This window comes from Hyla sarda, chromosome 2, assembly GCF_029499605.1.
Source record: "Hyla sarda isolate aHylSar1 chromosome 2, aHylSar1.hap1, whole genome shotgun sequence".
Classification (NCBI taxonomy): domain Eukaryota; kingdom Metazoa; phylum Chordata; class Amphibia; order Anura; family Hylidae; genus Hyla; species Hyla sarda.
In genome coordinates this window covers 350,217,152-350,505,509 of record NC_079190.1, presented here as the reverse complement: position 1 = coordinate 350,505,509, position 288,358 = coordinate 350,217,152, and the positions used below count along the sequence as shown (strand labels likewise).

General features: G+C 43.3%; 3 protein-coding genes, 1 long non-coding RNA gene and 1 other non-coding gene across 16 annotated transcripts in view; 3 read left to right on the top strand and 2 right to left on the bottom strand.

The window, feature by feature from the left end:
- KCND3 (potassium voltage-gated channel subfamily D member 3) overlaps positions 1-36,530 on the top strand; it is a 453,762-nt gene extending 417,232 nt beyond the window's left edge. For 2 of the 3 annotated variants that reach the window (XM_056558279.1, XM_056558280.1), the window contains 4 exons: positions 11,073-11,165; positions 20,640-20,696; positions 23,083-23,327; positions 32,578-36,530. In XM_056558279.1, the coding sequence (XP_056414254.1) occupies positions 11,073-11,165; positions 20,640-20,696; positions 23,083-23,327; positions 32,578-32,773 (591 nt within the window). In that variant the 3' untranslated portion in view covers positions 32,774-36,530. The remainder of the gene's footprint in view (positions 1-11,072; positions 11,166-20,639; positions 20,697-23,082; positions 23,328-32,577) is intronic. The other variant, XM_056558281.1, reaches the window with a different exon arrangement.
- A 12,341-nt stretch (positions 36,531-48,871) lies between these two features.
- On the bottom strand, positions 48,872-75,552 carry DDX20 (DEAD-box helicase 20). 5 transcript variants are annotated; one of them, XM_056558267.1, is made up of 12 exons: positions 75,468-75,552; positions 68,525-68,763; positions 67,541-67,635; positions 67,264-67,432; positions 65,716-65,830; positions 63,741-63,883; positions 63,523-63,661; positions 63,043-63,101; positions 62,638-62,720; positions 62,272-62,377; positions 61,898-61,999; positions 48,872-50,927 (listed from the first exon to the last, which is right to left on the bottom strand). In XM_056558267.1, exons 2-12 carry the CDS (start codon positions 68,706-68,708, stop codon positions 49,774-49,776), a joined length of 2,349 nt encoding a protein of 782 aa, XP_056414242.1. In that variant the 5' UTR covers positions 68,709-68,763; positions 75,468-75,552; the 3' UTR covers positions 48,872-49,773. The 5 variants fall into 5 exon arrangements, with proteins under 5 accessions (XP_056414242.1, XP_056414245.1, XP_056414243.1 ...); XM_056558270.1 differs by lacking the exon at positions 75,468-75,552 and adding an exon at positions 72,485-72,733; XM_056558268.1 differs by lacking the exon at positions 75,468-75,552 and adding an exon at positions 70,384-70,557.
- INKA2 (inka box actin regulator 2) lies at positions 70,631-203,853 on the top strand. Of its 6 annotated transcripts, XM_056558272.1 has the most exons (3): positions 160,987-161,321; positions 162,020-162,103; positions 201,623-203,853. In XM_056558272.1, the coding sequence occupies exon 3, from the start codon at positions 201,629-201,631 to the stop codon at positions 202,616-202,618; it is 990 nt and encodes a 329-aa protein (XP_056414247.1). In that variant the 5' UTR covers positions 160,987-161,321; positions 162,020-162,103; positions 201,623-201,628; the 3' UTR covers positions 202,619-203,853. The 6 variants fall into 6 exon arrangements, with proteins under 6 accessions (XP_056414249.1, XP_056414248.1, XP_056414247.1 ...); XM_056558274.1 differs by lacking the exons at positions 160,987-161,321; positions 162,020-162,103 and adding an exon at positions 70,631-70,709; XM_056558273.1 differs by lacking the exons at positions 160,987-161,321; positions 162,020-162,103 and adding an exon at positions 91,067-91,203.
- On the bottom strand, positions 122,935-130,552 carry LOC130356570 (uncharacterized). The gene is made up of 3 exons (XR_008888922.1): positions 130,140-130,552; positions 124,068-124,207; positions 122,935-123,510 (listed from the first exon to the last, which is right to left on the bottom strand). It is a non-coding gene; the product is annotated as an uncharacterized LOC130356570 (long non-coding RNA).
- Positions 203,854-223,458: 19,605 nt separating the features above from the next.
- Positions 223,459-223,641, top strand: LOC130359857 (U2 spliceosomal RNA). Its single transcript, XR_008890485.1, has one exon. It is a non-coding gene; the product is annotated as a U2 spliceosomal RNA (small nuclear RNA).
- The last annotated feature ends 64,717 nt before the right edge of the window (positions 223,642-288,358 follow it).

Here is a 288,358-nt window from a genome sequence, read left to right as displayed (position 1 = left end):
AGATCCCTGCTTGTCTTCAGGTGTACAGAGCCCTGCTTGTCCTCAGTGTACAGAGCCCTGCTTGTCCTCAGGTGTACAGAGCCCTGCTTGTTCTCAGTGTACAGAGCCCTGCTTGTCCTCAGGTGTACAGAGCCCTGCTTGTCCTCAGTGTACAGATCCCTGCTTGTCCTCAGGTGTACAGAGCCCAGCTTGTCCTCAGGTGTACAGAGCCCAGCTTGTCCTCAGTGTACAGAGCCCTGCTTGTCCTTAGTGTACAGAGTCCTGCTTGTCCTCAATGTACAAAGCCCTGCTTGTCCTCACTGCACAGAGCCCTGCTTGTCCTCACTGCACAGTGCCCTGCTTGTCCTCACTGCACAAAACCCTGCTTGTCCTCACTGCACAGAGCCCTGTTTGTACTCAGTGTACAGAGCCCTGCTTGTCATCAGTGTACAGAGCCCTGCTTCTCCTCAGTGTACAGAGCCCTGCTTGTCCTCACTGCACAGAGCCCTGCTTGTCCTCACTGCACAGAGCCCTGCTTGTCCTCAGTGTACAGAGCCCTGCTTATCTTTAGTATACAGAGCCCCACTTGTCCTCAGTGTACAGAGCCCTGCTTATCTTTAGTGTACAGAGCCCCGCTTGTCCTCAGTGTACAGAGCCCTGCTTGTCCTCACTGCACAGAGCCCTGCTTTCCCTCAGTGTACAGAGCCCTGCTTGTCCTCAGTGTACAGAGCCCTGCTTGTCCTCAGTGTAAAGAGCCCTGCTTGTCCTCAGTGTACAGAGCCCTGCTTGTCCTCAGTGTACAGAGCCCTGCTTGTCCTCACTGCACAGAGCCCTGCTTGTCCTCACTGCACAGAGCCCTGCTTGTCCTCAGTGTACAGAGCCCTGCTTGTCCTCAGTGTACAGAGCCCTGCTTGTCCTCAGTGTACAGAACCCTGCTTATCTTTAGTGTACAGAGCCCCGCTTGTCCTCAGTGTACAGAGCCCTGCTTGTCCTCACTGCACAGAGCCCTGCATGTCCTCCCACACTTCCTGTATCTTGTCTCTGCACACAGGCCATAGCTGCAGGGACAATACAGCATTTTGAACCCAAAAATATACACATTTGTACCCAATGTAAATTACAAATATACATATAATGTTATTATGTGCATTATATAAAACGTTTTTGCAAATGACAGGTACACTTTAAGTAACTAAACACCCTGGCCAAGGTAAAGTAGCTGGTTGCCAGCATCCATAAGAGCCAGAACCTGGGGCACATGCCCTGCTAACCCCCAGCTATACCCATGGATGCCCGTATCCCCACACTGACCACATATTCACACATCTGCATAGCAAGGTTTCACTTTATCACACTTATCTTTACACTGCAAAGTCTCATGGAAATTAATTGATTAATTGAAAGTAATGAGACACAGTGAGCAACAATAAATAAGGAAACATAGCGCTGCCAATTGGGAAAAACTGGCAAAAGAGAAGGATGAACAATGCACCTCCTCCCTGGTGAGCAGGGATTATAGATGCAAAGTGGGTGTTTAATTCAGCATTTGCAGTAGATATGCAACAGGTGTAGAATCTACAACAACAGCATATTTCCCATCATTTTATCAGTCTTTAAACATAAGACCAGATCCCATCACCGGAGACTGCAGAATTTCTTTCTGAACGCATTTCCAAAACAATTTGAGATTTAATTAAAAATCTATCCAGTATCTACAATGAAATAAACAATATAATAGACCTCCTAGGACCGTTTAGTGTAGATTGTTAAGAAAGCCAAGTTTTCCTCCACTGCTATAGGATGTCCAGTAATGGCGGTACATTAACCTGCCAGTCTTTCCTCCATACGTTGGATCCAACACTCCAGAGTGTCATTTTTTTCTTTAGATTCTGTTTCAGAGTAAGGAGGTTTTGAAAAACCTCTTGGTTTCTGTAGTGGTTCTGCACGTTCTCAATAGCCACCTGTGAAATATGCAGGCTAAAAATATATTACCGCCATCACAATAACCTTTACATTGGGATTCTACAGCTTTATCAGCCATTTCTAATAGGAACAATGTGATCCAACATATTTTCAGTAGCCTGCAAAGGTATTAGAGTAAAATGGTCAGAATTACAACTGAGCAATGAAGACGAAATAGGAAACATAACTTTTACTATTTCTCAGAATCTGGGCATTAAAACTTAACAGCCCCTGGGAAACATTCTACAGATACATAATGCTTCTTGTTTTTCTGTAAAGGGAAAAAGGTCAAGTCACAAGTGATACTAGTCCTATATTATTATTTTATTTTCCAAGCTTACACAGCACCAGTATACCCTATATGACCAAAAGTATAGAGTTCAGATGTTTCAGCCATACCGGCCTCGTGGGTCATACTAAACAGCTCAGAAACTATACCCTCCTCTCTGCCATGGTGATTTTGGTTATGGAGTAAAAAAAAAAAATGTATTTCCTTGCCTTTCATGAACCATGGATTTTTTATGTTTTAATTGACACTACATATAAGGGCTTGTTTTTTGCAGGATGAGTTGTTTTTGTAATAACATTGTTAAGTGTATCAAAGGGCGCATTCACATAGGGTGCATTCGCATATGAGAATTTTTGCTGCAGTCAAGGGACAGCAAAATCCGCAGCAGATCTGTAGCAAAAATATGCACGTGTGAACGCACCCATATTGTGTATTCAGAAACGTAAAAAAAAAATTGTGTAGTGAAATGGAGAAAAAGAAATGTTATTCTGCCAATGTCTCACCATGCAGTGTAAATGTCATGTTCACTTTATTCTGCGAGTGAGTACGATTTTGGCCATACTAAAATTATAGATGGAGGGATTTATCAAAAATTGTAAAGAAAAAGTGGACCAATTGCCCATAGCAACCAATCAGATCGCCTCATTAATTTTTAAAAAGGTGCCAGTAAAAGAAGCCATCTGATTGGCTGCTATAGGTAACTTTTTCTCTGCACTGGTGTTGATCAATCTCCCCAACAGTTTTTATTATCTACGCACAAGAAAGAATAGAAATAAAAAATCTGGCACTGTTCCTCACATTATTGGATGCTGTTCAGATAGCAGAAGCATCTAAGAGACCTAGTAATGCTGCGCTATCTGGTGGGGATCAATGAAGAACATAGAGAGTGCTGATGTATAAATCCCAAAAGATAGAAGTTTATGGCACCCACCACTTCACCCAAAATATTTTTTTTATTGCATGGCAGGTACCTGACATGAATTAAAACCAATGGCCTTATATAACCCTTATATACAATCCAACTTTATCAGATTTACAATTACCTTCAGTCCATTAAACAGATAAATATATAAAATATATAGAATTTCCAGAAACATGCTATAATAACACATTATACGACTTATAGGAACATACTCAGAACACTTTGGCCATTAAAGGGGTACTCCACTCCGCAGGGCTCAGAACGTTTAGTTTCAAACGTTGGTGCTGGCTTTGGGGGTCGCCACACCCCCTCGTAATGTCATGCCCCACCCATCATGACGTCATACCCCGACCCCTCAATGCAAGTCTTTGGGAGGGGGTGTGACGCCCATCATGCCCCCTCCCATAAACTAACATTGAGGGGGTGAGGTGTGATGTCATGAGGGGCGTGACATAACGTGGGGGCGTGGTGACCCCCAAAGCCCGCACCAGCGTTTGGAACTAAATGTACCGAACACTGCAGAGTGGAGTACCCCGTTAAATAGTCTGGGGAACTGAACTTATACCCTGTCTACAGGATATGGGATAAGTGCCTGATCATCAAAGGGGGGTCCAACCACTCATCAGTGACGGCCCGCTCAACCAATCACCAGTGACTCTTGCTTGGCCAGAGCACTCAGAGGATGGGTGAGATGCTAGGCCCCATACAGGAGATCGCATGGGGTTCCAGCAGTTGGACCCCCCCCACCCGTGATCAGACAATTATACCCTATAGGGGATAATTTACAGTGGGGCAAAAAAGCATTTAGTCAACCACCAATTGGGCAAGTTCTCCCACTTAAAAATATGAGAGAGGCCTGTAATTTTCATCATAGGTATACCTCAACTATGAGAGACATAATGAGAAAAAAAAATCCATAAAATCACATTGTCTGTTTTTAACCTGTTGGAGACGAAGGGCGTATGCATACGCCCTTGCGTCCTGGTACTTAAGGACGAAGGGCGTATCCATACGCCCGTGGGAATTTCGGCCCCCGCCGCGCGCCGGGCGGGGACCGGGACGGGGTGACTGCTGATATCTATCAGCAGGCACCCCGTGCAAATGCCCAGGGGGGTCATTAGACCCCCCCATGTCGGCGATCGGCGCAAATCGCAAGTGATTTCACACTTGCGATTTGCGCCGATTCCGGGTCATTATGGGTCTATGGTGACCCGGTGACCCGGAATAGAAGGGGGATCGCGGGTGTCTAAGACACCCACGATCCCCCTAAAGCGATAGGAGTGAGGTGGCAGAGTTGCCACCCCTCCTATCTCTGCTATTGGTGGTCTAGACGCGACCACCAATAGCAGATCGGGGGCGGGGGGGTTTACTTTCATTTTCTCCGTCCTGCCCTCCCACAATAGGCGGGGCAGAACGGGGAAAACGAAGAGGAGCGGCGTCGGAGTCCACTTACCCCTCCGGAGGCAGCGGAGCGACTGGGATCGGCGGTCGGCGACGGAGATCTGCTGCCGCGTGCTGCAGAAGAGGACGGCTCCCGGATGCGACAGAAGCCGGTGAGTAGTTGCATAGCAACATCTAGAGGGCTACAGTCTGAGACCACTATAGTGGTCTCTAGACTGTACCCTCCAGATGTTGCAAAACTACAACTCCCAGCATGCCCAGACAGCTGTTTGCTGTGTGGGCATGCTGGAATTTGTAGTTTTGCAACAGCTGGAGGTCTGCAGTTTAGAGACCACTGCACAGTGATCTCTATACTGCCCTCTAGATCTTGCAAAACTACAACTCCTAGCATGCCCACACAGCTGTTTGCTGTCTGGGCATGCTGGGAGTTGTAGTTTTGCTACATCTGGAGGTCCACAGTTTGGAGATCACTGTTCAGTGGTCTCTAAATTGTAGCACTCCAGATGTTGCAAAACTACAAATTCCAGCATGCCCACACAGAAAACAGCTGTCTCGGCATGCTGGGAGTTGTAGTTGCGTACCTCCAGCTGTTGCATAACTACATCTCCCAGCATGCCCTTCTGTGATCAGACATGCTGGGAATTGTAGTTTTGCAACAGCTGGAGGCACACTGGTTGGAAAATACTGAGTTAGGTAACAGAACCCAACTCAGTATTTTCCAACCAGTGTGCCTCCAGCTGTTTCAAAACTACAACTCCCAGCATGCACTGACAGACCGTGCATGCTGGGAGTTGTAGTTTTGCAACAGCTGGAGGCTCACTGGTTGGAAAATACTGAGTTAGGTAACAGAACCCAACTCAGTATTTTCCAACCAGTGTGCCTCTAGCTGTTGCAAAACTACAACTCCCAGCATGTACTGACAGACCGTGCATGCTGGGAGTTGTAGTTTTGCAACAGCTGGAGGCTCGCTGGTTGGAAAATACTGAGTTAGGTAACAGAACCTAACTGAAGGTTTTCCAACCAGTGTGCCTCCAGCTGTTGCAAAACTACAACTCCCAGCATATACTGACAGACAGTGCATGCTGGGAGTTGTAGTTTTGAAACAGCTGGAGGTTTAACCCATGTGAACGTACAGGGTACATTCACACGGGCGGGTTTACAGCAAGTTTCCTGCTTCAAGTATGAGCTGCGGCAAATTTTTCGCCGCAGCGCAAACTCCTAGCGGGAAACTCACCGTAACCCGCCAGTGTGAATGTACCCTAAAAACACTACACTACACTAACACATAATAAAGGGTAAAACACTACATAAACACCCCCTTACACTGTCCCCCCCAATAAAAATGAAAAACGTATTGTACAGCAGTGTTTCCAAAACGGAGCCTCCAGCTGTTGCAAAACAACAACTCCCAGCATTTCCGGACAGCCACTGATTGTCCAGGCATGCTGGGAGTTTTGCAACAGCTGGAGGCACCCTGTTTGGGAATTACTGGCGTAGAATACCCCTATGTCCACCCCTATGCAATCCCTAATTTAGTCCTCAAATGCGCATGGTGCTCTCTCACTTTGGAGCCCTGTCGTATTTCAAGGAAACAGTTTAGGGCCACATATGGGGTATTTCCGTACTCGGGAGAAATTGCACTACAAATTTTGGGGGGCTTTTTCTCCTTTTACCCCTTATGAAAAGGAAAAGTTGGGGTCTACACCAGCCTGTTAGTGTAAAAAAAAAATTTTTTTACACTAACATGCTGGTGTTGCCCTTTACTTTTTATTTTCACAAGAGGTAAAAGGAAAAAAAGACCCCCAAAATTTGTAACGCAATTTCTCCTGAGTACGGAAATACCCTATATGTGGGCATAAAATGCTCTGCGGGCGCATAACAAGGCTCAGGAGTGAGAGCGCACTATGTAAATTTGAGGCCGAAATTGGTGATTTGCACAGGGGTGGCTGATTTTACAGCGGTTCTGACATAAATGCAAAATAATAAATACTCACATGTGACCCCATTTTGGAAACTACACCCCTCACGGAATGTAATAAGGGGTACAGTGAGCATTTACGCCCCACAGGGGTCTGACAGATTTTTGGAACAGTGGTCAGTGAAAATGAAAAATGTAATTTTTTTGTTTGCACAGCCCACTGTTCCAAAGATCTGTCAAACGCCAGTGGGGTGTAAATGCTCACTGCACCCCTTATTACATTCCGTGAGGGGTATAGTTTCCAAAATGGGGTCACATGTGGGGGGGTCCACTGTTCTGGCACCACGCGGGGCTTTGTAAATGCACATGGCCCCCGACTTCCTTTCCAAACAAATTATCTCTCTAAAAGCTCAATGGTGCTCCTTCTCTTCTGAGCATTGTAGTTCGCTCGCAGTGCACTTGACGTCCACATATGGGGTATTTCCATACTCAGAAGAAATGGGGTTACAAATTTTGGGGGGCATTTTCTCCTATTACCCTTTGTAAAAAAGTAAAATTTGGGGAAAAACCAGCATTTTAGTGGAAAAATATATTTTTTTTCATTTACACATCCGACTTTAACAAAAAGTTGTCAAACACCTGTGGGGTATTAAGGCTCACCGTACCCCTTGTTACGTTCCTTGAGGGGTGTCGTTTCCATAATAGTGTGCGATGTGGGGTTTTTTGCTGTCCTGGCACCATAGGGGCTTCCTAAATGGGACATGCCCCCCAAAAACCATTTCAGAAAAACTCACTCTCCTAAATCCCATTGTTGCTCCTTAGCTTCTGAGCCCTCTAGTGCACCCGCCGAACACTTTACATACACATATGAGGTATTTTCTTACTCGAGAGAAATTGGGTTACAAATTTTGAGAGGATTTTTTTCCTTTTACCCCTTGTAAAAATTCAAAAACTGGGTCTACAAGAACATGCCAGTGTAAAAAATGAAGATTTCGAATTTTCTCCTTCACTTTGCTGCTATTCCTGTGAAACACCTAAAGGGTTAACACACTTACTGATTGTCATTTTGAATACTTTGAGGGGTGCAGTTTTTATAATGGGGTCATTTATTGGGTATTTTCTAACCAGAAGACCCTTCAAATCCACTTCAAACCTGACCTGGTCCCTGAAAAATTCAGATTTTGAAAATTTTGCGAAAAATTGGAAAATTGCTGCTGAACTTTGAAGCCCCCTGGTGTCTTCCAAAAGTAAAAACTCATCAATTTTATGATGCAAACATAAAGTATATATATTGTATATGTGAATCAATATATAATTTATTTGGAATATCCATATTCCTTATAAGTAGAGAGCTTCAAAGTTAGAAAAATGCTAAATTTTCCAATTTTTCATGACATTTTTGCATTTTTCACCTAGAAAGGATGCAAGTATCACCGAAAATTTACCACTAACATAAAGTAGAATATGTCACGAAAAAACAATCTCAGAATCAAATTTATAAGTAAAAGCATTCCAGAGTTATTAATGCTTAAAGTGACAGTGGTCAGATTTGCAAAAAATGCTCCCGTCCTTAGGGTCATAATGGGCTCCGTCCCCAAGGGGTTAAAGAATGTATTTGCAAATTATGGTGGAAAAATAAGTATGTGGTCAATAACCAAAGTTCATCTCAATACTTTGTTATATACCCTTTGTTGGCAATGACAAAGGACAAACATTTTCTATAAGTCTTCCCAAGGCTTTCACACACTGTTGCTGGTATTTTGGCCCATTCCTCCATACAGATCTCCTCTAGAGCAGTGATGTTTTGGGGCTGTTGCTGGGCAACACGAACTTTCAACTCCCTCCAAAGCTTTTCTATGGGGTTGAGATCTGGAGACTGACTAGGCCACTTCACGACCTTGAAATGCTTCTTACGAAGCCAATTTTTCGTTGCCCGGGTGGTGTGTTTGGGATCATTGTCATGCTGAAAGACCCAGCCATGTTTCATCTTCAATGCCTTTGCTGATGGAAGGAGGTTTTCACTAAAAATATCACGATACATGGCCCCATTTATTCTTTCCTTTACATGGATCAGTCGTCCTGGTCCCTTATCAGGAAAAAAAGCCCCAAAGCATGATGTTTCCACCCCCATGCTTCACAGTAGGTATGGTGTTCTTTGGATGCAGCTCAGCATCCTTTCTCCTCCAAACATGACGAGTTGAGTTTTTACCAAAAACTTCTACTTTGGTTTCATCTGACCATATGACATTCTCCCAATACTCTCCTGGATCATCTAAATGCTCTCTAGCAAACTTCAGATGGGCCCGGACATGTACTGGCTTAAGCAAGGGAACACATCTGGCACTGCATGGTTATGAGTTCCTGGCGGCGTAGTGTGTTACTGAAGGTAGCCTTTATTATTTTGGTCCCAGCTCTCTGCAGGTCATTTACTAGGTCCCCCGTGTGGTTCTGGGATTTTTGCTCACTGTTCTTGTGATCATTTTGACACCATGGGGTGAGACCTTGCGTGGAGCCCCAGATCGAGGGAGATTATCAGTGGTCTTGTATGTCTTCATTTTCTAATAATTGCTCCCACAGTTGATTTCTTCACACCAAGCTGCTTGCCAATTGCAGATTCAGTCTTCCCAGCCTGGTGCAGATCTACAATTTTGTTTCTGGTGTCCTTTGACAGCTCTTTGGTCTTGGCCATAGTGGAGTTTGGAGTGTGACTGTTTGAGGTTGTTACTGGTCTGTGAGAGCCAGAAATCTTGCTTGTTTGTAGGTGACCAAATACTTATGTTCCACCATAATTTGCAAATAAATTCTTAAAAAATCAGACAATGTGATTTTATGTATTTTTTTTCTCATTATGTCTCTCATCGTTGAAGTATACCTATGATGAAAATTACAGGCCTCTCTCATCTTTTTAAATAGGAGAACTTGCACAATTGGTGGCTGACTAAATTATTTTTTGCCCCACTGTACTTCCCCAGACTACCCCTCTCAGTTTTTATGTTCATCATAAAAGAATGGTATATGTATGTGTATATACATATATATATATAAATATATGTATATATATATATATATATATATATATATATATATATATATATATATATATATATAATATCACTGATCGGTTTGCCCGTTATTTTAAGTTTGGAGGTCTCCCAGGTTTTAATATTAATATTTTATATATATACACACACACAAGCAGAGAATACAGCGGCACACTGCTAGCACAAAGATATATATGAAATATGAAATGCTATATTGCAATAGTGCAAAATTGAGGTGCTTAGCTTACCATTTGGCCAAATAGCGTGTACCATCCCACCACAATAAGGTGACCTCATTGGGAGGGACCCTACACTATGAATTGCCTCTGAGTAGTCAGTTACCAGGCTTGTAAGGTCTGGGACATCCAGCACCTTATAAAATTGGTGGGGTGCACGGACAAACATGGAGGTAGCCACTCCCCCCATATGTACAATACAAAGAAAGGATAAGTTGGCCAGCACATACTAATACTGATACACAACTATTGCATGGACTCGGCATACAGGTGCATGCTACTAGGCTAAAGATACACAAGCAGGAGAATACAGCAGCACTCTGCTAGCACAAAGATATATATGAAATACTATATTGCTATAGTGAAATATGTAGGTGCATAGCTTACCATTTGGCCAAATATGGGGGGAATGGCTGCCTCTATGTTGGATCGTGCACCCCACCAATTTTATAAGGTGCTGGATGTTCCAGACCTTGCAAGCCTTGAAACTGGATGCTCAGAGGAATATTCATAGTGTAGGGTCTGTCCTAATGAGGTCACCTTATCGTGGTGGGATGGTACATGCTATTTGGCCAAATGGTAAGCTAAGCACCTCAGTTTTTCACTATAGCAATATAGCAATTCATATTTCATATATTTTTTTGTGCTAGCAGTGTGCTGCTCTATTCTCCTGCTTGTGTAAATTTAGCCTAGCAGCGTGCACCTCTATGCCCGGTCCATGCAATAGAAGTGGTCTCTGCAAATACAGTGAAGGAGTTTAAACATGCATGGGATAAGCATAAGGCTATCCTTCATATAAGATAGGGCCAGGGATCATTTATTGGATTGTGTGTGTCAGTATGTGCTGGCCAACTTATCATATATATATATATATATATATATATATATATATATATATATATATGTTATATCATAGGGGAAGGATCAATAAAGCAAGCCTCAACTATCCCTGTAATAAACAACCTTTGAATTGTGTTTTGCAACACTGGCAACACAAAGTACAATGTACACCAATAGTCTGTACAATATATATACAATATATATATATATATATATATATATATATATATATATATATATGTGTGTGTGTGTGTTCAGCTTCTACCTGTATTGTATTTATAAGTGAAGAACTTGTACTGAATTTATGTGAGCTGTGAGGAACTAGTTAGAAGGGATTAGGAGGACAGATTATAAGGTATGCATCTGAAAAGTAACCTGGAGCTGGACAATCCACTTTACAAGTCACAGGTCTGAAGCATTCTGATCCTTTATTTCACAGTAGGTCTTATTACATGCATTAATGTTAAGCTCTGTCTCTCTTTAGGGCTCCACGGAGGAAGATCCGCACATTGGAAAATCAGCTTCCCTGATAGAGAGTCAACACCACCACCTGCTGCACTGCCTGGAAAAGACAACTGTAAGTACAAATGTGGTCGATGAAACCATTCATTCAAATGGATATTATTTTTTTACAGCAATGCATGGTATGGAAATGAGTACAATGCATGCATATAGTGTGGCCTTCATACAGAGTTATTCGGGTTTAATAAAACACGTAGGGGTGTTAATTTTTTCAGACTGCAAGTAGTCTTACTCCAATAGATAAGCTTAGTACACAAAAAATACTATTCTATTAGATCCATAAAGTTAAACACAACTAGAATACATGTGTTTGACTGCAGAATAATCAATATACTTATGCCTGGAGCATGGACATAGTTAGGGTAAATAGTGGTGTTGGTGAGCGCAGCTCAGGAGGCTGTTTATTGCGACGGGCTTTACTTGATCATTTCAAATTGTGTTACTAGGGATAAGGATATAGGAACTCAAACAAATCTTTAAAGCATTTCAACCCTCAGATTTCACCGTGCAGTATAGTCCTTTTTCTCCATGTGCTAGGTATGACAACTTGACCATGCCATTACATTATTACCAGGTAAAAAATATTCAAAGGATATAGTGGCACTATTGCTACATAGCAGTCAGGTTAACTGGGCAGCAGCACTTCTATCATTGCGGAAGACCGAGGTCCTAGGTACGTGGGACAGGCGGTGCTGGGGACCAGAAAAATCCAAGTGACTAATATCATCTAGTATAGAAGAAACACGGTAACCCGCACTCACAGCTAGGCTTCAGCCAGCCGACTCCACTTCATCTGCTTCAACGGACATACCCGGTTCCATGCTCGATGCAGGGCGCTCTCAGCGCCCTTCATCGATTCTGGAACCGGGTACGTCCGTTGAAGCAGATGAAGCGGAGTGGCTGGCTGAAGCCTAGCTGTGAGTGCGGGTTACCGTGTTTCTTCTATACTAGAACACATTATTACCAGGGCCTGTAGATGGTGAAGTTGGGTTAGGACTCTTTTACAGATCTCAGCTACATCCACACATAACAAATGTTGTAAATATAATCTTTTTGGTTGTAAAATTGGGAGGTAGAATTTTCTCAAATAAACAGTCCGGGATGGTCAACAGAGTGCAGATATAGGAACAGTATTGATTATTAAAGATAAATAGCATGAAAATCTATTATTTAATTGGTTTGAAAATAAAAAAGAGGAAAATATCTAAAGTAGATTCAGGGCATGCATGTCCCATATGTTGTGGATTTTTAGTGTAGATTTTATCTATTGCAATGCATTGGAAGAAATTAGTAACCAGATCCATGGCAGGACTTGCATGAGGGGATATGTGCAGATTTTCAGGTTAGTTCCACTGTGAATGAACATAATCTCAGAGTCACGCTTGCACAGGCAGTATGGTCAGAGAGGGAGCAATGGTAAGCAAAGCAAACAGCTGCACAGAATACTTAAAGAGTATACACACATAGAAAACCTCACGGCTTACATATTCATATAACTTTATTATTGCAGAACACAGGCTCTTGTGGGGGCACCCATATATGAAGGCACCAGGAAAGTGTAGAGTTATATAAATATTTCATTCAATGAGATGTCCATTTTTGGCAACCAACTTCTAGCTCTAATACAAAAATCTTGATCCAAAAAAAAAATATATATATACCATTTTGTGGATACGGCTCCTATGTAGACCTTTGTGTCTCCATCACATAATAAAAGTTCACTCCAGCTCACTACCTCTGGGAATCTTGTTCCTATCTACTCTGGAGCACGGCTGGTCTGGACACACCAGATAACACGATGAAAGAAAAAACTATTTTGCCAGCTCACCCCATTGTAGGTACTCTTGGTGGTCTGCATGGGTACCATGGCTGGTCTGCAGATGCACGGCCCTATAAACAGCAAGCTGTGATGCCTGTTCTGACACCTTCTATCATGGCCAGCATTACCTTATTTGCAAGTTCTGGTACAGAAGTTGTTCTGGGAAATGAGGTTAGATGGCTAGGCTTAGCTCCCTTTGAGCATCAATAAATCTTTGGCACCGTCACTATCTTCGTCCTCAGTTCTTATGGTGTCTATTTTAGGACTTCATCAGTTGTCAGCTGTAACTCCGTCCCCCGTGAGGCGAAACAGAGTCCTGCCTCCTCCCTCGGACCAATCCTCTGTCAGTCGTCAGCCACAACTACCTCCCTCGTTCAAAACGCTGTCATCCCTCAGACGATTCTCCCTCAGATTCAACTTCCTGCCGCATAGCAGAGCCGATGCTGCACAGCATGTATAGCAAAGTCAAAACTGTTAAACTTGCATGTGTACTACAGACATTACATGTTCTACAGAGTCTGTATAGGAGAGCCGACACTGAATAGCATGTACAACAGAACCTGTATAGCAGAGAGCCGACACCGACTTGGCCCTGCTACACGGCAGGAGGGTTTTTCGTCTGAGGGATGACAGAGTTTCGGTGGAGGGAGTTTCGGATGGCAGAGGAGGGAGTTGAGGCTGACACCTGACGAAGATTGGTCCGAGGCGGGATGCTGTTTCGCCTGACGCGGGACGGAGTTACGGCTGACGACTGACAATGTCCTAAAATGGACACCATAAGTTCTTGTCCTTCTAGGAAAGCTTTTGGTAGGTACTAATCATTGAGTACTGAGACCTGCCATTTGGAGATCCACTGATCTAATTGTCTAGCCATCACAATTTGGCCCTTGTTAAAATCATTAAGATTTTCCAGTTGAAGAACTGTTCCCTTGTTCTCAGGAGCCATTGTCATGCGATAATCAGTGTTATTTACTACATTTTTTTAGTGTTTTTTTTATGGTATGACTTATCGGTCTTTACAGCACTCTGCCTGGGTAGACAGTGAAGAGGATGCAGTACCATGTACCCTCTTGATTCCCCTAATTTAAATAAACATATATGGACAAATCTAAGGATTTTAGAGCTTGGCCATTGATTATGTCAGGATACACAGAAATAGAGAAACAGTTCTCTTGCTTGTGAACACAAGGCTGCAGAATGTCCGTATTTTTTTTTTCTTTCATTAACTCCAGATTGTTCCCCACTTGATGTTCTCTGCATCTCTTTTCTTATTCCCATTACATGGCACAGTGTACTATATTGCTGGTAAATTGCCATATATCATTACTATCTGTTAGCTAAGGATGCTTTTAACAGTGGAAATGTATAGATTAAAGTGCAGGGATTCTTTTTTTTTTTGCTAAGAGCACTTTTTCTTCAAAAAAAAAAAAAAAAAAAAAAAAAAATATATATATATATATATATATATATATATATATATATATATATATATATATATTACTGTAAAAGATTTAACAAAAAAAATCCCATAATCGATACCTGCAATCAACACCATAATTTTAGCTCACAGAGAGTTGCCACTGGTATGTATTCTGAGGCACTTTACACCCCTTAAAGGGTACCTCTCATCAAATAAACTTTTGATATATTTTAGATTAATGAATGTTGAATAATGTTTGTGAACAAAGCAGACTGGCAGCTCGTAGTGTTTAGGACTCCAGCATGAGTCTGAAATGTTTGCTGCCAGGACTGGTAGGGAGACCCCTAGTGGTCATTTCTTCAAAGTGGAAAATTAAATAGAAAGAAGCATATTTTTTTAATAACATGCAATTGTGAAATTATTCTGCATACATTAATCTATAATATATCAAAAGTTCTTTTGATGAGAGGTACCCTTTAAACGAGTTGTCCAGTTTAATAAATCTATTTTCATACACCCACTTGGCCAGATTAGAGTTTGGTTACAAACTTGCTCTGGAGGACTTATATATTATACAAACAACCCTTTCATATAAATGGGCACTGTGATGGCGCTAGAGAGAAGCTGGACACTTACTTCCAGATCTTGCCACAGATAAAAGCTGGGGGCTCTCAGCAGGAGGATGCATTATTGTAGAATGATTTTCTGAAGACTGACTATTCAGGTCTTGAGATAGAGAACATGTTAGGCAGTACCACGTCCCCTGTTGTGCTACTGGGGAGAGGTAGGGTTTAGTAGTTGGCACACTCCATTATCCATTGATGGATATACACCTAATTGTAAACATTTATGCCATGCCCATCAGCAATACAGAGGTCATACAATGTATAATATAAGTAAAACAAAACAAATCTGATCTTCCAACACCTCCCCAAACCCCCCCCCCCCAACAAAAAAAAAACACAACTGCTCCCACTGCTCCCACATAAAACAAGCCCCCATAATTCTATGTGGACAAATAGTGATAAAGTTATAGTTCTAAAAAAAGTGGACATGCAAAAACAAAAATCAGCAAACTATGAAAATAAACATACACATGTGCTGTATAGATGGAGAGAGCTCTCAGCCAAAATCACCAAAAGAATCCTAGCCCAATAGTGGTGCATATGTTAGTATAAACAAGAATACTTTAACGGAACCTTGGTGTACAATTCACCTAAAGGAACTGCATATTTCTAAAAAAAAAAGTATGCTCACTTCTAGCATTAAAAGGATTATTTACCTCTCCGATTCCACAGTGATCCAAGCTCCGCTGGGTGTGCCAGTCTCTGTTTACTAGCGGCTGACCCTTGACCAATCAGCAATGGGAGCCATGATGCCAGTACATGATCGCTGAGACATATGTTGGCCGCTAGTAAACAGAGATCAGGGCACTCACTGAAGCTTCTCTACTGAATTGACAAAGTATTGGTAAGGTGCCTAAAGGTTTATATTTTATTTCATTACATATCAGACATTTACTTTTTTTTTTATTTAAAGGAAAGTTTGACCAAAACTAAAGTTTCATATCACTGGACCACAGTAGCTAAAACATAACTTTTAATAGAAAGTGGCACTCACCAGTCTGGATAGAATATAATATTTAATACTTTATTGTAACATCTTTAAAACAATGAACTTCAGCAGAAGGTACAGGGAGGCCAGATGTCAAATTTTTATATAAGTTATAATAACTTTTAAAGGGGTACTCCGGTGGAAAACTTTTTTTTTAATCAACTGGTGCCAGAAAGTTAAACAGATTTGTAAATTACTTCTATAAAAAAAATCTTAATCCTTCCAGTACTTTTTAGCTGCTGAATACTACAGCGGAAATTCTTTTCTTTTTGGAACACAGAGCTCTCTGCTGACATCACAAGCACAGTGCTCTCTGCTGACACCTCTGTCCATTTTAAGAACTGTCCAGAATAGGAGAAAATCCCCATAGAAAACATATGCTGCTCTGGACAGTTCCTAAAATGGACAGATATGTCAGCAGAGAGCACTGTGGTCATGATGTCAGCAGAGAGCACTTAGCTCCAAAAAGAAAATAATTTCCTCTGTAGTATTCAGCAGCTAATAAGTACTGGAAGGATTAAGTTAAACAGATTTGTAAATTACTTTTAACTTACAAATATGTTTAACTTTCTGGCACCAGTTGATAAAAAAAAAAAAAAAAAAAAAGGTTTTCCACCGGAGTACCCCTTTAATAGAGATGCCTCAAAAAATACAATATATTTAAGAACTAAAAACAGGTCCAAACCAATGTACACAGAAAAAAGGGAGTAATATCCAATAGTATCAGAGAAATAGGATATTAAATGTCATATGACAACAAGACATAGTTCTCTATGATAGTACTCAATCAGTCAAATGCAGGATCCGATCTGTACCAATTGTACCCAGCAAACAGACATGTCACCAAGATAAACATAAAATGTCCATAATCATGTCCCAATGTGTTTCTCTGGATATTGCCCGGTATATCTGGGAACATAAACTAAGATACAATAGAAAAAGAAAGAATATGGCATGAAGAATTCATAACAGCCATAGCAAATACCATGTGATGATAACTTGGCCCCAATCAAGCCTCTTACTATACACCCATACCTGAGATGTAAGTTTCCCTTATGTTCCATTACAGAATTCTAGGCATTAGACTATTACCTGTCTTTGTTGTTTCGATCACTTAAAGGGGTACTCCGATGCTCAGCGTTTGGAACAAACTGTTTTGAACGCTGGAGCCGGCCTCTTGAGCTCGTGATGTCATAGCCCTGCCCCCTCATGATGTCACACCCCACCCCCTCAATGCAAGTCTATGGGAGAGGGCATGACATCCGTCATGCCCCCTCCCATAGACTTGCATTGAAGTGGCGGGACTATGACATCACGAGCTCCCGGCGCCGGCTCACAGTTTGCTCTAAACGCTGAGCAGCGGAGTACCCCTTTAATGTCCCACTGCTTGCATATCAACAGTATGGATCAGTCTTTGGTGACATTGTTTTGACTTGAATATTTAAGGATTTATATATCACCCATACATGCACCAGGGGGGGAGATTTATCAAAACGTGTCCAGAGGAAAAGTTTCTGAGTTGCCCATAGCAACCAATCAGATGGCTTCTTTTATGTTTCAGAAGCCTTTTCAAAAATGAAAGAAGCGATCTGATTGGTTGCTATGGGCAACTTTGGAAGTTTTCCTTTGGACAGGTTCCCATAGATGTCTCCCAGGACTCTATTTATGATGCACTGTTTTACACAAGCTCCTTACACTTCTGTCACATAGCTATAATGAACATTACAGTCAAAGATGTCACTGCTTTTACTGCTCATGTGATGCTGCGCTGAGGCATCATGGGAATAATAACTTAGCATAGAAAAAAATGGGTCCGGATCAGAAGCATAAAGAAAGTCCGGAGTGTGATAGATAGGTGGGGTGCAGTTAGGAAAAAAGTTGTGTTTCTGCTGAAGGTCTTCTTTAAGTCCCCATTCTCAACATTTACATAATATATGCATAATTATCTGTAAAGAATTTGACGGAGAAAAGTCACTTTGACTAGCACAGCCACTCAGCCACAGCCTATTTGTGATATCCACATTGTTATTAGTGATGAGTGGCAGGGGCCATATTCGAATTTGCGATATTTCACGAATACATGGACGAATATTCGTCCAATGTTCGCAAAAGTCGCATATTCGCTATGTTCGTTATTTTTTTTTCTACGTGAAAATACGTAATTAAATTCACATATTGCGCATGCAGGATTATATCTTTCAACTTAAAGAAGGGAGGGATCAGTGTATTTGTGCATATTTGCATATATTCGCATAAAAAAACTAATATTCTTCATTACATATATATATCACTATATTCAAAATATTTGCAAAATCGCGAAGTGCCGATATTCGCGGTAAAAATTTGCATTTCAAATGTTCGCGCTCAACACTAATTGTTATATGGCATTGGCTTCCGATGCTGTATAAGTGCTCCGTGTTGTAAAATGTTCTTTTTCTAATGTTTACTTCTAATTGATTCTACTGGAATGAGTTTGCCTGTGTATCTACTGTAAAATTGATTTTGTTTTCTACTTTGTTTTTGCTTTCTCATTAAACTATTTTCTTGCCAGAATGCTACTGAATTGGCTATGTGGTATTTGCTACAAATTGGCTCACTGCTGGTTTGAGATTTGCCTACTGGGAAGAAACAAAATATCTATTTAGACAGCTAAAACTGGCAGCGCTTAGCAGGAAAGTGCATCACTGCCGAAATTACAAGATATGCTTATTAGGAGCTTCACATAAACCACTTAATAAAACTTACCCAAAATATAATAGCATCTTCAGATCGCAAAATTGGCCACATAATTACTTTTGTACTGTTAATGTTAATTTTGATATTAAACAAAAAAAAAGTATAAACTTTAGTTGCTCATAGTCATTTGAAGAATATGGCAATTGGTGGGATTCTTTTCACTTAAGCAACTTCACCACCGTATCTTCTACCGTTTGGATTTAAGATCTCATTTACCTAACTACCTGAAACCATTATAGGTTTTGTAAGGTTCAGGAAGGGATGCATGAATCTTGTGGAGACTGCTGAACCTGTATTTTATAGACTGGGAGTGGACCTGAGATTTCCAACTATGTTCCTAAGTTTCTGTTGCAAATAAAGACACTTGTTGGACACTTCACTTCACTTATTGGACACTTCACTAGGGTCAATTTTCAGAACAGCTAAGGCATTTAAAAAGGATTGTCCCGAGAATTTATTTTAGATATAAAAGAACTTAGTGTGGGATGAAAGAGAACATTTACTAACCCATTGCTAATCCCCAACTAATGCTGTTATGATGGCACCATTCCATGCTGCCAAGTGCTTCCCAATGTCTTCTCGACAAATAGAAAATTGCCACTTACCCAATAACTGGCCTAAAGGGTGATCCAACTCAACCAGTGATTGGGAGAGCACAAAGTGCGTGCTAGAGGGGACCGGCAGCATCAAGATGGCATTGGCAGGTGGGTACATGTTCTTAACTTTTTCATCCCACCAGCTCGATATAGCATAAATTATCCTTTAACTTATCAGTTTCTAATTCTGAGTTACAGTTTGTGTTGTAGCGCTGAGTTGCGTTCCCAATTCTATGACTAATGAGTCATAGATTAAATCTCCCAGAAGTCACTGCTTGTTTTTCGACACATAACATGTTCTACTAATTTGCGATATGGGGAGGGTAAGGAAACCTGATGTGCAGAAAACTGCATTACGGTGCTTTTACACAGTGCAGTTTTGAAACCAAAACCAGGTATGGATCAAGAACAGTTGCTTATATTATTTTTTCTTTATCCATTACATACCAGTAGTGGATTAGAAAAAAGAAAAAGAAGCGGCATCTGTTTTTGTTACCTGATTCATTATGATGCACACCTGCTTATGGCTTCAAAAGTGGAACAAAACTGCATTGTGTAAGAGCACCCTTAACTGAACTGTTAGGGTGTGTCATGACATACCTATTGTTTGATTCCAATCAAAACCAGCAGAATTGGGAATGCCGTCCTTTATAGGGCTGGATTCACACTTGGCAAATTTTGCTGCCGATAGTTCGGCTACTGAAAATCAGTTCCATTCATCTGGCTTTTTACAAGTTCTATTCAGATCAATGCGACAGTTAACAAAATCTGCCGTGTGTGTATATCCCACCCCAGTATAGGCTGTAACTCAGAGTCAGTACAGAATAAGGAAAATACTGTATTTGTGTGTTTCTCCCTTCTTTTGTATGGGAAGAAAATCTCTACCCGGAAGTGAGGCAATTATTTAGCCAATCAGAACTAGAACTATTGTTTGTGGATGCAAAATATGGGAATAGTAAAATATTGTTTTGGAGCACAAAGGTGCAGCTTTATTGTCACAAGAGTTATCTTCTAACCTAGATAAGTTACTATTAAATCAAACTAATAATGTCATTATGTTAACCAGCACAAAGACGAAAATCAGGGCATTGGTCTTGTCAACAGGATGTAAGCCAAATACATAACCATATATTTTAACGTCACTATTTTTGTTTATCTACCTTTGGCTTATGAAAGGTTCTTTGCTAAATAACCTTTACAAAGCAACTATCTTGTGACATTGAAGCAGCTTCTTGTCCTTTAAAACCCAGCATGTGCAATATGGAATGTTGGAGCTGAGAAATGGAATGCTGGAATGAACAATCAATCTGTGTTCTTATCTTCTGTTGGCATGTTGTCCTGAAGGGATTGTCCTATCTTGTGGATGATCCCCTGTTATCTGTACGAACTTCCACTCTAAAGGTATTACATTTTCTTTTTCAATTCATGTTTTTAATTGCGGATGGGCAAGTTCGCAGGTTTTTAAAGTCAATTTAAAAAAGGGACGATTCTTTTGAAGGGCCACCATCAGGAATTTATGGGTCCCACACAGCCATGGAGTCTGGGGGAAGGACAAGGCATCCATTAGGGACCCTCTTAGGAGAGGCTTTGTGGGACACCATCGGGTTGCAGTGACCCTAGAGAAAGGAGATAGTGGGAACACTAGGATAAATTGGCAAGGAGGCAAAGAAAGGAGTAGGTAGGCTGGTAGGGACGAAATGCAACATGCCGGAGACAAGGGTAGACATTAGGTGGCAGGGCTCTGTGACAAGGGTAGAGGAACATAATACAGCATAAGGGAAAAGGGGGAACAAGACAGTATGTGGGGAGGGGCTCTGTTAGGGGCAAGGTAAGACAGTAGGTTACAAGGATAGGGGGAAAGAGAGGATTTTGGGAACGGAAAGTGTCATGGACAGGCAGGTAGACAGGGGGCAAGTTACCTGGCAAGGGCTTGGGAAGGGGGAGGGGAGAGAAGGTAATCAGAGGTTCTGTTGGAGGGAAGTGGAAGGGCTCTGAAGGAGAAGAGGGTAGAGGGGATTGAAAGCAACATGGATAGCAGAAAGATGGGAAGAAAAGAAAGAACCTGGCAAAGGACATGTAAAGGGTCTGGATAAAGACAGTAGGTTAGTAGGCTTTTTTAGATAAGAAGGGAGAGTGTTAGATAGTAGGACTCAGTAGGGGGGGAGGGGTTCAGTGGGTGGTGGTGAGCAAGCAAGCAATACCAGCCATACAGTTTTAATGGTGGCCCTTTACATTTGTATACACTTTTAAACACCTCATTTCCATTGACTCCCCAGCATAAGGGCCCCACTGCAGTAGCAGAGTACCAGGTCTGATAAGACTTTGCTGGGAAATCAGGTGTATTTCACCTAGCACACTCAGAAGACTCAGTGTATCTCATAAACCACACTCAGATGTAAAACCTGGGGATACATGACAATGCCCAAACATGAAAACCTGGGAAAATGCCCACTCTTGGTTTTAAAATGATTTCAGTCTAAATCCATGCTGTTACTGTCTAATACACGGAAAAAGTTTGCTTAACATGATAAATAAGAGTCAGTATCTTACATTCATGAAAAGTAGAAATAGAAATAGATCAATGGATGATAGATTGTGTTTTTATATATTCTCTGTACAGTAAAACTGCACAGTAGGCAAGAATCTGCAACAAAAGCATTCTGCTGAAATAATGGAAGAAAGTACTGCAGCAAAAATGTTATTCCTGTTTAAATGAGAAGTAATATCAGCACATTAAACCAGAAAGGCAAAACAAAGGTTATTGCACTTCTTTAAGGTCCTTCTTGACATAAAATTGAAGTGCACTGCATTTATATGTTTATTCATAAACATACAGAGTTATCCCGAGGGCTCAAATCTGAATCCAAGCAAACCCTTAAGGGCTATGAATTACTTTTTGTCCAACAACAGCACGAGAGTTTACAATTACTCTATTTCTAAAACTGCTTTGCTGACAGTGGATGCTTGCATTCTTTCCAACAACAGCGCCACTCATAGAATGTACATGGTATTGCAGCTGAGAATCATTGACAGGAATAAGGCTGTACTTTAATACCAAATAGAGCCCATAAATAATAGCAGCATTGTTTCTGGATGAAAGAACTAAGTCGACCCCTTAAATTTTAAAGAGTACCTGTCACCAAACTAAACATTTAAGATATAGTTCCTTATGTAATTATTAGACACTTTGCTATTTACTTACTGTTAAAATTCTCGACCTTTATATGTTTTTAATGTGATTGAAAAAATGGCCACTAGGTGGCTCTGTTCTGTTCCCTGCACAAATCAAACAGTTTGGTCTCCTCCCAGCCTGGCAGGAGACCAAACTCAGAAAGTGCATGCGAGGCATGGCGAGGCACAGCTCTCGCAGGCTTCAGTGACATCACACCTGCTGGGGAACACCCACATTCTCCTACCGGGAGCTCACACTATGTGAGCAAGGGGAAATGTATGATACAGAGCATTTTAAAGCTCGGAAATTTATTTAAGGACAGGAGGGGTGTTAGGGAGTAGTAAGCGAATATAATCTGAGTTAGTTTAGAAAATATGGTTTGATGACGGATACTCTTTAAAGCAAACATACAGCAAGCTGGATCTAGTTCCAATTTGCTCATAGAGATATTGGTTTATTAACAACAGGAGCCTTACAGTGAGCTGTGCTTGCTTAGAAGGTTAATGCTGTTATTGTGCTGTATGTCTCAGTGATAGCAGACATTTTGTACAGTTAATAGTATGGGTAATAGAAATCCTATAATCATTCTGGTACTGATATTTGCTTTCTTTACAGAACCACGAGTTCATGGACGAACAGATGTTTGAGCAGAACTGTCGTGAGAGCTCCATGCAAAACTATCCAACCAGCCGCAGCCCATCATTGTCCAGTCACCATGGACTTTCATCCTGCTGTTCTCGAAGGAACAAGAAGACCACACATTTCCCAAACTCTAATGTTCCGGCTACAAGGCTACGTAGCATGCAAGAGCTTAGCACTATTCACATCCAGTGTGGGGATCAACCTACCCTAACTACAAGGTATGAATGGCAAGAATGAAAGCAAAAGGTGAAAGTTACAGTAGACATCTCTAGGTACCTAGCAAAAACTCCTATGGTACATCTGTATAGTTTAAGAGGCGTTATATGGATATTCCCATCACACAAAGTTAGCCCCTATGTAGATGATAGTTCAGCACTGTTCAGAAGCCCCATAGAGAATTAATGCACATGTTGGGTGCCTTATTTATTTGGAGGTTTTCCTCTGTTCTTGTGATTGCTGGAGGTCCCAGCAGTCGGACCGCCACAAGGCAGCTTGTTATCCCAACCCTTTGTGAGTTGGGAATACCCCTTTATGGATTTATCAAACAATAGCTAGTCTTTTTTATAATAAAAAGTTATATAAAAAGTATAAAAGGTATAAATTTAGCACAGTTTTCAAGATCTCTACTTGCAAATATTCAATGGGAACCCTCAGCTGTCATAGTCCTGTAATGGCAGCAGAGATCTTGAAAACCTCAAGGAAATGTTATATCTTTGCATTATACAAGTATAACCTTTAGGCTAGAAACTGTAGTACCCCTTTTAGAATCCATCAGTGAAATATAACGGAAACAATGATTGCGAAGATGAAGCAAGGGTCTGGTTTATTGGGAATCATAACAAATCTCATTTTACCGCTTGGATAGTAAATAGAGCTGTTAGTGGAAGCAATTCTACACACAATAGGGGACCGTGCCTCAAAGAGAAAAGAGGGATTAAGAAGTAATGAAGGTGTGTAAAAATAGAAGATTTATGATATATCATGCCAGGAAAATGAAACAGCATGGACAGGAAATACCGTACAACATGGGAGAAATATTTATAAAATAGAAAAACAGTTTATCCAAAGGTAGAAGATCAACAGCAGCCTTTTCAAAAGGGTTTCTACAAGGCTTCTTATTCTACCTTGGGCTATGAGTATACGTAACACCGATACACATTGAAACAACATGTAGGTAAAGGGTAGGATTAGCATTTAAAATACATCCTAAGGGTGCGTTCACACATACAGGATCGTGCGCAGATTTGAGGATTTGTAGCTGCCGATTAGAAGCTGTGCTCAGTCATTTAGGTTACACTGAAATCTGCATCAGTAAATCGTGTGCATCAAATCCTGCGCATCAAATCTGCGTATGTGTGAATGTACCCTTAATGGTCTGAACAGCTGTAGATAAAATGTGGACATTGATGTGGATGCTGACTGCAGTGACAAAATGTAGTTATGATGACAATGAACTGTGTCAACAGTGACAGTACAGAATACACTGGAGCTGAGGAATATTAATATGGTATTAATATACCCTGACGATCATGTGTGCCTCTCTACTGGAAGGCAGAACTGCAAGGTCTTAGGGTCTTTAATATGGGTAGATCCATGCCCAATATAAGCGTTGATCTTGCAGATTGAGGTCCATTTGGTGAGCCTTTTACAAGGGTTAATGATTGTGTAGTCTTTCGCTTCCATCATTGTTGGAAGTAGACACTGGGAATTTCCTCAGCATTCCCAATTCCAGCGTCCGCAGAAAGAATAGACATTTCTGTTCTTTCTGTGAAGTCTGCTTGGAAATGCATTGTTGTCTTTGAGACGGCACATTTCAGAGCGGACCTAGCGCTCACCAGAACATTCAAATGGCGCACATTTTCAGCCGTGTAAACGTGGCCTTAGGGATATATTATGTAAAAAAAGCATAAATACAAAAAAAATGTATGTGTCAGGTAAAAAGGTTATAATCACTAAAGCAGATCTCTAAAATGGGCCTGATCATATAAAAAAAGTGAATTTTTATAATATTTTGCAGCCTCTGGTGCCCATCTAACTATTCTGACAAAAGTGCATAGAGTAAAACCTCGATATCTTGGAAACATGTCTAGATGCAACTTAAAGGGGAACTCCGGTGGAATTTTTTTTTTTTGACAAATCAACTGGTGCCAGAAAGTTAAAGAGATTTGTAAATTACTTCTATTTAAAAATCTTAACCCTTCTAGTACTTATCAGCTGCTGTATACTACAGATATCTGTCCGTGTCAGGAACTGTCAGGTTAGAAGCAAAACCCCATAGAAAACCTCCTGTTCTGGTCAGTTCTGACACGGACAGAGGTGTCAGCAGAGAGCACTGTTTTCAGGCAGAAAAGAAATTCACAAATTTCTCTGTAGTATATATGTAGTATACAGCAGCTGATAAGTACTAGAAGGGTTAAGATTTTTAAATAGAAGTAATTTACAAATCTGTACTCAAGTAGAAAACAGACATGGTGCACATCTACAGTCTTGCACAATGATCCAATTGCTTCTCAGCATAATTTCAAAAACTAACAGGTTGTTAGTATATACGTTTTGATCAAAAAGTACAAGCCCACTCGCCACGTCAAGGCCACCTATTTAGAGTGGGTCCCTAACGTCCCTAGCATAAAATGGCGTAGCGACCACCACCACCGCGACACCAGTGCCCACAGGGGGAACGACCCACTGGCAGAGCGGCCCCAGCGCCACTCAAACCAGTCCATGGGTTGCACCTCCCCGCAGACACGGCGCCACGGCAGCAACGGACGCCGCACAGCACCACACCAGTGTGAACAGGATGTTATAGCACACTTACCAAGCTCTCCCAGTCAGACTGGGAGGCTGCTAGGAAAGAAATGGCCCTTGTGTAGCTAACTACTACTTATATAGGGTTGGGCTGAGGGGGTGGGGAAGAGTGCAGACAACATGTTCAAGCAAAAAAAAAAAAAAGAGGGGACAGAAAACACAATGGCCCTCATTTACTATTCTAAACCCGACTTGTTTTGTCGGGTTTTTTTGGCGCATCATCGTGCACCAGTCTGCGACAGTATGCAAAATTTTTTCCCGACGGACCCGATGTGGATTCTCCCAAACCCGAAAAAGGGGCATAACCCGACATTTCTGAGCTTTCCCACGTATTTATAAAGGTTTCCAACCCGAATTTGTTGAATTGTTGTGGATTTTTTCCCGACAACTCAGAGGAGTTGGAAACCAAAACCAACAAAACCCACGTGCGACAAACAGGATGCGACATAATAATAAATACCAGGGGAAAAAAGCAGTCGGGTAAGAAAGCAACATAGACTTACAACCCGATTTTCTAAGTAAATGAGGGCCATTGTGTACTCAAGTAGAAAACAGACATGGTGCACATCTACAGTCATTATGCTGAGAAGCAATCAGATCATTATACAAGATTGTAGATGTGCATCATGTGTGTTTTCTACCCGAATTCACATTGTGTTTTCTATCCCCTCCTTTTTTTTTTGTTTGAACATGTGTCTGCACTCTTCCCCACCCCCTCAGCTCAACCCTATATAAGTAGTAGTTAGCTACACAAGGGCCATTTCTTTCCTAGCAGCCACTCAGTCTGACTGGGAGAGCATGGTAAGTGAGCTATTGCACCTTGTTCACACTGGTGTGGTGCTGTGCGGTGTCCGTTGCTGCCGTGCGCCGTGTCTGCGGGGAGGTGCGACCTATAGACTGGTTTGAGTGGCATTGGGGCCGCTCTGCCAGTGGGTCGTTCCCCCCCGTGGGCACAGGTGTCGCGGCGGTGGTGGTCGCCGCCCAGTGCTATGCCATTTTATGCTAGGGAAGTTAGGGACCCACTCTAAATAGGTGGCCTTGACGTGGCGAGTGGGCTTGTACTTTTTGATCAAAAATGTATACTAACAACCTGTTAGTTTTTGATATTATGCTGAGAAGCAATCAGATCATTATACAAGATTGTAGATGTGCACCATGTCTGTTTTCTACCCGAATTTACAAATCTGTTTAACTTTCTGGCACCAGTTTATTTGTCAAAAAAATAATTTCCACCGGAGTTCCCCTTTAAACAAAAAGTATTTCTTCCTGCTTCCCGAAAATATGCTTAGAAGGCAAAAAATTATTAGATCTTCTTAAAAGTGGATGAACAATGATATGTCACTATAAACACAGTGACACGCCAAGGTGTTTCGAGCAATAGGTGGCTCTTAGTCATGACTAAGTTACAGTACACATTGCAAGTGTATATACCTTATGTGAAATAGGGAATCTAACAAACATATGTTCTCATGTGTGTACACCCCAGGAACAGGTAGAGTGCCCATAAATCTCACTAGGCAGAAAACCCTGAGCAGAGGAGTCAACAAGGAGAACACCCATACACATAAGCAGATTACCTGAGTCCTATCCCTGGAAGAGTCAATGCCCATAATGATAGAGCGACATCACCTGTCCGGCAAAGGAGATATGACATAACAAGAAATATAGGACAATATACAATAAAATGCAAATAATATAAACATATAAAGATAAGACACAATATTAACCCGCACTATGTGCATAATATGAATAACAGAAGGTATCACATAATATATATGGGCTGTAAATATGAGACTGGACAACAGGGTCGGGTTTAATAGAAATACATCAAATCATTATGATAATTTAACCCTGTCAATCTTTAAATGTTTATGTGCATTTTAATTTATATTGTTCAGTATTTATGATTATGTCATACCTCCTTCACCAGTCAGGAGATGTCCCTCCATCATTATGGGCGTTCACTCTGCCCGGGGTATTAGTCAGGTATTCTGCCTATGTGCATGGGTGTTCTCCTTGTCGACTCCTCCGGCCAGGTGGGATGTATGGGCCCTCCGCCGGTTCCGGGGGCATGCACATATGAGGACATTCATTTGTCTAATTTCCCATAAGGTACATGAACCTGCAATGTGTACTGTATCTTTGCCATGACTAAGACTTACACATAAATGTGAAACGCGTCAGGTTTTTACTGTGTTTTTAGTGACATTTTCATTTCTGTTGCTTTTATAATAATGCTTCTCTTTAATCATAACTGATTTGCTTATAGAGCTCCAGGAAGTTTGCATTCCCTTCTCTTAGTCAATAAACACTTTTCTAAGCTTTTGTTTGGAGGCTGATTAAATAGATACAATATATGGTTGGTATAAGCTCCACCATCACTAGATGATAAAAATAACCTATAAAGAGATGCAACCTGTTATTGTTAAGGAAGATCTGGTAGAACTCTTGCACCAACCCCCAGTTTTGGCATTCAGACAACCACCTGGCCTAAGACAAAAATTAATTAGACGGAAACGTCATTTTCGTGATGAAGATATTGCCAAGAAGCAGCCATATAACAGCAACGTGTGGCCACATGAATGAATCATCTGCTCTGATGGGGATGGAGGAAGTGGCGGAGAAACTAAGAAAAAGTGCTGGCAGTTCTATTAGAAGAGAGCTGAGGAAATGTAACTGTTATCATATATCATTACTAAAGGGGATGTCTGGCTTAATACCCAAGAGCATTAGGAGTCAATAGAAGGGAGTTCCTCATTTAGGACCTCCATCAATCAAATGGGACAGAGAGTGGCTACTAAGAGGGTCTGTCACTTTTGAGCCTGAAACACGGGTACATCTGGATTTTTCGACAAATCTACTGTTTAAAAAATAAAGAAGTTTAGAAAATCTAGGCCAATGTATGTACAGAGGTAGTCTGCCTTAGGGTGCGTTCACACGGAGTAATTCAAGAGGAATTTACTCGAGTAATTCCTCTTGAATTTTCCTCTCCAAATTAATGCACATCTCCTCTGCCCATTGACTTTAATGTTATTTCTGCTGGCCTGTTCACACTGCGGAAATTCTGCTAGCAGAATTCCGACACTAAATTCTGTTCCGCTTGAAGAAAGAACATGTTCATTCTTCAAGCGGAATCCGCTAGCAGAAATCAATTGAAGTTAATGGTAAAAAAAAATTCCGCCCGACATTGTTTTCGCACGGAATTCACGGGCAATTTGCGCGCAATTTGCACAGAATTTGCGTGCAATTTGCACGGAAATGGCTGAAAAACCCTTCACTTCTTTCTCCCCCATGTCCGCGCACAATTCCGCGCAAATTTTCGCCTGTAAATTTTTCAGCGTGAATTACTCTCCATTTACTCTGTGTGAACGCACCTTTAGACCCATTGATTTTGGAGGAAAATATCTCCACGTACATGGAGTTCAATGGAGTCTGTGCAGCAATCCGCAGAGGTTATTTGTCTCTATATTAAAAAAACTTTACAGGCTACATGCACTGCACTACAGCTTCTGTACACGGATGTAAAAAACTGACTTCTACCTCAAGGGGGTTTAAGTGCCTCAAAACATTATGTGTGAACATAATGTTACTACAGACCATTGGTGAATTAAAGGGGCCGTAGTGCTCCTGCAAGCGCTTACATCTCTTTGCTGGTTTGTCAAGCACTGCTCCATACATTATCTGTGGGTAGGGTTTCTACCTGGCCGATATTTTACTGGCACAGATGGTATTTTGACCACCTGCCGGTATTTTTATATAAAAAATACCGGCCATGCAATGGCCAGTATTTATCCAACCAATCCTCCAACTCCACATACTATACCGGTGTTTCCCAACCAGAGCGCCTCCAGCTGTTGCAAAACTACAACTCCCATCATGCCCGGACAGCCAACGGCTGTCCGGGCATGCCGGGAGTTGTAGTTTTGCAACAGCTGGAGGCACCCCTGGTTGGGAAACATAGACCTATACTATATACTAATATATAATTCAACATGCTGGGAGTTGCAGTTTTCGTATGGAGCAGCTGCTGAGCCACAGGCTGTATCAGGGTATTCTGGGAGTTGTAGTTAGTAACTAACCTCAACTCCCAAATTTAAATAAAAAAAAAAAGCGATCAAAAATTCACATCCAAACAATAATGGTACGGTTAAAAACTACAGATTGGGGCGCAAAAAATGAGACTTCATACAGGCCCATATAAGGGGAAATAAAAAAAGTTATAGGGGTGGTCAGAATAGGACAAAATTTCCCCTGCATATGTGTATTCTGTGTTGTCACTCATATATAATTAATTATGCAAATTAGCATGGCCGGTATTTTTTTTTCTTTTTTTGCAAGAAAGGGGGCAACCCTATCTGTGGGGTAAACCACCATACACTTTAGACTGTCGGCTGAACTTACTGAAGTTATCAGGTTCTGTTAACTGTTGTCTAAATTTTATGGGCATCTTTATTAAGTATTTCTCACAGAAAAGGATTGCAGTAACACGTGTTTTACTGTACACACGTTTATTCCCTTTGTGTGTATTGGAACTAAACCAAAAAAGGGAGGAAAAAAAAGCAAATGGGACATAATGTCACACCAAACTCCAAAAATGGGCTGGACAAAATTATTGGCACCCTTAACTTAATATTTGGTTGCACACCCTTTGGAAAAAATAACTGAAATCAGTCGCTTCCTATAACCATCAATAAGCTTCTTACACCTCTCAGTCGGAATGTTGGACCACTCTTCCTTTGCAAACTGCTCCAGTTCTCTTATTGGAAGGGCACCTTTTCCCAACAACAATTTTAAGATCTCTCCACAGGTGTTCAATGGGATTTAGATCTGGACTCATTGTTGGCCACTTCAGAACTCTCCAGCGCTTTGTTGCCATCCATTTCTGAGTGCTTTTTGACGTATGTTTGGGGTCATTGTCCTGCTGGGAGACCCAATATCTCGGATGCAAACCCCGCTTTCTGACACTGGGCTGTACAGTGCGACCCAAAATCCATTGGTAATCCTCAGATGCCAGAAGCACCCAGTGCCAGAGGCAGCAAAAAGACCCCAAAACATCATTTAACCTCCACCATATTTCACTGTAGGTACTGTGTTCTTTTCTGTGTAGGCCTCATTCCATTTTTGGTAAACAGTAGAATGATGTGCTTTACCAAAAAGCTCTATCTTGGTTTCATCTGTCCACAAGACGTTTTCCCAGAAGGATTTTGACTTACTCAAGTTCATTTTGGCAAAATCTAGTCTTGTTTTTTACATCTCTTTTTTTTATCCTCCTGGGTCTCCTGCCATAGCAGTTAATTTCCTTTAAATGTTGATGGATAGTTTGCGCTGACGCTGATGCTCACTGAGCCTGCAGGACAACTTGAATATCTTTGGAACTTGTTTGGGGCTGCTTATCCACCATCCGGACTATCCTGCTTTGACACCTTTCATCAATTTTTCTCTTCTGTCCACGCCCAGGGAGATTAGCTACAGTGCCATGGGTTGCAAACTTCTTGATAATGTTGCACACTGTGAACAAAGGCAAATCTAGATCTCTGGAGATGGACTTGTAACCTTGAGATTGTTGATATTTTTCCACAATTTTGGTTCTCAAGTTTTCTTCTCCTCTTTCTGTTGTCCGTGCTTAGTGTGGCGCACAAAAACACACAATGCAAAGACTAAGTGAACTTCTCTCCTTTTTATCTGCTTTCAGGAGTGATTTTTATATTGCCCACACCTGTTACTTGCCCCAGGTGAGTATAAAGGAGCATCACATGCTTGAAACAATCTTATTTTTCCACAATTTTGAAAGGGTGCCAATAATTTTGTCCAGCCAGTTTTTGGAGTTTGGTGGGACATTATGTCCAATTTGCTTTTTTTCCCTCCCTTTTTTGGTTTAGTTCCAAGACACACAAAGGGAATAAACATGTGTATAGCAAGACATGTGTTACTGCAATCCTTTCCTGTGAGAAATACTTCATTTTCTAGAAAAATTTCAGGGGTGCCAATATTTACGGCCATGACTGTATGCATCAAACTTGCTGGCAACCCTATGTAGAGGTCAGGAAGGGAAGCGTAGCCATAGCTGTTGGATGATGTCCTGGATGAACTACAGCAAGCATTCATAAGGCGGACTCTTCACATGAAGCATGGAACTCCCTGCTGTCTTTTTGCTTTGTTAAACTTTGGTTGAAAGCTCTGGTGGTCTTCCCATTGGATGCTAGAACTGTCAATCATAGCTGAGAGGAGGAGTCGGAGAAACACAATACAGACTTCCATGCACATAACCAGAAGAGCCCACCTTCTGGACACTTGCCTTGATGGTAGCTATTTTTATCAGGGAAACAGTAGGCGTTGTTACATTCCTCTCCTCAAGCTAAAAGCAGAAACAATATATTGTATATTTTGCCTGTGTGGCACATTGAATAGATCTAGTTTGCTTTAAAAAGAAATCAAGTGCGTAAACAAGGAGCTGTGATTCACTGAATGCATGTTCTACCGTCACCATGACTCTCATAGTCATGACAGCCCTGTCAGCATTCTTGACATGTAATGATCATGGCTCTGTAGGAGAAGCCTTTCAAGTGCTGCGAATGCCTTACTCAGACATGTAATGGTACAATGCATCACAAGGGAGTTTAGATAATATTAACACTTTCAGCTGAAATATTTTCTGTCTTCCAGTCGATCCAGCCTGAACTTGAAGGCAGACGACGGCTTAAGATCAAACTGCAAATCTGCACAGATCACAACAGCGATCATAAGCATCCCGACCCCCCCAGCTTTGACACCAGACGGAGAGAACCGACCTGCAAGCCCGCCTGGACGCACCACAAACATTCACAATACAAGCAACGTTGTAAAAGTTTCTGCGTTGTAAGACACTGTAACTAGCGTAGTAAATCGAGGCTGCCGTGTCGTGTCCTTTTTTGCTGCAAAATAGTGGAATTAGCAGTGAAGAAGTGACAAGCTTCTGCTAAACTTGCCATTTACCACCATGGAAAATTCACGAAGGAGCACTGGTTATATACATATACACCTATACTCATGCCTATAGGGTTATGTATATTTTGGATGTTGGCTGCTAGGAAGTTTCATGGCAAGTAAAGGAGTTAACACGAAAAGCAAACTGGCAACACTGTGTCTAAACACCTTTTTTTAAGGTTTTCAGTGGATAATATTTATTCATGAAGAAATGACTCAACTTACAAAAATAAATAAAAAAGGGATTGACAAGGAGTAGCTTTTGATGGTCATCAAAAGGGAACGGGGACAAACCAATGCAATTTTCTTCTTGCAAGAGAATCTGCAAGCAACCAAAATGACACAAAGTTGTGTGTTACTGATAAAAGGTCGGACTTAGGGGCTAGGGTGGGTTTTGGGGGGAACCGGTCAAAGAAAATTCTATTTTCCTGCATTTTCTGTGAGAGTGGACATTGAACTGTTCAGAGAACAGAATAGCTCCTAGCACATTTCAGGACGGGCACATTGTAGATGCGAGCACATACTCACACTCATCTTCCCTTGCTGATGTTCTTAATTCTTAGATCATTTTTGTATTAGCCTTCTAAGTCCAAGCAGTGCAGGCTGTGATGTTGTCAGGTATTATGTCTGTGAAGATAAAAAAAAACAAAAAAAAACACAAAAAAACAACAAAAACAAAAAAAATTAGTGAACCATAAAGAAAAAAAAAAGTAAAAAAAAAAAGAAAAGTATATGAAAATCTCTTTGATAGCATTTAGTTTACGCGCCACCATTTATTTCCTGCTTCATAGTTTCTTTCCATTCAGAAGCAGAAGAAGCTGCAAGTTCTGTAAGAAAAAAAAAAAAAGTAAAATAAAGAAAAAAGTTAGAGAAGTACATGATACGGGAACTCTCCCTGATATCCGGTCACAATGAATTCAGGCACCCTGGAGTAGACGTGTTGTCAAGTTTTCTTAATATGGAGTAACCTGGATTTTTAGAGCTCAGTGTAAATACTGTAACCATTCCTTGGTGTTTTTGCATAAATTTATTGTGGCTCCGCACCTCAGGTGTTACTCAGATAACAGACTGATCGTGCCGCAGTGTGCTGTTATAGGAGACTATTTTTATATGCATATCTATATATATATATATCTTAGTAAAGCTTAGGGCCAGGTACACTAGTGTATTCTTCCATCCATACTATGTTCCCCTGCTGATAACGGCGTCATTTTTATTTTGTTCATATAAAATCAGACCTTCACATATAGACAGGGTTTCTAGCTTTGATAAGACATAGGAAGCTGGGATGTCTCGCTAGATGCGCCGCGAGAAGGTAAGGAGCACCTTCCAAGTCAGTCATGTTGCCCTCCAACTCAATGGCTAGCACTCCTGCATAGTTCTGATGGAAGGATCACGGTGCCATTTTCATTTACAGGGCAGAGAAAGGGTTAGAAAATATCCATCAGCGCAGACCCATCACCATGTACGCCACATGATATACACACCATCATTTCCGGCATGTACTGTATAACAAACTGCACTCTGGCTGTATTTAGTAGCATTGCAGCATCACCAGATTTATGTTGATATACAACTCAGGTCAGTAGGTTTGACTATAGAGAAGTCAGTCATAGACTAGTATATATGTGTGTCATGATGGTTGATGGGATGTAGGTGTTGAGCGGTAGCATTAGCTCTGTTTTCAGTGCATCATGTTTACAGGAACAAATTATTCACGTAGAAGACCCAGACAGAAGACATGAGATCTTCTGTATTCCTGAAATTACGGTGAAATATATGGACAGCCATCTTTTTCTAGGAGGCTTGTTGGATAGAGAGACAGGTGCAGTGTTTCCCTTACAAGTGCATAGATTTGACTACATTGTTTTTACATTTATGTTACTTTCTAACATATAACATGTTAAAGCCCTTGCTGCCTACTCTCTGTGTATATGTGACTTTCTTGTATGTTCTTCTATCTTCTGGGCTCATACATCAGTAGTAATGTTGTGTAATAATTGGCCTAAGCCCATAGCCGATAAAGGAGAAAACACGAAAAGCCCCAAAATTCCACAGAATAAGTAAGAACAATCTTAAAGTAGAAAATATTGCAATGTAGTTGAAGCGGTATTCCTATTTATCCCGATTTAATATCCACACAGGCTATACATTTCTTTCTTTAGATACATAGTGGTGTGTATCTATAGTGGTTGCATAGGTTTGCTACAAAGGCATCTTTATATTTGGTTGCCTATTTCTGTTGTCACCAACCCAGTCCTCAAGGGCCACCAACAATCCAGGTTTTTTTCAGTTACTCAATTGAAATAGAAAAATTCAAATCCTAGACTGTTCTTGGGCCTGCAGGACCACGTTGGGGGCCTCTCATCTATATGGTTCCCAATAGCACTTATAGAATATATGACAGAAGGTTCATGGTTTATGCTAAACAGCACAACCTTCTTAGATATGATCGATTTTTCTAGTATGAGACAGTTTTCTTCCTTCTGAAGGAGAGGAAGTTTGCATACTTTTTCCTCTTAAGCATTACCTAAAAAATAAGTCTGCATCCAATTGCTTTTTTGTAGAAGAGTTAGGCTAGGTTGCCGTTTGCATTCGACCTGTTAAGGGTCCGATCAGCTCTTTTTTTTTCCAGCCGAATGAACCCTGGAATGTGTCAGATGCAAACGGCTAATGTTGGGTCCTGATGGCCCCGTTCACTTGGATGGGACCAGTCAGTGATCTAGTAATTTTACAGGAATTTAGTGCTTGCACCATTTTTTTTTCTGCTAAACTTGACTGAACTTCCAGTGGAGCTCAACCTAACAGAGCCCAACGGCAGTGTGAACGAGGCTTTAGTACTCCCTCTGCTAATAGTTTGAGAAGGATCATTGACATTTTCAGCACCTGTTTTACAGGAAAGCAATTGGCCCATATATGGGATGAGGTGCCATTGAATTTACTAGTGCTATAATGAGATCTAATAAAGTCTCTCTTTTGATCGGCCCTCTTTGAAAGTGTTGTCTGTGGCCTTTAATATTTTGCTCGGGGGGGATTATAAAAAAAAAGAAAAATACTTACCTGCACTGTTCCCTACAGCTCCAAGCGTGTCATCATCTGGTCCCCACTCATCATCACAGTTTTCTGCTCCACATCTTAGCAGGTATTATGCAATCACTTGCTGCAGCAGTGTCCCACCTCAGTTAGTGACAGAATAGGCAGGCAGTTCCTGCTGAGATGAGTCCGTCTCTAAAATAGGAAGATCAGTGACAAACAGGGACCAGATTATGTCATTCCAGGAGCTGCAGGGAACCAGGGCAGGTAAGTATATCTTTTTTATTATTTTTTTATTGCACTCCCAGCAAAATATAAAAAAAGAAAAATAAGAAGCAGGGCAACCTCTTTAATAAATGTTGATTTATTTCTTATACAATATAACAATCAGAATTAGAGTTAGGGGAGTAGCCATAGGGGGTATAATGGTTGCTTTTACACCTCTGCACTGAAGATTGAAGGGGCCCAAAGTTTTGCCTGCCCACATGAGGAGACCTATGCTACAAATATCATATTAGTTAGAGGCCCTGATACAGATTTTGCACTGGGGCCCAAGAGTTTTAAGTTATGCTTTTGATTGAAGATATATATTGATTTATTTATATATATATATATATATATATATATATATATATATATATATAAAACCAATTTTTTTATATAATATATATCAACTCCCTATACACTAGTATCAGGACCCTTTTAGATGTGGGGAATTCTGATAAGACATAGGGCTAATAGAAATATCACTAGTCTGTTCAATGAAAGACAACAGTCCACTGACAGACAATGGGCCTCTGTGAACAGTAGTTTGGCTCTACAGCTGTATTGGCATTAGCTAAGGAAGACTATCAGACCGCTCCCACCAATAAATGAAGAGTCCTGAGAAGGCCCTAATAGTAATGAGTTGTAGTTTATAAAGTGACTCCGACATGGAACATTACTTTATAGAAGATATATAGCCTAAATTTATACTTCAAGTACATTTTTGTTAGTATATTAGAGAGCATAATGCCCCTTTATAAATCATGATTTATTCTCTTTCCAATTTGTTTATAGCCATTGACCTGAGCTCCATAGGCAGCCAAGCCACAATAAATACTACTATATGTCACTTACAAGAACAGGAGATGAAAACAGATGTATCCCTTCAACGTTCCAGCCTATTTGGCATTATAGATGACCTGTCTCGGCTCCCTGCCACATCATTCTCGGCTATCCCCAGTATGGCCTCACTTTTGTTAAATGCCATGGGACAGTGTGGCTTTCTAGTCAATTGTTACTGTCTCTATCATGTTAAGGTTGTAACTCACATACATCAGGGCATCGTGTGACAATCAAATTGCCACTACTTGAGCTTGAAATGTCAAGCCGAGGTGTGAAATCATGAGCATTGATCTACCCTTTGCTGCCTTTCAGGGAGTGCATTGCCAGGAAAGGTAATGGAATATCTGCAGCATGCTTGTTTGTTCCAATGTATGAGTTATGAGATACAATTTGCACAAGAAGCATTCCTTTTTCTTGATGTGTAACTTCTCCAGCAGCGAAAAAGACACTGAGAGCCAAAGACATTTGACTGGACTTTCCTGACAAGCAAAAACAAACAAAATCAACAATAAAGACCATCACAACTACACAACTACGTGTCCCACCTTGGAATGTGACAGAATAACGCATGGGACACTGACCTTTTGAGATACATCTGCAGTTTATGAACAAGTTCACTGCCAGTCTCCTTAGTCTCTTGGAGGTGATACCATACCCCACAGAACGAAGAGCAGTCATTCCCAACAAATATTTTTGTGGATACATACGTGTAGGTTTGGCCTAAAATAGGCCCTAGAAAAAGTGACCTAGCTGTGTAAGAGATAGAATTGTTTTCAATGTTTCCGTGTAATTGTTCTATGTCTTTTCCAAGCTTTTCATTTCCTGACAGGAGCATCTGTGTGTTTTTTTAACATATGGCAGAGCCCATTCTCTTTGTTGTCTTTGATTGCAGAAATCTGTTCTCTCGATTGCTTTACCTTTTAGCATTACCAGTGAGCAAAGCAATTACCAGGCAATCAATATGTACCAATACAAGACGTACTGTATAAGGATTGAGAAGAGGACCATGTGCTGGATCTTCTCCGGAGGAAGAAAGCCAACGGATGGGGAATAAGAAAAAAAAAAATCACATTTCTTTCTTGCAGCTAAAATCCTGTTGTCTTCTTTTGAGATGTAGTGCATATGTTAAATTGTATATAATTTGCAGTAATTTGTCTTGTGCCACTGCTGTAACTAATGTATCCAATCTGGATTAAACTCATTATGTGCCACAAATGGACCGTACACATTCGGAGTGTTCATTTGTAAAATTACAGGTAAGGCCAAAGTTATTTGAATGTTTTTTTATAGGGGTAGATTGAACCCATGAGAAATGGGATTTCTGGCCATAACATATTGATGGCCTAGCCTCAGGATAGATCATCGATATCAGATCAGACCCCCCCCACCACCACCACCAATGAGTTGTTTGGCTAAGCCACAGCTGGAACACATACACAGTGAATGAAGTCAGAAGCAAACAGCTGTGTTCATTGTGTAGTGGTTGTGCTGGGTTACTGCAACTCTGCTTCAATTTAAAGGGGTACTCCGCTGCACAACGTTTGGAACAGACTGTTCCATAGACTTGCATTGAGGGAGTGGGGTGTGACGTCATGAGGGGGCGAGGCTATGACGTCACGAGCTGCCGGCGCTGGCTCCAGCGTTCGGAACAGTTTGTTCCAAACGCTGAGCAGCGGAGTGCCCCTTTAAGGGAAATGAAGGTAAGATGCAATACCCAGCATGGCCACTATAAAGAAAATGGCGCTGTCTGCTTTTGGAGCTGTGGTTTGGGCTCACAGCTGATCTGTCAGCACCCTGCCAATCTGACATTGATTACCTATCCCAAGTATAAACCTTCAATATATTCTGACTGGAAAACCCCTTTATCAGTCCATATGCCAAATGTAACATTTAAAGGGGTACTCCGCCCTTAGACATCTTATCCCCTATCAAAAGGATAGGGAATAAGATATCAGATCGCAGGGGACCCGTCGCTGGGGACCCCCGAGATCTTGGCTGCAGGAGCCACCTGCTGCGGCTTCCGGCAGAGCTAGAGGTTCTCATCCTAACGCCTCCCGACCACGGTGACGTTAGATCGTGACGTCACGACTCCGCCCCGTGTGACGTCACGCCCCGCCCCCTCAATGCAAGTCTATGATAGGGGGCGTGACGGCTGTCCCATAGACTTGTATTGAGGCGTGACATCACACGGGCGCGGAGTCGTGACGTCACAATCTCACGTCACCGTGGTCGGGAGCCGAAACCTCCAGCGTTTCCGGAAGCCTCAACAGTTGGCGGGACCCCCGCGATCTGACATCTTACCCCTTATCCTTTGGATAGGGGATAAGATGTCTAGGGGCGGAGTACCCCTTTAAAGGGTTACTCCGCTCCCCAGCGTCCGGAACAATGAGTTCCTTAACGCTATGTGCGGGCTTCTGTGTTCACGGCCGCCCCCTCATGACGTCCCGCCCCCTCAATGAAAGTCTATGGGAAGGGTGCACGACAGCCATCACGCCCCCTCCCATAGACTTGCATTGAGGGGGCGGGACGTGCCATCACATGACAGGGCGTGACGTCATGAGGGGGCGGCCGTGAACACGGAAGCCTGCACACAGCGTTAAGGAACTCAATGTTCCGGACGCTGGGAAGCGGAGTAACCCTTTAAACTCTATGGCTCTATAATAGATCCTTATGATGCTGTAAGTGCAGTTTAGTACAGACATAGGAGATCATGGAGTGAGATCTGGTATGCAGATGTTTAAACACACATGTACAATGCGCCTGTCCAAATTATGGCTTTGGTTTGAGAACAGGCTACCAAATGTCGCGGCTACTCGAAATTCAAATACAGGTAAATTCTGATCTTAGTTGTAGTATTTGTGTTAATGGTAGAGCTAATGCAATCATATAACTCCTGACTTTTATTTGAAGCACACAATTTTTTTTTTTTTAGCCTGTTGGTAATGTGAGGTAAATAGTTGTAACGTTACATTATTTACAAGCATTTCTTAATTATGAGCTCCTTTCTTGTCCATCTCTATGCCTTCCTATAGGACTCACATTGAGCAGCTCATTAAAATTCACTGACTTCCGGCCCACGAAGAAAAATTCTTCCTGTCTGATTTTGGAGAGTCTAAGTGTACGTCACATGATCAAACAGAGACTAAAATAGAGCTTTGGAAATAAAGCCATCCGTAAGAACAATGTTTACCTCACTGACATTACCAATGGGGTATCCTATTTTACCAAACACACACACAACAATATTATTGCTGCCACTACTCATTTTTATTATTTTTCTTCTGAAACTATATCTAGTTCATAGAGATGTATCTTCTGCCAGCCATTGGTTGAACTTGATGGACAGCAGTCTTTTTATAGCCATACTATTTATGCAGAGAGGGTTAAGTTACACTGTGTTACTGTGTTTTAACCAATTTAAGAATTGCTTTCTTACTATTAAAAGGAAACATGTCCTCAAGTCATTGGGGTGGTCCCTGGTGGCTTGTGCCTGCCCCACTGGTCTTGACTAATACAGTGCACTTTATATTCAAACAGAGAGAGCTTTATAAATGAAGGTTAAAGGGGTATTCCGGGAACACTTAAACAACACAATGTAACTCCATGTCAATCACACTTCTGTGAAATCACACTGTCCATTCAGGAAGCAACATGATTGACAATCAATTTCACATGCTGTTGTGCAAATGGAACAGACAACATATGGAAATTATAGGCAATTAGCAAGACACCCCCCAATAAAGGAGTGGTTCTGCAGGTGGTGACTACAGACCACTTCTCCGTTCCTATGCTTCCTGGCTGATGTTTTGGTCACTTTTGAATGCTGGCAGTGCTTTCACTCTAGAGGTAGCATGAGACGGATTCTACAACCCACACAAGTGGCTCAGGTAGTGTAGCGCATCCAGGATGGCACATCAATGCGAGCTGTGGGAGAAGGTTTGCTGTGTCTGTCAGTGTAGTGTCCAGAGCATGGAAACCCTACCAGGAGACAGGCCAGTACATCAGGAGATGTGGAGGAGGCTGTAGGAGGGCAACAACCCAGCAGCAGGACTGCTACCTCCGCCTTTGTGCAAGGAGGAGCAGGAGGAGCACTGCTGGAGTCCTGCAAAATGACCTCCAGCAGGCCACAAATGTGCATGTGTCCACTCAAACGGTCCGAAACAGACTCCATGAGGGTGGTATGAGGGCCCGAAGTCCACAGGTTGGGGTTGTGTTCACAGCCCAACACTGTGCACGACATTTGGCATTTGGCAGAGAACACCAAGATTGGCAAATTCACCACTGGCGCCCTGTGCTCTTCACAGATGAAAGCAGGTTCACAATGAACACGTGACAGACGCGATAGAGTCTGGAGACCCTGTGGAGAATGTTCTGCTGCCTGCAACATCCTCCAGCATTACCGGTTTGGTGTGGGGTGGCATTTCTTTGGGGGGGCCGCACAGCCCTCCATGTGCTTGCCAGAGGTAGCCTGACTGCCATTAGGTACCGAGATGAGAGCCTCAGACCCCTTGTGAGACCATATCCTGGTGCGGTTGGCCCTGGGTTGCTCCTAATGCAAGACAATGCTAGACCTCATGTGGCTGGAGTGTGTCAGCAGTTCCTGCAAGAGGAAGGCATTGATGCTATGGACTGGCCCGCCCATTCCCCAGACCTGAATCCGATTGAGCACATCTGGGACATCATGTCTCGTTCCATCCACCAATGTCATGCTGCACCACAGACTGGATGCTTTAGTCCAGGTTTGGGAGGACATCCCTCAGGAAACCCTCCGCCACCTCATCAGGAGCATGCCCAGGCATTGTAGGGAGGTCATACAGGCATGTGGAGGCCACATACACTACTGAGCCTCATTTTGACTTGTTATAAAGGGGTACTCCTATAGAAAACTTTTTATTTTATATATTATTTTTTTAATCAACTAATGCCAGAAAGTTAAACAGATTTGTAAATTACTTCTATTAAAAAAATCTTAATCCTTCCAGTACCTTTTATGGCCTGTATGCTACAGAAGAAATGCTTTTCTTTTTGGATTTCTCTGATGTCACGACCACAGTGCTCTCTGCTGACCTCTGCTGTCCATTTTTGGAACTGTACAGAGCAGGAGAAAATCCCCATAGCAAACATATGCTGCTCTGGACAGTTCCTAAAATGGACAGCAGAGGTCAGAAGAGAGCACTGTGGTCGTGACATCAGAGAAATCCAAAAAGAAAAGCATTTCCTCTGTAGTATACAGCCCATAAAATGTATTGGAAAGATTAAGATTTTTTAATAGAAGTAATTTACAAATCTGTTTCACTTTCTGGCACCAGTTGATTTAAAAAAAAAAAGTTTTCCACGGGCATACCCCTTTAAGGACATTACATCAAAGTTGGATCAGCCTGTAGTGTGGTTTCCCACTTTGATTTTGAATGTGACTCCATATCCAGACCTCCATGGGTTGATAAATTTGATTTCCATTGATAATTTTTGTGTGATTTTGTTGTCAGCACATTCAACTATGTAAAGACGAAAGTATTTCATACAATTAGTTCATTCATTCAGAAACCAGGATGTCTTACCTTAGTGCTCCCTGCAGTATACATCTTATCCACTATCTAAAGGATAGGGGATAAGATGTATGAACGCTGGGGACCCCCTGCAATCTCGGTGCAGCCCCTGGCATTCTGCGCTGTGCGCTGCCTCAGAGACGAGGACGTGATGCCATGGCCATGCCCTCTAGTGACATCACACCATGCCCCCTCCATTCATGTCTATAGGAGGGGGCACGGTGTGACATTATTAGGGGGTGTGGCAATGGCGTCACGTCCTCGTCTCTGAGGCAGCGCCCGGCACAGAATGCCAGGGGCTGCACCGCTCAAACATCTTATCCATCTTTTTGATAGGAGATAAGCTGTATAAAGCCAGAATACCCCTTTAAGAGGAAAGAAATAACAATATAGCTTCCTACAATAACATATAGTTTCCTTTAAGACCTGTTTTCTCTGACATATCTGCATATAGTGCGCATTCCCTTGTCTGTTTATCCACATTTCACCTCACACTGATATAGCAGTAAAAAGCAGAGATGTGAGCGAGAAAAGGCAGTTGAGAAGTTTCCATAGATATATGTTATGTTGTGTGTGGACAGTAATACATGACTTTAGTATTAGAATACATACGTGGTAGCTTCTGGAAATTGATGCACATAGGCACTATGAGGGGCATTTACTAAGGGGTTTAGTCATTTTTTTCTGACTATTTTTGGTGCAAAATTGTCTCAATTGCGCCTACCCTATTTTTTGTGCGACTTTCTCTAGCAAGAGCTAGAATGTCAATTTTTTTTCCCGCTTAATTTACGCAAGTTTTCATTTTTTACTTGCAGTGGTCAGAAATTTATTAACTGAGACAGTCGCAGTTGCGCAATAAACTGCCGCAACGGCCATAAAAAATGACTAAATTTACTCCAGCTCCAACATGGAGCAGGAAAAGCTACTGCCGCCCGGGCTCCGACATACTTTCTCCCCACTACCCTCACTGCGCTACTAGGACACTGCAGTGATTTATATACCACCCCTCTTACCTGCCAGCACCACACAACTTCCATCTGTCTGCTGTTGCAAGACTACAAGTCCCAGCATGCCCTTACAGTGAGGACACGCTGGGAGTTGTAGTCTTGTAGCAGCGGGAGCTGAGCGGCGTGGGCGGGAGACAAGGGGGGGGGGGGGGTAGCGGGGAGGCCGTATGAGGAGCCCGGGCGGCTGCACTGTAATCTCAGCCCGGGCTCCTGCCCTGAGAGCCAAAGGCTTTGGCTGTCAGGGCATGCTGGGTGTTGTAGTTTTGCAACAGCTGGAGGGCCACAATTTGCAGACAACTGGTTTGTGGTCTGTAAACTGTAGTCCTCCAGCTGTTGCAAAACTAAACAGCTGAAGGGGACCGGCCAAGACGTTCACTTACCCTTCCGAGGCTCCAGCGACGATCGCTGACGGAGATCTTCGGGCGGCAGTGTCGTGCAGCGCTGGATCCTACGGAAGCCGGTAAGTTGCCCAAGCTTCCCAACCAGGGTGCCTCCAGATGTTGCAAGACTACAACTCCCAGCATGCCTAGACAGCCTTTGGCTGTCCAGGCATGCTGGGAGTTGTAGTTTTGCAACATCTGGGGGCACCCTGGTTGGGAAACACTGGCCTAAAACAGTGTTTCCCAACCAGGGTGCCTCCAGATGTTGCAAAACTACAAGTCCCAGGTTGGAAAACACTGTGCCCGGCCTCCGCCCCACCTTACTGTAAGGGCATGCTGGGAGTTGTAGTCCTGCAGCTGGGGGCAGGGGACAAGCTTGTCACTTGCCCACACATCTCCTGCACCACACAACTACAACTCCCAGCATGTCCTTACTGTAAGGGCATGCTGGCAGTTGTAGTTGTGTGGGGCGGGAGATGTGTGAGCAGGTGATAAATGTACTAACCCATTTTTTTTTTTTCTCTCATTTCAGATCCGTGTATCCTGTGGACTCCTTCGGATTCGGTAGACTACTTCGATGACCAGCGTTTTTCTTTGTTTGAATTTAATAAAATGGTTAACGAGGGCTTGTGGGGGGAGTGTTTTTTGTAATAAAATTTTTTTTAAACCTGTTGTGTTTTTTCCTTACTTTTCTAGACAGGCTTAGTAGTGGAAGCTGTCTTATAGATGGAGTCCATTACTAAGCTGGGCTTAGCGGTAGCCACAAAACAGCTAGCGCTAACCCCCTATTATTACCCCGGTACCCAACGACACAGGGGTGCCGGGAAGAACCGGTACCAACAGGCCTGGAGCGTCAAAAATGGCGCTCCTGGGCCTAGGCAGTAACAGGCTGGCGTTATTTAGGCTGGGGAGGGCCAGTAATAATGGTCTTCGCCCACCCTGGTAACGTCAGGCTGTTACTGTTTGGTTGGTATTTGGCTGAGAATGAAAATAGGGGGGACCCAATGCGGCTTTTTTTTTTTTTTAAATAAATAATTAAATATTTTTAAAAAAAAAAAACCACATAGGGTCCCCCCTATTTTTATTCTCAGCCAAACACCAACCAAACAGTAACAGCCTGATGTTACCAGGGTGGGCGAGGACCATTGTTACTGGCCCTCGCCAGCCTAAATAACACCAGCCTGTTACCGCCTAGGCCCAGGAGCGCCATTTTTGACACTCCGGGCCTGTTGGTACCGGCTCTTCCCGGCACCCCTGTGGTGTTGGGTACCCGGGTAATAATTGGGGGTTAGCGCTAGCTGTTTTTGTGGCTAACGCTAAGCCCGGCTTAGTAATGGACTCCGTCTATAAGACAGCTTCCACTACTAAGCCTGTCTAGTAAAGTAAAAAAAAAAAAAAAAAACACAACAGGTTTAAAAAAAATTTTATAACAAAAAAACACTCCCCCACAAGCCCTCGTTAACCATTTTATTAACATCAAGCAAAGAAAAACGCTGGATGTCGAAGTAGTCCACCGAATCCGAAGGAGTCCACAGGATACACGGATCTGTAGAAGAAGTATAAAAAAAAAAAAAAAAAAAAGTGTAAGTACATTTAGGGAGAAAAAAACTGTGTTAAAAAAAATGTAAAACACACACACACACACACACACACACTAAACGTCGTTTACCACTATTCTGAGCCATGACTACAATTTAGTTAGTGAATTATTTAGATATGGTGAAAAAGCTAAAAAAAAAATCAAAAACAAAAGATCCAGAAGGAAACCAGCAGCCAAACCTATTCAGACAGCAGGAAAAAGGAACAGACTATTTTTTCTACTACATGAAGTAAATTTCCCACTTTTGCCTATGTGTGCCAAATTTATTAACACCGTGCAACAATTTAGTAAATTTGTCGCACAGTCAAAAATGAAGTAGAAAAAAACAGGGTAAAAACCAGACTACATAGTAAAAGATTAGTAAATGCCCCTCTATGATTAAAGAATAAATAAATTGGTGCACACAGCCTTTACAGTTACTGCCCCAAAATCATTGATGTGCCAAGTAGTTTTAGACCTGCATTACTGTGAAAAGTCACAATCTTACCTTCATCCACTTTTCACCAGGGGTCTCAAACTGGTGGCCCTGCAGATGTAGCAAAAGTTAAACTCCCAGCAAGCCTGGACTTTCCCAGACAGCCATTTGCTGCAGCTTACGGGAGTTTTGCAACATCTGGAGTGCCACCAGTTTGAGACCCCTGGATAAAAGTGGATGAAGGTAAGATTGTGAGCCATAGCCTTATTCCTGATTATATACATACAGTAGGATAGGAATACATTAAAGGAAATCTGTCAAGAGCTTTTGCAAAGTGATGTAAGTCATGTAATATCCATTCCATACATGCATGGTTACTTTCACACTATGTGAATGGCTCCGTTATAAACGAACATTAGGGGCTTTTTCTTTGACCGCCCTTAACGTCCGTTTTTGTAACGGAGCCTAACAGGAGGCATAATGGGCACAGATGATCCCATTCACTTGAATGGGATTCTCTGTCGTCCGTTAATGCTGCCGTTATTCCGCTGGAGGATAGCAGGAGAAAAAGATGGCGCAAACACTAATTTTTCTCCTGGTATCTTCTAACGGCCGTCACACTGCTGGGCACAGACGGCAGTGTGAAAGTAGCCTAACTGATATGTGGGTCTGAGTTTTTGGACCTTAAACTTTATTTGCTGCCTTTGCTGTATGTAAGTATAGTACATGGAGTCATTGGGGTGTTACACAGCACTTCTGAGTCAAGGAATCTTCTCTCCTCATTGACCTCTCTTCCTGCTGCAGGCAAACCTACTGCCCTCCCTCCTGTGACATCAGCACAAACAGATCTGAAAACCATGCAGGGAAGGCTGTGAATGATTGGGTGGGAGGCATGCCTGTCCTTTTAAAGATAAATAAATATATAAATGTGCCAGAATACTTATTTCATGGGGTATTTACTAATACAGACATTGCCTGCATGCACCTATCTCTAGCACATTTATACCAGCACACAAGTATACAAGTAAACTATAGTAACAAAAATTGTAACCTGTGTCACTTAGTACAGCCAAAACACATTCAGGCTACCGTTTGACAATTTTCAACAACAAAGAGTACAGCACTTACACAAAACTTAAGACTTATACAAAATTGTCAAAAATTATAGGGGTCCTTTAAATTCAGACTTCTTATTACTTGTACCCATAGACTCACTTTCTTCAATACATTCATGGGCAGGATAAAAAATAAATAAAAAAAATTAGGGCATAAATAACATAGAAATCAAGTTTATTGATGGCTTACATTATTGGCATGTTCCGTAACTATATACATTTATAAACAAAAAAAGATGAATGTTAACTTTAATAAGAGCATCAATAACCATTACAAGTATACATTATGTTTCTGTCAAAAATGCAGCTGCAGGACCCCCTGCAATCTCCAGCCCAGCACCCCGGCCGGCTTTGATAACAGCCGTCACACCCCCTCCAATAGGCCTGAATGGAGGGGGTGTCCCATCGTCCGGACACCCCGTGATCAGACATCTAATTCCTTATCCTTTGGATAAGGGATAAGATGTCTAGGGGCAAAGTACTCCTTTTGACGTGCTGCTCACACATGTCAAAAGTTTTGATCGCATCGGGTCTCACTTCTGAGACCCACTGCAATCACTAAATATAAGCCTATAAAGCAAGAGGCGGCATTGGAAGATCTGTATACAAATCCATATGCATGCTGCCACTCACTCCCTAGGCTTCTAACTAGCGATTGCAGAGGGTCTCGGGGGTAAGGCCTAGTGTTGACACGTGTAGTCAGCATGTCAAAAGTAGCTTTACGTTGTATATAGATATATTTGAGGAATGTAAGATGAACATGGTGTTTAGAACAATATATGCTTCTGTTATAAGGCTCTAACAGGTTAAACTACTAAGTGCAAACTACTCCAAAAATGTATACCCATTGTAGACCTGGTCTACTCCATCACTGGATAGGTATCAGAAGGCAAGGTCATTTCGGTTACCTTAGGGTAACTAAACCTAAATTTTGTTTTTACCCAAATCTGCATTAATTAATTAGGAATATTCAGATCTCTCTTAGCAGTCATTACATAGGAACATTCATTATTTACAAGCAGGAGTAGACTTAACTGTGAAAAGTAAACAATGAGGATTCCTAATAAAAAACATAAAGGGGGAGATTTATCAAAACCTGTCCAGAGGAAAAGTTACTGAGTTGCCCATAGCAACCAATCAGATCACTTCTTTCATTTTTGACAAGGCCTCTGCAAAATGAAAGAAGAGATCTGATTGGTTGCTATGGGCAACTCAGCAACTTTTCCTCTGCACAGGTTTTGATAAATTTCCCCCAAATTCCTTGACAAAATACTTTGTATCATAAAAAGATATTCAATTTATACAATCAGTTTTGGAACATGAACTCCTTATAGTTCCATTCCTCTTGTATTTGTCCTGGAAATGTATGACAAACAGAGCAATACACATTACATTAAAGGGGTATTCCAGGAAAAAAAAAAGTTTTTTTTATTATTTATAATCAACTGGCTCCAATAAGTTAAACAGATTTGTAAATTACTTCTATTAAAAAAATCTTAATCCTTCCAATAATTATCAGCTGCTGAAATTGAGTTGTTCTCTTCTGTCTGACAACAGTGCTCTCTGCTGACATCTCAACTTCAGCAGCTAATAAGTACTGAAAGGATTAAGATTTTTTGAATAGAAGTAATTTACAAATCTGTTTAACTTTCTGGAGCCAGTTGATAATACAAAAAAACAAAAACAAACTATATATATATATATATATATATATATATATATATATATATATATATATATATATATACACACACACACACACACACATATAATATATATATATATATATATATATATATATATCGAAGTTTTTTCCTGGATAACTCCTTTAATGTCAGATGACTATCTTATGTGTATGGTGGTTGAATCAAGCAGACAAGCATTACTTTGAAAAAGGTTTCATGAGCAGGACCACCTCTTTAAGGGTACGTGCAAACATGCGGATTTTCGTAACGTATTTAGCTGCGGATCCGTTGGGGAAGGCCCCGCTATATGCTGGCTTTATATGTGCCTGCTGGTAGTGGCAATACGCCGCTACGAGCAGACACAGTGCAGCGATGTGTGCAGCGTACTCGCACATCGTGGCCGCTCTCCCTGCTCTGAGCGAGGCAGAGAGCTCTTGCGATGTGAGAGTACACTGCGACTCCCACATCGCAGTGTGTCTGCTGGTAGCGGCGTATTGCCGCTACGAGCAGGCACATGTAAAGCCAGCATAGAGCGGGCCTTCACCAGCGGATATGCAGCGTAAAATACGCTGTAAATCTGCGCGTGTGAACGTAGAAGGGGAAAGGTAACATTCAGTTGTCAATTTGTTCATACACTTCCTGGGAAATAACAGAAATGTCAAAAGGGCAACACAGTCCTCTATAATATTTATAACCTTTTAGGTTTAGTGCTACTTTAGTGTTTGAAAAAGGCACTCTTTATAGAACTGGCAGTTCTTCTTTAGTACATAACAGAACGTGAATGTTTTTATCAGCTATAGAATAGTAAGAATAATAATATTAGATTCTGCTATAAGCAAGTAACTTTTCAGATCATGCACAGGACATTGTGTCTTAAAGAAATACACCAGTAGCAACATGACTTGCTTTGGTAGAATGCAAAACAAAACTAAACGACTGGTAAAGAGTTTTAGCGAATGATTAATAATAAACTTTAGAGAGAAGGTTTCCTGTGATTGAAATGAGGCATCAAGGCTTCAGCATCTCGTGGAGGTAAACGGAGTGCATGTGGTACGCGGACATCCAGTTGGAGCACTTGTAAACATTTCTGTAGTAAGAGCTGGAGACAGCGGAGTGGTAGTTCTGCCAGGCCTGATAATATGATCGCCAGTAATCATTATAGCTCATGGTACCATAAGGAAACGCACTGGCGTTCGCATAGTCCAGCTGATACATGTCATCCTGAGTTTCCTGACATAGTTCTCTTCTGGACAGTTGGGTTACTTTTTTCCCCCGTTTCCTAAGCTTTTTGGAATTACTGATGATCACGTCTTTTCCAACATAACAGTTTGCCTTGACCAAGCTTGCCTGCTGCACATCAGAAGATGCTGGAAAGTCTTCCACATTCAACTGGCCAACATCGGCATCATCTGTCCTTTTGGTCGAGAGATCGGGATAAGAGCTTGACTGCTTCTTGGTCTTCAGCTCCTCCGGTGAGTGCCTGGACTCCTCACTATTGTCATCACTCTCTGATAAGGAGCTGGATGAGCTATATCTTTCATCACTAGAATTCAAACTCCGGTTACATGGTTCCGAAGTGTCTCCAGCATCAGAAGGCATGTCAACAGAGCTGTTCTGTTTGTCCAGGTTTTCAGAAGCAAGCCTCTCTGCGTGACTCCCTGTGTCTGAGTATACTCGGATGATTTCTACATGTTTCTCTAAGCCTTCCTTAATAAACTGTTCATAATCTTCAACAAGCTCAGCAAAAGATGATGTGCAAACCACAGGACGTTTAAAAGAAGATAAACTTGGGATTTTAGGAAGGGAATTATCTAGTCCCTGTTGGATGTTGCCGTCGCTCTCCACACTTTGTACTGTCTTCTTAAGTTTAATGGTATCAGCTGCTTTGTTGGGCAAGTTAGATGTTTCTACATGCATCCAATCCTGTGGATTTTCTTTTTCTGTAGACTTCTTTCTGGGAACTTTCTTTTGCTTAGGTTGAGTAGTTTTAGTATTTTTCTTGCTTTTATCCAGTTCTGGTAAGGAATTCAAGCCTACAGTTTGTGTTTTGCCAGAATCATCTGTTTTCAGTTCGGACATCACAGCTTGAGCAGAGTTCTTCATCGACATGACCTCAACATTCCAGTCACAAGCTTCCTCCATTAGCCCGTCTGGAATTGGCTCTGTATGCAGAGGTTACATTTCAATTAAAAGATGGTAAATTTACATATTGACATTTTTTGAAATAGCTAAAAAATAGAAAAAAAAAGTACTTAACCCCTTAGGGACTCAGCCCAATTTCCCCCTTAAGGACTGAGCCCTTTTTTTTGCAATTCTGACCACTGTCACTTTAAGCATTAACCCCTTAAGGACCAGGCCATTTTACACCTTAGGACCAGAGCGTTTTTTGCACATCTGACCACTGTCACTTTAAACATTAATAACTCTGGGATGCTTTTAGTTATCATTCTGATTCCGAGATTGTTTTTTCGTGACATATTCTACTTTAACTTAGTGGTAAAATTTTGTGGTAACTTGCATCCTTTCTTGGTGAAAAATCCCCAAATTTGATGAAAAATGTGAAAATTTAGCATTTTTCTAACTTTGAAGCTTTCTGCTTGTAAGGAAAATGGATATTCAAAAAAATGTATACTTATATTTGTAGCCCAATTTATCTCGAGTAAGGACATACCTCATATGTCTATGTAAATTGTTCGGCGGGCGCAGTAGAGGGCTCAGAAGCGAAGGAACGACAAAGGGATTCTGGAGAGTACGTTTTTCAGAAATGGTTTTTGGGGGGCATGTTGCATTTAGGAAGCCCCTATGGTGCCAGAACAGCAAAAAAAAAAAAAAAAAAAAAACACATGGCATACCACTTTGGAAACTAGACCCCTTGGGGAACGTAACAAGGAATAAAGTGAGCCTTAATACCCCACAGGTGTTTCATGACTTTTGCATATGTAAAAAAAAAATTTTTCACTAAAATGTGTGTTTCCCCCCAAATTTCACATTTTTGCAAGGGTTAATAGCAGAAAATACCCCCCAAAATTTGTAACCCCATACTCTGAGTATGGAGGTACCCCATAAGTTGGCCTGAAGTGCACTACGGGCGAACTACAATGCTCAGAAGAGAAGGAGGGATATTTGGCTTTTTGAGAGCAAATTTTGCTCGGGGGCATGTCGCATTTAGGAAGCCCCTATGGTGCCAGAACAGCAAAAAAAAAAAAAAAACAACACAAGGCATACCATTTTGGAAACTAGACCCCTTGAGGAACGTAACAAGGAATAAAGTGAGCCTTAATACCCCACAGGGGTTTCACAACTTTTGCACTAAAATGTGTTTCCCCCCAAATTTCACATTTTTGGAAGGGTTAATAGCAGAAAATACCCCCCATTGAGCTTTTGGAAAGAGAATTCATTTGGAATGGTAGTCAGGGGCCATGTGCATTTACAAAGCCCCCTGTGGTGCCAGAACAGTGGACCCCCCCCCCCCCACATGTGACCCTATTTTGGAAACTACACCCCTCACAGAATTTAATAAGGGGTGCAGTGAGCATTTACACCCCACTGGCGTTTGACAGATCTTTGGAACAGTGGGCTGTGCAAATGGAAAATTAAATTTTTCATTTTCACGGATCACTGTTCCAAAAATCTGTCAGACACCTGTGGGGCGTAAATGCTCACTGTACCCCTTATTACATTACATGAGGGGTGTAGTTTCCAAAATGGGGTCACATATGGGGGGGTGTCCATTGTTCTGGTACCATGGGGGCTTTGTAAACACAGGTGACCTTCAATTCCGGACAAATTTTCTCTTCAAAATCCCAATGGCGCTCCTTCTCTTCTGAGCATTGTAGTGCACCCATAGAGCACTTTACATCCACATATGGGGTATGTTCTTACTCAGAAGAAATTGGGTTACAAATTTTGGGGGGCTTTTTTTTTTATTTTCCCTTGTGAAAATGAAAAATTTAGGGTGACACCAGCATTTTAGTGGAAAAATGTTTTCATTTTCCCATCCAACTTTAATGAAAATTTGTCAAACACATGTGGGGTGTTCAGGCTCACTATACCACTTGTTACGTTCTGTGAGGGGTGTCGTTTCCAAAATGGGGTCACGTGGGTATTTATTTTTTGGGGGTTTATGTCAGAACCGCTGTAAAATCAGCCACCCCTGTGCAAATCACCAGTTTAGGCCTCAAATGTACATGGTGCGCTCTCACTCCTGAGCCTTGTTGTGCTTCCGCAGAGCATTTTACGCCCACATATGGGGTATTTCCGTACTAAGGAGAAATTGCGTTACAAATTTTGGGGGTCTTTTTTTCCTTTTACCTCCCGTGAAAATAAAAAGTAAAGGACAACACCAGCATGTTAGTGTAAAAAAATATTTTTTTTACACTAACAGGCTGGTGTAGACCCCAACTTTTCTTTTTCATAAGGGGTAAAAGGAAAAAAAGCCCCCAAAATTAGTAGTGCAATTTCTCCCGAGTACGGAGATACCCCATATGTGGCACTAAACTGTTTCCTTGAAATACGACAGGGCTCTGAAGTGAGAGAGTGCCATGCGCATTTAAGGACTAAATTAGGGATTGCATAGGGGTGGACATAGGGGTATTCTACACCAGTGATTCCCAAACAGGGTGCCTCCAGTTGTTGCTAAACTCCCAGCATGCCTGGACAGTCAGTGGCTGTCTGGAAATGCTGTGAGTTATTGTTTTGCAACAGCTGGAGGCTCTGTTTTGGAAACACTGCCGTACAATAAGTTTTTTATTTTTATTGGGGGGACAGTGTAAGGGGGTGTATATGTAGTGTTTTACTCTTTATTATGTGGTAGTGTAGTGTTTTTAGGATACGTTCACACTGGCGGAGGTTTAAAGTGAATTTACCACTAGGAGTTTGCGCTGCGGCAAAAAATTTGCCGCAGCTCAAACTTGAAGCAGAAAACTTACTGTAAACCCGCCAGTGTGAACGTACCCTGTACGTTCACATGGGTGGGCAAACCTCCAGCTGTTTCAAAACTACAACTCCCAGCATGTAATGACAGACTGTGCATGCTGGGAGTTGTACTTTTGCAACAGCTGGTGGCACACTGGTTGGAAAACCTTCAGTTAGGTTCTGTTACCTAACTCAGTATTTTCCAACCAGTGTGCCTCCAGCTGTTGCAAAACTTCAACTCCCAGCATGTACTGATTGCCGAAAGGCATGCTGGGAGATGTAGCTATGCAGCAGCTGGAGGGATCGCAACTACAACTCCCAGCATGCAGAGACAGCTGTTTGCTGTTTAGGTTTGCTGGGAGTTGCAGTTTTGCAACATCTGGAGAGCTATAGTTTAGAGACCACTGCACAGTGGTCTCCAAACTGTGGACCTCCAGATGTTGCAAAACTACAACTCCCTGCATGCCCAGACAGCAAACTGCTGTGTGGGCATGCTAGGAGTTGTAGTTTTGCAAGATCTGGAGGTGCACAGTATAGAGATCACTTTGCAGTGGTCTCAAACTGTAGACCTCCAGCTGTTGCAAAACTGCAACTCCCAGCAAGCCTAAACAGCTCTCTGGGCATGCTGGGAGTTGTAGTTTTGTAACATCTGGAGGATTACAGTTTAGAGACCACTATAGTGGTCTCAGACTGTAGCCCTCCAGATGTTGCTAAGTAACTCACCGGCTTCAGTCGGATCCAGGAAGCTGCGTCGACGTCCTCTTCTTCCGCCGATCGTCGCCCGTTGCCGCCGCTGATCGTCGCCCGCTGCCGTCGCCGATGGGTAAGTGGATCTTCGGCGCCGGTCCCGGTCGGTTTCCCCGTCCTGCCCTGCCTATTGTGGGTGGTCAGAACGGGGAAACCGAAAGTAAACCCCTCCGCCCCCGATCTGCTATTGGTGGTCACGTCTAGACCACCAATAGCAGAGATAGGAGGGGTGGCACCTCTGCCACCTCACTCCTATCGCTACAGGGGGATCGTGGGTGTCTAGGACATCCACGATCCACTTTATTTTACGGGTCACCGGGTCACCATAGACCCGGAATGACCCGGAATCGGCGCAAATCGCAAGTGTGAATTCACTTGCGATTTGCGCCGATCGCCGACATGGGGGGGGGGTCTAATGACCCCTCTGGGCATTTGCGCGGGGTGCCTGCTGATAGATATCAGCAGTCACCCCGGCCCGGTCCCTGCCCTGCACGCGGTGGGGACCGAAATTCCCACGGGCGTACAGGTACGCCCTTGGTCCTTAAGTACCAGGAAGCAAAGGCGTACCTGTACGCCCTTGGTCCTTAAGGGGTTAATAACTCTGGGATGCTTTTTTTCTGATTTCGAGATTATTTTTTCATGACATATTCTACTTTATGTTAGTGGTAAATTTTCAGTGATACTTCCAAAATTTGATGAAAAGTTAGAAAATTTTGCATTTTTTTTACTTTGAAACTCTCTGCTTATAAGGAAAATAGACATCCCAAATAAATGATATATTGATTCACATATACAATATGTCTACTTTAGGTTTACATCATAAAGGCAACATGTTTTTACTTTTTGAAGACCCCATTAGAAAAACTGCACCCCTCAAAGTATACAAAATGCCATTCAGTGTTTCACAGGAATAGCAGCAAAGTGAAGGAGAAAATTCAAAATCTTCATTTTTTACACTCGCATGTTCTTGTAGAGCCATTTTTTTTTTTTTTTTTTTTTTTTTACAAGGGATAAAAGGAGAGAAATCCCCCCCCGCCCCCCAAAAAAATTTGTAACCCAATTTCTCTTGAGTAAGGAAATACCTCATATGTCTATGTAAAGTGCTATGCGAGTGCACCAGAGGTCTCAGAAGGGAAGGAGCGACAATGGGATTTTGGAGAGTGAGTTTTTCTGAAATGGTTTTTGGGGGGCATGTCACATTAGGAAGCCCCTATGGTGCCAGAAAAGCAAAAAAAAACACACATGGCATACTATTTGGGAAACTACACCCCTCAAGGAACGTAACAAGGGGGTCGAGTGAGCCTTAACACCCCACAGGTGTTTGACAACTTTTTGTTTTTAAGTTTTCTAAAATAATTTCCACTAAAATGCAGTTTTTTCTCCCATATTTAAAATTTTTACAAGGGGTAATAGGAGAAAATGCTCCTCACAAAATTTGTAACCCCATTTTTTATGAGTATGGAAATACCCCATGTGTGGACGTCAAGTGCACTGCAGGCACACTACAATGCTCAGAATAGAAGAGAAGGATTCACATTTGGCTTTTGGAATGCAAATTTTGCTGAAATTGTTTATTTATTTATTTATTTTTTTTTGGGGGGGGGGGGGTATCTTGCATTTATGAAGCCCCTATAGTGTTAGAACAGCAAAAAATAAAATAAAAAAAATAACACATGGCACACTATTTTGGAAACTACACCACTCAATGAACGTAGCAGGGGGTATAGTGAGCCTTAACACCCCACAGGTGTTTGACGAATTTTCGCTAAAGTTGGATGTGAAAATGAAGAATTTGAGTTCTTTATTTTACTAAAATGCTGGTGTTACCCCAAATATTTCATTTTCACAAGGGGTAATAAGAGAAAAAGCCTCCCAAAATTTGTAACACCATTTCTTCCGAGTATGGAAATACCCACTGTTCCCCTTATTACATTATGTGAGGGGTGTGGTTTCCAAGGTGAGGGGGTCACAAGTGGGGGGGGTCCATTGTTCTGGCACCATGGGGGCTTTGTAAACACACATGGCCTTCAGTTCCGGACAAATTTTCTCTCCAAAAGCCCAATGGCGCTCCTTCTCCTCTGCACATTGTAGTGCACCCTCAGAATCAGAATATTTTACATCCACACATGGGGTATGTTCTTAGCGTTACACATTTTGGGGGGGGGGGGCGCTTTTTTCCTATTTTCCCTTGTGAAAATGAAAAGTATGGGGCAACACCAGCATGTTAGTGTAATTTTTTTTATTTTTGTTACACTAATAGGCTGGTGTAGACCCCAACTTTTCCTTTTCATAAGGGGTAAAAGGAAAAAAAGCCCCCCAAAATTTGTAACGCAATTGCTCCCGAGTACGGAAATACCCCATATGTGGCCTGTCCCTTCCCGGCCCCCCGCCGCTAGCCGGAGGGGAGCCGGTGCCCGATGCCTGCTGAAATCGTTCAGCAGGCATCGCGGTATATTGCCCAGGGGGGTCATTATGCCCCCCATTGTCGGCAATGGCCGTAGATCGCGGGACAATTCAGTCCAGCGGTCTGCGGCGATTCCCGGGTCAATCGGGTCTCCAGTGACCCGGTGACCCAGAATTACTGGCTGATCGGGGCCATCAGAGACGGCCCCGAACAGCCATAGCCAGCAGGGGTGAGGTGGCACTGGTGCCACCTCACGATCGCCCTGATTCTTCGGCCGGTTTCCCGGCCGACCAATCAGGGCACCTGCTGCGGGTGTCACTCCCACAACCCACTCCGCCCCTCTTCCGGAGGACGTGAGCGGGTGCGGGACGTGCACCCCGGGTGTTGGGGACCCCGATCCCCGGCGTTAATGTTGGGATCGGGGCCCCAGGAGCGGCGGCGAGGGACTGACCTGCGATGGAGCAGCAGCTGGAGGTGAGTGACAGAAAAAAAAAGGGCATGCTGGGAGCTGTAGTTATGCAACAGCAGGAGGCAGACCACCACAACTCCCAGCATTCCCTTATGGGCATGCTGGGACTTATAGTTTTGCAACAGCTGGAGGCACATTTTTTCTATGGAAAAGTGTACCTTCAGCTGTTGTATAACTACAACTCCCAGCTTGCACAATCAGCTAAAGTGCATGCTGGGAGTTGTAGTGGTGCATCTGCTGGTTGCATAACTACAACTCCCAGCATGCCTGTTGGCTGTCGGTGACTGCTGAGAGTTGTAGTTTTGCAACAGCTGAAGGCACACTGAGTTAAGTAGCAAACCAGTGTGTCTCTAGTTGTTGCATAACAACAATCCCCAGCATCCCCAGCCAAAGTAGTATGCCTCCAGCTGTTGCATAACTACAAGACCCAGCATGCCCTTCCACTGTCCGTACATGCTGGGGGTTGTAGCTTTTGCAACAGCTGAAGGCACACTGGTTGCAAAACACTGAGTTTGTTACCAAACTCTGTGTTTCACAACCAGTGTGCCTCCAGCTGTTGCAAAACTACAACTCCCAGTTGTAGTTTTGCAATAGCTGGATGTTCCCCCCTCCCCAATGTGAACGTACAGGGTACACTCACATGGGCGGAGGTTTACAGTAAGTATCCGGCTGCAAGTTTGAGCTGCGGCAAATTTTCTGCCGCAGTTCAAACTGCCAGCGAGAAACTACTGTGAACCCCCGCCCGTGCGACTGTACCCTAAAAACACTACACTACCAAAAAATAAAAAAGTAAAAAACACTACATATTACACATACCCCTACACAGCCCCCCTCCCCAATAAAACGGAGCCCTCCCCAACAAACGGAGCATCAGCGGCAGCAGGAGGAGTGCGGCGGTGGAGGAGGCTGCACTGAAGATCAGTGATCTTCACTGTGGCCTTCTAAAAGTTGCAAAACTACAACTCCCAGCATGCCCAGACAGCCAAAGGCTGTCTGGGCATGCTGGGAGTTGTAGTTTTGCAACATCTGGAGGGCCACAGTTTGAAGACCACTGTACAGTGGTCTCTAAACTGTGGTCCTCCAGATGTGGCAAAACTACAACTTTCAGCATGCACTGACTGTCTGGGATGCTAGGCGTGTAGTTCTGCAATATCTGTCCCTTCATTTGTTGCAGAACTACAACTCCCAGCATGCCTGGACAGTCTGGGCATGCTTGGAGCTGTAGTTTTGAAACATCTGGAGGGCTACAGTTTGGAGACCACTACTTAGCGGTCTCCAAACTGTTCTTCCGCAGTTGTTGCATAACTACAACTCCTAGCAAGCCCAGACTGTCCAGGCATGCTGGGAGTTGTAGTTCTGCAACATCTGAAGGGCCAGATATTGCAGAACTACACGCCCGGCATCCCTGACTGTCTGGACATGCTGGGAATTGTAGTTTTGCAACAGCTGTAGGCACACTGGTTGTGAAACACTGAGCTAGAGAGTCTGTTTCCTAACTCAGTGGTTCCCCACCAGTGTGCCTACAGCATTTACAAACCTACAACTCCCAGCATGTACGGTCTGTCAGTGCATTCTGGGAGTTGTAGTTTTGCCACAGCTGAAGGTTTGGGGTGCCCTCCCCCCCATGTGAATGTACAGGGTACATTCACACGGGCAGGTTTACAGTGGGTTTCCTTATTCAAGTTTGAGCTGCGGCAAATTTTCCGCTGCAGCTCAAACTCCCAGCGGAAAATTCACTGCGAACCCCCTCCCATGTGAATGTACCCTAAAAACACTACACTAACAAATAATAAAAAGTGAAACACTACATATATAGCCCCTTACACTGTCTCGCCCCCCCCCCCCCTCCCCAATAAAAATGAAAAATCTCTCATACGGCAGCGTTTCCTAAACAGAGCCTCCAGCTGTTGCAAAACAACAACTCCCAGTATTGCCGGACAGCCATAGACTATCCTGGCAGGCTGAGAGTCTTGCAACAGCTGGAGGCACCCTGTTTGGGAAACACTGCTGACAAGCACCATCCTTGTATCTGGGTCCGCCCCTATTGCAAATTCCTCATTTAGGCCTCAAATGCGCGTGGTGCTCTCGCACTTCAGAGCCCTATCCTATGTCAAAGCAACAATTTAGGGCCACATATGGGATATTTCCGTACTCAGGAGAAGTTGCGTTACAAATTTTGGGGGTATTTTTCTCCTTTTACCCCTTATGAAAAGGTAAAGTTGGGGGTTACACCAGCATGTTAGTGTAAAAAAAAATTAAAATAGTGTAAAAATGTTATTTTAATTTTTTTTATACTAACATGCTGGTGTTGCCCCATACTTATCATTTTCACAAAAAGATGAAAGGAGAAAAAGACCCCCAAAATTTCTAACGCAATTTCCTCAGAGTACGGAAATACCCCATATGTAGATGTAAAATGCTCTGCGGACAAACTACATGGCTCAGGAGTAAGAGAGCGCCATGTATATTTGAGGCCTAAATTGGTAATTTGCACAGGGGTGGCTGATCGTTACAGCGGTTCTGACATTAATGTAAAAAAAACAACACAAAAAACAAAACAAAAAACACCCACGTGACCCCATTTTGGAAACTACACCCCTCACGGAATGTATAGTGAGCCTTAACACCCCATAGGTCTTTCATACATTTTCGTTAAAGTTGTAACCCCATTTGTAACCCCATTTTATTCTGAGTAAGGGAATACCCCATATGTGGATGTAAATTGCTCTGCGGGCGAACTACACATACACATATGAGGTATTACCTTACTCGAGAGAAATGGGGTTACAAATTTTGTGGGGCATTTTCTCCTATTACTCCTTGTGAAAATGAAAAGTTTGGAGTAACACCAGCATTTCAGTGTTAAAAATCCAATTTTTCATTTTCATGTCCCCCTTTAACAAAAGTTTGTCAATCATCTGTGGGGTGTTAAGGCTCACTGTACCACTTGTTACGTTCCTTGAGGGGTGTAGTTTCCAAAATTGTATGCCATATGTTTTTTTTTTTTACTGTTCTGGCACCCTAGGAGCTTCCTAAATGGGACATGCCCCCCAAAAACCATTTCAGCAAAATTTGCTCTCCAAAATCCCATTGTCGCTCCTTCCCTTCTGAGCCCTCTAGTGCACCCACAGAGCACTTTACATCCACATATGAGGTACTTCCTTACTCGAGAGAAAATTAATTACAAGTTTTGGGGGGCCTTTTTACCCCTTGTAAAAATGAAAAAAAAGGGGATACAATAACATTTTAGTGTAAAAAACTGAGATTTTTATTTTTCTCCATTTTGCTGCTATTCCTGTAAAGCACCTAAAGGGTTAAGAAACTTTTTGAATGTCATTGTAAATACTTTGAGGGGTGCAGTTTTCATAATGGGGTCCGTTATAGGGGATTTCCAAAATAAAGACCCTCAAATTCACTTCTAAACTTAACTGGTCCCTGAAAAATTCAGATTTTAAAATTTTCGGGAAAAATTTGAAAATTGCTGCTGTACTTTGAAGCCCTCTGATGTCTTCAAAAAGTTAAAACATGTCAACTTTATGATGCAAACATAAAGTAGACATATTGTATATGTGAATAAATATGTAATGTATTTGACATGTCCCTTTTCCTTACAAGCAGAGAGCTTCAAAGTTAGAAAAATGCTAGTATCAACGTAAAATTTACCACTATCATAAAGTAGAATATGTCACAAAAAAACTAAATCTCGGAATCAAGTAAAAGCAGAGTTATTAAAACATAAAGTGATCGTGGTCAGATTTGCAAAAAATGCTCCCGTCCTTAGGGTTATAATGGCTCCGTCCCCAAGGGGTTAAGGATCGGGGATGCAGGGCGTACATGTACGCCCTGCATCCCCAAGAGGTTAAGGAAGTGTGTGGATGTCAATAAAGCATATACGATAGGAACAAAGCTGTAATAATCATGATCTGCTTAATTTTCATGCCCCATACTCCTATTCAGTAATTGGGAGACAGAAACAACAGACAGAATACCTGGTTGTTTCTGAAGTGCCCAATGAAGTAAAATATATGGTCTTTCTTTTTTGAGGACTTCCTCTACCCCCCCACCTAACTTACTTTTATATGTTTTATTGTAAGTTAAAGTAGGTTTCATGTTTATAGTTGAAGTGATAATGGCACCTGTACAATAATGTCATCATTTGCAACTATTGTATGAAGCATTAAAGGGGTATTCCGGGCAAAAACATCTTATCCTTTGGATAGGGGATAAGATGTCCGATCGCGGGGGTCCTGCCGCTGGGGACCCCCGCAATCTTGGCTGCGGCACCCCAGACATCCGGTGCATGAAGCGAACTTTGGTGCATAGAGTGAACGCACCACTGGGACCCCCCACATTCTATGCGGGGCTGCCTCTCCAGTTTCGGAGACATCCGGGTTTCTGGGACTGGAGATGCTACATCACGCCATGCCCCCTCCATTCATGTCCATGGGAGGGGGAATGACGGCCGTCCTTTTGGATAGGGGATAAGATGTTTTTGCCCGGAATACCCCTTTAAGCTTCAGAAACAATCTAGCATTCTTAGCAGGAGCAGAAGGTTTAGGACATATTAAACTGAAAATCAGCCCTACAATCACTTTTACCAGGTAGTGGTAGTAGTCGAAGGTTGCACTTCTGAGCTATAGACATCATCAAATTCTCTTCTTCTCCTCGACAGCAGTAAGAGACAGAAAGTCCATAGGTACCTGTGAAAGCATTGATGTAGTTTTGTCATTAGATTAGCTTGCATACTATTCATCAAAAGTGAAAACAATCAAATGAAAGAAAAGTAGCAACACACAAAACAGCACTTAAAAATTCTAGGTTTCCTTTAAGTTGTTTTACGTGTGAATACTTTCGTATTGGAATAATGGGAAGTTGATTATTTTTAAGATCTTTGGACAAGTCATACGTTTCGATCAATGTGGGACTTGGTGCCAAGACCCCCCCACAAAAAAAAAAAAAAGAAGAAGATTACCAAAACGTCCAGCTCTTCCAATACGATGCATGTATGTTTCCCAGTCATGTGGTACATCCAGATTTATAACCAAATTAACTTTCTCAGCATCAATACCACGTGATGTCTAAAATGTAAAGGAAAAATATTTAATGATTATTTTACGGACATATTATAAGGCAAGCTGTACAAGAATTTACAGAAAAATAATATAATGGGTCCTATATAAAAAAAAAATGGATAAAAAAAATACCATAATGCAAAAATAAAATAAAAATAAATCCATTCCTAAACTATTCATTTTAGATTTCTATCTTGTGCAATCATAAGTGAAGTAGAAAATCCAACAGTCAATTCTATAATATTAACACTGTTAAGGCTACTTACAAGATCAGTAGAGATTAGGACACGACAATGATACTGCTTCAGTTTGGCCATAGCATCAAGTCTTTGGTTTTGGTTCATACTGCCTACAGAGAGACAATAGAAAAAGATTTGTAAAAATCGTAAAAGGTACAATGAGTAATAACAATAACCAGCTATAAAGTACATTTACCCATTGGATTAAAGTGTACATCCAGTGATGGCTCAGGCAGAAGGAGATTTGCTTACATTTTCATGCCACTGCCCAACCCTTGAGCAAGACTACAGGCTATGGATTAAATCTACAGATTTTGCAGAAGTCCCATACAAATCTATGGGAATTCAGCCATATCTTTAGATTGAACAACCGTAGTCTTACGCAAGTCACGAAAAAAATAAAAAATGTTCAGAAAGTAAATTCTGACTTACCTGATATACACACAGCTGGAAAACCTTTAGCTGAAAGAACTTCAGAGAGATGTTGGGCCCTATAAAATAATATTTTTAAGGCTTATTGGTATGAATTAGAAGCTTTACAACATATACTAGTTTAAAAAAAATGTGGGCATGCCCACTTCTGTAGGCTACTAGTTAACAATACATGGACCACTTGTATATTCAAGCACTCCCTGCAGCACATGGGTCTAAAAGGGGTATTGGGGCCAAAGACATCTTATCCACTTTCCAAAAGGAACTGGAGATGTGATGTCACGCCACACCCCCTCATGATGTCACACTCTCTCCATTCATGTCTATGGGAGGGGGCGTGACGGCCGTCACGCCCCCCCCCCATAGACATGAGTGGAGGAGGCGTGGTGTGACGTCACGAGGGGATAGGGGATAAGATATCTTTGGCCGGAATACCCCTTTAAAAGGAAAAAAAAAACTAAAAGGGAACATTAAGGTTACCTGCTATGCAAGTTTGAGAATACTAAGGCTTGGTTAAAGGGAACTCTACTGAACAATTCTTGTAAGTGTTGCACCTTCTCTTCAAACGTTTTGTGTGGAAGAGGATGGGAATTCACCACCTTGTAATACTGTTTTAACCCTAGTCAAAAGACAAAAAGACAAATGTCACATCCTATACAATGCTGATATACTTTTGTTTTCTATGGGATTATACATACCTAGAAGGCTGGGGTCAGTTACATTCAACCTGACAAATGTTGGCTCCCTCATATACTTTTTCAGGGCTTTAGCTAAGGTTTCTGGGTATGTGGCTGAAACAGTTAACATCTGCTTGTTGGCAGGAAGAGATGAGTAAATCCAACTGAGAAAGAAAAAACAGGATTAAAGCGTTCTTCCCATCTGGGATATCCACAAGATATGCCATAAATGTCTGTTAGATGTGTGTCCCAACACTGGGACCAACACCCCCTCTGGCCTGCTTGTGGCTACTGTAGGTGGTCAGGAAGCCACAGTTTACTTAACTCCCATATTGGTTCACAGAAGTTCTGACAACAGCATAACAACACTATGCTGTTTTTGTAACCCTTAGGGAAACAGTGAATTTTGCGGTTCTACACTGTTCTGCACTCTAGGCAACTCCCATAATGTCTATGAAAGTGATGCAAACAGTGTAAGAAAGCCAGCTTGGCTGTTTTCAGCTCCCTGACCACCTCAGCTTCCTGACCACCTCATGGTGCACAAACAGCCCGGCAGCCAAGGTGGGGGGGGGGTTAGGGCTGTACATAGCTGAGGGTTCCAGAGGTGAAATCCTCCACTACTATACATTCATGGCATAGCCTGTCAATTTTCCATAAATATCCAAGATGTTAATACCCCTTTTACTTCTACTTTAAGGCAAGCGTTACATTTAGAAATGACAGAGGTAAACAGAAGAAAAACTTCCCAACTCTTAGCTATTCTGTAAGATTTCTACATGCATAAAATGGTGAAAGGGAAACAAAATGCCTTTAAATGGGCACTGTCATCTGCAAAAATGTTTTATATATTGTAAATAACAATATATGTATATCTGTAATATACATTAGTTAAAAATTGTGTACATTTTTGGGTGAAAAAAAACTTTCCATACTTCTTACCACTAGGGGTCCCTCCACTGTTCAGAACACTGTCTTGTCCTTGCACCAGTACCGAGATAACATACAGGAAGTGTGGGCGGGACAAGCAGGGCTCTGTGCAGGCTCCTGGCTTGTCAGTCAGTCTGCTCTGTAATTCGTGATATGTCACAGAGCAGACAGTTGTCAGCTATGAGGAGTGAAAGAGGAAGTTCCCATATGAGGGCAAGTGTCATGTTTGCCAAAGGGAACGACCCTTCCTTTTCAGTGAACTGAATGCAGTGTGAGCAACATAAGCAAGAGAATTAGAAGCCATAAAAAATGATAAAAAACAGGATTTAAGAACATGGAGAGGGTCAGCACCAGTTAAAGAGTATTTTAATTCTAATTCTCATAACATTTTAAGGCAAACAAGTTGGAACAGGGCAAAACCTATTAAAAGACAACCTGTGACCAATCCCCAAAAATGAGATTGCATTACCATTATATAGCTTAGGGTGCACTCATCACCCACTTTATAGTTTCTTGATATAACCTCCCATTGCCAAAATATGTGGGTGTATTGCTTGTCTGACAATTCATGTAATATTCAGATGGGAGTGTACTTAATTTTAATAATGGGAGTTAATATCAGGTGATAGGTGGGATTATGTATGAGGTATACAGGCCCTTCAATGTAAAATACCCATACCCCCTAACTGTATAATCCCACCCATCATCTGATATTCACTCCCATCATTATAACTAATTTAACGCCCACCTGACTGATTCCTTTAATTGTCAGACAATTTATAAACCCTCATATCTTGGGAATGGGAGGGTGTATCAAGAAACCATAAAAAGGTGTGTGATCAGGACACCCCACCCATTAATGATAATACAAAATCAATTTTAGGGGTTGGCCACAGATCTTTTTAAAACAGAATGTATTACCATGCTTATTTCCCATATCTAAATAAGAGGGGAATAAATGTTCATTCCAGGATAGTGGGCAGAGTCATGCAGATTGTCCCCTTTCTGTCCCTTATGGCCAGCTATGCACCCAGACCTGCCATACCACATTTAGTGATGAATTCCTTACTTGATCTGCTCTTGGAAGCTTCCCTCTTCTAGCAGTTTGTCGGCTTCATCGAGAATAAATAGACGAATGCTGGATGTGTTAAGAAAGCCAAGTTCTATTAATTGCTTTATTCGGCCTGCATCAGGGAAAAGATAAAATATTGAAATTCTCATGTAAGCGCAGACTGGCAAATGCCGCCTGGAAAAATAAGACAGTTTATTTTTACACATAATTAAAAGCATCTCATAAGCCAGGAATGGACTCCAGCCATCAGTGAACAGATTCCAAAAAACTGAAGCTCCCAATGCCAGTACTTAAAAAAGAATGGTACTGAGCAGTGAAAATTTGTGTTACTTCTCAGGAGAAATCATGACCATGACTGAAAGAACAGTAGGAAAGTTGCAGATTAGCAAAATTAAGGCTGCCTTCACACCCTCGAGTAGTTTACTGCGGTTTTAGGTCCAGTCACAAAACCGATATCACAGAAAAATTATATCAAGTCTATCGATTAAATTATCAATCACAGAAAAATATAGACTATTTAAAATATAACTTTTATTCCAAGCCCATAAAACAAAACCAGATATGGGGCAGAAATGAGCTGACCGGAGTCAACGGTCGGCTCATTAAAGTCAATGGAGTTCGTCGCGGGTCCGGCTGGGGTACTGGGACCTGCAACAGTGGTGTGAAGGCAGCCTAACAGTGTTCACTTGAAAAGCAGGGGCATCTTAGGCTACATTCACGTTATGAATGTGAGGTATGCTCAGCATGAACTTACAGCGTGCACAAGAAGTGTATCCACAGGGCTCCATTATCCCAACAGAGGCCCAAAGAACAATCTTTGGCCTCCATTGGGCCAGTCAAAGTTGTTAGAATAAAAAAAATTAAAATCTATGGAATAGCATAGTAGACCACAATATTCTAATCAATAGCATGCAGTAAAGAAAAAGGTGAATTGGGTGGTATGTTATGCCATGTTTTTACAATAAGATGCAAAAATAAATAAAAAATAAAAATAAAGCCTTTACAGTTACAAAGTTCACAGCCTTTCACTGAATATATACATTAGGAGGCCTACCAGTGTGTATTTGCTAAACATGCCATTAACGTGATAATAATAAAGCCTTTGACTTACTTTAGGATAGGCCATCTATAGATCTTGGGTGGGTTCAACCCCAGGGATCCCAACCAATAAGCTATTTGAAGGGGTACTCTGCCCCTAGACATCTTATCCCCTATCCAAAGGATAGGGGATAAGATGTCTGATCGTGGGGGACTGGCCGCTGGGGACCCCCGCAATCTCTCTGCTGCACCCAGCGTTCCTTTAGCGTGTCAGGTGCAGCGATGGAGGCTCGTAATGTTGCGGCCACACCCCTCAATGCAAGTCTACAGGAGGGTGCATGCCCCTTCCCAAAGACTTGCATTGAGGGGGCGTGGCCATGATGTTACGAGCCCCCGCCCCGCATCGCCAGTCATCGGGCACGACATAGACTGCATCTTCATGGTGGCAGGTTCTCTTTAAGATAGTCAACGAAAAATATTTGTTAGGAAAATAGAAAACTTGATTACCGGGTGAGCCCACAGCTATGTGACACTTTTTCAACCGAACTTTGTCCTGTGGTAGTGGTGTACCTCCTATAAAAACATGGCACTCCAAGCCTTCCATGCGACTCCCTATAGATATAATGACTGAATGGATCTGAACTGCAATTTCTCTTGTTGGAGCCAACACCAAAATCTAAAATAACAAAAAAAAAAAAAAAAAACCCAGGTAAACACTGAATAGAAACATGTGAGAATAAAATAAATGAATGAATAAATAAACAAAACCAACATACATACATACCTGTGTTGCAGTATTCTCCAGAATCAAAGAGTCTAATGCCACTGTGGAGAAGACACAAGTTTTTCCAGTTCCAGACTTAGCCTGAACAATTAAATCTAAAAATTAAGGGAAAGTTAAATGTAAGTGCACCTCCAGCAGGGCCTATTTGTCCAAAAGTTTTCGACTTCAGCTCTATTAATTCAAACCTAGGACGTGTAGGTCAACCATGATGTAACATTCTGGCATTCTGGTCTCCCCATCTGTGTGATTATTCCTCTATCTTGCCTTTCTTCTGCCCCTCATGCTCCCATCCAGGTCCCCTACTGACACACTATTTCTTCCCCTGTCTATTTGGTGCAATGGAGCATTTACAATTAGTAAATTTAACTAACCTCTTTATCAACTAAGTAGGGTTAACTAATGCTCCATTCACACTACCATCAGAAGCTCAGTTCAGATCCTCTGTTGGTAGTTCCATTAGATTTCACAAGATGCAATTAAATTTCCAATTGAAAATGTTGACTTAGGCCTTCTGAGCAAAGACAGATGCTCAGATTCTTATTAAGAATATCTCTGTACTTTGCTTAAAAGGGGTACTCCGTTGCCCCAGAGTTTGCAACATTTTATTCTGAATGCTTGGAGCGGGCGTCATGACATCACGGCCACGCTCCTCGTGACTTCATATCACGCCCCCTCAATGCAAGTCTATGGGAGGAACGTGGCGACGCCACGCCCCTCCCATAGACCTGCATTGTGGGGGCATGGCGTCACGACGAAACCCAGTGTATTAAACGAACGCTGGGTGCTGCACAGCGATCGTGGTGGTCAAAAAAAAAAAAAAAAAAAAAAATACACACTTTTCTGCCTTCCTCTAATCTGTAAAAATAAATAAATAAAGCAGTGTCATATTAAAGCTCTTCCATCACATTACCATCTAAGGACAGATAATGAATCTTAATTTTTTCACTCAAAACCCCCTTGAGCAATGTCACTTTTTTAACTCACCTAATCCACACCTTCCAAGTGGTATGGCCTTGCTCTGAATTGGAGAGGGTTTGGTGAAGCCAGCTGCCTCCAAGCCCTCAAGAACTGGCCGGGACAAGAGCAGCGAGCTGAAGTCAGTAGTGTCACCAGGGCCCTGCAAAACATCTTCGGTGCGAGGTCGAGAGCCCAATGAGTGGGCAGCCATTTGTTTTTATTTTTTGTTAACAGAACAAACCTTTTTTAGATGTCTAGAGTGTAGCCTGAAAGAGAATATATAAAAGGTTTATCAGTGAGAAAGAGCTCATGACAAAGCAAGTATCGGTGGTATGAGTGATGGATGCTAAAGTATAATAGGCAAGAAACATAAAAGCTTCAGGTCAACCCTTTCCAGCCAATCAGATAGCTTCTTTAATGTTCAAAACTGCCGTAGACAAATTAGTCTAAATGAAAAAAAGTTCATAAATAAAAAAAATAAAAAAAACAAAGACTGCAGGATGGTGCATCGTGTTACCCTAATAAAATAGGGGAGCCCTGAAACCGGGGTTCAGTAGGCTCTATAGATTCGCTGCTCACCCTGAGCGTATCGAAAGTATGAATAACACCCTGTTAAGGGTACAAGGCTTAAAATATGTTTCTGTGCAAGCCCAAAGGTCCCAGCAAGGCAACCATTGGATGTCCCTGAGTAGATACTGGATAAATGCAAGAAAAAGGACCATGTTTTTAGACGTTCACGAACTCCAAAGTTATTAAGTCGGAAGATGTAAAGATGAATGTGCTTTATTAAGTACAACAATGACGTGTTTTTGGATTAGCAGCCCTTCCTCAAATTACTTAGGCACTGTGTCAATCTGAGAAAGCGGTGCTTACCCCGGAACACGTTATTGCTGTACTTAATAAAAGCACATTCATCTGTTCCTGAGCGCCTGAATACAAGGTCATTTTTCTTTCCATTATCCAGTGGATAACCGAAAGCCAGAATCGGACTGGATGTCATAGGCATTACTTGGCCATTTATATCTATACACAGGACAACTCTGAGAAAGCAATTCTATATCAGCTGTCCTGAGACAAGGTCTACCCTGATTATTGACTAGATCAAAAGTCAACTTTACGGTGGTCATAAATCAAATGTTAGAATTGCTTCTCTGACAGACTTTACAGATGACATAACCTGTAGAACACAAACTAAACATTTTGAAAATGTATTGAGTACAATAATAATAGGAACAATGCAAAAAGAATATATATGTCTATAACCTTTAAGACCAGCAAATGAGACTCCGGCAAAATATTGTATCTGCTCCTACAGATATGTGGATGTTTTCCCACAATATATAATGGGCCTGCACCAGGAATAATAGATGATAATCAGCTATCCACATGGTAGGTGATACACTTATAGCCACTCAGGGTCTCAATGTCAGGACCTCCAGCCATTCAAATGTCCATGTGAATGGTGTACATGCCCAGTACTGTTCCATTCACTGTCTATGGAACCATAGCCAAATACAGCACTTTGCTATCTCTGCCAGTCCACAGACCAGTATTTCCCAACCAGTATGCCTCCAGATGCTGCAATGGCATGCTAGGAGTTGTAGTTCTGCAACAGATGAAGGCACACTAGTTAAAGGAAAACTGTCACATGTTTTGTCCTGCACTATCCGCAGGTACCTGTGGATAGTGCGGGAGACGCTGAACAATTTGAGTCCTACCTTGCCCGGATCCACTGCGCCGTTTGCCCATTACAGGTCTTTTTCTGTGTATTAAAATTAGCACTTAACCGGCAAAGGCGGGGTTACTGCCTTCAACTGCCACTGTGTTGTAAGCGCCAAACTGCCTGCAGCACCGCCCGGCTAATGAATGTTCATATATTGCCTTACTATGTTGTCTCATCTCGGCCGAGTCCCGGACGCTACTGCGCATGTGCGGGATTTCTCACTACACCCGGAAGCGGTCTTCAGCGCTGCTTCATTCGTCCGGAGCAGCGCTGAAGTAAGGGTGTAGGCAGTTTGAGACTCGGCCGATATGAGACAACATAGTAAGGCAATGTATGAATATTCATTAGCCGGGCGGTGCTGCGGGCAGGGTGGCGGTTACAACACAGTGGCAGTTGAAGGCAGTAACCCCGCCTTTGCCAGTTAAGTGCTCATTTTAATACACAGAAAAAGACCTGTAACGGGCAAACGGCGCAGCGGATCCGGGCAAGGTAGGACTCAAATTGTTCAGCATCTCCCGCACTATCCACAGGTGTGGATAGTGCGGGACAAAACATGTGACAGTTTTCCTTTAAGAAACACTTCCATGGACAGTGTAAGGTACCCATTTGGCACATAAGACCATTTCTCCATTAATATGGATTCAGATTCCCTGTTCGTATAATAGCAAGTGATTACACATACATATACACACTATGACAGTACAAACCTATACAGACATGTACATATATATGGGACATATACACAATATGAAAGCACAGACATAAACAGATAAGTATGCAATATGACAGTACACACATACACTGTTCAAAAAGATAAAAGGGAACACCAAGATAACACATCCTAGATCTGAATGAATGAACTAATCGTATGAAATACTTTCGTCTTTACATAGTTGAATGAGCTGACAACAAAATCACACAAAAATTATCAATGAAAATCAAATGTATCAATCCATGGAGGTCTGGATATGGAGTCACAATCAAAGTGGAAAACCACACTTCAGGCTGATCCAACTTTGATGTAATGGCCTTAAAACAAGTCATAATGAGGCTCTGTAGTGTGTGCGGCCTCCACGTGCCAGTATGACCTCCCTACAACGCCCGGGCATGCCCCTGATGAGGTGGCATCCACCAACTCCTGGACAGTCTGTGGGGCGACGTGCATTGGTGGATGGAGCGAGACATGATGTTCCAGATGTGCTCAATCGGATTCAGGTCTGGGGAACGGGCGAGGCCAGTCCATGGCATCAATGCCTTCCTCTTGCAGGAACTGCTGACATACTCCAGCCACATGAGGTCTAGCATTGTCTTGCATTAGGAGGAACCCAGGGCCAACTGCACCAGCATATGGTCTCACAAGGGGTCTGAGGATCTCATCTCGGTACCTAATGGCAGTCAGGCTACCTCTGGCAAGCATATGGAGGGCTGTGCGGCCCCCCCCCCCCCCCCAAAAGAAATGCCACCCCACATTATTACTGACCCACTGCCACACTGGTCATTCTGGAGGATGTTGCAGGCAGCACAACATTCTCCACGGCGTCTCCAGACTCTGTCTCGTCTGTCACCTGTGAAGAGCACAGGGCACCAGTGGGCAAATGCCAAATGTCCTGCATAGTGTTGGGCTGTAAGCACATACCACCCTCATGGAGTCTGTTTTTGACCATTTGAGTGGATACATGCACATTTGTGGCCTGCTGGAGGTCATTTTGCAGGGCTCTGGCAGTGCTCCTCCTTGCACAAAGGTGAAGTGAAAGCATCGTTAGCATTCAAAAGTGACCAAAACATCAGCCAGGAAGCATAGGAACTGAGAAGTGGTCTGTGGTCACCACCTGCAGAACCACTCCTTTATTGGGGGTGTCTTGCTAATTGCCTATAATTTTCACCTGTTGTCTGTTCCATTTGCACAACAGCATGTGAAATAGATTGTCAATCAGTGTTGCTTCCTGAGTGGACAGTGTGATTTCACAGAAGTGTGATTGACTTGGAGTTACATTGTGGTGTTTAAGTGTTCCCTTTATTTTTTGGAGCAGTGCACCGTATTTTTCGCCCTATAGGACGCACCGACGTATAAGACGCACCCAATTTATAGGTGCAAAATCTAAAAAAATAAAGATTCTGAACCCAACAGTGGTCTTCAACCTGCGGACCTCCAGATGTTGCAAAACTACAACTCCCAGCATGTCCGGACAGTGCTGGGAGTTGTAATTTTGCAACATCTGTAGGTCCGCAGGTTGAAGACCACTGGTATAGGAGGTAATACTCACGCGTCCCCGCCGCTCCGGACAGTCACCGCTGCCCTGGATGTCGCTCCATCGCTGTCGCCGCGTCCCTGTGGTGTCCCCGACTCTCCGGACGTCTTCTTCCCCGGGATCCACGCTCTCCGTCGCCGTCATCACGCCACGCATGGCGCTCCTATTGGATGATGGGGCGGCGTGCGCGACGACGTGATGACGTCGAAGGAGAGCGCCGGCCAAGCAGGGGATCCCGGGACGGAGCAGACAATGAGGAGGCAGGTAAGGTCCTGTAAGCTGTTCGGGACCGCCGCGATTTCACCGCGGTGGTCCCGAACAGCCCGACTGAGCAGCTGGGTTAGTGTCACTTTCCCTTCAGATGCGGCGGTCAGCTTTGATCACCGCGTCTGAAGGGTTAATACAGGGCATCACTGCGATCGGTGATGTCCTGTATTAGCCGCGGGTCCCGGCCGTTGATGGCAGCAGGGACCGCCGCGATAGGTGTTTATTCACCGTATAAGACGCACCAACTTTCCATCCCCCAGTTTTGGGGAAGAAAAAGTGCGTCTTATACGGCGAAAAATACGGTATATACAGCAGACATATATGCATAGCACAGACATATACATACACACGTATATATATATATATATATATATATATATATATAACATATGCCCATTATGACAGCATAGACATATATACAGCAGACATATGCATAGCTAAGACATATGCACAGCAAACATACAGACAATATGACAGCCCAGATAGACAAGTATGCAATATGACAGCACAAACATATACACAATGAGAGCACAGACATATATACATTAGAACAGAACAAACATATACAGCACAGACCTATACAGACAAGCACTCAAATTGACAGCACAGAAACATATTATATATATATATATATATATATATATATATATATATATATATACACACACACACACACACACACACACAGCAGAAATCTATATGCAATGACAGCACAGATATACACATTATGACAGCACAGATATATAAATCAGACATATACACATTATGACAGCACAGATATATAAATCAGACATATACACATTATGACAGCACAGATATATAAATCAGACATATACACATTATGACAGCACAGCTATATAAATCAGACATATACACATTATGACAGCACAGATATATAAATCAGACATATACACATTATGACAGCACAGATATATAAATCAGACATATACACATTAAGACAGCACAGATATATATATCAGACATATACACATTATGACAAAACAGATATATAAATCAGACATATACACATTATGACAGCACAGCTATATAAATCAGACATATACACATTATGACAGCACAGCTATATAAATCAGACATATACACATTATGACAGCACAGATATATATCAGACATATACACATTAAGACAGCACAGATATATATATCAGACATATACACATTATGACAGCACAGCTATATAAATCAGACATATACACATTATGACAGCACAGATATATAAATCAGACATATACACATTATGACAGCACAGCTATATAAATCAGACATATACACATTATGACAGCACAGATATATAAATCAGACATATATACATTATGACAGCACAGATATATATATATCAGACATATACACATTATGACAGCACAGATATATAAATCAGACATATACACATTATGACAGCACAGCTATATAAATCAGACATATACACATTATGACAGCACAGCTATATAAATCAGACATATACACATTATGACAGCACAGCTATATAAATCAGACATATACACATTATGACAGCACAGATATATATCAGACATATACACATTAAGACAGCACAGATATATATATCAGACATATACACATTATGACAGCACAGCTATATAAATCAGACATATACACATTATGACAGCACAGCTATATAAATCAGACATATACACATTATGACAGCACAGCTATATAAATCAGACATATACACATTATGACAGCACAGCTATATAAATCAGACATATACACATTATGACAGCACAGCTATATAAATCAGACATATACACATTATGACAGCACAGCTATATAAATCAGACATATACACATTATGACAGCACAGCTATATAAATCAGACATATACACATTATGACAGCACAGCTATATAAATCAGACATATACACATTATGACAGCACAGATATATCTATCAGACATATACACATTAAGACAGCACAGCTATATAAATCAGACATATACACATTATGACAGCACAGCTATATAAATCAGACATATACACATTATGACAGCACAGATATATCTATCAGACATATACACATTAAGACAGCACAGATATATATCAGACATATACACATTATGACAGCACAGCTATATAAATCAGACATATACACATTATGACAGCACAGATATATAAATCAGACATATACACATTATGACAGCACAGCTATATAAATCAGACATATACACATTATGACAGCACAGATATATAAATCAGACATATACACATTATGACAGCACAGATATATCTATCAGATATATACACATTATGACAGCACAGATATATAAATCAGACATATATAGAACAGAAATATACACATTAGGGGAGATTTATCAAAACCCCAAAGGAAAAGTTGCCCATAGCAACCAATCAGATCGCTTCTTTCATTCTGCAGAGGCCTTGTTAAAAATGAAAGAAGCGATCTTTTCCACTGGGCAGGTTTTGAGAAATCTCCCCATTATGACAATACAGACCTATACAGACAAGCACGTAATATGACAGCACAGACGTATATACAGCAGACAGATGTAGACACAAGCACAGCAGACATATAGACAGTATAACCAGACAGACACGTGTCCAGGTACACAGCCTCATACACACTGCAGCAGGCTGGGGAGATGTCTGCCCACAACTAGCGTTGTACACACTGCTGGTACAGGCCTTGGCATATCCTCCATGCCAGGCTGATTGATACCCCCGCACCCTCCCACTCACCACACAATGATAGCAGCTCTGCTTCCAGACACCAAGAGATGCTGTGCTAGACACTAGATCTAGGTGTAAAGGACCTTTGGTGACGTCACGAGCATGTGATCAGTCACGTGGTGGGGGAGCTTTTAGTGAAGTGTCAATGTACAAACAGGAAGACAGACTGAATGTTGCAGGCAGTTATGTGTGGATGTAGATAGCTATATATACATACATATATATACCTGGGGTTATGTGTGGATATAGATAGCTATATATATATACCTGGGGTTATGTGTGGATATAGATAGCTATGTATATCTGGGGTTATGTGTGGATATAGATAGCTATATATACCTAGAGTTATGTGTGTCTATAGATAGCTATGTATATACCTGGAGTTATGTGTGGATATAGATAGCTTTATATATACATAGAGTTGTGTGTGGATATATATATATATATATATATATACCTGGGTTTATGTGTGGATATAGATAGCTATGTATTTCTGGGGTTATGTGTGGATATATATATATATATATATATATATATACCTGGGGTTATGTGAGGATATATATATATATATATATATATATATATATATATATCTGGAGTTATGTGTGGATATAGAGGTATATATAGAGGTATATATACCTGGGGTTATGTGTGGATATAGATAGCTATATATATACATGGGGTTATGTGTGGCTATAGATAGCTATATATATACCTGGGGTTACGTGTGGATATAGATAGCTTTATATACCTGGGGTTATGTGTGGATATAGATAGCTATATATATACCTGGGGTTATGTGTGGATATAGATAGCTATATATATACCTGGGGTTATGTGTGGATATAGATAGCTATATATATACATGGGGTTATGTGTGGCTATAGATAGCTATATATATACCTGGGGTTACGTGTGGATATAGATAGCTTTATATACCTGGGGTTATGTGTGGATATAGATAGCTATATATATACCTGGGGTTATGTGTGGATATAGATAGCTATATATATACCTGGGGTTGTGTGTGGATATAGATAGCTATATATATATATATATATATATATATATATGTATATATATATACCTGGGGTTGTGTATGGATATATAGTTAGCTATATATATACCTGGGGTTGTGTGTGGATATAGATAGCTATATATATATATATATATATATATATATATATATATATATATATATATATACCTGGGGTTATGTGTGGATATAGATAGCTATATATATACCTGGGGTTGTGTGTGGATATAGATAGCTATATATATATGTATATATATATATATATATATACCTGGGGTTGTGTATGGATATATAGTTAGCTATATATATACCTGGGGTTGTGTGTGGATATAGATAGCTATATATATATATATATATATATATATATATATATATATATATACCTGGGGTTATGTGTGGATATAGATAGCTATATATACCTGGGGTTATGTGTGGATATAGATATCTCTCTCTCTCTCTCTCTCTCTCTCTCTCTCTCTCATATAGATAGCTATATACTCTCTCTAGTGTGGATATAGATAGCTATATATACCTGGGGTTATGTGTGGATATAGATATCTCTCTCTCTCTCTCTCTCTCTCATATAGATAGCTATATACTCTCTCTCGTGTGGATATAGATAGCTATATATACCTGGGGTTATGTGTGGATATAGATAGCTGTATATATATATATATATATATATATATATACACCTGGGATTATGTGTGGATATAGATAGCTATATATATACCTGGGGTTATGTGTGAATATAGAGAGCTATATATACCTGGGGCAGTGCTATGTGTGGATATAGATCACCATATATACCTGGGGCAGCCCAATGTGTGGATATACACTGCTCAAAAAAATAACGGGAACACTTAAACAACACAATGTAACTCCATGTCAATCACACTTCTGTGAAATCACACTGTCCACTCAGGAAGCAACACTGATTGACAATCAGTTTCACATGCTGTTGTGCAAATGGAACCAGCAACAGGTGGAAATTATAGGCAATTAGCAAGACACCCCCCAATAAAGGAGTGGTTCTGCAGGTGGTGACCACAGACCACTTCTCAGTTCCTATGCTTCCTGGCTGATGTTTTGGTGCCTTTTGAATGCTGGCGGAGCTTTCACTCTAATAGTAGCATGAGACGGAGTCTACAACCCACACAAGTGGCTCAGGTAGTGCAGCTCATCCAGGATGGCACATCAATGAGAGCTGTGGTAAGTAAGTTTGCTGTGTCTGTCAGCGTAGTGTCCAGAGCATGGAGGTGCTACCAGGAGACAGGCCAGTACATCAGGAGACATGGAGAAGTGGAGAAGGCCTTAGGAGGGCAACAACCCAGCAGCAGGACCGCTACCTCTGCCTTTGTGCAAGGAGGAGCACTGCCAAAGCCCTGCAAAATGACCTCTAGCAGGCTACAAATGTGCATGTGTCCACTCAAACTGTCAGAAACAGACTCCATGAGGGTGGTATGAGGGCCTGACATCCACAGGTGGGGGTTGTGCTTGCGTTTGGCATTTGCCAGAGAACACCAAGATATGCAAATTCGCCAGTGGCACCCTATGATCTTCACGGATGAAAGCAGGTCCACACTGAGCACATGTGACCGACGTGACAGAGTCTGGAGACGCCGTGGAGAACGTTCTGCTTCCTGCAACATCCTCCAGCATGACCGGTTTGGCAGTGGGTCAGTAATGGTGTGGGGTGGCATTTCTTTCGAGGGCCGTACAGCCCTCCATGTGCTTGCCAGAGGTAGCCTGACTGCCATTAGGTACCGAGATGAGATCCTCAGACCCCTTGTGAGACCATATGCTGGTGCAGTTGGCCCTGGGTTCCTCCTAATGCAAGACAATGCTAGACCTCATGTGGCTGGAGTGTGTCCGCAGTTCCTACAAGAGGAAGGCATTGATGCTATGGACTGGCCTGCTCGTTCCCCAGACCTGAATCTGATTGAGCACATCTGGGACATCATGTCTCGCTCCATCCACCAATGCCACGTTGCACCACAGACTGTCCAGGAGTTGGCGGATGCTTTAGTCCAGGTCTGGGAGGACATCCCTCAGGAGACCATCCGCCACCTTATCAGGAGAATGCCCAGGTGTTGTAGGGAGGTCATATGGGGACGTGTAGGCCACACACACTACTGAGACTCATTTTGACTTGTTTTACGGACATTACGTCAAAGTTGGATCAGCCCGTAGTGTGGATTTCCACTTTGATTTTGAGTGTGACTCCATATCCAGACCTCCATGGGTTGATAAATTTGATTTCCATTGATATTTTTTGTGTGATTTTGTTGTCAGCACATTCAACTATGTAAAGATGAAAGTATTTCATACGATTAGTTCATTGAGTCATATCTAGGATGTATTATCTTAGTGTTCCCTTAATTTTTTTTGAGCAGTGTAGTAATCTATATCCACACATAACCCCAGGTATATATGGTTATATATATCCACACATAATCCCAGGTATATATGGTTATCTATATCCACACATAACTCCAGGTATATACCAGTACCGGATCGGGGGGGGGGGGGGGCAGGGGACAATACTGCCAACCTAATGTGGGAGAGCATACTGCCAACCTCATGTGGGGGAACTATACTGCCAACCTAATGTTGGGAAACAGTACTGCCAACCTACTGTGGGGAAACAATACTGCCAACCTAATGTGGGGTCACATACTGCCAAACTAATGTGGGGTCACATACTGCCAACCTAATGTGGGGGAACATACTGCCAACCTAATGTGGGGGGAACTATACTGCCAACCTAATGTGGGGGGAACTATACTGCCAACCTAATGTGGGGGAACATACTGCCAACCTAATGTGGGGAAACAATGCTGCCAACCTAATGTGGGGAAACAATACTGCCAACCCTATTGTGGGGGAACATACTGCCAACCTAATGTGGGGAAACAATACTGCCAACCTAAATTGGGGGAACAATGCCGCCAACCTCAATTGGGGGAACATACCACCAACCTAATGTGAGGGAACATACTACCAACCTAATGTGGGGAAACAATACTGCCAACCTTATGTGGGGAAACAATGTGGGGAAACTCTGGGATCGTAGGGATTCTATTACCTTTAACCTCACGGCTTTCCTGGCTGAATTCCGCAGCGTATTTGAAGAACCCGCACATGTCTCATCTGCCGAGTCTGCACTTCTTAACCTGAGTCAGGGGACTTCCTCTGTGGGAGACTATGCAGTCCAGTTTCATATCCTTGCTTCTGAATTGGTATGGAACGACGAGGCCTTGTGTGCTATATTTAAAAAAGGACTTTCTAGTAGCATTAAGGACGCCCTTGCTGCTCGAGATCTTCTGTCTAACCTGTGTGAGCTGATCCATTTGGACGCACGAATTGATGTACATTTGTCCGAAAGACAGGAGGAGCTCCTAAAAGAAACTGGATTTTCTGAAAAGGCTATGCCAAAGGATCATACTCGCCTCACCCAGGAGGAAAGATACCGACGTTGCAGCAAGAATTTGTGCCTATACTGTGCCAGTCCGGTACATTTCCTCAAAGACTGCCCTGCCCGTTCTCAGAATCCAGGCAAACGTCCGAACTCAGGATATGTAGGAGGGACTTCTCTGGGTGTGTTCACCGTCTCTTCTCGTTTGAATATTTCCGTACAAGTCCATATTTCTGCTAAGACTTCTTTCTTCGCTACTGCTTTTTTGGACTCTGGTTCTGCTGGCAATTTTATTGATGCCTCACTCGTGCATGAACATCGCCTTCCAGTGAGTCGCTTTGCCAAGCCCCTGTTCACTTCTTCTGTCACAGGACAAAATTTGGACTGTAGAGTACTATATCGCACGGAGGGAGTCTCTCCTTCTGCAAGTATGGGTCTCACATAAGGAGAGGATTGAATTCTTTGTGCTACCACATTGTACTTCTCAGATACTTCTTGGTCTTCCTTGGCTCCAACTCCATTCCCCGCAGCTTGATTGGAAATCCGGAGAGGTCACTCACTGGGGGCAATGCTGCCATAATCGTTGTTTAGAGTCGGTCCAGCCTAAAAAAATTTCTGCAATTTCTCCCATGCCAGGTCTGCCTACGCCTTATCAAGATTTCTCTGATGTCTTCTGCAAAAGACACGCCGAGATTTTGCCTCCACATCGTCCTTACGACTGCCCGATTGATTTACTGCCTGGGACTATGCCACCTCGGGGTAGAATCTATCCTTTATCTGTCCCAGAGACTCAAGCCATGCAAAAGTATATCCAAGAGGACCTCCAAAAAGGATTTATCCGGAAGTCTTTGTAACCAGCTGAAGCCAGATTCTTCTTTGTCAGTAAAAAGGATGGTTCTCTTTGTCCTTGTATAGATTACAGAGGTCTGAACAAGATCACGGTCAAGAATCGTTATCCTCTTCCTCTGATCTCAGAACTTTTTGATCGTCTTCAGGGGGCCAAAGTCTTCTCCAAACTGGATTTACGAGGTGCCTACAACCTGATTCAAATTCGAGAGGGAGATGAATGGAAAACGGCTTTCAACACCCGCGATGGACATTTTGAGTACCTAGTCATGCCTTTTGGCCTTTGCAATGCTCCAGCTGTTTTCCAAGAATTCATCAACGATATCTTCCGCGACCTTCTCTATACCTGTGTAGTCGTTTATCTGGGTGACATACTGATTTATTCTTCCAACTTGGAAGAGCATCGTACTCATGTTCGTCTGGTCCTACGACGCCTTCAGAGGAATCTTCTCTATGCCAAAGTGGAGAAATGCCTTTTTGAAAAATCCAGTCTTCCTTTTCTAGGATACATTGTCTCTCATGAAGGACTACAAATGGATCCAATAAAATTGTCTGTGGTTTTGGACTGGCCCCGCCCTACTGGTCTTCGGGCTATTCAACGTTTCCTGGGATTTTCAAACTACTACCGCCAGTTCATCCCACATTTTTCTTCTGTGGTTACTCCCATCGTAGCTCTCACCAAGAAGGGCGCTAACCCGAAGTTTTGGTCCCCTGAGGCCAAGGAAGCTTTCTCCAGCTTAAAGTCTGCTTTTGCTTCATCTCCCGTGCTATCAAGACCGGATCCGGGAAAACCTTTTGCCTTGGAGGTTGATGCTTCCTCCATCAGAGCAGGCGCCATTCCTACCCAGAAAAGTGCCAAGGGTAAAACTGTGACCTGTGGGTTCTTTTCTAAAACCTTCTTGCCTGCGGAGAGAAACTACTCCATCGGAGATCGTGAACTGCTTGCTATAAAGCTCGCCTTAGAGGAGTGGCGACACCTGTTGGAAGGATCTCCTCACCCGATCAGTATTTATTCTGGCCACAAGAACATCCTGTACCTTCAGTCAGCTCAACGTTTGAACCCACGTCAGGCAAGGTGGTCGTTGTTCTTCTCCCGGTTAAATTTTCTCATTCATTTCTGTCCAGCTTATAAAAATATCAGAGCCGATGCCCTCTCCAGCTCTTCGATGTGGTGGGTTTGGATCCTACTCCAAGACATATTATCCCTCCTGATCGTCTGACGATCTTCTACAGCAACCTCCTGGTAAAACTTTCATACCAGTCAGATTGAGACGCAAAGTTTTAAACTGGGGTCATTCTTCCTTATTGGCTGGCCATCCTGGAATACGCAAGACACTTCTTCTTATCTCCCGACACTATTGGTGGCCACATCTGAAACACGATGTCTCTGAGTTTGTGTGTTCCTGTACCACTTGTGCTCTAGATAAGACCTCCCGACAGAGACCCACGGGACTTTTGCAGCCGTTGCCCATCCCTGAGATTCCATGGACTTACATTTCTATGGATTTTATTACCGACCTTCCATCTTCACACTATAACACAGTCATCTGGGTTGTGGTAGACCAGTTTTCTAAAATGGCTCATTTCATTCCTCTTCCCGGACTCCCATCTGCTCCACAACTGGCCAAGCACTTCATACTTGATATCTTCTGTCTTCATGGTCTTCCAGAAAACATTGTCATTTGTGTCCAAATTCTGGCGAGCCCTCTGTTCCTGTCTTGGCATCAGTTTGGATTTCTCCTCTGCCTACCATCCCCAGTCCAATGGTCAGGTGGAAAGGATAAATCTAATTTTGGAGACTTATTTACGCCATTTTGTGTCTGCCCGTCAGGACGACTGGGTAGATCTCCCCTGGGCTGAATTTTCCTACAATCAGAAGGGCTCTTTTCATGTTTCTCTCCTCAAACCTCTAGTTATCAACCGTTATTCTCGAAGAAAAAATTCTGCTCCAACTCCTGTCTCCGGTTCCTCTGATATTTTTTAAGTTAAAGAGATTATGTCCTCTAAAATGGTACATGGCAGAAATTTTTTTTTGGTCGATTGGAGGGGCTTTGCTCCTGAGGAGAGGTCCTGGGAGCCCGAGGAGAACATCTTCGACTGTAATCTCAAAAAATTTTGTCCCACAAGAGGAGGGGGAGACCAAAGGGGGGGGGGGGTACTGTTATAAACAGCGCTCCGGCCGGACATACCGGCTGTGAGCGCATCTCTCCCCGAATGTCGGCTCTCGGCGGGGCTGGGACTCGCATCGCGGGACGCACCTGCATGCCAGTCCCAGCCCGTCACGCACCTCCATCCCCGGGCTCTGTCTCTCAGCTTCGACACGCGCGCCCCCACCTCCTAGTGTGCGACAGAGCTTTGAGATTTAAAGGGCCAGTGCGCCCATAATTAGTATTACACCTGAACCATTATTATAAGTTGTAGCACCTCCCTATTACCCTTGCCGGATCTTTGTTTGCCTTGCGCCTTAGAGAAAGCAGTCCTAGTGTTCCTTTGCCGTGTACCAGACCTTTGCATTCCGTGACCCGACCGTGTTTCTAGCCGCCAGCCTATTGACCTTCTGCTATCCTACTGACTACGCTCCTGAGCCGCCTGCCCTGACCTCTAGCCAGCTTGACTACGTCCTGCCTATTCCTTCGGTGCCACGCATCACCTCAGCCGTCTGTGTGGTCAAGTCGTGCCAGGGGTAGCGACCTGGGTGTCGCCTGCCGCAGCAAGACAAACCCGATTTGCGGCGGGCTCTGGTGAAAACCAGCGGCACCTTAGACTCTGCTCCCTGACACGGCCCGCATCATCTGCCACACAGGTCCAGCGGATCCACTACTTCACCCGCTCCAGACTACCGTGGAACTACGGCTCTACTACTCCCTGGGTACTTGCCGTCTGCGGTGAGTCTTACAGGTATCAGTGTGGATTTGTCGCCCAAAAGGTCATAGAAGAAGGAGATGCCTCGCAGAGTCTAGGAGGAAGCAGTCAAAGTTCCCAAAAGGCGAGCAGGGATTTTAAATGAGTCAAGCCAGCCAGTGGCCAGTAGACTCCTTATTTGGAGGCCCTTGTAGAAATCTCTATTGGGGATAGAAAACTGTTCTCTAAGAGATTGAAAATGGAAGGAGCCTGATTCATCCAAAACATCTTTTACTGTATACATGCCTGCCGCCTTCCAGTTCGAGAGGTCTAAGTCAGGGATACAGAAGGATAAGTGGTCTAGTGGGATGTATCTAGGCGGGCACTTTATAAAGTTGGAAAAATCTTTAAGGGAGGTCTTCCATATTCTGTCAGAAACGTCAATGGATGACAGGTGAATTTTTGTCAATGGAATGTTGGAGAGTGCAGATAGTAGTCGTGATTGAAGTGGACACTCGACACTATATGTCTGTTCTAGCGTCACCCACATCTTGTTCGTGTTGCCTGACCACCAATGTTTCAACTGGTCAAGGATGCATGCTTTGTAATAACTCTCAATGCAAGGTTTGCCAAGCCCTCCCGCCAGTCTACTGCGTGTCATAACGTGTCTAGATACTCTAGGGCGTTTTCCCTGCCAAATAAATCCATCAATCATACCTGTCACCGCACGAAAGTAGGAAGCAGGAAGCGTTATCGGTAGTGTACGAAACAGGTATAGCACTTTGGGCAACAGTAGCATTTTGAAGGCCGCTAGGCGCCCACTTCAGGAGAGGATATGCTTAGAATAGTCAGCCAAGGAAGCAGAGAGTGTGGATAGAAGCGGTAGGAAATTAGTTTGAAAAAGTGAAGAGGTAGGAGAGGTCAGCCGGATGCCAAGATAGGTGATGCTGCCAATCAAGGGGGAATTTAGGTTTCAGTGACTCTAACAGCGCTGGGGACAAGTGAACAGTCAGTGCATTTGATTTTGTTATATTCAATTTGTAAAAGATACTTCGCTGAATATTTCCAATAGGTTGAAAAGAGTAGGTAACAAGGTGGCAGGGTTTGTCAAGGTGAGCAGCACGTCATCTGCGAAGAGGGCTAGCTTATGTTCCACATTCCCGACAGGGTGAATCGGGAAGAAAGTGCACCAGTGGTATAGACAGTCGCCACAGGGTTATAGTATAGAGCCCGGATTGCTGTGAGGAATGACCCACGAAAACCAAAGGCCTGCAAGGCCGCAAAGGTATATTGCCAGTTCACCCCGTCGAAGGCTTTTTCAGTGTCCAGCGTTAAGAAGACTGAGGGCAGTTTGGTGTATTCACAGTGTTGAAGAAGGGATGCCACCCTTCTAGTATTGTCCTGAGCATGTCGGCCCAACGTAAACCCAAACTGTTCACGGCCCAACAAACTCGGCAGATAATGTTGCAATCTCGTTGCCAGAATTTTGGCATAAATTTTGACATCTCCATTAAGGAGAGAGATAGGGCGGTAGTTGGACGCTTTGTCTGAGGATTTGCCGGGCTTCGTATGGTAGTTATTAAGGCATACAACATGTCGGGAGGTAGCGTACCTGTGTCCGCAGCAGTGTTGAATACCAGTAATAAATGGGGAAACATGGTGGAAAGGAATCTTTTATAATATTCATTGGGAAGGCCATCCGGGCCAGGAGTTTTGTTATTTGGCAGCGTTTTAACAGCATCAGCCACCTCCAAAGCAGTAAAGGGAACATTGAGAGAAGCTAGGACAGAAGCTGAAAGTTTAGGAATATTTAAAGATGAAAGAAAAGCATCTATCCCCTCCTGGGTCGGCTGAGGGCAGAGAGGGTTTGCACGGAGGTTGTAAAGATCTTCATAATAGTCTTTAAAGGCATTTGCAATATGGCGTGGAGAAAGTTGCGGCACCTGTGTCTTAGGATGTAGCAGTACAGCTATGCGGTGTCACTGACGTGCAGGTTTAAGTTTCCTAACCAGTAGGGAGCTAGTTTTGTTATCTTGAAGAAGAATTACAACTTAGATTTCCTGAGCGACTTCTCATAGTCATAAAGCAATAGACGCCTTAAATGTAACTGTGGTAGCTTGGGGGGTGTAGGGTATGGAGAGTGTAGCTGTCCTGGTATTAAAGGGTGCTTGTTAACCCTTGCTGTTCGTGATGCAAGGGTAAGGGCTCCTCAATAAAGCTTTTCCTACCGCCGCCCTTCCCAGGAACGATAGGGAGGTAGATGATAATGAGTTCAAGTAGAGAGTAATAATGGATTGTCCGCAATCGGAAAGCTTCTGCAAACAGCGTTAACTCTACTGAAGATTTTCTGTACACTTCATTAACATAACAGTCTCTCATCAATACAGCTTCCTTTTGGAGATTGACAATGGTCGGGACTTTAGCTTTAAGAGTCTTTAGTCTATTGTGCTGTTCCACTGGATTTAGGGGAATTAGTTGCGGTCCAGTAGTCAGGCTAGTATTAGCAGGAATTAGTGTAAGACTCACGATTTTTGGTTCTGCTGAGGCCGTAGGTTTTGAGGCCTAGCGTGTCGTTGAAAGTTGTGTAGCACACCGTTCTGTTAGTACGGCATCCACGAGAGCAGCAACCCAAGAGAGTGATAATTGGACGCAGCTCCCTTATATGGGCAGTGGCTGGACTAACGCTAATTGGTCCAAACGGATGTCAATCACCATTACAGAGATTTCTGGTTAACACGTGACCCAAGGACCTCCTAAGGTCCTACAACATACCATAGAGGTTACTAGCATGGTCACATGACCAAAGGTCATGCAACGCTGAACAAGGTAAGTACTTTACATTCCTATACAATTATAGATATAATTACTAATATATACATATATGAACATTAAAGTTAGAATTAAGGAGAGGTGACTAGGGGTTGTTCCACCTGTGGAACCCTACCTAAACTTTGGGGACCTCTATACTAGATACTGGATGCAATACGGTACCGGGACACCACAAACCCCCTTACTTAAGATAAGTCGGCCTCGACGTCAGTCCCCTAAGACAGAGGGACGAAGTGAATGTCGGGTACAACCTATAAACCTTAACATTTATTTTTGGTGTACATAAATTGGTTTGGGTAAACTCACGAACAAGGTTGGTTAGTTCATGAATTTAGTAACAAGATGATATTAGTCACATGAGATACATCCTACTTAGCATTTTTCTTTCTCTAGCTCACTAGATAATTGAATATTAGCTACCTGTTCAGTACATTGGAAGTATATTGGATTGCCCGAGGCTTTCTACCAATAAGGGTGGCTACTAGGGTCTATTGGCTACACGCTCCTATACTGTACTCCGGACACTGTACCCCAAAGAACATGGTAGGGTGAGGAGAGGAGAACAGCGGAACATCCCCTCTCCCGGAACATACTCTCTTGTTGGTCTTGCCTCTGAGAGTGCTGGAGGAGGTGGCTCGAGCAAGTCGTCTTTCATGCACGGCTTTAGCCTATTTTGGTGGACTACCTGTGGCTGGAACCCCTCCTTTCGTACCTCATAAACGTCAGTGTCGGGGTATGGCAGGGCCGTAATAGGGTAAGGCTCTGTTTCCGACAGAGAGTCCAGTTTATGTAACCGAGGAAACTTTCGGAGCCACACTCTATCCCCAAGTTGCAGTGGTCGAGCGGATGCATTCTGGTTGTAGTCCTTTTGCTGTTGGTACTGAGCCTCGCCCATCTTCTTCTCTACAATATTTTTGGCTTCTTCAATCCACCTTTGGTGCTCAGAGACCCAATCTTGAGAGGCTTGAGAGTTGTTGAAAGATGCTTGCAAGTCGAAGGCTCTATCTTTAGGCAATTGACCGTGTCGGCCCATCATCAAAAAGAAGGGAGTGTACCCGGTGGAACAGTGGGCAGTATTATTATAAATTTCCAACAGTTCAGGCAGTAGTCTAGGCCATTCTTCGTGCTTCGAAACAGATGCCACCCTTAGCATGTTAATAAACACCTGATTAATTATCTCGCACAGCCCATTCCCTTTGCAGTGGTCCTGAGCTTCCTACAATCATGAAACTGACAGAGTTCTTGGAACAGTTGAGCTTCAAACGCAGTTCCCCGATCAGTGAGGACCGATTCAGGACACCCAAGGGTTTGGATCCAATGGCTGTAGAAGACCTGGGCGGCCGTCCTGGCAGTAAGATCCTTGACGGGCAGAACAACTACCCACATGGAGTAATAATCCACCATAGTCAAGGCATAGGTGTATCCTGATCGAGTTGGGGCTAACTTCACGTGATCCAGGGCAACCAGTTGATTAGGCCAGTATGAATGGGATGCAACAGACATCTTGCATCCTTGTGAGAATTCTTGGTAACATTACAGATTACCACTTCTCAATATCTCCAAGCATCGCTACCCAGTAGAACCTTCTTCGGATTGTGGCCTCGGTCTTGTGGACCCCAAAGTGTCCGGACTGGTCGTGATAAGCATTGAGAACCATAGCGGTATCCCTTTGCGGGACTAAGATCTGATGCAGGCGTTCTCCAGACACTGGGTCCAAGGAATTTCGACATAGCAGTCCTTTATGGAGGAACAGACGATTCCTTTGCCGCCACAACCGCTTCAATTCCAATTCCCCTTGTGCCTTGTGGAGCCTAGTCGGCACTCTCTTTTGCAGTAAGTAGCCCAAGAGGTCTCCCATGACCCTACTCTCGTCTTGCAGAGTCCTCCAAGTGTACAAGTCTTTGGGTACGTTAGGAGGCCCAGGGTCATCACCTTCTTGAGTGGTTAGAGTGTTCTGGCTCACAAACCTTTGATAAAAAGGCGGCACCTCTACATCTTCCCATACATCCTCCATGGGGGGTTCCTCACCAGGGGTCATATGGGAGAGCACATCTGCACTAACATAACTCTTTCCACTGCGGTATTTGATATTGAAATCATAGTTGGCCATTCGGGAAGCCCAGCATTGCTCAATGGCCCCCAATTTGGCAGTGTTCAGATGCGCCAATGGATTGTTATCGGTGTAGACTGTGAAGGGCGCAGTGGCCAAATAGTCCTTGAATCTCTCTGTGACCGCCCAGACCAGCGCAAGGAGTTCGAGTTTAAAAGAACTGTAGTTAGCATCATTCTTCTCTGCTCCCCGAAGATGTCGGCTAGCATAGGTTATGACTCTCTCCTTACCATCTTGCATCTCTCTGCGACAGAATAGCCCCCAAGCCTTCAAAGCTGGCATCAGTGTATAACCGGAACGGCTGGCTGTAGTCGGGGTAGGCTAGGATAGGAGGCTCAGTAAGAAGATGATTCACAGCCCGAAAAGCCACTTCTTGGTCTTCACCCCACTGTATAGGGAGTCTTCCTTTATAGTTCTCCTTGGCAATTCCCCGTAACAGTGTAGTCAGAGGCCCGGCAATCTGGGCAAAATGAGGGACGAATCGTCTGTAATAACCGGCAAACCCCAGGAAACTTCAAACTTCTCATACAATTCTGGGTGTAGGCCACTCTTTCACGGCACTCACTTTATCAAGATCGGGTTGGACACCTTCAGCACTGACGACTTTCCGCAGATAGTGGACCTTGGGCTTCAGCAAGTGGCACTTGGCACTTTATTTTGTGGCCATGCTGGATCAGGACCTGGAAGACTTCTCTGAGATGTTCAAGATGCTCTTGGTACATCCGAGAGTAGACGATGACGTCATCGAGATAGAGGAGGACACTCTGAAAATTCAAGTGCCCAAGGCATCTCTCCATCAGCCACTGAAAGGTAGCTGGGGCGTTGCAAAGCCCAAAGGGCATACTCTTGAACTCGAAGAGCCCCATCGGGTCACAAATGCCATCTTTTCTTGATCCTCTTTGGCCAGTACCCACTCGTCACTTCCAGTGTAGAAAAGTAAGCCGCGGATCCCAGAGTGGTGAGGGACTCTTCTATCCTAGGAAGAGGCTGTGCATCCTTATGGGTGATGTCATTCAACTTCCTGTAGTCCACACAGAATCGGATAGTTCCATCCTTTTTCTTAACAAGGACTAAAGGAGCGGCCCAAGGACTCTGCCTTTCTTGGATGACATTAGCTTCCTTCATTTCCTGCAGCATTTTTTTACAGTCTGGTACATTGCAGGGGCAACCGGCTGGTGCCTCTCCTTGATCGGGGGTCTATCTCAAGTTAGAATCCGATGATGGATCATCGTGGTCCTGCCAAAGTCGGTGGGGTGTTTGCTGAAGGCTTCTTGAAACTGTTTAGCCACCTGAATGACTCCTCCAACCTGGTCCGGGGGAGTTTCGAGTCCACCAGGGGTCCTTCCGGTCCTTGTCGGGCCCTGGGGCAGTCTGAGCAGTCCACTGTCTGGCCACTTGAGGTTTAGACATCACATCTCGGGGGTCCAGATGATGCAGCTGAGCAACAGGGGTATACTTGGACAATCTTGTGACAACTGGAGAGAGGTTGACCACTCGAACCGGAACTCTCCCATTCCGCAGTGACAAGGCTTCTTGCGGCACGTACCAAAGGGTAGTCTTCCAATTGCAGGGGTTCCAAGAGCGCCTGGTAGTCTTGATTCTTCACCCCTGGTCGGGCTCGACACCAGATAATAGTTTCTGTCTGTGGCTGCAGCGTGACGGTCCGCATGTCTTGAATTCTCACCCGGCAGATCTCTCCGTGAGGATTGACAAACTTTCTTTCACCTTGGAGTGTCCTGAGGTGGTGTTGCGCGGCTCTCCGGCCAGAGGGTGACATGTAGGGAATAGGAGCTTGTAATGAGTTAACTATGTCATCAAAACAGTGTCTCATGATGTTCATTCCCAGAATAAACTCCGCTGCATGATCATCAACAACATTAGTAATAATAACACCTTGCCCCCTAAGAACATGATTCTTGCACTGTGGGCTCCCAGTAGCCATGCTTGGGTACTGGTTTCCCGTTCCCTGCCATTACATGAAAATCTACGTCATGAGGTTCACACAACACTTCAGGATCCCAATACTTATAAAACACCCATCGAGGAATAGTGGACACCTGGGACCCAGTGTCAATCAAAGCTTGCAATTTAACCCCCTCTACTACTATTTGCACATAGGGGCAAGGGACAACATACATAGAGAGTCCTGTTTTGGTGCTGGTTGATTCCGGACCTTCTGTAATAACTCCCGGGGTGCGGTCCTCGACCCCAGGGGATGCCTGTTTAAAGACCAGCATTAGCTCTTCCAGTGTCCAGGCTTGTTGCAATAACTACAGACAGGCCGTTGAGTCCCAGGGGGCCATACTGGGGGATTATTAGGCGTTCTGGTGGTATCTCTCCTGGCAGAGGACCGCCAGCTCGATGCTCCCCCAAATGGGTAATCAAAAAATTTAAATAAATTCAAATAAAATAAAATAAAAATTACATAAAAAAATCTGCCACATCCAGATGCTCTGTGGCAGTGATTCTAATAGCGATGCCTGTAATCTGAATGTCATACTGAATAACAGTATTATTTCATTTAACCACAAGGCAATGATCTAGACACCAACCTAATGCTGCACTGTGACTTGGATATGTGGACACTTGGTCCATACAGTCCCTGGAAGCTATTCCTGATTCAGTGCGATCACGCAAATAGAAGACAGTAGACGTAATAAATCAAGTAAGAACTGCGGAGCACTCACGGGGTCTTTTCAATCAGGGGCTTCTTTATTGTAGCTTTGTACACACGGGTTACATGCAGGGGAGAGATGTGGTAAGGATGCGGGGGTATACAAGACGGTGACGGACCGTTTACGCGCCAAAGCGCTTTGTTAGGCCGATGCTTGATGACATGAAGGAAGAGGTGTGTTATATGACAGGTGAGGATTATCACAGGTACATATTAACCTTCTATTCACCAGAGTGAAGTGTAACATATACAGTGCATAGCACTAAAAACAATCTTCTGGCTTTAACGAGTATTTTCGTGATGACTTGAGTAAAAGAAGCCCTTTTATCCTCATCTATATTACTTGGATATGTCAATGTGTGTGTAAGATATTAAATCAATGCACTCACTTCGATTTTATCGTAAGGCAAAGCAGACCTGTGGCTTCAGTTTGAAGGATCCAAAGGGCTTCTTTTCTCAATAGATCTTTCTCTTTAGTATAACCTTGCTCGGGGACTTTCTCAAAATTTCAGAGCTTCTGGATTATTACCGTGGGTTTCCGACATATGGGAAACAAGGCGTGGAGTTCCTATCCCTGTTTTAAGGGATCTCATGTGCTCTCTTACCTTATGAAATAGGGGCCGTATTGTTTTCCCTATGTAGAAAAATCCACACGTACATAAAAGGCAGTAAACAACAAAAGAAGTTCTACATGTGAGAAATTGTGTTATGGAAATGTCAACACCTCCTAGTTTCACTGTTTTTTGTTTTCCATTGAATTTACAAAAAGAGCATGTGCCACATGAAAAATTACCAATAGGTCGATTGTAACTTAACCAATTGTGTGATGGCTTCTTGTACCTTTTCCGTTTATTATTATAGTCGGCTATGGTAGTATTCTTCCTATAGGTGACTATGGGGTTGTCCCTGGTAAATTCAGCTAAGTCTGTGTCCTGTTGTAACATGTACCAATATATATTGATAGCCTTTCTTTATATGATCATTCATGGGGGTATTTTTAAAAGCAAAAGTAAACCTACCGTATATACTCGAGTATAAGCCGACCCGAATATAAGCCGAGGCCCCTAATTTCACCCCAAAATCCCAGGAAAAGTTATTGACTCGAGTATAAGCCTAGGGTGGGACATCATCCCCCCCCCTGTCATCATTCAGACCCTCATCATCATCACCCTGTCATCATCCCTCTTTCATCATCCCCTTGTCATCATCCCACACACCCCCTTCATCATCCCCTTGTCATCATCCCCCTGTCATCATCCCCACCCCCCTTCATCATCCCCTTGTCATCATACCCACCCCCCTTCATCATCCTCTTGTCATCATCCTCTTGTGAATTATACGCCCTCAGTGGTCTTCAACCTGCGGACCTCCAGAGGTTTCAAAACTACAACTCCCAGCAATCCTGGGCAGCCATCGGCTGTCCGGGCTTGCTGGGAGTTGTAGTTTTGAAACCTCTGGAGGTCCGCAGGTTGAAGACCACTTCGGCCTTCGACATCATCCAGCCCCCTCTCACCCCCTTTAGTTCTGTACAGTACTCGCATCCGCTCGGCGCTGGACCGGTGCTGCAGGACTGTCCGGTGGGGAGGTCGTCCGGTGGGATACTGGTTCCGGGCTGCTATCTTCACCGGGGGCGCCTCTTCTCCGCGCTTCAGGCCCTAAATAGAGGCGTTGCCTTGACGATGACGCAGAAGGACGTTGGTAATGAACGTACCTCTGCGTCGTCGTCAAGGCAACGTGACTATTCTGGGGCCGGGCCCGAAGTGCGGAGAAGAGGCCTCCCCGGTGAAGATAGCAGCCCGGAACCACTGTCCCACCGGACGACCTCCCCACCGGACAGTCCTGCAGCACCGGACCAGCGCCGAGCGGGGGTGAGTACTGTACAGAACTAAAGGGGGTGAGAGGGGGCTGGATGATGTCGAAGGCCGCAGTGGTCTTCAACCTGCGGACCTCCAGAGGTTTCAAAACTACAACTCCCAGCAAGCCCGGACAGCCGATGGCTTGCTGGGAGTTGTAGTTTTGAAACCTCTGGAGGTCCGCAGGTTGAAGACCACTGAGGGTGGAGAGTTCACTCGAGTATAAGCCGAGGGGGGTGTTTTCAGCACGAAAAATCGTGCTGAAAAACTCGGCTTATACTCCAGTACCGTATTTATCGGGGTATACCACGCACCGGCCTATAACACGCACCCTCATTTTACCAAGGATATTTGGGTAAAAAAAGTTTTTTACCCAAATATCCATGGTAAAATGAGGGTGCGTGTGTGCGCGTGTATACCCCGATATACCCCCAGGAAAGGCAGGGGGACAGAGGCCGTCGCTGCCCGCTTCTCTCCCCCTGCCTTTCCTGGGGTCTAGAGCCCTGCTGCCAGCCCTTCTCACCCCCTGGTTATCGGCGCCGCTGCCCGTTCTGTCCCCCTGACTATCGGTGCCGGCGCCGATAGCCAGGGGGAGAGAAGCGGCGCCGACAGCCAGGGGGAGAGAAGGGGCAGCGGCACCCATTGCCGGCGCCGCTGCCCCGTTGCCTCCCCCCATCCCCGGTGGCATAATTACCTGAGTCGGGTCCGCGCTGCTGCAGGCCTCCGGCGTGCGTCCCCTGCGTCGTTGCTATGCACGACGTCAGTGCGCCGCGCCGTTCAGCGCATAGCAACGACGCCGGGGACAAACGCCGGAGGCCTGCAGCAGCGCGGACCCGACTTAGGTAATCATGCCACCGGGGATGGGGGGAGGCAACGGGGCAGCGGCGCCGGCAATGGGTGCCGCTGCCCCTTCTCTCCCCCTGGCTGTCGGCGCCGCTTCTCTCCCCCTGGCTAGGGGGACAGAACGGGCAGCGGCGCCGATAGCCAGGGGGTGAGAAGGGCCGGCAGCAGCGCTCTAGACCCCAGGAAAGGCAGGGGGAGAGAAGCGGGCAGCGACGGCCTCTCTCCCCCTGCCTTTCCTGGGGTGTATCGGCATATAACACGCACACAGACTTTAGGCTAATAATTTTAGCCTAAAAAGTGCGTGTTATACGCCGATAAATACGGTATATACGGTATTCATATTTCTATTGTTTTTGTTCTTTTTATGGAATAACTGTTTTCTAGGTATTTCTTCTACTTTTAATTGGGCCTTTCTAACAACTTCCGATGGATAGCCTCGCTGAAGGAATCTATTCTCCAGATCTGCAGCCTGTTTATGATACATCTTAGGATCGTTGTTTATTCATTTTAGTCGAATGAATTGCCCTGTCAGGATGGCATACTTTGTGTGAATGGGATGGGAGGAGGCATAGTGAAGCAAAGCATTTTTGGAACATGGTTTCCTGTATCTGGATGTGATGATGTTATTATCAATTATGTCTTTCCTCACATCTAGAAATTCAAGAGTCTATCCACCATATACATGCATAAAGATCATATTCATCACATTGGTGTCATTCAAATGGTTTACAAAATTCACACACGTCGACAAACATTTCGTCCACAAAATGAAGAAATGCTTTGATGTGTTTGATATACGGATTCGATGGAGAGAATATATATCTTTGTTCGATGATAGTCAAATAAATATTAACAAATGCACATGATATAGGAGTGCCCATGGCAGTTGCATGGCACTGCCTATACCAATAGGAATTATATTGGAAACAGTTATTCTGTAAAATAAACATGATGGAGTCAGAGACAAATTTAATAAAATCAGCAGATAATCTTCAAGAACTCTCCGATTGCCTGTACATCCGCATCCTGAGGGATGCGGTTGTACAGGCTCTCGATGTCTATGGAGGCTAAATTATAACTCTTCTGCCACTGAAATTGTTCCAGAAATGTAATAAAATCACCGGTATCACATAGGAAAGATGGAATGTGAGTAAATAATGGTGAGATTAGCCAGTCGATATAGCTGGAAAGGAAAGCAGTAGGAGATCCTATTCAAGCTATAATCGGACGGCCTGGAGGGGGGGGGGGGGGTCTGGACGGTTTATGTCTTTTTGGCAATATATACCACTTTAGGATGGATGGATTTGCAGGTAGTAATTTTTCAGCTGTTTTCTCTTCCCGAATATATTTATTTCTACATTTCTGCATAATAGCGTTCTAAGATTATTCATGATTCTTTTACAAGGATTCTCCTTCAGCTTCTCATACACTATATCAGTATTTAGTTGCTTTTGAGCTTCTTTCTCATACTCCTCCTTGTTCCAGATGACTCTAGAGCCCCCTTTATCGACCCTAGAAACTACCAAGTCATCCCTCTCAGCGAGCCAATTCAAGGCTTATTTCTCTTTAGCTGAGAGGTTGCTCCTAGGTTTAGGATATATTAATGCCTTGACCTCTGAACAGACAGCTCTGTGGAAAAGATCCACATAGCTGCCCGGAGGTATTGTGGGATAAAATCTGGAGGGATTACCTCCTCTGAACGGGGCTTCATTTTCATCTGGCACAGATAGGAGTGAGGTGTCACTATCGGCTAGTGTAGCTAACATCTTGACATTTTCTTCATCCTGACTGTCAAATTTGTTTACAATCTTGAATCCTAAGCAGCCACTTTTACATTGTTTTTCACCTTCTCTAAGTTGTTGCGGTGTAATGGTGTTATTGGTACTTTTTGTTACTGCTAAATATTTCTTTAATGACAATTTACGAATTGCTTTATGCATGTCAACTTCAAAGCGGACAAAATCAAATGGCTCAAATAAACCAAAATGTAACCCTTTGTTCAGGACTGTTACACATTCCTTACTAAGTGTGACATCGGTAAGGTTAACTATAAGGTCATGAGTCACTATTGTCTCCAGGTGACCATTTTCCTTTTCACCAACTCCGTGCAAAATCTGTTCCTCCGTCTTCTGCCACGGCGAGTGCATCGCCTAAAGGAATGCTTCGTTGGTCATCAGGCCCTGATGTCTCGTCAGACTGGCTGGATTTTGATTCTGTTGTTAATTAGTCCGATTTTTTATTATATCTTTTCTTTGGTGTTTTCTTATTTGGCTTCTTCCTTCTTTTTTCATTATTATTTTGTTGATGTGTTCTGTTCCAGGAAAATTCTTGATGTGTTTCGAAGTAAATTTTAACACTTAGGAATTTGCCTCTCTTCATATTTGGAGTTGAGATTTGGAGTTTTGCAATCCTCTTGTCTAATTTGAGAACAAAGGTTTTATATTGGGCTTAATTCACACTTGTCCTGAGTTCGCATTTCGCTTTACATAATTGTGATGTGACTATTTCATATTCATTGCGATTTTTCTCCAGGAACAGTTATTGAAGTTTGAGTGAATGTATTAGATGTTGTTCATTCCATAATTTAACAAACTGTGCATCTTGTAGAAATTGAGAAGGGGATTTATATAATCTTAGTCCCCGTGGTTTTCTGTTGTTGTCTGCATAAGCCCGTAACAAATTTATGGTCCAGAATAAACGCGTCTCCCGTTAAGCAAGGGAAATAATTTTATATTCCAAAGACTTAGTGCTAAGAATGTGAACTTCATCTTGAGACTCGCAAGCAGAGAAAAATACCCCTCCGTCTGCTCTCCCTGCAGATACTGTATTTGAACATTCAGGTATAGTAGTGTCCATATCCATATTGAGAGTGTCTCTATTGCAGTTACCACAGGTGTGCACACAGACTGAAAAAGTGTAGACTTGATAAACACAACCACAAGGCAATGATCTAGGCACCAATCTAATGCTGCACTGTGACTTGGATATATGGACACCTGGTCTGTACAGTCCCTGGAAGCCGTTCCTGATAACCTCTTCGGTGCGATCACGCAAATAGAAGACAGTAGACATAATAAATCAACTAAGAACTGCAGAGGACTCACCGGGTCTTTTCAATCAGGGGCTTCTTTATTGTAGCTTCATACACACGGGTTACATGCAGGGGAGAGAGATGGTAAAGTAAGTATTATTTCACTAACATAGCACATTCCCTATGAGTGTTCGGACAAGGCAAAGTGTTCTACACCCCTATACAGCCTCTCTGTAGGCCTTAAATAGCCATTTTTAATAGAAATTCGGCAAATCGGCGGAATCTAATTTTTCTGAAATTCACTCATCTCTACATGTGGTCTTCTCATGTTGCACATTAAATAAAACTTTATCTTAATCTATTTTAAATCTTCAATTTACATTTCACAAAATATCTTTAATCTTTTCAATTGTGAGGCCCTATGGTCTCGTCGGGCTGCTGACACCTCTAGGCGCTGTCATTGTGTCGCCATCTGACTTGTTATATTGGGTTTTGTGGTCATACAGTATTAGTTGAAAGTAAAAGGTTCGGGCACCCAGGACATTAAACTTGTGAATCTAATCAAAATCTTCAATTTAATCTTCAAATTTAAAAAAATCTCTTCAATCTTTTCAATTGTGAAGCCCTATGCTCGTTGTCATATATTACCTGTGGAATTACCATAAGAATCCAATGAAACAGGTTGGAGCAATAACAATGAACCATAACTGATTAAATGAAACATTTGCACTTTCACAGTCAGGGGACACTGAGAGGCAGAGGCTGGAAAAGGTGGTAGCTCACCTTGCGGAGGACCTCCAGCTCGATTTTAAGATACAAGTACAAGCTTTTTCACTGCAGCCACTTCTACTGCAGTCCCACCCTTTTCAAGTGGACACTCACAGCATGGGGGTGCGCTGAGAGGCAGGGGCTGGGACAGGCGGTAGCTGGCCTTGCAGCTGACCGCCAGCTCGATTTGAAAATACAACTAGGAGCTTTGCCATAGTTTACACTGCAGGAATTATACACTGTTGGAGCTGAAATTACTGCTGCTGCTTTCACCAGACTTGCCTTCCAATGGGTCCTCAAAAGAGGATTTAAAGTTTGCTCATTCCAATTACCAGGCTCTGTCATTGTGCCACTATATGATCTCCTCATGCTGCTGGCACATTATTAAACTTGTGAATCTATTCAACATGTTCTATTTAAATTTCTATGTAATCTTTTCAAGACTGAGGCCCCATGGTCATCGTCATATATTACCTGAGGAATTACCAGAAGAATCCAATGAAACAGTTTGGAGCGATTACAATGAACCATAACTGATCAAATGAAACATTTACAGTTCCACACAGAGTAAGACAGTCAAAAAGGGTGGGAGGGGCGCTGAGAGGCAGGGTCTGGAACAGGTTGTAGCTTGCCTCGCAGCGGACCGCCAGCTTGATGCTCACCAGAATGGGTCCTCAAAAGAGGATTAAAAAAAATTAAATTAACTTAATTAAAAATTACATAAAAAATCTCTTTAATCTCTTCAATTGTGACTCCATATGGTCTTCCTGCTGCCACACCCAGACTCTGTGCAGCAGTGATTCTAATAGCGATGCCTATAATCTGCATGTCATACTGAATAACAGTATTATTTCACTAACATAGCACACTCCCTATGAGTGTTACTACAAGGCAAAGTGTTCTACACCCCTATTAAGGCTCTCTGTAGCCAACAAATAGACGTTTTTAATAGCAATTTGCCGCAAATAAATTCGTATGGAACCAAATTATTTCGGAAAATTTGGCGAATCGGCCAAATCAAATTGTTCAAAAATTCGCTTATCTCTAATAACCATATATACCTGGTGTTATGTGTGGATATATATAGCCATATATACCTAGGGTTATGTGTGGATATAGATAGCTTTATATACATGGGGTTATGTGTGAATATAGCTAGCTATATATATACCTGGGGTTGTGTGTGGATATAGATAGCTATACATACCTGGGGTTATGTGTGGATATAGATATCTATATATACCTGGGGTTATGTGTGGATATAGATAGCTATATATATCTGGGGTTATGTGTGGCTATAGATAGCTATATATATACCTGGGGTTATGTGTGGATATAGACAGCTTTATATACCTGAGGTTATGTGTGGATATAGATAGCTATATATACCTGGGGTTATGTGTGGATATAGATAGCTACCGTATTTATCGGGGTATACCACACACCGGCCTATAACACGCACCCTCATTTTACCAAGGATATTTGGGTAAAAAAAGTTTTTTTGTGTGTGCATGTGTATACACTGTTTCTGACCCCACAGAAGCCCCCAGGAAAGGCAGGGGTTATGTGTGAATATAGATAGCTATACATACCTGGGGTTATGTGTGGATATAGATATCTATATATACCTGGGGTTATGTGTGGATATAGATAGCTATATATACCTGGGGTTATGTGTGGATATAGATAGCTATATATATACCTGGGGTTATGTGTGGATATAGATAGCTATATATATCTGGGGTTATGTGTGGCTATAGATAGCTATATATATACCTGGGGTTCTGTGTGGATATATATAGTCATATATACCTAGGGTTATGTGTGGATATAGATAGCTATATATACCTGGGGTTATGTGTGGATATAGATAGCTACCGTATTTATCAGGGTATACCACACACCGGCCTATAACACGCACCCTCATTTTACCAAGGATATTTGGGTAAAAAAAGTTTTTTTGTGTGTGCATGTGTATACACTGTTTCTGACCCCACAGAAGCCCCCAGGAAAGGCAGGGGGAGAGAGGCCGTCGCTGCCTGCTTGTCTCCCCCTGCCTTTCCTGGGGTCTAGAGCCCTGCTGCCGCCACTTCTCTCCCCCTGGCTATCAGCGCCGCTGCCCCATTGCCTCCCCCATCCCCGATTTTATAATTACCTGTTGCCGGGGTTTGGTCTGCGCTGCTTCTGGCTCCGGTGTGGCGTCTCCTGTGTCGTTGCTATGCGCTGCGAGGAGCAATGACGAGTGACGTCTTCTGTACTACTGTATACCTGTGGCAGCTACAGTATATACCATTTAGCATCTTTTGGGGCTTCCATTTTTGGGAAGTGCACTTTTCTGTCAAAATGTCACATTATCTTTATGCTGTAGGTCCATACAATTAAAATAATATTCATTAAATATAGGTTTTGCTTCATTTTATTACTTTAAAAAAATTGTAACCCTGTGAACAAAAATTTGTATGCTTAACATTAGACAGCCCATTTTCACCTTAAGGACGCAGACGTTTTTTGCAATAACTCTGGGATGTTTTAACTTATGAATTTGATTCTAAGATTGTTTTTTCGTGACATATTCTACTTTATGTTAGTGGTAAATTTTCGGCGATACTTACATAATTTCTTGGTGAAAAATTCCCAAATTTCATGAAAAATTTTAAAATGTAGCATTTTTTTTTTTTACTTTGAAGCTCTCTGCTTGTAAGGAAAATGGACATACCAAATAAATTATATATTTATTCACATAAACAATATGTCTACTTTATGTTGGCATCATAAAGTTTAATTTTTTTACCTTTTGAAGACATTTAAGGGCTTCAAACTTTAGCATAAATTTTCCAGTTTTTCACGAAAATTTCTAAATCAGAATTTTTCAGCGACCAGTTCAGTTTGAAGTGGATTTGAGAGACCTTTCTGTGAAAAATACCCCATACATGACTGCATTATATAAACTACACCCCTAAAAGTATTCAAAATGACATTCAGAAAGTTTGTTAACCCTTTAGGTGTTTCACAGGAATAGCAGCAAAGTGAAGGAGAAAATTCAAAATCTTCAAATTTTACACTAACATGTTCTTGTAGACCCATTTTTTGAATTTTTATAAGAGGTAAAAGGAGAAAAAGCTCCCCAAAATTTGTAACCCAATTTCTCTTGAGTAAGGAAATGCCACATATGTGGATGTAAAGTGCTCTGTAGGTGCACTAGAGGGCTCAGAAAGGAAGGAGCGACAATGGGATTGTGGAGAGCAAATTTTGCTGAAATGGCTTTTGGGGGGGTGTGTTGCATTTAGGAAGCCCCCATGGTGCCAGAAAAGCAAAAATTTGGAAATTACACCCCTCAAGGAACCTAACAAGGGGTACAGTGATACCCCACAGGGGTACATTAACACCCCACAGGTGTTTGACGATTTTTCGTTAAAGTCGGATGTGTAAAAGAAAAAAATGCTGGTTTTTCCCCAAATTTACAATTTTTACAAGAGGTAATAGGAGAAAATGCCCCCCAAAATTTGTAACCCAATTTCTTCTGAGTATGGAAATACCCCATGTGTGGACGTAAAGCACTCTGCGGGCGAACTTCAATGCTCAGAAGAGAATGAGCCACATATGGCTTTTGAAAAGCAAATTTTGCTGAAATGGCTTCAAATTTTTCATTTTCATGTCCAACTTTAATGGAAATTTGTCGAACACCTGTGGAGTGTTAAGGCTCACTGTACTTGTTACGTTCCACGAGGGGTGTAGTTTCAAAAATGGGGTCACATGTTGGTGTTTTTTTTTTCTTTTGCATTTATGTCAGAACCACTGTAAAATCAGCCACCCCTGTGCAAATCACCAATTTAGGCCTCAAATGTACATGGCGCTCTCACTCCTGAGCCATGTTGTGCGCCCGCAGATCACTTTACATATGGGGTATTTCCGTACAAGAAATTGCGTTACAAAATGTGGGCTTGTTTTCCTTTTTCTCTTGTGAAAATGAAAAGTATAAAGTTAGTGTAAAAAATTAAACATTTTTACACTAACATGCTCGTGTAGATCCCAATGCTGGTGTAGACCCCAAGGATAAAAGGAGGAAAAGCCCCACAAAATGTGTAACACAATTTCTCCTGAGTACGGAAATATATATGTGGCCCTAAATTGTTGCCGTGAAATATGACAGGGCTCCGAGGTGAGAGAGCGCCATGCGCATTTGAGGCCTAAATTAGGGATTTGCATAGGGGCCGACATGGATGCAAGCGTTACTCTTACCTTCGCCGCCAAAAATATCCTACACCAGTGTTTCACAAACAAGGTGCCTCCAGCTGTTGCAAAACTCCCAGCATCCCTGGACAGTCAATGGCTGTCCAGCAATGCCGGGAGATGTTGTTTTAGAAACTCATTTTGTAATTGTGTAAAGATGTATATATAGTGTTTGACTTTTTATTTTGTGGTAATGTAGTTTGTGTTTTTAGGGTACATTCACACAGGCGGGGGTTTACAGTGAGTTTCCGCTGGTAGTTTGAGTTGCCGGGGAAAATTTGCCGCAACTTAAACCTGCACTAGGAAGCTCACTGTAAAGTCCCGCCCTTGTGAATGTATCCTGTACATTCACATTGTGTGTGTGTGTGTGTGTGTGTGTGTGGGGGGGGTGTTATGGGCAGAAACCTCCAGCTGTTTCAAAATTACAACTCTAAACATGAATTGACAGACTGTGCATGCTGGGAGTTGTAGTTTTGCTACAGCTGGAGGCACACTGGTGGGAAAACACTGAATTAGGTAACAGACTAACTCAGTGTTTACCCACCAGTGTGCCTCCAGCTGTTGTAAAACTACAACTCCCAGCATGTACTGATAGCCGCTTGTTGCCGGGCATGCTGGTAGTTTTGCAAGATCTGGAGGGCCACAGTTTAGAGACCGCTGCACATTGATTTCCAAACTGTGGTCCTCCAGAACTTGCAAAACTACAATTCCCAGCATTCCCAGACAGCAAATGGCTGTCTGCGCATGCTGGGAGTTGTAGTTTTGCAACAGCTGGAGGCACACAACTACATCTCCCAGCATGTTCAGACAGCCGTTTGCAGCCGGGCATGCTGGAAGTTGTAGTTTTGCAACATCTGGAAGACTACAGTTTGGAGACCACTGTGTAGTGGTTTCTAAACTGTGGTCCTCCAGATCTTGCAAAACTACAACTCCCGGCATGCCCAGACTGTCTGGACATCCTGGGAGTTGTAGTTTTGCAACTTGTAAGGGGGAGGGCACTTGCCCCCGTCATCGTGGACACCGCAGCAGGACGTCCGGACACCCGCCGCTCCCGTCGATCCTGCGGCGCACCCGCCAATCCCGCCGCACACCCATCACACATACGCCGCCCCTGCACACCCGATCGCTGATCGGATTAATCAAATGGGGTCCCCGGGGTGTCGGGCGGGAGTGGTCTCCCACGTATTTAACGAAGGTATCGCGTCATCCGCTGTATAAAGGTGGCATTCTGCGTGAAGGGGTTAAAATGGTCCTCCTCTGACCCCGTGTAACTTTTTATACAGAGCTGTAAGAGTGCTCATTTTTTGAGCCGTGATCTGTATTTTTTACTGGTACATTTTCTGGTTTATAAAGGGACCAAAATTACTCAAATCTGGACTTTGGTATTTTTTTATGTTTATGCCATTGACCACGCAGTTTAATTAATGTTGTATTTTAATAGTTCGGACATTTCCGCATGTGGTCATACCATATATGTTTATGATTGTTTTTGTTTACTTTACATTATTTCATTTAACCCCTTGATGACCCAACAAATCTTTTTTTTTATTAATTTATTTTATGTTTTTTCCCTCCTCACATTCTAAGACCCATGACTTTTGTATTTTTCCACTAAGAAAGTTGTTTTAGGGCTTATAAAAGTTTTTCTTTTCAATGAAACACTATATTAAATAACATTACCATGTTCTGACCCCTATAATTTTTTTCCATTTTTCCACCTCCGAAACTGTGTTAGGGTTTAATTTATGTAGTTTTTAACGGTACCACTTTTGCGCATATGTGACTTTTTGATACATTTTTATTATGTTTTTTTGGGGGGGCTGTGATGAGACCAAAAATCAGCAATTTTAGCATTTGAAACTTTTTTCCCATTAACATGCAGGATCAGAAACATCATAATTTAATAATATCAAATACATTTATTTTTTTTACAGTGTTTATTTGAAAAATGGGAAAAGGGGGGGGGGGTGATTAAAAATATTTATTAGCGAGAGGATTTTTTTTTATATTTTTGAAAACTATTTTTACTTTTTTTTTTCTACACCTTTCTACACATTCTACATTCATGGCGTACATAAATCAATGTAGTGCTATTGTATTACATTGATCTTTGATATATGTGCTCAATTTCTAAAGGCTGCTCGACTGCCAATCGCTATTGATCACAGCATTTAACCATTTAAATGATGGTCATTACTGGCAGATGTCAGCTGCTGATATGGCCCGTGTCATATTCTTCTCACCCCACCCATGATGTACACGGAAAGAGGTTATAAAATTGGGTTATTCAAACTTTTCTTAGGGAAGGGCTTATTTACATATTATGCTTTTTTTAATATGTTATTCAGTATTATTTAGTCCCTATAGGGGAATATTACATGCATTTTTTTTAGATTGCATACCCTGTTTAATTATGTGCTATGTCACAGCATTTATTAGTGTTATCAAAACGGCAGTGGAGCAGTGAATCCGCTGAACCTGTGTGGAATATGGAATGGGCCGTACCAGGGGTCCCACTGGTTTTCAGTAGAGCCCGCCACAAAGCGGGATGGACTTACTGTGGCAGGTGGCACCCAGGTAGCTACCCCTGAAACGACTCGTCCACACAGTCTGCTGAGGTGTTATGTGGCACAGGTAAGATTAGGCAAACTCATAGTCTGGACAGGCAAGAGGTCAGGGCAGGCCGCACAGGAGCATGGTCAGGAATGAAGCTAGGAGGTCACAGGGCAGGCGTCACAGGAGCAAGGTCAGGTCACAAAGCAAGAGGTCTGGAGCACTGTAGACAACTCACAACTGGAACACTTTCTCTAGGGCTAGTGAGCACAAAGATCCAGCAAGGACAGGAAGGAAGTGTGAGGAAGCTGGCACGCGCACCCTCGGAGGCAGGGGTGCAGGAGCCAACAGCAGGGACCAGGAGAGGGGACTGAGATGCGGAGAGGAGAGTGAGAACCTGGTGTTTGCATGCGGGCGTGCCCCATGATGCAAACAGCGGCAGAAGCAGCACGGGAGGACGGGACTAGAGCACGCTCGCAGCCAGCACGTTTGGCTGCAGCGCTACTTGTGACAGGTATCGTGCAGCCTGTCATGGCTTGTTGCACTAAAGGAGCGCTGATTGTACAGCATGGAGGCAGGTAAGGGACCTCCTTCCGTCCTCTCAGCTGATCTTGACCCGACGGTTTTGCCGCGGGTGTCCTGATTAGCTCCACTGAGCTACCAGCATGTGTTTTTCCCCAGCTTTTATTGTGGTTTCTAATTGGTTAATGCTAGACATCATCACAATCTGCGATGTCTGGCATTAGCAATCGGTCCTGGCTGCAGATAGCAACCGTGGCCTTCTGGGTATGAAACGCAGAGCAGGACTAGAGAGTACACCTGATATCCTTAACTCCTTAACACAGGGATGTTTTCCCTCTTGCCATCTTATAGCCATAATGGTTTAGATTTCCCCTTATAGACTTATATGAAGGTTTGTGTTTTGTGCACCACCAATTGTACTTTGTAATGACATCACTCGTTTCACCACCAAATCAACAGAGACACAAAAATGTTATGATATAAGGGGCAAAATTGAAAAAAGAAAAAAAAAAAACACCATTTTGTCAATTTTAGGGGGTTCATGTATTACGTAGTGCATTTTTGGGTATAAATGACACTTTATGGGAGAATTATCAATCAGCCTGAAACCCTAATTTTCAGTTTTTTCCCACAGCAACAAATCACAGCTCAGCTTTCATATCATAACGAGTTCTTGTAAAGTTAAAGTTGAGCTGTGATTGGTTACTGTGGGAAAAAACAGACAATTAGGGTTTCAGGCTGATTGATAAATATGGGCCTTTCTCTTTATTCTGTAGGTCCAAATGATCATAACGATACTAGGGCTGAAACAAAACTAATCGATTAATCGTCAACTAAGCAATTATGAAAATAGTTGTCAACTATTTTTTTAACCGATTAATCGGTTGGTGGATTAGTTGCCACCAATTTCTAAAGTTCACATACACTTAGCGATTATCACTATGTATATATGCAGCTGTGGTCCTCGGCAGCCTGTTTAGTGAAGAGGGGGCCCAGCACACACCATCTTCTGTTTCCTGCTCCTTCCTGCAGCTATCATGAGTCCCCGGTTGTCAGGCTCTGTGCTAAAGGCCAGGCAACAATTTCAGAGAGAAGATGCAGGAAGTGGAAGATTGTGTGTGTTGGCCCCCTCTTTACTAAATAGGCTGCTGGGGGCAGGTAGGATGGACAACCAGGGAATGTGCGGCCCCTCCTATCTGCCCACAGGTAAGAAACGGGGGGATATAGCCATTACAGAAAAAAAAAAATTATATTTATATTTATTATAAGTTAAAGGAAAACTGTCATCCTGTTCACAAACACAAAACCCAATACACTGGGTTATAGTGTGGGTGAACAGGAGTCCGTTAAGGAGTCACTTACTAACATACTTACCTTAGGTCCGAAGCAATGTACCATCGAAGATCCTCTTCTTTCTTCACTGAATTGTGTGCTGGAGGCGGGCCCCGTCGGCTTTATAATTGCTCACATGACCAGCACTAGGACGCGGAGACCAGCGCCAATGAAAATGCAAATACAGCCAACTGAGCCCGCTTCCAGCGCGCAATTCAGTGAAGATAGAAGAGGATCTTCAGTGGGACATTACTTCGGAACTAAGGTACGTATGTTAGTAAGTGACTCCTTAGTCCTTAGTAAATGGACTCCTGTTCACCCACACCATAATCCAGTATATTGGATTTAGTGTGGGTGAACAGGATGAAAGTTTTTATTATTATTATTATTATAATACATATTTAAATATAATAAAAAGCTTCCTCCTCTCAGCCTCTGCAAAGCTCAGCATCTAGCCAACCCCACAAACTCTTTCTTAACACACAATGAAACCTAAAACACACAGAAGATCTTCAGTCCGATCCCCTCATTAACTCCCTCCCTAATCTAACTCATAAGTTATCTTTTTCTCCATTATGGTTATTTTTATCCGATTAGTTGATTAATCGAAACAATAATCGGCCAACTAATCTATTATGAAAAAAAATCGCTACACAATTTATAAATGATGCACAATTTATATAGGTTTAATTTTGTTTTACTACTTATAAAATGATAACTTTTTGCATGAAAATTAGTATGCTTAAAATTGTCCTCTTCTGACCTCTATAACTTTTATTTGTCTGTATATGGAGATGTCGTGGTCTGTAGTATTTATTGGTATCATTTTTGTTTTGATGGGACTTTTTGATTGCTTTTTGTAAATTTTTTTAATAATATCTGAAGTGATCAAAAATACGCAGTTCTAAACTTTGGGATTTTTTTTTACATATACGCCATAGACCATATGGTTTACTAACTTATTTTAATAGTTCGGACATTTACGCACACGGCGATACCTCACATTTTTATGTTTATTTTTGTTTACATAATTTTATCTGCTCTCCATTGCTCCAGGCTGCCTTGGCTTTCTGTAGCAGTGGAGGATGCTCCATACGTCCTCTCAGCTGGCCAGGACCACACAATTTTTTCACGGTGGTCCCAATCAGCAACCTGAGCTAACCAGCACACATTTTTACAACTTTTAGACACAGTGATCAACTTTGTGTCTAAAGTGTTCATGCCAGACATTGGACGAATAGCCAAGGTCTGGCATTAGCCATGGGTCCCGATTACTAACAACTACCGGGACCCACCGAGTATGAAGTGCGCTCACCTCCTGAGTACAATTCATATGGCGGGAGCGGACACAGGATGTAAATATGTTAAGGGAATAATCCACTGTTTTCCTATTTTTCTAATTACAAAATGTAAACAAAAACAATATATGCATATTTGGAATTGTCTACACTATTAAAATATAATGTTATTGCCCCACATGGTAAATTGTGTAAATGATAACCTCTTGGGGACAGAGCCCATTATGACCCAAAGGACCGGAGCATTTTTTGCAAATCTGACCTCTATCGTTTTATGCATTAATAACTCTGGGATGCTTTTATTTATAAATTTGATTCTGACATTATTTTTCGTGACATATTCTACTTTATGTTAGTGGTAAATTTTCGTCGATACTTGAATAATTTCTTGGTGAAAAATTCCAAAATGTCATGAAAAATTACAAAATTTTTCATTTTTATAACTTTGAAGCTCTCTGGTTGTAAGGAAAATAGACATTCCAAATACATTATATATTGATTCACATATACAATATGTCTACTTTATGCCTACTAAAGTTTAGCAGCTATTTTTCCAATTTTTCAAGTAAATTTCAAAGTCTGAATTTTTCAGGGACCAGTTCAGTTTTGAAGTGAATTTGAGAGTCTTTATGTTAGAAATTCCCCATAATGGACCCCATTATGAAAACTGTACCCCTCAACGTATTCAAAATGACATTCAGAAAGTTTGTTAACCCTTTAGGTGTTTTACAGTAATAGCAGCAAAGTGGAGGCGAAAATTCTAAATCTTCATTTTTTACACCAACATGTTCTTGTAGACCCATATTTTTTATTTTTACAATGGGTAAAAGGGGAAAAATCCCCCCAAAATTTGTAACCCAATTTCTCTCGAGTAAGGAAATACCTCATATGGCGCACTAGAGGGCTCAGAAGAGAAGGAGCGAAAATGGGATTTTAAAGAGCGAATTTTGCTGAAATGGTTTTTGTCACATTTAGGAAGCCCCCATGGTGCCAGTACAGCAAAAAACACCCCACATGGCATACTATTTGGGAAGCTAAACCCCTCAAGGAATGTAACAAGTGGTACAGTGAGCCTTAACACCCGACAGGTGGTTGACAAATTTTCAATAAAGTTAGACATGAAAATGAAAAAAAAATTTTTTTTCACAAAAATGCTGATGTTACCCCACATTTTTCATTTTCACAAGGGGTAATAGGTGAAAATGTCCCCCAAAATTTGAAACCCCATTTCTCTTGAGTAAGGAAATACCTCATATGTGGATGTAAAGTGCTCTGTGGGTGCACTAGAGGGCTCAGAAAGGAAGGAGTGACATTGGGCTTTTGGAAAGCGAATTTTGCTGAAATGGTTTTTGGTGGGCATGTCTCATTTAGGAAGTCCCCATCGTGCCAGAACAGGGAAAAACACCCCACATGGCATACTATTTTGGAAACTACACCCCTCAAGGAACGTAACAAGGGGTGCAGTGAGCATTTACACCCCACTGGCGTTTGACAGATCTTTGTAAAAGTGGTCTGTGCAAATTAAAAATAAAATTTTAAATTTTCACGGACCACTGTTCCAAAAATCTGTCAGACACCTCTGGGGTGTAAATGCTCACTGTACCCCTTGTTACCTTCTGTGAGGGGTTTAGTTTCCGAAATGTGGTCACATGTGGGTATTTATTTTTTATGTCAGAACCGCTGTAACCAGCAGCCACCCCTGTGCAAATCACCAGTTTAGGCCTCAAATGTACATAGTGCGCTCTCACATAGGGGGAGATTTATCAAAACCTGTCCAGAGTAAAAGTTGCCCAGTTGCCCATAGCAACCAATCAGATCACTTCTTTCATTTTGCAGAGGCCTTGTTAAAAATTTAAGAAGCAAGCTGATTGGTTGCTATGGGCAACTTGACAACTTTTCCTTTGCACAGGTTTTGATAAATCTCCCCCATAGTGAGCCTTGTTGTGTGCCGTGCAAAGCATTTTACATCCACATATGGGGTATTTCCATACTTGGGAGAAGTTGTGTTATAAATTTTGGGGGTCTTTTTTTTCTTTTACCTCTTATGAAAATGAAAAGTATGGGGCAACACCAGCATGTTAGTGCTGTCTGGGCATGCTGGGAGTTGTAGTTTTTAAACTCCTAGAAGCTGCAGTGAAGATCACTTTGCAGCGACCTTCATTGCGGCATCTGACACCACCGCCGCACCACTTGCCTGCCGCCGGTCCCGGGTCCCCGCGTAATCCCAGGTAACTGCCGCCGGTGTCGTCGTCCCCCCCCCCTCCCCGCATCCACAGCCCCTGCACCTCACCGCCATCTTCCCCCGCTCTGCCCTGATATCCAGTCCTGACCGGCCAATCGCAGGGCATAGGAGGAGGTGGCACCACCTCACTCCTATCCTTCAGGACAATCGGGGCTGTCTCTGACAGCTCCGATCATCCCTATTTTCCGGGCTATCGGGTCATCAGAGACCCGATCAGCCCGGAATCACCGCATGTCGCCGATCTGAATTGATTGGCGATTTGTGGCGATTCCTGACATGGGGGGGGGGTCTCAGGACCCCCCAGACATTTGCACGGGATGCCTGCTGAATGATTTCAGCAGGCATCCCGGTCCAGTCCCCGCCCGCCGTGCGGCAGGCACCGAAATTCCCACAGGCGTACAGGTACGCCCTTGGCCTTTAAGTACCAGGAAGCAAGGGCGAACCTGTACGCCCTTCGTCCCCAAGAGGTTAAAAACAAATACCAGAATTGTGTAGCACCAAACTCCCTGTACAATGCTGTAGAGAATGCAATCCAATGATTGCATATAATAATCCCCTATAGGGACTTAAAAAGTGTAAAATGTTTTCAAAATTATATAAAAGCCCCTACCCTAATAAAAAGGAAAATCACCTCTCTTTCCATTTTAAAAAATAGAAAACAGCATAACATTACTCTGTGTAAGAAATACTGCATGTAAAAGCCGTCTATGGGAACTTTAATAGTGTAAATAAAATAATAAATGTTATTTAAAACAAATAAGCCCTCCCCTAATAAAAATTTTAATCATTCTCTTCCCGTTTTTCAAAAAAAGATTTACAAAAAAAAAAAACACATTTCGTATCGGACAAAAATGTCTGAACTATTCAAACATAATGTTTATCATCATGTATGGTAAATGGTATAAAGGTATAAAAAAAAACATTTTTGATCACATAATATCCCCCCAAAAAATGGAATATAAAGTTATTAAAAAGACATATATGCTCAAAAATGGTACTGTTGAAAATACAGCCTCATACACTGAAAAAAAGAAGGTTTTACGGTCAGAATACAGCAATTTTTAAATAGCTTTTGTTTAAAAAGTTAGATTTTTTTTAAAGCAGGAATAGTAGAAAGGCATGTAAACATGGGTATCATTTTAATCCATTTGACCCACAGAATAAAAAGAACATGTCATTTTTACTGTGTTAAAAATGTGGGGGGTTTTTTTGCTTTTGTTTTTTCAATTTCCCTCCACAAATTATTTATTTTTGGTTGTACTGTACATTTTATGGTAAAATGAAGTTGTCATTACAAGATTAATGTTACGCCTAGCGCTCCGGGTCCCCGCTCCTCCCCGGAGCGCTCACGGCGTCTTTCTCCCTGCAGCGCCCCGGTCAGTCCCGCTGACCGGGAGCGCCGCACTGTCATGGCCGTTGGGGATGCGATTCGCACAGCGGGACGCGCCCGCTCGCGAATCGCATCCCAGGTCACTTACCCGTCCCGGTCCCCTGCTGTCATGTGCTGGCGCGCGCGGCTCCGCTCTCTAGGGCGCGCGCGCGCCAGCTCTCTGAGACTTAAAGGGCCAGTGCACCAATGATTGGTGCCTGGCCCAATTAGCTTAATTGGCTTCCACCTGCTCCCTGGCTATATCTGGTCTCCTCCCCTGCACTCCCTTGCCGGATCTTGTTGCCTTGTGCCAGTGAAAGCGTTTAGTGTTGTCCAAAGCCTGTGTACCTGAACTTCTGCTACCCATCCTGACTACGAACCTTGCCGCCTGCCCCCGACCTTCTGCTACGTCTGACCTTGCCTCTGCCTAGTCCTTCTGTCCCACGCCTTCTCAGCAGTCAGCGAGGTAGAGCCGTTGCTAGTGGATACGACCTGGTTGCTACTGCCGCAGCAAGACCATCCCGCTTTGCGGCGGGCTCTGGTGAAAACCAGTAGCCTCTTAGAACCGGTCCACTAGCACGGTCCACGCCAATCCCTCGCTGACACAGAGGATCCACTACCTGGAAGCCGAATCGTGACAATTAATTTGGTTGCACCAAAAACAAGCCTCATTTGGGTCTGAAGATGGAAAAATAAAATCGCTATGGCCCAGATTTATCAAAGAATGTCTATGGTAGAGCTATTTTCCTACGTTTATTTGGTTGGTGGGTTTGACTAGCATGCATCTTATTTATTAAGAAGGTGCAGCAGGATGATGAATTTCACTTTCACAGAGCTGCCTGGACATTTTTACTTGCATTTTAGACGCTACAATCAAATTTTATTGCGATGTCTAAGGGGTTAAAGCCGGGCATCACCGTGATCGGTGATGTCTAGCATTAGAGATGGGTCCTGGTGGCAGATAGCGGCCAGAACCACCCAGCTATGACCCGCGCTCAGCTCCTGAGCACGTGTCATGGAAGAGGTTAAAGGTTGAAATGTGGAAGGTAGAAGTGATTCTCACGCATACTGGTAGGTGGTGTAGTTTTGTTCCTTAAATAGTACCTTTGCGCACAAAATAGAGACTTTTGACAAAAGTCGCAAAAGATAAATACTTGATCACTGCATGGTCAAAAAGAAAAAGTTCTAAGAGTAGGCAAAAGGAGTGAAACTGTCTATATCAAAACACACGTAAAAGTCTCAAAATATGCTGCTTGCGCCTGAACTGCGCCAAAACATAGACAGAAAAAAGAATGCTCTAAAAGCAATGATAAATCTCCCCCTATGTCTCTTAAAATGTGAGGAGGAAAAACAAAACCTCAAAAAAAGAAGTTTACTGTGTCCACAGGGCCAAAATGGGCTCCCAGCATGCTGTCCAGGCATGCTGGGAATTGTAGGTTTGCAACAGCTGGAGGCACACTGGTTAGGAAAATCTGATCTACAGTCTTAGCTGTCAATAGCTTAATCCTTCTGAATTGTTTGCCAACTGCATCTATCACAATTACTGTGCATCCTATCAATGTGTAAGTAACAGGTTCAGCCAGGAGAGGGCAGTACAGTAGTACATTTCATTTTTACACTCCATTCTAGACTGAGATGCATGCTTTATTATGAGCAACCGTGAAAACGCAAATATGATATTGTTGTTATTATTATTGTTGTTGCTATTTTGGCTATTTGTACATTTAGCCCTCATCACTATTTTTCCAATGCTTTAACCCTTACATGACCAATTCATGGGAAATGGTACGTTTAAATCCTCCTATTTCTGATACCTGGTGAGAAGAGATTTTCTATAAAGATATTCATTTAAGCAAGTTAACTTAACCCCTTACGCAGTGCACTTTATGATAAAAATAATAAGTACTCTTTATTTTTTTTTTTTTGAATAGTGAAAGTTTATTAAGTTTTACAATAGAAAAAAACATCAAGTCAAAAAAAACAGGTAGACAAGTCAAAGAATTTGCATCAAACAAATGATAGGTAACAGTCAACAGAGAAGGGGTGCCTGATAACCGTAATAAAGGGTGAAATGCACCAACGTACAGTGTGGTCAGCATATACCATGGAATAGCAGATTAGTGAGTATGGCCAAAGAGTCATAGCTATAGTAAAACAACATAGGTAATCGAGTATATAACCACATATAGAAAATACATGACAACCAATGAGACTCAGAGGGTGCAAATAAGTGATCCATAAAAGAAATACATGTCACTAGGCAAGGTGGACAACGGAAGAAGCAGAAGGAGGAAAAGTAAGGGGGAGAGCGGAAAGAAGAAAAGGGGAATAAAGGGGAGGAAGGGGAGATAAGTCAGGGGGAGTACATACCTCAGGAGACGACAAACCCAGGAGAGGTCCCGAAGAGGCAGGCATGCTGACAATGCTGAGCGGGGAACACACCTGAGAGAGGCGCAACAGGGTAGGAGGGAAGTTAGGATGGTAAGTATGAGGTCCTATAGTCATCCGAGTAGAGAAATATGATCCAAGGACTCCAGATCAAATGGTGTTTTCTCACTTGGCTTCTGGAGTCTGTAATACGTTCCTCTATCCTATGAATATGTGAAAGTTCCTGGGCCCAAGCAAAGAAGGCCCGGGGGGGGAGTGGATTTCCAAAGTCTCGGGATCACTGTCCTGGCCGCCAAGAGCATAAATCCAATCAGAGGGGCGCTCCATTTTGGAACAGATGGGGGGAAAATAGAAAGAAGGGGGCTAGGTCAAGTCGCACTGAGGTCAATTTGTAGATTAGATGATTAGATGATCTCCCGAATGAGTGTCCAGAATGGAACCAGTATGGGATAGTGCAGCGATATTTATCGGACATTGTGCCTCCCTCCTCGCCACATCGCAGGCAGACGTCCCGGACGCCTGGATAGAATTGAGACAATAGGGCCGGACTCTGTACCACCTTGTCAGAACTTTATAGTTAGTTTCTTGGGCTTTACAAGATATAGTTGATTTGTGGCACATGCGGACCGCCCTGCCCCATTCCTCGTCAGAGAACTCGTGTTGTAATTCTCTCTCCCAGCTCATTCGGAATGGGAGAGGATCCATACTAAGAGAGTCAAGGAAATGTACGTAGATAGCACTAATCGGGCGATGTGGCCATGACGTGGAGGTGCAGAGTTTTTCAAATGAGGAAAGGGGGCGCTGTAGATTGAGGGAAACTCCTCGGGAGGAATGAAAATTTCTAAGCTGAGACTATTAGAAGTGCTGGCGAGGAGTAGCAGAGGAGTCAGACACAAGTTCGCACAATGGCCGCGGTCCGGAGTAGTTTAAAAAGTCAGAGAAGGAGACACCTTCAGACCTAGAGTGGCCAAGAAATGAGGACAAGGAGAGTGCAGGCAGAAAGACTGGGTTACCAAATTCTGGAGTCAGGGGCCCATCCGGGGAAAAGAGAGGAGTGTTAGTCAGGTAGGAGTGACAAGCATTCGCAATTGAGGAAATGATTGGAGGTAATTCAGAGGAGAGAGCAGACGTCAGGGGGTGTGAAGGGAGCCATAATAGCATCTTAGCATCTAGGTGAGAAGCGTAGCCTTCAAGGGCCACCCATTGTTTTGTAGTCGGGTCTGCTCGGCAGTCCAAGACCCTGGTCAACACTACTGCTAAGAAGTAGAAAAGACAGTCAGGGAGACCCAGACCTCCATTAGTTTTGCATTTAGACAGGATGCGACGGGCCACCCTCGGGTGTGTTCGGGCCCAGACAAAAATCAGATAGGAGTGAAGAGAGTCCCCAAAAAAAGGATTTAGGGAGGTTAGAAGGAATATATGAGAAGATATTAAGGAGTCTGGGAAGAATATTCATTTTTTACAATGTTGACCCTTCCCAACCAAGAGAAGTCTTTTCGCTCCCATCTGGTCAAGTCAGTTTTAATGGAGCATAGTATGGGAGGAAAATTAAGGCAAAAGGTATCTTTAAGATCACTAGGGACATGGACACCTAAATATGTATTGCTCTTGAAAACATAGAGCATCCAGCAGGAGAGATTCATTTAGTTTCCAAGTGGAGTGGGGCTTGGAGAACGAGGGAAGGGAAAAGGTGAGCAGGACAGGTGCATGATCAGAGAAGGTGATCGAGCCAATGGTTGAGCTCGTCACCGAAGGTAAGAGATGGTGTGAGCAAAAGATGTAATCTATCCTACTGTAAGAGTTACGGGGTGTGAATAGAAAGTGTGATCACGGGTTTGGGGACGCAGAGTTCGCCATGAGTCACTGAGCTGTAAGGCATGTAAGCAAGTGCGGAGGGTCCGCAACTTATGGTAATAGAGGAAGGAGTGACCCGAGGAGGTATTTATCAAGGGGGAAATGGGTAGGTTGAAGTCTCCACAGAGCAGTATGTGACCAGTCGCAAAGGAGGACAGGGTCTCTAAGGTTTTGATAAGGAAGGCCACTTGATTATGGTTGGGGGCATATATGGAAGCTATCGTAAGAAGGTGACCTGACAGGTCCCAATTCGTGAAGAGAAAATGGGCATTTGGGTCAATGGCCGTATCTAAAACAGAGATAGGGAGGGATTTATGAAAGGCTAGGGAAACCCCTTTAGTTCTGGTTTCAGGGTTAGTACTGTGGAGCTAAGTTTAGTATATCTGGTAGAGAGAGTAGGTAGGTGGCCCTCTTTGAGGTGTGTCTCTTGTAGGGCTAAGAAGTGTGTTCGTTTTTGGGGAAAGAGTATAGGATTTGTGCGCGTTTCTCAGGTGTGTTAAACCCTTTCACATTCAGGGTAGCTATATTAATGTCAGCTGCCATGATAGTATGATGATGATGAGACTCACTGCCACTCCTGGGCCGGGCCCACGCCATTGTCCACCAAGGTCATCCGAAAAGATGATATCTTTGTCTGTTAGGAAGGGAAAGAAGAAGAGGGAAAAGGTGAGGAACACAAGTCAGGTACAGAAAAAGCAGCCGTAAGAGAACGGGAATACAGGGTCTAAAGAAGTGGGCCATAAGGGCCACAGTAAGGCACAAGCAGAACCAGTCTAAGTACCAAGCTAGTAAGGAAACGAAGAAGGTTCGACAGCAACAAGTAGCCCCATATCGTACAGGACAAGCTAATAGAAAAGAAAGACTATGGCCTAGGGCCATTTGGGGGCTAAAGGAGTTCCTCCGCTCTAAAGCAGGAGAAACGCTGAACACTAAGGAAACTACTGAAATCGGTAGAGGCGGTATAACCACCAATGACTCAGAGAAATGGGGGGGGGGGTAAATTTACACGTAACAATAAATTATATGTCAGGAGGGGGCTAGAGTAACAGACACCTGGGGAACAGTGTGTAACAGCATATAGTTGTAGGGGAAACAAACAAGAAAAGGAAACAATGGTCATCTAGGGCCATATTTAGTGGGGGAAGAGCAAAACGAACATCTGGTAGTGGTGACAGGTTAAGGCATGGGAACTACAGAGAACACAGGGAAGGCCAAGTAAGCAGCTAGGACAAAAATATCACTTTCTGAAGGTGAGTCAGGTCGTGCGTCCTCTTCTCTGCGGGAGAGGAGTAAGGAGCTTCTATCCACCGGATCTTCTTAGAGCAGAGCGTACGTCCAAAGAATGTCGAGCCGATGGAATAGTTGGGGAAAAGAACATTTCCCAATCAGGTAAGGACACTTGCAGCAGTTTGAAGGTGGACAGGAACTCTGGGAGGTCTTCTGGGCATCGTAGCGTAGCAACTGTAGATCCATAGCGTGCAGTGAGAGAGAATGGATAGCCCCAGCAGTAGAGGATTTTCACATTTTGGAGAGTAGTCAGTAGAGGCTTCAAGGTAGTGCGTAGGCGCAGGGTATGCAGTGACAAGTATGGGAAACGATGCATCTCAGTAACCTGAAACTGCAAGGATCTCAAGTGCCTGGATTTTCGCATGATTTCCTCCTTCAGGAGGTAATGTTGGACTTTACAGATGACATCCCTCGGCTTTAATGGATCAGGGCTCTTCGCCTTCAGTGCCCGATGGGCCTGGTCTAGTTCTACAGGGGAGTCTGCTGGTCTCTGTAGGATGTCGTTGAACACCTTTTGGAGAGTAGTAGGTAGATCCTGTGGGACAACAGATTCACGGAGGCCCTTTATGCGAATATTGTTGTGCCTATTTCTGTTGTCCAAGTCATCCATGTGGTTGACAAGCACTGATTGTTGAGCCAGGAGGGAGGAAGTAGCGGTCCGCAATGTGTGAACTTGAAATGCAATAGAGGAGCGGAAAGTCTCTAGGTCAGTGACTCGGGTTGTTAGATGGGTAACCTCAGCCTGGACAGGAGCCAGGTCTTGTTTTCATGCCCTTTTCATATCCACTGCCAGCAAGTCCAGAGCCTGTAGCTCTGAGTCATTTTTCAAGGTATGAACAGCAGCTTCTGGGCTCGGGAGCGCAGGACTCCCGCTAAGGTGGGACCATAGGTCAGTGACTAAGTGAGCGGGAGGCGAGGGGTAGTGGTTAGGCACGCAAGGTTTGGGACCTCGGGTTCTAGGTGAGGTACGTGAGTCCTCAGATGAGGAGTATCCGCATATTTACTTGCTGGTGAGTGTAATTTCTTGGGAGTTTTGAAAAAAAATTCTTCGCTGGGGGGGCTTTCCCCACAGTAGTCAGGAATGCCATCATGATCAGGGGACTCATCTTCTGAGAGGGACATGTCTGAGTCCATATGGTGTGAGTGCTCTGAAACAGCAGAAGTGGATGTGTGAAGCGGTGGACCATAAGGCATAGCGGATGGGTGGCCATAACTTGGTGTGGCCAAAGCAGGCTGCAGGAGATGAGGTGAGGGGGTCCGCTGGGATGGTGGAAGGTGCCAAGCCCCCATGGGGTTAATTTCCACATAGGCATCAGTGGTTAATGTGGCAAGAGCTGCAGTGGGCACAAGACATGGAGCCTGCAGCAGCTGTGAGGTGGCAGTCATTTGGGGAGGAGCTGGGGCCACAGGGTCAGAGGGCAAAGGACTCCGGGGCAGCTGGGGAGCCGACATGATGTTGTGGGGAGGAGCAGTCACCAGCAGAGTGGTAATGGCGGCAGGCACTTTGGCCGGGTAGTGTGTTCAGAGTGGGAGGAAGATCTCTTCAGGACAACTTACTGCGGGCTGTAGCGTGGTGCTGGAGGCAGGCAGGAGCGTTCCCCACTGTGCCGGCGCAGAGGTTCGCAACTTATGCCGTGCGGCTCGTGGAGGGAGCTGAGGACGGAGAGGAGGCTCTCAGTGCCGGCTGAGGCAGCGCAGTCCCGGGCCACGTTTGTGTCAGAGGTGCTGTGGCCGCAGCCTGCGGGCGAAAGTAGGAGGTAATCTGCTGCACGGCTTCTAGGAGGTCTTGAGGGGTCCCTGCTTCCTTTTTACTTTTGTTTCTGCCCCCCATTAAGGCTTAGATTGTCTCCTAATGCAGGGCCCGGGCAGGGGCTCTCATGGTGTGCAACTTGCAGCCAGCGTGCCAAGCCATTCCCCCCAGTACTCTTTATAATGTGGGTCAATGCGAATAAAACAATACCCAATATACAGTCATGGCCATAAATGTTGGCACTCCTGAAATTTTTCAAGAAAATGAAGTATTTCTCACAGAAAAGGATTGCAGTAACACATGTTTTGCTATACACATGTTTATTCCCTTTGTGTGTATTGGAACTAAACCAAAAAAGGGAGGAAAAAAAGCTAATTGGACATAACGTCACATCAAACTCCAAAAATGGTCTGGACAAAATTATTGGCACCCTTAACTTAATATTTGGTTGCACACCCTTTGGAAAAAATAAAGTCCATCAGTGAAATCAGTGGCTTCCTATAACCATCAATAAGCTTCTTACACCTCTCAGTCGGAACGTTGGACCACTCTTCCGTTGCAAACTGCTCCAGGTCTCTCTTATTGGAAGGCGCCTTTTCCCAACAGCAGTTTTAAGATCTATCCACTGGTGTTCAATGGGATTTAGATAGACTTATTGCTGGCCACTTCAGAACTCTCCAGCGCTTTGTTACCATCCATTTATTGGTGCTTTTTCACATATGTTTGGGGTCATTGTCCTGCTGGAAGACCCAAGATATCTGACGCACACCCAGCTTTCTGACACTGGGCTGTACAGTGCGACCCAAAATCCATTGGTAATCCTCAGATTTTATGAGGCCTTGCACACATTCAAGGCACCCAGTCCCAGAGGCAGCAAAACACCCCCAAAACATCATTGAACTTCCACCATATTTCACTGTAGGTACTTTGTTCTTTTCTTTATAGGCCTCATTCCGTTTTCGGTAAACAGTAGAATGACGTGCTTTACCAAAAAGCTCTATCTTGGTCTCATCTGTCCACAAGACATTTTTTCCCAGAAGGATTTTGGTTTACCCAAGTTCATTTTGGCAAAATGTAGTCTTGCTTTTTTATGTCTCTGTGTCAGCAGTGGGGTCCTCCGGGTCTCCTGCCATAGCGTTTAATTTCATTTAAATGTTGACAGATAGTTTGCGCTGACACTGAAACTCTCTGAGCCTGCAAGACAGCTTGAATATCTTTGGAACTTGTAGAAAGGAAGGCAGGAGCCAGCGCTGAGTCTTCAGATTTATTTGAGGTAAAAGCAAGGAACAGGATATATGCATACCGGCACTCCAGGAAGAGAGTACTTTCTTCCCAGTGTGCTGGTAAGTGTGTATATCCTGTTCCTTGCTTTTACCTCGAATAAATCTGAAGACTCAGCGCTGGCTCCTGCCTTCCTTTCTACATATTTGTGGAGATTGCCGGGCGCTTGGTTTAGGAGAAGCTGACTCCCTTTCTCATTTTTCTTTGGAACTTGTTTGGGGCTGCTTATGCACCATCCGGACTATCCTGCGTTGACACCTTTCATCAATTTTTCTCTTCCGTCCACACCCAGGGAGATTAGCTACAGTGCCATTGGTTGCAAACTTCTTGATAATGTTGTGCACTGTGGACAAAGGCAAATCTAGATCTCTGGAGATGGCCTTGTAACCTTGAGATAGTTGATATTTTTCCACAATTTTGTTCTCAAGTCCTCAGACAGTTCTCTTCTCCTCTTTCTGTTGTCCATGTTAAGTGTTTCACACAGAGACACACAATGCATAGACTTGCTCCAGGTAAGTTTAAAGGAGCATCTATTTATCCACAATTTTGAAAGGGTGCCAATAATTTTGTCCAGCCCATTTTTGGAGTTTGGTGTGACATTATGTCCAATTTGCTTTTTTTCCTCCAGTTTTTGGTTTAGTTCCAATACACACTAAGGGAATAAACATGTGTTACTGCAATCCTTTCCTGTGAGAAATACTTCATTTTCTAGAAAAATTTCAGGGGTGCCAACTGTATATAGTTTTTCTAACGTACTTCCTAAAAAGTAAAAAAAAAAATGTAAAACAAAATTAGTAAAATTGTACTTTTCTGACCCCTATAACTTTTTCATTTTTCTTATATTGGGCTGGATGAGGGCTTTCTTTTGTACCGTGATCTGTGGTTTTTATAAACTTTTTGGCGTTTGGGGTTTTTTACGTCCATGCCGTTAACCATGCACAATTATATTTTGGACAAATACGCAAGTAGCGATTCCACTTGTTTTTTATTATGTATTTTTTGGGGCAGGGAGTAAAAGGGGAAAAAGAACGGTGATCAGCATTGATCATGGTGTCACAAGGGTTTTAGATGGATCGTCTCTCCCCGTCATTAGCAGTGAGTGTCCGCCTACTACCGCCTACTAGTAGCCAACACCCATCCGGTATAAAGTAACTTAATACTCTACGGCGTACATTTACACCCTGATGCGTTAAGTCCCGGCTGTCAAGGGGGCGTAAATTTACAGCCTGTGTCCTAAACAAGTTAAATTTATTTACTACAAGATAAACAGACATTAACAGGGTGTACAGTAGAAAGATTACTTCATGTGGGGCAAAAACTAGGGGATTGACCTAAGTACATAGGTGTCCCATTTTTTTGGTTTAGAGCCCTTTTATGGGCTGTAGTAAATTCGCAGAAATGTCTCTGCTGCGCAAGATTGGTGCGACTTTATGCTAAAGGAATTTTGACTAAAATTACTTTGGTACACACTTTAGCTTTTTTACTTTGAAGTTGTAGCTGGCTTATGAAATGCGACTTTTTGTTAAGTCAAAAGTTTGTTGCAAAGCCCTCATGTTATCTCAATTGTACACCAGCCCAGACCTGGATAAAAAAAAAAACTGGCTGTGGAGAGCGTTTTAAAAAACGTCACACTTTTTTTGAGCAACAGACTAAAAAGATGCAGATGAGGAATAATACAAAGTAATGTTCTAAAGGGATTTGTTTTTTGCTTACATGCGCCAAATCTATCAACCATGTGAGATATTATGATAAAGACATTGCACGTGAGCTAAATCAAAGCATAAATAAAGGACTTCAAAACTTTCTAAAGACAAGAATGATAAATGTCCTTTATAAAGATTTGGGTTTTGCCCTGAGGTGGTCATTCAACCCTCAAAGTAACTGACCTGTCCTCCAACCATTTTACTATATCAACAATGGGCACAGTGTGGCTTAGGATCCTCCTTCCTATCAAGAATTCAGTAAAACAGTCTGGAAATATTCCTGGCACCTTACTAGAATGACCTTCTGACGTATCATCAGTCCTAGAAGGACTTCTCCAGTGCTGACTGTTTTCCTCAGGAAGAGATAGATGTGAGCATTGCTGTGCTGCTTCTCACAGTACAGGCGCCATTCAGCCAGGTTTCCCAATAACTGGGGAAAAATCACCAGTTCTCCTGTATTCAATATTAACTGTGCCTTTAGCAAGTTGGTATAGTTAAAAAAGCAACGGTTGCCAGTGTACAGCCCTGTCAGAATGCCCCTAGGTGCCAGGCCTGACTAGGAGAGGCCAGAGCAGCAGATACTGAGGTCAGTGCAGGAATGGGACAGATAAGTATTTTATAGTGCTTGGAGGTACAGTTTATTAATAAGCCCTCTAAAAAATAAAAGGAGCAATCTGATTGGTGGTCATCTTTTCTTCTGCACGGATTTTGATAAATCTCCCACTATATTTTGTTGGATAGCAGCACTGTTTAGGCAGAATGCATCTCTATGGTGGGGAAAGTCCGTCGTGAACACTACAGACTGGAACATTTCAGGGGTCCCTGGCATCACTAGATTGGGAGGCAATCCAGTACAGATTTAAGACTACAGTCAAGATTAGGGCAGACTTTTCCCAAAAGACCCTACACTACTATGAGAGAGGCTCCTGAACAGCAAGTAGCCATTTGTGCCATTGAGTACTGTATGCTGAGGGTATAGAGCAAACAACAGTTATAGCAATGGATTCAGCAGCGGAAATCCATTTCCATAGATCAGTCATGTACTATGATTAATAATGATTCAATAAGTGAAGTGTTTAATAAAGCGCAGAGTCTTAAAGGAGTGCGGCTCAGATGTGGCAGTAAGAGCGTTCCTTCCTTAATATGATTAATTACATACCTCTCCAGTCGAGCAATGTCCCCTGAGTGAAGGGGCTGGGACTGCGTGCCTGAGTGGATGGACGTATCCTCCGGCTATTAATGTGCAGCTGATTTGTAATTTAACAATATCCACCGCCTGATTTATTAGCTGTGCAGCTGTAGATAAGCAAGTGTGGCGTTAAAATGGAATTGAATTAGACTGTTCATTTGTCAAAAATGTCTAAAGGCGCGCTGCTTATACATAGAAACCTGAATTATACCTGATCCCGCCTCTCCAGGTATTCAGCAGCCAGAATGAATGGCCTTAGTCCTGCCAAGATACAGATCATGTTATTACCAATGTCACTACATGCAGCTGACAGAATAACAATAGTCAATAGCAGTATCTGAAAGCTGTGTAAATCTCTGGAATGGTTTAATAGTAATAAAGCCCTAGTAGGGGAGCATAGGGGGAGATTTCTCAAAGCCTGTGCAGAGGAAAAGCCCATAGCAAACAATAAGATTGCATATTTAATTTTTCAGAGGCCTTTTTAAAAATGAAAAGAGCAATCTGATCCCCATAGTATCTACTCCATAGTTTATCAATCAGATATACTGCCTTAATGAAATATATAGTGCTCAATATTTTGGTCTTTGAAAGCAGACCTAGGGATTTTGGTTACTGGGTTATTATAATGGCTATCAGGGATATTATCTAGTATAGCTTGGGGTACTGTGCCATTTACACAACTCCTATTATCTTCTGTTATGTTGTTTTCTGCTTCCTGAAAATCTCCAGCTGCTCCAAGCAGAAAGGATGAGGCTTGGGGGCTATAGTTCTCAAGATTGGAGCAAGTCCTAGAAGTGAGTCCAACCTACTAATAATACAAAACTATCAGTATACAGTTACTGGCATGAAATATAGAGAATCTACTTAAAAGGGTATTCCGGCTTTATACATCCTATCTCCTATCCAAAGGATAGGGGATAAGATGGATGATCGCAGGGGTCCCGCCGCTTGGGACCCCTCGTGATCTCGGTGCAGCCCCCTGCATTCTGTGCCAAGCGCTGTCTCCAAGATGGGGATGTGATGTCACGGCCACACCCCCTCCATTCATGTCTATGGGAGGGGGCGTGGCGGCCGCTCCCATAGACATGAATGGAGTGGACGTGGTGTGATGTTACTAGGGGGCATGGCTGTGATGCCCCCTCCCATAGACATAAATGAAGGGAGCGTGGTCGTCACGTCCCTGTCTCAGAGGCAGCGCCCGGCACGGAATGCCGGGGACAGCAACAAGATCGCGGGGTCCCCAGTGGCGGGACCCCAGCGATCATCTTATCCCCTATCCTTTGGATAGGGGAAAAGATGCATAAAGCCGGAATACCCCTTTAACTGTGGAGAATCTGTCCCATTATGCTAAGCAACACCTACTTTTTTCAAAGTGGTAAGGGCAGCATACAGCCGCTTGGGTAACTCCAGTGCCCCGAGAGACAATACATGGAGCATTGCCTTGCATCAGCAGTGCATGCTGATCCACCGCGCCATGCAGCAGGGAGAATCGGATATATATTCTAGGACCAAAATCAAACAAATCAAACTGAATTTTTTAGAGGCTGAAATACTGTGATAACCTTAGTGATTTCTAACATTTTTGTAAATCATTTCATTTACCAAAAATGACTCTTAACGCCGGAAAAAGAACCCGCTTAAGTCTTGGACACTGGGGGGGAGTTATTAAACTTGCATAGAAGAAAAATGGTGCAGTTGCCCATAATAACCAATCATTTTACAGTGAAAGAATAAAAGCAATCCTCTACAAAAATCTCCCCCTAGTTATCTCCCTTCCTGTTCACTGCTTTTTGTTAGGGGAACTCTGTCTTTTGTAACAACATTGGACTAGGTTCACACTGCGTTTTCAGGCAGATATCACATCATGATACTTATAGTGACAAGAACACTAGTAGAATGCAACACTATTGAATAACCAATCATAAATGATAAGGAAAGTGTAATTGGAGCCCACAAAAGTTACAAAATGGCATTTTTTCAATTTTGTCACGCAATAATTTTTTTTTCTGTTTCACCGTAGATTTTTGGTTAAAATGACTGGTGTCATTACAAAGTAGAATTAGTGGTGCAAAAAATAAGCCATCATATGTATTTTTAGGTGCAAAATTGAAAGAATTATGATTTTTGTAAAGGTAAGGAGGAAAAGCGAAAGTGCAAAAATGGAAAAACCCCGGGTATTTCCTTAACCCCTTAAGGACTCAGGGTTTTTCAGTTTTTGCACTTTCGTTTTTTCCTCCTTACCTTTTAAAAATCATAACCCTTTCAATTTTCCACCTAAAAATCCATATTATGGCTTATTTTTTGCGTCGCCAATTCTACTTTGCAGTGACATTAGTCATTTTACCCAAAAATGCACGGCGAAACGGAAAAAAAAAATCATTGTGCGACAAAATCGAAGAAAAAACGCAATTTTTGTAAGTTTTGGGGGCTTCCGTTTCTACGCAGTGCATATTTTGGTAAAAATTACACCTTATCATTATTCTGTAGGTCCATAAGGTTAAAATGATACCCTACTTATATAGGTTGGATATTGTCGCACTTCGGAAAAAATCATAACTACATGCAGGAAAATTTATACGTTTAAAAATGTCATCTTCTGACCCCTTTTTTATTTTTCCACGTACAGGGCGGTATGAGGGCTCATTTTTTGCGCCGTGATCTGAAGTTTTTATCAGTATGATTTTGATCGGACTTTTTGGTCACTTTTTATTCATTTTTTAATGGTATAAAAAGTGACCAAAAATGCGCTTTTTTTGACTTTGGAATTTTTTTGCGCGTACGCCATTGACTGTACGGTTTAATTAATGATATATTTTTATAGTTCAGACATTTGCGCACGCGGCGATACCACATATGTTTATTTATTTATTTTTTTACACTGTTTTATTTTTTTATGGGAAAAGGGGGGTGATTCAAACTTTTATTAGGGAAGGGGTTAAATGACCTTTATTAACACATTTTTTTAACTTTTTTTTTGCAGTGTTATAGGTCCCATAGGGACCTATAACACTGCACACACTGATCTTTTACACAGATCACAGGCGTGTATTAACACGCCTGTGATCAGTGTTATCGGCGCTTGACTGCTCCTGCCTGGATCTCAGGCACGGAGCAGTCATTCGCCGATCGGACATCGAGGAGGCAGGTAAGGGCCCTCCCGGTGTCCTGCAAGCTGTTCGGGACGCCGCGATTTCACCGCGGCGGTCCCGAACAGCCCGACTGAGCAGCCGGGTCACTTTCACTTTAGAAGCGGCGGTCAGCTTTGACCGCCGCTTCTAAAGGGTTAATACCGCACATCGCCGCGATCGGCAATGTGTGGTATTAGCCACGGGTCCCGGCTGTTGATGAGCGCCGGGACCGACGCGATATGATGCCGGATCGCGGCGCGATCCCGCTTCATATTGCGGGAGCCGGCGCAGGACGTAAATATACGTCGTTAAGGGGTTAAACAGGGATCAATTTATGTGGGCGGGCAGGACACAAAAAATATAGCCGATAATAATAAAAAATGTAGTTTGTGTTTTCCACTTTTTTTTTTTTTTTACATTTTTTAGGTAGTACTACTACCCCTAGCTGTTCCATGATGGGAGAAGTAGTACCTCTACTAATTGACAGATCGCCCGGGGTGTCACTTCTGCCACTCGTTGCGATCCTGCTGTATCATATATAGATGAGGCTGGCCACTCTTCTATGGTCCCCTGCACTGCCGTATATATACACATATTCATATTTCCCGTAGAGCTGTGATTGGTTAGATGGTTCCAGCCAATCACAGCTCTCTGTGGAAAATATGAATAGGTGTATATATACGTCAGTGCAGGGGACCATAGAAGAGTACATTATACAGGAGGATCACAGTGGGTGTCAGGAGTGACATCCGCTGTGATCTGCCCTTAACTGCAGGTACTACTGTTCCCAACATGGAGCACACTCTGCTCCATGTTGGGAGCAGTAGTACCTGCAATTAAGGACAGATCACAGCGGGTGTCACTCCTGACACCAGCTGCGATCATCCTTCATCTCTGAGATGCAGAGCGGCTTTCTCCTGCACTTGCATCTCTGCTCTGTACTCTGGCCGGCCATTCACTCATTCATATTTCCGTCTAAGAGCGGGGATTGGCTGCCACGATCCGGCCAATCCCCACTCTGGGCAGAAAATATGAATGAGTGATGTGAATTTCTATTAACATCACTAGCCGGCCCGGAGTATAGTGCAGACATGCTATATTATGGTCAGGAGTGACACCCGGCGCTATCTGTCTATTAGTACAGGAACTACTACTCCCATCATGGAACAGTGTGTTTAATGCTGGGAGTAGTAGTACTTCCTAAAAAATATAAAAATAAATCAAAATAAAGTGAAACACACACACACACACACACTACATTTTTATTATTGTTGGCTACATTTTTAGTGCCCTGCTTGCCCACATAAATTGATCCCTGTTTATAAATTAATAAAAATGTTGTTCTAAAAAGACATTTTTTCCATCACTAATGCATTTTTTTTTTTTCTGGTACCCAACAAATTTTGAAAAAATGTGGATTTTTTTTTTTTTTTTGTGGCCACAAAAATACCAAGTTAAAACTTAGCCTCAACCCAGCTTTAGCAGAACAGAAAAAAGTAGTGGGGGTAGGGCATAGCCATGTGCTCTGTGTTGGAGAAAGGAGAGAGAGAAAGTCTGTGTAACTGCATCTGTGAGTATCCAGCGAATCTGCAGTGTCCATACAATGTAAGGGTGCGTTCCCACAGGGCGTATACGCAGCGTATTTGACGCTGCGCAAAATGTATGGCAGCAGCGGGAAATACGCTGCGTATCCCTTGCTCACTATACACACAGGCCTTTCCGGCGGCAGCCCTATGTGTGTAGTGAGTTTTGGAGGCGGGGCCGTGTGCCGGCGTATCTGTGACGCGCGGCCCCGCCTCCAAAACTCACTACACACATAGGGCTGTCGCCGGAAAGCCCTGTGTGTATAGTGAGCAAGGGATACGCAGCGTATTTCCCGCTGCTGCCATACATTTTGCGCAGCGTCAAATACGCTGCGTATACGCCCTGTGGGAACGCACCCTAAATCAAGGCTTCTTTCTCATCTCAGCAGCAACAGTGCTTAGGACAACCTTTTGATTACTTTGTGCTGCAGTTTATTTTCTTTCTGCTCATAGCTCTTTGCAAAGCCAGTAAACCAGTAACCCCTTCTGCCATCTATAGTAGTGGACTGTAGAAAATGATCCCCCAGCACAGCATCAGTTTGTTCAGTGCTTAGGGTAATCCTTTCCATCCTGTCCTGCAGTTTCTTTCATGTCTGCTCAAAAAGCTCCTTGCACAAACCCAGTGCATCAGTAACCTCTTCTCCCTCTATATATCATCAGCCTAACACAGTATAAGCCTGTTCAGCACACTTTCACCAGCACAGTGGTATGGCATAGCTGAGGGGAGTATGTGATGTATTGTGCTGGGCTGTGATTGGCTACAGAAGTAAAGGAGAAAGTAACTATGTGTATACTATTGGCACAGAGAATCCGTCGCTGGTTCTACCCTCTGGAATTAATAGAATGAGAAATGGCTGTGCGCCTTGAGGGGACCCTGAATAATGACTGGCACCCTGGACTGACCAGCCCATGCACAAAAATCCTCACATAGACATCTAAGCAAAATATGAACAGCAGCAACAATTGAAACAATGTAGTTTTACTTTAAAGCTGATTTATTTTAGCGTTTTGAGTCAATTAAAAAAAAGTGAGGATAATTGATCCAGAATTCCTGAATGAAAAAGCTAAAATAATGGAGACGTGTATGTAATGGAAGCACAATACAAAGCTGTAATACAAGTCAGTGGAGGGTTTAATCAATAAGACATTTCAGCCAAGTCTTGTGACCTTTGGATGATATTGGAGATTAGAGCCCCATTTCCATATCTCTAAGGACTGTGCTAGAAAATGAATGGTTGGGATAATGTTTCCGTAGAAGAATCCATTAACACTCTTGAATCAACAGACAAAAAGGTCAAGGAAGTAATTCAGCCCTATAATTACCCTATATACTGAAATATATACTGATATACATGGTCTGTATGTGGTGTCCTGCCTAGAATTTTCAAGAAGAGGAAGAAAATGTAAAATTTTACTGGGAAACAAAGGACACACAAGACTTCCAGCAACAGCTTTGTCGGATATGCCTTTTGCTGCCATGCTGTATTTTTTCCATTATAGTTAGACTTTTTCACTTGTTATACAGTACAGCATTGTTGACAAAAAACAGGGTATATTCACGTGAGTAGTGTAGTAGTCCAGTATTAAAAAACTTATCCCCTATCCTAAGGATGGGGGATAAATTTCAGATTGCGGGGGGGGGGCTTGGGCCCGACCGCTGGGTCACCCGCGATCTCCCGTACAGGGTCCCCGACTCGCCGGCCAGATAGCGCGTGTCGACCACAGCACGAAGTGGCGGCTAACATGCCCCCTTAATACAGTGCTATGGCAGAGCCGGAGATTGTACTGTTAAAGTAAAAAAACTATACTTGCCTACTCAATCCTTGCAGCTCCCGTTCTTCTGTTCGGGTTCCCTGATGGGAGTCTCTTCTGTCTCCTTCCGAGATGAGCACTCACAGCAGGACCTTCCCACTCAGCCAATCAATGGCTAAAACAGGGGAACTGCTGATGTCAGTGATTGGCTGAGCGAGCAGGTCCTGCTCTGCGTGCTCATCTCTGACGCATTCAGAAGAGATGAGCAGTGGGGGCCCGGAAGCAGAAGAACGGGAGCTGCAGCGGCACCAGTGGGGAACCTAAGGTAAATAAGTATAGTTTTGTTTTTGTTATGTTTTTTTTATTTTACCATGGCCCTAGTGTTAAATTTTATATTTATGATGCTGGACTAGCCCCATATGAAGACATCGCTACCAGAATGTTATGTAACGGATAACATTTAACATTTTTTATGCAGAAGTTTCAACGTTTTTCTTCACCTAAATGACACGTGGATGTTGTTGTATATGTATGTTGTATATACATATGAGATACACTCTTAGGGGGAGGTTTATCACAACCTGTGTAGAGGAAGAGTGGTGTAGTTGCCCATGGTAACCAATCAGATCCCTTCTTTCATTTTTCACAGGCCTTTTGAAAAATGAAAGCAGCCATCTGATTGGTTGCTATGGGCAACTACACCACTCTTCCTCTACACAGGTTTTGATAAATCTCCCCCTTAATGTTGTCTTTTCTCTTTATCTATAAATGTCCTCCACTTTCTTTGTGCATCTATCTACCTGACCCTATCTGAGGCAGTTGTTAAGCACGCTCAGATGGAACCCCAGTCTAATAAATCCACTATAGCACTGATCTATCAGACTTCTTTCACTAACTAGACATGATGTGAGGAAGAAATCATTCTAGCTATTTGCCATCTTATTAATTTTACTAGTATTTCATGATCTCACCATTGGAGCAGACATATTTCCCTCAGGCACGTCTTGCATGTCTCATAAGTAGGGATAAGTGATATTTTCATGAAACAGCTGGGTACCACGCTTTCAATTAGTGACCGCAAAGCAATTCTATCTTTCACAAAGTGAGACTTGGAAACCAGTCCCGACAAAGAAAATGGGAGGGGAAAAAAGCTATTTAACCTTAAAGAACATTACCCTCAGGAGTCAAATGGTTAAAGGTGTGCTTGTCTTAGTGTGACTCATACATTTTTGTCTCACTTATTAGTTTCTGGTATCCTTTCAATACATTCATTTGATCTTGTAGGTTGCCGCCAAGCATTTATTTAGCATTAAATACTTATATTTATTCTAAACTTCATCAGTAAATTCAGAGCCAAGATTACAAACAATGAGGGAGATTTATCAAAACCTGTCCAGAGGAAAAGTTGCCCAGTTGCCCATAGCAACCAATCAGATCCCTTCTTTCATTTTGCAGAGGCCTTGTTAAAAATGAAAGAAGCGATCTGATTGGTTGCTATGGGCAACTCAGCAACTTTTCCTCTGGACAGGATTTGATAAATTTCCCCCAATAAGTCTAGATGAAATATTCATGGTCCTATGCTATCATACAGACTTGTAGCTGACGGTAGAAAAGTCACTTTGAGGCTATCAATGAAGTACCGTATTTTTCGCCTTATAAGACGCACTTTTTCTTCCCCAAAACTTGGGGGGAAGTTGGTGCGTCTTATACGGCGAATACACCCCTATCGCGGCGATCCCTGCGGCCATCAACGGCCAGGACCCGCGGCTAATACAGGACATCACCGATCGCCGTGATGCCCTGTATTAACCCTTCAGACGCGGCGATCAAAGCTGAGCGCCGCGTCTGAAGGGAAAGTGACACTAACCCGGCTGTGCAGCCGGGCTGTTCGGGACCGCCGCGGTCCCGAACCGCCCGACTGAATAGCCGGGTTAGTGCTTACAGGACACCGGGAGGGACCTTACCTGCCTCCTCGGTGTCTTCTCCGTTCAGGGATCCCCTGTATGGCCGGCGCTCTCCTTCCTCGTCATCACGTCGTCGCGTACGTGGGTCGGCATGCGTAACGATGTGATGACGGCGACGGAGAGCGAGGATCCCCGGCCGGCAGCAGAGACATTCCGGAGCGATGGCAACAGCGATGGAGCGACATCCAGGGCAGCGGTGACGGGTCCGGAGCGGCGGGGACACGTGAGTATTACCTCCTATGCAGTGGTCTTCAATCTGCGGACCTCCAGCTGTTGGCTGTCCGGGCATGCTGGGAGTTGTAGTTTTGCAACATCTGGAGGTCCGCAGGTTGAAGACCACTATTGGGTTCAAAATCTAAAATTTTTTAGATTTTGCACCTAAAAATAGGGTGCGTCTTATACACCGGTGTGTCCTATAGGGCGAAAAATACGGTAATCCTAGTAGTAATATTATATGATATTACTAGAATTCACAATAACATTCTCATTGGTTGAGGTCCAATTTCTACAAAGGCAGGAATGAAGGTATCAATGTCCCTTTGGCAGCTCGCTGACACAGCAGCGCTCATGGCCACCCACTGTGCAGGAGGCTTCAACATTGTCCCATTCAAGTAAAGGCATTGCTATGCATGGAAAGTCCACAAAGGAGTCTCATCATTATTTACAGTTTATTCTGAGGATCGGAATGGGTCGGCACCTGCAGAGTTTTGAAAGGCAGACTATATATGACTGGACAAAACAGCATTTATACAGAAAATGTCTGTGTAAACTTAGAGTATGTTCACTCCTTACAGAATTTCTGTATACAGTGAAACCTCTTTAAAGGGGTTGTGCGCTGTCCTGCAGTTCGGAGCTCCGCTCACAGCGTCCAGAAGTTCATTACTCCGAACGCTGTTTGTGGGCCTCCGTGTTCGCAGCCGCCAGGCGAGACGTCATGCCCGGCCCCTTCGTGACGTCTCGCCCGCCCCCTCGTGACATCACGCCCGCCCCCTCTACCAAAGTCTATGGGAAGGGGGCGTCACGCCCGGCGGCTGCGAACACGGAAGCCCGCACACAGCGTTCACATATGTCTGGCATTCGGCATAGGTCAACTCAGCCTATATCTCTACGCAACTGATGCCACAAGTTGTCATCAGTTGTATGGCATCTGGCAACCATTGTTCTGGAGGGCAAGCTGCGCTCCCCTGTCAGGTGCCCTCTGGCGTGTCCAACTATCCGGCATTAAAATTGAGATGCTGGATGATTATGAACTGTCCCCTTGATATGAATGGGATCAGTTCTAGCATCAGTTTCCCGGAGGGAAACTGTGCCGGACAACTGAGATATGTGAACCCAGCCTAAGAAGACCACCAAAAATTGCACAAAAAAATGGCCTTCTATGGAAGTAGTTTTCCCAAGGAAACCGCCACTATACAAAACGTGTGGTGGTCTGAAAATTCATTACACAACATCTGTTCTTTGCAAAGAGGTGCCCTTTGGGAGAGGTTTCATTGTGTTTTTTCATAAATTCATTGCAGGAGTCTTTTGTTAGATAGCTTTGTATGCAACCAGAAATTATATCATGTAAACTATCAACCTACTCCAGAAAGTTAAACAGATTTGTAAATTACTTCTATTAAAAAATCTTAATCCTTTCAGTACTTATGAGCTGCTGAAGTTAAGTTGTTCTTTTCTGTCTAAGTGCTCTCTGATGACACCTGTCTCGGGAACTGTCCAGAGTAGAAGCAAATCCCCAAACCTCTTCTACTCTGTGCAGTTCTTGAGGCAAGCAGATATGTCAGTAGTAGATCACTGTTGCCAGACAGAAAAGAACAACTCAACTTCAGCAGCTGATAATTATTGGAAGGATTAAGATTTTTTATTGGAAGGATTAAGATTAAGATGTGCGGGAATGGGGGCTTTATATATGAGGGGCGCATGATGGAGGCATTATATGTGAGGGGCAAAGAATGGGGGCATTATATGTGAAGGGCACAGCACAGGGGGCATTAAATGTGTGGGGCACATGACAGGAGCATTATATGTGAGGGGCACAGCACAGAGGGCATTATTATGTGGGGGAACAGGACAGGTCATAATTATTATATGTAGGGGCATTGTTACTATATGTGAAGGCACAGAGTGTTTTGCCTTTCAGAAGTATAGTGTATATTATGAGGAATTTCTGGGGTGGTAAGTTTTTTAGGGGCCACAATACATTACGGTATTTTACTCAGAGGGTGTACTGCACAGCAAGTTATATTCAGAGAATGCACTGTGTGATAGTATTAGATTTAGAGGGCACAGTGTGTGCTAGTATTATATTTAGAGGGTGCAGTGTGTAATAGTATTATATTTAGAGGGTGCAGTGTGTGATAGTATTATATTCAGAGGGTGCAGTGTTTGGTAGTATTAAATTTAGAGGGCCCAGTGTGTGGTAGTATTATATTCAGAGAGGGCAGTGTGTGGTAGTATTATATTCAGAGGGTGCAGTGTGTGGCAGTATTATATTCAGAGAGTGCAGCGTGTGGTAGTATTATATTTAGAGGGCACAGTGTGTGATAGTATTATATTCAGAGGGTGCAGTGTGTGATAGTATTATTTTCAGAGGGTACGGTGTGTGGCGGTATTATATTCAGAGGGTACAGTGTGTTGTATATTCAGGGGGTACAGTGTGTCAGAATTATATTCAGAGGGTGTGTGCCAGTATTATATTCAAAGAATACAGTGTTTGGCTGTATTGTAATAATTATTGTTCTCATATAGAGGATCAGAATCCGCTGACATAGTGAGGAGACGTCTGGGCATCAAGTTCTGCAGAGAGAAGATTTAGCTGGAACAAATCCTGGCGGTATGTACCAGCTGAATTAGATAAGGAAAGACTATAGAGAAGACGTCACCTGTAATCACTGATATCATTGTGTATTCTCCTCACTATAGAGGAGACGTCACCTGTAATCACTGATATCATTGTGTATTCTCCTCACTATAGAGAAGATGTCACCTGTAATCACTGATCTCTATAGTGAGGAGAATACACAATGATAAGACGTCACCTGTAGTCACTGATATCACTGTGTATTCTCCTCACTATAGAGGAGACGTCACCTGTAATCACTGATATCATTGTGTATTCTCCTCACTATAGAGAAGATGTCACCTGTAATCACTGATCTCTATAGTGAGGAGAATACACAATGATATCAGTGACTACAGGTGACGTCTTCTCTATAGTGAGGAGAATACACAATGATATCAGTGATTACAGGTGACGTCTTCTCTATAGTGAGAATACACAATGATATCAGTGATTACAGGTGACGTCTTGTCTTATCATTGTGTATTCTCCTCACTATAGAGGTCACCTGTAGTCACTGATATCACTGTGTATTCTCCTCACTATAGAGGAGACGTCACCTGTAATCACTGATATCATTGTGTATTCTCCTCACTATAGAGAAGAGGTCATCTGTAATCACTGATATCATTCTGTATTCTCCTCACTATGTCCCATCAGAGCTGGAGTTACTTGTAAGTTCTGCAGTTATGATGGGTGAAACAACAACTCCCAGCATCCCCTTACCACTGCTTAGGTCATACTGGGAGCTGTAGTTTTAAATGGTAAACATTTCTTTAGCACTTTCCCATTCTGTGGCAATTGGTATATTTGATTATTATTCTGACATATGAGCACAGCATAAGAGTCTTAAACAAGGCTAGGACTGTATGATACATTTAATAATATTGTAAGTTCCGTAATCTTATTTTTTGTCCACCAACACAAAATACTCTAATAGTGCCCCTCCCGAGATTCGACTCTGGATCCACCACTGGGTTGAGCTGGCAAATCCTGCTCTGAGATCTCATCTTGAAAGCAGGAAAAAGTCAGGATTAGTGGAGAAAACGGAAGCTGCAACAGGACCTGCAGGGGACTGAAGGAAGGTAAGTATCTTTTTTTTTTTTCCTACGGCCTAAGCGCTATAACTATTTTTCTTTAAATGCTGGAATGCCCTTTTAATAAACAGGCTGAAAAAGTGGTTTTAGATTTATTATTTACCCTATTCAGATACTTTTTTGCCTTGTCCAAAACAGGACATGGCTTGTCAAGAAAGGGGTGTGGCTTCTGAAAAAAGGGGGCATGGGCTACATGTGTCAGAATTTCGGTGTATGATTCTGGCGCTGGGGTGAAATTGCTGGCAGGTGAGTACATTTCTTTGTTATATACCCACCCTGAGCATCTTCAGATACAAATATAATTTTAAATTAGACATGCATCAAAAATACAAGACAAATACCATTAAAAATGAGCTCCCTGACAAAACTCAGTAGGACCTAAATGTGCTTTGGGGTACATGCACCCTTAGGGTAAGGATTCTTACATGGCAGATATTTGGTAGCTTGTATTTCTTTGATGGGTCCTCATTTTGTACGGTGGCTGTTTTTATGGTTATTCTGTATTATACAATGATGTATTTGCTGTTTACATACTGGCCTTCTTTTACATATGCTCTTCTTTCCCCTTCTTTTTTTGCTACCTGTGAGTAGTTCATGGTCTACTCTTTTATTATTTTTCTCCTCTCAGGTGGTCATGGTTTTTGTGGGGGTTGGTTTGGGTACCGTCTCTCTTTTTTGTGGTATTTGTCTTCTATTTTTGATGTATGCTTAATAAAGAATTACAATTATTTTATACATTGGTGCAGTTGTGCCTTTTTTCTATTTGGTGTTTATCATTTTATTTTGGCACAGCGCTTTCCATTTATGGTTGTGAGTAGAGATGAGCGAATTTACAGTAAATTCGATTTGTCACGAACTTCTCGGCTCGGCAGTTGATGACTTATCCTGCATAAATGAGTTCAGCTTTCAGGTGCTCCAGTGGGCTGGAAAAGGTGGATACAGTCCTAGGAAAGAGTCTCGACTGCCGAGCCGAGAAGTTCGTGACGAATCGAATTTACTGTAAATTTGCTCATCTCTAGTTGTGAGTAATAGCCTTATGTTTGTTTGGTGATATAAAGTTGTTGGTAAGAGGAATACTATAACATTTGCAGTGTTGCAATCTTCTTTTTGTTAGTCTATGAGGTGGGTAGCATTGGTGAGTCAGAATAATTGGGCAGTATTCCTGCTTATTTTAATTATGAAAGTGCGATTAATGCTAATTATACCAATGAAGAACACACGCTGCGCCACGGTCTGGGAGGTACAGAAATACATTACCAGGGAAGGTGATAATTATTTTTCTGGAAAATGTTTTCCCCAATATATTTTTATCACATAATAAAATCATCAGCAGTGTCGCTGCAAAACAGTGCGATGAGCAGAACTTAGTCCGGGCTTTATTGCTTCCTCTGACCCATATTACTCCGACACTATAGCCGAGACTGTAAGGAAGATGGTATATTACCACTATGCAGAGGAACAACTGTTTTCTGTCCTTTTCTAGAATGACCCCAGTAATCCTCTATACAAACAGCTGAAGGAAAGATGTTAGTATGGGGAGATGTGGGATCAGCAGAAATGTTATTCCGTCACATTCTTGGGTGGAGAATGGGATGCTGGCACTGCCTCAAAAGTAAAGTATACTTGGTAGCAAATGTCTCTAGGTCAGGGGTAAGTACATCTACAAATAGGACGACATGTGTTAAAATAGAATATTTTCGACATCTAAGGAAGACCTGTAAAGACTGCAGATTCGCAAACAATGAATATTTATGTAGGATCTTATTGACCTTTGGTCATGTATTATGATCTGTCTGGAATTATTTCACTAGACCAATAATCCATTTCCTGCAAGGACTAAGTGCCAGGTATAACTGTAGTGAATAAAGGAATTATAGCTCAATTGTAAGCAAATCCTGCAACTTTCTAAAAAAAAATTGTGTTTTAAAGATTACCTGTCATATCACAGTTAAAGAATATTGCTAATATATGTTTACTCGTGCAGATGCTTTACATGTCTTTTTTGTGTGTCTAGCTTTTTTATTTGGCTCAGAAATCCCTCAATTCTTCTGCTCAGAAAGGAGCAATGAGCCTACCCTCACTCCCCATGTATTCACTTCCCACCTGAGTCTGCTGTGCTGTGCTGGGTCTATTCATCCAATCACTGCAGGCTGCTCTGTAACCTCCATCTCTCTGTTTTCCTGCTGCAGTCTGATAGAACAGGGGTGAGCACAAAGAAGTGCTAGTCCCTTCCTGGACTCTGCCCCAGCCTTTGCTTCAGCTGAGACAAAGATAATGCTGCAGCCAGACAGGATTATGTTTTTTAAAGGGTATAAAAAATGCTATGAAGTATATAAGAAATGTTAAAGGGGTTATCCAGGAAAAAAACTTTTTTTTATATATCAACTGGCTTCAGAAAGTTAAACAGATTTGTAAATGACTTCTATTAAAAAATCTTAATCCTTTCAGTACTTATGAGCTTCTGAAGTTGAGTTGTTCTTTTCTGTCTAAGTGCTCTCTAATGACACGTGTCTCGGGAACCGCCCAGTTTAGAAGCAAATCCCCATAGCAAACCTCTTCTAAACTGGGCGGTTACCGAGACACGTGTCATCAGAGCGCACTAAGACAGAAAAGAACAACTCAACTTCAGAAGCTCATAAGTACTGAAAGGATTAAGATTTTTTAATAGAAGTCATTTACAAATCTGTTTAACTTTCTGGAGCCAGTTGATAAATATATATATATATATATATATATATATATATATATATATATATATATATATAAAGTTTTTTCCTTATATATATAACCCCTTTAATGCTTTGCCAAGATTTACAACATATAAAAAAAAAATTAAATTCTGACAGTTCTCATTTAAATCCTCGCTATTTACTGTTTTAGCCTTCTGAAGGCTTTCTACAGTGTATCCAGTCTAGGGGATTCTGCACAAAGTATATTTGGAGAGTCCAGCACCTTTCATAGTACTAAACATATAGAATACCCCACACCAGCAGCAGAAGCTTTGATTCATCAGCTCGTTTTGACCCATCACAAAAACAGCAGCAGCACATGTTCCTGTGTAATAGGAGAAAATGAGGCAAACAACTGATTGCAGAAATGAAAGAAAGGGTTCTATAACTGAGCGCAAGTTCTATGAGATTAGCACTCGTTTACTTTACTGGGCCATTTATTAGGGCCCTAAATGGGAACTAAGTCTTCTGTGTCTACAACCAAAAATGATATGATTTAATAGGACTGGTCTAGCTCTTTAAGTAAAATTATAAAATGCCATCTATACCAAAGTAATCACTTCCAGATAGCAGAAATTTATTTTCATTTTATATAATCAGCCATTATATGAAAATGTTCATTGTAAATCATATACAGTGATCCCTCAACATACGATGGTAATCCGTTCCAAATGGACCATCGTTTGTTGAAACCATCGTATGTTGAGGGATCCGTGTAATATAAAGTATGGGACAGTGGTCTACAACCTGCGGACCTCCAGATGTTGAAAAACTACAACATCCAGCAGGCCCGGACAGCCAACGGCTGCTCCAGACCTTCACCGCTCATCACCGCTGCCCTGGATGTCACCTTCCATCACTGTTGCTGCGTCTCCGACGCTCCGGCAAGGTCTCTGCTTTCCCGGCATCCTCTCTCTCCATTATCGCCATGATGTAGCTACGCACGCCGTTCCTATTGGATGACGGGACGGCGTGCGCAGCGACGTGATGACGACGATGGAGAGCGCCGACGATGCAGGGGATCCCGAAGAGGACGCGCCGGAGCCCCGAGGATAGGTAAGTGATCGTCAGCGGACCACACGGGGCACCGTAAACGGCTATACGGTGGCAGCTGAAGCAGTCTGCACTGCCGGATAGCCGTTTATGCGATGGCCCCGACATCCAAAAGCATCGTATGTTGATGCTGCCTTCAACATGTGATGGCCTCTGAGAGGCCATCGTATGTTGAAATGATCGTATGTCGGGGCCATCGTAGGTCGGGAGGTCACTGTATCATAAATCATGTATCTGTATGGTCATCTTTTGAAACAATGAAAGATTTGCAAGATTAAAATGTAGGAGACAGATGGAAAAGCCTGCAGATTAGTGTTTGTTATATGTATCTACGAACTGATTTATTAGTTTATACATCACTTTTCTATTCTGCTGTGGCAGATTTTGCACACTTGACATTAGCATCGGGTCGAGATATACACTGCTCAAAAAAAATAAAGGGAACACTTAACCCCTTAAGAGTAAAGGGGCACTCCACTGCTCAGCATTTGAAACAAAGTGTTCCGAACGCTGGAACTGGCGCAGGGAGCTTGTGGCAGAATAGCCCCGCCCCCTCAAGTTGTCACACCCTGCCCCCTCAATGCAAGTCTTTGGAAGGGGGCAAATTTGACCACTGTCACTTTATATATTAATAACTCTGGGATGCTTTTACCTTTCATTCTGATTCCAAGATTGTTTTTTCATGACATATTCTAAATGTCATGAACATTTTGAAAATTTAGCATTTTGCTAACTTTGAAACTCTCTTCTTCTAAGGAAAATGGATATTCCAAATAAATTATATATTGATTCACATATACAATATATCTAATTTATATTTGCATCATAAAGTTGACAAGTTTTTACTTTTTGAAGACATCAGAGGGCTTCAAAGTATAGCAGCAATTTTCACATTTTTCAGAAAATTTCAAAACCGGAATTTTGAAGTGGATTTGAGGGGCCTCATGTTAGAAATACCCCATAAATTACCCCATTATAAAAAATGCACCCCTCAAAGTATTCAAAATGACATTCAGAAAGTTTGTTAACCCTTTAGGTGTTAACCCTTTAAGTTCTTGTTGAGCCATTTTTTGAATTTTTACAAGGGGTAAAAGGAGATAAATCCCCCCAAAATTTGTAACCCCATTTCTCTCGAGTAAGGAAATACCTCAGATGTGGATGTAAAGTGCTCTGTGGGTGCACTAGAGGGCTCAGAAGGGAAGGAGCGACAATGGGATTTTGGAGAGTGAATCTTGCTGAAATGGTTTTTGGGGGGCATGTCACATTTAGGAAGCCCCTATGATGCCAGAACAGCAAAAAAAAAAAAACAAGCATACTATTTTGGAAACTACAACCCTCAAGGCACGTAACAAGGGGTGCAATGAGCCTTAACATCCCACAGGTGTTTGACAGCTTTTTGTTAGATGTCGGATGTGTAAATGAATTTTTTTTTCCACTAAAATGCGGGCTTTTCCCCAAATTTTACATTTTTACAAGGGGTAATAGGAGAAAATATCCCCCAAAATTTGTAACCTCATTTCTTCTGAGTATGGAAATACCCCATACGTGGACATCAAGTGCTCTGCTGGCGAACTGCAATGCTCAGAAGAGAAGGAGTCACATTTGGCTTTTGAAAGCAAATTTTGCTGAAATGGTTTTTGTGGGGCATTTCGCATTTGGGAAGCCCCTATGGTGCCAGAACAGCAAAAAAAACACATGGCACACTATTTTGGAAACTACACCCCTCAAGGAACGTAACAAGGGGTCCAGTGAGCCTTAACACCCCACACATGTCTGACGACTTTTCGTTAAAGTTGGACTTGTAAATAAAAATAACAAATTTTTTACTAAAATGCTTGGATTTCCCCAAATTTTACATTTTTACAAGTGGCAATAGGAGAAAATGCCCCCCAAAACTAGTAACCCCATTTCTTATGAGTATGGAAATACCCCATTTGTGGACATCAAGTGCACTGCGGGCGCACTACAATGCACAGAAGAGAAGGAGCGCCATTGGGCTTTTGGAGAGAGAATTTGTGTGGAATGGAAGTCAGGAGCCATGTGCATTTATAAAGCCCCCCGTGGTGCCAGAACAGTGGACCCTCCCACATGTGACCCCCAATTTGGAAACCACACCCCTCACAGAATTTAATAAAGGGTGCAGTGAGCATTTACACCCCACTGGCGTTTGACAGATCTTTGAAACAGTGTACAAATGAAAAATGTACATTCACATGGGGGGGGCAAACCTTAAGTTGTTGCAAAAAAACAACTCCCAGCATGCACTGACATGCACTGTGCATGCTGGGAGTTTTACTTTTGCAACAGCTGGAGGCACACTGGTTGGAAAACCTTGAGTTAGGTTCTGTTACCTAACTCAGCATTTTCCAACCAGTGTGCCTCCAGCTGTTGCAAAACTACAACTACGGGCACGTGGAGGCCACACACACACTACTGAGCCTCATTTTGACTTATTTTAAGGACATTTTATCAAAGTTGGATCAGCCTGTAGTGTGTAGTGTTGGATGAGCCTGTAGTGTGTAGTGTTGGATGAGCCTGTAGTGTGTAGTGTTGGATCAGCCTGTAGTGTGTAGTGTTGGATCAGCCTGTAGTATGTAGTGTTGGATCAGCCTGTAGTGTGTAGTGTTGGATCAGCCTGTAGTGTGTAGTGTTGGATCAGCCTGTAGTGTGTAGTGTTGGATCAGCCTGTAGTGTGTAGTGTTGGATCAGCCTGTAGTGTGTAGTGTTGGATCAGCCTGTAGTGTGTAGTGTTGGATCAGCCAGTAGTGTGTAGTGTTGGATCAGCCTGTAGTGCGTAGTGTTGGATCAGCCTGTAGTGTGTAGTGTTGGATCAGCCTGTAGTGTGTAGTGTTGGATCAGCCTGTAGTGTTGGATCAGCCTGTAGTGTGTAGTGTTGGATCAGCCTGTAGTGTGTAGTGCTGGATCAGCCTGTAGTGTGTAGTGTTGGATCAGCCTGTAGTGTGTAGTGTTGGATCAGCCTGTAGTGTGTAGTGTTGGATAAGCCTGTAGTGTGTAGTGTTGGATCGGCCTGTAGTGTGTAGTGTTGGATCGGCCTGTAGTGTGTAGTGTTGGATCGGCCTGTAGTGTGTAGTGTTGGATCGGCCTGTAGTGTGTAGTGTTGAATCGGCCTGTAGTGTGTAGTGTTGGATCGGCCTGTAGTGTGTAGTGTTGGATCGGCCTGTAGTGTGTAGTGTTGGATCGGCCTGTAGTGTGTAGTGTTGGATCGGCCTGTAGTGTGTAGTGTCGGATCGGCCTGTAGTGTGTAGTGTCGGATCGGCCTGTAGTGTGTAGTGTCGGATCGGCCTGTAGTGTGTAGTGTCGGATCGGCCTGTAGTGTGTAGTGTTGGATCGGCCTGTAGTGTGTAGTGTCGGATCGGCCTGTAGTGTGTAGTGTCGGATCGGCCTGTAGTGTGTAGTGTCGGATCGGCCTGTAGTGTGTAGTGTTGGATCGGCCTGTAGTGTGTAGTGTTGGATCGGCCTGTAGTGTGTAGTGTTGGATCGGCCTGTAGTGTGTAGTGTTGGATCAGCCTGTAGTGTGTAGTGTTGGATCAGCCTGTAGTGTGTAGTGTTGGATCAGCCTGTAGTGTGTAGTGTTGGATCAGCCTGTAGTGTGTAGTGTTGGATCAGCCTGTAGTGTGTAGTGTTGGATCGGCCTGTAGTGTGTAGTGTTGGATCGGCCTGTAGTGTGTAGTGTTGGATCGGCCTGTAGTGTGTAGTGTTGGATCGGCCTGTAGTGTGTAGTGTTGGATCGGCCTGTAGTGTGTAGTGTTGGATCGGCCTGTAGTGTCTAGTGTTGGATCAGCCTGTAGTGTGTAGTGTTGGATCGGCCTGTAGTGTGTAGTGTTGGATCAGCCTGTAGTGTGTAGTGTTGGATCAGCCTGTAGTGTGTAGTGTTGGATCAGCCTGTAGTGTGGTTTTCCACTGTGATTTTGAGTGTGACTCCATATCCAGACCTCCATGGGTTGATAAATTTGATTTCCATTGATAATTTTTGTGTGATTTTGTTGTCAGCACATTCAACTATGTAAAGAGGAAAGTATTTCATACAATTTGTTCATTCATTCAGATCTAGGATGTGTTATCTTAGTGTTCCCTTTATTTTTTTGAGCAGTGTACTAGTATTAGTGTTTTCACAATATAGAGATTATAAAAGAAAACTTGGTGACGTTCAATCAAGATTTAAATCTATAGCTACAAAACACCTCTATTAACCAGCCTAGCGGTATTCCCGAGCGTGACTCGGGGTTAATTTTCGCTGCTAGAAGCGGTAACCCCGAGTCACGCTCGGGGTAGAATTGCAGAGTTGCTGTGCGGGCTGCACAGTATATCGCAAAAGCAATCGAATCGCGATTTTTGCTTTTTGCGATATAGTGATGCAGCCCCAGGGAAAATATGTGATTATCTGCTCGGGTCGGCTCCCGTGGCGGGGGCCGGCCAGAGCAGGTAAAGACATATACTAAAAGTCAGTGTTTCTCAACCAGGGGGCCTCCAGATGTTGCAAAACTACAACTCTCAGCATGCCCGGACAGCCAAAGGCTGTCCGGGCATGCTGGGAGCAGTAGTTTCACAACAGCTGGAGGCCCCCTGTTAGAAAAACACTGAGCTAAGTGTAAAAGTAAAAAGGAGGAAAATAAAAAAAAACTTTTGCCCACCTAATCCCGGTCCCTGTAGATGTTGTTCCCCTCCGTGCGCTCTGGTCACTGTTCTCTTCACTATTCATCTTACAGGACCTTTCCCTTTTCAGCCAATCACAGGCCACAGTGGTGTAAAGCCTGTGATTGGCTGAAGGGGAAAGGACTTGTTCTTCAGCAAATACACTAGGTTTGAAATTTGCCCGGCAAACCTAGTGTACAGTATGCTGCTGCAGGACAAGACAAGGTGACAAGGGGGAGGGGGGGGGGGGGTATGTGACGGAGGGGGGAATGTGACAGAGGGGGGGATGTGACTAGGGGGGGAATGTGACATAGGGGGGAATGTGACAAGGGGGGGGGATGTGACAGGGGGAGGGGAATGTGACATGAAAGGGGGGATGTGACAAGGGGGGAGGAATGTGACAAGGGGGGATGTGACAGGGGGGGGAGTGGAATGTAACATGGAGGGGGGAGAATGTAACAAGGGGGGGGAGAATGTAACAAGGGGGGAATGTGACAGGGGGGATGAATGTGACAAGGGGGGGATGTGACAGGGGGGGAGTGGAATGTAACATGGAGGGGGGGAGAATGTAACAAGGGGGGGGAGAATGTAACAAGGGGGGAATGTGACAGGGGGGATGAATGTGACAAGGGGGGGATGTGACAGGGGGGGGAGTGGAATGTAACATGGAGGTTTGGAGAATGTAACAGGGGGGGGAGAATGTAACAAGGGGGGAATGTGACAGGGGGGATGAATGTGACAAGGGGGGGATGTGACAGGGGGGGGAGTGGAATGTAACATGGAGGGGGGGAGAATGTAACAAGGGGGGGGAGAATGTAACAAGGGGGGAATGTGACAGGGGGGGATGAATGTGACAAGGGGGGGATGTGACAGGGGGGGGAGTGGAATGTAACATGGAGGTTTGGAGAATGTAACAAGGGGGGGGAGAATGTAACAAGGGGGGGAATGTGAAAGGGGGGGATGAATGTGACAGGGGGGGATAAATGTGACAGGGGGAGAGAATGTGACAAGGAGGGGGGAGAATGTGACAAGGGGGGGGAATGTGACAAGGGGGGGGAATGTGACAAGGAGGGGAGAATGTGATATGGGGGGGGGGGAATGTGACAAGGGAGGGGGAATGTGACGGGGGGAGATGTGGAATTTCAATGCAAAAAATTGTACCGCTTTTGGTACAAATTTCCAGACAGAATCATACCGCTAGGGAGGTTAATGCTTGTCCTCTAATAAGGAACTAAGAGATGATTAAGGTACAACCAAAAGTGCAAGTAAAAATGAAGCTGCAGGCCTTCCACTCATGCCAAGACTAGCAAATGCTTTTAAGATGCTTCTGACCTGTTAGCATGGAATTGTGAGAATTCCCAGTATGTGCAGGGTTAATAAAACAATTATCAGCAGTCACGATAGATGTTATGGTGTGAAGGGCCTAATTCATTCCGCTAGTGTCTATGATTCATCTAGAAATGTTATTTAGATGATTTTATTGCCATGACAACTTTGAAACCTACAGCTTTGATTCACGATTTAAATTGTTGTCTTATATTCTGTAGAATTCTTCATAAAATACAAAATGATTGTGATGGGTTGTTTTTAGAGTATGTGATATGTGTTTATGACACTAAATCTAACTAATATTTAAAGGGGTACTCTGGTGGAAAACAATTTATTTTAAATCAACTGGTGCCAGAAACAGATTTGTAAATAATTTCTATATAAAAATCTTAATCCTTCCAGTACTTATCACTGGTGTATGCTCCACAGGAAGTTCTTTTCTTTTTTAATTTCCTTTCTGACTGACCACAGTGCTCTCTGCTGACACCTCTGTCCATGTCAGGTATTGTCCAGAGTATAAGCAAATCCCCATAGCAAAACCCATCCTGCTCTTGACAGTTCCTGACATGGACAGAGATGTCAGCAGAGAGCACTGTGGTCAGATAAAAAAATAAATTCAATGTCGCGGATCATCTTTAAAGATACCTCTGGTTACTCACCGCTGCACCCTGCACTCCCCTCTATATACCTATAAGCTGAGTTCAGGTTTTAGTAAATTGCTGTCAGCTGTTTGTAGAATGAATCATAATATGAATAAGATTTTTAGGGGAAATTTGTGCCCCAAATTCTGACTATATAAATACCAAGTCCTTTACAATCATGGCCGTAAATGTTGGCTCCACTGAAATTTTTCAAGAAAATGAAGTATTTCTCACAGAAAAGGATTGCAGTAACACATGTTTTGCTATACACATGTTTATTCCCTTTGTGTGTATTGGAACTAAACCAAAAAGGGAGGAAACAAAGCAAATTGGACATAATGTCCCACCAAACTCCAAAAATGGGCTGGACAAAATTATTGGCACCCTTAACTTAATATTTGGTTGCAAAACCTGAGAGAGTCCTTTTTAGCTGTGGAATAACTTTTTCCAGAAGTTTCTGGAAGCTACTTAAAGGGGTACTCCGGTAGAAATTATTATTATTTTTTTTTTTTTTTTCAAATCAACTGGTGCCAGAAAGTTAAACAGATTTGTAAATTACTTCTATTAAAAAAATCTTAATCCTTCCAGTACTTATCAGCTTCTGTATACTACATAGGAAGTTGAGTTGTTCTTTTCAGTCCGACCATAGTGCTCTCTGCTGACACCTCTGTCTATGTCAGGAACTGTCCAGGGCAAGAGAGGTTTGCTATGGGGATTTGCTCTTACTCTGGACAGTTCCTGACACAAAGGTGTCAGCAGCAGTTCTTGACCAGTCTGTTGTATCTTTTGTGCAAGGGCCTGCTGTAAAGCATATCTCTAACTGCTGTTAAAAATAGCTTAGGCAAGATGGCTGCCCCCATAATAAAATCTAGGTGATACATTGCCTTTTATCCTTTTTCCTACTAAAATTCTCCTTTTCTTGGGGTGATGGAAACATAAAGAAAGTGATGTATAAACAGTGCAGCTTCTGTTTTTCTGGAGAACTATAAGACATGAGAGCTGAACTAAGATGCTCTTTCTTTTAGACAGTTTTCATAAATCTCCCCCATGGTTTCTGTCCTTATTGGTTACAACTATGGTGCTCTAAGGCAAGTAGCTGAATTCTACAGTACCACTACAGTTCCCTTTGTAGCTGCATGAAGAGGGAAAAGGAGAACTGTGTGGAAATACATCAGCTTTCTTTACAGGATTGTTTTTTTTCTTTAAAGGAGTGGTTCAGAGAACTAAATATTTTATACACTTATCCCATATCCACGTGTGGTGAGGGTGTGATGTGGGGGAGATGGAATGACCCTAGGGGCAGATGGCATTAATCCCTTGTGTTCATGACGCCAGGGCATGGTTTATCCTCTACACCAACCGAAGGAATACCGCTGAATCCTGGGCTAGGCACGGGGGCAAATAATGACTCAGACGCCAAGTTACAGAACAACGGCAGCTATACTGAGTCAGACAGGTGTAACAGTCTATACTGCTTGGCTAGGCCCACGGAGATGACCAGTGACTTCAGAGACCTTAGGGCTTGCTGGGACTTATATAATTTGGGACTTGGATAATTTGGATGCAGGCCACGTTGACTTGAGACAAGATGACTTGGACTGACTTGACTATGACAGACTATGACTGACTTTGCCCCTTCTGTAGCCTACCAGGCTTTGACTTGACCTGTGGGGCAATGGACTTGAGAATCCATGGCTGCTTGACTGACTTTAGGCCTCCTCTGGACTCCAGACACACACCTAGGACTTGACGTCACTGCAACTCAGCATACAAGAGAGCGAGCAGAGGCTCCACCCAGGGCTTATATGGGGGAGACTCTGGAGGGATCCCATAGGTCACCAGGTGACACTGTATAGAGGATGCCTGACAGGCCACCACAAACTCCCCCTTTTAACAACAGCCATCCTCGGCGCCCAGTCCTGGAGAGCGGACGACATAAAAGTGGCCACTGGGGCCTGGTGATGCCAACAGTTCCTGGGGCATTGATATTGAATGTCCTTCACAGGTCTGGTGACTAAATAACAGTTGGGGACGAGTCCATGTAACATTATTAACATGCTCCTTTTGTTAGGGTATGAATAACGGGGATAACAAGACATATGAGGTTCTTGAGTCTTGCAACTGCATACATGAACACATTGAACACACCTGATATAGATCGGGCTGCCGGAGGCTTTCTAGCCAAATGCCTTAGCTAATGGGGCCCTTTGACACTAGCAACTTCTCCCCAAAACACTACGCACATTTCTGGACAATATCACAAGATTACCTTTATACATGGCAACTTTGTAACTATACGTGTTTATCTAGCTCCCATGAGAACGCTCTGGCCAGTAGATTACCCTGTACACAATGGACAGGAAAATGGTTAGACATTTTAACATTTGACATTACTGACTATTATGGACTGGAATATATTTATGTTAGATACAGTCCTAACTAGACATTACATTTGACTAGTTTATACACAATACACTATGTACTCCATTTGATTGTACAAAATGACTCTTAACATTATCTATGCTAGACTGACTAAATATGACTAGACTTTACACTGACAACTTTATACAAGGTACTATGACTATTCTCTGTACCTAGCTGGTAATTGTCCCTGAGTTGACCTTTGGGATCTGCGCAGCACCATCTTTGGGGAATCTGGAACCCTTGGAGCTTGTGAAACTTTAGCTGACTCTTCTTCAGCGAAGTCAGGTGCTGGAATTGGTTCAGAACTTGCTGGACTCTGGGTTGCTGGCATCTGTGTTGGAGACATTGGAGACATGGCACTCTGGAGACAGGTATATAGGCCAGAGCCAATGGTGACAGGACTGGGACTGGCGTGTTGACTAATGCTGGTTGAACTAATCCCGAGATTGGAGATATACAGAAGAAAGTTGGCTGATTTGGAGAAAACATGGGAAAATCCTTGGCTGGATGGACCCCCTCACCAGGAACATACTCCCTTGCAGGTCGGACATCTGGAGGAGACGGTGCTGGGAGCACTGGTAGATCTTCTTTGAGACAGAGCTTGACATGATTTCGGTGGACAACTTGTGGCTCATACCCAGGCTTCTGTATTTCGTATTCATCGGGCTCAGGATAGGGTATAGCCGTCAACGTATAGGGTTCTGTCTCCCAGAGGGAGTCTAACTTGTTAGTTTTCAGGAACTTCCGTAGCCAGACTTTATCGCCCACCTTGAGTGGATTGGCAGAGGCATGGCGGTTATAGTCTTCTTGTTGTCTTTGTTGGGTGCTGCCCATTTTCTTTCTGACAATCTCCTTGGCTTCTTGAATCCTCCTATGATGGTTGGAGGCCCACTCCAGGGATGTTTGTGGAGAATTATTGGGCCTGCAATCCAAACGTTCAGTCTTTTGGCAGTTGCCTATGTCGACCAATCATCAAGAAGAAGGGAGTGTATCCGGTGGAACAGTGTACTGTAGTGTTGTAGATTTCCAACAACTCGGGCAATAACCCAGGCCATTCTTCTTGCCTTGATACAGAAGCTGCTCGCAGCATGTGGATGAAGAATTGGTTGATACGTTCACAGAGCCCGTTCCCCTGGGGGTGATAGGTGGTGGTCCGGAGTTTCTTGCAGTCTTGGAAGAGTTGGGCCTCGAAGGCTGTTCCACGGTCAGTTAAGACGGACTCCGGGCACCCAAGGCTTTGCAAATCTGAGCCGCTGTCTTGGCTGTGAGATCTTTGAAAGGTACAACAGCAACCCACTTGGAATAATGATCCACCATGGTGAGAGCTTAGGTATACCAAGACCAGGTAGGAGACAATTTTACATGGTCTAGTGCGACCAACTGGTTGGGTCTGTCACTATGGATGGAATAAAGGGGTGCTCTTGCATCCTTGCGCACATTCTAGGTGACATTACAGACAGCACATTCACTGCACCATTTTTCAATGTCGCTCCACATTCCGATCCAATAGAACCTTTGCCTGACAGTAACTTCGGTCTTGTGGACTCCATAGTGTCCCAAATGGTCATGGTATGCATTGAGGACCATCGCCGCATCTCTTCAGGGAACCAGAATCTGATGAAGTCGATCACCGGAGACCAGATCCAAAGAATTTCGGTACAACAGTCCTTTGTGCACAAACAGTCGCTTCCTTTGTCGCCACAGACATTTCAATTCGTAATCACACTGGGCCAGGCGTAGACGGGTTGGTACCTTTTTCGCCAGAAGGTAGTCCAACAAATCCCCCATGACTCGACTTTTGTCCTGAAGAGTCTTCTAGGTGTATAGGTCTTCTTTAACCTTCTTGGACCAGGGTTCACCGTCCATGAGGTCGGTCACAACATTCTGGTTCACAAACTGTTGATAAAATGTCGGCATCTCCATGTCTTTCCACACGTCTCTGACGGGGGGGCTCCTCTCCGGGGGTCATCTGAGACAGTACATCGGCATTGACATTCGACTTGCCGCTTCTGTACTTGATGGTGTAACTGTAATTAGCTAATCTTGAAGTCCAATGCTGTTCGATAGCACCCAACTTGGCAGTGTTCAGGTAGGCCAATGGGTTATTATCCGTGTAGACAGTAAAAGGCGTGGCAGCCAAATAGTCTTTGAACTTTTCAGTCACGGCCCATACCAGGGCAAGAATTTCCAACTTGAAGGAGCATTGTTCTTCTCTGCTCCTCGCAGGTTATGACTGGCATAGGCAATTACTTGCTCTTTTTCTTCCTGGACTTGGGACAGGACAGCTCCCAGACCTTCAAAACTGGCATCAGTATATAGCAGGAATGGCTGACTGTAGTCTGGATATGCCAAGATGGGTGGTTTTGTCAGCAGACGTTTAAGAGCTCGGAACGCTGACTCTTGCTCTTCTGCCCATTCAATAGGTAGTCTTCCATTGTAGTTCTCCTCCTACCCCATAGGAGAGCTGTGAGGGGTTCTGCAATTTGGGCAAAGTGTGGAATGAAGCGGTGGTAGTAGCCAACAAATCCCAGGAAGCTCCTGACATCTTTCACTGGGTTCGGGGTAAGCCAGTTCTTGACAGCATCCACCTTTTCAGGATTTGGCTGGACTCTTTCTGCGCTGACAACATGTCCCAAATATTGGACTTGAGGTTTGAGCAAGTGACACTTTGATGGTTTGATCTTCAACCCTTTGATGGTTTGATCTTCAACCCATGCTTGATCAAGACTTGAAAGACCAGTAATAAAAATAGAAAAATGAGACCTCAAGGCAGAGTTAGCAATTGGTAAGTGTATATGTATATAGTTTTGGGAAATAAAATGTAAAGAGACGTGGCTGGTATCAAATATATTAGATGCTTTATTTGAATAAAATATGCAATAAAATAGTTAAGATGTAGTAGTCAAGTCTCTGAGTAGGGCCCTTGCTACAGAGACAACACTATTTGTAGACAATAAAAGCAGTTCATACATATTAACTCATTGAGGATTATAATAACCAATATTAATAATAGTGAATGTAAAATTGTTTCTTTCTAGCATTCATAAAATGGTTGCAGCGCTGGAAATGAAAACAGCATAATGTAACTTAAAAGACTTTTAGTGCCTGATGATGAAACAGTTAGTATTGTCTATTAAGGTTAAGGAATAGCGGTGTGCAGGTTGGCACAGGTGCTGGTGCTCACAGCGCACCCGGCCTGACTGTAAAAATACCTGTGATCTTCTTATGAATTGTCCCGTCTGTTATAGAGGTATCCTGACACGTAGATCTTGTGAGTGCCAGGACAAGTGGTGCCACCCCGGGACTCTGACATTCTAGTATTACATCCGCCTCTTTCATGTCGGTCAGCATCTTCTTGACAGTTTGGTACATGCCTGGCGTGATGGGGCGGTGCCTTTCCTTATAGGCGGGCTGTCGCCTGTGAGGATACAGTGTTGGATCATCGAAGTCTTCCCGAAGTCTGTGGGGTGTTTGCTGAAAGCTTCGTGATACCTTTTGGCAACATTGATGACTCCATTGACCTGGTCTTTTGGGGTAGTGTCGTCCCCAACCTGGAGCTGTGCCCACCAGGGCTCTGGAGGGTTAGCACTGGATCCTTCCAAGTCTTGAGCTGCACCCTGTCGGGCCACCAGATGTTCTGTCACAGTGTCCTTCGACTCTAGGAGGTACAACTGAGTCACTGGAGTGTATTTGGGTAAGACAGTAGCTTACTAACCGCATCGGGACTCTCCCGTTGGTGACGGTGACAAGGCTTCTTGCAGCTCAGACAAGAGGATGATCTTCTAATTGCATAGGTTCCAGCAGGGCCAGATAGTCTCTATTCTTGACTCTGGGACATGCACGACACTAGATGATGTTCTCCGTATTGGGTTGTAAGGTCACCGACCTGATGTCTTGAACTCGTACTCTGCAGATTTCACCTTGCTTGTTGGCAAACTTGTTCTCCGCCTGTAGAACTGGTGCAGTACAGCCCACTGTCTTGAAGGGGACATATGGGGAAGAGAGTCATACACGGCATCTAATATCTCAGTGAAACAGTTTTTCGTAATGTTCATCCCCAATAAAAACTCAGCAGACCCCTTATTTGTCACATTAATTACAGACTCCCTTCCCGGTAAGTACATGCTCTCCCAACAGAATAGCTAGCTCCCAGTATCCATGTCTGGTGACTGGTTGTCCATTACCTGCTACTACCCTGAAATGAACATCATCAGGCTTGCATAGTAAAATAGCATCCCAATGCTGATACAAAACACGTTTAGATACAGTAGACACTTGTGACCTGTCACGATTCGGCTGGCAGGAGGTGGATCCTCTGTGCCAGAGAGGGATTGGCGTGGACCGTGTCGGTGGACCGGTTCTAAGTTGCTACTGGTATTCACCAGAGCCCGCCGCATAGCGGGATGGTCTTGCAGCGGCGGTAGCAACCAGGTCGTATCCACCGGCAACGGCTCAACCTCTCTGACTGCTGAGATAAGCGCGGTACAAGGGAGTAGACAAGAGCAAGGTCGGACGTAGCAGAAGGTCAGGGCAGGCAGCAAGGATCGTAGTCAGGGGCAACGGCAGGAGGTCTGGAACACAGGCTAGGAACACACAAGGAAACGCTTTCACTGGCACAATGGCAACAAGATCCAGCGAGGGAGTGCAGGGGAAGTGAGGTATAAGTAGGGAGTGCACAGGTGAGGATACTGATTAGGCCTGCTGTGCCAATCAGTGGCGCAGTGGTCCTTTAAATCGCAGAGACCCGGCGCGCGCGCGCCCTAAGGAGCGGGGCCGCGCGCGCTGGGACAACACAGACGGGGAACGGGTCAGGTACGGGAGCAGGGATGCGCATCGCGAGCGGGGGCGTCCCGCGTCGCGAATCGCATCCCGGCTGGGAGTAATATCGCAGCACGCCCGGTCAGCAGGTCTGACCGGGGCGCTGCGAATGAGAGGACGCTGCGAGCGCTCCGGAGAGGAGCGGGGACCTGGAGCGCTCGGCGTAACAGTACCCCCCCCCCCTTGGGTCTCCCCCTCTTCTTGGAGCCTGAGAACCTGAGGATAAGACTTTTGTCTAGGATGTTGTCCTCAGGTTCCCAAGATCTCTCCTCTGGGCCACAATTCTCCCAATCAACCAAGAAGAATTTTTTACCTCTGACTGTCTTGGACGCTAGAATCTCCTTCACCAAGAAGACGTCAGACAAACCGGAAACAGGAGTGGGGGAAACAACTTTGGGAGAGAAGCGGTTAAGGATGAGTGGTTTAAGGAGAGAGACATGGAAGGCATTGGGAATACGAAGAGAAGGAGGAAGAAGGAGATAGCGTGGTCCCAGTTTATAACTGGGGACACGAAAGCGGACATACTTAGCGGAGAGCCATACCTTGTCTCCGGGAGCAAAAATGGGGGGGGGGGGTTCTTCTTTTTTTATCAGCAAATTTTTTCATCCAGGATGAAGCCTGTAAAAGAGAATTTTGGGTTTCTTTCCATATGGTGGAAAGATCTCGAGTCACTTCATCGACAGCGGGCAAACCAGAGGGCATGGGAGTGGGGAGGGGAGGAAGAGGGTGACGGCCGTACACCACGAAGAATGGGGATTTAGCAGAAGATTCGGAGACTCTGAAGTTGTATGAGAATTCGGCCCATGGTAGAAGATCTGCCCAGTCATCCTGGCGGGAGGAAACAAAATGTTGTAAATAGTCACCCAGGACCTGATTAATTCTTTCTACTTGCCCATTGGATTGGGGATGATAAGAAGAAGAGACGTTTAATTTGATCTTGAGCTGCTTACAGAGGGCCCTCCAGAATTTAGACACAAATTGAACGTCTCTATCTGAGACGATATGCGTGCGCAACCCGTGAAGGCGAAAAATGTGTGTAAAAAATTGCTTTGCCAACTGAGGCGCTGAAGGAAGGCCTGGAAGAGGGATAAAATGTGCCATCTTGGAAAATCGATCAACGACCACCCAAACAACTGTGTTGCCACGGGATAAGGGCAAGTCAGTAATAAAGTTCATACCAATTTGTGACCAAGGTTGTTCAGGAACAGGCAGAGGATGAAGGAGACCAACAGGCTTCTGGCGAGGAGTCTTATCCCGGGCACAGACAGTACAGGCCCGCACGAAATCAACAACATCAGTCTCCAGAGTAGGCCACCAATAAAATGGAGAGATGAGTTGAAGGGATTTTTTGATGCCCGCATGGCCTGCGAGGTGGGAGGAGTGTCCCCACTTGAGAATCCCGAGGCGCTGGCGTGGAGAAACGAAGGTCTTCCCTGGAGGAGTTTGTCTGATGGAAGCTGGAGAAGTGGAGATCAGACAGTCCGGAGGAATGATGTGTTGCGGAGAGGTTTCCACTTCAGAGGCATCCGATGAATGAGAGAGGGCGTCAGCCCTAATGTTCTTGTCAGCAGGGCGAAAATGGATTTCAAAGTTAAAACGGGCAAAGAACAATGACCACCTAGCCTGGCAAGGGTTCAGTCGTTGGGCAGACTGGAGATAAGAGAGATTCTTGTGATCAGTGTATATAATAACTGGATATTTGGATCCCTCCAGCAGGTGCCTCCATTCCTCAAGTGCCAATTTTATGGCCAGTAATTCTCGATCACCAATGGAGTAGTTTTTCTCCGCCGGAGAGAAGGTCCTAGAAAAAAAACCACAAGTAACAGCATGCCCGGAAGAATTTCTTTGTAGAAGAACTGCTCCAGCTCCCACTGAGGAGGCGTCTACCTCCAATAAGAAGGGTTTAGATGGGTCAGGTCTGGAGAGTATGGGAGCAGAAGAAAAGGCAGACTTGAGATGTTTAACCCCTTAACGACGCAGGACGTATATTTACGTCCTGCGCCGGCTCCCGCGATATGAAGCGGGATCGCGCCGCGATCCCGCATCATATCGCGTCGGTCCCGGCGCTAATCAACGGCCGGGACCCGCGGCTAATACCACACATCGCCGATCGCGGCGATGTGCGGTATTAACCCTTTAGAAGCGGCGGTCAAAGCTGACCGCCGCTTCTAAAGTGAAAGTGAAAGTGACCCGGCTGCTCAGTCGGGCTGTTCGGGACCGCCGCGGTGAAATCGCGGCGTCCCGAACAGCTGATCGGACACCGGGAGGGCTCTTACCTGCCTCCTCGGTGTCCGATCGACAAATGACTGCTCCGTGCCTGAGATCCAGGCAGGAGCAGTCAAGCGCCGATAATGCTGATCACAGGCGTGTTAATACAGGCCAGTGATCAGCATTAGAGATCAGTGTGTGCAGTGTTATAGGTCCCTATGGGACCTATAACACTGCAAAAAAAATGTAAAAAAAAAGTGTTAATAAAGGTCATTTAACCCCTTCCCTAATAAAAGTTTGAATCACCTCCCTTTTCCCATAAAAAAAATAAAACAGTGTAAAAAAAATAAAAAATAAACATATGTGGTATCGCCGCGTACGTAAATGTCCGAACTATAAAAATATATCATTAATTAAGCCGTACGGTCAATGGGGTACGCGCAAAAAAATTCCAAAGTCCAAAAAAGCGTATTTTGGTCACTTTTTATATCATTAAAAAATGAATAAAAAGTGATCAAAAAGTCCGATCAAAACAAAAAACATACCGATAAAAACGTCAGATCACGGCGCAAAAAATTAGTCCTCATACTACCCCATACGTGGAAAAATAAAAAAGTTATAGGGGTCGGAAGATGACATTTTTAAACGTATAAATTTTCCTGCATGTAGTTATGATTTTTTCCAGAAGTGCGACAAAATCAAACCTATATAAGTAGGGTATCATTTTAACCGTATGGACCTACAGAATAAAGATAAGGTGTAATTTTTACCGAAATATGCACTGCGTAGAAACGAAAGCCCCCAAAAGTTACCAAATGGCGTTTTTTTTTCGATTTTGTCGCACAATGATTTTTTTTTCCGTTTCGCCGTGCATTTTTGGGTAAAATGACTAATGTCACTGCAAAGTAGAATTGGCGACGCAAAAAATAAGCCATAATATGGATTTTTAGGTGGAAAATTGAAAGGGTTATGATTTTTAAAAGGTAAGGAGGAAAAAACGAAAGTGCAAAAACGGAAAAACCCTGAGTCCTTAAGGGGTTAAATGCGTCTTCCGCTTGAGGAGACCAGGACTTAGGATTGGCATTTTTCTTGGTTAGAGCCACGATAGTAGCCACAATAGTGGAAAAGTGTGGAATAAATTGTCTGTAATAATTGGCAAACCCCAAAAAACGTTGGATAGCACGGAGACCGGAGGGGCGTGGCCAATCCAATATGGCAGATAGTTTATCTGGGTCCATTTGTAGTCCTTGGCCAGAGACTAAGTATCCTAGGAAAGGAAGAGACTGACATTCAAAGAGACATTTTTCCATTTTGGCATAAAGTTGATTGTCCCGAAGTCTCTGAAGAACCATGCAGACATGTTGGCGGTGTTCTTCCAAGTTGGCAGAAAAAATCAGAATATCGTCCAGGTAAACCACAACACAGGTATATAGAAGATCACGAAAAATGTCATTTACAAAGTCTTGGAAGACGGCAGGGGCGTTGCAAAGGCCAAAGGGCATGACTAGATACTCAAAGTGTCCATCTCTGGTGTTAAATGCAGTCTTCCATTCGTCCCCCTCCCTGATGCGGATGAGATTATAAGCACCTCTTAAGTCCAGCTTGGTAAAGATGTGGGCGCCTTGTAGGCGGTCAAATAGTTCCGAGATAAGAGGTAGGGGGTAGCGTTTTTTTACCGTGATTTTATTAAGTCCGCGGTAATCAATGCAAGGGCGTAGGGAGCCATCTTTTTTGGAGACAAAAAAAAATCCAGCTCCGGCAGGAGAGGAGGACTTGCGGATAAACCCCTTTTTTAAGTTCTCCTGGATGTATTCCGACATGGCTTGGGTTTCTGGAGCAGACAGAGGATAGATTCTGCCCCGGGGTGGAGTAGTACCCGGGAGGAGGTCAATAGGACAGTCATAAGGCCTGTGAGGAGGCAAAGTCTCTGCTTGTTTCTTGCAAAAATCATCAGCATAGTCCAGATAGGCCTTAGGAAGACCAGATACCGGGGGAACAACAGGGTCTCGACTGTGAGTACTGGGAGCCGGTTTAAGACAGTCCTTGTGGCAAGAAGTACCCCAGTTCTTGATTTCCCCTGTGGTCCAATCAAGGGTTGGGGAATGGCGTTGAAGCCACGGTAATCCAAGAAGAATCTCTGAAGTGCAGTTAGAGAGGACCAAAAATTCTATTTTTTCGTGATGGGGTCCGATGCACATTAAGAGAGGTTCCGTGCGGTAACGCACGGTACAGTCCAATCTTTCATTGTTAACAGAGTTGATGTAGAGGGGTCTGGCGAGACTGGTCACCGGGATGTTGAACCTGTTGATGAGAGAGGCCAAAATAAAATTTCCTGCAGATCCGGAATCCAAGAAGGCCATAGCAGAGAAGGAGAAGGTAGAAGAAGATATCCGCACAGGCACAGTAAGACGTGGAGAGGCAGAGTTCACATCAAGAGCTGTCTCACCTTTGTGCGGAGTCAGCGTGCGTCTTTCCTGGCGAGGAGGACGGATAGGACAATCTTTCAAGAAATGTTCGGTACCGGCACAGTACAGACAAAGGTTCTCCATGCGGCGTTGTGTCCTCTCTTGAGGTGTCAAGCGAGACCGGTCAACTTGCATAGCCTCCACGGCGGGAGGCACAGGAACGGATTGCAGAGGACCAGAGGATTGAGGAGCCGGGGAGAGAAACCGCCTCGTGCGAACAAAGTCCATATCCTGGCGGAGCTCCTGACGCCTTTCGGAAAAACGCATGTCAATGCGGGTGGCAAGATGAATAAGTTCATGCAGGTTAGCAGGAATTTCTCTTGCGGCCAGCACATCTTTAATGTTACTGGATAGGCCTTTTTTAAAGGTCGCGCAGAGGGCCTCGTTATTCCAGGATAATTCGGAGGCAAGAGTACGGAATTGGATGGCGTACTCGCCAACAGAAGAATTACCCTGGACCAGGTTCAGCAGGGCAGTCTCGGCAGAAGAGGCTCGGGCAGGTTCCTCAAAGACACTTCGAATCTCCGTGAAGAAGGAGTGTACAGAGGCAGTGACAGGATCATTGCGGTCCCAGAGCGGTGTGGCCCATGACAGGGCTTTCCCAGACAGAAGGCTGACTAGGGAAGCCACCTTAGACCTTTCAGTAGGAAACTGGTCCGACATCATCTCCAAATGCAGGGAACATTGCGAAAGAAAACCACGGCAAAACTTAGAGTCCCCATCAAATTTATCCGGCAAGGATAATCGGAGGCTGGAAGCGGCCACTTGCTGCGGAGAAGGTGCAGGAGCTGGCGGAGGAGATGATTGCTGAAGCTGTGGTAGTAACTGCTGTAGCATTACGGTCGGTTGAGACAGCTGGTGGCCTTGTTGCGCTATCTGTTGCGACTGCTGGGCGACCACCGTGGTGAGGTCGGCGACAACTGGCAGCGGGACCTCAGCAGGATCCATGGCCGGATCTACTGTCATGATTCGGCTGGCAGGAGGTTGATCCTCTGTGCCAGAGAGGGATTGGCGTGGACCGTGTCGGTGGACCGGTTCTAAGTTGCTACTGGTATTCACCAGAGCCCGCCGCAAAGCGGGATGGTCTTGCAGCGGCGGTAGCAACCAGGTCGTATCCACCGGCAACGGCTCAACCTCTCTGACTGCTGAGATAAGCGCGGTACAAGGGAGTAGACAAGAGCAAGGTCGGACGTAGCAGAAGGTCAGCGCAGGCAGCAAGGATCGTAGTCAGGGGCAATGGCAGGAGGTCTGGAACACAGGCTAGGAACACACAAGGAAACGCTTTGGCACAATGGCAACAAGATCCGGCGAGGGAGTGCAGGGGAAGTGAGGTATAAGTAGGGAGTGCACAGGTGAGGATACTGATTAGGCCTGCTGCGCCAATCAGTGGTGCAGTGGTACTTTAAATCGCAGAGACCCGGTGCGCGCGCACCCTAAGGAGCGGGGCCGCGCGCGCCGGGACAACACAGACGGGGAACGAGTCAGGTACGGGAGCCGGGATGCGCATCGCGAGCGGGTGCGTCCCGCGTCGCGAATCGCATCCCGGCTGGGAGTAATATCGCAGCGCGCCCGGTCAGCAGGTCTGACCGGGGCGCTGCGAATGAGAGGACGCTGCGAGCGCTCCGGGGAGGAGCGGGGACCCGGAGCGCTCGGCGTAACATGACCCTGTATCTATCAAAGCCTCTAAAGGCACACCGTCTACAACGACTTTTACAAAGGGGCAGGAGGCGACATAATGTGAGAGTCCTGATTTAGGTCGTTGGACCTGGTGATTGTTTTCTTGAGGGCCGGCCTTCGACCTCAGGGTGAATCCGTTTAAATCTCAGCACTGCATTTTCCAATGGCCGACCAGACTTGGGGACAATGATGTGGCAGTACTGACAGCTTCAGGCACCGGCGACTTGACCTCACTGCAACTCAGCATACAAGAGAGCGAGCAGAGGCTTCACCCAGGGCTTATATGGGGGAGACTCTGGAGGGGTCCCATAGGTCACCCTTAGGTCACATGGTCACTGATACCTCACTGGGTTACAATCACATGACAACAGATTACTTACATGTAAACTGTTCTTAAAGCTACAACACATTTTATGTATAATACATTATATAACACGCATACAAATGAATTGACATTGGAACAGGTGCATGGGAGGGGGGGGGGGGCTGGGGACACTATATGGAGGCTGCCTGACGGGGCAGCAAAGGTACAACTCCTGTACTGGGCCACCACACACGGATAAGGGATAAGTGTCTGATCATTGGGGGGTCTGACCACTGGGACACCCCGAGGTCTCCTGTACATGTCCTTAAATGTCCTTAAACAGAAGAATCTGTAGTTAAAGGGAAACTCTGGGGGGAAACAAGTGGAAAACAAGTGAAACTTTATTTATAATGGAATGAAAAGTTAAAAACATATTATTTTTCAAACTGTAAACGGTTTTCAACCATATAGGGATTAAAATTTGTACACACGTTTTGATACAGTTTAGTCAGGTTTTGAGGAATCCATTTTTTTAATCAAAAACCTGATACGGGAACTGTATTGCAAAAACGTGGTGTGAACCCAGCCTAAGGCTGCATTCACATCTCGTTTTTACACTACTGCTGCCGGATCCCACTGGGGGAGGGGCAAACCGGGCTCTCCCGTACCCCAGCAGGACCAGCGCTAAACTCCATTCACTTTAAAGGGGTACTACCATGCTGACAACTTATCCCCTATCTAAAGGATAGGGGACAAGTTGCCTGATCGCGCGGGGTCCCGCCGCTGGGGACCCCCGCTATCTCGCACGCAGCACCCCGCTCTCATCAGGCCCCGGAGCGAACATCGCTCCGAGTCTGATGACTGCCGATTACGGGGTCGGAGTATTGTGATGTCACGGCTCTGCCCCCATGTGACATCACGCTCCGCCCCCTCAATGTAAGTCTATGGCAGGTCACGAGATGGCTGTCCCGCCCCTGCATAGACTTGCATTGAGGGGGCGGTGCGTGACGTCTCACTGGGGCAGAGCTGTGACGTCACGATCACCGGCCCCGTCATCAGACCTGGAGCGGATGTTCGCTCCGGGGCCTGATAAGAGCGGGGTGCTGTGTGCGAGATTGCGGGGGTCCCCCGCACGATCAGGCAACTTATCCCCTATCCTTTAGATAGGGAATAAGTTGTCAGCACAGTAGTACCCCTTTAATGAGCTGACCGGAGTCAAACGGTGACTCCGGTCGGCTCATTTTTGACCGGTATCCAGTTTTGTGACCGGACCTAAAACCGTAGTATACTGTGGTCAATGGAGTTCAGCGCTGGTCATGCTGGGGTACGGGAGAGCCCGGTTTGCCCCTCCCCCAGCCGGATCCGGCACCCATAGTGTAAAAACGAGATGTGAATGCAGCCTAAGCTGAGTTACAATTGTAATCTGTTCAGCCTGTAAACTCTATGTAATGTTTGCTTGCTCAAGCACTAAAGCATATATAAGATGTATTGTTGCCTTCACACAGGAGGGTGAAGTGTGCTTCAGCAACCCCCTCTTGTGGGCTTCATGTCTCATCAGCTAGGCTTGTCTATTCATCAGGATGGATGAGCTGCCATTGGCTGTAGGGAGAAGCTGCTATTCCTGCACATTGCTCTGGGAAAATATTGCCTGCTTAGGAATCAGACTGTCAACTACTCTCAGCTACCACCCTCACAGGAGCAGCTAAAGTCCAGCAGAAGAACAAGCGAAGCTCCAAGGGTGCTGGGGGGGTTCAATGGACATTAATTTCATAGATCTTCTGGATCTTAAGTTTTCTATGAAGACAGAGAAGTGAGCTGAATCAGCCTGGATCTGACAATGTGTTACCAAGACTGACTGCTGAAATTCCTAAAAAGGGTAGGCACATGGACTCCAACAACTGATCCCATTCATGAGGACTATGGACCAGTACATTAGAAGGCTAAAGCAGGAGCTGGTAAGAAATCTACTATACACACAAGAATAACAACATACATTTTTTTAAATAAAATAAATATATATATATATATATATATATATATGTATATATATATACATATTAGCAGTAATTTGCTTTGTTATTCCACCATATCCTTATATTATATATCAGCAGTGTATTTCGAACAGTGCGCCTCCAGCTGTTGCAAAACTACAACTCCCAGCATGCCCGGACAGCCAACGGCTGGGAGTTGTAGTTTTGCAACAGCTGGAGACACACCGTTTGGAAAGCACTGTCTTACAATAAAGAATGTTTACTCAAAGAGTGCCTTTCCCAAATCTTTCACTTAGGTGTGTATGGGGGGTGTCTAGAATCCCTGGACCATGTTGGCTAAACAAGAAGTTGTTTATTTTGATGATTATTTACAATTATTATTTAGAAGGTTATTTACAAATAATGGCAAATATTGTTTGTGTTAAGAAATGTAAATATGTCTCAAAAGGACGAAGTATATGAAATATGTAGCTATGTAGCTTACATAACTATGTGCTGGGACCATAATATTTCCTAAAGAAAGTGCCTACAATATCACTATATCTACTTACTATTGGCATATTGATAATTTAATAGTACCATATAGACATCTGATAGCACTGCTATGTAGTTATACCCTCATCACATACAGACCTCTAATCTACCTAATTCTCCTCGTGCAGAACACTTCCGAACGCACTATACTTTCTTCTCTAACGCGTCTGACAGATCTGTCTGGACATGTCAGTCATTGGGTATGGGAATAGGTAAGATCCAGCAGTTTTATATGCTTTTTAGCAGCTTTCATGGTGGCTGTAAAATAAAAAAAAAAAGGTTCATTTTATAGTGTGAAGCTGGTTACATATCTCTTTAAAGTCAGAGAAGACAGGCATTATGGGGGGTATTTATCAAAGGTTATGTGTTTTTTTCCCCGTAACTTTGGCGCAACACTTTGGCGCAGTGTCTTTTTGCGCCAAAGTTTGGCGCATTCTCTCCACTGTCATTTTTTAAACTTTCTCAAAATGACACGGTCCTGTGTGTGATTTTTACTTTGGTCAGAAATTCATCATTTGCGCCAATCAATCTTTGGGGCAATGTTGCGCCTTTAGGGGTGCTTTTTGGCGTAATTCAACACCAAGAAATTTTGCACATGGAAAACACACATAGCAATGTCAGAAAATGTCAAAATACATAAAAAAATACGTTTGTGAAAGCAGCGACAGCACCGGGGCTGCGCAATACTATCCTGCGACATAGTTGTCTCTGAGGGACCTTCACCCTCTGTTGAGCCAGCATTGGACATGACCACAAAAAAAGAAAACTACTCAAGTTAAAAATAAAATCCATTTCATATGGTGGCTATAAACCCCACAAAAGGAAATACCTAACGTCGCTTGCTGATATACTGCAGGAGGGACTCCGAAATGGCTGCTCTACAGGGTAAAATACGCGTCCCCTGTGGCGGTAAGTTCTGTGTAAAAGGCGCTGTGAACAGCTGATTTCAACATTTGAGCCAAAATTACTAACAACTTGCACCAAATGATAAATTTGGTGCATGTCCACGAAACCCAAAGTGAAAAAAAAGGGTTAAAAGAAACTTTCAACAAGCAAAATTGATAAATACCCCCCTATGTGTGTCCTATTGACTATGGGGGAATTTATGAATGGTTTAACCTTATTTGTTGCACCAGATTTTTGCAACTTTTTCATTTAGAAGGTTTTTCTGAAAAAGCGTACCAAGTTGGGAAGGAACTTGTGACTTTTAAGTTTATTGCATCTTTTGGCAACTCTTCGCTAAGTGAGGTGCAAGCCTACACCAGCATTGATTTGGCTAAGGCTGGGTTCACATATGTCCGGCATAGGTAAATTCAGCCTAGATCTCGACGCAACTGATGCCACAAGTTGTCATCAGTTGTATGGCATCCGTCGTCCATTGTTTCTGTAAATCGGAGAGGGTAACCAACAAGCTGCGTTCCCCTGTCCGGTGCTCTCCATTATGTCCAACCATCCGGCGTCAAAATTGAGACACTGGATGATTGTGAACTGTCCCATTCAAATGAATGGGATCAGTTCTAGCATCAGTTTCCCTCCGATGCACGCCAGAGGAAAACTATTCCGGACGCCGGATATATGTGAACCTACTCCACTCTTGATGAATTCCCCTCTATGAGTGTATATACACCTTTATACAGGAACAGACTCTAGAAATATATGAAGAGATGTGACCTCGGTTACCTAAGCAAACAGACAGACAACAAAGCAAAGCTTGTGGGAAAGGGAGAGGAGTCTAAAGATAGGCGCTTTCTTTCTAGCATACACCTGTCCTGGTTTGGGCTGAATGATGCCGCTCTGTTCCAATGACAAAGCTGAGTACACATTGACAGAACATTCCATGGCTTTTGTGATGGAACACAACAACTGCTGCAGCAGAGCATTCTTATACTACGTTCACATCTACACCAGACAGTGCATGGCTAGAATAGCTTTGTTTTATCCATTCTCTTTTATGTGAATTTATAACAGATATGCACTAAGGGTCTATTCACACGTACAGGATCCTACCCAGATTTGATGCGCAGGATTTGTAACTGCTGATTAGAAGCTGTGCTCAGTCATTTAGTTTACATTGAAATCTACAGCAGAAAATCCTGCGCATCAAATCTGTGTGAATAGACCATAAAGGAGTCTACAGTAATGCAAAGAAGCAGTCTTTTGTTCTAGTAAAAAAAAAAAAATCCCTACAAGGTAAAAGTTGGGGTGATCCCATCTTAGGACACTTTTCATGATATCTGTATCAAGGGAAAATCTGTCTCTTCACTTGCCTTGAGACTCAGAGTCAATGCCTAACTTGTAGGGGGGCACATCAATTAAACAGTTAAGCCAGTTTTATGTTAAAGAAATTGAGCAGATTTTATTAAATGTGGAGAAAGTTCAGAGAAATGAGTGACCTCCCATTAATAGGACAGAGCTCTTCCTGCACCCTCCGGCCCTCTTCTGAGTGATGGCCCAAGATGTATCTCAGCATATACATCTATACAGCCTATGTTATCATGGGTCAGTAATCTTATATAACATGGTAGCATACTGATTTGATGTCAGGGGTAAGTCAAGCTTTATTGATACTCAAGATTGGCTTTTTAGAATGTGCTATGGACCTATCATTCTATGTTCCCTGAACCTTATGGACCCACCGATCTATTTAGTTGGGGCTTTTTAAAATGTGCTTTGGACCCACCAACCCATGGTCCCTGAACCATGTGGACCCACTGACCCATGGTCCATGAGCCATGTGGACCCACCCATTAAGTTTCCCGTGTGTCCATTATTTACCACCAATTCCTATTTTACTGATCAATAGTACATATTCTCCTCATTTTACTCTACCTCATCCTCTCCGCACATTTGCAGTGTTTTCAGTGTTAGGCTGGCCACTGTACTGTATATTCTTAGTCTATAGGCACCTGCAGTTTGGGCTCTATTACAATTCCCATTCCTAGGCTGTTTAAGATGTTTTGATTGGTTTAATAATCCTCATTCACCGGCCACACACTGACATGTGTAATAGGTTATGTGTAGCCAGTGAATGAGAGAAATAAAAGGCTGTGCAAATGATCCAGCAATCTTTGATACAGCCTTGGCTGCCCATTACCAAGCTGTATAATAGGTTAGGAGTGAGTATTGGGCATCAGTCGGATTGTGTTATACAGCCCTATCTATCCCTGCACCATAACTCTTTTCAATACTGTACATTTATTCTTTTGTGTAACTGGTACTGTTTCCTCATGTCCTTAAATGGACACTGTTGTTTCAAGCAACTTCCCTCCTTATGATAGCCGACATGATTCCTAACATATATGTAAATCAATTAATTTACTGAAAATGACTCCTTATTCCAGAAGAACAAGTCTTAAAGGGGTATTCCAGGCCAAAACTTTTTTTTATATATATATCAACTGGCTCCGAAAGTTAAACAGATTTGTAAATTACTTCTATTAAAAAATCTTAATCCTTCCAATAGTTATTAGCTTCTGAAGTAGAGTTGTTGTTTTCTGTCTAACTGCTCTCTGATGACTCACGTCCCGGGAGCTGTGCAGTTCCTATGGGGATATTCTCCCATCATGCACAGCTCCCGGGACGTGACATCATCATTGAGCAGTTAGACAGAAAACTTCAGAAGCTAATAACTATTGGAAGGATTAAGATTTTTTAATAGAAGTAATTTACAAATCTGTTTAACTTTCCGGAGCCAGTTGATATATAGAAAAAAAGGTTTTGCCTGGAATACCCTTTAAGTCTTGTGCTATAATTGACCAGGGAAGTAAGAGAAAGGAAATGCTTGTGTGTGTACTACTGGCAAACAGCCCAGTTCTGTGCAATGAGAGCAAAATCACCCTGTTACCTCTCTAAAGGGTTAATGTAACAAAACAATGCATTTTTTTTTTTTACTTTTAAAATGACAGATATAATTTAAGAACTTACAGCTCAAATGGAACAATCCAGTTAAGTGTACAAAGAATCTAAATCTTTTAATTTATTTTCCTTTTTCAGTCCATGATTTTTGCCATATCTAAAGGAATACTGTTGTGGAAAATAACTTATCCCCCATCCTTCCATTCCTCAATGGTGGCCAAGGTGGACATCAGTTTTCCCTATACTTCAAACCAACCAAGGTGGATGTTGGTACAAAAGCTATTGATACTATGATGGCCTCTATATTCACTTCTTGAGAAGCTGCAGTTCTGGTGGCAATGATATTTTTTTGTTAACTATGATTCTGAGATACATTTAACCCCTTAAGGACTCAGCCCATTTTGGCCTTAAGGACTCAGACAATTTAATTTTTACGTTTTCATTTTTTCCTCCTCGCCTTCTAAAAATCATAACTCTTTTATATTTTCATCCACAGACTAGTATGAGGGCTTGTTTTTTGCGCGACCAGTTGTCCTTTGTAATGACATCACTCATTATATCATAAAATGTATGGCGCAACCAAAAAACACTATTTTTGTGGGGAAATTAAAACGAAAAACGCAATTTTGCTAATTTTGGAAGGTTTCGTTTTCACGCCGTACAATTTATGGTAAAAATGACATGTGTTCTTTATTCTGAGGGTCAATAGGATTAAAATGATACCCATTATTATATACTTTTATATTATTGTTGCGCTTAAAAAAAAATCACAAACTTTTAAACCAAATTAGTACGTTTATAATCCCTTTATTTTGATGACCTCTAACTTTTTTATTTTTCCGTATAAGTGGCGGTATGGGGGCTCATTTTTTGCGCCATGATCTGTACTTTTTTTTGATACCACATTTGCATATAAAAAACTTTTAATACATTTTTTATATATTTTTTTTTAATAAAATGTATTAAAAAAGTAGGAATTTTGGACTTTTTTTTTTTTACGCTTTTTTTACGCTTTTTGGGGGTAAAATAGGAAAAAACGGACGTTTTACTTTTTTATTGGGGGAGGGGATTTTTCACTTTTTTTTTACTTTTACATTTTTTTACATTTTTTTTTACACTTGAATAGTCCCCATAGGGGACTATTCATAGCAATACCATGATTGCTAATACTGATCTGTTCTATGTATAGGACATAAAACAGATCAGTATTATCGGTCATCTCCTGCTCTGGTCTGCTCGATCACAGACCAGAGCAGGAGACGCCGGGAGCCGCACGGAGGAAGGAGAGGGGACCTCCGTGCGGCGTTATGAATGATCGGATCCCCGCAGCAGCGCTGCGGGCGATCCGATCGTTCATTTAAATGGCGAACTGCCGCAGATGCCGGGATCTGTATTGATCCCGGCACCTGAGGGGTTAATGGCGGACGCCCGCGAGATCGCGGGCGTCGGCCATTGCCGGCGGGTCCCTGGCTGCGATCAGAAGCCGGGATCAGCCGCGCATGACACGGGCATCGCTCCGCTGCCCGCGGTTATGCTTAGGACGTAAATGTACGTCCTGGTGCGTTAAGTACCACCTCACCAGGACGTACATTTACGTCCTGCGTCCTTAAGGGGTTAAAGGGGTACTCCGGGGGGAAACTTTTTTTTTTTTTTTTTTTTAAATCAACTGGTGCCAGAAAGTTAAACAGATTTGTAAATGACTTCTATTGAAAAATCTTAATCCTTCCAGTACTTATTAGCTGCTATAATACTACAGAGAAAATTCTTTTCTTTTTGGAAACAGAGGTCTCAGCTGACATCACGAGCACAGTGCTCTCTGCTGACATCATGACCACAGTGCTCTCTGCTGACATCTCTGTCCATTTTATGAACTGTCCAGAGCAGCATATGTTTGCTATGGGGATTTTCTCCTACTCTGGACAGTTCTTAAAATGGACAGAGAAGTCAGCAGAGAGCACTGTGCTCGTGATTCAGCAGAGAGCTATGTGTTCCAAAAAGAAAAGAATTTCCTCTGTAGTATTCAGCAGCTAATAAGTACGGGAAGGATTAAGATTATTTAATAGAAGTAATTTACAAATCTGTTTAACTTTCTGGCACCAGTTGATTTAAAAAAAAAAAAAGTTTTCCACCATAGTACCCCTTTAAGCTACAGTTTTAAGAGCCAGTTGGTAATCTCAATGCCAAATAGTAACAATGTTCTTCTGATGCACATACAGTGCCAGTTATATACAGTGCCAGTTATACCGTGCACATCCAAACTCTGTTTTTTTGGATTGCCAGTATGCCACCAGCTTTAGATTTATAGAACATCAGATTTTATTCATGATTTGAACAGCCATCTTCCTGTTTCATGTTATTGCAGTTGATTTTAATTGTAATTGACAGCCTCAGAAACACATGTACTGGGTGTACCATGAATCATAGGTTGGGGATACCCTAATGTTTTCAGGTGTTGTTAAGAAATGTGATATATTTTGGCAGGCTGAGCTTAAAAGGTACCTGTCACGACAAATCGGCAGAGGCATGTGTAAACTGGTCAGGTATTCTCATAGCCCGAGAATTGGCCCGATATGACACGATCAAGAGTCAAAATACCGAAAGTCCCAAGCAAAGTCTATAGGACTTCCGACATTTCAACTTCTGATCACGTCATGTCTGGCCAAGTCTCAGGCTATGAGAATGCCCGGTCAGTTCATACATTTCCTGTCACTGGATGGTCGTGACTGGTACCTTTAAAAGGAAATGTGTTTGTTAAAGTGTCCCCATCATTAAATTAAACTTTTGATATGTTTCAGATACATGTCAAATGTTTTGATCGGTCAGGGTCTGAGTGTTTGGACCCCCCACCGATCTCTAAAATCAGCAGGGAGAAGCGCGCGGTTATGTGCTTCACTCTTCGACTCACTGCCTTTTTTGTTTAGACATACAATGAAGTCTCTCTTCTGCAATGAGTCACAGAGGGAGTGAAGTACACAGCCATATGCTTCTCCTAGCCATATCTAGAGATCAGCTGGTTTCTGAACAATCAGACCCTGACTGATTAAAACTTTTGACATGTCATGTGTTTTTGTTTTGTTTATATTTTAAATTACAGAAATGGTTTATATTAGGGTATATTTACATGAGAACTGGAAATAATGTGAGATAAAGTAGTAATGATAGGTTGTCCAACTTTCTTACACCCAAGCCACTATACGGAGGGAAGTAATGTTTTGACTGCTTACCATCTCATGGTAAAGATAGACCATTAACATCTGTTTTGCGGACTTGCATGCTACTTCTTGTGAACATCTGTTGCTGTCTCATCTCTCATTTATTTTGTGGGCCATGAAGTTTAGGGTCCTTTAACAAGCACCTTAACAATGTGATCCATTTCTAGAATACAGTGCTTTGATGTTCTGCTTCTCCACCTGCATACGTTTTAAAATCCCCTGCAGTCACTTTTGCCTCTATGTGGTAGGATGATCATGTATGCAGATCCCATGTATGCAGATCGGAAAAAAAGTTGAAACAGAATTTTTGGGCTCTGTTCACACCTGTGTCATCAATTCCATTAGCTTATAGCTGTAGGAACATTATAATAACTTATTTTTACATGGTATTGTAAGAGAGACAAACCTGAATAGTATTGCAGTATTTAATACATTATATTGAATATAACAGATGTCATTTCTATAGCAACAAGATGAAGCTGTGACAACGCCGTATATAGTAGCTAGACAACCTCCTGTATACATCCAAGCTTCACCCTTTCTGGTACCATAGCACTAGGCTGATGAACACATTGTGACATGCCCTGCAGAGTCTCGGCACTGAAGCCATGCACTAGATTTGCATAGACTCTGAAGGGCTTAATTAACCACCTCCGACTCTGACAATTTACATAAATAGATCTTATCTAATGGGGAGGGGTCACATGGAGCCTGGCATTGGTGCCAAAAACCAGCAGTCACTCTTCTGTCTCTTTTTTCAGATGGATTAAATACAACCAAAACGATCGTGACATGTTGAGCTTTTTATAGAATTGTTTTTAATTTTTTGTTACAAAATCTCTAACAAATCAATTTAGATGTTTCATTTTTTTCAATTTATTCAACAATTCAATTAAGACCAGAACTATGTGTAAATATTATGATATCTGTTATATATTTAGTGTCAGACTGTCCCGTCAGAGGGCTCAGTCACCGACCAAGGTAATGGCCACCTCGGGGCCCAGAGGTAGAAAAAAAAGACCTGCCTAAAGATCCAGGGCCAATGCTCTGTACACAGAGACAGTTGGGATCTACAGTGGAACACAGTCCTGCCACTTGCTATCATAGGCTGCAGGCTGCTTTAGGCCTGTGGCCTACAAAAAGTTAGGCTTAACTACAAATAGAGGCATAAACAGGGAGTTTAACTGCAGATAAGGGCACAGTATTAGTTAACCTGTAAAACACATCCTGTGTGCCGCATATTCGATATGTTAATAATGCACAAGACGTTATTTCAGCAAAATCGTGAGAGCCGAGATTTCTTCATGAAACTCTGGTATCTGCATGATCTTTGTGGACGAGTGCTGAACCGATCTCTACATGTTAACTACAGATGGGGACTCAAAGGGAGGAGCCTAACTACAGATAGGGGCACAAAGAGGGGGCTTAACTAGAGATGGGGCAGAAAGAGGGTCCTAATTACAGATGTGGGCACAAAGAGGGGGCCTAACTACAGATGGGGCACAAAGAGGGGTCCTAACTAGCGATGGGGCAGAAAGAGGATCCTAACAACAGATGTGGGCACAAAGTGGGGGCCTAAATACTAACTACAGATAGGGGCACAAAAATGTGACTTAACTACAGATAAGGGCACAGAGAAGGGACTTAACTCTATCCACAGATAGGGCCATAAAAAAAGGCCCTATTACTACACTTGTTCACAGAACACCTGGCACTGCTCCCAGGAACTGAATGCAATGTGTACTGTGGTCACTAGGTTGTGCGCTTTCACATTAACCGGACACAGTGGTGCTCACGCTAGCAAAGTTCCATAAGACATATATCCAAAGGAGGCAGAAAGAAGAAGCGGTTCACTCACCAGTCCGTTGCTGTGCTCTTTATTGAATAGAGAAGTTACTTTGGCAATATACAGTCAGATGGAACGGCAGGGCAAGAGGAGTTGTGGAGCCCAGCCCGAAGCGACGGCGCCGTTTCACGCCCCCTGGGCGTTTCTTCAGGCCCGGAATTGCGGGCCTGAAGAAACGCCCAGGGGGCGTGAAACGGCGCCGTCGCTTCGGGCGGGGCTCCGCAACTCCACTTGCCCTGCCGTTCCATCTGACTGTATATTGCCAATGTAACTATTCTATTCAATAAATAGCACAGCAACGGACTGGTGAGTGAACCGCTTCTTCTTTCTGCCTACTTTGGATATAAAGGCCCTATTACTGTTTGGGAGGACATTGTAAGTTGATATAGAGGAGGGGATGGTTCTGGAAAAATAAGGTGCCTAAGATGTTTGTCTGGCAGATACTGCAATGATGATTCCCGCCCGGAAGAAGTCTTCATGAAGGTCTGACTCAGATTAGAGAAGATGTTACCTGTGAGTCACTGGATGTAGTTGTACTGTAATCCCGGTCTACAGAGCCTATATACAGCTAGAATATATTACTATATGGTCGCTGCATCAGGAGAATTGGTCTTTGTATAGGGGTATTTATTTAGTAACAGTAAGCTGGTAATGGTCATGATTTGACTATATTTGGTAACACTGTGGCATTATTATATGTACTATGTATATTGGTAATATTAGTTTCATTATACAGGGATTTGGCCATTAACAGTATGGTAGCAATATATATGGCGATAATATTGGTCTCTTGTATGCTTGTATTATTTAGTAATTGTATGTTAGAAATATTCAATATTGTACGTAGAAAATTGTCTTACACATATGTTGTCTGTGAGATATATATTTATTTTCTTTTTGTGTGTGTGTGGGTGCAAAATTATGCCTAATCTCTTATACACTGTATAACACTGTATATAGATATATTATACAGTACAGTAATAAAAATCTGTTCCATTTTTTTGCTAATGCCATAAAGACATTTCAGCTTCTATTAATATAAATGTAAAAATTGGACCTAGGTTTGAAAGGCATTTCCAGACGATGATAATTGTTTCACCCAAATTAAACAGGGTACAATTCAAATCTAAATCCAGTCATAAGAAAACTTGTTGCCATAGAGGAATCCTTGAACAATATCTATTCCTGAGGGAACATTACTCCCATTCTTTCAACAATGACTAAGATAAGGATTATTATGCCTGCCCCGAGTTTGGAATCTTTACTGTAAATGTGACTGATCTTACTGCTATTGCATGCTGAGAAATTTCAGAGCAAGTTCAAAAGACGTTGATGCTGAAAAGCCATGGCACCCCCATTGCCCGCTGGCCATTAAGAAGACCAACCATGGTGCACGAGTGTCTGTTCAAGCTTGTTTGTTCAACTTTTTGTAATTCAGTTTTTTGGGATTAAACTTTACAAAGAACATCCTCAGATAACTACCACTTGTAATCTTCAGTAGAAAACACCTTATATATGTGGCCAGATCTAATATTTAGTTCCTCATTATTGGCTCATCAAGACATGTGACTGGACTAAATAATTGTGTGCCCCTAGGCAATATCATGTGGCTGTACCTGCAACAGGGGATAGCCAAAGGCTTTTGCACCATTACTTTACCCCCTATGTGGGAATTTGTAAGGAAACACAGTCATTCCCTCATACCCCCAGGCTCTACTTTGATTTGTTTTTGTGCATAAACACTGCGCATTTTATGTACCCTTAGGGTACGTTCACATGCACGGATTTACAGCGTATTTTACGCTGCAAATCCACTGGTGAAGACCCGCTCTATGCTGGCTTTACATGTGCCTGCTCGTAGTGGCAATACGCCGCTACCAGCAGACACACTGCGATGTGCGAGTCGCAGTGTACTCGCACATCGCGGGAGCTCTCTGCCTCGCTCAGAGCAGGGAGAGCGGCCACGATGTGCGAGTAAGCAGTGCATATCGCTCCGCTGTGTCTGCTCGTAGCGGCGTATTGCTGCTATCAGCAGGCACATATAAAGCCAGCATATAGCGGGGCCTTCACCAGCGGATCCGCAGCTAAATACGCTGCGAAAATCCGCGCATGTGAAAGTACCCTAAAAGCTTGTTCACAAGACCGGTCTGTTGCAGATTTTCGTCAGCAGAAAATCTGCATTGGAGAGCTCACGATGTTTCAAACTTACAGTGGAAAACATGATACTATCGCACAATATAATCCGCCAGTGTAAACAAGCCCTTAAATACGTTTACTCGTGTGTATTTTGCTGCCGATTTTCTGTTGACTATTTTCCTACCTACTGACTTAATAGGTAAGAAAATCAGCAGCAAAATACGTACCTTTGACCATATGTATAGGCCAGGTTCACACCAAGAAATCTCTGCCAGAACTCCTGAGGGCAGCAATAGGATTGCACAGAAAGCACTGCCATCTATGGGGATTTCTGAGCAGATCTGGCGAAAGGATGTTCATGTATACCCATTCTTTCAGAAGATCCACTTAAAAATGCATTGCTGTCTGTGGGGACGGCAATGCAGTCCGCATGGTCCTGGAGATTCTGTGGTGTGAACCCAGCCTTAGAGTACATGCACACATACAGGATCTGCTGCACATTTTAAGCTGTGTACAATCATTGAGTTGCACTGATATCTGCAGCAGCTCCTCTACTTTTAAGTGTAACCTTAGAAAGCAAATAAGCTGAGACCACATGGTGAGTTGAGGCTTTTCTGCTAAATCTTGATAGATAGGGAGTCAACGGAAATGGATGTTATGCCAGAATGGCTCCCTTCCTATATCCCCCACCTCCTTCTATTCCTTAGGACTTAAATAACTCCCACACTCCATGCTTCCTAAGACATTTTATTTCTTTGCTTACACAGACACTGGCTACCTGGTAACTTGCTTATCCACCTTTATGTATATTGCCTTTTTCTTATAAAAGATGGCTGGACAATTGAACAATTCATCATCTTTTACCTATTGTAAGTTCTAGGGCCCATATCCTGTTATTTGAAGTATTAATTTGTTGGTACTTTGTAAAGTCTGATGTCGTATATACATGTTCCGTCTATATTGTAGACTACTGTGGAATACATTGGCAACCCTATTGGCAACAAGTTACTATTATTTTGCGGCATAATACGATTTTGAATTCCTGCTTATGTGTCAATTGACCTACTTCAGCTTCTGGCTATTATATTTCAGTTTACATGACAGTAAAAGCTTTTGACTGTTAAATATTGGGCTGTGTCCTTTTCAGGGCAAACAAAAATATCTATAGAACACAACAGCAAATACTGAAAAGTGATACTTACAAGGTGACATGCAACAGGGATCAGTTTCTAAAATCTTGCCACTAGGCGCGTACCCACCCATCGCATACTTTTATATCCACCCATCACATACTATTATGTTACCTTTCCTTATAAAGTTTTGCTGTGAACTGCTTTAAGCGGAATACTGTACCTTATGTTGCATTCTATTTATCAGTGGTATATTCATAAAAGTCAACCATCTTGCCTATATGTAGCTAGCAACGTACAGAGTGGACTACTTATCATCATGTCTAATGTTCTCATGTCTGCACATATCTGTGGATAAGATATTTTACAATGGGAAAGGATGTGGCCACAAAGCACCCAAAACAGCAGGAAAACACATGCATGCCAGCACCAGCAGGGTGGGAAAATGTCAACAAAATTCATACCTAGCCCAACACTGTTCCTTTCAAGACCGTGTCTACTATTACTGCGTTTTCATTCTTTTTATCCTTGCCTCTAAAAGCCATAAGGATTTTATTTTTCCATTTACAGAGCGATATGAGGGCTTGTTTTTTTGTGGGACTAGATGAACCTAAAAAACCTGAAAAAAAAACTAAATAAAAAAAGGTTAATTTCACAATAATTTCCATATATATATATATATATATATATATATGTATATATATATATATATATATATATATATATATATATATATATGTATATATATATATATATATATATATATATTTATGGAAGTTATTGTGAAATTAACCTTTTTTTATTTTGCATATTAGTGGGGGTTTTGTTTTTATGACAATAGAATGAAAAAATTTACAGTCTGAAATGAAATAGTGATGTAGGGTCCGTCCCAAATGAGGTGACCTTATCGTGGTGGGATGGTACACGCTATTTTGCCAAATGGTAAGCTAAAAACCTCTTTTTTTCACCATAGCAGTATTGCAAAGTAAAACATGTCATATTTCACATATAGCTTAGCACTAGCAGAGTTCTGCTGTTATCCTCTTGTTTGTATTTGTAGTTCAGCAGTTACACCTGTATACTTATTTCATACAATAGTTGTGTATTAGGATGTACTGACCAATTTTTGCTTATTATATATACATATAGATAGATAGAGAAACAAATTTCCAAGGAGAGCTGCACTCCATAGATACAATGCACGGGTGCCAGCTGTGACACGGTCCTGGCCACGGACTCCAATGGCTATGGGGGCTATGTGTAGCTTGGAGGTGCAGGGTGAATAAGGTTTAGCTGTGCAGTGATGAAAGGGTATAGCATTAACCCTTAACTGTCGTGACGCCAGGGTGCGGGTTCCTCTGCATATATATATCCTACCGCCACCCATCCCAGGAACGATAGAGAGGGATAAAGGATTGTCCACAACCAGAATTGTAGTAACTGGAAATAACTTTACTGCAGATTTTATGCAGGATGCAATCAGCAAACAGTCTATACAGAGGACCGGATTTAAGGCTCCTCACAGGTTGGTTGGGACTTTGTAGGGAATAAGCTTTGAGGCTTGCTTTACGCTGTTCCACTGAATTTAGGGGTTTGATTTCGGTTCAGTAGTCACCTAGAATTAGCTGAATTGGAGTTAGGTAGACTCACGGTTGTCAAGAAGTTGAAGAGATAGTCTTCAGGCCTAATTAATCTTGTAGATTTGTACAGAGCTCCGCTCGCTGTCATATCCCGGGGAAAGAGAGCGATGATTGGACACAACACCCTTATATCTGAAGGGGCAGGCTTAAAGCTTATTGGTTCCCCAAACTTGTCAGTCCTATCACAAAGGATTGTGGTACATCACATGACTAAATCACATGACCTGAAAGGTCCTTAACTTTAGCATAACACATTTACTATAAATCACATGACCTAAGGTCCTGTAAGTAACCTTTATATTATTAAATATTCTAAATATATACAATAAATTACAGATTTATGAGGCGACTGAGGGTTATCCCACTAAGAGAATCCTAACAGAACGGAGGAACTCTGACTATGGGGACTTACAACACAAGGTACAGGACCATGTCCAGTACCGGGACACCACATATACAATCCACAAATAGTGACAACTCCAATATAGTGAAGAAAGTGATGGTTTTTATTCACACAACGTGATGCAACATTTCGGCTTGCTCACCAAGCCAGTTTCAAGCCTCGAAGATGGCTTGGTGAGCAAGCCAAAATGTCACATCATGTTGTGTAAATAAAAAACATCACTTTCTTCACTATATTGGAGTTGTCAATTTGTGGATTAGATAGATAGATAGGTAGTTATGAAGCAGTAGGCAGCAGTACACTCTGGGGGGTGGAGTTCCACTGAAGTTACTAAAGTGCAGGTGCAAGCAAAGAGAAAAAGGAATCAGGTCCACATAATCTCCATTGTATACAAAACAATCCAGCACTCTCTATTAGTGAAAAAAAATGTGAATAGGTTTTATTCCATGATAATGTGAACAGTAGCAACGTTTCTGCTTGAAAAAGACTCTGGAGAGAGTCGAAACGTTGCTGCTGTTCACATTATGATGGGTTAAAACCATTTCACATTTTTTGCACTGCTAGAGTGCTGCATTAATATTATGCATTATTATTATAAATCTAAGATATATATCCCAACCAGGGTGCCTCCAGCTGTTGCGGAACTACAACTCCCAGCATATATTGATGATAGATTTGCTTTAATTAACCCCTATACCAGTGTTTTCCAAACAGTGTGTCTCCAGCTGTTGCAAAACTACAACTCACAGCATGCCTGGACAGCCGAAGGCTGTCCAGGCATGCTGGGAGTTGTAGTTTTGCAACAGCTGAAGACACACTGTTTGGAAAACACTGCCCTATATGTCTGTGAGATAGTGAGTTAGATCAAAAAATAACATTAATTCCACTGTATCTAGCCTTTTGCTGTTGCAGCACATTTCTATTGCAATGAATGGATGTAAACTAACAGCCTATAGACAGTCGAATACATTTCATTGCAGGTGTGTTTGGGAACAATGGTTTGTGTCTGTCATCTGCAGCTGGCCTTTCCCATGTCCTTCCTCTCCTCTTACAGCTTCTGGTGTACACATCTGCTATAGTCATAACAGTTCCCACACACACAGAAAAAAATGAGCAAGAAGACAAGGCACATCATGTCTAGCCAGTCCTGAGATCAGCGACGTATGGACAAAAATAAAGACTATTGACCAAAGGTGTATACACTGGGTTGTACTAGTAAAGATAACAGTATTTATAAATATTACTGTTATTAATAGTTTTCAGTAAAAGGCTCCATGCACACTACTGAACTAGAGTTTATCCAGGCGGAGATTCCGAGGGTGGCCGTCAGTGTGGATACGTGGATATTGCAGGCCCCCATAGCCGGTGTAATGAAGTAAACTGTGTCCCTGTAGTGGAATGTGACCCTCCACACAGAGACACTTTTCTGCTTTACATACAGCTTTCTCTCACTCCCTAACCCCTAACCCTAGTCCTAAATTCTAATCCTAACCCCTAGTCCCTAATCCTAACCCCTAATCCTAACCTTTACCTCGAATCCTAACCCTTACCCCTAATCTTAACCCTTACCCTTAATCCTAACCCCTCATCCTAACCCCTCATCCCAATCCCTAATCCTAACCCTTAATCCTAACCCTAATCCTAACCCCTCATGCTAACCCCTAATCCTAACCATAATCCTAACCCCTAATCCTAACCTAACCCTAGCCCTTACCAATAATTTTTATCCTAACTCTAATTCTAAACCCTAATACCCTAATCCTAATCCCTTTTAGTTTAGGGTTAGGATTAGGGGTTAGGACTAGGGATTAGGGTTAGGATTAGGGATTGGGATGAGGGGTTATGATTAGGGTTAGGACTAGGGGTTAGGATTAGGGTTAGGATCCCAATCCCTAATCCTAACCCCTAGTCCTAACCCTAATACTAACCCCTCATCCTAACCCCTAATCCTAACTCCTAATCCTAACCCCTCATTTTAACCCTAATCCTAACCCTTACCAATAATTTTTATCCTAACTCTAATTCTAAACCCTAATCCTAACCCCTAACAGCGATCAGCTCTGAGCTCAGGAGCTCTAGTCACATTCGGCTACGGGTCACAGTTTTCTCATATCACTGGCAACGCCTTTAGCTGTGTATTCCGCCAAAAGAATGAACATGTTCATTCTTTTGGTGGATAACTTTTATTGGCAGAAAGCTTTGTGCACACAGTCCAGCGGAATCCCATTGGCAGCAATGGGACGCTGCTGCACCAGAATTTCCAAGCAGAATTTTTCAGCTCATAAAATAGATAGTGTGCATTGGGCCCTGTAGACGAAAAATGTTTCCCATGCTATTGCCAGCAAACATTTAAAAGGAATATTTTTTTATAATGAAATTGATTATCTTTTTGGACCTGGGTGCCTACGTTCTAAATGTCCCTGGGACCATAGGACTCTTATTGCATATTCACCCTGTATGGTAGAAATGTATTATGCAGGAAGACCCCCCATATAGTAGGTAGCTAGTAGATAGACAGGTTGGCAGACCCCAATATGGTAGTACCTAGCAGGTTGATGGCATAGTAAGTATAAAGTAGGTAGGATCCCATATATTTGGCAAGTAGGTAGACCAACCATTTAGTAGGTATATAATGGTAGTTAGGTGAACCCCTATTTAGTAGGTATAAAGTGGGTAGGTTGATAGGTAGGTAGGGCTGCCTACTTTTTGCCAACAAAAATAAAATAAAAAAACTGAAACTCACCATTTCCACACAAAGCAGCTGATACCTCTTTGCGCAGTCTGGTGCAGATGGCATGATGCAGTGACAACATTGTGCCAGGACGCTAGTGACACCATTTCTCTCCAGGGCTGCGTGTGCAGTCAGACCCTCTGTTTTTGGAAAGGACAGATTTAACAAGTTGTGTTTAACCCATGTTTCTCCCATTGGGTATCGGCCCCAGAAGTGTCTTACAGATGCGATCACCCTAATAATGAAGCATGATGCTGAGCCACAGTTACGTATTAATAGGGACATGAAGTTGTCTTCAGCAAAAATTGCCTATCTTATGTCCTGTAGTAATACTTTTCTGTTTTTGAACCTTCTTCACATTGGATACATCTGTTGACTATTTTGCAGATGGGCAGATGGAATGGAATGCCAGCCTTTCTACTTCTTGATCTAGACATTATCATCTCTCACATATCATGCTTTGCTGTGCCTTCACTGTTGTTTAATATTTGTATTCTTATTATTGGGTAATCCACTTGTGATCCAAATGATGTCTTTTTCTCATAATGGTTATATTATTGAAGTCATGACGCATCCGCACTTAGTACTGCTTCCTTACATCCCCAGTTCATATCCCACCAAGGACAACATCTACCCTTGTACGTATGTGTGAGATTCCTCAGAGTGCTTTGTTTTCCTCCCACACTCTAAAAACATGTTGATAGGTGAATTAATTTCCTATGTTCAAAATGTAATCTCTGCTCAATGTCTTAAAATATAGTGTGACTATACCAGAAAATAAAAATACCAGAAAATAAATATTATTAAATCAAAGCAGAAAGCTAGAATGAAAGAATGACCAATCAGAAATGTAATGATATCTTATTGTTACTCACTCTTACCAGGTACAGAGATAAAATTAAAGGGGTATTCCAGATTTTTTTACATTTTTGAATTTATAATAAGGGTGCTGTAAAGTTAATGTAGTTCATAATACAGTGTCTGTACCTGTGTTTCATGATGGTCTAGCAATTTTTATGTGATTTTTGCCCAAAGGTTTATTTTTAACAGCATACAAAATGTGCATTGTCCCAGGTTTTCCCAGGTTGCAGTGTGGCCCAGGACATTACATCACTAGTCAGGTGTTCATAAGGAGCCTGTTTTTGCTTCAATGGGCGGAGCGACCGCTGGGTGGGAGGAAGATCACTCTGCGAGAATTGTAGTTTTGCAACAGCTGGAGACACCCTGGTCAGAAAACACTGGTCTATTGCGTTGAAGGGATCACAGATGTGTTTCAATGGGTGGGGTGGCTAATGTGCGGAAGGGAGAAAAGTGAACTCGCACTTACAAACAAGAAATTATGGGATTTGTAGTTTGAGGGAACAAACTCCAACAGGAAATAGCCTTTGGATAGGGGATAAGATGTCTTAGCGCCAGAGTACCCCTTTAACACTAAAATTAAAATATTGCATTGAAGTGCTCTAAGGTACCATTAGTGACAAAAATGTTTTAAAATTCCGTGCACCAACTCATGTGATCACTTTTTTTTTTATATATTTGGATCTCTGTCTGAAGAACAACCTTAACTTCAGAAGCTCATAAGTACTGAAAGGATTAAGATTTTTAATAGAAGTAATTTACAAAACTGTTTAACTTTCTGGAGCCAGTTGATATATATAAAAAAAGTTTTTTCCTGGAATTCCCCTTTAATGTCTCAAAATATTGTGATTTCACATGAGGTGCCGATTTAAAAGCATAATGCCTCCCTCCCTAACATTTCACCAGTTCCCTGGCTTTCTGAAAGGTATGAGTTCCCTGGTTTTCTCAAATGAGGGCTCATACCTTTGAGAAAGCCAGGGAACTGGTGAAATGTTAGGGAGGGAGGCATTATGCTTTTAAATCGGCACCTCATGTGAAATCACAATATTTTGAGACATTAAAGGGGAATTCCAGGAAAAAACTTTTTTTTATATATATCAACTGGCTCCAGAAAGTTAAACAGATTTGTAAATTACTAATATTAAAAAATCTTAATCCTTTCAGTACTTATGAACTTCTGAAGTTAAGGTTGTTCTTTTCTGTCTAAATCCTCTCTGATGACACCTGTCTCGGGAAATGCCCAGTTTAGAAGCAAATCCCCATAGCAAACCTCTTCTAAACGGGGCGTTTCCCGAGACAGGTGTCATCAGAGAGGATTTAGACAGAAAAGAACAACCTTAACTTCAGAAGCTCATAAGTACTGAAAGGATTAAGATTTTTTTAATAGAAGTAAATTACAAATCTGTTTAACTTTCTGGAGCCAGTTGATATATACAAAAGTTTTTTCCTGGAATACCCCTTTAAAGTACAGCTATTCCTAAATAAGGGAGAAAGCAGAGGTTTATGCTAACGAATAGCTTGCACTTTATAATATTGTCACACCAGTGAAATTCAGACCGATATCCAAATATATTTAAAAAAAAAGTGATCACATGAGTTGGTGCACGGAATTTTAAAACATTTTTGTCACTAATGGTACCTTGGAGCACTTCAATGCAATATTTTAATTTTAGTGTTAATAAAAGCTAAGTTTTATTGAATTATTTGGGGAGTCTTTAGTTTATGGCAGTCCTTAGGTACTAGTCCCTAAAATAGTGTTGAATTACAAGTTTCCCTGATACCCCTATGGAGGCGAAGAAGGAAAATTTGACCCTTACAGAGGCGCTGCTAGTTCCAGAGTAATGTAGATACCAATACCTCTGGTTGGCATCTACATTACTCTGGAACTAGCAGCGCCTCTGTAAGGGTCAAATTTTCCTTCTTCGCCTCCACTTCTATCAGGATCGGATCTTTTCCTTCCCTGGGACCCAGGCTCAGCAGCAGTTCCAGCCTTTCTGTCACCCACGGTGTGGGTTATATGCGAATATCCTATTCGCTCAAGGTGAGCGGCCCCTACCTAGGGGCAAGTCCTGCCCGTTCACTGTGACTTTGTTTTAATTTGTTATCTCTGTTTAGTGGTAACGCACAAGGCGCCTGTGCCGATCTCTCTTTTTTTCTCTCCCACTCTCTGATACCCCTATGGGAGTTTTTTTAGTACGAATCCTTTCTTAGCATATCCATTACTGTCTGGTAGGTACATACTAAAATCACCTTATGGTGGATAACCCCTTTAGGATTCAGTCTAGACTCTTTTGGCTAGCTGCATCACTAATTTAAAACCATGTTCTCTTGTGGTAGTTTTTCTTAAATGCCATGTATGAAAGTTCCTAAACAAAGTTAAAATTATCATAAATCTCATTAAATAAAAATAAAATAAAAATTATGAAGAGTGCATGTGAAGAGTCCAGATGCCTGATATTTTGTTATAAATAGGCTCTGTAATTTGTAGCAGTATATAACACAAAGAACCTGTTGGGTAGTACTGCAAAGGCTATGTATTTACTTCGACAGAGATCATGACTCCCTACTGAGCCAAAAAAAAAAAAAGTGAATACATCTTTACTAGCTGGGGATCCTGGGTCGTGACCAGTTGACATATGGTTACAGGTTCCTCACTGAGCCAATCACAACTCAGCTCCCTACTTAGCCCCTTGACAGGAGGGAAGCGATGGGTTAATGAAGTGGCAGCACATGCTGAGCTTTTGATGAATGGGTATTAGAGCTGGCTTTCTGCCACTGAAGTCCATCTCATCACGGGCTGTCAAACCTAGTTAACCTGTTCAGTGCTTTGGCTTTCACCCTTTTAGTTGTGAATTTTTAGCTTATGGCACGGGACAAAAAAATAATAATAATTAGCAGTCTCCTTCTTGTTCTAGCCTCTACAATTGTCCAGATTCTCATTTACTGCAGACGTGTTGCTGGATAACAGCATCATTCCCTTTTGTACAGCAGTCCATCACTTTGCCATATGGGATCACTGGGAACCTGTTAATTGGTTAGAGCAGTGGGAATACCATAAGACCTAATCCTATAGAATAGTGTTTCCCAACGATTTTGCCTCTAGCTGTTGCAAAACTACAACTCCCAGTATGCCCGGACAGCCTTCGGCTGTCCGGGCATACCGGGAGTTGTAGTTTTGCAACAGCTGGAGGCACACTCGTTGGAAAACACTGCTGTTGAGAATCTGTTCTTGTTACAGAAGGGGCTTATACTGTAGATTTTGCAGAATCAATGTCTATTACGCAGGAGTGTCTTTTTGTAGTATCTTGTCACCCTAGTGAATAGAAGTTGGTCCCAAACTAGGTGCCCATCTTCATGATGCCCATACGCCCTAAGGCTATGTTCACATTCCGAGCAGAATTCCACGGGAATCTGAATAATCAGAATTTCCACTGCATCAGACACCCATTGATTTCAGTGGGATTCTGCTGCACTGATTCTGGCTTCCACAGAAACATTGAACCGTCCAGGAAGACAGCACATTTCCGAGCAAGCCTAGTGCTGCCAAACCAAACAAATGTGCAGAAAGTCCGCCCGTATTTTTCAGGAAGAGATGCCGTCCATTTCCGAAATTGTGAACAAGGCTTATTAGGACATGCTGGAAAGGGTTGATGCATTGGAACAACCCTTGTAAGAGATGTTTATTAAACAGTATTTTAATAAAAAAAAACATATTTGTAAAAAAAAAAATAATAATAATAAATAAATAACAAAACAGTATTACCACCAACTGAAAACAACAAGTTCATGCTGACACCTGCGCTATATTTCTTCTTCACACTAAGCCCCCCAGCTGCACACCTCCATGCAATTTTATAGGTAGTTTTCAAATTGTATGATACTAAGTAAGTACTCTCTATACTGTTTGTATATAACATCCTTTGCTTTTAAAGGGGTACTCCGGGGAAATTTATTATTTTTTATTTTTTTTTCAAATCAACTGGTGCCAGAAAGTTCAACAGATTTGTACATTTGTAAATCTTAATCCTTCTAGCACTTTTCAGCTGCTGTATGCTCCACAGGAAGTTGAGTTGTTCTTTTCTGTTCTTCTCTGCTGACACCTCTGTCCATGTCAGGAACTGTTCAGAGTAGGAGCAAATCCCCATAGCAAACCTCTTCTGCTCCGGACAGTTCCTGACACGGACAGAGGTGTCAGCAGAGAGTACTGTGATCAGACTGAAAAGAACAACTCAACTTCCTGTGGAGCATACAGCAGCTGATAAGTACTGGAGGGTTAGGATTTTTAAATAGAAGTAATTTACAAATCTGTTTAACTTTCCGGAACTAGTAGATTTGAAAAGATTGAGTACTCCTATAGGTAATATGAGTTATGATGACATATAGCACCAGTCAATACTTAAAGGGGTAGTCCAGTGGTGAAAAACTTATCCCCTATCCTTAGGATAGGGGATAAGTTTGAGATCGCGGGGGTCTGACCGCTGGGGCCCCCTACGATCTCTCTGTACGGGGCCCCGGCTCTCCGGCAAGATAGCGGGTGTCGACCCCCGCATGAAGCGGCGGCCGACACGCCCCCTCAATACATCTCTATGGTAGAGCTGGAAATTGCCGAAGGCAGCGCTTCCGCTCTGCCATAGAGTTGTATTGAGGGGGCGTGTCGGCCGCCGCTTCGTGCAGAGGTCGACACGCCCCCTTCCCGCGGGCTGTCGGGGCCCCATACAGGAGATCGCAGGGGGCCCCAGCAGTCGGACCCCCCCCCCCCCCCCCCCCCCCCCGCGCGATCTGCAACTTATCCCCTATCCTTAAGATAGGGGATAAGTTGTTCACCACTGAGTCACCACTGGACTACTCCTTTAACTAGACTACCCCTGATGTAGCCAACATTCGTATTGGCTATATAGGATTGCAATAGAGCCATCTTCCATTATACTCAAATTCCACATAGCATTATATATTTTAGGATATATATTTATGTAGAAAAGTAATGTTTGATGCTGTTTTCTTACATTCTGTATCTTCACATTCCTATATGTTACTTTTCTTGAACCCTTATCTAAGCTCAGCAGTACATGCACATTGGGTTAGTTTAGCCTGGAAAGGGTTAAGCTGACTGGTTGAGTCTTAATCGGAGAAGACAGGATAATAACCGTCAGCATTACTGTCATTTGGATAGAGGAAGTATCAGGGATCCGGAGAAGAAATGGCTGAAACTATACTTGCACTTATATTCTTCCCAACAAGGACTAATGCCCCTCATCACATTGAGTGAGTGTTATTATCAGTAGTTATATAGTTTAGTGCCAACCACGTGATTTAGCAATGTCCTGTGTGTGTAATGTCTGTCTCTGCCTTACTTGTTATAGGCGGACAGTAAACATTCCATAGATAGATGCAGCCATGTTGTCCTTGTTTACTTGCTAAGGACCGGAAAGCCTTTGAATAGGAAGATTGCATTGTTGAAGGTGAATAATGATCTGTTTGACCTTCAAGCCATCTTAGGACTTCACAAGTTAATTTAGCACCTCACTAAGGAATGTGGTTGGAATGTTCCTGTCTCTTTTACTATACTACTAGCACAAGAGGTGATATGTGATGTGCAGCTTCCATCACCCAAGCTATTGGTGAAACGAGGGTACACATACAGGGGAGATTTATCATTCAATATAGATGTTATTTTCTGTCTATCATTGGCGCTGTGATGGCGCAGTCATGTAATATTAGCAACATTTGTGCGACTTTTGTAGTAGATGTTTCCTAAGTTTTTGAGTAGCGGTACACCTATTTCCGAAAAAAAAGGGAGGTAAAAAAAGAGTAGGGTACACTTTGAATGATAAAACTCCCCCACAGACTTTTTACACGTGAACATACATTTTGTAAAATACGCGTCAATTAATGATAAGGCCAGATATTAATGATGTTAAAAAAACATGTTTATGTACAACGATTATCCCTTATTTCTTGTTTTGTGGCCTGTTTACCAAAGTACATATCAATAATGAAACTCTTTCAATTTGAATATATTAATGATAAATAAATAGTGAACATAGTTGTATCTACTCCGTCCTGCTAGTGTAGGCCATGAGTATCGAGGCCCAATGTGTTGCCTAAAATGCATAGTTAGTGAGATTTTCCATTTTAATAAAAAATACACGCGATAGGACTGGGGATACAAACAAAACCCTGTACTCACCCCTAACTATCTAGGCCATCAATGTTTGCTCATGGAGGTCTGACCTACAGTAATCTCACTAAACACCAGAATAAGGGAATGCAGTACTTCAGAGAGTGTCACATCCCATTTAAAGGGGTACTCTGCTGCCCCAGCGCTCGGGACATTCTGTTCCGAACACTGGGCGGGGGCTGTGGGGGTCGTGATATCACGGCCTTGCCCCTCTTCATGCCACGCCCCCTCAATGCAAGTCTATGGGGGAGGGGGTGCCATGCCCCCTCCCATTGACTTGCATTGAGAGGGCATGGTTTGACGTCACAAGAGGGGATGCTGTGACATCACGACCACCGCAGCCCCCTCCTAGTGTTAGAAACAGAATGTCCCAAACGCTGGGGCAGCAGAGTACCCCTTTAATGTTCAGACAAACACAGGTGCTCATCCGTATGGGCCAGGAACTGCAGGTCAATGCCCTTTACAAAAAATTTGACTAGGCACTCTCTGTGAAATTGCTGCCTGTTGACAGAGATCAGGCCCCCACTGATCAGGCATTGATATCCCAACCTATGGATGGGCCATCAATAAATCATTCTTCGAAAGACCTTTAACTTTATTACCATGGATCCTGCCTGATTTAAACCTTCCATTAGTTTCATACCATATATGCCGGCGTATAAGACGACCCCCAACTTTTACAATTAAAATATAGAGTTTGGGATATACTCGATGTATAAGACTACCCCTTCTACCGTGATGTACAGTACCTTGTAGTTCCCCCCACATCAGGTAGGCAGTATAGTTCCCCCACATTAAGTTGCAGTTCCCCCATATTAGGTTGGCAGTTCCCCCACATTAGGTTGGCAGTTCCCCCACATTAGGTTGCAGTTCCCCCACATTAGGTTGTAGTTCCCCCGCATTAGGTCAGCAGTTCCCCCACATTAGTAGGCATCTCCCCCACATTAGGTCAGCAGTTCCCCCACAATAGTAGGCAGCTCCCCCACATTAGGTCAGCAGTTCCTCCCACATTAGGTCAGCAGTTCCTCCCACATTAGGTCAGCAGTTCCCCCCCACATTAGGTCAGCAGTTCCCCCACAATAGTAGGCAGCTCTCCCCACATTAGGTCAGCAGTTCCCCCACATTAGGTCGACAGTTCCCCCACAATAGTAGGCAGCTTCCCCCACATTAGGTCGGGAGCTACCCCACATTAGTAGGAGGCTCCCCCACATTAGTAGACAGTCCCCCCCCCCCCCACTCACAGACATACAGCCTCCAGCCATATACAATGTATGGCTGGAGGCTGTATGTCTGTACTGCCCCCGCAGTGTTCTGATTACCGCTCCTCCGGCCCGGGGTCACCATCTACTGCTATGGACCATAGCAGCAGTCCCGGGCCTGTAGGAGCGGTGACCAGATCACTGAAGAAGATGACGTGCCGCCGGTCACTCACCAGGCCCCGGCAGGCGTGCGTCCTCCTGCAATGGTCCTGCGGTCCTCCTGGTACTCCTGCGTCTCTATGGTCGCAGGAGGACGTCACTGACATTGCTTGCGTACAACCATAGAGGCAGAGAAGCGGAGGAGGACTGCAGGAGGACGCGCACCGGTCGGGGAATGGTGAGTGACCGGCAGACATCCCTATGTCCCGAAAAGATCTTTCGGGACACAGGGATGTCCGGCATAGGAAAAGCTATGATTATCTGCTCCCGTGATACTAAAAACCAGGGTGCCTCCAGCTGTTGTGTAACTACAACTACCAGCATGCCCGGACCGGCAAAGAGTTGTAGTTTCACAACAGCTGGAGACACCCTGGTTTTTAGTATCAGTAATTCGTTTTTATCTGCTCTGGCCGGCCCCCGCACACGGGAGCCAGCCCGGGCAGATAGTCATAAGTTTTCCTATCCCGGACCCCAATACCCGGCGTATAAGACGACCCCCGACTTTTCCCAAAAAAGTCGGGATTAAAAAGTCGTCTTATACGCCAGAATATACGGTAAGTAACTTTTCTCTTTTTTTGCCACCTACTGGTATAGTCATACCTTACTAATATCAAATGGTTTCCACCTATTAGAAAAGCAGAGCATACGTATATTTACAATGGGATCTTTACAGAACCTCATTGGTCCCGCCAGTCCATAAAAAATTTGGTGTAACCCTTGTAGGATGTTTATCCATGCCAAAATAAGATTACAAACAGTGCTTGTCATTTAAACCAGTTTTACTCATCTGGCACGGATGTGATAAATGTTCATATATATATATATATATATATATATATATATATATATATATATATATATATTTATATGTATAAGTGGGGATCAAAAGTTTGGGCACCCCAGGTAAAAATTTGTATTAATGTGCATAAAGAAGCCAAGGAAAGATGGAAACATCTCCAAAAGGCATCAAATTACAGATTAGACATTCTTATAATATGTCAACAAAAGTTAGATTTTATTTCCATCATTTACACTTTCAAAATAACAGAAAATAAAAAAATGGCGTCTGCAAAAGTTTAGGCACCCTGCAGAGTTAATATCTTGTACTGCCCCCTTTGGCAAGTATCACAGCTTGTAAACGCTTTTTGTAGCCAGCCAAGAGTCTTTCAATTCTTGTTTTAGGTATCTTTGCCCATTCTTCCTTACAAAAGTCTTCCAGTTCTTTGAAATTTCTGGGCTGTCTGTCATGCACTGCCTTTTAAGGTCTATCCATAGATTTTTAATTATGTTGAGGTCAGGAGATTGTGAAGGCCATGGCAAAACCTTTAGTTTACGCCTCTTGATTTAATCCCCGTATATTTCAAGGTGTGTTTAGGATCATTATCCATTTGTAGAAGCCATTCTCTCTTTAACTTCAGCTTTTTCACAGATGGCATCAAGTTAGCATCCAAAATTTGCGGAAATTTTATTGAATCCATTTTTCCTGCTACTTGTGAGATGTTCCCTGTGCCGCTGGCTGCAATACAACCCCAAAGCATGATTGATCCACCCCCATGCTGAACAGTTGGACAGAGGTTCTTTTCATTAAATTCTGTTCCACTTCTTTTCCAAACGTATCTTTGCTCTTTCCGGCCAAAAAGTTCAATTTTAAACTCATTGGTCCACAGAACTTGTTTCCAAAATGCATCAGGCTTGTCCATATGTTCATTTGCAAAGTTCAAACGCTGATTTTTGTGTGTGAGGACGTAGAAGAGGTTTTCTTCTGATGACTCTTCCATGAAGACCATATTTGTACAAGTATCTCTTTATAGTGGAATAGTGTACCACAACTCCAGTGTCTGCCAGATCTTTCTGGAGGGATTGTGCAGTCAAACGTGGGTTTTGAATTGTTTTCCTCACAATCCTACGAGCTGTTCTGTCTGATATTTTTCTTCGTCTTCCAGATCTTGCTTTAACTTCCACTGTTCCTGATGACTGCCATTTCTTAATACCATTCCGAACAGAGGATATTGACATCTGAAAAAGTTTTGCTATCTTCTTATAGCCTTCTCCAGCTTTGTGAGCGTCAACTATTTTCAGTTTCACATTTCTAGACAACTGCTTAGAAGAACCCATGGTGCTGATTGTTGGGGCAAGGTCAGATGAGTCTGGGCATTTAAAACCTTTGAGATTGACATCACCTGGTCTTCCCAGATGATGATTGAGAACAATCCATGACACTGGCAGGTCTCAGCTTTGCAAAGGGGGCAGTGCATGCTATAAATTCTGCAGGGTGCCCAATCTTTTGCAGGCACCAATTTTTTTTGTTTTCTGTTATTTTGAAAGTGTAAATGATGGAAATAAAATCTAACTTTTGTTGACATATCATAAGAATGTCTAATCTGTAATTTGATGCCTATTGGAGATTTTTCCATCTTTCCTTGGCTTCTTTATGCACATTTATACAAATTTTTACCTGGGGTGTCCAAACTTTTGATCCCCACTGTATCTTATATTAATTCAGTATATTGTCTGTTTATATATTTTAGACACTCAACTGGATGTACAGTATTGCTCTTATGTCTTATTCTCTCTCTCTCTTTTCTCCTCTCTCTCTCTCTCTCTCTCTCTCTCTCTCTCTCTCTCTTTCTCTCTCTCTTTCTCTCTCTCTTTCTCTCTCTCTTTCTCTCTCTCTCTCTCCTCTCTCCTCATTAAAATGCACTCTAAAATGTTCTAAATTGTTCCCTGGAGAGATAAGCTGGTCTGTACCTATCTCTCAGTGTCAATGCACATAGACATATTAACGCGTGCAGACCAGCTTATCTCCACAGGGAATAATTTCTTATTTTTAAGAATCTTTCATTTTCTGCCTTGTACTTTGACTGATATGTTCTAAATATGCTAATCTCTGACTGAGGAAAGAATATAGTATAGAATTAGAGCAGTGTTTCCCAACCAGGGTGCCTCCACCTGTTGAAAAACTACAACTTTCATCATGCCTGGAGAGCCACCGGCTGTGCAGGTATACTGGGAGTTGTAGTTTTGCAACAGCTGGAGGCACCCTTGTTCGGAAACACTGCCTTAATAAGACAGGCTGAAGGTTGTTTGGACATGCTGGGACATGTAGTTATGCAACAGCTGGAGGCACCCTGGTTGGGAAACACTGATTTAGAGAAAAGTACAAAATGCTCAAGAATGTCTAGGAAATATATTTCAAAACACCTTAGTATTGCAATAAGACACGTGCCTCTTAGTAAATCCAGCGGTTCTGTGGCTATCCTTTGTTTCAGGCGGAGAAATCTAAACCAGCTCTGAGCTGAGGTAGAATCACATAAATTATTTTCTAATGTTGCCTACATTTCCATGAATCTTCTGGTTTTGCAGAGAGAGGATGTGGAGCCTGGTGATCACCTGGTGATATAATTACCTGGCTACACTCCTGTAGTGGAGACTCATAAGTTGGTTGGTGTCAGTTTTGTTTATTTTTTTTTTATACAAAGGTTTTTTTTAAGAGGGATATTACCATGAGGCAAAAGTGATTTAACCTAAAGTCTTCAGGCTTGGTTCACATGTCATGTTTATTCTGCATTTCTGTAGGTTTTTTTGTACTGCATTTTTACCATGTTTTGAGTGATTTTAAAAAATGTAAGCATAATGCACAGCAAATTCACAGCAATTTTGTAAAAAACTAAAAAATATGTAATAAAATAAATAAAAAACTCCTGATCCTGTATAGATAGCAGCAGCAGTACTGTATACAGATGGAGCTGAGTAAGGTGGAGGGGGGTCTGTGAGCTGCCAAGGAGGGAGCTGTCAAGATGTTGTCAAGTTCTGGCTAGTGAGGTCCCAGTAGAAAAAGCTTGATAAATCCAGGGTTAGGGTACATTCACATGTGCAGATTTACAGTGTATTTTATGCTGCATATCTGCCTTTGAAGGACCTCTGTTTGGTGCCCTTAACTATGCCTGCTCGGAGCGGCAATACGCCGCTCCGGGCAGACACACTGCAATGTGTGCGGTGTACTCGCACAGATTGCGGCCGCTCCCCCTGCTCAATGAGCTAGGCCGAGAGCTTCCCCGATGTGCGAGTATACTGCGCATGCGCACAGCGACTCGCACATCGCAGTGTGTCTTCTCGGAGCGGTGTATTGCTGCCCCGAGCAGGCACATTTAAAGGCAGCATATAGGGGGTCCTTCAGCAGTCCTTCATATATCTTTAAATGGGCACTATCAGATTCAAAAACTTTTTATATGTTGTACATCTTGTTGTAACCTTTCCAATATACTTCATGAGAAGATTTTATTAGTGATGAGCGGCATCGCCCATATTTCGAATTCGCAATATTTTAGGAATATATAGACAAATATTCGTCCCATATTCGCAAATTTCGCGTATTTGTTATATTCGCATATTCAAGGAAGAAAACAGTGAGGGGGTGGGCAACTGTCACGATGCCGGCAGGCAGGTAGTGGATCCTCTGTGCCAGAGAGGGATTGGCGTGGACCGTGCTAGTGGATCGGTTCTAAGCCACTACTGGTTTTCACCAGAGCCCGCCGCAAAGCGGGATGGTCTTGCTGCGGCGGTAGTGACCAGGTCGTATCCACTAGCAACGGCTCAACCTCTCTGGCTGCTGAAGATAGGCGCGGTACAAGGGAGTAGACAGAAGCAAGGTCGGACGTAGCAGAAGGTCGGGGCAGGCAGCAAGGATCGTAGTCAGGGGCAACGGCAGGAGGTCTGGAACACAGGCTAGGAACACACAAGGAACGCTTTCACTGGCACAATGGCAACAAGATCCGGCAAGGAAGTGCAGGGGAAGTGAGGTGATATAGGGAAGTGCACAGGTGAAGACACTAATTGGAATCACTGCGCCAATCAGCGGCGCAGTGGCCCTTTAAATCGCAAAGACCCGGCGCGCGCGCGCCCTAGGGAGCGGGGCCGCGCGCGCCGGGACAGGACCGAGGGAGAGCGAGTCAGGTACGGGAGCCGGGGTGCGCATCGCGAGCGGGCGCTACCCGCATCGCGAATCGCATCCCGGCTGGCAGCGGAATCGCAGCGCCCCGGGTCAGTGGATCTGACCGGAGCGCTGCAGCGGGGAGAGTGAAGCGAGCGCTCCGGGGAGGAGCGGGGACCCGGAGCGCTCGGCGTAACAGTACCCCCCCCCTTGGGTCTCCCCCTCTTCTTAGAGCCTGAGAACCTGAGGAGCAGACTTTTGTCTAGGATGTTGTCCTCAGGTTCCCAGGATCTCTCTTCAGGACCACAACCCTCCCAGTCCACTAAAAAAAAAGTTTTCCCTCTGACCTTTTTGGAAGCTAAGATCTCTTTGACAGAGAAGATGTCCGAGGAGCCGGAAACAGGAGTGGGAGGAACAGATTTGGGAGAAAAACGGTTGAGGATGAGTGGTTTGAGAAGAGAGACGTGAAAGGCATTAGGGATACGAAGAGAAGGAGGAAGAAGAAGTTTATAAGAGACAGGATTAATTTGACACAAAATTTTGAAAGGACCAAGATAGCGTGGTCCCAACTTGTAGCTAGGGACACGGAAGCGGACATATTTAGCGGAGAGCCATACCTTGTCTCCAGGGGAAAAAATGGGAGGAGCTCTTCTTTTCTTATCCGCGAACTTCTTCATGCGTGATGAAGCCTGTAAGAGAGAATTTTGGGTCTCTCTCCATATGATGGAAAGGTCACGAGAAATTTCATCCACAGCGGGCAGACCAGAGGGCAAGGGGGTAGGGAGGGGGGGAAGAGGGTGACGGCCGTACACCACGAAAAATGGGGATTTGGAGGAAGATTCAGAGACCCTGAAGTTATACGAGAATTCGGCCCATGGAAGGAGATCTGCCCAGTCATCCTGGCGGGAGGAAACAAAATGTCGCAAATAATCACCCAAGATCTGGTTAATTCTTTCTACTTGTCCATTGGACTGGGGATGATATGCAGAAGAAAAATTTAATTTAATCTTGAGTTGTTTACAGAGAGCCCTCCAGAATTTAGACACGAATTGGACGCCTCTATCCGAGACAATCTGCGTAGGCAACCCGTGAAGACGAAAAATGTGTACAAAAAATTGTTTAGCCAACTGAGGCGCAGAAGGAAGACCAGGAAGAGGGATGAAATGTGCCATTTTGGAGAATCGATCAACGACCACCCAAATAACAGTGTTGCCACGGGAAGGGGGTAAATCAGTAATAAAATCCATACCAATCAGAGACCAAGGCTGTTCGGGGACAGGCAGGGGATGAAGAAAACCAGCGGGCTTCTGGCGAGGAGTCTTATCCCGGGCACAGATAGTGCAGGCTCGCACAAAGTCCACAACATCCGTCTCCAGAGTCGGCCACCAATAGAAGCGGGAGATGAGTTGCACAGATTTCTTGATGCCCGCATGACCTGCGAGATGGGAGGAGTGACCCCATTTGAGGATTCCGAGGCGTCGGCGTGGAGAAACAAAGGTCTTTCCTGGAGGAGTTTGCCTGATGGAGGCAGGAGAAGTGGAGATCAGGCAGTCAGGTGGAATGATGTGTTGCGGAGAGAGTTCAACTTCTGAGGCATCCGAGGAACGAGAGAGAGCATCGGCCCTAATGTTCTTATCGGCAGGACGAAAGTGAATCTCAAAATTAAATCGGGCAAAGAACAGAGACCACCGGGCCTGGCGAGGATTCAGCCGTTGGGCAGACTGGAGGTAGGAGAGGTTCTTGTGGTCGGTGTAGATAATAACAGGAAAACTTGATCCCTCCAGCAGATGCCTCCATTCCTCAAGTGCTAATTTAATGGCTAGAAGCTCTCGATCCCCGATGGAGTAGTTCCTCTCCGCTGGAGAGAAGGTCCTAGAGAAAAAACCACAAGTGACAGCATGCCCGGAAGAATTTTTTTGTAGAAGAACAGCTCCAGCTCCCACTGAGGAGGCATCAACCTCCAATAGGAAGGGTTTGGAAGGGTCAGGTCTGGAGAGCACGGGAGCCGAAGAAAAGGCAGACTTGAGTCGTTTAAAGGCGTCTTCTGCTTGAGGAGGCCAAGACTTGGGATCAGCATTTTTTTTGGTTAAAGCCACGATAGGAGCCACAACGGTAGAAAAATGTGGAATAAATTGCCTGTAATAATTGGCGAACCCCAAAAAGCGTTGGATAGCACGGAGTCCGGAGGGGCGTGGCCAATCTAAGACGGCAGAGAGTTTGTCTGGATCCATCTGTAGTCCCTGGCCAGAGACCAAATATCCTTGAAAAGGAAGAGATTGGCATTCAAACAGACATTTCTCAATTTTGGCATAGAGTTGATTGTCACGAAGTCTCTGAAGAACCATACGGACATGCTGGCGGTGTTCTTCTAGATTGGCAGAAAAAATTAGGATATCGTCCAGATATACAACAACACAGGAGTATAACAGATCACGAAAAATTTCATTAACAAAGTCTTGGAAGACGGCAGGGGCGTTGCACAGGCCAAAGGGCATGACCAGATACTCAAAGTGTCCATCTCTGGTGTTAAATGCCGTTTTCCACTCATCCCCCTCTCTGATGCGGATGAGGTTATAGGCGCCTCTTAAGTCCAATTTAGTAAAGATGTGGGCACCTTGGAGGCGATCAAAGAGTTCAGAGATGAGGGGTAAGGGGTAGCGGTTCTTAACCGTGATTTTATTAAGACCGCGGTAGTCAATGCAAGGACGTAGGGAGCCATCTTTTTTGGACACAAAGAAAAATCCGGCTCCGGCAGGAGAGGAGGATTTACGGATAAAGCCCTTTTTTAGATTCTCCTGGACGTATTCAGACATGGCAAGAGTCTCTGGGGCAGAGAGAGGATAAATTCTGCCCCGGGGTGGAGTAGTGCCCGGGAGGAGGTCGATAGGACAATCATAAGGCCTGTGAGGAGGTAGAGTCTCAGCTTGTTTTTTGCAGAAAACATCCGCGAAGTCCATATAGGCCTTAGGGAGACCGGTTACTGGAGGAACCACAGAGTTACGGCAAGGGTTACTGGGAACCGGTTTTAGACAGTTCTTGGAACAAGAGGACCCCCAACTCTTGATCTCCCCAGTGGACCAATCCAGGGTTGGGGAATGAAGTTGAAGCCAGGGAAGTCCAAGGAGAATTTCCGAGGTGCAATTGGGGAGGACCAAAAGTTCAATCCTCTCGTGATGAGATCCGATGCTCATAAGAAGGGGCTCCGTGCGGAAACGTATGGTACAGTCCAATCTTTCATTGTTTACACAATTGATGTAAAGGGGTCTGGCGAGACTGGTCACTGGGATGTTGAACTTGTTGACGAGAGAGGCCAAAATAAAATTTCCTGCAGATCCAGAGTCCAAGAAGGCCACAGTAGAGAAGGAGAAGGCAGAGGCAGACATCCGCACAGGCACAGTAAGACGTGGAGAAGCAGAGTAGACATCAAGGACTGTCTCACCTTTGTGCGGAGTCAGCGTACGTCTTTCCAGGCGGGGAGGACGGATAGGACAATCCCTCAGGAAGTGTTCGGTACTAGCACAGTACAGGCAGAGGTTCTCCATACGGCGTCGTGTCCTCTCTTGAGGTGTCAGGCGAGACCGGTCGACCTGCATAGCCTCCACGGCGGGAGGCACAGGAACAGATTGCAGGGGACCAGAGGAGAGAGGAGCCGAGGAGAAGAAACGCCTCGTGCGAACAGAGTCCATATCTTGGCGGAGTTCCTGACGCCTTTCGGAAAAACGCATGTCAATGCGAGTGGCTAGGTGAATAAGTTCATGTAGATTAGCAGGAATTTCTCGTGCGGCCAGAACATCTTTAATGTTGCTGGATAGGCCTTTTTTAAAGGTCGCGCAGAGGGCCTCATTATTCCAGGATAATTCTGAAGCAAGAGTACGGAATTGTACGGCATACTCGCCAACGGAAGAATTACCCTGGACCAGGTTCAACAGGGCAGTCTCAGCAGAAGAGGCTCGGGCAGGTTCCTCAAAGACACTTCGGATTTCCGAGAAGAAGGAGTGTACAGAGGCAGTGACGGGGTCATTGCGGTCCCAGAGCGGTGTGGCCCAAGACAGGGCTTTTCCAGACAGAAGGCTGACTACGAAAGCCACCTTAGACCTTTCAGTGGGAAACAGGTCCGACATCATCTCCAGATGCAGGGAACATTGGGAAAGAAAGCCACGGCAAAACTTAGAGTCCCCATCAAATTTATCCGGCAAGGATAGGCGTAGACCAGGAGCGGCCACTCGCTGCGGAGGAGGTGCAGGAGCCGGTGGAGGAGATGACTGCTGAAGCTGTGGTAGTAACTGCTGTAGCATAACGGTCAGTTGAGACAGCTGTTGGCCTTGTTGCGCTATCTGTTGTGACTGCTGGGCGACCACCGTGGTAAGGTCAGCGACAACTGGCAGAGGAACTTCAGCGGGATCCATGGCCGGATCTACTGTCACGATGCCGGCAGGCAGGTAGTGGATCCTCTGTGCCAGAGAGGGATTGGCGTGGACCGTGCTAGTGGATCGGTTCTAAGCCACTACTGGTTTTCACCAGAGCCCGCCGCAAAGCGGGATGGTCTTGCTGCGGCGGTAGTGACCAGGTCGTATCCACTAGCAACGGCTCAACCTCTCTGGCTGCTGAAGATAGGCGCGGTACAAGGGAGTAGACAGAAGCAAGGTCGGACGTAGCAGAAGGTCGGGGCAGGCAGCAAGGATCGTAGTCAGGGGCAACGGCAGGAGGTCTGGAACACAGGCTAGGAACACACAAGGAACGCTTTCACTGGCACAATGGCAACAAGATCCGGCAAGGAAGTGCAGGGGAAGTGAGGTGATATAGGGAAGTGCACAGGTGAAGACACTAATTGGAATCACTGCGCCAATCAGCGGCGCAGTGGCCCTTTAAATCGCAAAGACCCGGCGCGCGCACGCCCTAGGGAGCGGGGCCGCGCGCGCCGGGACAGGACCGAGGGAGAGCGAGTCAGGTACGGGAGCCGGGGTGCGCATCGCGAGCGGGCGCTACCCGCATCGCGAATCGCATCCCGGCTGGCAGCGGAATCGCAGCGCCCCGGGTCAGTGGATCTGACCGGAGCGCTGCAGCGGGGAGAGTGAAGCGAGCGCTCCGGGGAGGAGCGGGGACCCGGAGCGCTCGGCGTAACAGCAACTTTACTATTGGTTGCTAGAGATGTTGTTGATAACCTCTGACAAGTGTATTTGCATCATTCTAATTGGCCCACAAGTGAAAAGAAGGAATATGCAAATATTCACACATGTCATTATGCGCATATGCAGAAAAATTTGAATATTCGCGCCCAACACTAGATTTTATTTCCTTTTTATAGAAATCATGGCTTATAAATTCATGGCTTTGTCCAAGTTGAAGCACAGGTATGGACAATGTCGAGTAAGTGAGGGTGAGCTAGCACTTCTCTGTGCTCTCTCCTGTCTGATAGTACTCCTCTGTGCTCTCTCCTGTCTGATAGTACTCCTTTGTGCTCTCTCCTGCCTGATAGCACTCCTCTGTGCTCTCTCCTGTCTGATAGCACTCCTCTGTACTCTCTCCTGTCTGATAGCACTCCTCTGTGCTCTCTCCTGTCTGATAGCACTCCTCTGTGCTCTCTCCTGTCTGATAGCACTCCTCTGTACTCTCTCCTGTCTGATAGCACTCCTCTGTGGTCTCTCCTGTCTGATAGCACTCCCCTGTGCTCTCTCCTGTCTGATAGGACAGGGGAGAGCACAGAGAAGTCCTATCAGACGGGAGAGAGCACAGAGGAGTGCTATCAGACAGGAGAGAGCACAAAGGAGCGTCATCAGACAGGAGAGCAGTATACAGTGGAAAAAAGCGGAGGTGGCGCCGGGTGCGGTGTAGGTCTTAGGGAGGTATAGGGAGGTGGGGGGTAGCCTATCCCTTGCCGGTGATGGTAGCTTGGTATGCAGGCCTGCAGCGTGTGGAAGGAGCCCAGAAGGTGGGTCCGTATGGAGAATGCAGAAGAACTGGAAAAAACTGCAGTGGCGCTCCCAAGGAAGTAACCTGAAGTCGTGGGTATAGGGTATAAAGTAAATAATTTATTTTTTACAGCATAAAGAAATCAAAGAAAATAAAAAACTTAATGCAAGATGCGTTTCGGGAGTCACAGCTCCCTTTCTCAATTGCAGGTGGTGGCTGGATATACAGCCACCACCTGCAATTGAGAAAGGGAGCTGTGACTCCCGAAACGCGTCTTGCATTAAGTTTTTTATTTTCTTTGATTTCTTTATGCTGTAAAAAATAATTTACTTTATACCCTATACCCACGACTTCTGGTTACTTCCTTGGGAGCACCACCGCAGTTTTTTCCTGTTCTTCTGCATCAGACAGGAGAGAACACAAAGGAGTACTATCAGACAGGAGAGAGCACCAAGGAGTACTATCAGACAGGAGAGACCAGAGAGGAATACTATCAGACAGGAGAGAGCACAGAGGAGTACTATCAGACAGGAGAGAGCACAGAGGAGTACTATCAGACAGGAGAGAGCACAGAGGAGCACTAGCAGACAGGAGAGAGAACAGAGGAGTGCTATCACACAGGAGAAAGCACATAGGAGTACTATCAGACAGGTGAGACCACAGAGGAATACTATAAGACAGGAGAGAGCAGAGCACAGAGGAGTACTATCAGACAGGAGAGAGCACAGAGGAGTACTATCAGACAGGAGAGAGCACAGAGGAGTACTATTAGACAGGAGAGAGAACAGAGGAGTGCTATCAGACAGGAGAAAGAACATAGGAGTACTATCAGACAGGTGAGACCACAGAGGAATACTATAAGACAGGAGAGAGCACAGAGGAGTGCTATCAGACAGGAGAGAGCACAGATGAGTCCTATCAAACAGGAGAGATCACAGAGGAGTACTATCAGACAGGAGAGAGCACAGAGGAGTACTATCAGACAGGAGAGAGCACAGAGGAGTACTATCAGACAGGAGAGAGCACAGAGGAGTACTATTAGACAGGAGAGAGAACAGAGGAGTGCTATCAGACAGGAGAAAGAACATAGGAGTACTATCAGACAGGTGAGACCACAGAGGAATACTATAAGACAGGAGAGAGCACAGAGGAGTGCTATCAGAAAGGAGAGAGCACAGATGAGTCCTATCAAACAGGAGAGATCACAGAGGAGTACTATCAGACAGGAAAGAGCACAGTGGAGTACTATCAGACAGGAGAGAGCACAGAGGAGTACTATCAGACAGGAGAGAGCACAGAGGAGTACTATCAGACAGGAGAGAGCACAGAGGAGTACTATTAGACAGGAGAGAGAACAGAGGAGTGCTATCAGACAGGAGAAAGCACATAGGAGTACTATCAGACAGGTGAGATCACAGAGGAATGTGCAACTGTTCCTTTTTTTCTAATGTAAACAACTATTTGTGATTATATAAAAAAAATCTGTGTAAAAGTGTGAATTATTGCTGAATTATTCAGTCCAAATTGTATTTTAGAGGATGTAATTGAATTTCTGTAATATAAATGAACCTTTATTTTCCTTGCCTTTTTATACTCAAGGATTTATCCAGTTATTGCTACTTTAGTAAGAAGGTTAATCCATTTAGTAGTGAGTGCACCTTTGCGCGTAAATGAAGACTGTCGGGGTAGCGAGCATGAAATGTATCAAACATTCACAAGAGGCTGCAGTCAAAGACTTTGCTGTAAAGGCTTTAATAGTAAACCACAGGCAGCTGTCATGGTGTATTGATCATCATACATCCTCCCATCCGAAGTTGGAAACCTGATATTCAATCACAAGTGGGCATAGAAAAATGACAGGAAGTAAGGAATAAGCTTTGGAGGCTTATACTGCCGTAATACTAGACATTCAAAAGCTTGCTAACAAAGCAGTTATATGATACTTTTGCAGTGCCTTCATAGTAACATAGTTTATAAGGTTGAAGAAAGACAAGAGTCCATCAAGTCCAAACTTTGTTAATTGAGGGGAAGGCAAAATAGCCCTTATGAAAACTGGTGCCAATTGTTTTATACTAGAGGAAAAACAACCTCAAGCTTGATAACCAGTCCACCCATTCACCCTATCCCTCCTGCTGGCCACCCATCCCTCTAATTATCTTGGTTGCCCTCCTCTTCAGCCGCTCCATTTTAGCAATGTCCTTCTTATATACATATGCCAAAAATTCTGTGCCGGGTTGCTGCCTCCGAGATGGGGATGTGATGTAACGGCCACGCCCCCTAGTGACATCACTCCACGCCCCCTCCTTTCATGTCTATGGCGGCCGTCACGCACCCTGCCATAGACATGAATGGAGGGGGCATGGAGTGACTAGGAGGCATGGCCGTGATGTCACATCCCCCTCTCGAAGGAAGAGCCCGGCACAGGACCCCTCCGATCGTACATCTTATCCCCTATCCTTTGGATAGGGGATAAGATGTTTAAAGCCGGAATACCCTTTTAAGCACAATATTCTATAACAGTGGTCTGACTAGTGATTTGTATAGAGCTATGTTCGTGTCACAAGCCTTTATGCCTCTCTTGATCCATCAAGTTTACTGTCTACCAATACCACTAAGTCATTTCGGTAGAAGTTTTACCTTATGCTTTATTATTGAGCACATAAGTGAACATGTTGTTTTTACCGTGCTGTAACTTTGTTGATAAGGTGTACAATGGCAATCTTTAAAGGGGTATTCCGCTGCTCGGCGTTTGGAACAACGTTTGGACTTGCATTGAGGGGGCTGGTGTGACATCATGGAGAGGCGGGGTTATGACATCACGAGCTCCCAGCACCTGCTCCAGCATTTGGAAAATTCATTAGAGCTGCTTTGAAAGGCAGATTTTGAGTGTGTTATGGCAATTAGTGACCAAGCCAATCCTTCACAAACAATGGGGGAGATTTATCAAAACCTGTCCAGAGTAAAAGTTGCCCATAGCAACCAATCAGATTGCCTCTTTCATTTTTAACAAGGCCTCTAAAAATGAAAGAAACAATCTGATTGGTTTCTATGGGCAACTGGGCAACTTTTCCTCCTGACAGGTTGTGAGAAATCTCCCCCTATAAGTAATGTTTTAAGCCATTGTAGTTTTTGTATATGAAGTATTATAAACTCAGGAGACCCTACCAGTATATCACCCCAAAAAGTAAAAAAAAAACACCTTTAAAAACATGACAGTAAATATAGGATAGCAGTCACCTACTGCACTTCCCAAGCCTTGTCCCATTCATTAACAACACTAGGCTTGTTTACGTATTTTTGTGCATTTGTGTTACTGTCTTTTTTTATTCATATTGAAACATGTAGAAGTTATGGTACCATTTATATGTGGTGTATACTGAACTGAGTGGACAGCAAGGATAGAAAGCTTATTTTAAAAACAGTTTTTATATATTTAACCTTTTTCATGCATTCTTAACTAAAGCATCTCTATCTTTACTTGCAGCTGTCAATGAAAGAAGTTGGAGAAGGTTTACAGGAGCAGATGAACTCTATGATGGGTGCACTCCAGGAACTGAAACTACTCCAAGTTCAGACAGCTCTTGAACAGCTGGAAATTTCAGGGGAGCAGAACCAGCTCCACACTATGAGAACAAATCCATATTGCCAAAATGTGCAAGAGGCTACTGAGGTCAGGCATGTGTCCAGAAAAGAGGCTGAGAGTATACGGGCAGGTGCGAAAAGTCTAGACAACAGCTCGTTGACTAGTAGCCGAGGGTCATGGGCTGCAAGCACGGTTAGCTCTGTCTCCGTTCCAGGCTTAAAACAAGGTCATCAGGTATTGTCAGCAAGTGTAGCAGAGACTGAAACCTCTTTGCCTATATCGGTTCCAGTGGACAGGTGGCCTACGTATGAATCACAGTCTACATCTTCCAGCTTCTGTAACCATTTGCTTAATAATAATATTCATTCTGACCTTGAACAAAGTTCTGATGATTTTGTATATGATGAAGCCAATGACTGGACATCTTCTCTTATGTCCCAGAGCCGGAACAGGCAGCCTCTTGTCTTAGGTGACAACATTTTTGCAGATCTTGTTGGAAATTGGTTAGATCTACCAGAGATGGAGAAAAAAGGAGAAAACTGTGAAGGCCTTTTAGGTGTCAATAGATCGCATGAAATTTACAAAAAATTTTCCCTGACGGCTAGTTTTTTCAAAAAGGTTTTGCGAAGCGTTCGTCCAGACCGAGATAAACTTCTTAAAGAAAAACCTGGCTGGCCAAGTTTTGAAGATCAAAAACCACAAATCTACAAGAGAGGCAAGAAACCAAGTAAACAGAAAAGTGTGTTCTATTTCCCATCAGCAAATGACTTTAAAAGTAAAGTTGAAAAACCAGGCAGAACGGAAGGGAAAAGCATTGCGATAAGTGCCAAGAAAGACCAGAAACCAAAAGAATCTATGTGCAAAGGGTTTGACATGAACACAGTAGTTTGGGTTTAAGAATAAAAATGCTTATTTATAGGGGGATTTGCATTGTATTTACTTGAGTGTATTCAGTTAAACTGAATACGAAAAAAGAAATCTCCATCTCCAATCTTTTTTTTTATTTTATTTTTAAATATCTAGAAGACCAAGCTGGTTCTTGGTATTCAAGTGTCTTTTTTTTTTCTATTATTTTTTACAACTCTTTGAACTACTACAAAAATATTTTTGACAATCTGTTCAAAACCAGCTTGCACATTGTTTGGAAGATTGGAGAAGAGTCAGAATTCGGGCAATTATGAGCCTCAGCAATTGATTTAGTGCAATTATAGAACAATGAAAATTGCCTGTTATTAACGCTAATCCCCGACTTGTCAATATGAGCCGTCGAAATGATCCCTCTTAAGGCCTTGAACCTTTTACTACTGGGATCTTCTTGCATCACATGGCTTCAGAAAGTCTATTTTTATATAATACGGTTGAAAGGAAGAAGAAAGGTCACTGTTTTTGTCATTGCTAAAAGAGAAAGTCTTACTGTGATCGGACTGGTCGGGCCAGCAATTACCTCAAGCCTTTCATATCTTGGTATCATCTCTACTTCTCTACAAATGCTTAAAACCTGAAAATCATCCTGACCTATTATACAGTATTGACACGATGGATCTTGATATACATTTCTTTAATCCATGGAAGCATGGACTTGTATGAAATCAGGGGCAAGGCATGAGCACTGAATACAATCTGCAGTACAATTGTAATGTTTTTGTACTAAGAGTATAGTTGCACTCAGTCTGTTTGACAAAAGCACTTGTGATACAACTGGACAAAGTTGTCTCATTCATTGTATTTTAAATGAAGCCTAATTCATGTGTATGGATATGACTGAAAACGGAATTTCATATTTTGGTACATGGGAAATCCTATCCTGGACTAGATGAAGCTGTGAAGATGTCATATGTGCATGACTGATCACCCACTGGAATATTAATAATTGAATATCCACTGTAGATTACTAGGTTATCTTGCTAGGTTGCATATCCTATAGAAATAGACATTTACCCCTCTTTATTCACTTTATTACAGGTGCATAATATGGTTTAACATATATTCTTTCCATCAGGGGAGGGTTGTGTCATTTCTTCAGTACTGGACAGTTTTGTATTGTTTGTGATGTTAAAAAAAAACATATCATATTCAAATATTTTAATAGCGAAATAAATATGACCAATATGGTGACTGGTTGGTATCAGGTAGCTCATTTGTGTTTATTTGGAGAATCTTCATTAGCCTGAACCTCAGACTACCTAAACTATTTTTTTTTTAATAAGACACAACTAACCAGCTGTATCCCTACTGGTTCTAGTGGGTCTAGTTATCAGTAGACATGTATCATGCCACCTGAACCGATATGTGTTACTGGTATAAAAAAAAATGTTAGGGAAATATAAATGAGTAAGAGTTAGGACCCTTTTACATGTGGCCATTATCATCCCGTGTAAAAGTCCCAATGATCAGCTGATAAACAAGCAAATGCTCATCCATCTGCAAATCACGTCTTTTGTGTGGACATAAATGTCATTGTTAGTTGGCAGCACATCTACTGACAATAATGGAAGGAAACAGCTGCACAAAAGATCCAGCATTCATTTGTACAACCCATTCACTCCTAATAATTGGGCCATGTAAGGGTTCCTTTACATTGTGATAAAACTGTACATAGTCAATTGGTGCTTATGTTGGGCAGTTGTTTGCCTGTGTAAAAAGGATGAGTTCACACTGTGTTTATAGCCTGCCATTGGATGTATATCTTGGGAGGAATCCTTACTTATATCTGAGATGTGAGACTGTAATGGATCCCACTGTATACACATACAGTGGGAGCCTCTCCTTCTCCTGACCTTCCTCTACAGTTGTATTACTGCAGACAACCATCTGACAGTAATACATCCGTCGGGTGGCTGTCCGTCATACTGCTACCCTGAAGGAAGCTCAGGAGGGAGAAGTGGTAGAAGTGTATGCATTTGTGCCTTGGGAAACTCCAGTAATAGTGCTCCGAAATGAGCAGTGCTGTCACTAGAGCTTCACAAGGTATCTGTTAAAAGGAAGCCCCTGATGGTTACCATACAATGACTTACATCACTAATAGGCTAATGTGGTATTTGTTTCGGATTCTGTTTGATAAAACAGTGTAGGCCACTATGTTATTTAAAGGAGCACTCTGGTGCAGAGTACTCCTGCTCTGTCCTGCCCGGGCTGCAAAAAAAATGAGAATAAACCATCCCTCACCTTCCTGGGTTCCCGCAGAGCGCCACTACAGCTGATTGGTCCTCCGGTCCATCTTCTTCATACTTCCGTGTGAACGAAGCATCACATGGCGCTCAGCCTATTATGGGCCGAGGCAGAACATCACAGCGGCCGGCGATAGGCTGAGCGCCATGTGACACTTCGTTCACACGGAAGTATGAAGAAGATGGACCGGAGGACCGATCAACTGTAGTGGCGCTCCACAGGAACCCAGGAAGGTTTTTTGCAGGCCAGGCAGGACGGAGCAGGAGTACTCTGCACCAGATTACTCCTTTAATCCCTTGATTGACTTCCATATGGCTGATGACATATAGCCATGGGAAACTCTTTTTGCCTCCATCTGGCTATGTAAGTTTGTGGACACATAGTAAACTTTCCAACACTAAACATAGGGTACAAACATAGTGGGATCCAGTGCAATTCATACACATTGGGCCTCATTTACTAAGCTGAAACCAACCAGTTTTTGTCTGGTTATTTTGTCTGAGACATGTCTGCGCCAGTGTGCGACAGTGTGCGCCTGAAAAACCCGACAAACCCGAAAAGGGGGCGTAATCGACCAAAAAGGGGCGTGGTTTCACAACCCGACGGATTTACTATGGAATTCACAGAAATTCCTTTGAGTAAATGGCTGGAAATATCGACCTAGAAAAAGCTGGTCAGAAAATGTTCCCGACTTTTCCCAATAGTAAATAGAGAGGAATCCTGCATGTCTTTTCCCACTAGTAAAAACCCGACAATCTTAGTAAATGAGGCCCATTGAGTAGTATGAATCTGAAATTGGACACTAAAGATATTTTAGGTCTGTAGTTGTAACACTTAAAACCACTGGTTCCTGCAGTTACACTGATACATACTCAGATGTATGGTATAAGATTGAAAATCCTTACCAGGTAAACAGGTTAGAGCATACAAAACGGTTCTAGGTGCGAAAGCAGATCAGACATGCTTCATATTATTTTGTTATACAAATTGCCAAAAATGTGCTTTTACCCTCAATGTTCAAGGCTGTCGTCCTTTTGACACAGGGCTCAGTGTATGCATGCTTTTACCGCTGGAGGAAGAATAATTCTGAATGAATCTATGTGTGCAAAAATGCAATTTGCCTTAGAGATTTTATAATGTCTTCAGAGAATATAGCTATCCCTGGTGTTGACGATTGTTAGCTTTTCTTTTCATAGTTATGATTTCATTATTTGTGGTAGAATGTTGTACATTATGACAGTTTAGAATATAGGTTGCTAAACTGTAAACCAATGTGTGTTTCCATACTGTGGTGAAATAGCTGTGTGAAATGTAACTGAACATTTGTGTTTTTTCCTTGTATGCTAGTTGTCTTAATAACAAATTGATGTAGAAATTGAATTTTTGCTTCCACTATTCTGCTATAAACTGTGAACTACTTCTGCTGTACAGTCTAGATTTGATGTTGGGACATGGAGACTATATTAATCTGTCAAATCTGCTTCATAGCTCATGCACAAAGCCAAGTCTCCTATCTCCAGTCCTTAAAGGGAACCTGTCACCACTAAAATGCTATCTAATCTATTGGTATCATTTTATAGAGCAGGAAGAGCTGAGCAGATTGATATATATCTTTATTGGAAAAGATTCTGTAGAACTTTGCTGCTCTTTCTATTGAACAGTGTCACTCAATGATAGAACCGCCCACTGGACGCCTGAGCATTTTAATCAATTAAATGACAAGTTATACTAAATCTTTTCCTACAAAGATATATTCCAATCACTCACCTCTTCCTGCTATATGACATGTTGGTAACAGATTAGATACCATTTTCATGGTAACTGGTTCCCTTTAAAGCCTACAATCAGGTCAAGGAGTTCAAGCCTAACCAAGTCAGATATGACACCTTTTTCTTGACTTTTTCTTGACTCTTCTTCACTGTCTCCTATAAAATAAAGATGATCTATATCATAATTTTTGTAGAGATAATTTCTGTATAAAAAAAAATCAATAACCTAGAAACTATCAGTAAATTGATATGAATGTGTCTGCATTTTAAGAATTGCTCCGATATGTAAGCACAGGGTATACATATATAAAGTTCTCCATTATCATGTAACAAATCTAATGGTTATTTACAACACTTGCATGTCACTTGTCTATGGCAGATAGCATGTGATCCAGCTGTTAATTGGTTGGCTGTGAAGTTAACACTAGAATGAAGGTGTAAATACCTAACAAGCTAAAAATACCGACACTAATATTTTTGGCTTAAAATAAACTCCAACTAAATTGTTAATAATTTGTGCCTGTGAAACTGTGAAATGGAAAATTACTTTTCAAAGTCACTACTGAACCATAAGGATGTGTGTCTGTCAACGTATAGCTTCTACATTGCTGTCATTGCTGAGAGTCCTTATATATATGCAGGTACGCATGGCCCTTGCCCCAAGTTAAAACTTTATCCAGGGCTTATAGTTGTGACATCACCCAGATGCCTAAAAGGGACATTCCAGTTCTTAAACATGGGTGAATAAGTAAGGTATTATGCTTTATACTGTAAGCTTGAATCTACAGAATGTATGAAATGCATATATGGAGGATTGCAGTAAAGAAGTAAGCATCTCTAAAGCATAAAGATTAACTACAAAGATGTGACTGAAGTCTTTTAGCTATTTACCTTGAAACTGACTTTAGCTTTTAGGCTAGGGCTATACTGCAATAGCAAATCTCACCCACTACCTTATGGTTGACCAGGTGACCGAAAGTCGTCTTGAAGCCCTAGTCTTAGTGCTGTATCTATGTAGACCAGTCTCAATGTCTACACTATTTACCCCAGCTCATCTTTTACTTTACACTTATTAACTTATTCAAATTTCATTTGTGCCAAGTTCAGCATTTCAATGAATTTTCAGCAACATGTTCACAATTTTCCACTTCCAGTCTGTTTTCTGCTCGTTTTAATATTATGGACAATAAAATACATGGTTCTTTTTACAAATGTGTCCTATGATCTATATTTCCTTTTGTGCCTTTAATTTTGTCTTTGAATATGAATGTTCCATGTTATTTTTTGTGTTCTGCTCAACCAACACTGGCATATTAATGCCATAGGCAAAAGTAAATTGGCTTCAACTGATAATGTAGCTCTTGTACTCATGATATTAGTGTTCTTGGCTCCTAACAAAGCCTTTGACATTCATCATAACAGAATAGCCATCTCTATACCTGATGTGTCAATGGATAAAAATCCCATAATATTGCAGATCAGCAAAAATTCCATTCTACAATGTACCAGTTCTAACTACCAAGGACTGCTATGAGCTGTCAACTGTACGTGGTTTCTTGGAGAAGAATTAAAAACTATAAGTCATTAAAGGGGTTGTCCAGGAAGCAGAAAAGGTTCTAGTTGTTCTGCGCTACTTCAGTTCCCTGGTCATCTTGGAAATATACTGCTCCAAGACAAGAGTGGACCGGTGCTTGCCTCGATTATCACACCTGATGTCCAATAGCTACATGGTGTTACTGATGTTGTGGCGTCAACAATCATCCAATGGACATTGGCTGTGGGCAGGATTTTGCCTGCATGTAATAATCGGGACAACACTGCCCCCCTTCCATTCCATACCAACAAGAAGAACCTTTTCTGCTCCCGGACAACCTCTTTAAAATCTATATGTCATGCACCATCCCCTTGTCTAGCACAAGCACAGTATATTTCAAGCGGTTTTCTCTTTTTTATCAATCCATCCCATATACCACTGGGAATGCAGTAAAATTAGAGCCCCAAATGAACGTAGCACATGCACAGCCACCGATTCATTCATTCTTTCTAGGCTTTCCGAATGTGGTGGTGGTTGTGCATGCACAGAAAATGTTATCAAGGCTTGCAATTTCACTTTTCTTTCTGGCGATCCCAAAGGTCGGACCCCCCCCCCACTTATCTGCAAGGTATCCCCTATCCTTTAGATAGGGAATAACTTGCCCGGATGGGAAATCCCTTTTAATAATATACATTTAGTCAGTTGTGCCAAGCGAGGTCAGCATGGTAACTGGCAGATGATGATTGATTTGACTGGTCTGAAAACTACATTATTAAAGGAGATGGTACTTTGCCCTTTTAGGGCTTATGAACATCATAGAGGGGGTCCCTTCTTTGGAACTCTTCCTGTGTGCCAGAATGGAAAGCTACACAGGAAAACTCAAGCATCTTTGAAATACATGGACGGACTTTGATAGAAAAAGCCAGAATATAATGCATTATTTCCTCTCTGTGTGGCTGGCTGCAGCTTTCCCCAGCAATAACAGCTGTTCTCCAGGGCTGAGAGAAGCAGGGTCTTGTCTATCAGCATCTATTCATGAGACAGCATCTTAGATTGTTTTGGACGTGTTCCAAGTGATCGCTGTAGGTTGTTGTACTGCTCCAAATTAGATAAGATACGTGCACGGAGAAAACATGCTGACTCTCATTGGGTCAAAGCAGTTCTCTGATTTATTGTGTAGCGTACACACAAGATATATTCTTCAGTAGGGCGTAGCACATTGTATAGGCATTCTAATTGGTTAGCTACTTTACGTAAGCATTGCATCATATTCTCTCTGGGCCAAAAGGAGATGGTCACACAGGGTGTAATACAGGGTTTGTAACCGCCATTTTATAAAAATGATCTTCATTTTACATATATTATACATTACAGTCCCCCCTTGGAGATCATTATTCATTCCCTATTCCTAACAAATCCTCCAGTATTCCCTTCGCAATCCTCTTTTCCTGTGGTGGCAACGGCACATTCCTTATGTATGTTCCCCTTGTCACAGGGTTTAGGTATACCAGAGAATTTACCTGTCCATACCTAAGTTTACGGAACTTGAATTATAGGAAAGATGGATTCAAACCCTGCCTTCACCTGATGCTAAGCTGTAAACTCGTCGGGGACCCCCTTTGGGACTCCTATTGCATATATAAATGTGTGTGTGTTGATTGAAAGAACCTGGAACTGACCTCTTGGCCCACACACATAGTACACAGACCCCTTATATGTAGCGGTACCCTTAGGACAAGTCATGACCTGACATACATCAAAATTCCTAGTGGCTATGGGAGAGGAGGTATTTACCCAGAACACATAAGGTGAGGACTGTACTATGGCTACCAGCGGTACCCTAGTAACCACACAAATAACATGGAAAAATTATTGTTCTGGAACCAGGCTACTGGAACTTCTTACATTGAGATGCATGGATCCAGGTGGGCTTCCCTTCTAACTTGACTGAGTTGGGCATGGTTAACAGAATCTGGTACGGACCATCATATCTGGGTGTCTTGAGTGCTCCTGATGTGTTTCTTGACATGTCAAGACCCAGTCACCAGTCTTGAGGGAATGTGAGCCTTTTATGAGATCAGGATCTGGAAGGGAAACAAAGACTCGACCATGTATGTTAGACAGTTGTTTGTTAATTTCAGCAACATATTTGGCCATTGACTGCATTTATTGTGGGAAATAGACCCCTAGTTTAGGACTGGACCCGAACAGTATCTCATATGGAATTAACTTGTGTGGGGACTTTGAGGTGTGCCTTACACTAAACAGGGCTGTTGGTAGACTCTGCACCTAATTCATGCCTGTCTCTCTCATCATTTTGAGCAGTTTTGATTTTAGAATTCCATTTAGTCTTTCTACCTTGACACTGCTCTGAGGTCTATAGAGAGCATGGAAGGCTAAATGAGACCCTAGTATTTTCCATACGGTGGGAGTTGGCTCAGTCCATCCTGGGTTGCATTCTACACAGATGAGACAGGCTTGACAGTACTTGACCAGGGCTGGTGTGATTCCTCGAGCAATTCACAATTTGCTTATCAGATCCTTCGTCATGGTTTTGGGCTGCTGAGTGGGTTCATGAGCCAGGGCTGCAATCATTGGATACAATGCTCGTGGTAGGCACACCTTCTTTTCTTGAGTCCTAGATCCTTCCTGAGATGCTCCTCTCTTCTTCCACATTTTCTCCATCCTCCTGCTCATACTCCCCCCTTGGGAGAGGAAGAAGTGCAGCTGGGTTAAGGATGTGACAGCGTTGAATTTTGATGTTGTCTGGGAACAGTAGGCTGCACTGGTGACAGCAACAGCGAGGTGCCGTGGTTGAGTCTGCTGGAGAATGAATGAGATGTGATGAGGAGCTAGAACTGTAAGAGGGTGTCCAAGCATTATGTCAGAGGTGACATCCAGGAGAGAGCTGACTGCATGCGCAGCTCTAACACAAGAGGGGGCTGCTTGGGCCACAGGGTCCAAATGTTTGAAGTAGTATCCCAAGGGCCTATTCCAGCCTCCATAAGCTTGGGTGAGGACTCCTCTGGTGTGGCCTTGTCATTCAGTAACATAGAACCAGAATGGAAGGGCATAATTGGGGATGCCCAGTGCTGGTGCAGAGGAAATGGATGCCCTGAGTGAGTGAAAGGAGCAGACAGAAGCTGCAGTGAGTAAGAAGAATGTTTGAGAATCCCTGGAAATGCAATCATACAGTGGTTGCATGAGGAGGGAGGCATCCTGTATCCATGGGCGACAGTAGGAGACAAGGCCCAAAAAAGTATGAAGCTGGTTGTAGCATGTCCCGCTCCTGAATATCCGAGATGGCCTTACAACCTTAGTCCATAAGGTGTTTGACTTCTTGGCTGATGCAGTAGCAAAGGAAAACCACTTTAGGAAGACAAAGTTGGAGTTTCAGCCAGAAATCTGCCAGGAAAGTCAAGTGTGAAGTGGTGGTGTGAAGGCAGATTGCCTAGTTGGGTGCACAGAGTAACAGGTCATCCATGTATTGTAGGACCTCCACTTCGGGGTGTTGGGCTTGCCAAGGTTGGAGTAGAGAGGCCATGGCCTTGCTGAAGGATGAAGGGCTATTTTGGACCCCTTGTGGCATCACTGTCCAAGTGTATTGGCCTCCATTGGTAAAGGCAAACAGAAACTGGCTGTCATTTGCTAGGCGTCTGTCAAATCAATCACAGTGAAGATAGCTGCAGTAGGAGGAATGCTTCCTAGCAAGGTATGAGGTTTGGGCACTATTGGGGTCCCATCACAGTAACCTCATTTACTGCCCGTAGGTCTTGCACCATGCAGTATTTTACAGGTTTTCCTTTCTCATGCATCTTCCGAACTGGGTACAAAGGTATATTACATGGGAATGTTGTTGGTATGATTGCCCCACTTTCAAGTATAGACTAGACTTGCTTAGAGATGGCCGTAAGTTGTTAGACAGACAGAAGGTACTGTGGCTTTTGAGGTAGGACATTTGGATCTTTCAATATCACATGGACTGGCGGTACACCTTCATATGACCAATGTCATGTGGATCGGTGGTCCACGGATGGGCTGAAACGGTTGAGATGACATGTTGGAGCAACTCATCAGGCGTCATGGTGATAGCAGGATCTGAAAAGATGCCCATGAGAAGGCAGGTTTCCTCTGGGTCCAGTGTTCAGCTGAGGGTGACAGAGCCATCTTCTTGGAATTGTATGTTAGCCCAGACTTTCTGCAAGAGATCAGTATCCTGTAGGTTTAAAGGACAGGTGTGGCTGATTCCAACTTTGATAGAGTACTAGAAGGTAGGTGAAGCTGCAGCAATGTAACCAGGTGAGGGGGCCTAATAGAGTTGTGCTGAACAGTCCCCTCAAGCCCTGTACAAGGAAGCTACACATCAGTAAGCCAAGAAGGAGGTATGGCCTGTTTATGTAGAACGCTGCGGGTTGTACCAGTGTTGACCAGGAAGGGAAGTTCCCACCTTTCCACTGTGAGTGTTACTTGTGGGGTTGGGCCAGCAGGAGGAGTTTTTAGGGCCATACACACAGTTTCCTTTCACTGGCTTGCCGGCTATGCTGTTGTGGAGGGAGGCATTTGTTTGTTGGACTCATTCTATGCAGCTTTGTGGGCGGCCCATAGATGACGACTGGAGCAGTTCCTCTTTATGTGGCCAGTTTTGCCACACCCATAACAGCTTCTGGCTGAGGGGGGGAGGGGGGATCCTCAGGACTTTCAGTCATGACTGCCAGCACAGCCATCGTTAGCTTCTTAATGGAAACTTCCAATCCCTTTGCTATTTGCACCAGGGCTTGCATGTCTAGCATTCTCAATTCGGGGCAGCAAGAGGTCTTGTTGATGTCAGGACGTAGACCATCAACAAATGAGCAGGCTAATAACTTCATATGATTAGGTTTCGTGTAATGAGAATCCCATGTCTTTATAATACTGTTGAAGTCTATGAGCACATTTCTCAACTGTCTCTGCCTTTTCTTGACTCGCATCCTGTAAGGACATGGTTTGTTCAGCTAAGCGCTTCCTAGCCCAATTCCCCAGTTGTTTGACAAATTCACTGCCTGATTCAATGGTCCTGGTGTCATATTCTCCATGAGGTTCAGTGACTTAGTCTAGGATTAGTCAGAGTAGTCTCCAACATTAGCCTGTACCATACTTTTAATATCATACCAGGTGCACCCATATGTCTGATAGACTTGAGATACTTTACAATAGAAAGGCATTGGGTATGTTTCAGGGTCAGGCAGGGAGCTCACTATGGTGGACAACTGTAATGGGGTAAACTTTTCCATTTCTTCTTTCAGGTTCCTCATTTGCTGATTAATGTCTGCCTCTAGATTGGTGATGTTATCTGCCAAGATGCTAGTCGGGACATATTGTGCTCCAGTTTTTTCTGTTTGTGATACTTGGGGGCTCTGGTTGGAGTGCTGGCTGAAGAATAGATGGCACCATGACAGGGACATGGGCGGTACTTATGATAGTGTGGCAGTGTGGGCATTAAGCTCCACAGAAGAAACAAGTCTCTCGGAGGGAGGGATTCTGTTGAGAACAGACACTACACACCCATCCCTCCTCTTCTTTGCCGAGGCCATTATAGGGCTTTGGCTGCCCGTGCTCCTATTTTTCAGAAATAACATTTACATTCTTCATCATAAATTTTCTGCCCCTGTCTTCTCAAATGCTTTACTACAGTCCAGCCATACACAGACCGTGTCTAATAAACTTATTGCCCATTTTTCGTACTGGTTGGATACTTCTCTCTCAGCTCCCTGTGTGTATTTTTACTGATTTTGCCTTGAGACAGACACCTTTGGCTATCTCTACATCTCTTGTCTTCTCCCCCCTTCTGTCCCTGAATCAGACACCGGGCTGACTTCAATACAGGAATATGAGCACCTCACACCACGGAAGTTTCAATATCACACAGGAGTAAGATTTACTGACAAAATTCACAGAACATCAACCTGCTCTCAGACTGGGGTTCTTATTCTCGTCCCTCAAAGCTGCTCCCTGTGACCGTGCCTCCCACACCAGACATCAGAGTAACTCTAACAAAGGACACTATCATAGGTAAGATTACAAATTTTCTTTCCCTGATTTACGGGCTGCAGTCCCGGTGTCCATTGATAGATTATCCTGTCCTCTGGCATGCGGGGATGCTCGGTCAGAGAAGACCACCTCGAGCCCCACATTCATGCACCAACTATTTTGGACGAGTTCCAAGTGACTGCTCTAGGTTGTTGTACTGCTCCAAATTAGATAAGATACGTGCACAGAGAAAACAGGCTGACTCTCATTGGGTCAAATCAGTTCTCAGATTTATTGTATAGTGTACACACAAGATATATCCTTCAGTAGGGCGTAGCACATCGTATGAGCATTCTAATTGGTTAGCTTTTTTACGTAAGCATTGCATCATATTCTCTCGGTCCCAAAAAGGGGATGGTCACACAGGGTGTAATACTAGATGTAACTGCTATTTTAGAAGAATGATCTTCATTTTACATTTATTATCCATAACAAGATAGCCAATTGTAATTACGAATGGGGGTTTCCAGGCTTAGATTTACATTTTGTGACTGCAGAGTACATTAGATGTGCATAAAATGAATAATAAATCAAAATATTTGCATTAGAACTTCAATCCTGTAGAGTTTGTACATGTTTTCTCTACCTCCAAGATGATACAAAAGACAAAAGGAGGTTCTTCAGTGAATTTCTCGCTATTTTGCAGGCTCAGACACAAGACATAGTATGTTGTCACATCTACAGAGCATATCCATCTGAAAAAGACCCTAGTGAGTTGAGGAAAAGAGGCAATTCTCTGTGACAGCCTTCTGACTGTGAAAAGGACATCATGCTCTTAAAAAGTAAGTCTTCCATCTGACAGTAAATAGGATTATCTCTCGTAGGATTACTTATTCAGACCCATGCAGCAGCTTTTCTACCGGAATGGAACTGCTATTAACTCTACTCATCACTGTCATATAAAGACCTGTACTTTAGATTTGCCCATTTCTCTATGTAAATTACGTTGAATTAAGAGTTATTTTAGGATAAAAGCCCATAAATATAGTATGAAGGGTAATTCATGTTAAGGGAGTGAAGGTGACATGTAGTGCATATCCCCCAAGTCTAAAGACGGATTGAGAGTTGACAGAATAAGCTAGTTTCGGCAGGACTAGCTGACTATCTAATGTGTTTGGGAGCCTCCCATATCTCCCCTGACAGATAGCATTGGGGGGGGAAAAAAGATCAGATGTGTTCAGTTTTAACATCTGAACCAATTGTTCTCTATGGAAATACTGGAGCAAAGTTACTATTGCAGATGGGCCAAAATTCTGGCATAATTTGCATTAAAAAAGTCATGCGAAGTTGTGCCACATTTAGACTCTGTGTCCCCAGTGTTCAGCCTTATTAAAAGGGGGTGTAGCTTTGCTAAAAGGGAATGTGACTTAAAGGGGTACTCCACTGCCCCAGCGTTCGGAACATTTTGTTCCGAACACTGGGTGCAGGCGGCTGGGGTCCTGACAACATGACCATGCGCCCATCAATGCAAGTCTATGAGAGGCGGTGTGGCAGCCACCATGCCCCCTCCCATAGACTTTCATTGAGGGGGCATGGTGGGACATCATGAGGGGCCTGGTTGGGAGATCACATCCCCCGAAGCCTGCACCCAGTGTTCGGAACAAAATGTTCCAAACGCTGTGGCAGTGGAGTACTCCTTTACGATGCAACATTGTGTGCAAAAACTGCACCAAAATCTTCAATTGAAGCCAACTAAGGCTGGGTTTGCATTAAGAATTCTCCAGCAGGAGAATCCGAGGGCGCCTGGTGCTGACTGAATCCCCAAAGATGGCAATGTATTCAACACAGATTTTGTCAGAAGAATAACTGATCATTCTTACGCAGCGGATTTTCAGTTTTACTTTCTGCTACTGAAATTCCGTAGTGTAGTCTAAGCAGCGGAATCCCATTGACAGCAAATGAGTACTAGTATACTAGTGCCATTTTTAAATGGAATTATGCTTGCAAATTCCTCAGTCTGAACCCCGCCTTATAGTTGGTCTAAGCTTAGACTGTCTAAAAATTTCGCAGATTTATCAAATAGTCTAATACATCAAGTGCATTCTTGGACTGTCCAATCTAAGTTTGCACTTTCTAAGAATTACACAATTTTTTATTTGTCCACTCTATTGTATTCCCTATGATCAAATATTCTTATTTAAAGGGGTTTGCTGGCATTACAAAATCATGACTGTTCCAAATACAGTGTCCTATTCACATTAATGAAACTGAGTTGAAGTGCCAGACATGACCCATGGATAAGTGTGATGCAGCCATCATTTTGTAATCCTGGACAATCATTTTATGTTACTTCTCCCCCCAATAAAATCAAGAGAAATCAAGTGTTGTTACTTGTTTTGGAATGCCGACAAGAAAAATGGAAAATGGCAGCGTCTTCACAGCTGTTGACTTGGCCGTCTTTCCCACAAGTTTGAAATATCATCCTAAAGGAATTTCTTCCTCCTCCTATTAAGATCTCTCACATGGGATTTAATGGGGCTCGGGGGACATACTGTTCATTTGAAAGAGGCCAAACTTCCTTTTAGTACAGATGTATCTGGATGCATGTTGGGTATAATCCTTGATTGTAAAGAAATAACTTGTTAGTGTAAATGTACTCGTAAACTTTTTTTTCTTCTTTTTTTTGGGGGGGGGGGGGGGGGGGGTTACCAAAACCTCTACAGAGAAACAGTGGTGTAGTTACCCATAGAAACCAATCAGATTGTTTCTTTCATTTTTAAAAACGGCCAATGAAATTTGAAAGTTGGAATTTGATTGGCTGCTGTGGGCAATTGCTGCACTGATCCCCTGCACAGGTTTTAATACATATTCCTCAAAAATATGTTGAAAAACTGCAATGGAAGCAGGAATTACTACATTCATGTTTAACCTGTTGGGGACAAAGGGCATATGCATACGCCCTTGCGTCCTGGTACTTAAGGACGAAGGGCGTATCCATACGCCCGTGGGAATTTCGGTCCCTGCCGCACACCGGGCGGGGACCAGACCGGGGTGACTGCTGATATCTATCAGCAGGTACTCCGTGCAAATGCCCATTAGACCCCCCCCCCCCATGTCGGCGATCGGCGCATATCGCAAGTGAATTCACACTTGCGATTTGCGCCGATTCCGGGTCATACGGGTCTATGGTGACCTGGTGACACGGAAAATAACGAGGATCGCGGTTGTCTAAGACACCCACGATCCCCCTGAAGCGATAGGAGTGAGGAGGCAGGGGTGCCACCCCTCCTATCCCTGCTATTGGTGGTCTAGATGCGACCACCAATAGCAGATCGGGGGCTGGGGGGCTTTACTTTTGTTTTCCCCGTCCTGCCCACCCACAATAGGCGGGCCAGAACGGGGAAAATGAGGAGGACTGGGCGCGACGTCCACTTAGCCGTCCGGAGGCAGCGGAGCAACGAAGATCGGCGGGCGGCGACGGAGATCTGCGGGCGGCGGGCGGCAGAAGAGGACGGCTCCCTGGATGCGACGGAAGCCGGTAAGTTGCCTAGCAACATCTAGAGAGCTACAGTCTGAGACCACTATAGTGGTCTCTAGACTGTAGCCCTCCAGATGTTGCAAAACTACAACTGCCAGCATGCCCAGACAGCTGTTTGCTGTGTGGGCATGCTGGGATTAGTAGTTTTGCAACAGCTTGAGGTCTACAGTTTAGAGACCACTGCACAGTGATCTCTATAATGCCCTCTAGATCTTGCAAAACTACAACTCCTAGCATGCCCACACAGCTGTTTGCTGTCTGGGCATGCTGGGAGTTGTAGTTTTGCAACATCTGGAGGTCCACAGTTTGGAGATCACTGTTCAGTGGTCTCTAAATTGTTGCACTCCAGATGTTGCAAAACTGCAAATCCCAGCATGCCCAAACAGCAAACACCTGTCTCGGCATGCTGGGAGTTGTAGTTGCGTACCTCCAGCTGTTGCATAACTACATCTCCCAGCATGTCCTTCTGTGATCAGTACATGCTGGGAATTGTAGTTTTGCAACAGCTGGAGGCACACTGGTTGGAAAATACTGAGTTAGGTAACAGAACCTAACTGAAGGTTTTCCAACCAGTGTGCCTCCAGCTGTTGCAAAACTACAACTCCCAGCATGTACTGACAGACTGAGCATACTGGGAGTTGTAGTTTTGCAACAGCTGGAGGCACACTGGTTGGAAAATACTGAGTTAGGTGACAGAACCTAACTGAAGGTTATCCAACCAGTATGCCTCCAGCTGTTGCAAAACTACAACTCCCAGCATGCACAGTCTGTCAGTACATGCTGGAAGTTGTAGTTTTGCAACAGCTGGAGGCACAATTTTTGGAAAATACTGAGTTAGGTAACAGAACCTAACTGAAGGTTTTCCAACCAGTGTGCCTCCAGCTGTTGCAAAACTACAACTCCCAGCATGTACTGACAGATTGAGCATGCTGGTAGTTGTAGTTTTGCAACAGCTGGAGGCTCACTGGTTGGAAAATACTGAGTTAGGTAACAGAACCTAACTGAAAGTTTTCCAACCAGTGTGCCTCCAGCTGTTTCATAACTACAACTCCCAGCATGCACGGTCTGTCAGTACATGCTGGGAGTTGTAGTTTTGAAACAGCTGGAGGTTTGCCCCCCATGTGAACGCACAGGATATATTCGCATGGCCAGGTTTACAGTAAGTTTCCTACTTCAAGTATGAGCTGTGGCAAATTTTTCGTCGCAGCGCAAATTCCTAGCGGGAAACTCACCGTAACCTAAAAACACGACACTACGCTAACACCTAATAAAGCGTAAAACACTACATATACACCCCTTACACTGTCCCCCCCCCCCCCCCAATAAAAATGAAAATGTATTGTACGGCAGTGTTTCCAAAATGGAGCCTCCAGCTGTTGCAAAACAAAAACTCCACGCATTTCTGGACAGCCACTGACTGTCCAGGCATGTTGGGAGTTTAGCAACAGCTGGAGGCATCCTGTTTGGGAATCACTGGCGTAAAATACCCCTATGTCCACCCCTATGCAATCCCTAATTTAGTCCTCAAATGCGCATGGCGCTCTCTCACTTCGGAGCCCTGTCGTATTTCAAGGAAACAGTTTAGGGCCACATATGGGGTATTTCCGTACTCGGTAGAAATTGCACTACAAATTTTGGGGGGCTTTTTCTTCTTTTACCCCTTATGAAAAGGAAAAGTTGGGGTCTACACAGCCTGTTTTTTTCATTTACACATCCAACTTTAACACAAAGTTGTCAAACACCTGTGGGGTGTTAAGGCTCACCATACCCCTTGTTACGTTCCTTGAGGAGTGTAGTTTCCATAATAGTGTGCGATGTGGGGGTTTTTGCTGTCCTGGCACCATAGGGGCTTCCTAAATGTGACATGCCCCCCAAAAACCATTTCAGAAAAACTTACTCTCCAAAATCCCATTGTTGCTCCTTCCATTTTGTGCCCTCTACTGCGCCCGCCGAACATTTTACATAAACATATGAGGTATTTCCTTACTCGAGAGAAATTGGGTTACAAATTTTGAGAGGATTTTTCTCCTTTTACCCCTTGTAAAAATTCAAAAACTGGGTCTACAAGAACATGCAAGTGTAAAAAATGAAGATTTTGAATTTTCTCCTTCACTTTGCTGCTATTCCTGTGAAACAACTTAAGTGTTAAAACACTTACTGAATGTCATTTTGAATACTTTGAGGGGTGCAGTTTTTATAATGGGGTCATTTATGGGGTATTTCTAATATGAAGGCCCTTCAAATCCACTTCAAACCTGAATTGGTCCCTGAAAAATTCCGATTTTGAAAATTTTGCGAAAAATTGGAAAACTGCTGCTAAACTTTGAAGCCCTCTGATATCTTCCAAAAGTAAAAACATGTCAACTTTATGATGCCAACATAAAGTAGACATATTGTATATGTGAATCAATATATCATTTATTTGGAATGTCTATTTTCCTTACAAGCAGAGAGCTTCAAAGTTAGAAAAATGCTAAATTGTCAAATTTTTGTTCAATTTTTAGAATTTTTCATCGGGAAATGATGCAAGTATCGACAAAAATTTACCACTAACATAAAGTAGAATATATCACGAAAAAACAGTCTCGGAATCAAATTTATAAGTAAAAGCATTCCAGAGTTATTAATGCTTAAAGTGACAGTGGTCAGATTTGCAAAAAATGCTCCCATCCTTAGGGTCATAATGGGCTCCATCCCCAAGGGGTTAAAGGGGTTATCCAATACTTAACAACTTATCCTCAATCCACAGGATAAAGAATAAGTGTCTGACCAGTGGGCCCCCTGTGATCTCATGAACGGGGACCCAGCTCTCCACGCTGATGGCGCTGTAGATTGCACACTCTCCATGCACAGTGCAGCACTCTCTGGTGTTCCAATAGACAGTGCATGAAGTGTGTGCCTTCTACTGCTCCATGCAGCTTCGAGAGCTGGGGCTCCGTTCTGGAGTTCAAGGGAGGTCTCAGCATTCAGACCCCCTGCCATCAGACACATAGCCTTTGTTCAGTGCTGGAAGACCCCTTTAATACTATGACCCTTTTTGCCCACAGTTTATGCCTTTACTGTAAAAGCCTTCCATCCCTGCCATGACAAGTGCACAGAGAATATTTATATCGGGGGAAGACTACACTTACACTAATGTGTTATATTTAACCTTTTCCTTATACAACCCTCGACTCTACGTTGTTTGTTCTTTACCTTTAGTCAACCAGCTGTTCCTTCTCCATAGTATATATCAACCACAGTACAGTCTATATAATATAAATGGACATGATTTGGTAACTATTCCTATAGAACATTCAGGGGAATGTGCTATACCAATGTGTAACCCCTTAAGGACCAGGCCAATTTTATTTTTGCATTTTCGTTTTTTTTCTCCTCGCCTTCTAAAAATCATAACTCTTTTATATTTCCATCCACAGACCCATATGAGGGCTTGTTTTTTGTGTGACCAATTATACTTTGTAATGATGTCACTCATTTTACCATACAATGTATGGCGCAACCAAAAAAATATTATTTATGTGGGGAAATTGAAAAGAAAGACGCAATTTAGCCAATTTTGGAAGGTTTTGTTTTCATGCTGTATACTTTACTTTAAAAATGACATGTTTCCATTATTTTGCGGGTCAATATGATTAAAATGAGACCCATGACTACATACTTTTCTATTATTGTATTGCTTTAAAAAATTTCAAACTTTTTTAACAAAATTAGTATGTTTAAAGTTGCTCTATTTTTACCACCTACTGTATAACTTTCAAATGTTTCCGTATACAGGGCTGTATAAGGGCTCATTTATTGTGTCGTGATCTGTAGTTTTTATTGGTACCACTTTTGCTTATATTTAACTTTTAAATAATTTTTCATTGATTTGTTTCTGGAATAAAATGTGACAAAAAATCAGCAAATTTGGATTTTTTTTTTTTTTTTACGGTTATGCCGTTCACCATATGGGATCTTTTACATTATATTTTGATAGTTCAGACATTTACGCACACGGCGATACCAAATATGTGTATCAATATTTTTTTTGCGCTTTTTTGGGATAAAATAGGAAAAAGGTGCCACTTACATTTTTATTGGGGAGGGGTTTTTTTAACTAATTTTTTTGACTTTTTTTTTTACACTTTTATAGTCCCCATAGGGGACTACTTATAGCAATCATTAGATTTCATATACTGAACAGTGCTATATGAGATACCCCATGGTTGCCTTTGCTGTACTGGGAAGTCTCTGTTAACACTAAAGTCTTTGAATGGAGCAGCAGTCCACATGCTCAACAGCAACTTTATTGAAACTGAGGGATGGGATGGGATCTCCATTCTGGTGACTTGATAGGTGATAAATGACTTTTCATGGAAAAACTCTTTAACCTCTTCCCACTTCATAATTTACTGTACATGTACCTTGTAGGTGAGTTACTTAACTTTATCCTAACTAGTGTTGGGTGTGAATATTCGCATTTCAAATTTTTATTGCGAATATCGCAAATTCGCGAATATTGCGAATATATTCGCTATATATTCGAAATTGCAAATATTAGCTTTTTCGCATATGTGCATTTGCGCATATTCGCATATGCGCATATTCGCATATGAGAATATTCGCATATTCCTTCTTTTCACTTGTGGGCCAATTAGAATGATGCAAATACACTTGTCAGAGGTTATCAACAACATCCCTAGCAACCAATAGTAAAGTTGCGCACCCCCTCACTGTTTTCTTCCTCGAATACACGAATATTCGCATATGCGAATATAACGAATACGCGAAATTTGCGACGAATATTCGTCAAAAGTTCCCTGGTTTAATTATAAAAAAAAAAAAAAAAAAAGAAGTCATTAAATAATTTTCACAGTGAACACCATTAAAATACTATACTAGAAAATGTATATAAATGAAAGGCTACCATATAGCGACCCACAAATAAGGCCTTAAACAAATATAATTTCTGTCTGTAACAACAGCTACGCCAAAGTCAAGAATGGGTCTACTCACCACCTAGTAAACCTATTTGAAACATATATTGGAAGATTTAAAGGGAATGTGTCATCTAGATTATTTTCTGATTAGAGACAGTGGACAGGACCTGTCTCATTCAGATGAGTTGTGACCTTTTCAGAGGTCATTCTACAGGGAGAAGATATGCTGTTCTCTATGCAAAAGCTATTGTGTGTATCTATCTACTGGCGTCACCTATCACTATACTTCTTGTCTGTTCCGTGAAGAAGGGCATTACTGGCAAATAATCTGAACAGAACAGGAAGTCAACAATTGCTTCTACATAAACGCCTCCTCCTTATACTAGTTTCCAAATTGTTCTTCAGTCCGTATGCTGCTTTTGACGTCTTTACTGTCATTCGTGTTTTTAAGCTTTCAAACATTTCATATGTAATTATGCCAAAGTAAGACAGATTTAATACAAGCTGTTAATTCCCGATTGAGAATGTCAACCCTCATCTCTGTCATAAAGATCTTCAGGCGCACCCACTCAAATTTATATGTCTCTTTTTTGAACTTGTATCTAGTTGCATAAAAGTAGCCTATGCATTACTATGCAGGAATGTAGTACAATAAAATGCTTGCACATTACATTGTTTTTCTTTACATTCTCAAGAAGTTTAGTGAATACTCAGCAATCTATGGAGCAAAATGAAACTCATGCTAGAAGACATTCAACCACTGGAAATTTCTAAGTTCAGGAATATGACAATATATTCATATCGCTTCTCGGCTTTTGGCTAAGATCAAGTGTAGTATCTGTTCTTACCAGGTAGTCCATTGGTAGCAATGGATGGTTACATGGAGGAGCAGGTGTACCGGGGTGTTTCGGGGCTGGTGCCACATAACCAGCTCAATGGCTGTCCTGATGTGACCTCTTTCCTCCGGGTCTCGCCATGAGGCTGGGAGGGTCTAGAGCCAAGGTACTTTTGTGCCTCGGGGAGTGGTGACCCTGAGGTGCTGAAACTCACTGGGTGTTATAGCTCAATAAGTGAATGCACTGCACCATACACTCTTCATCTTTGGCACTCACCCTTGGTATCCCAGCCTTCTGGCTAGGGTCAGGGAAATTTTTATAGATCTGGCCGGATGATCTGGCCGTATATCTGCACTCCACTTATTTATTTCCTTTTTTGTTTGTTACTGTGCCACTTTTTCGTGTTTGTTTTTGTACACAGGATTTGTTAGGGTGCGGTAGCCCTTCTAGGTGTCCCTCTTGGCGGTCTAGGGGAGGTGTGTCTGGCAATCAGGTTCCTCACCTCCCTGCAAACCCTGGGCATCTTGGCTTTGGCCGAGAAGCCACCAGTATAGGGCTCCTTGGCTGATACCTTGGTTAATGCCTAGGTTAAAGCCAGGGGTATTTGTGGTCCCTTAGTAGCTTCGGTGAAAAGGGGCATTGAACCTGGACCCTTGCAGGTACCTTTTGGCCTGGAGATGAAGGGTAGGTTTGTTTGGGGGCCTCTCTCCTGTTGGAGAAGGGCTTAGCGATAAACCACATCCTTTGTGCACTTTTTTTAGTGTCACACATTTGCACTTTTTCTTGCACTTTGGGTGATAGAGAGCACTTGCCTTGGCTCTTAAAAAAAATGACAATATATTGTGCATTTATAATGCAGAGATAGAGAACCCTGTGCATCTAATAATATAATATAATCTTCAAGGAATACGGGGAAATAAGTTAGTAGCGGTTAGTTTATGGGGAAGACAGTGTAGAAATATCCAGTAATGGAGACCTGGGCAACATTAGAGCATAGAGATCTGTAAAGAGTAAAGGAAGGGTAAGAGCTGGATGGGTTTGGTTGGTTAGGATTTCAAATAGCATTTACTGAACAATGAGCAGACAGTAGGGGGGACTAATGGCATTGGAAAGGGAGAGAAGGATTATGTGAAAAAATATACAAGATATATCAGTCTACTCATTCATAGGTAGGGGAGAAGGATGTTACAGTAGGCTATGCAGACAATGAGAAATGGCTCAACTAGTAGATTGCTTGCATCATGCATTTGGAAAGGCTAAATGAAGGAGCAGACTATGAAGGAAAAGTATGTCTTATTGATATTAAAGAAACTGAAAATCTACTTTATGGACATTGGTCAATTCTTGTTAGACCTCTATGCACATTTTGTTAGAGATTTATTTTCTTATACTACCAGGATTGTTGTGAAGTTATATACTTTCTCATATGTGAAACTTTTTTTATAAAATATGTAAAAAAAATAATAAAAGAAATATAAAAAATTCTTAAAATCATGCTTAAAGAGGTAGTCTAGCTTAGAAAAATGTATCCACTATCCGAAGTTTAGTGAATGAGTGTCCGATCGCAGGGGTTCTAACCTCTGGGACCCCCCCCCCGATCTCCTGGACGGTGCCCTGGCTCTCCCCATGCATAGAGCTGTGTCAAGCACCACGCAAAGCAGTGGTCTACATGCCCCCTCCATGCATCTCTATGGAAGAGTCGAAGATGCATGAGTGCAGCCAACCCCCGCTCTGTGCGTGGAGTATCCATTTACTTTGAAAACTTTATTGAAATAATGGGTATTATTCTAATGGCACATTCTTTTTTTTTTTTTTTTTTTATAAGGGAAGCCCTGTGCATGTTTATAACACCATGTAGTTCACCTTTCTCAAAGTTCACAATATAAAAATCAGGACCCCAGTGTAATGCCTTATGGATGCTGGTTAAAGATACTAGACCAAGAGTTTGACATCTTCAAAATATAAAATTACAGATTTTTAAGAAAGAACTTTGTACAAATATTCTTCTTTTGTTTAAGGTAAGAGCAATTCACCATAATAAAGTCATGATTATTTAACCTAGATGCAACTTCACCTTTAATGCCATTCACAGCTTACAGTATCTCACCTATTATCACATTACAGTGTTTCAGTGCTGACAACATTGCAGCTGTTGTCACCAGAGGTCTCCTGTATGTCTGAACCCTCAGAATAGCCAGACAGATGGTGTACTGAGCATATGCATCCTTTTCACTTTGTAGAGCAATTACAGTGAGCATTTGGGTCACGGATAAGATAATATCCCAGGAGAATGCACAGTGCAGCCTGGGAAGCTGAACAGCCCCCGTCACCATTACTGTAATTAAACATCTCCACCTCAGATCATATTAATGTTTCCAGCTAATAATGTAAGAAAACACATTCACCAGAAATCTGTCTGATCCAGCTTTTGGAAATGATGAGACTTGATATGTTTTTTTTTTTTTTTGTTTTGTTTTTCTGTACTGTATACATTTTAGTTCTTGGAACATTACTAGTAATCATTGTACTAATAGTAACAATTTACTGATATTGAAGATATATTTCATATTTTTTAACTCCTTACCAACTGCCAATAATCCTTTTACAGTAGCCTTTAAAGGGGTACTCCGCCCCTAGACATCTTATCCCCTATCCAAAGGATAGGGGATAAGATGTCAGATTGCCGCGGTGCCGCTGCTGGGGACCCCTGGGATCCCCGCTGCGGCACCGTGCTATCATTACAGCACAGAGCGAGTTCGCTCTGCACGTAATGATGGGCGGTACAGGGGTTGGAGCATCGTTATGTCACGGCCCCGCCCCTCGGGATGTCACGGCCCACCCCTTTCAATACAAGTCTATGGGAGGGGGCGTGGCGGTCGCCACGCCCCCTCCCATAGACTTGCATTAAGGGGACGGGCCGTGATGTCACGAGGGGCGGAGCCATGACGTCACGCTGCTCCGTCCCCCGTATCGCCCGTCATTACGCACAGAGCGAACTCACTCTGTGCTGTAATGATAGCGCGGTGCCGCAGCGGGGATCCCGGGGGTCCCCAGCAGCGGGACCGCGGCGTACTGAGATCTTATCCCCTATCCTTTGGATAGGGGATAAAATGTCTAGGGGCGGAGTACCCCTTTAAGGGGCCTTATTGTAAAATGCTATGGTTGTGGGGTGTGTGTTGTTGTGGGCAGGGTCTGGACAGTCCATTCACACCACGTTTTTGCAATACAGTTCCCGTATACATTTTCAATGTGAAAACCGTACGGAACAGTATTGAAAACCGTATGCATTGACTCTCCATTAAAAACCATATGCCAAAAGATGCATCAGGTTGTGTCCGTTTTGCATCCTGTACGGTTTTGGCAGTTTTTTTCCCCCGTACCCAAAACCGTAGTCTACCACGGTTTTTGGTCCAGGTGAAAAACTGTATTAAACCGTATACGTTTTTTTTAAACATGGGAGTCAATGGGAACCGTACAGAACCGTATGTGTGTACTGTTCCATCCGGTTTTCACCATACGGTTTTTGACTTTGCACAGTTTTTTTTCTTGGAATTTCAATCAAACAAGTGAAACTTTATTCAAAATGGAGTGAAAAGTTAAAAATGTATACATATTTTTCTCAAAAAACTGATGCAACCGGACATCATTTTTTCAAACCGTATACGGTTTTTAAGTGTATATGGGTTGAAATTTGTACACACGTTTTGATACAGTTTAGTCAGGTTTTGAGAAATCCGTTTTTCATCAAAAACCTGATATGGAAACTGTATTACAAAAACGTGGTGTGCATGCACCCTAAGTCTTCATCCCCATCTGGCAACTGTCACTGTAGTCCCTTCTCACTTCCCCTGTAAATGGAGTTTTTAAAGTTATACAGTCATACTGCTTCAAAGGGGGAGTATGTTGGGAGTAGTTTTTGGCCATACCTTGTATGACAGGGTAGATTTTCTTTTCTACACTATGACATCATTAGATTTGTAGGCCTACACAGTCTAATGGTTTTCCTCAGCATATAGGTTATGATAAAAAAAAAATGTATAGTTTTCATGGTCTCAAGGTGAGGCCAATTACTACTGTGAGGCCCCCCTAGTAATGTGTGGGGGGGGGAGGAGGCATAATGACTGTGTAGGGGGCACCAAGAGGGTCATTGAGAATACCTTAAAGGGATTATCCACCCTCCAAAAGACAATGTTTGATTACTTGGGTGTAACCGCTGGGAACCCCGATGATCTCTTGAACAGTGGCCGTCACTCAACTTACCACCTTTGGAGACACGCCTATGCTGAATAGCAGTAAGGGCCCAATCAGCCAATCTCTGGCTGAGACAGATGTTGTATACTATAGTATCCCTGGGATTGAAATGCATATAGCGACCCATTATACACCCAAAAGGATGGGATCAGCATTATATGTATGCAGATTACTGTGTATGCGATGGAGATGATTCCCCCTCTGTAATCAAAGCCATTTAACCACTGTAGCTGCATATTGAACAATTAATTTATATATTTTATAAGAGAGAATATATATATATATATATATATATATATATATATATATATATATATTCTAAAGAAGTAATGACTTACCAAGCTAGAAAATATCATGTTCTTCTCTTGATTCTTCTCTGCTGAAGAAAAATTGAAAGTGAAAGTGTGTGGAAAATAGAAAAGGCAATGAAGTAGAGGAAAAACAATTAAAGTTCTCTTTAAAAATGTGCGGTTCAGCACAATGGCGACTGACTATAAATTGGCTGTTTTGAAAATGCATATTAATATTGCATCTCATATTTGCTGACTGAAGCCCATTTACACAGCAGAGAAAGGAAAGGAGCAAAAAGATGAATGCAGAACGTGTACATACAGAATCTTCCTCAGCCTCCATGTGTAAACATAGACGTGAACATTTTTCTTTGTTTTCTCTGTGCAAACATCTTCTTAACAGTTTCCTTTTCTTTGCACAATTCAAAACCAGCATTGAATTTGCAGCCTGTGGACATTGAGGCATATGCACATGGATCTATGATTTGGTGTACATACACTGCTACGTGTATACGTGCCTTTAAGACATCCCATTCTAACTGGATATGCTTTACTATGAAGTTCGTTCTCCCTTTGCAGTTATAACACAATGCACTCTTCTTGGAGGACGTTTTATAAATCTTTGAAGTGTATCGGTGGGAATTTGTGACCATTCATTTGTACATACAACTTCCAGTAATGTTTATATGAGTTACACAAATTGCGTAACTGGCACAAAACAACCATCTCTGCTTTTTGACATCATGGCTACCTCTGGATGCCACAAACCAGAGGGCACCAGGAGGTACCGAGATATCAAGATAGGTGCTGGTCCTAAAAGGGGGAACTGTATCTATGAGACATTTATGGCACATCCTGTGGATATGCCATAAAAGTCCAATGTATGTCCAGCCTGGTCACTTTTTTTTTCCCAAATGGGGGGGGGGGGGGGTATAATATTACTGATACCATAGATAGCAATAATTGTGGGTTCTACAACCAAGTTGATCCAGTGAGTGTACAAATGGTGGCAAGTACTTTAGACAAAAAAACAACCTCACAGTGGCCATATCGTGGGTATCTATTCCTTCCCACTCACTTTTGCGAGCATGTTACATCAATGTGGGAAAATGGCGTAAACAAACAACTGCCTGAATTCTCTAGCACAGGCTTTTATATCATAGAAACAGGATTGGGCATATTAAAATCCAACATGCCCTATTAAATCAAATCGATAAAAATATCAGTGCACTTGTTTAATTTTCAATAAAACTTAATTGAAAAAAAAAAACTATATATATATATATATGTATATATATATCAGTGCAAAAATATCCATAGCCTTTAGTTATACTGTATGAATAACACTTCGTGAAACATATGATGGAGTGTGTATCGTACCCAATGACACTTAGAGGGTGTTTTATAACTCGACTCCTGTAGTCAGAGTAAAAAATAAATGACACTTTAATGATCAAGTAATTTATGACTTGGCATATAATCCCTGATCATGTTTTAAGGCTTTTAAAGGGTCAGACAATGATTAGTAGGACAGCTACCCCCAGTAGAGCACATTCTTTACTTATAGGAGTAGTCTACTTAGAAGTATTTCCAGTCCGTTGTGCCAGGGCTGCAAAAAAAGAAAAGAAAATAAACTTTAACTTACCTTCTTGCCTTCTTCCATAGTGCCGCTACAGTTGTGGGACATCCGTGAACACAGAAGAAGGAAGAGGACCAAACAGCTGTAGCGGCGCAACGGGGGAACGGAGGAAGGTGAGTTAAAGTTTATTTTTCTTTTTTTGCAGCCCTGGCACAACAGACTGGAAATACTTTTCAGTAGACTACTCCTTTAAGTAAATGATCAACTTTACATATTCTTTTCCCATGAAGCATTGCATGGGTTGTAAGACTCCATATACCAGTTTGGTGGGCTCCTCGAGGAAATACACTACTCTAATCTAGTCCCACTATGCTTGATGAATATGGGTGTTAGCTAAGAGAAAAGAAACAGAATAGTTTGAAGGGGATTTTAGATTATATAAGATTTTAAAGCTTGTAAAGTGTTCATAAAAAATTTATTTTGCAAGGATTTTAGCTGTATGTCAGAAAAGTACAGTCTTACTTATTTATAACGTAAGTAGGGCACTGGTTTATAAGCTGGCACAGTAAGAAAAGACCATCTGTCAGCCCACAAGAACAAACAGTATATAATCCAAGTAGTTTAATTCTGACCCACAATTTATTGTTTGTTGGCATATCTAGTCTGGTCAGAACCATAACCATTTAATAAATCTGACAATATGGAAGGCCAAATGCCCTGGGCTGCTTGTACCGCAGAGACAATACAACACAGAACAAAGCCATTTTTTTATATTGTATTTTGATGCATAAACACTGAGGGTGGGGGGTTTGGGGATTGCCACTGTCACCCCATTGCCCACCTGCTATGTGATTGTGCGGTGCAGGGTATGAGGGTTGTTATGGCAGCCAGGGACATAATGAATTATATAGCCCCCAAGTCTATATTCACCTATTATGATAACCGTCATAATAGACTGTAGTCAAGTTCTCTTGTGGGACTACAAAAAGGATGAAACAACATGATAAAGGGGGTTCTTTGTTCAAAATCCTCTTTGTATACCAGGGTCTCCCGCTTAGGTGGATTCAAGATGTCCTCTTATTTTAAGCCATTTATCTACATAAATAAATTTATAAAATATATTTCATGGTTTATATCACCAAGTCTACAATGAACCAAACTAGAAATTGACCATTTGTCAGCAGTAAACACCACAAAAAGAAAAAAGATAATGCCGGAATTAGTTTTTATTCAGTCTGCTTCCAAAAAAGTGGAAAAAAAACAAAGTTCTCCAATAATGAAAAAAATTTAAAGTTTCAGCTACCGGAATCATTTTTTAAGTGTTTTATTGTACAAAAGGAATAAAACGTGCAAAAATATAAAGACATTTGTTATAGATGCAATAATGCAGACAAACAAAATAGAGTTAACCTTTACAACACACTAAACACTGCAAAAATTAAGTCTAAAAAGCAAAACCCAAAAGATTGCAAACTTGTTTTTTTTTTAACCCCCCCCCCCCTAAATAAATAAAGTCTTTCAATGACCCTAAATTGTGCTAAAAATACAATCTTTCCTGTAGAAAAATAAGCTTTCATACAGATCATTACAGCTCTTAGAAGTGTTTATTGTAACTCAGTCTAGAAGACAGTACAGAGCAGGCGCAGGATATATGGCTTTGTAAATAAGATAGTGGGGCAGATTTACTTCTCTTATTTGCCTTTGTTGTTGGCTTTCTTGTGTTTGTGTACTTTCCTCTTTTCAGATTTACCAATGTGACAAGCTGGTTGGGTTTTGTTGGGCAGCCGTGTTTGTCTACGTTTTGCATTGCTGAGCACCACTTTTTTTTTTACTAAATATTGGCTTTGAAATCATGAACACAGTTTAGATGTTGATCTCTGAATGACCAACAAGTAAAAAGTAAGTTGTAAACATAAATTTATCACCAGTTAAGCAGTAAAAATTACACAATAAAAACGTAGCTTTCACATGTACATTGCTGTGTCCTGGTATTTAGAGCACAGTGACATACATGTATGTTGGCGATCACGCTGATGTCCGTCATAAACCCTTTTGTTGCTGTGATCAATACTGATCACAGCATCTAAAGCATTAGGGGGGCTTTGTGAGACTCATCGGACCACTCGCAGCACATTTGATGAGTCAAGATGGCGGCCAAAGCTCTACTTACCTGCTGCACACCACTCTGCTGCCATCCACTGGTATGGTCTGCTTTCTGGTAGACTTATACAAGTGAATCGCAGATATTACTGCTGAGTGCTATGCCACTGCAAAGCAATGAACAGTAATAGCAGTGAATAATAATAGTGCTATAAATAGCAAATAAACATATTTGATATTGGCCCGTATATAAATATCTGAACTATTAAAATATAATGTTACCGATCCCATACAGTGAGCGGCGTAAACATAAAAAAAGTGGAAGAGATATACATATGTGCTTACAGAGCAATGACTGATCTAAGAATTGCACAATATATAATCATCCCCAAGCAAAGGGTAGCGGCAGTGCTAAGGGTAGCCAGGGTGCGAGTAAATGTGATGGTGAAGTGCAATGTCAATATTGGTACCATCAGATTGACATTACAATTGTAGGGCCAGTGCTTATATAGTACTGCCAGTGATATATTTCCATATATAGTGATGTTATTATCCTTAGTGCACATGTCCGGTTGTGTGTGAGGGAGGCGTTGTGGATGAGGGGCACAGTGGACCCCTAGCCATGCCTCTTTGACTCTGTGGGACAGTGGAATTATTATTATTATTATTATTATTTTTTAACAGAATAAAGTCTTCAAACTACATACCAAAGGTATGGTTAAGCATGTGATCACCTACCCCTGCTATATTGTGCAGGTGGTTTTATAGGGTTAAGTAAAGTGATAAATGCACTTTAATGACATCTTCATTTTAATTTCATTCCAGATCTACTAACTTACACCTTGTTTCTCTAACAAGATGCATTCATGTTTGCATATTTAGGACAAACCCCTATAGTTTGAGGTTTATGCATTTTGCTTTATGACAAGAAATATATTTATAGTCTAGTCATGAAAGATCATATGTAAAATATGGAACTCTAATGGCTAAATATTGCGTGACTGCTGTTTTGCAGCCTATAAAACAGACTTATTGTTCATCAGGCTGAATAAATCAATAAGTGAATTGTATTCCAAAGGCGCATGTCTCCACACAAGGCCGCCATTGATGATGAGTGTTTTCACATACAGCACCATAACTGAACTTTATCCTATGACACAGACAACGTCACAAAGAAACCTTGTAATCCTCATAATGTAAGTCGCATAGAAATTCTTACTACATGCCACAAACCTTATGCAGCTCAGTTTGGCCCCCAGAGACTGATACTGGGGACCCTTTTGTCAGTTCATTATAACACAAAGTGGCAGTGAGTATATAGTACATTGTACATCATACAGAAGACCAGTGTTGTAATGTCTACTTGCCTTATCTCGTCTATTAGATTCCCTAAAGCCAGTGAATAAATTTAGCATGAATCAAATTTGTTCTGAATTTCCCAGATTTTGTCTAGATCAGTTTCGGATAAATCTTTCAAAATGGCCCCTGCTACTACTAGTCCTACACAGCTACATGCAAAATTATGTTCCTATCATGATACATCCCACTCTTGGATACATCCCATGACTTTGTTAGCCTTGGCAGCCGCTGCCTGGCACTGATCACTAAAGTAAAGTTCACAGTCCACCAGTACCCCCAAGTCCTTTTCGGTCAAGGTTTTACCTTATGTCTATTCATTAAGCACCTAATTGTGCATTTAGTTTTTACAGCCCAAGTGCATAACCTTTTATCCACAATAAACTTAAAGGACATCTGTACTGCATGAATTTTACAGATTCTTGTGCCTGGGCTGCAAAAATAAACAAACTAAACTTTGAAGGAGTACTCCGGTGGAAAACCTTTTTTTTTTTTTTTTTTTTTTTAATCAACTGGTGCCAGAAAGTTAAACAGATTTGTAAACTACTTCTATTAAAAAATCTTAATCCTTCCATTACTTATTAGCTGCTGAATACTACAGAGGAAATTCTTTTCTTTTTGGAACACAGTGCTCTGCTGACATCATGACCACAGTGCTCTCTGCTGACATCACGAGCACAGTGCTCTCTGCTGACATCTCTGTCCATTTTAAGAACTGTCCAGAGTAGGAGAAAATCCCCATAGCAAACATATGCTGCTCTGGGCAGTTCCTAAAATGGACAGAGATGTCAGCAGAGAGCACTGTGATCATGATGTCAGCAGAGAGCACTGTGTTCCAAAAAGAAAATAATTTCCTATCTAGTATTCAGCAGCTAATAACTACTGGAAGAATTAAGATTTTTTAATAGAAGTAATTAAAAAATCTGTTTAACTTTCTGGCACCAGTTGATTTAAAAAAAAAGTTTTCCACCGGAGTACCCCTTTAACTCACCTTCCTATGTTCCCCCATTGCTCCAGTACCGGCCTCACGGACCTCTGCTGCAATCCTCTTGCTGCTTCCTGGGGAGCTTGAGTGATCTTCCCAGGTCCTTCTCCCACGCCAACATATACGAGAGCTTAATGGCAGACCCCAGTAGGATACCATAGATAGTAGAGATTAAATCTCTACCATCCAAGGAGGAAAAGCAGAGCGATTTGTCTAAGATGCGACCAGGAATATCTGTTTCCAGATTTTTCAAACTAGACAAAAAATTGGAGATTTAATTTTAGCGAAATAATTCAGAGTCAGGCTACCATGAAAAGTACAAAAATGATCAGCTGTTTTAATAACTAATCTGTCGATAAAGTCACCTATGCGAAGAACTTTATTGGACCACCAAGAGAACGTTGAGGAGACCATGCCAGGAGAGAATTTAGGGTTACGAAAAATCTGGGCCGCAGGAGTGTGAGCTGATTGCAAAGGGAAGCGATTGCGGAGACCATCCTATAAAGCTAGCGATTGTGAGAGTACAGGAGAAAGAATCGGAGCCTTTTCCCCAGAAGGGAGCCATTGAAGTAGAGATAGCGGGGTGCTAGGAGAGGCCAATCCTTCTATAGCGACCCACTGAGGACAGGAGCGCCCAGCATGAATTTGTGCCAGTTGACCTAATCTAGCCGTTTGAAAATATTTCTTAAGGTTAGGCATCCCCAAGCCCCCTTGAAGACGGGAAGCATAAAGCATTTTACAGCCCACACTGCAACCCCTAGAGCCGAAGACAAAACATAGTAAATTCAACAGTAAACGATCTAAAGCAGGGGCCGGGACAGACACTGGGAGGAAGTGAAAAGCATACAACAGCCTAGGCAATATATTCATTTTAATAGAAGCTATCCTACCCAGCCACAAGAGTGGGAAGCCAGACTAAGTTTGAGGATCATTCCTGATCTCACGAAACAAAGGGGGATAATTGGCAGAGTATAGAGAGGATATTAAAGGGGTTAGCTGGATACCCAAATAGGATAAACTATGATTATGCCACTGGAAATAAAAATTGAGTTCCACAAGTTTAACATTCCTGTCTGGTAAATTAATGTTTAAAGCTACTGACTTAGAGGAATTCAACTCTAAACCAGAGACCTCCGCAAATTGGTGTAAAACGCTAAACAAATTGGGGAGAGAGGAGAGAGATAATAAAAGCTCATCAGCGAAAAGCACCAATTTATGTTCCCCCGCCCCCTGTCCCGACACCCCTAATTGAAGAAGAGTTATGAATAACAGCCGTGAGCGGCTCTATTGCAAGAGCAAACAGGACAGGGAAGAGGGGTCAACCCTGTCTCGTTCCCCTCCTAGTCCGGAAGGCCTCCGAGACATATCCCTGAAGATAAACCATAGCCCAGGGAGCAGCATATAAATTGCACAAGAGCTTCAGGAAGCCTGGGCCAAAGCCCCTATGTTCTAAAGTCAAAAACAAATACTCCCAATGCAATGAATCAAAGGCCTTCCGTAGATCAAGAGAAAGAAGAAAACCGGAACTAGAGCGGGTATCACCATCCCAGGGAGACTAAATCTATAACCCTACGGGTTTGAACAGGTGCCTGCCTGCTCGGGATAAAGCCCACCTGGTCCAGATGTACATAAGATGCAATAAACATGTTCAGACGTATGGCCATAATTTTAGTTAGCAGTTTCATATCATTATTAATTAACCCCTTAACGACGCAGGACGTTTATTTACGTCCTGCGCCGGCCCCCGCGATATGAAGCGCTGCCCCTGTATCGCCCGTCATTACGCTAACTTGCTCTGTGCACTAATGATGGTGGGGTGCCGCAGCGGCGATCCCCGGGGTCCCCAGCAGCGGGACCGCGGCGATCTAACATCTTATCCCCTATCCTTTGGGTAGGAGATAAGATGCCAGGAGCGGAGTACCCCTTTAAATATATAGACTTTTTTATGAAATTTTGGCATTTTCCCAAAAAAAATTATGCATGTATTGACAAAAATGATTCACTATCTTAAAGGGGTACTCCACCCCTAGACATCTTATCCCCTATTCAAAGGATAGGGGATGAGATGTCAGATCGCTGGGCTCCTGCTGCTGGGGACCCCCTGGATCTACCATGCAGCACCCACCTGTAGCGGCTTCCGGAACCGCTGGAGGTCCTCAGGCTGAGTCCATCTCGACCAGCGGGACAGAAGATCGTGACGTCACGACTCCGCCCCATGTGACATCACACCCCGCCCCTCAATGCAAGTCTATGGGAGGGGGCGTGAGGAGAACATGTTGTTCACTGGTAGATGCCACGGCCTCTATTCATTCCTATAGGAGCACTGATGATGCCCGAGTGCTGTGCTCGAGTCTTTTCGGCGCTTCCATAGAAATGAATGGAGCGCGTGTCGGCTGTAGCATGCGCTCCTCACTGAGTGCCGGGTCCCATCCCATGATCGCGGGGGCCTCCATCGGTAGGACCTCCCACCATCAGCTACTTATCCCCTATCATGTGGATAAAGGATAAGTTATTTTTCGCCAGAGATCTCCTTTAGGGTCTATTCACGTATACGTGTGGTATCCTGTGCAGATTTGATGCGCAGGATTTGTTACTTGCAGATTAGAAGCTCAGTCATTTAGTTTACATTAAGATCTGCAGCTGAAAATCCTGTGCAGCGCAAATCTGAGTAAGATACTGTACGTATAGACAATTAATATGAATTTGAACTAGCTAAAAGCAAGAACATGGAAATCAGTAAATTTTAAAAGATTTCAAATGAATAGATTTTTTTTTTTTACATTTTTGTTAAATCATCACCATAGTGGGGAAAGGAATAATTTTGTGTATTTATATATACGTGTGTGTATGTGTGTGTTATTTTATGAAAAAGATGTAATAAAGGTGTTAAAAATTATTTTTTTCAAAATTTGTGTTTTAAAACACAACAAACAGCATTAACGAAAACAAAAAACGTATAATTTGAACACAGCCTTACACTCTGTGATTGTCATTCCTTTGTTTTACTGCCGAAAATTTGGTTTCTACCTACATTTCTTTGCCAACTAAATTAATGGCAATTAACACAAATAATGTCGCCCCTTAGGCCATCAAACAAAATCAATTTTCTGCCATATTCTATTTTCTTGATTTACGAAGCAAATCTCATCATTTTCCACATGACTTTGAACATTTTAATTGCCGCATGTAGATCTACTTTATTAGTAATATCTTATTATTTTTCATAAACTAAAATGAGAGGGTTCATATTCGTACATTAACATTCCTAGATGAAATGCAAATTGTCTGGGGAAATACGCTAAGATTAATTAGAGAAATTACAAAAAGAAATGCTGCGAGAATCTGGCACAGATCAAGCATGGAAGGAGTGGAAATATAGATGCGAACATTCTGTTATTCATTTAGGTAGCGTTTTGGTTATAATAGGTGTCTTAGTAAGTGGAGGTAATAATTACAGGGATGGAGTAAGGAACGTGACTGCTCTGTAATTGAGACAATAAAGGTCTTTAGTGTGTGACTTCAAGGGAACGTCTCTTTCTCTTTACCTTAAAATATAACAATTAAGCTTTACAAGTTGGAAATTATGCTGTTCGTATCTTTCATTTTATAAGAAAGCAGCTGTTTCCCCCAGTACAAAGCTGTTCTTGTACCTGTACAGTTTATTATGTAAAATTCATTTTAAAGGTTGTTATCATACATATTTTTTAACATACAGCATGAAAATGGATTATAAAGCCACATTGGCATACATTGGCTGCTTCATAGCTAAGGCTCCTTTCACACTATATTATAGTTCCGTTTAGGAACTTCCGTCAGAAGTTCCGTCACTATATTGGGGAAAACCGGCCGTTACAAAACCCCTGACAGCCGCGACAAAAATCGCATTGCAGCCTATGGGGTTTTGTAACTGCCCGTTTGCACCCGTATATGCCCGTAATGCAGTAATTTTTCCGCCACCATGTCCCGTCACTATATAACGTCCGTAAGGAATTACGGGCATATACGGGTGCAAACGGCCGGTTTTCCCCGATATAGTGACGGAACTTCTGATGGAAGTTCCTAAACGGAACAATAATATAGTGTGAAAGGAGCCTAACAATGCGGTTTCTCTTGAGCCGTCAACTTAAAACAAAAAGGATAGGATCTGACCCCAGGCTGGGTTAGGTAAAGTATTTGCCTGCACAAAGAGTTAGGAAAGTGCAAACTCTTAAAACATATAAATAATTATAGAGATTTTAAGAAATACCTTGATGTGAAAGACACGTTAAAAGGTCCTGCACAGATATAATCACAGGACCGTATCTGCGCAGGATAAGGCAGGATAACAGAGCAACAGAGAAGCAAGGCTTTATAGAGGAAGAGAGTATGGGCTGAGCTTTGTAAGCAGCTTAGGTCTGGTTTGGGATCTGTGTCCATTCTGTAATGGATCTTGGTTTATATTTTTTAAGGGGTTTGATTTGGGGCCGGTGTTTATTTAGTGGTCTGGTTTAGGTTCTGTAATTATTTTTGAAGTTTGTATTTATTTTGATTTCAGGTGTGTATTTTGGGGTCTTTATTTTTGGATTTCATATTTATTCAGGGGTCTCTATTTTGGAATTTGATATGAGTTATGCATTTGTTCTGGGTGAGTATTTATTTATTTATGGAGTCTGGTGATCTGCCTTAGTTTAGTCTAGTATAGATGTCTGTATTTATTTCGGTGGATTTGATTTGTTTCTATTTATATGTTTCTATTTATGTGGGTGGTCTGTAGTTAGTTTGGGGGTCTGTATTTTGGGATCTCAGGTGTGTAGTAATTCTGGAATCTCTTTTTTAAGGTCTGTAGTTTTTCAGGGTTCTGTAATTTCAGGCCTGTTCTGAAATTACTGAAATGTCTTTTTTCAGAAATGTCTTTTTTCTGGGATCTAAAAAATATTTAGTCAGCAACCAATTGTGCAAGTTCTCCCACTTAAAAATATGAGAGAGGCCTGTAATTTTCATCATAGGTATACCTCAACTATGAGAGACATGATGAGAAAAAAAAATCCATAAAATCACATTGTCTGATTTTTTAAGAATTTATTTGCAAATTATGGTGGAAAATAAGTATTTTGTCAATAACAAAAGTTCATCTCAATACTTTGTTATATACCTTTTGTTGGCAATGACAGAGGTCAGACGTTTTCTGTAAGTCTTCACAAGGTTTTCACACACTGTTGCTGGAATTTTGTCCCATTCCTCCATGCAGATCTCCTCTAGAGCAGTGATGTTTTTGGGCTGTCTCTAGGCAACAGAGAATTTCAACTCCCTCCAAAGCTTTTCTATAGGGTTGAGATCTGGAGACTGGCTAGGTAACTCCAGAACCTTGAAATGCTTCTTATGAAGCCACTCCTTCATTGCCCAGGCGGTGTGTTTGGGATCATTGTCATGCTGAAAGACCCAACCACGTTTCATCTTCAATGCCCTTGCTGATAGAAGGAGTTTTTCACTCAAAATTTCACAATACATGGCCCCATTCATTCTTTCCTTTACACAGATCAGTCGTCCTGGTTCCTTAGCACAAAAAGAGCTCCAAGGCATAATGTTTCCACACCCATGCTTCACAGTAGGTATGGTGTTCTTAGGATGCAACTCAGCATTCTTTCTCCTCCAAACATGACAAGTTGAGTTTTTACCAAAAAGTTCTACTTTGGTTTCATCTGACCATAGGGCATTCTCCCAATCCTCTTCTGGATTATACAAATGCTCTCTAGCAAACTTCAGATGGACCCGGACATGTACTGGCTTAAGCAGGGGGTTGTCTGGCACTGCATGATTTGAGTCCCTGGTGGCGTAGTGTGTTACTGATTGTAGCCTTTGTTACTTTGGTCCCAGCTCTCTGCAGGTCATTCACTAGGTCCCGCTGTATGGTTCTGGGATTTTTGCTCACCATTCTTGTTATCATTTTGACACCACGGGGTGAGATCTTGCGTGGAGCCCCAGATCGGGGGAGATTATCAGTGGTCTTATATGTCTTCCATTTTCTAAAAATTGCTCCCACATTTTATTCCTTCACACCAAGCTGCTTGCCTATTGCAGATGCAATCTTCCCAGCCTGGTTCAGGTCTACAATTTTGTTTCTGGTGTCCTTTGACAGCTCTTTGGTCTTGGCCATAGAGGAGTTTGAAGTGTGACTGTTTGAGGTTGTGGACAGGTGTCTTTTATACTGATAACAAGTTCAATCAGGTGCCATTAATACAGGTAACGAGTGGAGGACAGAGGAGATGTGAGACTCACGGCAGTAGGCTGTAGCACTCAGGGTAGTAGTCCACTGGACCTGTGTGGTAGATTACGTGGGCCGTGCCAGGGAGCGGAGTCTAAGGTGCCACTGGTTTTCATCATAGCCCATCGCAAAGCGGGATGAATTTGCTACAGCAGGCAGCACCCAGGTTGCTAGATTGGAGGCACTGGAGGGATACGGCAACAGAAGGTCAGGGCGGGCGGCACAGGTGCGAAGTCAGGAACGTAGCAGGAGGTCAATAGGCAGGCGGCACAGGAGCAAGGTCAGGTCACGGAACAATAGGATCAGGAATACGGCAAGGTGAGACTACAAATGCTTTCTCTTGGGCACTAAGGCAAACAAAGATCCGGCAGGGATAAATGGGAGGTGCAGACACTTAAAGAAAAGGTGCAGGTGTAACTAATAATTAAGGGTGCACTGGCCCTTTAAATCTTAGGGCACCAACGTGCACACCCTAGGAGGCGGGGGCATGAGTGCCAGCGCTGCGAGAGGACAGAAGACAGGGGAGGTGAGTGACGGGCTGAGATTCACGTGCGGGAGCGTCCTGCAATGTGAATCCAAGCCCCGCTGGCAGAGGTGGACAGAGGAGGGGAGCACTCATGGCCAACGTGTCTGGGCGGAGCGCTGGATGTAACAGGAGACTCTTAAAGAAGAAGTTACAGGTCTGTGAGAGCCAGAAATCTTGCTTGTTTGTAGGTGACCAAATACTTATTTTCCACCCTAATTTTCAAATAAATTCTTTAAAAATCAGACAATGGGATTTTATGGATTTTTTTTCTCATTATGTTTCTCATGGTTGAGGTATACCTATGATAAAAAATTACAGGCCTCTCTCATCTTTTTAAGTGGGAGAACTTGCACAATTGGTGGCTTACTAAATACTTTTTTGCCCACACTGTACATTCTAAAGGTTTAAGAGTTCTGTATTTGTTTTGAGTATGTGTTTATTTTGGGGCCATTTGAGGAACTGAGCCAGGATGTGCTACATGACAACAGTAATGTCCTCGGAATGAATATTATATCTGTGATCACTTCCGGTTTAAAAGGATGTTTAAGGAAGATGGCTGCGTTGAAAGGCCAACCTAAGGGAATACAGTAGGTATTTCCCAGGTGTAAGGCCGGGCATAATTAAACATGCTTCCATCTTTCAATAATGGTCACCTATGCGATCCTGTTATGCATCTTGGACAGGGAACTTTAAAGGGGTTATCCACCATAATGTGATTTTAGTATGTACCTGGCAGACAGTAATGGACATGCTTAGGAAGGATCTGCACTTGTCTTGGGGATAAATGGCTATGTTGTGAGATTACCATAATACTGTGGCTAGCTTTTTGTGAACTGGTATTTCCTGTTTGACTTTATTTTTTTTTACTACAAATCCCATAATTCCATTTTCCTCCCTCCCACACATCAGCCACCCCACCCATTGAAACATAAAAGAGTTGCATCCATTCAAAAGACCTGTGGTTTTCAATCAGGGTGCCTACAGCTGTTGAATTAGTGGCAGATTGATCTCTCTCCCACCAAGCGATCCCTCCACCCATTGAAGCAGACAGACTCTCTGTCATCAGTTGACTAGTGAGTCAGGTCTCAGCCGCATTGCAACCTGGGAAAATCTGAGACAACAGTCATTTTTTATGCTGTTAAAAATAAATATTGGGGTGAAAATCACAGAAGAATTGTGAGAAAACCGTCACACACAGGTACAGACACTATATTATGAACTACACTAACTTTACAGCCCCTGAAGCATAGTCAAATAAAAACATTTGTGGAATACCTCTTTAATCATGATGGGTCTATCATTGATCCACATGTCTCCTGATGATCTTAAAGATGGGAAGCACATTAAGATGAAGTTTTGTATCGTTACATCAGAAAGATAAGTATCCAGCATGTAGGCATTTTTAGTTCTTCTGATTTAGACTCTCAGTGTCAGTGACCTGGCTGACCATGGGGAAATTGATATGCATGTATAGGTGTATAGCAGTATATATGTCTAGGGTTATTTAATAAATGCCAGATATGCTGCATATGCATATTCATGATGCTGATTAAGCAACCAGTAGGTATATGTGGTGTAATGAGAACAATGTTCTAGGTACACAAGCAAATGGTATGTCCAGCTCTATACCTCCACTACCCCCCCAAACACGCACACACATCAAAGACAGCAGTAATGGAGAAAATCCAGCTCGGAGGCGTGCAAACGTTCTAAGTAGTTTATTGAAGTAAAAGCAGACATCAGGTAAGACTTCCGTTGGGAAGTCATATGACGTGTTTCATGTGTTTTCACCCTTAATCGTACATAGCGGAGAAAATCTCCATCGCTTCCTTTGTGGGGTGGGAAACTGCTAATTCCCCCCTGGTGAATAAACCAAGAAGGAAATGCAGTTTAACCCTTACATAGACACAAATGCAAAACATTAAAATCCATGCAGGAATACAAAAAAATTATAAAATGCAAAACACTAGTCTAATTGCAATACAACCACACAACATAAATGCATAAACCATTACTTTATCGACATAAAGACAATAACATGTATGAACATATGTGTGTGAAACTATCGCAAATTAGTGTAAACAAGGCACAATAATAGATCGCAAAAAAAATGTGAATACTGCATCTACTCATAATAACTCAATTACTTGTAAGAGACGCAGCTAACTATGGAGCAAATGTATATGGTACAACTGATAATTTAATGCTATACCAAGCAGAAACACACAAAAAAAGGCAAGAAAACAAAACAAAAAAATTAAACAAAAAAATAATTAGTAAGAGACTTAAGTCCAAGACATAACTAAAATACAATACAAAGATAATCTAACTCTGACATAATCAGTTATAGTAAAGTATTGTATCTTGACATGTGTTCCTGAAGTAATAATCCCAAAAATCTCCCTACTTAACAGGTTCTGTCTGTGATCACCACCTCATGAAGGTAAATTTATCCTCCCAAAGCCGATCAATTCAATGGGTGGCACAAGGGTGGGACACAGCCGATACCTTGCGAGAAATGAAGTGTGCAATATTATATATGCGTTTACGGATATGTGTTTTAAATGAAGTACTAGTGCAGCCTAAGTGCTGTACTTTACAGACCATACATGACAGTAAATAAATAACAAATGTGGTGTTACAATTAATGTATTGCTTACCAGGTAAGTGGGACCTGTAACATATGAAGTAAAAGAGGTGGATGGAACTGTGATACTACAGCAAACACACCGACTGTGTCCAAACCTAAATGGTCCTGGATGTCTTAACCATGTGGGAACATTTCTGGATTGAGAACAAAAAAGTGATGGTAAAATATATTGACCTAAGGGAGGGGCTCTTTGGCCGCACATTTGTGCAAGTGCTTCCTTGTATTGAGGATCTGAAGAAATAATAGGCATATATTTGTAAATGATTTTGCAAATATCTGGAAAATCTGCACTGAAGGCAGTAGAGAAAACTACAGGTCTAGCATTATTTCTTTCTATTGAATGGGAATTTCTAGACAAATGACACTCAAGTAGGTCATATCTAGATTTGGATGCTACTATATTTCTTGCTCGTTTAAGGGACCATTTTGGATATCCTCTATGCAGCAAGTGTTTTTTAACATCATCCATTTCCCTGTGGAAATCCTCATCAGTTGTACAATTGTGTCTGGCAATTATTGCCTTACCAACTGGTAAGTTTTTTACCACCTGGAAGGGGTGCCCCAAGGAGGCATGTAGAGAACCATTCACTGCAGACTCCTTTCTGTATGTCACAGACAGGATGGTATAAGTATCAGAGGTGCCCTTTAAAGTGAAATGCAAAAAAGATACATTATCATAAAAAAGAAACAGTGAAAGCGAAGTTATAGTAATTCCTATTGAGATAGTAGGAGAAACATTCAATATCTAAAGTGGTAAGAGTGATGAGAACGACAATAAGTCGTCTATGTGACGCCCATACCAAATAATACTATTGGCACGGGGGATACACGACGAAGAAAGATGCTCTTTTTCCCAAAAGCACATGTTAATATTGGCCAGGGAAGGTAAGAAGCAAGCGCCCATTAAAGCTTTGGTGGTCTGCAAGAACTGGTTGTCAAACATAAAAAAATGATGAGTTAACAAATAATCTACTACCAACACAATATATTCCTGCAGACCATTGGAGTAAATGGAGTTCATGGGCAGGAACCACCTCAAAACTTCCAGTGCTAAATTATGGGGAATAACAGAATATAAACTGGTAACCCAACAATAATTCTGCAGATAGCAGGTGTTTGGTGTCTTGTATATATCCTGGTATTTGCGGAATTGGGGGCTGTAATAAGTTATTTACCCACACAGACAGATTTTAATTCAGGGAATTAATTCCTGCAACTATTCCAATAGCTTTTTAATGTCGTTTGTCAGCTTTTGACAGTGACAGCTAACCAATAACAGAGGAAGTGCGAGGCCTTCCTTCTAAGGATATAAATTCTGCCTAGGTTGAAGGCCTTGCCTAGGGCATAATGTAATGGCTCCTAGGTCGCTGAAGAATCCCCTTCCCCCAGTTGTCCCTCCCTGTGTCTCCAGGAATAGGGTATTACTTATTGAAGGCTTGGTACTTATTGTTATTATTTTTTGTTATTGATCTGATTCTGATATGGTTGGTAATACACTATTTTGTGTTTGTTTGTTTCAGAATATTTATTTAAAAGAAATTAATAAATGTTATGTTTTAGTCTTCTACAGTTCTACAATGAGTCTTTGATGGTAGACATTGAGGTTATTATAGTCTCAGTGATTTGCTGTGTATGTTTAGGACTTCAGGTCTGGGGTCTATATTAATTTAGGTAATTTGGCCTGGGATCTGTAGTTGTTCTTGGGTTTGGTTTGTTTGCTTTGTTGTTCTGGGGTCTGTATTTATTCTGGGGTCCTTATTTTTTATGAACATGATTAGCACACTTATGTGAAATCACACTGCCCCCTCAGGAAGCAAACTGATTGACAATCAATTTCAAATGCTGTTGTGAAAATGGAACAGACAACAGGTGAAAATTAGTGGTTCTGCAGTTCCTATGCTTCCTGGCTGATGCTTTAGTCACTTTTGAATGCTGGCGATGCTTGCACTCTAGTGGTAGCATGAGACGGAGTTTACAACCCACACAAGTGGCTCAGGTAGTGCAGCTCATCCAGAATGGCACATCAATACGAGCTGTGGCAAGGAAGTTTGCTGTGTCTGTCAGCGTAGTGTCCAGAGCATGGAGGCGCTACCAGGAGACAGGCCAGTACATCAGGAGACGTGGAGGAGGCCGAAGGAGGGCAACAAGCCAGCAGCAGGACTGCTACCTCCACCTTTGTGCAAGGAGGAGCAGGAGGAGCATGTGTCCACTCAAAAGGTCAGAAAAAGACTCTATGAGGGCTCGACGTCCACAGGTGGGGGGTTGTGCTTATAGCTCAACACCCTGCAGGACGTTTGGCATTTGCCAGAGAACACCAAGATTGGCAAATTTGCCAGTGGCGCCCTGTCCTCTTGACAGATGAAAGCAGGTTCCCACTGAGCACATGTGACAGATGTGACAGAGTCTGGAGATGCTGTGGAGAACGTTCTGCTGCCTGCAACATCCTCCAGCATGACCGGTTTGCCGGTGGGTCAGTAATGGTGTGGGGTGGCATTTCTTTGGGGGGCCGCACAGCCCTCCATGTGCTTGCCAGAGGTATCCTGACTGCCATTAGGCACGGAGATGAGATCCTTAAACCCTTTGTGAGACCATATGCTGGTGCGGTTGGCCATGGATTCCTCCTAATGCAAGACAATGCTAGACCTCATGTGGCTGGAGTGTGTCAACAGTTCCTGCAAGAGGAAGGCATTGATGCTATGGACTGGCCTGCCCATTCCCCAGACCTGAATCCGATTGAGCACATCTGGGACATCATGTCTCGCTCCATCCACCAACGCCACGTTGCACCACAGACTGTCCAGGAGCATGCCCAGGCATTGTAGGGAGGTCATACGGGTACATGGAGGCCACACACACTACTGAGTCTCATTTTGACTTGTTTTAAGGACATTACATCAAAGTTGGATCAGCCTGTAATTTGGTTTTCCACTTTGATTTTGAGTGTGACTCCATATCCAGACCTCCATGGGTTGATAAATTTGATTTTCATTGATAATTTTTGTATAATACATCACCTATCCTATGTAGCAGGGAAGATCTGTGTTTGGTGACATCTCTTTTGATAAGGCCTTTGACTGGGTGGTCCGGTGTGGGTCTAGGGCTCTCATCTACTACTGGTACACCAGGACAGTTTTCATTTGCTGGGCTGTATATTGGGTGGAACGGAGAAAGGAGTCCAGTCAGTGCAGACGTTGGCAGTCAGCATTACATTACTGTTTTGACTTTCTGAGCATTTGTTTAACAGTGGAGGTTCTTACAGTTGATAATTTTTCCTATTTCCAGCACATTAACGTCAAGCAAGGACTAATGGTTCATCTGCCATCCGATATATCCCACCCTTTGGTGCCATTAACACAAGATAAATATTCAGTTCTTCTGTTAATAGACAATATTGTGACTGATGTGTATATTGCTAAATGTTCTTTCATGGAGCCTCAATAATCATATAAATCACCGATCAAGTAGTTATCTCCTTTACAGAGTGTTCCTTATTCACTGTTTTGTGATGTTCTCACTTTTTTTTCTTTCATGACATCTAAAATATCATATATTGTAGGTGCAAAGAATGAGTCACATATTCCCTCCATGAACTAAAATAAGACTATGATAGAAAAAAAACAATCTACATGAATGTTCTCATCTCTGGCTCTAGCTAAACATCATACATATTTAATTCAGGTCGATAAGCTTTTAGAAGTTGAAGCTTTTACTGACTTCCTCCGAAATAATTCCAAGTCATATGTAGTGAATAGTATTTGGGTTAACATGACAGCTGACTGTGACTTAGCTTCTGAATAAAACTGGGTTACTGTATGGCTTTGTTCACACTCAGGGCCGATTCTTCCTATAGGCAAAATAGACAGCCAACCTAGAGCGCCCTCTTGATGGGGGCGCTGCTTTGCATGCTGCAAGAAAGTTAGTAGCCAGCTAGCATCCAAAGCCCCCACTCACCCGAAGCACCCGCCCAGCCAGCACCACCGTGTCACCTCATTGGTAAGGTAATTACATGAACAAGGCGTTTGTTACAGCGTGTCCCCCCAGTAGTAAGCAGATTACATGAGGAGGAGGTTTGTTACCATGTGTCATTCCTGTAGTAAGGTGAATGCATGAGGAGAAGGTTTGTTGCAGTGTGTCATCCCAGTTTTAAGGACATTACATGAGGAGGAGGTTTGTTACAGTGTGTCTCCCTTGTAAGGTGATTATATGATGAGGAGGTTTGATACAGTGTGTCACCCCAGTAGTAAGGTGGGGCATGTCAAAGGGCGGAGTGAATGGTCAGGGTCAAGGGGCAGAAAAATTTGCTTTTGCCTAGGGTGGCAAAAATCCTTGCACCAGCCCTGTTTACACTTTGTAATAGGTACATATTGGCAGCGTACATTGGAATGACCTCTTTATATATACCTATGATGGAAGTCTCTGGAACATAGTGTCTCTGGTATAGTATCTTTATACGGGGCTAAGGAGAGATTTATCACTGAGTAGTTTTGTATGTAATTGTTCACGTCACCTTTGTTTTTTTTGGTGACCATGCGCATAGTTTATCATATAGTCTTACTATGTGTAATAAATAATGTATCTTGTTCTGCATGCAATCTTTCCTATGTTGGCAGCACAAAAAGAAACCTAAAAAAACGAATTCAGGGACATATCAATGGTGCTGTGCGCACTCAAAGTTTAAATGTGAATACTTGAAATGTCTCCAGGCACTTTTGTGATGTACAACATGGGTGATCTTACGCACATCCGGTTTTTCTCTATTGAGAATGTAAATAAATCAATGAGGTAAGGTGATTGGTTGCGAGCTCTCAGAAACTGAGAGATCTTTTTGATCTATCGGTTTGGATGTATTCATCCAAAAGGACTTAACAATAAAATGGATTTATTTTCTCATTATTGAAAGTCTTTTTCATAATTTATTTGATAGGTCTCTGTTACAATATGTTTAAACCTTTCCCGCACCAGTTACACTGTGCATTTTTTTTTATAGTGAAGTAACTAAGGTTTTGTGTGCTAACCCCTCTTATCGTTTGGGTTGAGAGACAATGTTACCATTCTTCTGTGAAGGGGTTGTACCTGTGTATAAAGCTGGGTATTGATGCCTCAATTTTTGTAGAATTTTGTTTATATTTTTGTTTATTTAAAAAAAATCATAAATAATAAATGAATGACACTGAATGTAAAGTGGCCTACATGAACAAGTTTTCAAAATCACTTATATTTTAAGTAAAAAAAACAATATTGCAAAAAAAAAAAAAAAAATCACAAAATAGACCACTAAGTAAATAAAGATTCATAAATCTCACCCATCATGTTTTGACTATACAAATATATGTGTAGTCAAGATGGTGTTCCAACGTATACTAAGGCATACACATAGGGTGCAGTAGACCAAAAGCACTTTCCTTTTGACTATGTTTGGTCTGTTTAATGCCAGTAGATGTTTTATGTCTGCAGTCTGAATCCACATGACTAGGGTGCCCTTTGCTTCCAGATAGTAAAAAAAAAACAAATAAACAAAAAATATGCTTTAAAGAAAGTTATCGATGAGCAGCACTTTTCTGTCTAACCCAGGTCTACTTGACAACTGATCATTTTACAAAAGAACAGGAATATAGGTACACTACTGTGGTAGATGTAAATATCCAATATGAAGGACATACCTGAGCCCACACACCAACGCCAAGGTTTCTCAAGTGGTACAGGACCTAACACTAACCTACCTGTGCCAGATAGGCAAAACCAGGAACCAAATTACAACAACATTAGGTCCGACTTGTAGACTGCTCCCCGGTTACCTACAGTGTGGCTGAGCACACATACAATGCCAGTCAGGGTGGGGCTTGTAGCCTGTCTCCCCCCTCCCATCGTATCTGTGCTCAGCCACACTGGAGGTAACTGGGGAGCAGTCTACAAGTCGAACCTAATGCTGCTGTAATTTGGTTCCTGGTTTTGTTTATCATGCACAGGTATGTTAGTGTTAGGTCCCGTACCACTTGAGAAACCTTGGCGTTGGTGTGCGGGCTCAGGTATGTTCTTCATATAAGGATATACTGGCTAATGTCTCAATTATACATCAGTTTTGAGGGTTAGCTAATGTCATTGTTTACATCTACTACAGTAGTGTACCTATATTCCTGTTCTTTGTAAAATTATGAGTGTTACACATCCACACATTTATCTGGTGTATGATGCCATTGTGGTACTTGTGACTGGTTGCTGGCATCCTCCATTGTATGCACATTATGCTGGGGATGGCCCATAGCAATGGTCCACAAGTGCAGGACCTCCACCCCAGCATAGGTGCACAACTGCACTTGGGGTTGAGCACCTCCTGCCATTTCTGACCATGTCAATGTAGTTGCTACTTTACAACTGTCTATTACCATTTCGCATGCCAGTATGATATATCCATACAAAACTGCTGTGAATTTTATGCATTAGAACCTCAGTATGTGAACATACCCCTAAATTGTGGATGAAAACAACCCTTTAACAAGGAAAAAAGGTAACAGACAGTTGTAGCTATTGATGCATATATGTAGGTAGTATAGACATTTCCTTGACTGTAAAAATTGATTTTTGCCCTTGACTGTGCAACTAGGTGTTTCTATGTACTACTTGTACTGTCCTTTATGTTTTGATGGGATGGTTTATGTATTTATGGGAGTGGTTTGGGTTGTGACCGAGTATAGCAAACTTTGCCATGGCAGCTTTTTCCCACTCCCTTTTTTTTGTCTGAGGCAATTTCTGAATGATCTTAGGGTCTGAATAATTCATAATAATAAAAACTTTTAACATAGTGGGTTTACCAGTTTTCTATTTTATCATTAAACCTACCAACTGGGTCTTTCTATATGACTAGGTTTCCACCTAGGTTTTTTCTGGCTTTTTTTCTTTTTGAAAACTGCCACTGCAGTTTTTTAAAGGGGTTATCCAGGAATTAAAAAAACACATCTAATTTCTGTCGAAAACCGCTCCCCATCTGTCTCAGGTTGGGTGTGGTTTTACAATTTGGCTCCACTCACTTCAAAGGAACAGAGCTGCAGAACCACACTCAACCTGGAGAAATACGGGGAGCAGTTTTCGAAAGAAAGTAGCTCTCTTTTTCTATTACTGGATAACTCATTTAACCCCTTAAGGACCAGGCCATTTTACACCTCAGGACCCGGCCATTTTTTGCACATCTGACCACTGTCAATTTAAACATTAATAACTCTGGAATGCTTTTAGTTATCATTCTGATTCCGAGATTGTTTTTTTCGTGACATATTCTACTTTAACATAGTGGTAAAATTTTGTGGTATCTTGCATCCTTTCTTGGTGAAAAATCCCAAAATTTTATGAAAAATTTGAAAATTTTGCATTTTTCTAACTTTGAAGCTCTCTGCTTGTAAGGAAAATGGATATTCCAAATAATTTTTTTTTCACATATACAATATGTCCACTTTATGTCTGCATCATAAAATTGACAAGTTTTTACTTTTGGAAGACACCAGAGGGCTTCAAAGTTCAGCAGCAATTTTCCAATTTTTCACAAAATTTCCAAACTCAAATTTTTCATGGACCAGTTCAGGTTTGAAGTGGATTTGAAGGGTCTTCATATTAGAAATACCCCACAAATGACCCCATTATAAAAACTGCACCCCCCAAAGTATTCAAAATGACATTCAGTCCGCGTTTTAACCCTTTAGGTGTTTCACAGGAAATAACAGCAAAGTGAAGGAGAAAATTCACAATCTCCATTTTTTACACTCGCATGTTCTTGTAGACCCAATTTTTGAATTTTTACAAGGGGAAAAAGGAGAAAATTTATACTTATATTTGTAGCCCAATTTCTCTCGAGTAAGCACATACCTCATATGTCTATGTAAAGTGTTCGGCGGGCGCAGTAGAGGGCTCAGAAGCGAAGGAGCGACAAGGGGATTTTGGAGAGTACGTTTTTTTTAAATGGTTTTTGGGGGGCATGTTGCATTTAGGAAGCCCCTATGGTGCCAGAACAGCAAAAATCCCCCACATGGCATACCATTTTGGAAACTAGACCCCTTGAGGTACGTAACAAGGAATAAAGTGAGCCTTAATACTCCACAGGTGTTTCACGACTTTTGCATATGTAAAAAAATAAAAATAGAATTTCACTAAAATGTGTGTTTCCCCCCAAATTTCAAATTTTTGCAAGGGTTAATAGCAGAAAATACCCCCCAAACATTGTAACCCCATCTCTTCTGAGTATGAAGGTACCCCATAAGTTGACCTGAGGTGTACTATGGGTGAACTACAATGCTCAGAAGAGAAGGAGTCATATTTGGCTTTTTGAGAGCAAATTTTGCTCGGGGGCATGTCGCATTTAGGAAGCCCCTATGGTGCCAGGACAGCAAAAAAAAAACACATGGCATACCATTTTGGAAACTAGACCCCTTGTGGAACGTAACAAGAAATAAAGTGAGCCTTAATACCCCACAGGGGTTTCACGACTTTTGCATACGTTAAAAAAAAAAATCACTAAAAGGTGTGTTTCCCCCCAAATTTCACATTTTTGCAAGGGTTAATAGCAGAAAATACCCCCCAAAATTTGTAACCACATCTCTTCTGAGTATGGAGGTACCCCATAAGTTGACCTGAAGTGCACTACAGGCGAACTACAATGCTCAGAAGAGAAGGAGTCATATTTGGCTTTTTGAGAGCAAATTTTGCTCGGGGGGCATGTCGCATTTAGGAAGCCCATATGGTGCCAGGACAGCAAAATAACCCCCACATGGCATACCATTTTGGAAACTAGACCCCTTGAGGAACGTAAGAAGGCGTAAGGTGAGCATTTACCCCCCACTGGTGTCTGTCATATCTTTGGAACAGTGGGCTGTACAACATTTTTAATTTGCACAGCCCACTCTTCCAAAGATCTGTCAGACACCTGTGGGGTGTAAATTCTCACTGCACCCCTCATTACATTCCGTGAGGGGTGTAGTTTCCGAAATGGGGTCACATGTGGGTTTTTTTTTTTTTGCGTTTGTCAAAACCGCTGTAACAATCAGCCACCCCTGTGCAAATCACCTCAAATGTACATGGCGCACTCTCCCTTCTGGGCCTTGTTGTGCGCCCCCAGAGCAGTTTGCGCCCACATATGGGGTATCTCCGTACTCGGGAGAAATTGCGTTACAAATTTTGGGGGGCTTTTTTCCCCTTTTCCTCTTGTCAAAATGAAAAGTATAGGGCAACACCAGCATGTTAGTGTAAAAAGTTTATTTTTTTTACACTAACATGCTGGTGTAGACCCCAACTTCACCTTTTCATAAGGGGTGAAAGGAGAAAAAGACCCCCAAGATTTGTTAGTCAATTTCTCCCGAGTACGGCGATACCCCTATGTGGCCCTAAACTGTTGCCTTGAAATACGACAGGGCTCCAAAGTGAGAGCGCCATGTGCATTTGAGGCCTGAATTAGGGATTTGCATAGGGGTGGACATAGGGGTATTCTACGCCAGTGATTCCCAAACAGGGTGCCTCCAGCTGTTGCTAAACTCCCAGCATGCTTGGTCAGTCAACGGCTGTCCGGCAATACTGGGAGTTGTTGTTTTGCAACAGCTGGAGGCTCCATTTTGGAAAGAGTGGCGTACCAGGCGTTTTTCATTTTTATTGGGGAGGGGGGCTGTGTAGGGGTATGTGTATATGTAGTGTTTTTTACTTTTTATTTTATTTTGTGGTAGTGTAGTGTAGAGTATTTAGGGTACAGTCACACGGGCGGGGGATTACAGCGAGTTTTAGCTGCCGCGCAAAATTTGCTGCATTGCAAACTTGCAGCCCGATACTCACTGTAAGCCCCCTGCCCATGTGAATGTACCCTGCCCATGCTTGGAGTTGTAGTTTTGCAACATCTGGAGGACTACAGTTTGCAGACCACTAATACAGTGGTTCCCAATCTGTGCCCTTCCAGATGTTGCAAAACTACAACTCCCAGTATGCCAAAACGCCAGGACGAACGGGGACGTCCTGGGTCCTTAAGGCCCAGGGTGCGGGGACGTCCCCGTACGTCCTGGGTCCTTAAGAGGTTAAGCCAAAGTCAGAAGTGGATCCATGAGGAAGGAGAAGTATAAGTAATTTCTTTTAATTTCCTATTCCCGCCAGAAAAAAAACAACTGAGCGTATGGTTTGGCCTTAGTTTACAGATCAGAGCTTAAGAATGGTTTGGCCTTAGTTTACAGATCAGAGGGCACTATTGTATGTGGGCTTGTAAAATATATGCCCCAGGGGTGCTTTGTAGCCCCAGTCTAGCTACAGGGCCTGTGGACATGTTGAAGGTTTACATGTACATGCTGGGGAAACCTGATGTATACCGTCTACATATAGGGAAGAGGATGTGAATAAAGCCTAAAATGTCGACTCCCAGCTTGGCTTCTTGTATATGACTAAGTTCAATTGTCTGTATAACGGATAAGGCAAACACGATTACATGCCCTCTTTTAGATGAACTGGGTTCAGTATTGCACATTGAACCAGAAAAAGGCCCTTGTTCCAGAGACTGTAGCCAGTGTGTATAATTTACAAGTGGCTTATATGGATAATAATAATTCACTAAGTTGTAACCCATTTACTCATGAATAGAAATTCTAAAGTCCTAACAAAAAAGTGAATTCTCTGCATTTCTGTAGAAGACGCATGCATTTGATGCCGGTCGAAGCAAAAAAATACTTTAAGAGATTAACTCAAATGGGATCAGGAGAGGGATGACTGAACATTCGTCATATGAACAAATTCTACAAGCACCAGGGAATCTTTCATCCATTTTTCTGCAACTGTTTATGCTCCAAGCCTTTTCCACATGGCTGACTTAAAAGTATTACAGCCAGCTCCCTGAGTGAAATTGGAATTAAACTTTAAATAGCTGTTCGTAGTTTGAAAAGACATAACAGCAAAAAGGCAAGACATTGACATATCTGACTAATCTAACTAAGAGAACGCCATGGGTAGAATTCAATTAAAATAATAATAGCAGCAGGAAGGTGCCCCAGGCTAGTCGAGCTCTCCCTGTATTTACCCAGCCTCTGTAGGAAGTTTTTTGGTTACCTTTGTTTATGATGATATTGCATTGCTGTTCTATGACACCAGATGCATGAACATCTCTATCAAGCACCTTTGGGCGGCTTTAGACCCTAAGGGTGACATTTATCATTGTAGGTGTAAGTGAAGCATTTTTTTACACCATTTTTGTGTGCTGGCAATGTGTAGGTGTACCAAATTTATGAAATGAACGCAGGGTATTTGATAAATTTTGTGCAGATGCACATCTCCTGGAATTTCTCTGGTTTATTTGTTGTGTAAAAATGTGTGACTTTTCTACATACACCAAAAAGCTAAGCCCTGGTCTGGGCTGGTGTATTTTTGCGACTTTTCAGAAGTGTTACAAAAGTCGCACATGATAAATACATACCACTGCAAGGTGAAAAAAATAAATGGTATACTGCAAGTCAACATTGTAAAGGATGTCTATTTGAGAAGTTGCAAAAAACCCAGTCCAGAGACTGCCGGCGCTGCTGCCCCATTACCTCCCCCATACACCCCCCCCCCCGGTTTTTATGACCCCGCAGAAGCCCCCAGGAAAGGCAGGGGGAGAGAGGCCGTTGGTGCCCGCTTCACTTCCCCTGCCTTTCCTGGGGTCTGGAGCCCTGCTGCTGCCGATTCTCTCCCCCTGGCTATCGGCGCCGCTGCCCCATTGCCTCCCCCATCCCCGGTTTTATGATTACCTGTTGCCGGGGTCGGGTCCGTGGTGCTTCTGGCTCCGGTCCGCGGTGCTTCTGGCTCCAGTATGGCTTCTATGCGTCGTTGCTATGCGTTGCGAGGCACAATGATGAGTGACGCAACGTACTGCAGTTTTTGAGCTAAAGTCAGAAGTGGATCCAGTAGGAAGGAGAAGTATTTGCCCTTCATTTATATTTCCCATTTTATTTCAATACACTTCTGGCTCAAAAACTGCAGTGGCAGTATTCCAAAAAACACCAGAAAAAAACCTGTGTGGAAATCTATCTTTACTGTAGGATTTATAGGAGTTCTTACTGTTTATGACCAACCTCAGTGAAACAGCATTTTACCCTTAACCCCTTAAGGACGCAGGGCGTATGGATACGCCCTGCATTATTCCGGCCTCTGCCGCTCGCTGGGTGGGGACCGGAGACTGGGATGCCTGCTGATATCGTTCAGCAGGCATCCTGGCATATCGCCCAGGGGGGTCCTGAGGTCCCCCCATATCGGCAATCGGGGCAAATCGTTGGTCAATTCAGACCAGCGATTTGCTGCTTTTTCGTTCCCCGCCGCTCGCCGGGCAGGGATCGAAGCCGGATGCCTGCTGAAATCATTCAGCAGGCATCCTGGCAGAGTGCCGAGGGGGATTCTGAGGATCCCCCATATCGGCGATCGCAGCAGCTCATCGGTAAACACTAACAGGCGGTCTGCTGTGCTTCCGGGCCATCTGGGTCACGTGTGACCCAATGACCCGCATAATGATTATGATCAGTGGTGTAATATACACCACCAATCATCATCCATAATGTACTGGGGGGCGGCACTGTTGCTATCCCCCAGTACAGCAGTGATTGGGTGGCCCGCAGTGACCGCACCAATCAATGCAGTATGGGGAGGAGGGTGAAAGAGCACGCAGCTCCGCTCTGCCCACCATTTTCTTCTGAACTGGTGTGCAGGATGGAGCTCTGTACTGCAATCTCCCCCCTCATACATTAAAAAGTGTTCAAAAGTGCCCCTTTGCACCCTTTCTGTGGCCCCTTGGCACAGAAACAGTCAGGGAAAGCAGTAGATTAGGTAGGGACAGTTTGGGGTTAAAAAAAAAGATTATTATTTTTTGGCACACTGTCTGTAGGTGTCCGTGGGTCCGTAGCACCTTTAGCTGCGTGACCCCGGCCCTACAGGGTGGCTGCGTTTGCTTTACTTGCCTCCGACACTGAAAGTGCCTCAGAGGACGAGGAAGACCCCACTTTCCTTATTTCCTCCTCATCATCATCATCTTCTGATGATGAGCCACCAAGGCGGTGGAGACGCTGCCAAGTGAGGCCGCAAACATCCTCTGCTCCTGACTCTGTGCCCCATGCTGGTATGAGTCCCCCTGGCGCTCATACTAGTCAAGCCCCCCAGCCAAGTTCACTGGTGCCCCGTACCGGCGAATAGTGTTGAGCGGCATAGGCCATATTCGAATTCGCGAATATTCGCGAATATATGGACGAATATTCGTCATATATTCGCGAATATTCGCAAATTCGTTATATTCTCGTTTTATTTTCGCATACGCGAACATTCGAGTATGCGAAAATTAACATGTGTGAAAATTAGTATACAGAAAATTCGCACATTCAAACATTCGCATATGCGAAAATTAGCATACACTAATTTTCGCATATGCGAATTTTCGCACGCCAGTCTCACACAGTAGTATTACAGCCCTCTTTACACCACACAAGCTGGAAGCAGAGAGGGGTGATCACTGTGATGTGTACTGTGAATAAAAAAAAAAAAAAAAAAACGAATATTCGTAATTGCGAATAAATAGTGCTATATTCGCGAAATTCGCGAATTCGCGAATATGCGATATTCGCGAATAATATTCGAATTGAGAATATTCGCGAGCAACACTACCGGCGAACTTGTCTGGACTCACAGGCAGACCACGAGCCCGTGATTCCTGAGTTTGTTGGCGACTCAGGAATCAAGATTGACATTGTCGGGTTCACTGAAATGGACTATTTCAGGTTTTTTTTCAGTGACGACTTTGTCAATCTGGTGGTTGACCAGATGAACCTATACACCCAACAGTTCTTAGCCGCAAACCCGGGCTCATTTTTAGCTTGACTCAATGGATGGTACGCCATCAATGCGGCCAAAATGAGGACCTTTTGGGGCCTCGTGCTGCATATGGGTCTAGTTAAAAAACCCAGTGTCCGGCAATACTGGAGTGGGGACGTCCTTTACCAGACCCCGCTCTACGGTATGGCCATGAAACGTCCCCGGTTCGAGGCCATTCGGAAATGTTTGCATTATGCTGATAATGCGGCATGTCCCACAAATTTTGGGAGGCCTATATCCCGGGGCGGGAGGTCGCTATTGAGGAGTCTCTCATCAGCTTTAAGGGGAGACTCAGCTAAATCCCTACCAAGCAAGCGGTATGGCATGAAGATGCATAAACTTTGCGAGAGTACCTCAGGGTACACTTGCAAGTTTATAGTGTATGAGGGACAAGATTCCCGTTTTGAACCCCCAGAATGTCCCCCCACACTGGGTGTTACCGGGAAAATCGTTTGGGGCCTTTTGCACCCATTGCTAGATAAAGGTTACCACCTTGACGTGGATAACTTTTATACTAGTATCCCTCTCTTCACATCCCTCGCCGCCAGATCCACGGTCGCTTGAGGGACAGTCCAAAAGAATCAAAGAGGCCTTCCGCCCCATCCCCTACATGCTCCTATCCCCCGGGGTGAGTCCCGTGCCTTTTTCCATGAAAACCTGTTGCTGGTCAGGTATAAGGACAAGAGGGATGTCCTTATGCTCACCACTATTCATGGGAACGGCAGCACCCCTTTCCCTGTGCGAGGTACCGCGGGACCGGTCCTCAAGCCCTATTGTATTCTGGACTACAATCGGTATATGGGGGGAGATGATCTTTCTGATCAAGTCCTCAAGCCATATGATGCCATGCGGAAAACACGGGTATGGTACAAAAAAATTGTGGTCTACATGGTACAGGTTGCCATGTATAACTCTTTTGTACTGTCCCAGTACGCTGGCAACACAGGGACATTCCTGCAGTTTCAAGAGGTAGTTCTAAAGGCCCTCATCTTTGGTGACCGCCAAGGAGCAGGTCAGAGCACCTTTGGAACTTCAGTGCCCAAGATCGTCCCTGACCAACACTTTCCAGGTGAGGTCCCCCACACTGGAAAGAAGGGACGATCCTAAAAAAATGCAGAGTGTGTCACAGGAGGGGGATTCGGAAGGACACCACCACTCAGTGTGACACTTGCCCCGATCATCCGGGCCTATGCATTAAAACTGCTTCAGGGAGTAATACCCTTCCATGGAGCACTACATTTTTAATCCTTTTCCCTAATTTTAATTCCCCAGAATTCGACTACCAGTCCAGAGTACATTGTCCTCCAAATTTTAAAACCAAACATCCCCCCCCCCCCCCCCATAGTACACTTCATCCATTCCTGGAAAATAAATTTAGGGAATACCCGGCTGTTCCAAATCTCCACTTCACCCCTATACACCTTCTCTAGGTGGTGTACTGTTTGTAATATTCTCATATGTGGGTGTTCCTTTCTTATATTTTCCTCCGAATGTATGTAACTGTTAGGTCCGTAACAAACATCGGCCTCAAATGCGAAGTTCTCGCTCATGAGCTCTGTCGTATTTCCAGGCGACAATTCGGAGTCACATGTTAGTTGTTCCCAGAAAGATGAAGCAGAGCATAGGTTGAAAATTGCAATTTTCAAAAGCTACCCTTCATCCATTCCTGGAAAATAAATTTAGGAAACACCTGTGCGTTCAAAATGTCCTCTTTACCCCTATACCTATTCCTCAGGGTGGGTACTTTCTGTAATGGTGTCACATGTGGGTGTTTCCTTTTTGTATTTTCCTCTAAATGTATGTCAGCTACTGATATGCCATAGGCCTCAAATGCAAACAGACCTCTATACCTTCTGAGCCTTGTTGTGCGCCCGCCCAACACGTTACCCCATATGTGGATGTATTTCCATAGTCAGGAGAAAAAGCCCTCCAAAATTTGTAACCCAATTTCTCCAATTACCCCTTGTGAAAATGTGAAAAATTGGGTAACCCCAGCATTTTAGTGTAAAAAAATCAAATTTTTCATTTTACGGCCCACTGTTCAAAAAATCTGTGAGGTGTAAGTACTCACTGTACCCCTTATTACCTTCCTTGAGGGGTGTAGTTTCAAAATTGTGGTCACTTGCTGTTTTTTCTTTTAGATTTTACGTCAGAACCTCAACCATTGCGGTGCAAAGCACCACTTTAGGCCTCAAATCTCATTGGTGCTGTCTCACTCCTAAGCCCTGTTTTGCACCCGCATAGTGCTTTACTGCCATATATGGGGTATATCCTTATTCTGGAGAAATTGGGCTACAAATTTTGTGGAGCTTTTCTTCTCTTACTACTTGTGAAACTAAAAAAAATGTTGGTTAATACCAGCAATTTAGTATTAAAAATGAAATTTTTCACTTTTACGGCCCACTGTTGAAACAACCTGTGAGGTAACCCTTGTTACGTTCCTGGAGGGGTCTAGTTTCCAAAAATGTGTCACATGTGGGGCGTTTCTGCTGTTCTGGCTCCATGGGATGTTTGAAAATGCACATGACCCCCGACTTCAAGTTCAGCAAAATTCTCTCTCAAAAAGACTAATGGCGCTCCTTCTGTTCTGAGACCTGTAGTGTGCCAGCAGAACACTTAACATCCACATTTCCATTTTCACGTCCAAATTCACCGCAAAGTCGTCAAACACCTGTGAGGTGTTAAGGCTCACTATACCCCTTGTTATGTTCCTTGAGGGGTGTAGTTTCCAAAATAGTACGCCATGTTTATTTATTTATTTATTTATTTTTTTTGCTGTTCTGGCACCCTGGGGACTTTCTAAATGCAACATACCCCCCAAAAACCATTTCAGCAAAATTCTCTCTCAAAAAGACTAATGGTGTTCCTTCTGTACTGAGACCTGCAGTGCGCCAGCAGAACACTTAACATACAAATGTCTGTTCTTGTTTGATGTTTCAAGAATAAATACATTTCTGCTTGCACCTACCAGAGAGCTGCCGCTTTTTCCGTCTTCAGTATGTTGTATAGGAGATGCATCTCCGCCAGGACCTGTTGTCGGGGTTCCGTAATTGGTACTATTCAACATGGTTTCCTAGTCGTTCTCCCTCCCAGAAAGTTAAAGGTGTTGCTATCTTTTTCCATGAATCCTCAGCAGTACAGATCCTGGACTCCCATGTTGACCATGATGCTCGCTATGTGTTTGGGGAATGTTCCATCCAGGGCCATGAATATACCGTGGCCCTTTATTTATGCACCGAACCATGAGCAGCGGTCGTTCATGGAGAGGACGCTGGAGGACCTTAATGAGTTTTCACAAGGTATCATGATAGTCTGTGGTGATCTTAATGTGGCTCTCAACCCCCTTCTAGATACCTCCTTGAGTGCTAGTACACTCTCGTTTGCAGCGCTGAAGGACATCCAGCGGTCCCTGCATATGCACCAGTTATGTGATGCCTGGCATCTCCTCCATCCCACTGGTCGCGACTATTCCTTTTTTTCACATGCAAGGGGAGTCTACGCTAGACTCGATTATATCCTGGTTTCCCATCACCTGCTTCCCTCTCTCATCTCTGGGACGAATGACCCAATGATTCATTCGGACCAGGCCCCGATTTCTTGTACTCTTCGGGTCCTGATCCAGCACGACACCAGACGCAAAAGGGAAGCTTCTCATAAGCTTTCTGTTCTTTTGTCACAACTGCACGCCCTGGAAACCCATCATAAACGGACGCTCGCTGAGGACGACCTTCGGGACCTCCTCAGGGTGCGGAAGGAGATCAAGGTTCTAATTGATAAAAAACACAATAGATTCAGTCAGCAATGCTCTAGGTTGTTGGCTAGAGCCCTGAGGGATAAGAGGGCTGCTCACTTTGTCCCATCGAACAAAAACTCCCAAGGTTGCTTGGAACACCTTACCTCCCTTATACTCACCTGTTTCCACTCATATTATTCTGGCCTATATGATCTAACTGGCGTGGGCATTCCTGCCCCCTCCCCACAGACCATCCACTCCTATTTGCAGTGCACAGCCCTGCCTCTTATGTCACCCGATATCCTTGCTGACCTTGAGAATCCCTTTACAGTGGAGGGTAAATCACTGGGACCTGACGGTTACACTGCCCGGTTCTATAAACTGCTTAAATCAGACCTTTCTCCTTTCCTCTTATCTGCTTTCAACGTTATCTCCCCCTCAACAGGTTTCCCGGGCTCCTACAGTATCTGGCCGCATATATAACGGTAATCCCTAAAGAAGGCAAGGATCCCAACCTCTGCCAAAGCTACCGTCACATTTCCCTCCTTAATGTGGACGCTAAACTTTATGCAAAACTAATAGCATTGCACCTCACCCCCCTCCTGGAGTCCCTGGTCCACCTAGATCAAGTGGGTTTTATCCCTTCTAGGGAAGCCTGCAACAACACCTTGAAAACATTCTTTCTTATTCAAGATGCCCAAACAACCAAGTTCCCATGCATTATAACTATAATAAGGTATTATAACTAGATGCTGAAAAGGCCTTCGATCGTGTGGCCTGGGACTTCATGAGGGATGTGCTGGGGCAGTTGGACCTTGGCCTATTGGCCCTCGGCCGTATCATGGCCTTATATCGCAACCCCTCTGCTAGGATTAGGGTAAACGGCTCCCACTTAGTGCCTTCGTCCATTCGCAACGGCACTCGACAGGGGTGCCCTCTCTCCCCCTTCTCTACATCCTGGTGATGGAACATCTGATGCAAGCTATTCGACTTGAACATAACATTCAGGGTATACCAGTGAGGGACTTCATTTTAAATGCTCTGCGTTCGCAGATGATCTTCTCCTTTATATTTCCTCCCCTGAGACGTTGTTCCCTGCCCTTTTGTCCGTGCTTGAGGACTTTAGTGCATTGAGCAACTATAAAATCATTTTCTACGAAAGTGTTGCCATGAATGTCTCCCTTAACTCTGCCCTAGCCCATAGGTGACAGGGGCTGTACCCTTTCTCCTGGCACCCCTCTTCTTTCCATTACCGGGGTGTGACCTCTCCCGGGTTATTGACTTAAACTTAAACCCCCCCCCCCCCTACTAACCAGATTTAAAGGGGACCAGATTTCTCCTGGATTGGTCACATTAACATCCTGAAAATGAATCTACTTCCTCGCCTGCTCCATCTGTTTCAGACGTTGCCAGTGATGATCTTTAGTGCTTTCTTTCGCCCCCTGACTGCGCTTTTTACTAACTTCGTGTGGTCCCATGGACGACATAGGCTCTCTAAAGACACTCTGGCTCAGCCTAAAACAGATGGTGGCCTGGCCTTCCCTGACCCATACACGTATTACTTAGCCTTGCTGGTGGCTCGTCTCCTCGACGGATTCCATGCCTCTGGTACCAAACTGTGGGTTTGCCTGGAAAATATGCTCTCTCCCCTCCCCCTCACCTCCCTCCCATGGATCCGTTCTGCCTATTGGACAGTTGTCACTAAACACCCTCACCCCTTTGTTTTGAGGGTTATCCTCTTCTCTTGTCTCCAGCACCTCCCTAAAGTAAACCTGCTTAAGCCCCAGGGCCCGTTGACCCCCCTGGTTGACAGCCTGGACTTTCCTCCGGGTTCCTCTTTGGGTGGCTTCTTGGCTACCCCGTCAAATTCTCGCCTTCAACTCCGGCATTTCTATGACACATGGTGAGTTTCGGGTGAACTGTATAGAGAAACCACGTCATTTGAGAAGTTGTATTTAACTGCAAATGGGCCGACTCATGTGATCTCCCTATTGTATACTATGCTCCATAGCCGTCATTCCTGAACCATATTGTCCTATCAGCAGGGTTGGGAGAGAGAACTTGGCTACACCTCCAGCACAGCAGGCTGGGAAATATTTTTTATGCTTTGCCATAAGGCCTCCAAAAACAAATTACAAACTGCTCTCTCGATGGTACAGAGCCCCGGCCCTGGTCCATCGATTTTACCCTTCTGTTCCTGGTGTTTGCTGGAGGTGTGGCCGAGATGTGGGGACCCTTACTCATGTTTGGCTTTCCTGCCCCTTGTTAGCTCCCTACTGGTCTTCTGTATGAACCTCAATTTTTGACATCACAGGCGCACAACTTGATGATACCCCCAGGCTATCCTTCTCTCCATGCTGTCTAGCTCCCCAGAATCCCTAAAGAAAGGCCTTACTGGTGTACTGCTAGCGGCAGCCTGACAGGTTATTCTAAGACGCTGGAAATCCGTCTCCCCACCACCACCACCACTGACTGGCTTTGCGAGGTTTTACATATTCAGGGTTTAGAGGAATGCCTAGCTGACCTCAACACCTCCTCTGAACAGTACATTTTCCCCTGACGCCTTTGGATGGACTTTGCTGCTTTACCCCGCTTCCTGCAGTTTTGCTTCTCCTCGACCTCCCCTCCTGCCTCTCTTCTTATCTGACCTGACTCCTTCCCACCCCTCTTTATCTTCTCCTCCCCTCAGTTACCCCTTCCCTCCAGTACTTTCATTCCCTGCCTTCTCAACCCTTCTTGATTTCCTTTTCCTGCCTCTTACTGTATCTTGTTACTTGTTTCCTATGTTATTTATTTTGCTGTTTGCCCCTTATCTGGGAAAATATTTCTATTTTGCCTTAGGGAGGAGACAAAGTGGACAGAGGATGGCAGGTTTTTCTTCACTTCACCTGTCACAGCATATTCCAATAGGAAAAATGGTCCAGCACAGGTAATAAGTGTATGTTACAATAAAGTTGGTCTGGCCATGAGGGGGCAAAATCCAGGTCTTGCTGCCTTCTACAGAAAAAAATTTTCAGTATGGTGTAAGGACCCACAAGAAGCCGTTCTGAGCGAAACGTTGGGTGGTGGAGGCTTACAAGCTACATCTCTCCACTTGGTAATTACTGTGTTTACTCTGTATTCCTGTCATCTACCACTGGTTTGTTATTTAGCCATATTTATTTCCATTCACACTTGTGATTACTCTACATTTAGGTTTAGTGTATTAGAGGGGGGTACTGTGTTATCTGTGTTTTCATTTTCATTTACTTGTGGTACTGTAAGCCTTTATTTTTTATTTGATGTATGTATGTTTTTTGCACTTATGTCTCAATAAAATCATTATTGATCTGTAAGCACTTTGTCCTCTTGTTTTTGTGATTAATAGCTGTATATCCATGATTTGTGGGGGTTTTTGTATTCAAGAGTAAATATACATGTACTTTGTTTCCCTTACTTCTCTGGTGAATCTTCATTCCCATATAACATTCTGCTATGCTATGAAATAGCGAAATAGAGAAAATGCAATAGACTGAACTGTGCTGTTCTGATGATTCACACAGTGCACTACTATAGATGACATGTTGGGGGCTTATGTTACGTTCTACATGCTGCTTAAGTGGTAATGGGAGGAGGAATGGGAGATTGGGGGAATGGGCAGCACTGTGGACATACAAATGGGGAGATCACACTACAGCACGGTGGATGGGGGAGCTCACACTACAGCACTATGGACATACAGCAGTAGGTACATTGGTATTTAAACAAGGGCCAGCTGCCCAGAGCTTTCTGATTGCTTAGAGATAAAAGGAAAGCTTTGATTTTACTTTAGGGTACATTCACACTACGGAGTTCCCATGGAATTCCACGGTGTGAACTTAACATTACTGTGAATGGGTTTCCACACTGCGGAATTTCAGCGGAGAACAATTCCACTGCTGAAATTGTTTCGCGCAAAGAAAGAACATGTTCATTCTTTGCGCGGATTCCATGAGCACTGCATAGCCGTCAATGGTGACGGCTCAGTGCCCCGCGGCCCTTGCACCAAAGTATTTCCGGAATCGCCCACCAGACGGAATCTCCGCTTGCTGAATTCAGCAAGTGGAGATTCTGCAGTGTGAACACACCCTTAGACTAACAGTGTGGATCATCTAGATCAGTCAGACAGGCTCAGCTTTTAGGTACACAACCCTGGCCTTCTTGGGCTCTTTTCTTTTCCTGCACATAGTAAATGGTAAACCCTGCCCCCACTTCCTGTAATTTGTCCTGATCTAGCTGTTACTAGAGACCAATATACACTGACAACGGGCAGTGGACAGCAGATTGCAGAAAAGTAAGATGCCTAGTGGCAAAGACTTTAGGAGTGAGGAGTAATTTTTGGTGAATGACACGATCTACAAATATGTAAAGAATCACATAGGCAAGCTGTGCCCATTTGACATACATTTCTGGCTTGGTTTCTCATTTTCTTGTGAAAAGACTACTCCCATACTCGCTGCTTGAGTTTCATTCTGTGATGCGCTCTCCAGGGCTGACATCTTTGTAAAAGCCTTACTGCATTGTACCATCAATATCGTCATGTCTATAAGCTTTAAGTCTTTTCAGACTTATAGCTTAGTATCATCCAAGACCCGCTAATATATTCATCTATTACCCTCCTCCTAGCATTTAATTATGTCTGCTCCTTTACTTGATCTAGGTTAAGTCTTATATTGCCTAGGGGGACTGCAAAGTTCAATTTACACACCATTAAGTGATTAAGAGATGGGACCCAGAGCAGCATTTTTCAGCTATTCAGTGTTTAAACCAGAAAAATTTGACAGGATTCAGTGTATGCACATAATATGTGATTTAAGGAAGTTACCTTATAGCGTTTACATATTTTAAGAGAATGTTCACGCTTTTTCTATTTTTATTATTTCATATTTGTTTCCGGATTTTTCAAAATGTATTTAGAGTATGTTCACGCAGTGAAGATAAGATGCAGATTTTCTGCACCAAAACCTGCATCAAATCTGCAAATTCTGTGTATTATGGCTGCAAATCACCACCTTAAATTAAGGCTGTAATATGACTGAAAAAATGTATCTACTGTATATTAGGCTGGAAACAGACACAACGAGGGAGATTTATCAAAACCTGTGCAGAGGAAAACTTCCCAGTTGCCTATAGCAATACCATATACCGCCTTTCCCAGCCCCTGCCACTCAGTGCCTGGGTCTCAACATGCTCATGACTGAGTGTCCCAAGTGCCTGAGGCGTTTACTTTGAAAAAATACTGTCAAACTACAAGATCACTATAATAAGGAGATCACATGGTGGCACAATGACAGAGCCTAAAGGTTGCAGCAGCATGAGGAGACCATAGGGTGGCACTATGATATAGCCTGGATGTGGCAGCAGTATGAGGAGACCATATGATGGCACAATGACACAGTCTGGAGGTGGCAGCAGCGTAGGCTGCAGAGCAGAACAATTTTAGAGTAGTGTGTCAGTTTCTACTCTCTCTCAGTGGTGCACGCCTAACCCGGGAGGACTACTGGGTAGATCCTGCCAGTATGAAATGCTTGTCGAAAATAACAAGCCATGCATGTAAGTAAACTAAGCTGGTACTGTGAAACTGCGAATTAAACTTTGAATGTTTCATTTAATCAGTTATGGTAAAATGTTCTCGCTCCAATCTGTTTCTTTGGATTCTTGTCGTAATTCCAGAGATAACATATGAGGACTAGCGATGATCGAATTTTATTAAAAATTTCATTTGTCCCATTAGCAGAATTTTCTGAAAACATTTTGTTCAATCGGAATTTATTTGGGTCGAATAGCTATAAAAAAAGTGACATGAGCCAGGTGAGACCAAATGGCCGCAGAATGACACAGCCTGGAGGTGGCAGCAGCATGAGGAGACCATAGGGCAGCACTATGATAGAGCCTGGATGTGGCAGCAGTATGAGGAGACCATATGGTGGCACAATGACACAGCCTGGAGGCGGCGACAGCCTATGTAGGCCGCAGAGCGGCACAATTTTAGAGTAGTGTGTCAGTTTGTACTCCCACTTAGTGATACAGACCTGATCCGGGAGGACTACTGAGTAGATCCTGCCAGTATGAAATGCTTGTCGCAAATAACAAGCCATGCACGTGTAAGTAAATACAGCTGGTACTGTGAAACTGCGTATGAAACTTTGAATGTTTAATTTAAACAGTTATGGTTTAATTTTCTATCTCCAACCTGTTTCTTTGTATTCTTGTGGTAATTCCAGAGATAACATATGAGGACAAGTGAGGATCGAATTTTATAAAAAATTTCATTTGTCCCATTAGCAGAATTCTCAGAAAAAATTTAGTTCGAAATGAATTTATTTGGGTCGAATAGCTATAAAAAACTGATATGAGCCAGTGGAGACCAAGTGGCGGCAGGTGGCAGCAGCAAGAGGAGAACATATGGTGGCAGAATGACATAGCCTGGAGGTGGCATCAGCATGAGGAGAACATATGGTGGCAGACTGATACAGTCTGGAGGTGGAAGCAGTATGAGGAGAACATATGGTGGCCGAATGGCACAGCCTGGAGGTGGAAGCAGCATGAGGAGAACATATGGTGGCAGAATGACACAGTCTGGAGGTGTCAGCATGAGTAGAACATATGGTGGCAAAATGACACAGCCTGGAGGTGGCGGCAGCATGAGTAGACCATAAAGAGGCAGAATGACACAGCCTGGAGGTGGCATCAGCAGCATCAGGAGTCCTGAAAGTGACCCGGTGACAGAGTGCGGTGGTGGGTGGCAATACCAGTACCCAGTGACAAAGGTGGGTGAAAGAAGGAGCACTAGGCATCAGATGTGTGGCATCAGGCGGGTGGCAGGATCAGAATACAAACACTTCCATTTCCCAGGGTTTTTTGTTGGAAATAAGGAGAGGTTCCTGTGTGGGGCCACCCTTTTTAGGACAAGTAACACTTGCCACCAAAAGGTGGAAGGGAACAACGTATGGTCCATTTTAACAGATGGGGTAAAAACTTCCCCTGTAAGGCCCTACTCTTGCCCTATTAATTCCCTTTTTGGCAAGTGTTACTCTCCCTAAAAAGGGCAGCCCCTTACAGGAACCTCTCCCTATTTCCACCTAAAAACCCTGGGAAATGGCAGTGTTTTTAGGTGGATATAGGGAGAGGTTCCTGTGTGGCAAGTAATGAGTAGGGCAAGTAGGGTGAGAGTAGGGCCTTACAGGGGAAGTTTTTACCCCCACCTTTTACAACGGACCATAAATTGTTCCCTTCCACCTTTTTTAGGTCTTTGCATCACATCAATGCTTGGTGGTGTAGGTGGCACATGGTGTTTTTTGCACACCTTTCCTTTTGTTAGATTTCAAAAAAAAAATTGGGTCCATATATTTTATCCTAAGAAAAGTAAAGTTTTAGCTAATGCATATCCTCAATACTTGTGGTCTGATGCGGAGGAATTTCTGTAACTGGGAAGCAGCACCTTAAATATTTTTTGCAATATCCATATTTGTGAAGTGTTGGTGTGGCACCATGGATAAGCTACTCTGAGGAATCAGGCATTGGTGGGTGGAAATCCTGGCTGATCCAAGCCTGATTCATCTTGACAATGGTCAGTCTCTCCATACTAAACACCCGCTCTGATGGCACACTACTGGCCGAGCAGGACAGTTTTTCCAGGGCAAACTCTGCTAGTTTCAGCCACAAATCCAGTTTGGCTGCCCAGAAGTCCAGCAGATCTTCAAAGTGTGTTGACAGGGTCATGTCAAGGTAAGTCACCACCTGCTGGTTCAGGTCCTGTTCAAGGTCAACCTGCTGCTGATGAGTTGCTTCACTATGCGGGTGAAGAAAGCTACTCATCAGCGACTGTAGACTCAGGCTGCTGCTGGTGGAGCTGGTACTGCTCCTGCCACCTCACCCCTCCCCAGCAGCCATGGCAGTGGAACATGAGTGCAGAGGGCCCCCCGAGTCAGACCTGCTAGAGGATGGATGATGGCGCAGATAGGCATTGGCCAACTGACTATGTAGAATGTCTCTGTAGTAGGTCAGTTTGTCCTCCCTCTCAGTGGGTGTAAAAAAGGCCCCATTTTGTGCCGAAAGTGAGGGTCCAATAAAGGGCCAGCCTTTCGGGTGTGCGAGCTGTGCGGCCGCACAGGGCGCCGTAGCAACAGGGGCGCCCGGAGGCCAACACAGCTCGCTTTTTTTTTTTAACTGGCTTGTCTTAACTGGCTTGTGCGGGGGGCCCGCACATTTCTATTGATTTACCTACTTCTAGGGTGCGGGCCCCTTAAGAATCATTGCAGGGCCGGCGGACAGGTCAAGGGCTGATTGGAGTAGATGCGTCACATGCCCCGCGCAGGCACGCACGTCTACTCCAATCACCTGACCTGTCCCTGCCTACGTCCTGCGCGATCTTCTTCATCCTCCCCGTGTAGTGACAGGAGCAGCAGCCTCACGCCGATGCATCGATACCCGGCAGGGTAAGTAAACTTGCGGGGGGGGAGGTGATAAGAGGTGCATAGGGTGATGAGAGGTGCAAGGGGGGGGGGTGATGAGAGGTGCAATGGGGGGGGGGGTGATGAGAGGTGCAAGGAGGGGGGTGATAAGAGGTGCAGGGGGGGTGATGAGAGGTGCAGGGGGGTTATGGGGGTGATGAGAGGTGCAGGGGGGTGATGAAAGGTGCAGGGGGCGTGGTGATAGGTGCAGGGGGGGTTATGGGGGTAATGAGAGGTGCAGAGGGGTGATGAGAGGTGCAGGGGGGGTTATGGGGGTGATGAGAGGTGCAGGGGGGTGATGAGAGGTGCAGGGGGGTTATGGGGGTAATGAGAGGTGCAGGGGGGTGATGAGAGGTGCAGGGGGGGTTATGGGGGTGATGAGAGGTGCAGGGGGGGATCAAAGGTGCATGGGGTGATGAGAGGTGCAGGGGGGTTATGGGGGTGATGAGAGGTGCAGGGGGGTGATGAGAGGTGCAGGGGGTGATGAGAGGTGCAGGGGGGTGATGAGAGGTGCAGGGGAGTTATGGGTGTAATGAGAGGTACAGGGGGTAATGAGAGGTGCAGGGGGGTTATGGGGGTGATGAGAGGTGCAGGGGGGTAATGAGAGGTGCAGGGGGTGATGAAAGGTGTAGGGGAGGTTATGGGGGTGATGAAAGGTGCAGGGGGGTGATGAGAGGTACAGGGGAGTGATGAGAGGTGCAGGGGGGTTAGGGGGGCAATGAGAGGTGCAGGGGGTGATGAGAGGTGCAGGGGGGGTGATGAGAGGTGCAGGGGGGGTTATGGTGGTGATGAGAGGTGCAGGGGGGTTATGGGGGCAATGAGAGGTGCAGGGGGTGATGAGAGGTGCAGGGTTGTGATGAGAGGTGCAGGGGGGTTATAGGGGTGATGAGAGGTGCAGGGGGGTTATGGAGTGATAAAAGGTGGATTATATTTAGTGGGTACTGTGTATAGCAGTATTATATTCAGGGTACAGTGTGGGTCAGTATTTCCTTTAGGGTATAGTGTATAGCAGTATTATATTCAGGGTACAGTGTGGGTCAGTATTTTCTTTAGGGTACAGGTACAGCAGTATTATATTTAGTGGATACAGTGTGTGGCAGGATTATATTTAGTGGGTACAGTGTGTGGCAGTATTATATTCAGGGTACAGTGTGGGGCAGTATTTTATTTGGGGTACCGTGTGGGGTAGTTTTTTATTTAGGGTACAGTGTGGGGCAGTATTTTATTTAGGGTACACTTTCTGGCAAGGTTATAATGATTACTGTCTTCATGCAGAGGATGAGGATCTGCTGACATAGTGAGGAGCCAATGATGTCTGGATGTCAGACCCTGCAGAGAAGATGGAGCTGGAGGAAGACCTGGTCTCTGGACCAGATGAAGAAGAAAAGACAACAGAGAAGATATCCCTCAGGTCAGAAGACGTCACTCAGGTCACTGATATCATTGTGTATTCTCCTGACTGTCCCATCAGAGCTGTAGTCACCTGTAAGTTCTGCAGTGATGATGGTTAAAACTGTGTCCAATCTGTGTCTCTCCAGCTGCTACAAAACTACAACTCCCATAATGCCTGAGGTTCTCCAGACATGATGGGAGTCTTAGCTTTCCAATAGCTGGAGAACCACTTCAACCGTCTCACCAGTACCTCCACCCCCCCCCCCCCCCCCCCGCAATCTCCTGCCCAGGCCCCGGCAGTTTGCTGGTAGCTGACGTCTGTACCCCGCAGGAAGCCAGGAAGTTGCGGCCGGCACACCCCCTCCATGTATCTCTATGGGGTACATGGAGGGCCGTGTCAGACGGCGCTCCGTGCAGGGTACGACATGCCCCCCCTTTCCAGCCGACTGCCGGGACCCCGTGCAGGAGATAGCGGGGGGCCCAATGCTCGGACGCCCCGCGATCTATAACATATCCTCAAAATAATATTGGGGGAAGGCCACAGGGGGGGGGGTCGCCACGAGGTTAGCTTGCACAGGGCGCCTGAACACCTAAGGCCGGCCCTGTTCCAATAAGGTGGAGAGCCAGAAGTCATCCCGCTGCCAAATGGTGACAATTCAGCAGTCACTACGGCTCGGAGGGACTCCCTGCCTCCATCTCCACTGCATACTGCCATGGTGTGTCTGGGTCCTCTGTCTCGTCTTCCTCATCACCCTGTAGCTCCACAGGCTGTTCCTGCTCCTCCTCTCCTGTCAGGTGACTATAAAAACCACCCATTTCGGGAAACATTGCATGTGCTTCACTATCCCCCTCCTACTCCCCCTCCTCCCCCCTCCTCTTCCAATTCAGCTCCCACAGGGCTCATGTGGCCATGAGATGTAGGCGCCATGTCTCCAGTGCCCAGACCAGCCATCGTTTCCACCATCTGTTGTAGGAAATGAAGCAGTGGAATGACATCGTTCATCCCGTAATCCTGGCGACTTACTAATAATGTGGCTTCCTCAAAGGGCCTGAGCAAGCGGAAGGTGTCACGTATGAACTGCCACTGGTTGACATTGAAGTTACACAGGGGAGTACCCCTATCCGCTTGGATCATCAAGTAATCGTTGATGACCTTTCTCTGTTCGTAGCGTCGGTCCAACATATGGAGGGTGGAATTCCAATGGGTGGAAACGTTGCATATCAGACTATGTTGGGGGATGCTGTTCTGACGAGGGTGTGCTTTGCGGTATACGAGTGGCTGAAGTGCATGCAAAGTTTCCTTCCCATTGTTGGGATGTCTTGCAGATGGGGCAAACACTTCAGGAACCGCTTGACAACCAGATTGAACACGTGTGCCATGCAGGGCGCATGGCTCAGGCTTCCTTGATGCAGCCCAGACAAGATGTTCTTCCTGTTGTCTGTCACCATGGTTCATTTCCAGTTTTCGTGGAGAAAGCCATGATTCAATTTCTTGACGAATTTTAACAGTTCCTGTGTGACTCGTTTGCCAAGGCAAACCATGTGAAGAACAGCGTTAAACTGCCGTACCCTGCACACATGGTATGCTGGAAGGGCACTGAGACTTGTCCGTGCAGTGGAGGCTGAGGACACGTGGAGGATGAGGAGGCAGAGTCGCACACTGTCGAAGGACCAATGGACTGAGAGCGTGGAGGAGGAAGCGGCGCGACTTGGTCAAGTTTCTGGTGTGGCTGTGCAGGAAGCACATTCACCCAGTGGGCCATAAAAGGACATGTATTGTCCCTGACTATAGTTACAGCTCCACACTTCGGCGCTGCCGTGCACTTTGGTACACACCGACAGGCTCAAGGACTGGCCCTTCTGTTCCACATAATTGTGGAGGGCTGGTATTGCCTTTTTCGCAAATAAATTACGGCTTGGGACTCTCCACCTCAGCTCGGCACAAGCCATCAGTTCTCTGAAAGGTGCAGAGTCCACCACTTGAAAAGGGAAGGACTGCCGCACCAGCAACTTGGACAGGAGCACATTCAGCTTCTGCGCCGTTGGATGAGTGGGCGCATACTGCTGTCTCTTGGACATGGCCTTGCTGATGGATTGCTGGCGGAATGACTGACTCGAAGTAGGAGGAGCAGGAGCATCTGGAGTGACAGAAGATGGCTATGACACACAGCTCCCTTTGGCTGAGGTGGTGGAGCCATGGCTGGCTGAAACAGGGAGCGGCATGCCACTGAGTGATGCAGCAGGCTGGACCACCGCATCGGAGCAACGGTTCTCCCAGGCTGTTTTATGATGACGCTGCATATGTTGACACTGACCGTAGTGCCAACATTGGGACCCTGGCCACGCTTCACCTTCTGCCGACACATCTTGTATGTGGCCAGGTTAACATCCTCCGGATGCCTGATGAAAAACTGCCACACCACCGAGTAGCTGATTTCCCCCCAACAGTCCGCACCGACTGACTGCTACTGCCGCCGACTCCAGGAACCCCAGTTCCACTACCTCCCAGGCAGGTAGGCTGCCGCAAAGCAGGTGTTCTACCCCGGGCACATTTGGCTCCAGACTTCCTACTGCTGTCACCATGCTGACTCCCAACCATGCTACCACCTTGCTGGCTCAGCTGCTTCCTCACGGGCAACCTGCAACCCGCTTCTCCTGATGATGATGAAGCCCCTTCTGCACCCGAGTCCCAAGTGTGATCGGCTTCATCATCATCGAGTTGTGTCTGCACGTCACTGATGTCCTCCTCCGGTTCCTCAACGGTGTCTGCTTCAGGAGCCTGAACGCTCGCAACACCACCTTCCACGTTACTTTCCTCATCACTACTCACCCGCCTAGAGGAGGAAGCGGTGGATGTCTCCTCCAATTCTTGGCTGGGCAGTAGCTGCTAACTGTCCTATAGTAGATCGTCCTCACTAAATAGTGGAGCTGAACCCACAGCATTCAATAATTCTGTGGGGGAGGGAACAGCATAGGACAGAGGTAATTGGAGGGTTGTGTCTAAGTAACCCACTGACTGTTGACTGGGGGTGTCAGATGTCACTTGTGATTAAATGGATGATCAAGTTAATCAATCAATGACGGCGGATGGGTTGTTCGCCGAGACACGACTGCTGGCTGATATCGGAAGCTAAGGCCTCTCACTGCGACTACTGCTGCCATGTGCCCCTAGTCTGCTGCGACCTCTGCCTGCGCCTGATAAATTTAGGCCTCTTCCACTCCTTTGTGCATGTCCTGGCACTTCTTTGCCTGACATACTTATACACCAGCTGAGTGCATATATCTTACATTAATGAGAGGAGGACAATATGCTCCACTACAGTTACAACTGTATTAGGCTACAAAAACAAGTGTGTAGCTTTGGCTGGCCTTTCACAGTAACTGGCCAAAATTAGTTTACCAGGAAAAAATCGTACACCACGTAGGTGTACGTACAGTTTACACTTATTAGAGGAGGAGAATACATTCCACTACACCTAACACTGCATTAGGCTACAAAAACAAATGTGTAGCTTTGGCTGGCCTTTTACAGTAACTGTCCCAAATTAGTTTAACAGGAAAAAAAGCATACGCCATGTAGGTGTACGTACAGTATACACTTATGAGATGAGGACAATACACTCTACTATGCAACCTTTATTCGGCAACCTAACTGGCCCCTATTAGCTTTAGAGTTGTAGTACACACTAGTGCTGCAGTACAGAGTCACTGTGTAGTACAGCCCAGTACAGTATTATTAGGCACTAATAGCAGGTGACTATGGCTTTTAGTGCTCATCCTAACTGGTCCCTATTAGCTTTAGAGTTGTTGTACACCCCAGTGCAGCAGTACAGAGCGGCGGTGTAGTACACCCAAAAGTGCTCTCTCTCTCTCTCTCTCCCCTTTCCTGTCACTGCTTTTCTGCAGTGATTTGGGCTTGTGGCTGATGATTATATAGGGCTGTGACACCACAGGGCTGGCTGGCTGCTGATAGGCTGCATGCTGCATGTTATTTAGGATGATGCCGCCTACTCGCCTTCCCAGAGTTCCTTGCCCCATGTCCTCACACGTGGAGCCGCCATTTTAGATGCCCTGGAGCCTGGACCGCACTATATGGAATTTAATGAAGTGATTTGTTTTATCGAATCGTGGCGATATTTGGATTTGTTACAAATCGAATTTTTCAGGAAATATGTAATGAATTTGGATTCATTACATTCAATTTGCTCATCTCTATTCTTTTTCTTAAAAACGACCTGTTCTTAACTCTATGTCACTATACATAAAACAATTTAATATCATTCTCCCTTAAGAAAGAAAAGATTTAGGCTTCTTCTGACATCCATTCCGATGTGACGTGGCAGCCAGATCTAGCATGTAAACTGGGCCTTGGCAACCACACAAGGCTCCTTTCTGCATACATTTGGTTGGTAGTATGTGGTACACAAAGCTGTCAGATGTTGACAAAAATCCTGTTCATGTATTGAAAACTTTTGCCAAAATGTCATAGATATCGTCTATTGGAAAATGACACCATATAGCAGCACACAGATTATTTACAGGTACATCTCATAACCCTCGGATAAATATTCTCCACTCCTGATGTAACATAGGTTGTGAGACTTTCGTTATTACATGTTGTTTCTCCCGTTGCGCATCCTTTAAATTTTTTTTTACTATGCTGCATGTACAGCCTCTTAAAATTAGACATGGAAACCCAGCCAGATAAACTGTGCAAATAAAAGGAAACTTTGTGCATCCCCCCCCCCCCCCTTATGCCCACTTTTCTGATGCTCTTGTCAATGACATGATAGTTGTTGATGACAAAAGCTCGGATGCTGCCGATCTGAATCCAGTTTCCAAGCCGTGAGTCAAGCTGTTTCTGTAGACAGACATTCACCCAGAAGCCTTTAAGATATAAAAGAGGTAATGTCAAGAAATAAAGGTCATCATTTGCAGGAATCAAGTAGTTCTCTCTAATTCACCAAAATAACCTAAATGCTATATTAAAACATATTAGCAATGACGTTGGCGTGGAGTGGGTTTTGTTCCATTAAACATCAATCACATTTAAGCAGCGCTGTGTCCTACCTACTCATTATCTGTTCTCCAAGAATGCAGCTTCTGGAAGCCCAATGTCACTTTCATTTTCTTCAACGTTAACCCTTAAAACATGAAGAAGCCCAAAAGTACATGCCTTCTAGTGTGTGCTTTTGTAGTATTGTTCTGGCCATAAAGGGGTGTCATGGAAGCATATTTTACTTTATTTTCGTATGGCTTCAGACATGACTTAATGTGTTCAGATGTGAATGCTAATGAATACTTGATGATCTTAACAAGGAGAGGAAATTATGCTGTGTTTGTCCTACAGATGCCTAACCTTCACACTCCAGTCTGGTTCAGGCAATCAGCTGGGGTCTAATACTACATAATAATAGCAATTCAGCTGCACAGCGAGTCTGATTGCCCATAAACTATTAAAGAAGAGCCAAGTGGCCCCGTAAATACGGAGCTGATTAGGAGCTGTTTGCTGTGATCGCAGCCGCTTCATTCAATTAACTGCCCTTTGTTTTTCCTTTCTCTCATGCAAACAAAAGCAGAACATACACCAGAAGAGGGTACTTTACCGCTCTGGATGATGGGCCGCACCACTCAATAATTAGCTTTACGTACATTACAATTCTTTTTTGTCTGGTAAACATAGTGGCACACATTATTAGTATGCTTAAGAGTGTATCATATAACCAGAACAGACATTTTATTTATAAAGCAATAAGTATTGCACTTAGCTATATAGTTAAAGGGGTACTCCGCCCCTAGACATCTTATCCCCTATCCAAAGGATAAGATGTCTGACAGCGGGGGTCTCACTGCCGGGGACCCCTGTGATCTCAGCTGCAGCACTTCAGACATTCAGTGAATGGAGCAAACTCTGCTCTGTGTCAGATGATTGGCGAAGCGGGGCATAGGCTCTCAATGCAAGTCTATAGGAGTCTATGGGAATCCAATATACTTGCATTGAGGGGGCGTGGCTGTGACATCATGATCCTCCGGCGCTGCACCCGATGCTCTAAACGAATGCTGGGTGCAGCAGGGAGATTGCAGGGGTCCCACTGCTTGGATAGGATCTTTTGGATCCTTTGGATAGGGGATAAGATATCTAGGGGCAGATAACCCCATTAAAGGGGTATTCCAGGAAAAAACTTTTTTTCATATATCAACTGGCTCCAGAAAGTTAAACAGATTTGTAAATTACTTCTATTAAAAAATCTTAATCCTTTCAGTACTTATGAGCTTCTGAAGTTAAGGTTGTTCTTTTCTGACTAAGTGTTCTCTGATGACACGTGTCTCGGGAACCGCCCAGTTTAGAAGAGGTTTGCTATGGGGATTTGCTTCTAAACTGGGCGTTTCCCGAGACACGTGTCATCAGAGAGAACTTAGACAGAAAAGAACAACCTTAACTTCAGAAGCTCATAAATACTGAAAGGATTAAGATTTTTTAATAGAAGTAATTTACAAATATGTTTAACTTTCTGAAGCCAGTTGATATATATAAAAAAAAGTTTTTTCCTGGATAACCCCTTTAACCCCTTAACGACGCAGGACGTATATTTACGTCCTGCGCCGGCTCCCGCGATATGAAGCGGGATCGCGCCGCGATTCCGCATCATATCGCGTCGGTCCCGGCGCTAATCAACGGCCGGGACCCGCGGCTAATACCACACATCGCCGATCGCGGCGATGTGCGGTATTAACCCTTTAGAAGCGGCGGTCAAAGCTGACCGCCGCTTCTAAAGTGAAAGTGAAAGTGACCCGGCTGCTCAGTCGGGCTGTTCGGGACCGCCGCGGTGAAATCGCGGCGTCCCGAACAGCTGATCGGACACCGGGAGGGCTCTTACCTGCCTCCCCGGTGTCTGATCGACGAATGACTGCTCCGTGCCTGAGATCCAGGCAGGAGCAGTCAAGCGCCGATAATGCTGATCACAGGCGTGTTAATGCACGCCAGTGATCAGCATTAGAGATCAGTGTGTGCAGTGTTATAGGTCCCTATGGGACCTATAACACTGCAAAAAAAATGTAAAAAAAAAGTGTTAATAAAGGTCATTTAACCCCTTCCCTAATAAAAGTTTGAATCACCCCCCTTTTCCCATAAAAAAAATAAAACAGTGTAAAAAAAATAAAAAATAAACATATGTGGTATCGCCGCGTGCGTAAATGTCCGAACTATAAAAATATATCATTAATTAAGCCGTACGGTCAATGGCGTACGCGCAAAAAAATTCCAAAGTCCAAAAAAGCGTATTTTGGTCACTTTTTATATCATTAAAAAATGAATAAAAAGTGATCAAAAAGTCCGATCAAAACAAAAATCATACCGATAGAAACTTCAGATCACAGCGCAAAAAATTAGTCCTCATACCACCCCATACGTGGAAAAATAAAAAAGTTATAGGGGTCAGAAGATGACATTTTTAAACGTATAAATTTTCCTGCATGTAGTTATGATTTTTTCCAGAAGTGCGACAAAATCAAACCTATATACGTAGGGTATCATTTTAACCGTATGGACCTACAGAATAATGATAAGGTGTAATTTTTACCGAAATATGCACTGCTTAGAAACGAAAGCCCCCAAAAGTTACAAAATGGCGTTTTTTTTTCGATTTTGTCGCACAATGATTTTTTTTTCCGTTTCGCCGTGCATTTTTGGGTAAAATGACTAATGTCACTGCAAAGTAGAATTGGCGACGCAAAAAATAAGCCATAATATGGATTTTTAGGTGGAAAATTGAAAGGGTTATGATTTTTAAAAGGTAAGGAGGAAAAAACGAAAGTGCAAAAACGGAAAAACCCTGAGTCCTTAAGGGGTTAAGGTCATTCTCTAGCATAGTACAATTTGCTGAAATTAGTCATATTAAAGGTGTTATCCAGCATACCGTATATACTCGAGTATAAGTCAACCCGAATATAAGCCGAGGCTCCTAATTTCACCCCCAAAAGCCCAGGAAAAGTTATTGACTCGACTATAAGCCTAGGGTGGGAAATACATCATCCCCCCATGTCATCATCCCCCCCTGTCATCATCCAGACCCCGTCATTAACACCCCCTCATCATCACCCTGTCATCATCCCCCCCTTCATCATCACCCTGTCATTTTCACCCCCGTCATCATCACCTCGTCATCATCACCCTGTCAACATCATCCTCATCATCATCCAGACCCCCGTCATCATTCCCCCCCCCCTTCATCATCACCGCCTATCAATCCCTTCAATTCAGTGGTCTTCAACCTGCAGACTTCCGGGTATGCTGGGAGTTGTAGTTTTGAAACATCTGGAGGTCCGAAGGTTGAAGACCACTGCAGCCTTCGTCATCATCCAGACCCCCCTTTAGTTTTCTACTCACCTCCCCTCGGTGGAAAGGAAGGGTGAGCTGGTCCGGGCCATCTATGCTGCAGGGACCATCCGGTGGGGAGGGTTAGTCGTTCCGGGCTGTCCATTTTCCCCGGGAAGTCCTCTTCTCCGCTCCTGGCCAGCCCCGGACTTGCCTTGACGATGACGCACAGGGACGTTCATGCGCAGGTACGTCTGCTGCGCACGGACGTTCCTGTGCATCGTCGTCAAGGCAACGTCACTAGTCCGTGGCCGGCCCGGAGCGGAGAAGAGGGCCTCCCTGTGAAAATGGACAGCCCGAAACGACTAACCCTCCCCACCGGACGGTCCCTGCAGCATAGATGGCCCGGACCAGCTCACCCTTCCTTCCCACCGAGGGGAGGTGAGTAGAAAACTAAAGGGGGGGTCTGGATGATGATGAAGGTCGCAGTGGTCTTCAACCTGCGGACCTCCAGATGTTTCAAAACTTCAGCTCCCAGCATGCCCGGACAGTCGGTGGCTGTCCGGGCACGCCGGGAGTTGTAGTTTTGCAACATCTAGAGGTCCGCAGGTTGAAGACCACTTAGAAGGGATTGACAGGCAGAGAGTTCACTCGAGTATAAGCCGAGGGGGGCGTTTTCAGCACGAAAAATTATATACGGTAATTGAAAAAAGAAATCAGAATTTTTTTTTTCTAACTTACCATACCACTGTGCCTTCTGTCCCCTAAAATCCAGTCTGACAGCAACCCCGGTGCGCCCGCAACAAGCATTGATGAAAACTACAGCTCCCATGAATACCCGCGCCAATGTTCATAACTCTCAGGTCCACCCAGTCAGCCTCCCCAGCCCACCTAGACTGTCACCCCAGCGCAGACAGCCGCTAATTACTCTTCTCCAATAAACTACCTAATGCATAATGCATGCCCCTAGCCATCCTGTTTTTTTTTGTTTTTTTTTTATAAAGAATGGATTTCTCAAGATCCCAAGCATTTCTTGTATAGACATTTGTGTAGGCTTTTATATCTTGTATTAACCCCTTAAGGACCGAGCCCTTTTTCACCTTAAGGACCGGAGCGTTTTTTGCAATTCTGACCACTGTCACTTTAAACATTAATAACTCTGGAATGCTTTTAGTTATCATTCTGATTCCGAGATTGTTTTTTCATGACATATTCTACTTTAACTTAGTGGTAAAATTTTATGGTAACTTGCATCCTTTCTTGGTGAAAAATCCCAAAATTTGATGAAAAAAATGAAAATTTTGCATTTTTCTAACTTTGAAGCTCTCTGATTGTAAGGAAAATGGATATTCAAAATAAAACATTTTTGGGTTCACATATACAATATGTCTACTTTATGTTTGCATCATAAAATTTATGAGTTTTTACTTTTGGAAGACACCAGAGGGCTTCAAAGTTCAGCAGCAATTTGGAAATTTTTCACAAAATTTTCAAACTCGCTATTTTTCATGGACCAGTTCAGGTTTGAAGTGGATTTGAAGGGTCTTCATATTAGAAATACCCCATAAATGACCCCATTATAAAAACTACACCCCCCAAAGTATTCAAAATGACATTCAATAAGTGTATTAACCCTTTAGGTGTTTCACAGGAATAGCAGAAAAGTGAAGGAGAAAATTCACAATCTTCATTTTTTACACTCGCATGTTCTTGTAAACCCAATTTTTGAATTTTTGCAAGGGGTAAAAAGGAGAAAATTTTTACTTGTATTTGTAGCCCAATTTCTCTCGAGTAAGCACATACCTCATATGTCTATGTTAATTGTTCAGCGGGCGCAGTAGAGGGCTCAGAAGGGAAGGAGCGACAAATGGTTTTTGGGGGGCATGTCACCTTTAGCAAGCCCCTATGGTGCCAGGACAGCAAAAAGAAAAACACATGGCATACCATTTTGGAAACTAGACCCCTCAGGGAACGTAACAAGGGATAAAGTGAACCTTAATACCCCACAGGTGATTCACGACTGTTGCATATGTAAAAAAAAAATATATATGTTTTACCTAAAATGCTTGGTTTCCCAAAAATGTTACATTTTTAAAAAGGGTAATAGCAGAAAATACCCCCCAAAATTTGAAGCCCAATTTCTCCCGATTCAGAAAACACCCCATATGGGGGTGAAAAGTGCTCTGCTGGCGCACTACAGGTCTCAGAAGAGAAGGAGTCACATTTGGCTTTTTGAAAGCAAATTTTGCTCTGGGGGCATGCCGCATTTAGGAAGCCCCTATGGTGCCAGAACCGCAAAAAAAAACCACATGGCATACCATTTTGGAAACCAGACCCCTCGGGGAACGTAAAAAGGGGTAAAGTGAACCTTAATACCCTACAGGTGTTTCACGACTTTTGCATATGTTAAAAAAAAAAAAAAAATTTTACCTAAAATGCTTGGTTTCCCAAAATTTTTACATTTTTAAAAAGGGTAATAGCAGAAAATACCCCCCAAAATTTGAAGCCCAATTTCTCCCGATTCAGAAAACACCCCATATGGGGGTGAGAAGTGCTCTGCTGGCGCACTACAGGTCTCAGAAGAGAAGGAGTCACATTTGGCTTTTTGAAAGCAAATTTTGCTCTGGGGGCATGCCGCATTTAGGAAGCCCCTATGGTGCCAGAAACGCAAAAAAAAAACACATGGCATACCATTTTGGAAACCAGACCCCTCGGGGAACGTAAAAAGGGGTAAAGTGAACCTTAATACCCTACAGGTGTTTCACGACTTTTGCATATGTTAAAAAAAATAAAAAATTTTTACCTAAAATGCTTGGTTTCCCAAAATTTTTACATTTTTAAAAAGGGTAATAGCAGAAAATACCCCCCAAAATTTGAAGCCCAATTTCTCCCGATTCAGAAAACACCCCATATGGGGGTGAGAAGTGCTCTGCTGGCGCACTACAGGTCTCAGAAGAGAAGGAGTCACATTTGGCTTTTTGAAAGCAAATTTTGCTCTGGGGGCATGCCGCATTTAGGAAGCCCCTATGGTGCCAGGACAGCAAAAAAAAAAAACACATGGCATACCATTTTGGAAACTAGACCCCTCGGGGAACGTAACAAGGGGTAATGTGAACCTTAATACCCCACAGGTGATTCACAACTTTTGCATATGTAAAAAAAAAAAAAAAAATTTTTACCTAAAATGTTGGTTTCCCCAAAATTTTAGATTTTTGAAAAGAGTAATAGCAGAAAATACCCCCCATAATTTGTAACACAATTTCTCCCGAGTACGGCGATACCCCATATGTGACCCTAAACTGTTGCCTTGAAATACGACAGGGCTCCAAAGTGAGAGCGCCATGCGCATTTGAGGCCTAAATTAGGGATTGCATAGGGGTGGACATAGGGGTATTCTACGCCAGTGATTCCCAAATAGGGTGCCTCCAGCTGTTGTAAAAGTCCCAGCATGCCTGGACAGTCAGTGGCTATCTGGTAATACTGGGAGTAGTTGTTTTGCAACAGCTGGAGGCTCCGTTTTGGAAACAGTGGCGTACCAGACGTTTTTCATTTTTATTGGGGAGGGGAGGGGGGCTGTGTAGGGGTATGTGTATATGTAGTGTTTTTTACTTTATATTTTATTTTTTGTGTTAGTGTAGTGTAGTGTTTTTAGGGTACAGTCGCACGGGCGGGGGGTTCACAGTAGTTTCTCGCTGGCAGTTTGAGCAGCGGCAGAAAATTTGCCTCAGCTCAAACTTGCAGCCGGATACTTACTGTAAGCCTCCGCCCATGTGAGTGTACCCTGTACATTCACATTGGGGGGGGGGGGGGGAACATCCAGCTGTTGCAAAACTACAACTCCCAGCATGTACGGTCTATCAGTGCATGTTGGGAGTTGTAGTTTTGCAACAGCTGGAGGCTCCGTTTTGGAAACGGTGGCGTACCAGACGTTTTTCATTTTTATTGTAGGGGTATGAGTATATGTAGTGTTTTTTTACTTTTTATTTTATTTTGTGTTAGTGTAGTGTTTTTAGGGTACAGTCGCACGGGCGGGGGGTTCACAGTAGTTTCTCGCTGGCAGCTTGAGCTGCAGCAGAAAATTTGCTGCAGCTCAAACTTGCAGCCGGATACTTACTGTAATCCTCCGCCCATGTGAGTGTACCCTGTACATTCACATTGGGGGGGGGAACATCCAGCTGTTGCAAAACTACAACTCCCAGCATGTACTGTCTATCAGTGAAACACCGAGTTTGGCAACAAACTCAGTCTTTTGCAACCAGTGTGCCTTCAGCTGTTGCAAAAGCTACAACCCCCAGCATGTACGGACAGCGGAAGGGCATGCTGGGTGTTGTAGTTATGCAACAGCGGGAGGCATACTACTTTGGCTGGGGATGCTGGGGATTGTAGTTATGCAACAGCTGGAGACACACTGGTTTGCTACTTAACTCAGTGTGCCTTCAGCTGTTGCAAAACTACAACTCTCAGCAGTCACCGACAGCCAACGGGCATGCTGGGAGTTGTAGTTATGCAACCACCAGATGCACCACTACAACTCCCAGCATGCACTTATGCTGTTTGTGCATGCTGGGAGTTGTAGTTACACAACAGCTGAAGGTACACTTTTCCATAGAAAGAATGTGCCTCCAGCTGTTGCAAAACCATAAGTCCCAGCATGCCCATAAGTGCATGCTGGGAGTTGTGGTGGTCTGCCTCCTCCTGTTGCATAACTACAGCTCCCAGCATGCCCTTTTTGCATGCTGGGAGCTGTTGCTAAGCAACAGCAGGAGGCTGTCACTCACCTCCTGCTGCTTGATCGCCGCACAGGTCAGTCCCGCCGCCGCCGCCGCCGTCGTCGCTCCTGGGGCCCCGATCCCAACATTAACGCCGGGGATCGGGGTCCCCAGCACCAGGGGTGCACGTCCCGCACCCGCTCACGTCCTCCGGAAGAGGGGCGGAGCGGGTGCGGGAGTGACACCCGCAGCAGGGGCTCTGATTGGTCGGACGGTAATCCGGCCGATGAATCAGGGCGATCGTGAGGTGGCACCAGTGCCACCTCACCCCTGCAGGCTCTGGCTGTTAGGGGCCGTCTCTGACGGCCCCGATCAGCCAGTAATTCCGGGTCACCGGGTCACTGGAGACCCGATTGACCCGGAATCGCCGCAGATCGCTGGACTGAATTGTCCAGCGATCTGCGGCCATCGCCGACATGGGGGGGCATAATGACCCCCCTGGGCGATATGCCGCGATGCCTGCTGAACGATTTCAGCAGGCATCGGGCACCGGCTCCCCTCCGGCTAGCGGCAGGCGGCCGGGAAAGGACAGGACGTCCTCCTACGTCCTCGGTCCTTAACCCCTTAAGGACCGGAGGTTTTTCCGTTTTTGCATTTTCGTTTTTTGCTCCTTGCCTTTAAAAAATCATAACTCTTTCAAATTTACACCTAAAAATCCATATGATGGCTTATTTTTTGCGCCACCAATTCTACTTTGTAATGACGTCAGTCATTTTGCCCAAAAATCTATGGTGAAGCGGGAAAAAAAATCATTGTGCGACAAAATTGAAAAAAAAACGCTGTTTTGTAACTTTTGGGGGCTTCCGTTTCTACGTAGTACATTTTTCGGTAAAAATGACACCTGATATGTATTCTGTAGGTCCATACGATTAAAATGATACCCTACTTATATAGGTTTGATTTTGTCGGACTTCTGGAAAAAATCATAACTACATGCAGGAAAATTAATACGTTTAAAATTGTCATCTTCTGACCCCTATAACTTTTTTATTTTTCCGTGTATGGGGCGGTGTGAGCGCTCATTTTTTGCGCCGTGATCTGAAGTTTTTAACGGTACCATTTTTGTATTGATAGGACTTATTGATCACTTTTTATTCATTTTTAAATGATATAAAAAGTGACCAAAAATGCACTATTTTGGACTTTGGAATTTTTTTGCGCGCACGCCATTGACCGAGCGGTTTAATTAATGATATATTTTTATAATTCGGACATTTCCGCACGCGGTGATACCACATATGTTTATTTTTATCTTTATTTACACTGTGTTTTTTTTATTATTGGAAAAGGGGGGTGATTCAAACTTTTAATAGGGGAGGAGTTAAATGATCTTTATTCACTTTTTTTTTTCACTTTTTTTTTGCAGTGTTATAGGTCCCATAGGGACCTATAACACTGCACACACTGATCTTCTATGTTGATCACTGGTTTCTCATAAGAAACCAGTGATCGACGAATCTGCCGGATGACTGCTCATGCCTGGATCTCAGGCACTGAGCAGTCATTCGGCGATCGGACAGCGAGGAGGCAGGAAGGGGCCCTCCCGCTGTCCTGTCAGCTGTTCGGGATGCCGCGATTAGCCGCGGCTATCCCGAACAGCCCGACTGAGCTAGTCGGGAACTTTCACTTTCACTTTTAGCCGCGCGGCTCAGCTTTGAGCGCGCGGCTAAAGGGTTAATAGCGCGCGGCGCCGCGATCGACGCTGCGCGCTATTAGAGGCGGGTCCCGGCTTCACTATGACGCCGGGCCCGCCATGATATGACGCGGGGTTACTGTGTAACCCCGCGTTATATCAGAAGAGCAGGACCAAGGACGTACCGGTACGTCCTTGGTCCTTAAGGGGTTAAGGACTCGGAAACGGGGGCGTAGGAGTACGTCCATTGTCCTTAAGGGGTTAAAGGGGTTATCCAGGATTAGAAAAGCATAGCTTATTTCTTTAAAGAACAGCACCACCCTATCCTCAGGTTGAGTGTGGTATTGCAGCTCATTTCCTTGAAGTGAATAAAGTTGAATTGTAATATCACTCACAATCTATAAACAGAGGTGGTGCTGTTTTTAAAGGAAATTAAATTTGTTTTTCAATTTCTGAATAACCCCTTTAAATTAAAGGCGTATTACTTAGTACTTGAAATACTTTTTACACCAATATAAACATTCCCAATTTAAAAGAAAGAAAAAATATGAGGGACAGAGAAAATATCAAAATAATAAAAAAACATCCTCTTCAGGATGCTGAGAGGACGGGGGGAGGGTCCCTACCTGCCTCCTCGCCGTGCGATTGTTGCTAGGTTGCTCCAGCCAGCCTCAGCAGGCTGGAGCAATCGAGCACAGATTACACTGATCAATTCTATGCTATGGCATAGGTGTATGCAATCAGAAGATTGCATGTAATAGTCCCCTATGGGGACAAAAAAATGGTGTAAAAAAAAGTTAATAAATGGGATTTAACCCTTCCCTAATAAAAGTTTGAATCACCCCCCTTTTCCGGTAAAAAAAATATATATGTAAACAAATTGAAACATAAATATATGGTGTATCACCACATGCGTAAATGTCCTAACTATAAAAATATAAGATTAATTAAACCGCATGGTCAATGGCGTATACGTAAAGAAATTCCAAAGTCCAAAATTGCATATTTTTAGGAATTTTGTATACCCCAAAAAATGTATAAAAAGCGATCAAAAAGTCCCATCAAAACAAAAATGATACCGATAAAAACTACAGACCACGGCACAAATAATGACACTCATACCGGCCCGTATGCGGAAAAATAAAAAAGTTATAGGGGTCAGAAGATCACAATTTTAAACATACTATTACATACACCATATTTTGGTGCATATAGTTTAAATAAAACAAAATAAAACCTACATAAATTGGGTATACTTGTAAACGTATAGACCTACAGAATAAAGATAAGATGTCAATTATACAGAAAAGTGCACTGCTTAGAAAAGGAAGCCGCTAAAAATGGCAAAATGGCATTTAATTTTTTTTCTGTTTCGCCATAGATTTTGTGGTGAAATGACCGATGTCATTACAAAGTAAAATTGGTGGTGCATAGAACAAGCCCTCATATAGGTCTGTATGCGTTGTGATTTTTATAAGGTGAGGAGAAAAAAACGAAAGTGCAAAAACAGAAAAACCTTGAGTCCTTAAAGGGGTACTCCGGCGCTAAACATCTTATCCCGATCTCTCCTGCAGCACCCCCATTTTTCAGCTGCACAGAGTGAGGATCACTCTGTGTCTGATGACGGGCGGTGCAGGGAACAGAGTATCATGACATCATGGCCCCACCCCTTTGTAACATCACGCCTTTCCCCCTCAATGCAAGTCTATGGGAGAGGGCGCTAAGATGTTTAACGTCGAAGGACCACTTTAAGGTGTTAAATCATTCATAAAAAGTCACAAAGACCAATGTAAATACACATATGAGAATGGATTTGCACACATAGCCAAATACAACAAAAAGAGGTTGTGGTGGGATTCCTGCAAAGAACGAGGAACTGGTGTGACATTTTAGTTACATTTTATCTAGAAAAGCTCAGTTAAGCAAAGGAGAATGACAAGCCATATTTGGGCCTGTTCACATCACGCTTTTTGTTTATGTTTAGTGTGTACACTGGGAAAGCGTCCAATATATACGTGTGACAGATGCCACGTAATGGAATCTGTCACCCTTAGGCTAAGTTTCTACTTGTTTTTTTGTGCTGCGTTTTTTGGGATTAAAAAAATGCCTGAAAAAAAATTTTCTAGCGTTTTTTCTTGCATTTTTTCATTTGTGTGGAAATTGCACCTTGGTAGTTTTTTTGTACCCAAAATTTGTTGGGTACAAAAAAAAAAAAAAAAAAAGGATGCAGCAGTGATGGAATTTTTTTTATCAAACGAAATGTATATATTTTATAACAAATTTTTTTACTATTTTTTAATAAAGTGAATGTGTTTCACTTTATTTTCTCTATTTTTAAAATGTTTTATGTAGTACTACTACTCCCAGCATGGAACAGACTGTTCCATGCTGGGAGTGGTAGTACCTGTACTATAGACATATCGCCTCGGGTGTCAGTCCTGACACCCAATGCGATCGTCCATAATATAGCAGAGATGCGGCAATATACAGTAATGTGAATAGAACATCACTCATTCATATTTTCTGCCCAGAGCTGTGATTGGCTGGATGGTTGCAGCAAATCACCGCTCTCAGAGGGAAATATGAATGAGTGAGTGGCGGGAGTGCAGAGCAGAGATGCGAGCTCTGTATACAGTCGCTCCATCTCTGCTATAGACAGGACGATCGCAGCGGATGTCAGTAGTGATACCCGCTGTGATGTGGACTTAACTGCAAGTACTACTACTCCCAACATGGAG

Bases quoted from the DNA above. Each gene is read 5' to 3' on its own strand.
- DDX20 (XM_056558267.1), bottom strand. From the start codon at position 68,708: ATGGCTGCCCACTCATTGGGCTCTCGACCTCGCACCGAAGATGTTTTG. The intron at 63,662-63,740 runs GTATGTATAATC...TCTTTTGACTAG, and splicing joins AACTGACCCCAGCCTTCTAG to GGTTAAAACAGTATTACAAG. The intron at 63,102-63,522 runs GTAACCTTAATG...ATTATTTTATAG, and splicing joins TTCTCAAACTTGCATAGCAG to GGCCCAACATCTCTCTGAAG.
- INKA2 (XM_056558271.1), top strand. From the start codon at position 161,277: ATGAGGACTATGGACCAGTACATTAGAAGGCTAAAGCAGGAGCTG. The intron at 161,322-201,622 runs GTAAGAAATCTA...CTTTACTTGCAG, and splicing joins GAAGGCTAAAGCAGGAGCTG to CTGTCAATGAAAGAAGTTGG.